The sequence below is a fragment of the Brienomyrus brachyistius genome, chromosome 10 (genome assembly GCF_023856365.1).
Source record: "Brienomyrus brachyistius isolate T26 chromosome 10, BBRACH_0.4, whole genome shotgun sequence".
NCBI lineage: Eukaryota > Metazoa > Chordata > Actinopteri > Osteoglossiformes > Mormyridae > Brienomyrus > Brienomyrus brachyistius.
Window position 1 is genome coordinate 19887875 of NC_064542.1, and position 257466 is coordinate 20145340.

The 257466-nt window shown below is 46.0% G+C and overlaps 19 protein-coding genes and 1 non-coding gene across 26 annotated transcripts; 11 read left to right on the forward strand and 9 right to left on the reverse strand.

Annotated features, from left to right (window-relative positions):
- Positions 1 to 227: 227 nt before the first annotated feature.
- pdgfrb (platelet-derived growth factor receptor, beta polypeptide) lies at positions 228 to 33746 on the forward strand. 2 transcript variants are annotated; one of them, XM_049028641.1, is made up of 23 exons: positions 228 to 1027; positions 15236 to 15307; positions 17184 to 17471; positions 18211 to 18468; positions 18730 to 18860; positions 19451 to 19616; positions 20639 to 20822; positions 20947 to 21062; positions 21460 to 21583; positions 22231 to 22442; positions 23392 to 23486; positions 23684 to 23816; positions 24570 to 24674; positions 25281 to 25391; positions 25808 to 25961; positions 27158 to 27306; positions 27613 to 27731; positions 28482 to 28604; positions 28917 to 29028; positions 29390 to 29489; positions 29633 to 29738; positions 29827 to 30062; positions 30978 to 33746. In XM_049028641.1, exons 2-23 carry the CDS (start codon positions 15277 to 15279, stop codon positions 31114 to 31116), a joined length of 3192 nt encoding a protein of 1063 aa, XP_048884598.1. In that variant the 5' UTR covers positions 228 to 1027; positions 15236 to 15276; the 3' UTR covers positions 31117 to 33746. The 2 variants fall into 2 exon arrangements, with proteins under 2 accessions (XP_048884598.1, XP_048884597.1); XM_049028640.1 differs by having other exon boundaries at positions 229 to 1027; positions 27155 to 27306.
- Positions 33747 to 34998: 1252 nt separating this feature from the next.
- Positions 34999 to 50125, forward strand: csf1ra (colony stimulating factor 1 receptor, a). 3 transcript variants are annotated; one of them, XM_049028870.1, is made up of 21 exons: positions 34999 to 35135; positions 39346 to 39621; positions 39839 to 40123; positions 40245 to 40381; positions 40564 to 40735; positions 40857 to 41058; positions 41273 to 41388; positions 41714 to 41825; positions 42048 to 42244; positions 42421 to 42512; positions 43983 to 44109; positions 44211 to 44315; positions 44479 to 44589; positions 44719 to 44881; positions 45125 to 45207; positions 46682 to 46791; positions 46960 to 47082; positions 47431 to 47542; positions 47653 to 47752; positions 48235 to 48340; positions 48642 to 50125. In XM_049028870.1, exons 1-21 carry the CDS (start codon positions 35087 to 35089, stop codon positions 48774 to 48776), a joined length of 2913 nt encoding a protein of 970 aa, XP_048884827.1. In that variant the 5' UTR covers positions 34999 to 35086; the 3' UTR covers positions 48777 to 50125. The 3 variants fall into 3 exon arrangements, with proteins under 3 accessions (XP_048884827.1, XP_048884829.1, XP_048884828.1); XM_049028872.1 differs by having other exon boundaries at positions 48645 to 50125; XM_049028871.1 differs by having other exon boundaries at positions 39349 to 39621.
- Positions 50126 to 53264: 3139 nt separating this feature from the next.
- Positions 53265 to 59908, forward strand: LOC125750858 (vascular endothelial growth factor C-like). Its single transcript, XM_049029173.1, has 7 exons — positions 53265 to 53698; positions 56329 to 56533; positions 57488 to 57678; positions 57770 to 57909; positions 58444 to 58541; positions 58726 to 59059; positions 59307 to 59908. Exons 1-7 carry the CDS (start codon positions 53447 to 53449, stop codon positions 59404 to 59406), a joined length of 1320 nt encoding a protein of 439 aa, XP_048885130.1. The 5' UTR covers positions 53265 to 53446; the 3' UTR covers positions 59407 to 59908.
- A 1254-nt stretch (positions 59909 to 61162) lies between these two features.
- hmgxb3 (HMG box domain containing 3) lies at positions 61163 to 84952 on the reverse strand. The gene is made up of 21 exons (XM_049029172.1): positions 84769 to 84952; positions 80427 to 80594; positions 78876 to 79050; positions 78235 to 78729; positions 78054 to 78152; positions 77751 to 77882; positions 75928 to 76286; positions 75706 to 75818; positions 74432 to 74524; positions 74070 to 74158; positions 72932 to 73033; positions 71714 to 71860; positions 70692 to 70996; positions 69869 to 69996; positions 68032 to 68163; positions 67735 to 67919; positions 67148 to 67367; positions 66368 to 66501; positions 64274 to 64393; positions 63696 to 63905; positions 61163 to 62972 (listed from the first exon to the last, which is right to left on the reverse strand). The coding sequence occupies exons 2-21, from the start codon at positions 80570 to 80572 to the stop codon at positions 62505 to 62507; spliced, it is 3852 nt and encodes a 1283-aa protein (XP_048885129.1). The 5' UTR covers positions 80573 to 80594; positions 84769 to 84952; the 3' UTR covers positions 61163 to 62504.
- Positions 84953 to 85408: 456 nt separating this feature from the next.
- On the reverse strand, positions 85409 to 85481 carry trnav-aac (transfer RNA valine (anticodon AAC)). Its single transcript has one exon. It is a non-coding gene; the product is annotated as a tRNA-Val (tRNA).
- A 1881-nt stretch (positions 85482 to 87362) lies between these two features.
- Positions 87363 to 112288, reverse strand: LOC125751046 (amyloid-beta A4 precursor protein-binding family B member 3-like). Its single transcript, XM_049029507.1, is given in 14 exon segments — positions 87363 to 89633; positions 89889 to 90071; positions 90269 to 90384; positions 91658 to 91741; positions 92614 to 92701; positions 93378 to 93437; positions 93439 to 93493; positions 100611 to 100738; positions 100836 to 100985; positions 101841 to 101895; positions 104678 to 104721; positions 104813 to 104988; positions 111862 to 112048; positions 112237 to 112288. Coding segments are annotated over 13 exon segments (1416 nt in total). The 5' UTR covers positions 111911 to 112048; positions 112237 to 112288; the 3' UTR covers positions 87363 to 89405.
- A 2882-nt stretch (positions 112289 to 115170) lies between these two features.
- On the forward strand, positions 115171 to 116495 carry LOC125750445 (SLC35A4 upstream open reading frame protein-like). The gene is made up of 3 exons (XM_049028275.1): positions 115171 to 115250; positions 115749 to 115847; positions 115968 to 116495. The coding sequence occupies exons 1-3, from the start codon at positions 115236 to 115238 to the stop codon at positions 116163 to 116165; spliced, it is 312 nt and encodes a 103-aa protein (XP_048884232.1). The 5' UTR covers positions 115171 to 115235; the 3' UTR covers positions 116166 to 116495.
- Positions 116496 to 116646: 151 nt separating this feature from the next.
- slc35a4 (solute carrier family 35 member A4) lies at positions 116647 to 118441 on the forward strand. The gene has a single exon (XM_049028272.1). The coding sequence runs from the start codon at positions 116787 to 116789 to the stop codon at positions 117762 to 117764; it is 978 nt and encodes a 325-aa protein (XP_048884229.1). The 5' UTR covers positions 116647 to 116786; the 3' UTR covers positions 117765 to 118441.
- Positions 118442 to 118463: 22 nt separating this feature from the next.
- si:dkey-201i24.3 (kinesin-like protein unc-104) lies at positions 118464 to 125656 on the reverse strand. Its single transcript, XM_049028271.1, has 18 exons — positions 124701 to 125656; positions 124509 to 124560; positions 123897 to 123970; positions 123775 to 123822; positions 123529 to 123660; positions 123248 to 123322; positions 123009 to 123091; positions 122519 to 122629; positions 122172 to 122303; positions 121899 to 122035; positions 121505 to 121716; positions 120991 to 121056; positions 120749 to 120872; positions 120508 to 120644; positions 120277 to 120420; positions 119717 to 119884; positions 119435 to 119585; positions 118464 to 118985 (listed from the first exon to the last, which is right to left on the reverse strand). The coding sequence occupies exons 1-18, from the start codon at positions 124710 to 124712 to the stop codon at positions 118867 to 118869; spliced, it is 1977 nt and encodes a 658-aa protein (XP_048884228.1). The 5' UTR covers positions 124713 to 125656; the 3' UTR covers positions 118464 to 118866.
- A 987-nt stretch (positions 125657 to 126643) lies between these two features.
- Positions 126644 to 131793, reverse strand: cd74a (CD74 molecule, major histocompatibility complex, class II invariant chain a). The gene is made up of 9 exons (XM_049028274.1): positions 131565 to 131793; positions 130501 to 130673; positions 129879 to 129973; positions 129368 to 129424; positions 129122 to 129205; positions 128959 to 129046; positions 128022 to 128228; positions 127362 to 127412; positions 126644 to 127091 (listed from the first exon to the last, which is right to left on the reverse strand). The coding sequence occupies exons 1-9, from the start codon at positions 131636 to 131638 to the stop codon at positions 127087 to 127089; spliced, it is 834 nt and encodes a 277-aa protein (XP_048884231.1). The 5' UTR covers positions 131639 to 131793; the 3' UTR covers positions 126644 to 127086.
- A 5242-nt stretch (positions 131794 to 137035) lies between these two features.
- Positions 137036 to 140541, reverse strand: LOC125750808 (40S ribosomal protein S14). The gene is made up of 5 exons (XM_049029080.1): positions 140414 to 140541; positions 139760 to 139910; positions 139260 to 139421; positions 137339 to 137415; positions 137036 to 137144 (listed from the first exon to the last, which is right to left on the reverse strand). Exons 2-5 carry the CDS (start codon positions 139906 to 139908, stop codon positions 137077 to 137079), a joined length of 456 nt encoding a protein of 151 aa, XP_048885037.1. The 5' UTR covers positions 139909 to 139910; positions 140414 to 140541; the 3' UTR covers positions 137036 to 137076.
- Positions 140542 to 143204: 2663 nt separating this feature from the next.
- Positions 143205 to 149282, forward strand: LOC125750463 (heterogeneous nuclear ribonucleoprotein H-like). 2 transcript variants are annotated; one of them, XM_049028295.1, is made up of 12 exons: positions 143205 to 143356; positions 144953 to 145046; positions 145136 to 145291; positions 145379 to 145522; positions 146081 to 146219; positions 147137 to 147315; positions 147557 to 147622; positions 147772 to 147884; positions 147981 to 148116; positions 148210 to 148293; positions 148402 to 148497; positions 148657 to 149282. In XM_049028295.1, the coding sequence occupies exons 2-12, from the start codon at positions 144962 to 144964 to the stop codon at positions 148767 to 148769; spliced, it is 1311 nt and encodes a 436-aa protein (XP_048884252.1). In that variant the 5' UTR covers positions 143205 to 143356; positions 144953 to 144961; the 3' UTR covers positions 148770 to 149282. The 2 variants fall into 2 exon arrangements, with proteins under 2 accessions (XP_048884252.1, XP_048884251.1); XM_049028294.1 differs by having other exon boundaries at positions 147981 to 148293.
- A 51-nt stretch (positions 149283 to 149333) lies between these two features.
- On the reverse strand, positions 149334 to 156831 carry rufy1 (RUN and FYVE domain containing 1). Its single transcript, XM_049028292.1, has 18 exons — positions 156504 to 156831; positions 155623 to 155799; positions 155298 to 155415; positions 155016 to 155117; positions 154782 to 154905; positions 154619 to 154680; positions 154468 to 154533; positions 154301 to 154370; positions 154075 to 154176; positions 153867 to 153983; positions 151872 to 152039; positions 151665 to 151762; positions 151466 to 151585; positions 151240 to 151369; positions 151062 to 151156; positions 150922 to 150970; positions 150760 to 150837; positions 149334 to 150605 (listed from the first exon to the last, which is right to left on the reverse strand). Exons 1-18 carry the CDS (start codon positions 156808 to 156810, stop codon positions 150462 to 150464), a joined length of 2127 nt encoding a protein of 708 aa, XP_048884249.1. The 5' UTR covers positions 156811 to 156831; the 3' UTR covers positions 149334 to 150461.
- A 641-nt stretch (positions 156832 to 157472) lies between these two features.
- On the forward strand, positions 157473 to 162019 carry LOC125750904 (proheparin-binding EGF-like growth factor). Its single transcript, XM_049029263.1, has 6 exons — positions 157473 to 157783; positions 158319 to 158534; positions 159389 to 159584; positions 159996 to 160148; positions 160377 to 160465; positions 160663 to 162019. The coding sequence occupies exons 1-5, from the start codon at positions 157750 to 157752 to the stop codon at positions 160447 to 160449; spliced, it is 672 nt and encodes a 223-aa protein (XP_048885220.1). The 5' UTR covers positions 157473 to 157749; the 3' UTR covers positions 160450 to 160465; positions 160663 to 162019.
- A 32999-nt stretch (positions 162020 to 195018) lies between these two features.
- Positions 195019 to 205336, reverse strand: LOC125750864 (mucin-17-like). 3 transcript variants are annotated; one of them, XM_049029187.1, is made up of 4 exons: positions 205174 to 205336; positions 204636 to 204813; positions 202014 to 203989; positions 195019 to 201830 (listed from the first exon to the last, which is right to left on the reverse strand). In XM_049029187.1, the coding sequence occupies exons 3-4, from the start codon at positions 203926 to 203928 to the stop codon at positions 196216 to 196218; spliced, it is 7530 nt and encodes a 2509-aa protein (XP_048885144.1). In that variant the 5' UTR covers positions 203929 to 203989; positions 204636 to 204813; positions 205174 to 205336; the 3' UTR covers positions 195019 to 196215. The 3 variants fall into 3 exon arrangements, with proteins under 3 accessions (XP_048885144.1, XP_048885145.1, XP_048885143.1); XM_049029188.1 differs by lacking the exon at positions 205174 to 205336 and having other exon boundaries at positions 202014 to 202646; positions 202755 to 203989; positions 204636 to 204974; XM_049029186.1 differs by lacking the exon at positions 205174 to 205336 and having other exon boundaries at positions 204677 to 204973.
- Positions 205337 to 207452: 2116 nt separating this feature from the next.
- slu7 (SLU7 homolog, splicing factor) lies at positions 207453 to 214840 on the forward strand. Its single transcript, XM_049028924.1, has 16 exons — positions 207453 to 207591; positions 207935 to 208104; positions 208469 to 208622; positions 208740 to 208820; positions 209027 to 209191; positions 209310 to 209378; positions 209640 to 209684; positions 210106 to 210237; positions 210374 to 210471; positions 210570 to 210637; positions 210948 to 211087; positions 211171 to 211332; positions 211656 to 211760; positions 212013 to 212087; positions 212278 to 212385; positions 213528 to 214840. Exons 2-16 carry the CDS (start codon positions 207950 to 207952, stop codon positions 213705 to 213707), a joined length of 1737 nt encoding a protein of 578 aa, XP_048884881.1. The 5' UTR covers positions 207453 to 207591; positions 207935 to 207949; the 3' UTR covers positions 213708 to 214840.
- A 145-nt stretch (positions 214841 to 214985) lies between these two features.
- Positions 214986 to 217649, forward strand: c1qtnf2 (C1q and TNF related 2). The gene is made up of 3 exons (XM_049028925.1): positions 214986 to 215124; positions 215754 to 216011; positions 216551 to 217649. The coding sequence occupies exons 2-3, from the start codon at positions 215762 to 215764 to the stop codon at positions 217189 to 217191; spliced, it is 891 nt and encodes a 296-aa protein (XP_048884882.1). The 5' UTR covers positions 214986 to 215124; positions 215754 to 215761; the 3' UTR covers positions 217192 to 217649.
- Positions 217650 to 218194: 545 nt separating this feature from the next.
- LOC125751171 (cyclin-J-like) lies at positions 218195 to 233032 on the forward strand. Its single transcript, XM_049029754.1, has 6 exons — positions 218195 to 218494; positions 219442 to 219550; positions 223034 to 223244; positions 228368 to 228667; positions 228763 to 228922; positions 230136 to 233032. The coding sequence occupies exons 2-6, from the start codon at positions 219473 to 219475 to the stop codon at positions 230629 to 230631; spliced, it is 1245 nt and encodes a 414-aa protein (XP_048885711.1). The 5' UTR covers positions 218195 to 218494; positions 219442 to 219472; the 3' UTR covers positions 230632 to 233032.
- Positions 233033 to 234299: 1267 nt separating this feature from the next.
- On the reverse strand, positions 234300 to 235663 carry fabp6 (fatty acid binding protein 6, ileal (gastrotropin)). Its single transcript, XM_049028990.1, is given in 5 exon segments — positions 234300 to 234428; positions 234526 to 234576; positions 234579 to 234617; positions 234869 to 235041; positions 235565 to 235663. Coding segments are annotated over 5 exon segments (393 nt in total). The 5' UTR covers positions 235632 to 235663; the 3' UTR covers positions 234300 to 234365.
- Positions 235664 to 242174: 6511 nt separating this feature from the next.
- Positions 242175 to 251107, forward strand: pwwp2a (PWWP domain containing 2A). The gene is given in 7 exon segments (XM_049028668.1): positions 242175 to 243414; positions 249021 to 249261; positions 249263 to 249986; positions 249989 to 250105; positions 250108 to 250389; positions 250392 to 250780; positions 250782 to 251107. Coding segments are annotated over 7 exon segments (3063 nt in total). The 5' UTR covers positions 242175 to 242242; the 3' UTR covers positions 250920 to 251107.
- Positions 251108 to 257466: the final 6359 nt, after the last annotated feature.

Here is a 257466-nt window from a genome sequence, read left to right on the forward strand (position 1 = left end):
TGCTTCCACTAGGTTCTAAGATTAATTCAAGCAATTAAAGCAGGTCCAAATTAGCACATCCCCACAATAGCCCCCCCCTCCCACACACACACACACACACACACACACACACACATACACACACACACTGTCACCTCTCTCCAAATCCCCTCAAATAAAAAGGCCTGACTCAGCTTTTTGGCCAGGCTTATGAATTTTCTTACTATCCACTCATATCCTGGGAAAGGAGAAATCAAGGAGAAAAGCCAAGATTGAAAACAGACGCAGGCAGTCCGCTGCGGAGAGCTGTGGGGGAGAGCACCGCTCTCCACCGGAGTCCTTCAATGCTTTCAGACGCCAGTCACTCCTTTCAGGCTTTTGTTTTTTTCCCAGATACTGGGCATTTATTATAATTTCATTCTCTCTTTTAGTCATCTGCATGAATCTTCCCCCTGAAAAGGTCTGAGGAATTAGTGATTAACTGCTTTCTGCTGGACGAAGACGCGGCAGAGCTTGCCAGAACTTTCTTTCCTTTAGCGTTTTTCATCTCCTTCTTTTGGGTTGTTTTTTTGGAGGAGCAGAGGGAGTCCGTTGCTACTGTTGCTAAGGGGGGGGAGCCTGTCCTCTTCTCTTACGTGTGTGTCGGACATCGTGAGGTTCAGGGCTGACATCCACTTGCAGAGTAAGTCCGACTCGCGCCGAATCTCTCTCTCCGTCTTGAAAGTTGACTACGGACGGACTCAAGGAATTTTACAGAAAAAAAAGTCTTTTTTGTCCCCTGCCAGACGGCACGTTTTATCAGTGACAGCCCCCTTGGCTGTAATTTGACTAAATAAACAGAGCCGTGGTGCCTCTTCCACTGGGGGCTCTGGGGATCAGGGAGATTAAAACCCTCAGCCCTGAAGATTTGAGGAATCTATCCTGCTCCTCCAAAGGAAGCCAATTTGGAGACAGTCACTCACACACACCAGTGAAGAGGGACTGAGCACACATCTGAAGGACAGGCTGCCTTGGGGCCATGTATTAGGCCAGACAGGGACCTTACCAGGTAAGTAGGAGCTGTTTGTGTTTTACTTTCTGCTGTCCTTGGTTTATACTAGGCTTAGGGTTAGGGTTAGGGTAAGGTTAGGGTTAGGGTTAGGGTTAGGGTAAGGTTTTTTTCAGAAGTTTGCTTATTGACAAGTGCATTATTATTATTATTATTATTATTATTATTATTATTATTATTATTATTATTATTATTACACGTGGGGCCACCTGCACCAAGGGGCAAATTTAACCCAATTCTAGAGTGCTGATCTATCATGTTATATTTGGAATTTTCTCACATCTATGATTGTAAAGAACTCAAATGCTAACTCCAGTGCTTCCACTGGAAGAGTTTCCCTCTGTCCATGAAGCAACCATTCTTGGCCAGAGGTAGACGTCTCGGCGGGTGCAAACCTGTGTTAACGTCGCCCGCGACTGACATTCCGTTGGCCCACGTTGGATCCGCTTTCTCTGCACTTGCCCTGACTACATTTGTTCCCGCGCGATTCGAGTGTGTTTGACAGCCCGGCCAAAGCGTCAGAGCCCAGCGTGAAGTGCGCGAGCCGGGGCCCTCTTTATGTGGTTCTTTGGGAGGGATGTTTGTGCAGCCCTGGCGCACCTAGAATGAACTCCTTGTTCTGACCCGAGAGGCTGCTTTGTGGCAGATGCTCTGTGCTGAACGAATCCATATCCTGGCGTTTTAATAACTTGCAGTTACTCATGAACTGCAGAAGTACATACAGTGCTGGGGATTAGCACAGAAAATTATGTTGGTGTATAACTGTAATTTTATATCTGTCAGAGAGGGCCAGCTTTACTTATTTAAAAACCTCTTCTCGATTCTCCGTGGCACTATCCAGTGTAGTCAGATGTTTGGTACTATCCAGTGTAGTCAGATGTTTGGTACTATCCAGTGTAGTCAGATGCTCGTTAAACTCAACCACTAGAGCACCATGTTTGGCTCACCAATACTACATCAAGTTCAGTATGGATTAAATTAATTAAGTAAGCTGGTGTTGTGCTTGGTTGGCTTTGCCTTGGCAACCAAAGTGATGTTCTTCTAGCCATGCAAGGTAACCGGTAACTTTTTGAGGAAAAACATTATGTTCCTTCTGCGATGGGCTGGTCCCCCATCCTGGGTTGTTCCCTGCCTCGTGCCTGTTGATTCCAGGATAGGCTCCGGACCCTCCACGATCCAGTAGGATAAGCAGTTTGGAAAATGGATGGATGGATTATGTTCCTTTAAATTGTATTGCTGTTCATTACTATACATGAGGGTTCCCTACTTCCAGTCTTGGAGGGCCACACTTTGCAGAGTGTCCTGCTCAAATACACAGACTAAACTTGGCAATAATAATAAGGTGTGTTTGCACAGGGAAATGTGACTACTGGGTTGCAAACTGGAATTAGGGAACCCTGTGATATATTCTATGGTTAAATTATGTTTTTTTTTTTCCTGAGCAAATATACACTTACTCCACAGATAAATAACTATAAAGATAATTTTATTCTGTCACCTGAGACATAAACACTGCACTTATAAACAGCTATATATATATATATATATTTCAAGAGAAAAGCTTATTACAAACTTCAGAAAGGTATAGGTATGCAAAAAAATGCATCTACAAGCACGTTTGTAAATTTACGGTCTTTATTGTCGTTTACATACCATAAATACTCCAAGGCCAGCCTGACTGTTACCACTTGCTTGTGTCAAAGGGCAACACTCTCAAATTCAAAGTGTGTGGAGGAACATAGATCGGCTTTCCCGCCGTACACAGGCAGCCCTACAAGTGGCCATGAGGCCTCCTAGCGGCCTTTTTCCCCGGACGTCTCCATCGTCAATTGGGTCACGGGGGAACACAGAGTAAGCTATATCCTACTGTTTCGGGGCTGACATTTCAGAGAGCTGGAAGGAGAGATGTTTGTCAAAGACTCTGGTCCAGACAGCTTTGGGTTGAGCTACCTCTTCCAAAAATTCTCTAAATTAAACTAACAAGCATGTTTTATTATATTTACATCCCCAGTCAATAAATAGAAATGTGACATAGTAATTGCCCCAGAATATCTTAATTGTCTCACTACTGACTCACAACCTTCAATAAAGGGCACTTAAAAAGGTTTTAAAACAGATTTTTTCCTGAATTTTTATGCCACGTTCCATTTACCCCAGAAGTCTGAGCTGGGGATGATGTCACATCTGAACAAAGGAAGACTACAATAACTAACAGAGAATAATTATCATACAACCAACCAAGTACAACCAACAAACACATCACTACACAGGGAAACAACCACAATGAACCACTAAGAAACAGAACAAGAACAGGCTCTTAAATACACTGCTAGCAGACCTTGACGGGGGACAGGTGAGAACCTTAATGAATCAACTAATCATTAAGGGCACAGGGCAACAAGGAACAGGAGGGGTAGTACAATTAACAGGCACAGAGAGGTCAATTAACAGATATGGGGAAAGGGACCAAACACTAAGGAGAACCAGAACTAGGGCCACCGAATGAGCCTGGAACAAGGAGCAAAGAACAAGGAACTGAAACTGAAATACCAATACAGATGTTAAACCGGGAGAACATAAAACCCAGCCCTGAACCCACAACCAAAAAAAAGGGACCTGAGAACGGTGGCTGACCGCTTAACCTGTTAAGCCACCCAGGGAGTAGGTAAACATACTGGGGACTTAGGGCTACAAGACAGAGGTGGGAATAGGATGGTTAGCGACACCTCCAGGCCAAATAGGGACAAAACACATGGGACAGGGCCAGATGGGCACGATCATGACATGTATTGCTTTATGCAGAGAATGCGTACTAGCGTACCAGTTACATGCATCCCTGATAATACTGCTAAATATGACATATCCCCTATGCACCCAATCCTGATTCCTCAGCATATTATGCTCCCTTCTTCCTCTTGCTGCCTTAAATGGATTTTTAATGCTCAGGTTTTGTAGTAGTTATATTTTCCTCTAGGATCCTGGCAGTGTTTTGGAGCACATTCAGTTACAGCCTCGCTGCAGAGTTTGTATTAAGTTCTTTGAAGATTCCGCTAAAGAAACATCGAAAATCTGATATGTTTGCCATACCGACGGTCAACGCCTCCTCCTCCTCCAGGCCAGTGCTAGGAGATTGCAGCCTTTTTTCCAAGTCGTGGAAGATTACTGCGACACACTTATTAAGAACAAATGGCGTTTAACAAGGACTTTTAATAGATTAGGCCAGACCAGATGCATCTTACAGCTGTTGGATGCCCACGCAACTTCGATCAAGCAGTATACAGAAGATCTCTCTTGGGGTGGGGGGTGGGAGCTGAGAGAACTCTTAGCGGTTCATTGAAACCAGCACATTCCCAGCTTTTCATCGCACTCTGGCCAATTAAAACAGAAACACGAGGGTAGGGTCCTGCTGGAAACTCATGTGGGCCGCAAAGCAAAATTTATTAACGGTTTCTGAAGCTACAGCATGTTGGAAATGTAGGATTGAACATCAAAACTAGATTTTAACTGGAAGATAAAAGCTCAGCTTTCTGGAAGCTACTCCCCTTGTTAAAATAAACGGATTGTAACGTAAATTTTCACAAACACACTGGGGAAAAAAAGTACTTTTACAGATGGGGTGTTTTCTTTGCTTAGCTGTGTGTAAAAGCTTTACGTTATTGAGCACACATTTTTCTATCGAAGTCATGTGCATGTGAAGATCAGGGTCATCCAGAATTCCTGGACCAGTTAAGGACCTTGCTCAAGGGGCCAATAGTGCTGTAATTACTAGTCATGGGATTTGAACCCACAACATTCTGGATGTGGGCGCACCTCCTTAACAACACGCTGCACACCACCTTACAGCTTTACAGCATGAGCATCCCACACTGACCTGTGATTGCAGGCGGTACATAGGCTCCTGGGAGACCAAAGCACGGGTCCCAGCACTGAGATTCTAAGGAAACAAACCAGCCCACAGTGAAGGGGTGGAAAGGCCGCATTCCTAAGTATGGGGAGTTGGTCAGCACTTAACGTGTCACTCGCAGACTGTCAAACGGCAAAACACCCACCACCCCAACTAAGCTTCACAGCGTTAGGAAATTCTGGAAAGTTCTGACAGATGATACAGACATTTTGACCCTTTTCTATAAAAATATATACAGCCAGCTTTTTCCACCAGGAAAGCTTTTCCTTTTCAAACACATCCATATCTCTGCACGGGATTGTTTGACAAGCGAAATGTGTATCTCCATCGCTCAAGCCCAGTCTCCATGATCATGCTGTGTCGTTTTTACTGTAGCAATGTTTTGAGGTTATGTTTCCCCCAGATGAAACCACACTGGCGATCGGCAAATCAAAGGAAATACTTTACCAGCCACTTTTATCTTGGCTCATATATATGTATACATATATATATATATATGTATATATATATGTATATATGTATATATGTATATATATATGTATATATGTATATATGTATATGTATATATATATATATATATGTATATGTATATATATATATATATATATATATATGTATATATATATATATATATATATATATATATGTATATATATATATATATATATATATATATATATATATATATATATATATATATATATATTAGGGGCGGCATGGTGGTGCAGTGGTTAGCACTGTCGCCTCACACCTCTGGGACCCGGGTTCGAGTCTCCGCCTGGGTTACATGTGTGTGGAGTTTGCATGTTCTCCCCGTGTCGTCGTGGGGTTTCCTCCGGGTACTCCGGTTTCCCCCCACAGTCCAAAAACATGCTGAGGCTAATTGGAGTTGCTGGATTGCCCGTAGGTGTGCATGTGTGAGTGAATGGTGTGTGAGTGTGCCCTGCGATGGGCTGGCCCCCCATCCTGGGTTGTTCCCTGCCTCGTGCCCATTGATTCCGGGATAGGCTCCGGACCCCCCGCGACCCAATAGGATAAGCGGTTTGGAAAATGGATGGATGGATGGATATATATATATATATATATATATATATATATATATATATATAAAACAGGCAACACTTCATTTGACTGGGCACAAATAATGTAGCATTTCACAGCTGATTAATGTATTAATTAACCAGAAACCAATGATTAGTTACATGCTGATCCCATGTTTATTTATCATTAATCAATCGTGATAATTCATGTATTTCACGCAGTTACTCTAGTAGTTCATGACTTGTACTTGAGTAGTGACCGAGTTATATGTCACTTGTGCCCCCTCAATAAAGTGTTACCAAAAAATAAAAGTTTGTACAGCTTCTTTTGAACTCGCGAGGTCCATGCACTGGCATATGGGCATTTTACGTCTTGAGTAGGTTCCCTGTATGAAAAGTTATTTTTGAAAAAGAGAGATTTAGTTATTCCCTTTACTTTTTGGAAGTTGGAAGTCATAATGGAAAAGAAGAGGAATTTAAAGTGAGGCAGGACTCAGTAATTGGACACAGATGCTTCTTTCCCACTTTTGTGCTTTCTGTGTGTGTGTGTGTGTGTGTGTGTCTATGCAGGCCTTTGTCGCCAGAGTCCCTCAAACAGCGGAGGGGAGACCGTCTTCCCCGGGGAGTTTTAGAGTGCTATGTCTAAATTGGCAGATGAAATGATTTATTGCGCAAATGCTGTACCTTCCAGTCAGGTCACTCTGGGTGTTTAACAATGAACTGTTAGTCTTGATAATAGTGCGCAGAACCTTCTTGGTTCTTGACAGAACCTTCCTGCGTTTCATAAACGGAAAAAAAACAGCATTGCACTCCCATAATTGCACAAATGTCAGAAACCAAGAAAAGATTTTCTTGTAATGAAGAGTGGAATTTTAGCTTAAACAACATCCAGAATATACAACTTCATGTCATTTAAGAACAAATAATTATAAATATTGCAGATGTTATTCTGAGGTAAGGCTACTTTAGCATTTTGAAATAGCTCTGTATACATAGATGAATGCTCACTGGCTCAGACCCAACACTGAAGAATGCGACTTCATGCTAAGTATCCATTCGTTTATTATGGTATTTGATCCTAAAAAGCCAATTTGCTGGAGAAAAACAGACATTGGTTCAGGTCAGAATACGGTGGATTTTGTCCTCATTTTGACATTGCTTTCACACTTAGTTGGATCTTTCTCAGCTGTTTTGAACTCATTTGAATATGTAAAAGGTGCAATTAGCAATACAAGTCTGAGACATTTCCTGCAGCAAAGCAACTGAGAGGCGTCCAAGCAACGGCAAATATTTATCCCCTGCAAATACGACGCTGATGACAGGGCCTAGGAAATCTGGGTGGCAGAAGGGGAGGAGGGAAGGGGTCATTCCATCAGCGGGAAGAAGCTTTCAGTCTCTCGTCCCCCACTGAGCGGATCTATGCAGGCATGCTTTGTATTCCTTTTCTGTAATGTTCAGAAAGTGGAAGCAGCTGGAGATGCGCAAGTAGGCAGATGTAAGAGAAAAACACGCTTTACGGACCCCAAAAACCCCCCCAGCACAGAGCCAAAGAATCTGCATGAATCACAGACTTCAGCCCAGATCCAGAGCTTCTGCAGAAGGTTGGCATCTAGTCAGGGGGGCACCACAGTCGATACACGTTGCTCATGTTTGCTCAATGCAGTAAGAAATCTGCCTCCCCACACACACACAACTTACAGTATGATCACCATGAAGTCTGATGGAGTTTTAGTCCCCCAGTAATGACTGAGATATTTTCTAGCATGTCTCGATCTTAGCCCTGTTTATATAAACCATAAATACCAAAGTGAAGATGTCTGCATCTAGCATGTATCTGGAGCTACAAAAATACTGTAATATTTCAGAAGTGAAGTTGAAACAGGCTGAAATAGTTTGCCGTGACAGTAACCCTGGTCAGGGCCTCAAACAGAACTATCTAACTCAAGAGGTTGGTGGGTTTGTTGGGGGGTAGTTTTCCCTTTTTGGTCACAGGAGCAGAGTCAGAGAAGGGGCTGCTGGGGGAATGAGGAAGACAGGGTCAGAGTAACTGAGGATGATCGGAGCGAATTGGCAAATTCAGCCTCAGTCACTTGACTCTCCTTCTGCCCCCCACACCCTCCTACAAAACTTCTTCAAAGTTAGACTAGAAGACAAAAAACATCCCTGTCAGATTAATTGATAGTTCCCTAGAATCTCAGCTACAATACAGTGCTACCAGAGCCATGAGACATTTCTGAATCACTCACTGGAATGAGAATTGTCCTTCTTCAAGAACCTGGCTGTGAACCTTGTGTACTGCCGGATGCTTGAATATGAATATGGTCCATCCCAGGTTCTGCTAAGAAACACCAATAAATATTTCTCTGTTGCTGTGGAGAAAAGCCGTTCTGCAATCGAGGTTGTGAAGAATAAACAAAAAACAAAAGGGATTTAAGACAGTGGTGTATGTAAATTCTGATAAACGTGTGTAAAAAAAAAACAAGCTTTATTTATTTTCAAATATTTCTTTATTTATTTACATCGTCTCTTACACGCGATCATTTGCTTATTTAGTAGTACTCAGACTCTTTCGGGCTGCTGAACACATTAATAGTAGTAATTGATAGCTGAATAATTAGTAAATAATTGGAAAAATGATACCTGATACCCTGACAAGTTCTGTATTTTTTTCTCTAATTCGATGGGCCAGCGGTTTAGGTTCTCGGGATCATTTTGGAGGGAGGGTGTGTTGTATTGGAGGTCAAAGAACATGCAAGGCTGTGTTTTTAGTACAAATGCATCATCTGGTCCCATAGACACTGTGGATGACCCCCACCCCTCCCCCCTCCTCACGGGGATTGAGTCCCTGTATGTGGACAGATAACAAAAAGTGACTGTTTATTTTAACTGCATTACACAGCTCTTGCTTTCCCACCGACGGCTCCAAATACCCGCGACCAAGCCTAAGTTTGTCACTGCCTATAAATGGGGGCCAGGAGGCTGACTGAAGCCCCACAGCCCCAAAGACACTGTATTCTTATCCTGTAATCCCAGGTTTATTTTCCCGCAATGCCCTCCCATCATCACAAAACACAACAATAAATCATCTTTCTTTTTTTTTTTCTTACAAAAACAGACGGAAGTGTAGGGATGGGAGGAGCGGACACACCAGCGACTTCAGACATTTTGGATTCCCGAGATGTCTATTTGATTAAAACCAGCGAGACGGAGCACATCTGTGGTCAGGAACTGAGGCGGCTTTGGGGTGCTGGGCTGGTGGGCCAGTGAATGAGGTCCCTCTGACATGTCTTCACACCCACACGTTGCCGTCCCGCGTCCCGGCCCAGGAACACACAGCTGGAGGATCAGGGCACCGTATAGTACTGTTTTCCTGCGGCTTTCTTACCAGAATCCCACGGGGAACGAATCCGAGAGCCGCGCGCTTTGCTGCACGGCTTCACGAAGAGCACCTTTATCTGCCTCCCATTCGGTATGGAACATCGTTGCCAGATGTTTCACTAAAACAATACATTTAAGAGATTCTTTTTGTATATAAATATATACTTCCTCTGGGTGTGTGTAGGCGGCCTAATCCTCTTGAGGATAGATGAAATGAGGTCCTGGCAGTGTTTTATGTCAGAGTGTGACATTCGCAGCAGGTCAGGGTGGGAAGCGAGCACACAGGGGGGCTGCTTGGGACCCCCGAGGCGGCTGGTTCCCATGCCTGAGCTGGGAACTTTCAGGCATAAGGCGTCCTAATGGTACCCTTCCTGACCCCCCCCCCCCCCCCCCCCCACTATATACTTTAAGGTCTACTAAGAAACGGCTGTACTCCGGAGACTCCTAGGTCCGCTGAAATGGAGCAGATCAGCCTTCGTAAAGACATCATTTTACACTTTATCGTCTTTAACATTTTCCGGGCCAAACAGATTTTCGCCCATTGTAACAAAACTTTACATTTATTTATCTAACAGATGCTTTTATCCAAAGCAACATTCATTTGAATTTTTTTTTAAGTTGGAGGGGTAGACAGTTCTTGGAACATTTGAGGGTTAAGGGCCTTGCAAAGCAACCGGATGCTGAAACCAACTCTCCTGATGCTGGGATCTGAACCAGCAACCATCGGATGACAGGAATAGCATCCTAACCTATTTTTATTAATGTGTGTGTTGACGTTGGAGTGAATTCAAGCAAGTTTATGATAATACACTAAATTATTGATGGCAAGTTATCACCATAAGCTAGTCAACAGCTATTCAGTGTAAGTCAGATATCTATCCATCCATCGCTCATATCCACTTATCCAGTGCAGAGTCAAAGAAAGCCTCAGATACAAAGCAGGGGACTTGCTGGTCACACACACTAATTATGGTCCCACGCACTAATTTACTGTCACTAATACAGCTCACTTCCTGAGTTGCTGAAGAAAACAGGAGTTAGTCAGTGAAAGGGTACCCTGTCGGTTGGTTTGAAATGATACTTTATACACCATTTGTACAAGCAGGCCTACGTTGGAATTCTTTAGTTTTCACATATTTCATCTTATGAAACATACACTTTCATGTATGTCAGAGAGAAGCTCGGGGTCAGAGCAGAGGGTTCGCCTTTTTATGCCTCTCTGGTGTATTTCTTCAGGGTTAGGGAACTTGCCCAAGGACCCGATGGTGATGTGACTACTCTACCAAATAAGGGATTTAAACAAATAATATTCCGATCATGGATACAGAGCCCAAATACTGTAGTAGTTAAGAGTGGATCTGATGGCCTTGGGGTCAGTCCAGTATTTTCCTCTGTGTCTGTGTTATGGCTGGGTAGTGGCATATATTTTTGTTCAATCGCCACGGTTTTAGGCAACATCGGCTTCTTTTATTATCTTGGGTCTCGGAGTGTCTTGGGATGCTGCCAGAGGCTCTTGGCTGGGATCACCATGCCACAAACAACTCGTACTGTGGCCGCCAGTGCTTTTGGGGAGCCAGTAATGACAGGATCAGTACAGTCATCCATACACATGCAATTCTCATTCTTGACGATGCTGGTTAGGTTTTTTTGAGGGAAATACTTGATGGCGAATATCAACTTGTAAACAAGAAGGTTGCCAGTTCGACTTGCAGAAGTCACTGCTGTTAGACCTTTTACCAGAAATGTAGCGACTGCCAATCATAAGGGTCACGTTCTTAAGGCCTTTCAGGTGGTTGCATCCTGAAGCTTAAAGCCGCATCTCTGGATTCTGCCTTTCAGCTCTGAAAGATCAAACATTTCAACCTCAGCCTCTATCCTCCTCAGCCCTTTTCTCCGAAGAACTCGTTTCAAATAACAGAAACAGGCAGCCAAGAATAACCGATGACTTGGCATATAGGTACTAAACTCTTCACTTAGACCAAGAGAACACAAATCTTTCAGCCTTGAAGGTACAAACATCAGACGGAACTTACTATGACTCCAACAACACCAAACAAGGCTATACTCAGTTTTTTTTTGGACATTATTTTTGAGTAAATTCAGCTGGCGGCTTCTCTAGTTCATTCATTAACGACGGCTGAAGTTATTTGGCTTTGACATTGAAGGGAGGCACATGGACGGCTCTGATACAGGGCTTTCCAGCTCTGGCTGGACGTGACTCTTTAATGTTTATCCAGGGGTTATGAGTATCAGCACTGGGAAATTTTGACCCCGAGGACTCTGCATCCCAAACTCCCTAGACGAATCCCCTCCATGGGAAAAAATGCAGATATTAATGCTGGGAATAGGAAGTGTAACCCAGAGAGCAGGGGGGGGGGGCAGCTCGTAACTTAAGATAAATAACTCTTTACAAAAAAAGCACGTTGACCCTACTGATAGAGGTTTATAAGAGAATTTCCTTGACTGCTCTGTTGAGGGGGTCGTTCACTAGCTGGAAACAATCAACCAAGTTTGCCATAAATGATGTTTCCTGTGGCAGTTTCGCTTTGAATGCTCACCCACTCTGCCTTTGTGTTAGCCCTGTGCTAACAGCTTGATGTGCTGGGGTGGGGGGGCGGTCTGCTGGCCTGTGCTTCACACCTGCAGTCCAGCTCTAGAAAAGTGCTGCAATGGGCCCACAAGAGTCCAGTGCTGTCCCAGAGACACAGACCCTCTGCTTTTCAACAGTGGACCCCAACGGCGCAGCACACAAAGTGGGTTGCGGGTTTTGTGAATTCGATGGCCTGCGTTCGGGCCCAGATTCAATGCGGGGGCCAGTGTCCCGAAGGTAGCTTTCCCATGGGTTCCCTCAACGGAACCTCTCCTCCCCCGATCCCCCTCTTCCGCTCTCCAAGCTTTCCCACCCCACTTCTGCCTCCAGCCTGTCTTTTAATTGTTTCCAGACCCCCCGCCCCCCCCACTCACGCACACACTTGCTACCCCCCCCGCAACCCCCCTCCTTTATGCTGGATCATTCCATCTGTTCCCACAGCATATGACGCAGTATTTACTCACTCACATGCTTCCAGTATGTAACTTTTTGAGGTCAGAAGGAGGGGGGGGGAATTAGAACAATGTTGCCTTTAACCACCAGAACCTCCATCCACCAGCCTCCTGGACACTCTCCTCAGACTCATCAGGACTGAATAAGAGGATAAGACTTTTTTTTTGGGGGGTGGAGGGGGGTCGTATTATGCTGATTTCTGCTTTGGAAACTGCGCTGAGCCATTGAACACCCATTATTAGTCACTCGTCACCAAGTTTTACCTACCATGCAGTGTTTCTCAGCCCGGTCCTCAGGGACCCCCAGATGGTCCACGTTTTTGCTCCCTCCCAGTTCCCTGCCAGACAGTCCACAGACCAGGACCGGTTTGAGAAGCCCTGCTTTAAAAGGATACGATGCCAAAATCACGGTTAACAGGAGGCCACACTAACCCTCCAACCAGCGAAGATCCCGCTTCACCACAACGCTGCTCTTCCACCATCCCATAAATGACACGAAGGAATGGCCAAGTGCCGCTAAAGAGGCATAGGTGGGGGGCACCTGATGGGGTTTATTAATTCGGACTGTAGCATGGAATTGTTTTCTATACTGACTCCTTTTGGGAATGCATTGGGGGCGGGGGGAGGAAATCCATTTTATTCCATGTATCTTAAGAGTGTCAAGGTCACCTGGTAGCTGGGCTGAAAGTTGGGGTGGTTTACTGACCATATTTTTTAAACTTTAGCTAAAAAGTGTCCAATGAAAGTTCATCTTTGCAAGTCTCGGATGGCCAAGACCCAATGAGACTGCAATCTCGGTTCCCATCCATCCATCCATCCATTTTCCAAACCGCTTATCCTATTGGGTCGCGGGGGGTCCGGAGCCTATCCCGGAATCAATGGGCACGAGGCAGGGAACAACTCAGGATGGGGGGCCTGCCCATCGCAGGGCACACTCACACACCAGTCACTCACACATGCACACCTACGGGCAATTCAGCAACTCCAATTAGCCTCAGCATGTTTTTGGACTGTGGGGGGAAACCGGAGTACCCGGAGGAAACCCCACGACGACATGGGGAGAACATGCAAACTCCACACACATGTGACCCAGGCGGAGACTCGAACCCGGGTCCCAGAGGTGTGTGGCGACAGTGCTAACCACTGCACCACCATGCCGCCCCTCTCGGTTCCCATTTGTTTTTAATTCAGGAGCTTAACTCGGAGGTGACATGCAGGGGTCCCGCTGCAGCTTTTGGGCCCCATGAAAATATATTATACGCAGCCCCCAACCCAAACCAATCCGATTGTGTTACAAATTTTTTTGGGCCACGGTCAATCAGGGTTCCTTGGAGACTAAAATCCCCCCCCCCATTCCAGCACCCCTGGTAATATGAATGACAGAAGAGAGGTATCTGAAGGACAGCCCAACGGTGAATGGCTGCATTTTGTCTGCTGATTTCATTTTTTGGAAGCTGGTTTTCATTTCCATCAGCCATTGCTATTTTCCTGGGGCAAAATGCGTTAGCTCACCAAAATGACACAGGGCACATTACATTTCAGATTACACTGATTCCATACACAAACTGGCTTATGTAAGGCAAGTAGGGACATAAATTAATTTTACTTATCACCACTTTATCATGGGTCCACCCACCCGGGTCCACCCATTCAAATTGATAACAAAATAAATATTTTTTATTATATAATTTTTTATATTAAGTTTCATGAATTACATTAAATATGAATTGGGGATTAGTATAATTATGTATAAATAATAATAATAATATTCAGAGCATCTTCTCATGTTTTTGACTAATCTTATGCTAACTCAGGCCTATAATTCTCTCGGAGTGTCTTGCTGCTCGATCAAAAATTTGTCATGGTTGTATTATTGTTGCGGTCACTATATATTGTAGAAACGTAAGTCTGTTTGATAGAACATGCAATAATGTGTTTCACTCAGCTCCACCCAGATTTAATTCAGATCCACTGATCAGCCACTTTCTGTATCTGCCTCTCCTCAGAGGCTCAGAGAGGGGAGTCTGGGGCTGCGGGTTGAGTTCCCGCTCCTGGCTCTGTGTCTGGAGTTTGCCTGTTGTCCCTGTGTACGCATGGTGTTCCTCTCCTAGTCCAGTAGAATCTAGGTCACGTAACTGCTCAGTTATATCGCTGAATATTGCTTCTCTTTGAAGTGTCTAGTTTGAGTTATAAACCATGAAAGGAGATCAGGAGATGCATAAGGTTTTTCACTTATCATAAGAGAGAGATACCAGGTGTCAGAATTCTGGAATAAGCACAAATCATAGTGGTGTTGATGGGCAAGACCACCCAAGTGTGTTGCCAGGCATTAAGACCTATTGGGGAAAAACTGATGCCCAGTTCAGCATGTGTGGAGTGTTCCAGCCGGAGATCTCCTGCCAAGTGAGGTCAGCCGGGCATCTTAACAGCCTGCACTTTGAGAAGGAAATAGGGAGTGACTTTGTTGTCATTGTAAGGTAGCGAGTACAACAGAATTCAATGTCCCAGCTTGTTCTTCTATGAGACAACACACAAGAGCAAAGGTTTTGGGTCAGAATTCAGGGTTCACCGTTTCCTGGAAGCCCAGAAGAGCTTCGGCTTTTGGGGTATTGCTCATGGGTCTAACAATAATACAATTATTCTGCCAGCCACAGGATTCGAACAAGTAAGTTTTGGACCTTCTCAAACTGCAGAGTCACATACTGCCCCGAGAAGACTTCCTCTACGAAATAAAAATAATAATAATAATAATAGATAGATAGATAGATAGATAGATAGATAGATAGATGGATGTAATGAACCTTCATTTAACAGATTTGTTTCATCTTTCTCTTTTTGCTACAGAACAAACACACATAGTCATCAGAAGGACTGATAGAGGAACCATGGACATCATCCTTCTGGTCCTCCTTACAGGTGAGAGATAGCAGTCTTACGTGAATGGCGTGGTGGATCTGGGGGGGGGGGGGCAGCTGTCATCCCTTCTTGTGGGTTGCCACCCCATCTGCCACCCCAGTTTTGAGTGATGTAATGATTATATAAATCAAACTCAATATAATTAAGTTTCATAAAAGTTCTCCCATGACTTAAAACATGCCAAGTATAGACTTTCTTGGAGGTGCTGGGGGGTGGGGGGGGGGGGGTGGGATGTGTAGACAAGGCTTCCCAAGCTTTCTGCCCTGTTACTTTGGGGGGATTTAGTGGCTTACAGGGTGTCTTCATCCCATTTACCCAACTTGACCAAAGATGCAATGTGTGAAAGTGTATGTGAAGTGCCCGAGTGTGCAGGGATTTCTTGAAAGTAATGGGACACCCTTGAAATCTGAAGAGGTAGATAAGAGACTCGCTACAACTATGTTGTCATTTGTGTTGGTTCTGTTTGAGGTTGTACTTCACTGTTACCTAGGCTATGTAATCGTTTGTGGACAACTCTGCGCACTTAAATTGAAGCTTCTTCAGAGGCATGTTGGACTCTGAGCAGCCAGCAGACTTCCTTGTGTTCGATGTAAACATTAAGTCATCACTCATGCAGTGCATTGTGGCCTGTGTCCTTAGCTGATGACTGCTTCCATGCGGTACTTCCGAATGTGTGGATAAAATGTACATCAAGCGAGCTGCATTTGGCCTATTTGACGGGCAGGTCACCTTTGTATACTTGCACCAAGCGTATAAAGGCACCTACCATGTGGGGTAGTGTGTAATTGTGTGCTGGGTGGGGCAAATGGGACGAATTCAAGGGGCTTCGAAGGATGCAATCTATGGAGCCTTTGTAGGCTGCGTTCTTCCAAGGTTGGCACAATGAATCTTGGGATATAACGAATAACGGATTCATAAGCTGCATCTAAAGAAACCTTCGACGTGGGATGGCCTAGTCCTGCCACTGTGACACCTTTAGTCTGTGATTGCAGCCTCAGGAAGGTGCAGCTGCTGAATCTGGATGCAGACTTAGTCTCCGGTGCTCAGACTGCTGTGTAAGATAATACTCCAGTAAATGGGTATAGCTCTCTCTCCCCTTCCATTCCTCTCGGCATCGTGCTGTGCAATTGCTTCAGACTTCAGCATGCCATCAGTCAGATAGGTAACGTTAAAATGCTGCTTTCTAATTATGTCAACATAGGTTACGTAATTCAACAATGTATGAATTAGTAACTTACGCAGTTTCTCTGGATCGTCTAAAGTAATAATAATAATAATAATAATAATAATAATAATAATAATATGTGATGTTTTGTGTGATAATATGTGACAACTTTCCAATAATATCAAGTCGTCCAAGCAGGGTACCACCGTTACAACTGCCATCCACATACACTGATATCAAATGAGGAGTTAAAAATAATGGCAACGGAAATGTAGACTAGGGCTGTGGGGGTGAGAGAAAAGTAGCGAGTGTGGGACATAGTCATGCAAATGCGGACAGGATCGGGCGGAACGTGTGGAATAAATCCCGGATAAATTATTGTTATTATATTCAAAATATTCAATGCAACTCCAGCGTAAATTTGAATAAAAATATGATAGATCACACATAGATACCTGTGCATCTGTTTTTGTGAGGCAGCCCCTTAAAATTTTCATGACTCCCTCATGCCACCCCATGCAGAATTTTCTGGAACTGCCCCTGCTTACCAGCCAGGACAGAGATTCCTCAGCAATGCAGACACTACACGTACATCTCTAAGTGTTCTCTCTAAACAATCCTAAAGCACTAAGGGGTGACGTTGTCTCTCGGCCGGTTGGATGCGCTGCCTTAACCTGTTCGATTGTGAAGGTTGTCTTGTCTGTCCTGCAGCCTCTGTTCAGTTGTACCTCTTCGGCGAGGGCCTGGAAATCACCCCTAACAATTCAACCATCATCCTGGAAGCCAATTCTAGTGTTTCTATAACATGTTCTGGCTGGAGTGAAGTAGTCTGGACAAAAAGAACTTTGTCTCAGCGGGATCACTCCTTGGTTTTGATGAAGAACGGTGCCACGTCTAGCACCCTGTATCTGGGGGATGTGGCATGGAACCAGACAGGCGTATATGTTTGCAGCGAACCCGCTGTGGAGGAAGCCAGAGAGGTTTCCATCTTTGTGGCAGGTAAGACCTGGCCGGGCGACAGATGTGCACCATGGGCACCGCTGACGTACGTGGATTCAAGGAGAACCTACACTATCTATCTATCTATCTATATATCTATCTATCTGTCTATCTATCTGTCTGTCTGTCTGTCTGTCTGTCTGTCTGTCTGTCAGGTTGTCTGTCTGTCAGTTTGTCTGTCTGTCTGTCTGTCAGTCAGTTTGTCTGTCGTCTGTCTGTCAGTTTGTCTGTCTGTCTGTCTGTCAGTCAGTTTGTCTGTCGTCTGTCTGTCTGTCTGTCAGGGGTATACTAGTTCTCCAAACCCATGCTTCAGTTCAAGCTTTTTTTATTTTGGGGGAATTTATATTTTGGTGAATATGAAAAAAAAATGGGAAAAACATCTGGGTTTTATTAATCACCAAAATATTTGAACTCCATCTTGAGCTAATGAAACTAGCCTTACTCTTACCGCTGACACGATCACTCGACTATGATTAGACCAAAATAGTCACTTTTATAACTGTAACTGTATTAAGTAATCTGCTGAGGAAGTTTATTAAACTATCCTTCATACTTTTATGTAATAATGTGAAGCTAAATGAATATAATAAAATATTAGATTTTGACAAAATTTCAGTTGTTTATTGTTTAATTAGGCTGACGACTGGTTATCAGCTGGAAGCTTGATTTGCAGACACAGCAGAAGAAACTGCAAAAAATCTCAAAAATTTGACTTCTCTTTCCATGGGTTTTCTTATAGACCCCACGGTGTGGTTCATTCCAAATGAGCATGGCATGGTAACCAAGATAAATGATGTGGGTACTGTTCCCTGCCTTGTCACCAACCCCAAAATCAACGTTACCCTCTATGAAAAATCAGCCGATACTCCTGTGGTTGGAGAGTACAGCCCAAGTACTGGATTCACGGCTTTTCTGGAAGACAGAACATATTACTGCAAAGGGGAACTTAACGGCGAGGAGAGGAGTTCCCAAATGTTTTACGTTTTCAGCATTGTGGGTACGATAAAGGCATTCAGTTCCATTCCCTCTCAGATTTTTTTTAATGATGCTTGAAAATGTTTTCATTCTGTGTAGTTGTTTTGCTGTGGTTCTCCCTTGTGTATGTTTGCTATCTAGCACTTCACAGGCTGTAAATAAAACACTATTCTTGATGCTTTGCCTGGTAAAATAAAGGTTAAAATAAAAATAAATAAAATAAACAAGAGGCTACTGAAAGTTGGCTAGTCAGTTTAATACAAATCTCTCTCTGTCTATTCAGCTCCAGATGTTCTTGAACCCAAAATCAAGGCCTCGAAGACTGTGCTGAGGCAAGGCGAGCCCCTCATGGTCAACTGTACTGTAAACGGAGCAGAAATTGTTTACTTTACATGGAATTATCCACACACAGAGGTAAGCATAACTGTGCTGATTCTTGTCATTATATCAGCCGGGGTTAAACCTCTGTGCCTGTTATCCGAAGGTTGCTGGTTCGAGCCCAGGGCTCGGCAGAATAGTCACATATCTTTTGGTCCTTCAGCATGATCCTTAACCCTGCAAAGTGCTCAGGGGCATCGGATAAGTGACTTGATCCTGCACTTGGATCCCAAGCTTTGTTCTCAGCTGTATATAGCAGGAACGGGAAACCTGATCCATGGAGGGCCAGTGCGGGTTTTTGGGATGACCTCTCAATCAGCCAATAACAGTGGGTCCTCAGGACTGGAGTTGAGAACCACTGCTTCATTACTGGCTGATTGAGAGGCCATCCCAAAAACCCGCACCGGCCCTCCATGGAACAGGTTCCCTACCGCTATTGTATGGTGTGCGTGTGTCTCAGATGAGAGAAAGAAGGGAGACACTCATACTGCAAATGGCAAATAAAGCATAATCGGCTCTGAAATTTTCCGGTATCCACACTTTGAGTTCATGAAGTGTTTTATGTGCTGTGGTTTCAAGTTTCAAGTTTCAAGTTGAAGAGGAGTATGTTACTGTTTCTTTAAAAGGGCAAGACTATCGAGCCCCTGACTGACTTCATGTCCAGCACGAGTATGCGCTCCTTTCTCAACATAAGCAGTGCCACCCTGGACAACTCAGGCCAGTACACCTGCCACGTCTATGAAGGAGTTCAGGAAAACAGTGCCAATATCAGCATGAACATCACAGTCCTTGGTGAGCCGCGCAGATCTCTCTGAAAACAAGGGGCAGGAGGTCGAACCGTTGCCTAGTTCCACCCATGAGAGCAGCACGGTCCATGAAGAAATAGGAGAATTGTACTTTAGTTTGAGCCACAGCTGGGGTATAAGGGCTCCAGCATCTGTGAATGCGAAGTCTGTACTTATCTGAGGTGTCTCAAAATTTAATTTCCCCGCTTAACACCACAGAGCCAAAATGGCACAATAGCTTCCCTTGAACAGAGTAACGAATGCATACAGGATGTCTGGCAGCTTACTAACTCTGACTGCCAGATATGTAAACGAGGGACCTGATTGGGCTTTTATATAGACAGCCTTGTCATTCTGGTATGCAGTGTGTGCCAGGTAAGCAAAATCTCAGTGGAAAAGCCCCAGCTTCTGTCAGCAGGTCTCCATTGCGGGTTAGTGGGCTTAGACCACCACCGTGACTTGGCCCCTAACCATTCGGGCGGGGGGGGGGCAAAAGCCTCCCAAGTTTTCAACTCTGTTACTTTGGGGGATTTAGTGGCTTGCAAGGTGTCTTCAATTTTGATCACTGCCCCCTAGTGGATGACTGAGTTACCAGCATCTCACTGGATTGCTTACTATGGTGCTAGAACTGAAGCCTCCATAAGGAATTTGGTTAATACTATTTTCTTATTGGTCCAGAGATGTCACATGGGTATTGATTATTTTCCTGTGACTGTACAGGTAGTTCCGGCAGCTTAGTAACAGTTCTATATTAATGCTTTTTAATGTTTTATTGTGCTAATATAAAAACCTGTGAAACTTTTTACTCGTAAATAAGCTCAAGAGTTGTTGTTGATTATTTTTGTACATCTCATAGTCGTTTATCCTGTACGTGAAACATGTTGTATTGTATTTTATATTTTGGACATTCCAGAAATGTATATCTAGTGAATAAAACTGACATCTGTGTATAAATATACACGCCCTAGTGAGGGTCTTACAGTCTGCATAACCAGCATTAAATCACGAAGAACAACCTCTGTCCTGTAGAGCAAGGATTTGTGAAGCTCCACTCGATAATCAGCCCGAACGTCTCAGCACAACTGCAGGACAGCGTCCAGTTTAGGGTGCTCATTGACGCCTACCCCAAGCCCCAGGTGCACTGGACCAACGACCACACCCCACTTATTGGGGGAACTGTCTCTGTTGAAACTAAACAGCTGCAGGAGACCAGGTGATGCCGCCTCTTCTTCCGTTGGCCACCACAAAGAATACTTTACAGAAGTGTTCTGTCTTTTACAAGCCACCTTGAGACGACTCTGGCTCATGTATAGTTATTTCAAACCTTTCACTCCCAGGTACATCAGCACCTTGACCCTGTTGCGAGTCACGATGGAACAGAAGGGCCATTATACCATCCATGCCACCAACGAGGACGACGAACAGGAGATGAACTTCGATCTCGACATCACTGGTACGTGGGGGTCATGTGACCGTGTCATCACCACCGGTGTTCCCACCAATCACGCGTCCTCTGCAGCCCTTATAGTGGCACTTACTGACCTGCCACTGTGTGGGGTAACAATAGTTGAAATCATATGGAAAGAGAAAATTTAATTCTATAGTTAGAAAAAATCCTGGTGGTCTGAGGTCAACTGGCCGTCAAACCTCGCAGGCACTGTAACAGGAAGACTGTCTTTCACGCAATGTTCCATCACGCCATCTTCAAAACAAGAACGTCTTAACAGCTGTTGTCACAGCCTCGTTTTCTGCACACTCTGCATCCCTCCCCCATGTGTGAAGTGATTATCGCTCCCCTCCTTAAGAGAGTGGCCAGGCTGTGCCTTTGTCAAGCAACCTCTCCCCCACAGTTCTCCCTCACATCGTGGAACTGTCGGACTACGACATTCCCGAAAAGCATCATAGCATTGTGTGTGCAGCAGAGGGCGCACCCCCCCCCAGAATAAAGTGGTACAGCTGCGACAGCATGTACAAGTGAGTATGCGGCCTGTGCGTTTAATACTCTTGCTGTGCTTCACATTCTCCACCAGGGGGCAATGTGGTAACTTGAAACATGCTTATTGCTGATTGCATTCCATGCACTTATAGATGATTTTTCTTAGTCCTTCCGTCATGAAGTCCTTCTCCATAGTTCCGTATTCTGGTGAATTATGTCATATCCGTCTACGACCCGACAGTTTATTTTCTCTGGTGTGCATTTTAAGAACCATAAATTCAGTCATGCTGAATCCTGATATACATGTACTGTGTAGGACATCCTGGGTGTTGCAGTGACATCACATTTATTGTGGTGTTACCAGGACACTATTATGTCAAAAATAGAAATGCTAGAACCTTATTTGTAGGATATAACACAAGTATTTTATATTCATTATATACAGTCTATAAGTGTGATAATGCTTTAAATGTCCGATTTTAAGGTTCTACCTTAAAATTTAAATTTAAAATTTAATTTTCTAACCACCTTACACCAAGTAAAATTCAGGATATGCTACATCTTTTATGCCTATTTCCAATAATTCATGTGGATGCAAGTGTTAATAAATTATGAATATTTGTTTCTTACCTTCACAACAGTAGAACATTCAGAGGTATCACGCCTTCCTGTACTATGACTGCAGGTGCAGCAATCAAACCAACGCATGGAGGCCGCTGAAGGCCGACCTTGAAAACCTGGACATCCGGACAAACGTGTCCTACAACGAGACCCGTAAAGTCCACCAGACGCGGAGCGTTCTGACCTTCCTCAAGCTGCAGAAGATCATGTCCGTCCGCTGTGAAGCCAGCAACACGCTGGGTGGCCGAGCACGGGACATAAAGCTCTTTTCAAGCAGTATGCTCCTCTTTGGCATGATAAATAAACACTTAAGGCTATAATGCTTTGATATGCTGTACTGTGCAAAAGTCTTAGGCAGTCAGAGAAAACGCATAAAGCTATTTTTCTGGGTAGTAGATGTATATTTGGTCAGTAAAATAAAACACAATTTAACGCAGAATTCATCCACGAAACTCCAGCAAAAAGTTATCTTGTTGGACGGCTAAAAGTACACTGCTTTCATTCTCAAATCTCTCACGGACATGCATTCATTAAATTTCACCACCAGCTCTATTAATTAATTACCTTAAAATAGTTAACTTGCGGGCGGTGGTGCAGTGATTAGCGCCGTTCCCTCACACCTCTGAGACCAGAGTATTTGCCATGGCTCCATGTGTGTGGAGTTTGCATGTTCTCCCCGTGTCGTCGTGGGGTTCCCTCTGGGTACTCCCAGAGTCCAAAAACATGCTGAGGTTAATTGGAGTTACCAAATTGCCCATAGGCGTGTATGTGTGAGCGTGTGAGTGAATGGTGTGTGAGTGACTGGTGTCCCTGGTGCCCTGTGCTGGATTGGCGCCCCATACTGGGTTGTTTCCTGCCTTGTGTCCATAGGCTCCAGACCCCTGGTGATCCTTAATAGGACAGTTACAGAAAATGGATGGTATTGATTAGCCAAATATGGTATGCTGGCGAATACTCGCATTGGACATATTGAATTGTTACTGCAAATAATGGGTGGAATTTGTAATGGATAAGTTAAAACATGTTGATATAAATAATATTGAAGACTACATTTTTTGGCTGCCTAAGGCTTTTGTACAGTACTATATATACCTTCACTTGAAAGCCTATGAAACTTTCAGGAATAAATATTATGAACATCCGTCACTGGCCAGGGCTCAGAGCTGAGTTTGATCCCGTGCCATTAGCAGCTAAGCTTGTAACCACATCCTCTCTCTTTCCGTAGCGTTCTTCTCACAGGTGGCGGTTCTGGCCGCCGTCCTGGCCCTTGTTGTCATTGCCGTGATTTCCATCATTATCCTGATCGCGCTGTGGAGGAAGGTGAGAGCGAGCGGCTCTTTCAGCAAGCGCTTCCCGAAGCCTCTTTGTGTAAATGCGCGATTAATGATTCCGCGTGGAAAAGGGTAGGAAGAGCAAAGTGGCCCATCGAGGCAGCTGCAGCTGCTGGGTCACGGGCAGTGAGGAACGGACATTTTTCTAACGTCAGCCTGCTATGTGGCTCCCTGCCTTTCCTACAGAAGCCCCGCTATGAGATCAGGTGGAAAGTGATTGAGTCAGTGAGCTCGGATGGACATGAATACATCTACGTGGACCCTATGCACCTGCCCTACGATTCGGCCTGGGAGATGCCCCGAGATAGCCTGGTCTTGGGTAAGGGGAGTCCTGGGTAGTTAACATTCCAAACGCATAGATATATCCATCTAGTTAGCCCTACCTAACCCTAACCCTCCCATAACCATCCATCAATGGCGTAGGCTTACGATGAATGTAATTAAAAAAATAGCGGTAAATAATATTCTCCACTATCTTCCAACCACTTTTGCTGTAAAGGGTAGGGGGAGAAAGTCAAATACAGACACTCCTCATTAACGACCTACCTGTTTAACAACCGCGTGGACTTACAGTACGACCAGCTCTCCGACCAGTCAGCATTGTACGTCGTATGAGAACTTTCATCATGGAAACGGCAGCGCGGCGTATCAGCATAATATATATTACAGCTGATTTACTCTATTCTGTTTATTACAGTATAGAGTACACTACTGAATAACATTTATACATATAGTAAAAATGTAATAAATGGTGTAAAGGTGACATAAAAACAATATGCTTGAAATATCGTTAAGGGGAAGGTCCTTGCTTATCGACCAATTTGCTTAACGATCTAGCCATTTGAACGGAACTTAATTAATTGAGGAGTGTCTGCAGTACTAAATTTTTAAAAAAACAACACAATAAAAAACATTTGTGATTTCACTATTCTTACTGTGGTGCTGACACTGTTGGATGTAGCCAAAACTGGTAACACAAACCTGGCTTAATGGCTTAGCAGATATGACTGACTCTTTTGCGGAAGCCGCAGTTTGCGGCCGGTACAGTTTTTGATCGCATCTGGTATTTTAGGTCGCACACTGGGCTCCGGGGCGTTCGGAAGAGTGGTCGAGGCGACCGCGTACGGCCTTGGCCATTCTCAGTCCACCATGAAGGTCGCAGTGAAAATGCTGAAGTGTAGGTATCACATGGAGCTCTGTGTCTGTTTCACCAGCATGTTTTAACGGCAGTTGATGCTTTTCCTCTCTTTGGAATCCTGTGATTCTTCAGGCTAACCACACAACTCTCCTACCTTTCCTTTATCAAAATGATTTCCCATTTCACAGATTTAATACTAATTATTAGCACTTCCGAATGTCCTATGCATGCTTATAACCACATTCATGTACATTATTGGACATCTCAGGGTGGGCTGGGGTCAGATGACCAGGCCATCCATTCATTTCACATATGATAATAAAAACCTAACTTTTATTTTCCACTTGGCACCAGACCACACGCCTAGATCCCGAAGCCCAACCTCACACACAGTTGTCACCTTTCCCTCTTCAGTGTGTTTCCCTCGTCATTTTCATTCCTCTTCATAAACTCGCCTCCACCTCCCATCAATCGAGTTACCTGGTTCTGTTCTGCACAGCACAGGTCTTACAAAACTGATCAAGAAATCTGAAACGTGCCCTTGAATCTATATGCTTCAAACATGTATCACATTTATCATATATATATATAGCCTATGGATGTATATAGATATTGCTCGTGACCTGACAATGCCCCCCCCCACAGCCACGGCACGCAAGAGTGAAACCCAGGCCCTGATGTCCGAGCTGAAGATCATGAGTCACCTGGGGCCACACCTCAACATCGTTAACCTGCTGGGGGCGTGTACCAAGCAAGGTGAACTCCTGCCCCCTGTCCTGCTCCACAGACACAGCTGTCAGTCTCTTCTGCCACGTGCTCCAGCCTTACTGTTTAAATGTCGTACTTATCACTGCAATTTTGAGTATTTTTTTGACGTATTTGGTCTTTTTTTTTTTTTACTTTTTTTTCCCCAAAAATTCCATGAAAACGGTAGCTATCTCACTGTGTATTTGAATTACGTGTTTCTGCTAAATACCGTGTAGAATTAATCATTTGGTGGAATCGAATGGGGCGAGTGTTGGCACCATGCATCTTTGCATTTAGGAAATGTCCCCTGTAAGCAAGTACATGTTACAAAAAGGACTGGAAAAATGAAGTTACTTCTGCAACGTTTGAAAACTCTGGTGTCTGTAAACCGCAGAGTATTGATACTCTTTTCATATTTGGTGCAGGTCCGATCTACCTGGTAACTGAGTACTGTCGCTATGGAGACCTGGTGGACTACCTTCACCGGAACAAGCACACCTTTTTGCAGTACTATGCGGACAAGAGTCGCCGGGATGCAGACATGTGTGCAAACAGCGTATCAGCGGGTCAGGGAAAAGGGTAAGGAGGGCGATCGCTCCCAGCCCCTTCACCACAACATCAGGCCCTGGAACATTCTGCGTGACATCATCCGTAGTCAGGGGACCAAGCATTAATACGCTGATAAAATTCAATTCAATTCAATTCAATTTTGTTTATATAGCGCTTTTAACAACAGTCATTGTCAAAAAGCACTTTACATTTAACCGGCCAGAACCCCACCAAGCAAACCTGAGGCGATAGTGGCAAGGAAGAACTCCCTCTAGCAGGAAGAAACCTTGAGAGGAACCTAGACTTAGAAGGGGGCCCCATCCTCCTCTGGGTGACCAGGGAGCATGAAAGCCTTTATATTAATGAGAAGGTGGTCTGTGGGACAGAGTGAAACACTGCTGGCTCATACCACCTGGGATGTGGGTTCCAGTTCCAGCCCTGGTTGGGTGTGTGGAAAGTTTCCATCTATTGAGTGTGTTTCTTCCACGTTCTCTGGTTTGCTCCTGCAGTGTATGATTTGCCCCAAGTGAGTGTGTGGTTATTTATGTGTGTATACCCTATGATGGGCCGGTGTTCCATCTTAAGTGTACTCGATCCTACCTAGAATAGGTTCCGTCATGTCCCTGCGATGCATAGGTGGCTGGAAGATACACAGGACCTTTGTGGATGGCATGGTCGCTCATTGCTTTGCACTGTTGCCTCACAGCTCCAGGGGTGTGTTTTCAGTTCTCAGTCCTGTTTTTGGGGGTCGATTTGTTCTTCCTGCATTGCGTATGTTTCCTCTGGTCTCCTCTGCGTTACAGTCCATAAACATACAAAAACGTTGACTGGTGTCTCTTAATACTCCATGTTTCTAGAGTATGTGCCTTGTGATGGATCGGCATCCGGTCCGGGGTGTCTCCTACTCTGGGACAGGCTTGTGGCTCCCCACAACCCGGACCTGGGTCAATGTTTATGGAGAATGGATGGACGGATCATTAGCAAACAGAGAGAGCAAAGATGGATGGGTTGCTATCACACAGGGACTCATTGCAACATTACACTGCTGGTTAGAAAACATTGCTTCTGGAATCAGATTACAGGAGCTCTGCCCGCCTTAGGCCCGACTTTATCATGCTAGGGGGTAAAAATGGCCCGTCGTCAAGAGGTAACAGAGAGTGACGCAAACCAGAACCTTCTTCACAGGCCACAAGCGATGCGACTGACACTTACATGTCATTCAGCAGGGAATGTGATGGAGGCTACATGGACATGAGCAAGGATGACACCATGGAGTACGTGCCGATGCAGGAGCTCAACGACAGCATCAAGTACGCGGACATACAGCCATCGCCGTATGAAACGCATTACCAGCAGGATAACTACCAGGGACAAGGTAAAACAAGAAACAGCTAATGAGGGACTGGAACTTTCCTCCTCATCCAAAGCCCCATCTCGCCCCTTGACCTCATAGTAATAACAAGACCATTTACCATAGACCATATATAACTTTTGAGCCTGAGGAAATGACTTTAAATAAATATCCAGAGGAAAGAATTTATGTTTAGACTGTAATACATTATATATAGATATAGAATTCGATGTTAATCTTGTGTTTTCTACTAGAAAGATACATTTGGTGAGCTGGGGTTTTCACTGCGAGATCCAATGAAGCTCCTCCTGCTTTGTGTCTGGGTTGCAGTGCAGGAGAGGGTAGACGCAGCCTTGGTTATCAGCGACTCCCCCATCCTGAGCTACGCGGACCTGGTGGGCTTCAGCTACCAGGTGGCCAAAGGGATGGAGTTCCTGGCAACCAAAAATGTACGTCGCAGCATGATTTTCTCCCGTGTGCTGGGAGACCAGAAACTAGCTTCTGTACTGGCTGAGCCCCTTATAATATGACATTTTCCTTCATTATTTATTGATTTACAGAGGTGGAGATTTCAGGTCCAGAGAGTACAAATCCAGACCAAGATTTTGTTTCAACCAACCAGTTGAGTATAAAGACTCACAGTCACAGAGTACTCAGCTGGTTGGTTGAAACAAAATCTTGGTCTGGATTTCTACTCTCTGGACCTGAACTCTCCACCTCTGTTGATTTACAGATTGCCATTATATTTTGAGAAACATTTTTAAGAATGTAGCCCAAACTCTTTGCAATTCATAATAATAATTTACGCACAATTCTTTACATTTAAGGTCAGAGAACCTGGAAAATTACTGAACAACTCTTTAATATTCATTTAAGATAAATATATTTCTTTCGTTGTATGAGGCGCACAAATGAAATGAAAATTACACTTATTCAAGCTAATTTGTTTTCCCTAAATATATTTGCAACACTTCTTTTTGACTAACCTTTAATTTATTAAGATATTCCATGCATTGTCTCATTGATCTCATTCATTTATTTTTCATCATTAAGTGTCTGATTGGGACAAAACTAAGTGAAAAGAGATAGTGGTTGTATACTTATATTGTGTTAATTTACATGGTGGCAAAATAATGTAGCATCTCACGCTTTGAGTGCTAAGCATCTGATTGCCGAAGACGTCCCTGTTTGTTCTGCAGTGCGTTCACCGTGACCTCGCGGCTCGAAACGTCCTGATCTGCGAGGGGAAACTGGTGAAAATCTGTGACTTCGGTTTGGCCAGGGACATCATGCATGACTCCAACTACATCTCCAAGGGCAGTGTGAGTACTGCTCCTTTCAGTACTGGAACATTCTTTGTATTTATTTATATCACTGCTGGTCAACTTGCTTTTGCAAAAGTGAGTCACAGGAAACGCATGCAGCCGCACATGTTACAGTCTAGCACTTCCTCAAGGTTGCAGTAGCTGAGGTCTTCATGATACTTGAACCACTTGAGGGCCTTTACAGTAATAGTATCAAAACTGGAGGTCACACTGTTTTTGGTCAATCACCAAGTGCCCAACTTTCTGAATGCAGAATTTTGCATCAATGCAAATATGTGGAAATGGAGGCCTGTGCCCTTATACCTTTAGACCTTCCTTCCTCTGAAATGGATGGCCCCAGAAAGCATCTTCCATAACCTCTATACCACTCTGAGCGACGTCTGGTCCTATGGCATCCTGCTGTGGGAGATCTTCACCCTGGGCAAGTATATTATTCATTTCAAGGCGTATGAACCATACCAGTGGGCCGTGGTGGACTCAGCCCCAGTCAGAAACGTCGGTTCTGCTCGAAATGTTGTCATTTCCTGGAAGCCTTTTTGGGTGACTTTTTCTTTTTTATCATTCAGCAGAAATTTGGACCAAAATACGTAAAATACGTAATATAAAAACTGACCTTTCCTTAATGTCCTTCTACTTTCATCAATCATATTCTTTGTTCAATTCAATCTAGACCTGCATATAAGATTATAAAAACAGCTGGAAGATTCCCTGCTTCGATATTTTTTTTACCCTTTCAACTTAATTAACACGTTTTTAACTTTGTTAAACTTGCCCATTTCCAGGAGGAACCCCCTACCCCGACCTCCCCATGAACGACCTGTTCTACAGCGCGCTGAAGGGGGGTTACAGGATGGCTAAGCCTTCTCATGCCACCGACGACATGTACGTCCCCCCCCCCCCCCCCTTTCCGTTCCTCACTTGCCTTCCATGCTCATCTCTGGCTGTTCCCTATAGTCATGGTACCTTACACTGGGAGGATAACAGAAATGGGGTGAAGCAATTGATTCCCATACCATGTTTTCCAGTTATGATGTAATGCGGAAATGCTGGGACGAAAAGTTTGAGAAGAGGCCCGAGTTCTCATTTTTGGTTCACACAATGGGGAACATGTTGCCTGACAGCTACAAAAAGGTATCGTCCTCTGCATTTCTAACGCATCCTGTTGGAGGAGGGAAATCTACAGGCTGCAGATATGTCCCTCTTTCTTCCCCCGGAACAGAATTACAGCCAGGTGAACGAGAGTTTCTTAAAGAGCGATCATCCTGCCGTGGCACACACTAAACCCAGGCTGTCGAGAACGTCTCTGTCCCCAAGTCAGCCCGCTGTGGCCGTCCGGCAAGAGGCCGAGGGAGAAGAGGCCACAGCTTCCTACAACGAGTACATCATCCCCATCCCGGATCCCAAACCGGAGGAAGTCTGCGACAAAGGCGATACTTCCGCTGAAAGCCCCCTGAGGTATGGTTAGGGAGCGGATGGCTGACTACCATCTGGGTGCGATGACGTCAGTCTAAGTCTGCATGAGGAACGTGCTAGAAAAAGGAGACTTGAGCTTAAATAAAGAGGGTTCTTCCACCATTGCCCAACAGTAGGCTGCCAGATGTGCGATAAGAATATTACATACACTTTACCGATACAGAATTGTGCAAAAGTCATTGAAGGAGTTTCTGTTTTCAGTTATCTGGACAGAGAGTGTATATTTGCTGACAAAAACATTGCCTATCATTAGAATGTACACTGATATGCAGATACGCTTTTACCAAAAGTTACAGACGCTTTGTTGCATGGCTAAAATAACACAGCCTTGGTTCGTAAATATATCTTCAAGGACACCCCAGGCAATTTCACCACAAGCGCACTTAAATAATTAACCTAATTAATTACTACATTTAATGTCAATAGCTTAGTCAAACTATCCTTCTCTCTCTCATATATATATATATATATATATATGCTCAAAAAAGACAAGCAATACAATCTGACCAGACAATGTTACAGTGAAGTAATTACGTGGAATATCGTTTCTTGTGTCAAAATTGTGGCCATGATAAAAAAAAAAACAATGTGGTATTTCTTGAGCTTAGTCAATAACCTTCCAGGCGCCAAACTTCCTTCTTTCAAGCAGAAAAACATTCAATACATTTGCACGGCAACAATGAGTTTTTTTTTTTTTTTTAAAACTAGTTTTTAACCAGAAGTGGCAACCGGTGCATAAGCTTCTGTTATTAATGATGTTTAAAAATGTGTCCATGAACTGCTTCCAAATTAATGCTTTTATTTTTGCCTCAAATGCTAAATAGCAAAGCAGTATATTTAACTGGGTAAGTAGGGACTGAGTCCACAAGTACTTAGGAATGTTTTATCTTTGTCCAGCTGTCAGGATCCCGTGGGGGACGACAGCTATACAATCCCTGAAGTAGCCATCCCAGAGGACACGAAGGACACCGACACGCAGGAGAAGGACCTGACAGAGGGCAAGGCAACCCCAGACGTGGAGGAAAGCTTTCTGTAGCCTCCATGACCAGTGTCTGTCCCAGAAGCAAATGCACTGCAAAATGTAGGCTTGCTTAAAAACAGTTTCTACTGAAACGGCAGAGGGCTACGTTTCCAAATACTGTCTGCGCAGTGAGGATGTCTGCAGTTATGTAGGGCTCTTTATTTAAATCTGTCCTTTAATGTCAGTGTGTAATTAGAGCTGGTCTTTTATTTTTTTACACGCTGGCTTTTACTGCAACAACTTACAGATGCAAACTATGGTGTCCTTCCAAATTTTTACCTAGATTCATTTGAAGGGCTTAAGGTAAATGGTTTCCGGGACGTCAAACAAGCCTTTACAGTTGTGATGAATTGCAATTGAAGTGCAATTCTGCAGGAAAATATGGACAAACAGACACATAATATTCACGGCTGTATAATAATACTGAAATATTAAAACTAGTGTGAATTATTGCAACGTTATGGAATGTCAGAGTTTTTCTGACTTTTTTCGCTTGCTCTGTGGTACCCGCTAATCAATATCATCTATTGGGCGGGCTGGGCCTGTTCAGGGAAATCCTATACAACTACAGATATTCCCCAGTAGTAGTAATAATAATAATAATAATAATAATAATAATAATAATGTGCATACAAGTATGCCATTAGTACTTTTAAATCCATTATGCACTACAGGAATGCAGACAACAGGTCAAATATTTGGTCAAAGAGAATGTACCAAATGATCAGTTTTTCAGAGCCAGAGTACATTACTGAGAAATTCAGAGTACATGAAAAAATTCATGTAATATCATAATATATAGGGTGATATGCTATATAATCATTGATTGTATACTAAGTAGCACAGGAATGTACAAAACCATGTGCATATTTTAATTTCTTGTCCTCACAGCCACGTATTTCAATATAATGTTCACAGGGCTCCCGCTGACATCATCCTGTGCTATTTTGATCCATATCATTATTACCTAATATTCAAGTATATGTTGTGTATATATATGCATAGGTATATACCTATATGGATTTAGTGGATTTAGCTATTTAGCTAAAATATCTGGTCTAACCAACCTTTTAGTAAAATAGCCTCATAAGCACCAAATATACCGTGTTTGTAGAAAATCTTGTAAGGTTTGATATAGTGCCAAATTTGTACATTTTAAATGAATGTGAAGTGCCTTGGAACATTGCTCAATCACTGCCAAATGTTCAAGAATTTAGATTTTTAATGACAATGTAAATAGCACACAAGTATGTTATCTTCTACTTTATGACTTTATGATATGATTTGTATATAAAAGGATTTTTTATCATGTAGCATGCAGATCTATTGTGTTTTTCATAGCTGTAGTAGTTAAGCCTTAAACAGTATCCCCGTGAAAATATGCATTGAAAAACTTCGATTTTTGGGAGGTGCTTTAACAAGCAGTCAGTCAGTATTAGAATTGTGTTAGGGGAAATGCAATAACTCAATAACTGTTCCAAATTTGCACTTTACCGTGTTATGCAGGGGATGAGTGACGGAGATTATTACTCACATTATAGTATAGTTGTATAAAGATAATTCTCTTGTCACTGGTGGTACTCGGTGTCTGTCTCATTTAATATGCACTTCTGTCTCATGAAACTCCAACCTTCTCCGGGATTCACGGTGTTCTCCGCATCCTCCATCTGACGGGAGGGCCTCGACCCACTTTTTCGCGGCCCCTGTTGGCAGTGCCATGACCGTCAGGAAATAGCAGCTCTGAAATCCAGTTTGCCATAATAAACATAAGTGTATGTTTGTTCCCCGGAGAATAACGCCAAACAGGCTGAGACCCATGGAAATATTTTCTGGCACCTTCTGAAATTAACATGGAATAATTTACCCAGCATCGACAGTTTCATAAGTCGTCTAAACTAAGCATGCATCATTATTTACCACAAGATTCTATTTTTGGTGATATTTTACGTTATGTTACGTTATACATTGAATTTCATTGTATTACATTAAAAACAATCAATATTATGTTACTTTCATTTTGACATGGTAGCTAATGCATTGTGCTCCTTTAAGCTGTATTATAACATTTTTGTTATATTCTTAACAACACTGCATCAATGTAGCAATATGACTTCATATGTTGTGAATTAGAATGTAGTAGATACATTCTAAAAACTTGTACTATTTTTTTTTTCATTAGTGAGACCAAAAGTGCTTACAGGTAAATTAATATGTTCATCCGGTATGTGAGACAAATGCAAACATGGCATTAAAATACAGAATAAACATGTAATTGCTGAAGTCTGAAGGCTGCGTGTTTACATGCCAGCAGGGATGAAGCTGAAATATAAATCTGCCTCTATTAATGGACACAATTCTTAGCTATAGTTAGCAAGCAGATTCCTGCAAGCTCATTTTAAAGATATCAGTCCAGTTATTTCAGGCAGAATTTTCATTGGCTCTGCTCAAGGTACTAAAAGTAGGTCAAACACTAGGTATTTAGCAAACCTGAATATGCGTGTTCCATCCTATATTACACAGACATTCATATACGCTGTGGTACCAAAGTCTTTAAAATGTTTACAGCTGTATTTTGTATGTATTTAGTATCCTATGAATGTTTAAAAATCATTATAAAAAACCTATAATAAATAATGTTACTATTACGTTCTTGTACTGAGCTCTTTGTTCTCCACCAAAACCTAACCGTGCCCCCTTTGGTGTATAGCCACCTTTCTGATTGCATATTTTAAACGTTTTTTTAAATAATTAAAAAATCATATTTTCAATGGAGATGTTCAGTAGAGCAATAATGCAGCATTTTCAAAATATAAAGCATGTAATCAAAAACACTTAGCTGCCCTGTTCCCAGTACACTATGGAAAGAAAAAGACATCATTTACGCTTTGATACCTATTACTGGTGCTTATAGAGACTTGTGGTGTTTGGCTGTGATTTGAAGGTCGTCAGCTCCAGCCCGGCCTTTGCAGAATAGTCACACGTCTGTGGGGTTTTGAGCAAGGCCCTTAAGCCCCCTCCCACCAGCTCCCTGGGTGCCACAGGTGGCTGACCCTGCCCTGAAATACCCCAAGCTTTCTATCACCTGAATATGCTTGGATGCCTCATGACGATTGAGATGGAGTGCGCAAATAGGGGATCAAAAAACTTACCATACATAAGTCACAGTACCATGTTCCCCTATATGGAACATTGTGGAACTCAGGAAAAGTCACTGAACTCTGACTTCGGATAGTTGCAGTGTAACAGACACCTAATAAAAACTATTTTGATTTCTGCACACTTATATAATTGATCAAATTCACAATTATGGCCACAGAACCCTTACGCTGAAATGACTGAAGAAGATACTTTTGCCACATACTTTTATACCAATTAATTCAAATCCAAAATCTTCACAAGGAAACTCAATCATGAGGTTTTGAGGTCTGCAAACATCAAAGGAGCTTTTCATTCATAGCTTAGTCATAAGCTCCCAGACTGAGAAGGATTCAGTTGTCAGAGTAATGCACGGTGATCAGTTTGTTTCATCCAAACAGTGTTTGAAAGGACTGATGTAAAACATCAGCTCTATCTGGGAAAATACACAACAGACAGTCTGGTCTTTGGCACACATTTGGTTCATTGTTAGAAGATAGATGGATCCCCCTTCTAAGACAATACACAGCACAGCACATTGTAATTAGATTGCATTTCCCAAAGCACATCTGTATATAAACTGTTACTGAAATCCACCTGTGGTCCTGATGTCCATACTTTTGAATACCCTTGAATAGCATGTCATATAGTTCAGTTGCATGCTTGCATGCTTCTTGCTGCATGCTGTCTTCATTCTGCTTTACTATTGGTTTCCCAACATCAAGAAGAAAAGGAGAAGTAACTCTGGCTAGGAGATGAGGACTGAATCATCTCAGACATCCAGTTACCCGCGGCAAACCCGACCCGAGTGGACGTCGTTCTCGTTTTCTCATCCTGAAGGGGAGTCAGGATGTTTATCCTACTCGTGACCTTCTCTTTTCTGACCTTCCTGTGCGACGGTAAGCCTGTTCCCCTTCCTTACCTGCTAATGGACTGTTGCCATCTTCATGCCACCTGAATCTGCATGTACAGCTAGAGAGAGTCATGCGATCGGTCGCACTAACATTTCTGCCTTTGCTGTATTACTTTATTCAAACTTTTAATTTGGCTTCATACCTCTATGCATTCTACACCACAGAATTGATAATTAACATTAGTTAATTAGTTAATTAACATTTAACGTTAATATGAGCAAATGGCATACATTTGGGGTGCTATTGAGTTTTTTAGATATTTTGGTAAGCCACATTTGACATCTTGGACTTCAAAGTCGTTAAACAGGAAGCCCGTTATGAGTTGGCTTTAGTGTGTTGAATTCTGTTTTCCCCAAACCACAGATCCAGTCCATGTGCTTAGAACTTCAAATGAAATTGTTCTGTTTCAAACAGGAACCACTGGGCTCCTGAACTATTTGACTTCATAAACCAGCCCTCTAGAGCAGCGTCTTCCAATCTGGTTGTCGGGATAAAACTGTGCACTGGGCAGTTCTAGAGGACCATGTCAGGAAACAGTGATCTAGAGCAGAGACAATGTTCTGTTGTTCACACAATGTCACTTTGCACAACAACACTAAACACTATAGTAGCCTCTATGACTGCTTTATTGTATTTTCAATATTATTAGTAGAACTTTTTGAATCATATGATCAGCCCTCTGCAGTCATAACAATGGCTTCTATTTAAGCGCTTTGAGACAATGTAATGTTGTGATAATGCGCTATATAAAAATAAATTTGTTGTTGTTGTTGTTCTATCTGAGGAAACATTATTTTTTCATTATTTGTACCCATTTTCATTTGATTCATGGTGATATTGACAGGATATATAACAGTTCACTATTCCTTCCTGTCACTATGAAATTTGGACTGTACATATTTGTGCTGCCGTAGTCTCATCTCATCTCTGGAAGCAGTATTAACAGAGGTACCAAATGTTTGATTAATCTGTAACACTGGCAAATATATAAATGTTCTTGAGAATATTTACATGTGAGACAATGCGAATCAGTAATTTGCTGAGGTGTGAAGTAAAACTTTGCAATGTTACTTTGTTTTTAATCTTTTTAATGAATCAATGGATGAAAGTTAATGAATATTACACCTTACAAAAGACTTACTACAAAATAATGACAAAGGCATCGAAAAGTTATATGCCAGGAGGAAATAATGCATCCTGTGGTTAATCTAAATTATATGGTGCAAAATTCAGATTCTGCTGATCATTCCATGTTTCAGTTCCTGTTTCACGTAAAAAAAAAATATATCCAGGCTTGTTTCGCATTGAAATAAGCAGACACTTCTTTTGCTTCTGGACACAGTTCTTCAGACTTGTGAATATTGTGAATATGCCTCCTTACATTAGCCAGATATTTATTTAGAATGAAAAAAATATTCGCTAACGCTTTACATTCAGTGCACCTTCATAATCCATTCATAGAACATTCATAAGTAGCATGCAAGTACACCTTAACATCCTGACATCCCCTAACAGCCTTAATACACATTAATAACAAACATTACATGATTATGCAAGTATAATGATTGTTATTATTATACGATGTTTGTTATTAATGTTTATTACAGCTGTTAACGGATGTTAGGATGTAAAGGTATACATACATGATGTTTATGAATGTTTTATGAATACTTAATGAATGCATTATGAAGGTGTACTGAACATTTTATGAATGCAATATAAAAGCATCATGAAGGTGCAGTTAATGTAAAGCGTCACCAAATATTCAAAATCATAATGGAAACTATTGTTCTCATAATTATAGTTGATGCTTAGAAAACCTGTGTTTTATTATTAAAGACTAGGTATTGTTTCAGTGTACTAATTTTCTTTTTTGTCAACAAACATACACTGTATGGGCAAATGCATTGGGACACACATCTTAACCACTGAAGTCAGGTGTTTCATTAAGACCCATTGCCACAGGTCAAGCACCTAGCACCAAGCACCATGCATGCCATCAAGCACCTAGCACCAAGCACCATGCATGCCATCAAGCACCTAGCACCAAGCACTATGCATGCCATCAAGCACCTAGCACCAAGCACTATGCATGCCATCAAGCACCTAGCACCAAGCACTATGCATGCCATCAAGCACCTAGCACCAAGCACCATGCATGCCATCAAGCACCTAGCCATGCAGTCAGGTTCATCAACATTTATGAAAGAATGGTTTTTATCAGAAGAGTTCAGTCAATTCAAGTGTGTTACTCTCATAGGATGCCAACTTTGCAATTAGCCAGTTGGTGAAATTTCTTCCCTGCTAGTATTTCACAGTCAACTGTACGTGGTATTATCGCAAAGTGGAAGCATTTCGGAACCACAGAAATGCAGCTACAAAATGGCAGGCCATGTAAAGTAACAGGGAGGGGTCAACAAGTGCTGAGGAGCACAGAGCGTAAAAGTCAGCAGTGCCCTGTTGACTGGCATTAACCCCAGCACAAAAACTGAGCCGAGAGCTTCATGGAATGGGCTTCCATGGCCGAGCATCTGCATGCACATCACCAACTACAACGCTATGTCTTGGATGGAGCGGTATAAAGCTCACCTCCACTGGAATCTACAGTAGAGCAGTGGAAATGTGTTCTGCGGAGTGATGAATCACATTTCTCTGTCTGGCAGTCTGATGGATACGTCTGGGTTTGGCAGATGCTAGGAAAACGTTACTAGCCCGACTGCATTGTGCCAACTGTAAAGTGTGGTGGAGGATGGATAATGGTATGGGGTTGTTTTTCAGGGGTTGGGCTGGGCCCTTTACCTAGTGAAGAGAACCCTTAACGCGTCAGCGTACCAAGGCATTTTGGGCAATTCTATGAATTCTATGCTTCAACTTTGTTGGAACAGTTTGGGGAAGGCCCTTTTCCATTCCAGCATGATTGAAAGCATGTATTCATCTCATATTTATATGAAATATTCATAATAATATTCATATAGTTCTATATAGGAATACAATTGCAAACCTTATTAGTGACCACAGAATTCATTATTTGTATCAGACTATTAAGCCGCGTTTCCAGTAGTTAGTGGCTGATATGAAGAGTGTTGTTTGGGGTTCAGTAATTTCTCTGCCTTCTGAAGTTCAGTAGACTTTTATTGCTTTGACATTTGAGAATTACTAAAAAACAAAATGCATACATCAGCTAGAAAATGTACGCATAACTTTGAGGAACTTAACTAAGGAAGCCGTATCTCCAGAGTTCTGATTGTTTTTGCTTCGATGACACAGAAGTCATGAACTCCATTTACGCGCAAGATATTACAACATATTATGTTACTGACCATTGTAGAACAATGTGTTATACATGGAAAAATCAAACGAGAGTGTTTTACTCTGACATTAGTATACTTATGGTGCAATCATTCCTGACACAATCCTCAGGCAACCAAGTCAAGCTATATTCGATTTCTAATGCACCACATGATGTTGTTTGTCCACTAATTACGAAGCCCTTGATGACTTTCCTGCAGGGGGGGGGGTGGATCGAAAACCATTTTATTAATGTGTGGGTCTATATATGCTCATCCAGTACTGGGATACTGGGGTCTAAATGTACACACTTTACCTTATTGCATTAAAATAACTGACATTGTGCAAATTGAGCCCCAGATCAAAGACTCCTTTAGCAATTGGTCACAGAGAAAGGAGACATGAGTGGTGGAGCAGGTGGAAACTCCACGTCCTAGAGATAACTGTGCGATGTGCTTCCTGAATATGATTTTGCTGCCTTTTAGTCGGAGTCTGTCCTGCCACAGAAGCTGGCTCCGGTACTTTGATTTCCTCCTTTCCCTCCATGCATAATACACACTATCCCTAATCATGTCATGTAGAAACCCTAATAAACTGAACTATACAATCATAATATGCAATGCCACCTGCACAGCCCAGGGCATGAACCTCACCATCACTGGGAGTGTACAATCTGCACATTTTAGGATCACAAATTTAGAACATCTATTTATTGTAAAATAAATGTACAATGAAAATATCCAATCATTTTTGTTGTTGTTGTTGTTGTCGTGGCGATGCCTTTTTCATTGTATCTCTATGCCCGAATATGCGTTTTATATGTTCTAATTATACTTATATTTGGAGAGGTTGAGCTTATAAACTCTGTATACTAGGTGACATTAAATCAATTCCTCTCTCTGACCAGCAGCACAGCAACGGCCCATGATCACACTGAATTTTATGACTGTGACTCAAGACTATGTGGTTGTGAGAGTCAACAAGCCCTTTGCCCTTACCTGTATGGGAAGGAATGTGACATGGGTGCCCAGACTGTCCAAGCACAGCAGACACATCACGGATAAGAATGGTGTGCTCAGCATCTTCGAAGTGGTCAAGCCCACGGTGGACTACACAGGCACATACAAGTGTTACTCTCGGAACCAGCCAGACTTGAGCTCTTCGGTTCATGTCTACGTCAAAGGTTAGCGTCGAAAGCAAACCAAGGAGTGTTTGAGGACAAATAAGAAACCAAACAGTCAAATTTCCTAAGTGTGTAATATATTTAAAAATAAACCATAATTATATAAAACTTCTTTCGTTATCACTAGCTAATATCAATAGTTCAATATCAATAGTTCAACCTGGAGTGCGGCCTGTTACGCTGTCCTTCAGTTTCAGTATGTGTTTTCCTCTGACAGACCCACAAAACCTTTTCACATCGCCATACATGTACAGACCAGTAAAGAAAGAAGGCGATGACCTCCTGTTACCTTGTCTTCTGACGGACCCTGATGCCACCGAATTCTCCCTTCGTATGGACAATGGCACCTCTGTGCCCCAGTCCATGAACTACACCACTGACCCCAGGAAGGGGATCTTCATCTGGCACCTTCAGCCCAGCTTCATTGCGGACTATGTCTGCTCAGCCAGGGTCAACGGGGTGGAGAAGATCTCCAGACCTTTCTCTATCAACGTCATTGAGAGTGAGCCAATGAATTATATTACTGCACTTGATGCGAAGACAAAATGGCTTGTTGTAGTTTACTGTACTTTGGTTCTGGAGCCTTGCGGGAAGAAGTTTAACTTTTCGTGTATTTTATTCAGGGCTACGTTTCCCACCATATGTATTCCTGGACGAGGTCGAGTATGTTCGCATTGTGGGAGAGAGTTTCCAGATCTCCTGCAAAACTCACAACCCCAACTTCAATTACAATGTCACGTGGAAACACTCCTCACGCAATGTAAGTGTCAGACTTTCCATGAACTTTGCAAAGCCAATCAGACACAAAGACGTTCACATATATTTGGGTCTCGTCTGCAATCAAAAGCAGGCCAGCACAGACATTGGTGCTCCATTAATGACTTGTTACTTCCTACCTGTCTTCTAATTGTTATTGTCACTAAGCTAACATCTCATCCCTAGAAACTAAACGTGGAAGAAAAAGTGAATGCAATGGATACAGAGGGCAACCGTCTTGACATTGAGAGCATATTAACAATCCCTGCAGTAAACCTGTCCGATACTGGAAACATTACCTGCACTGGCAGTAATGAAGCAGGTGTCAACAGGACGACCACCTACTTGAAGGTTGTGGGTAAGTTCCAAAGAGTACACTGACATTTTTAGCAGAATTCTCATGTCACTAGATGTGGCACTTTATAGTGGCAGGTCCCATAGTAAGTATGAATTCATGGTACATCTATTTTACTCTTTAGAGAAGCCGTATATCAGGCTTTCAGCAGAGCTTTCACCGAAAGTTACTCGAGAGGATTTGTCTGTGATGCTCAATGAGGGGGAGGATCTGGAGCTTGTCGTCAATATTGAAGCATACCCTGAGATCAAGGATCAAGGGTGGAGGACGTCTGCATCTCAGAATAACTTCTCAGAGTCAAGCAGCTTCTATCGCTACAAGAACAGGTCGGCTGTTGTCCCACACTTAAATTCACACAACCGGGAATTTCGGTATATTCACTACAACACATGTTCAAAACTATTTCTTTTGGTAATTTGCGTTCTACTTATTCAATTCTCCAATACACAACCTGCATGAGAAAAGCTAAACTAAACCCTTAGCATTGGGTCAAAGAGCAGTTTCCTCATTTGCTGAATCAGCTGGCCTGTTTTGCTGCAGGTATGTGGCAAAGCTTGTGCTGAAAAGGATGACCTCCCAGGAACAGGGCTGGTACACCTTCTACGCCAGGAGTGAACTGATCAACAACTCCATCAGCTTCAAAGTGCAGATCTACCGTAAGCAAGCCACCACATTCCCCTCATCAGGAAATGAGGTCACACACACTTTTATGACAGAACTTCAACTAGTTCCTATTTTGATGACACATTAAAATGATCTTATTATAAATGAGAAGACTTGGTTTTGAAGCTACATTGTAATCATACTGTAAGATTTAATGGATGAAGAACGGAGAACTCGGTTGGAACAAAACCATCCCTCCATGTTGGAACTAAATAGATACATCAGCTAGAAAATGTAAATAGGACAGAAGGCAATTCTCATTCTCCATTTGTCATCTCGGCATGTTCTTCAGTTTTCTCTCTCTCTCTAATATTCTAGAGAAACCTTCTGTCGCAGTGAAGTGGGAAAATGGCACCACACTGACCTGCAATGCCTTTGGGTTCCCAGCTCCCAACATCCACTGGTACCAGTGTTCTGGAATTAGAACCACGTATGTGTTGAGGTTCAGGGATTGGGGTGGGCGGGGGGGTTGTTTCCTTTGAGCTTGTATGATATTAATTAAAGCATTATATCAAATATATTAATAGATTTATAGATATTTTGTTTTTACCAGAGACGTCTGCTCACTAAATCTCTACCCTCTTTTCTAGTGGTTGGTTTTCAACAAAATGTTATACATTTGGTGGTGATTCCAATGTTATTGGCTGGGCAGGTGCAGAGAAAATACCACAGGTGCTCTAATGGCGCTCCCAGCGCAGATACTGGAGGTCCAGAATGAGGCGTCCAGCCAAGCAGAGGTGGAGAGCTCGCTGCCCGTGGGACCAGTCAGCCGCAGGACAACATTTGAGTGTGTGGCCTCCAACCTGGTGGGGGAGGCGAGTAACGCATTCAGCATGGAGGTCTCTCAAAGTACGTCTCCCCCAACCGGCTGTCCTTTTTCCACCCAGTAATAAAAGATGGTTGCCTGTGGCCCACAGTTTGTAACATTCTGATTGTCCAGTAGTAATGACTAGTTCCTTAGTAATGGGGTCCCTACAGTATATGTCACCATGAAGTTAATTGAAGCTCTCTGTGTGACTCTATAGACAAACTGTTCATGCCGACCCTGGTTGGAGCTTCTACCCTGGCAGCAGTTTTCCTGTTACTCCTGGTCATACTTCTCTACAAGTACAAGCAGGTAGAAAAGACAGACGCATTCGTCCAACTATACAAAGAAAACTTCTTATAAAACGAAACAGATCCTCTTGGTAAACACTGCAGTGAAGCAGACAGACTTGTAGCATAAAACCTTTGTATTAAATATTTATATTTTTTAATTTTCGTTAAGTGACAGGTTGTTGAACAGACACTATCTGGTCAGATTTAGCGCTTCTCCTTTCATTGTTGTTAGAGATTAATCGTAGGATGGTGCTGTTGTCTGCAAATTATATAATGATCTTTGTGTTATGGGTGGGTGTGGAGTCATAAATGAAGAGCAAACTGAGAATTGGGCTCAGCACACGGCCTTGCAGGACACCGATATTGAGGGTCAAAGTGGAGGAGATGCATGTTCAGAACTACATGCTGGAGTCGGTTTGGGAGAAGGTCCCTAATCCAGTTACAGACTGGTGTGGGCCCATTCTGAGGAATCTGGGGACCAGTTTGAATAGCCACAGACATGACAGCAATATTAATCAAGCTCCAGAGGAAGGCCAGCTTTAATCTGAACTAGTATCCCTTTTTGTAAATCATTTTGCAATTATTGAGTTAAGGGTAACTGAGCGGTAGTCATTCAGGGAATAGACTGCAGTTTTCTTGGGTATCAGTACAGTAGTTGTTGATTTAAGACAGGTTGGATCTGCTCACAGTGTTAGCGAGAGGTTGAACATGTGACACCCTTGGCCTTAAGTACAAGTCCAGGGACTCCATTCGGCTCCACTGTTTTGTTGTCGTTGACCCTATGCAGGGTCTGCCTTACACAGCTGGTGTGGAGCACAGGTGCCTGCCCACTCTCAGAAGGCGTGGTCCGGGGGCAGGCTTGCAGTTTTCTCTATCAACATGAACTAAGAAGTTCAGCTTGTTGAGCAGTGACACGTCCCTTGGGGATGGGTGTGGAGACTGAACACCTTGCCACATGCAGCAGAGGTTGTTGTTTATGGTCGTCAGTGTGCTGTTCGCGTTTGTATCTTGCCTCCTTTTTAAAAAATTTCCCTGGCATCTCCGTAGGCTTTTGTGTTGCCTGATCTGAAGACTGCATGTCACATTTTGAGTCATCTCAGAAATCACTGATGAATTATAGTTTCTGTTCTGGAATGGCTCCCATCCACCTACCTGAAATCACACGTAATGTTGGATGTCCAGGGTCCCTCTTGCTGAACGGGTTTTGCAGTTTGCTAAATACAAACCTGATGATCAAAAAGGGAGGCTCTTCTAATCGTTTGGCCAAAGGGGGCCGGTGCTCAGGCACTCCCAGCCCCCCCATAATGATGACCATTTCAAATTCTCTCTCAAAAAAAAGAACAGCGTGTATTTTAACATTAGGAATTCTTGGTCCGGGGAACAGTGTAGCCCAGTAGTGACCATATCTGCACACTAACAAAACAAGCTGTGTTTGGTAGGAGAGCATACAGTCATCTTGAACTCACTGAATATATATTTTGATCTGCAGAAACCCAGGTATGAAATCCGCTGGAAAATCATTGAAGCCAGCAATGGGAACAACTACACCTTTATTGACCCCATGCATCTGCCATATAACGAGAAATGGGAATTTCCTAGGGCTCAGCTGAAGCTAGGTATCCCTCTTTGCTCCACTTACATGTATATATGATTTAAAATACAAAAGAAATCTTCATGGTCATATTAAAAAATGCGACCTGTTATTTGCATCTTGTAGGGAAGGTTCTGGGTGCTGGGGCTTTTGGGAAAGTCGTGGAGGCCACTGCGTACGGCCTGGGACAGGAAGACAATGTCACACGTGTTGCTGTGAAGATGCTCAAACGTGAGTTGGGGGGACAGACAGCTCCCTTGCCCTTGAATGACCTTGGAGCTGTGGATACCAGGATAACACTTCCTCACACATAGGGATATCTCTCTGTTGATAAGGTAGCAGAAGCATTTTGTAGCATGGCATTGGGTACCATTATGACTCAGTTCCCTTGCAGCCAGTGCACACTCTGATGAGAAAGAAGCCCTGATATCTGAATTGAAGATCCTGAGCCATCTGGGGGAGCACAAGAACATTGTGAACTTACTGGGCGCCTGCACTCATGGAGGTTGGTCCAATGGCCAGAGGGAACTTCGGGGAAAACAATGGGAACTCTGGGAACTGGGAGTAATGAGTGCAGCTATCTGTGTCATGGTGCTGTGGACTCCAGTTCTGTTCTCCTTGCGTCCCAACCCAGGTCCTGTCCTGGTGATTACTGAGTACTGCAGGCATGGTGACCTCCTTAATTTCCTGAGAAACAAGGCCGACACTTTCCTCAGCTTTGTGATGAGCATGCCAGACTGCCAGGAGGAGACCATCGACTACAAGAATGTCTGTTTAGATAAGAAGTACATAAGAAGGTAAATGTCCATGACAAAGCCCTGTGGTCAGTTAGGAGATCACCCTGAGTGCATAGCTGCTATGCTTAGTGCAAAAAGGACTTTACCAATTAAAATCTGAGAACATACCTGCACATTTTCCACAGAATTTTGCAACTTTCTGCCATGTTAGCACTTTTTGATTAGAATTCATTTTCTTTTGGCTTGCAAATTTTCTTGATTTTCTTCACTCACTGGACGGCTGATCCCACGTGGCGTCTACAGCGACAGCGGGATCTCCAGTTCATGTTCTGACAGCTACCAGGAGATGAAGCCAGCCCCTCTACTTCTGCCAGCCTCCACAAATGGTAAGCAGGGTATCATTCTTGCATCTCCTGAGAAATTTTTACCGCGCGCTAGATCAGCAGTTTAAGTTAGTAGCACGGATTTTCCTGATATCTAGGTGGAACGACAAGCAACATGAATTTAGGGGGGGAAAAATGAGATACTCAAGTAACAAAATCAACGTGTATTTTTATCTCTCTCTGTGTTGTGAGATTCTGGAGTTTCACAGACTGTTTTTTCTTTCATTTCCACACCACAGCATTTGCAACACAGCGGCCCCCCTCCCCCATCTGCATGCTTTTGGCTACTCCCTAACCACTCCACAGCATAACCCTTGTTTTAGTCGATAACCATAGTACTTTTGTTTTCGCTTGCACCTGTACTATTATTTACCAACAAGCTATTGGAAAAAGATATCGACTGAGCAGTGAAGATATCCATCTCAGTGTCAGCCAATCATAAACCGGTCATGAAATCAGCAGGAGATCTTATTTGTCAATGCAAACTACGAGCAGACATTTTATTGGCTGTAGTACCTAAGTAAATTTTTTTCTGCTGGGCACGCAGAAGTGAGCAAGCTGCTCCCTGTTCCACTGGTTTGCAGTGATTTATGTGGATCAAGAGGTTTCATGTGGAGTCAATGTAGACATCAGACCATTGTTGTAAATGTTTTTATTCTTCTTTTTCTTATTATTATTATTATTGATGCTGATGTCAGTCATGTTCCCTCTCTGTCTATGGAGGTAAACAAACACTTAATAATTATATGTGATAATATAGGTGAGTTATTTTCAGTGACAGTTATAACAACAGTTTGCTCATCTCCAGTGTTTCGGTCAATAACAGTGTTTCGTCCAATTAACACTGGAACTTGTCAGAAAGACACCACTAATTTTTATTAGGGAATAGATTAACTGGGAGACTTTACCACTTTGCTCACATTCCCACACGACACCATAACGTCATAATGCAGAGTTGGCAACTTTAATCACCTGGCTGGGGTGAGAATTTCTATTTCAGACTAATCTGCACATGCGTTTACATGGATATAACAGTTTCATTACTTTGCAATTGGTAAGTGGGGTTTGCAAAGGGGTATGTGTGTGTAAATGGGGTTTTTGAAAGTATGGAGAGACATGTGTCATCACTGCCACTTAACTAAATGCCTGTTCTGAAAAATACCTAAATAAGGTCATTCTATTAGAGCTTTATAAAAGCATCTGCTAAATGACAGTGTAATTTAGCATATTAGTGCTGCTAACCAGCTGAATGCTGTACTGCTTGCAGTTGGGCACCTAGGCGTTAGATTAGTCGACTGATTGTTCGGATAGTTATACGTTTTTTTTTCCTTCTTTCTTTGCTGTGGTGGCTTTTGGAATGATGGGCCATCATGCAGAAATGTTACCAGAAGAAACACTGGTTCGTCTGGCAGTCTGGCAGTGGGTAAGGCAGCTGCTTACATGCAAAACTCATGTCGCTTTCCTGTTTTTTAATTAGTGCCCCCCTGTGACAATACCGTGGAGGACAGCTGGCCACTGGACATTGATGACTTGCTGAGATTCTCCTACCAGGTGGCACAAGGACTGGAATTCCTCACTGCCAAAAATGTGAGCAGGCAGCCACAAAACCCAACCGCTCACCTGGGGCTGGGATGCTTTTATGTCTCTGCATCAGATCATGGTGCTGAGGGACTAGAAAAAGTTGTAACCATCAATTGTGGGGGCACTTTGAGGGACATCAAGGCTTCCATCCGGTGATTGTGATGATCTGTACAGTGTATCCACAGAGACGTAGCTGCCAGGAATGTGCTTCTGGCAGACAGTCGCGTGGCGAAGATCTGTGACTTCGGCCTGGCGCGTGACATCATGAACGACTCCAACTACGTGGTGAAAGGAAATGTGAGTGCTGAGAGGCAAAAATGCATGATTTGTTCACGTACTTACTCTTTACATTTTTTCACTGTTTTTGGTATGATACCATGGAGCACCAGTGCTTTTCTTGGGGTTCTTTGTAGGCTTCTGATAAAATATAAATCAGAGGAGCAAAGAAATGTGGTTTTCTTTGCAAGACTGCAGACTGCAACAAAAGTCTTTGGACACTCAACATTACCCAACTTCCCTTTCAAGTTCTGACAGCAATAAAAACCTCATTTGACAATCCTCAGTGTTCTTCACATGCATATTCCGGCATAAAAGCTGAAACTAAGAAATGCTGTTTTGTGTGTGTGTTGGGTTTTTCGCTGGTAGGCTCGCCTTCCTGTGAAGTGGATGGCACCCGAGAGCATTTTCGACTGCGTCTACACTGTGCAGAGTGATGTCTGGTCTTATGGGATCTTACTGTGGGAGATCTTCTCGCTAGGTATGATGGGAAATTCACAAACGTAAACACTAGCTGCTTCTAAAACCTGTATAAAATCTGTCTTTGTGATTCTGCATTCACTGGGCTTTTACATGTCATCATTCTGTCAGGTAAGAGCCCATACCCTAGCGTCCTTGTGGACGGAAAGTTCTACAAAATGATCAAATGTGGTTACCAGATGTCTAGGCCAGACTACGCCCCACCAGAGATGTAAGTTCATCTTGTTTTGCTGGTCTTAGGCCAACATTTTTGCAGAAGCTCCCTATTCAGGTGTATTTCGACTCAATATAGTTGAAAATATCCAGAATGACTGGATTTTCCCATTTCTTTCCTTTTCTGAAACCAAATAGGAGAAAGGCTGGGATCTCCCAGAGCATTTCATACTTTAAGAAAGTTTCTCTGTTTTGTCAGAGAGTTACAGCCTTTAGTACCATATACCGGTCACATGTACACTGTTTTATGTGAGCTAGAATAAAATTAAAAATTTCATGGGAATAAGTCAGTTATAAAATGTATTTTATTATTAATTTTATTATTATTATTATTATCAACAACATCATCAACGCAATCTATCAGCCCAGGGGGCTGCAGGGGTAATTTCAGTTTGCTTATTAACTGCTACAGGAACAATTAACAGAAGGGTACGCCAACCCAATATATAAAACGCTTGAGCCTGGAAGTTCTCCTCTTAGGTACACGATCATGAAAATGTGCTGGGATCTGGAGCCTACCAGGCGGCCGACTTTCAGCAAGATCGGCCAGCTGATCGAAAGGCTCCTCGGAGAACAGCCCGACCAGGTGAGTCGTGGTTTCCCTTGGGAAGAGGAGAATCTAGCATAGAGAAAGATCAAACACATTTTCCGATATGCAAGAGACAGGGTTTAGACTGAACATTCCAGCCTACTTTTTAAACTGAAGTCTGTTATGACTTAACTTGATTAGGATCCCTAAGTACATTCATGTTATTTCAGTTTGCCCGATTTAGACTAACAGAGGGATCAGTGTTTAAGGTTGCACTTCGGACCAGCCGTTAGAAATTGCATGGATATTTCTGCCGTTCTCCATGGCTTCTCCACAGCAGATTTACCAAAATTTTCAGCAGGATGCTCCAGATGGAGAACCAAGTGAATCACGAGAGGCTCCCAAGTGCTGCGAAGGCTCCTATGATCAGTCTTGTGACCAGGAGGAAGAGGAGCAACCGCTGATGAAGACCAACAACTATAAGCTCTGCTGAGGCGCCCATCTCCAGCCCGGGGTGTCCAGACTCTGTCTCATATTAACCATCAACAGCCAACCTTTTGCAAGCTACCATACTACAAAGTAAACTACCAAAAACCTAGTTATATTGCAGGGTTAGTCATTCAAACCACAGAAGGCTTATTCGGGGTGCTGAATCAGGCAGACAGCAGAGGAACGACAGTGACGACGACGACGAACAATGAAATGACGCAGAGTTTCCAGAAAGACAGTCTGGACATATATTCCTTGATTTTTTTTTTTGTTCAGTGGATACACATATTTCAAATAATCCTGAATTTTTTTGTCTGTTTTAGCCTTTAGTACAGTTACAGCATTACTTGCCTACACTAGTGCTTATGAATAACATTTTGTTTTTATCTGCCAAACTCAAGGAAGAAAGATTGGTAGTTGCTCTGAAACCATAAGCGTCAGCATCTTTCATGGAAAACTAAAGTTCCTCATCGTGCGCAGTTCACATGCACGTATTCTGTGTGTAGACAAAACATTCAAGTAGTATTTATCAGCGTGCAAACTTTTCTTCAGCAGGTTAATTAGATTTAATGTCTAATGATCTAATGTTCTCAAATTTATTTACGATTATTCATCATTATTTTGGCTGGGTAACAGACCAACATATGGTGCAAGCACTGTTTTCAGTTTTCATTCATTGAATTATGTAGCACTCAGCTTATACTGCCAAAAACATAGACGTAGTTACTTGATTTTTATATATACATATATATACAACTGATTTATTTAAAGCCAGAAGGACTGAAGATGAGTGGCTGAGACCTTCTTTGTGGATCAATGTTCTCACAAATGCGCTGTTATGGACATCAGTTTATTATTGAAACCTTGTTAAAGCTTAATGTTTAGCTCATGCTATTAGCTTGCTGTGAGAGACTTATTACAGTTTCACCAAGCCTACAGTATGAAGTATATAGAATTGATCTGATCTGGCTTTTAATTTGTTTTTTTTTTACTATTTACATTTCATGTCGTAATTTGACTTTCACATACACTGGAAAATACACATATCACAACATTTGTACTAACATTTTTGCTAAAATGAATAAATGAATGAATAAATGAATAAAAAAATGAATAAATGAAATGTATTTTGCTTGTTACCATACATGCTGTTGAACAAAATGAACGATTGTAACATATCTCATATTATGTTATACTGTTAAGAGAAACAACAACAATATTGATGCAAATACCCCATTATCTACGATTTAAAAATAACAATTGCTTTTAATATATTACATTAGCAATATGATTTATGTCAATATGAATGATTATATTGTATCATCATTAAATTGTCTTGCATACCCTTTTTAATGCAGTCATTATCATTTGTATTAATTTAAATATTCATTTTAGTTTTAATCCTGCCCCCCTCACTAAGACCTTGGTGCTTTGAAGCTTTGAGATGTATAGAGCTTAAGTTATCTGGGGTTTGAGTTTCAGGCTGGGCCTCCCTTGATGAACTGAGACCAGACAGACTATAGTCCATCAAAGACCCTATAAATGCACCTTAACCAGAACTACCAGAGCACCCAGGCCAGACTAGGCACACAGGTACCTGTCCCTAGAACCATCTAGTTAGCTCACCATCAGCAAGGCGAAAGGGGAGAGGGGTCCGTGCATTTTGAGGTACAAGTACAAGAAAGTAGGATCCAGAAAGATCAGGCCTTTGGCAATGGACATTATTTATGGGTTTGAATTAGTTCTGGAGCTAGAAAGGTGTTATAAATAAATAGAGGCAGCCTTCATGCACAGTGTGGACCTTGAAACCGAATTACATGACTGGGGGTAGAACTACTTCTACTTACAAATTCCCTGGTGAAAGACCTGGGTTAGGTGCAGCTACACTCAAAAGTCCCAGGATGAGAGCTGTCCTGAGGGCGCTTTTCTGGAGAAAAGAGGGTCGTGTCTATGAGGAAAACCCGTGCGGTGAACAGCAGTTCAGAGTAGCTCAGGGTATCAGTGTCTGCGCCGCTCAACATAAGAAGGACTCTTAAGACAAACGGTAGCTTTATTTGGAGGTTTTCACATAGGCTGTTAGTACATTAAGGACAGAGAAGTGTGTATCGGGCTTTGAGGAACTTCTGAAAAGGACCTTCCTCTGAGACCCAGTTCTGAAGTTGCACAATCTTCAGACCCCTTTTTACCAAAAGTGCTCCAAACATTTCACATTTATTTTCAAGTTCTCTTTTTTGGAGGTTGAACACCAAGAAAACACTGCAGGGATACACACAGGAATAAAAGATTAAAATTGGGTGACGGCAGCTTGCCCATTGTCACCTGTAAGCATAACGCTTATTAAACCACTTTATTATATTATCCTTTATATTTGAGTTCTGTATTAATTGGTGTAAAGCTTCTTAAAATCATTCTGTGTCACTGACTAATGCCAGAAATGAAAGATTTATTTGCGTTAGCATACACATTCTCAGGAACCGGGAGGACCTAAAATATCATGCTGCTACGTGTAGTTCAATGTGTGTGACACAAGAGGGCAGGATAAAACAATTTTTAGCTTCACCTGTTTCAGTTCCCTGTTTTTGGTCTCTTTTAGTTACAGGAGATCACAAGGCATCATTTCTAATTGGTTTCCAGTACTTATTTGTGACAAATTGTTGCATTGCGTCTCCTTATTTTACTTTCTTGGGGTGTAGGCAGGACTGGTGGCTTCACCTTCCGAGGTGAAGCCTGGAGCAGGTGTAGAAAACATAAATCTCGCCACATTTACATTTCACATGAAGCATGACAAGCATAATAACTGGACTGAATCCAGTACAACAGTGTTTTTGCTCCATCCTAGCTTCCACTTAGGAACAACATGGATTGTTTATGAGGGAGAAAAAACGTGGAATGTTTGGGTTCTTCGAGGACCGGAGTACGAAACACTGCAGTAGAGGGTCTTGGTGAGCCTGGCCCTGAAAGAAGTTGTACGCAAACCAAGGGCAAAATTGTGTTTAACCCAGAACTAAAACTGTAATCAGGTGAAGAATGTAATCCATTTAAGAACTCTTAAATTTTCATCAAATCAAGTCCAAAGATTTTTTTTTTTAACTGAGTTTTGAAAACTTGCTCTTCAGTTTAGAGAAACAAATTCACTTAAGTATTCCTCAGAGGAAACACAGGGAGAACATTCGGAGATACCTTTTTAGGAACTGGAAAGCTCTGGGTGTCTGTGACTAGGTCCCCCCCCCCCCCCCGCCCCCCCATGGAATCACACAGTTCCCTGGAATTTTTTTAAGAAGATGAAAGGCTAGCAGTGTCACCCCATGAGTACTTTCATGCGACACAGCCTCAAGCTGTCCCCGTAAACATTAAATCTGTCCAGCTTTCAGTGTTTCTATTTGCAGGATTGTTATTCCATTTTCAAGGTGCGCTTCCCTGTGAGGTCTAGATCTCCATATAAAAAAAAACTCAACTTATTCTGGCTAGTAAACAAACAAACACCATCACATGACATCACTGACAGCACAGAGAGATGTTCCAGCGGAATGTAAAGCCAAGTGATTGTGGCAAGTCCAGAAGAAAGGAATTCTTTAAGGTAACAGGGCTGCTGGTAGGTATCTTTATGTCAGCCGGCATCCAAAGCACCTAAAAGCATGAAGAGTAATAGGAAACAGATTAGTGATAGGACTTGGTAAATTACTGGAAACTCTTCTAACTGCCTGTCATTCATTTGCACATATTATTATTATTATTATTAGTAGTAGTAGTAGTAGTAGTAGTAGTAGTAGTAGTAGTAGTAGTAGTAGTATAGTATTATTGTTATTGTTATTATTATTATCTTTGTACTATGTGTCCTGCCTTTGCATTTTGTCTTTTTGGCACTAAATGCATGCGGAATTTCTCAATGGGATCAATAAAGCTAATCTTAATCCTAAATGCGAAACACGATCCTGTGTTTCTCTGCCTGCCATATGAAATTTGGTTCTCATGAACCACACTTGGTTCCTCTGCCTTAGGAGAAACTGGTTCCTGTGTCGGCCCACAGAATCATGAGAAACAGGCTGCAGGGCCTCCACTTGGTAAGTTATGTTATACTTTTCAGATTCTAACATCCTGATATGCTGAACAAAGTGTGTAGTGTATTCAAAACTGGTTTGGCTGCTGATCCGTATCAACATAGAGGTGTTTAGAAAAATCAAACCAGAGACGACATTTCCGTAACTGTGGTTAATTTGTGTAACAGGGCTTGTCCTTTGTATCTGTCAGTGATAAAGGAGAATAAGTCGACCTTACAGAAGTCGAAACCTCAGTTCGCCCGGCCCCTTAACATGGAAAAAGTGAAGTCGTCCATCTCCCAGATGGCTGACCCGCCCTTGTGTTCTGATTTACACAATCTTGTGCACATAATCACACGCCGTTTTAGACCCCAGTGAATGCTCCTCCCACATTTCTGTGTGAAAGAGGGAGGCTAACTATGCAGAGAGAGAGAGAGAGAGAGAGAGAGAGAGGGGCCAAGGTTCTGTCACAGATTTGAGACTCTAACACACCACTGAGGACTAGTGGAGGCCACTATGACACCTGCTATGGAATGATCCAGAAAGATCTAGCCAGCAAAACCTAATTCCCACCAAGAGATCCCGAGAAAGATGAGGTGAGGTGGTGACAAAAGAATCCTGATTGTTTTTAATCTTTATGAGACGGAAGGAATTTAAAAGACCTCCTGCTAAGAATGCTGGGGTTAGAGAGCAGGCTAAGGTCCTTCTCCAATCCAAACTCAGCCTCAGTACGTGGCGAGTCAGCCACGGCGCTATGAGCAGGGTGGCCTCAAGACATCGACGCTCCATGCAGACGTTCTCCTTCACTCTCTGGATCCTAAATGCTTTGATTCTCAGTCATGGGAGTGACTTCCGAGCAGATGAACGCAAAGGTTTGCAGCTTCCAGAGGTAAGAACCCCCCCAGCAGCAAACAGCTGTCACTCCCCAGCACATGCTTGTCATTAAAGAGGATGCTTGCGCTTGGGCAACTCCCAGGCTGGGTTACGACAAGTTCCGCTGCTTAATTATTAATCTCATTTCTTTTGAAGTTCATTAGCCTGAAAGTTTGCATCGCATCTAACCTCCTGGGCTTGATAGTTAGGTTTCATGATGCGTGAATACCAGGAATTTTATAGGGATATGTGGGCGTGCACATGTATATTCATGTCAATGTTTATTTTAAAATTTTTTTGGAATGGAGGGTGTAACTTGCTTAAAGAAAACAGTGAACATGTCCTGGGAAGATCATAGGGAGCCCACAGTCTCTTAGCAAGCTGTCCTCCTTTAGTCCATCTCGTCAGGTTCTTCTTGAAACTTTATCCCGACTTTACCCCCTTCCCATTCACCCAGCCTTTTCTTCACTTGCCAGCAGAACCTTCATACCTGACCCTCACCTGACCGCTTATTTCTGCAGCCTCGTGTGATTCGAGGTTACCTAAAAGGGCTTGGATGCAGGGTATGAAATTCCATGACATCCTCGGCAGACAGGCTCATCCAGTGTGCGGCATAGATGCTGATATCTCTAGGGCAGGAGAAATCGTGTTTTGAGCGGGACAGCTGAGGAATTAACGTAAAAATCTCATGGTTTTGGGCGGAGAAGGCAGTGGAGTTTAGTCTCAATGAGATGAAGAGTGAGGCTGCCATGCATTGGACAACAGTAGATCATATAACTGAGCAACCAATGGCTGTCCGGGGTTATCTTTATGGGTGTCACCCAGCCGCCCATCTCCCATTGCATCAGCAGCCCTGCCTGTCACATCCTGCTCAGTTAATGCGGATTATGTCCAAACAGGCTACCATCCGCCTGTCGGAACTCAGACACCACAACGCAGGACTACAAGCAAGTGGCGTCGGCTGCAGAGCTCCCACTTTAGATTGTCTGGGCTTGATAAACAGATCCTTCTGGCACCGATGGGGGACTGTACGTGTCAGCCCACCCTCAGACCAAAACACGAGCTTCACTAACCTGCTGCAGATAACCCACAGCGCAGGAACAGGAGACAGCTCTTTCTGACAGCTGCCACCGATTTTGCCTGTAACTTTGTCCCACTTGCGAACATAAGAGAGTTTCACAGACTGATGCACCAGTGTTTCATTTTCTGAAATGTTTCTGGCACTGGGTACAGGAAGTAGGAGGCCATTACCCATACTCCTATAGGGGGGGTAGACTGGTGGAGTAGGATGGGTGGTCTGGGGGGGGGGGGGGGGGCGGTACAGTAAGATTGATTAATACTGACGTAACCGCATGGCATAGAGCCCACTGCTGAAGAAGTCAGAGTAAGGATAAGGAGTTCAGCTTCCTGGAACATCTGGGAGACCTGCAATTTTAGAGCAGTTTTCAGATTTTGTTTCAACCTTCTCATTTATGCTTTACCCTTATTTTTTTCCTTATTGTGTTAAGAGCTCCTGATGCAACCTAACGAAATCCCCTTTTTCAGAGAATCAGGACCACTGGTTACAATTTACACAGTATATTAACTGGACCACAAATGCATCCATCCATTTACAATAGGGGGTGTCTGATAGAGGGTCACAAGCAGCACAGGACACAAGGCGGGGGACACCCTGGACAGCGTGGCAGTCTATCTCAGAGCACATACTCATGCTTCATTCGGGCCCTGAATTAAGAACGCCCAGCTTACGTACAACTCATACTTTTATGTAGACTCCCATAAAGCTTGTCATATAAAAAATCTGTGTTAAACACAATGGTTTGTAATAATGAATGAATGCAGTACTGTGTGATGCTCCTGAAAACACTGCATGGCTTCACTGGTTCATTAGCTTGAAGTGCAGTACAGTACTATGTTTACATTTACTTTCACTGTATAATAATAATAATAATAATAATAAATCTGGGCTTAAATTATAATAATAATCGTTATTATTATTATTATTATTATTATTATTATTATTATGCGATGGGCTGGCCCCCCATCCTGGGTTGTTCCTTGCCTCGTGCCCATTGCTTCCGGGACAGGCTCCGGACCCCCCGCGACCCAGTAGGATAAGCGGTTTGGAAAATGGATGGATGGATGGATTATTATTATTGTTATTATTATTATTATTATTATTATTATTATTATTATTATTATGCGATGGGCTGGCCCCCCATCCTGGGTTGTTCCCTGCCTTGTGCCCATTGCTTCCGGGACTGGCTCCGGACCCCCCGCGACCCAGTAGGATAAGCGGTTTGGAAAATGGATGGATGGATGGATGGATGGATGGATTATTATTATTGTTATTATTTTGTACTGCATTTATTTTTCTGACTTGCATACAAATTCGACTTCGGGAACGGATCTCGTTCATAACCTGGGCACTGCCTGTACCAGGGTTTTGGGCTTGGAGTCTGGGAATATGGGGAGAACATGCCGCTCAACTCAAAGTGAGTAGGAATAAGAGCCAGAACTCTGTGAAGCTCTGAAGGTTTAGTGCTACCCACTGATTCAATTCTACGGCAAAACCCCCAAATAGACACCCAGACACAGCCGCTCAGTAAATCCAAGCTTACTGGTAGATCTTCCGCCTCCCACCAGACCCAGAGCAGCAGCAGGCAAAGGTGGCTGGAGGGGGTGTCAACCGTGGATGAGCTGCTGGAGCTGCTGTACCCTGAATACACCCTGGCGCAGCGCTGCCTCAAGAGGATGGTGCAGGGAATGCCCGCTCTCCCACTGTACGAGGAGGAGACCGGCAGGTTTCCCCGTGAGGCATCCGAGCCTCATGCTGTCGAAGCCATCAAGGGTAAGGGGGCGACAGACAAATTACACATCAGAACTAGATGTGTACTTGCGCAGACGATCAGTACTTCATTGCCTGAATGTTCTCCAGGGGCCCTTCCCAAGCATTTTTAATGCATCTTCAGATGCAAGGCCAGATGCCAATAACCTCTTAATTCAAGCCGGCTGTTCATTCATCGCAGTTTTTACACAGGCGCTTCTCCTCAGGCAAGATTACATTTGATGAGTTAAACAAATAGCATATATGAATAAATCAGACAACTTTCAAGATGGAAGGACGGCATCCTGGGGTGTGTCGGCTGTGAGCATGGGTGGCCTTGTGAGCTGTTTGCTTAGCTAATATCATGGGGGGGGGACAAGATAAGGTGATAAGATACAGTCCTCATATGGCCAGCAGACCCCAGAGCAGAAATACGGCAGTAGAGATAAAATATCGTCCTGCATGACCACCGGTCACAGCGCCTGGGACTCTCCCGCACTCTCTGGTGGTCAAGTATCCTTTTAATGAACGACTTTGTCTTTTTTAATTAAGAAGAAGGCTGCAAAAGATGTAAAGAAATTATTATGGCTGCTCATCTTAAAGTGTAATTTGTACCATATTTATATATGTGTGTTTATGTATGTATAAAAATATGTGTACATGTATTTTCAATTGCAGCAGCAGATATTTCCTCTTTTCATTGTCAATTTCAACTTCATTAACAAATTAAAGTTACGATTTTGCATTTCAGTTGCTTTTTCAATCACTCTATGAGCAGAAAACAACCAACAAAATAGCGATTACTCCCATCGTTATTACAGTTAATTATTTTTATTTCAATTATGTTTTAAACCCAATTCAATATTTTGGCTGGAGCAAATTAAGTGCTTTTGCCAGAAGGTACAACAACTGACGCACGTTGGCTGGTGGGGAATGCTGCCCGCTGCCTCAATCTGTCACTCTGCTCTCGGTTGACAGCGATCGTGAAGGAGATCGAGCTGACGGCCTGCCAGCCACGTGAGGTGTGCGTGGAGGTGGCAAAGGAGTATGCGGAGAGCACCAGTAACTTCTTCGTGCCACGCTGTGTCTCCGTACATCGCTGCGGGGGCTGCTGTTACAATGAGGGCCAGGAGTGCATCAACAGCAGCTACACCCTAGTGGAGAAGACAGTAAGAATTTGTGACTAGCCTGTTCCCTGGCCAAGCCGTAGGGGCGGGAACATGTGTAATTGTGTCCCACCCTCCGCCCGCTGTCACTCAGGTGTTGGAGTTGGTCCCGGTGCAGAACGACAAATCAATCATCAAAACGACATTCGTCAACCACACGTCTTGCGAGTGTCAGCCAAAGAGCCCGTTACACACCATCAGCAGAAGGGCCACGGCCAACAACCTGCTGTCCCGGTGAGTAAGGTGCTGTTTTCAGACACGGGCACATAAATGACCATTTATGTTATCCTTGGAGCAGTATCATAGTAACACTTAAAGCTCTCATTTATCATGCACTACAGATACCTTAAAAATTCCAGAATTAATAAAGCATTATAACATCGTCACAAGGCATTATAGTGTTGATTATAATGCTTCATTAGCTCCAGTGAAGCTCTAATCCATAATGCACTATAGATACCTTCCTAATGCATTGCGATGGTCAGTATAAGAATTAAGGATGCTGTGTACTGCATTATGAAGGTATCAATAGTGCATTATAGATCAGAGATTCATAATCATAATTTTTATTAATCTAAAACGGGAGGTGGGGGGGGGGGGGGGCTGCTGTAGATTACTCCTCTCACTCATCCAGCTCATCACTGCTTGAATGCTGAGGTCCTTACGACTTTCAACCATAGTCCCAAATAATAAATGAAGAGCCAAGATGGAAGGAAATGCTGCCTGTACCACAGGTCTCAGCCTGCACACATTCTCCCCCATGTCCAGATGTTCCCCTCCAGATGTTCCCTGCAGTCTTGGACTGGTGTGGAACCCCACTGAGTGCAAATGCATGCACTTGAGTCCCCTCTCTGCCAGGGAGATGGGTAAGCCAGATCTTAATATACATGCCATGTCACGACACTGTTTGAAGGTATGAACCCTGTAAAACCTCATGCTAAATGCTTTTGCAATCAACAGCAACACACAATCAATCAACACACAATTACACCTATCATATAATTATAATACATGTAATTATTACAATAATTAAATCTTCTGAACGCCAAGCACCCCTGGACACAGCCCTGCTGACCCTCTGCGGCCCAAACCGGACTCTGAACAGACAGTGCGAGTGCGAGTGCCGGAACGGGTTGACGCAGGCCAGCTGCGGACCACGTCGCATGCTTGACGAGGAATCCTGCAAGTGTGCCTGCAGGGCACCTCCCCCGACTGAGCCATGTCCCCCAAACCAGCACTGGAACCGGGAGACGTGCAGCTGCGTCTGTCAGGCTAACTGCACCTTTGGCTACTCACCCGTCCCAGAAAAGTGCCACTGCAAGTGTAGGAACAGCCCACGCATCTGCCGCTTGATGGGAATGACCTTCAGACCAGAAAACTGCAGGTGAGTGCCAAGCCGTGACCACGTTGGTCCTTAACCCACATGAACCTCAACCTGAGGCCTATCCTCGGGGAATAAAGGGATTTTCTTAGCATGCGTTCCAAGACATCCTCCAAGAGAACCTAATCCATCTAAAGTAAGCAAGCTTATTCGAAATCGATTCCAAACCGCTGTTCTGTGGAACTCAGCATTACTTTATGCCAGTAAATGTGTTCTAAGACTAACCAGATTCATTCCTTTTCCCTGTCAGCTGTCAACAACGGCAAAAGAAAACGTCATACCGTGAAGATGGAAAGCAGAAGTTTAGCATGTCTTCCCTGGGCAAACATAAACTCAATGGACCAGTGTAATGGAGTTAAAAAAAACCTGTAAAAAAAATGCAATACAAACAGACAAGCTGACCAGCACCTGCCTTCCAAGCAGGCGTGCTACCTTTGGAGAACACATCCAGATAATATTACAAAGCCGGAGGGCTTAATGACTGCTACTATCATGTTTAATATGGTTCAAATGAATAATTACAGATTTGTCAGAGTTTCATTTACTTAAAGTTTTAACTTTTAGTGAAACAGCAATGCGACTATTCCGTGAAATTATTTTACATGGATATTTGTATGTTTTTTACTACTTGAAGACTGAAAGGTATTGTTAAAAAAAACTTTAACTTGTACCTAATAACATTATGTTTTAGTTTTAATGGTAAAAGTTGAAATTAATATTTATTTATGTTTCTATGGCTAGTTTTCTACCCAGTACATAAACACGTAGCTGCAAAAATCTAAGGTCAATAAAAACAGAAAATAAAAAAAACAAAGGATTGTGGATATTAAACTATACCTCTCGGTGCTGAAACGGTTTGTTGATGCGATGTTGATATCACATTACAGAGAAACAAAGAAACATTACACAAACAAAAAGTTACACATTGTGTACACGCAAGAAGATTTGACACAACTAACTTGGATATAGCAGTTTTAGTATTAATGTCTTAAATAGTTTCTAAATTATGTATAATGGAAGATTTTTTTCAGTTTTGTGCTGCATTAGTTTATTTACGTACCATAGATATCACAGACAAATGTTCTGTTGTTGGGGTCACAGGGAGTTCAACGGCTATCGCTGGATACACAGGGCAGAAGGCAGGGGATATTGACCAGGGGCAGGACTCAAACCCACAACCAAGGGGCAAGATTATGGTGTTGCGCCATCTGCCCCAGGGCTCACGGCACATTACTCCCGTATTCACGATCATATTTATCAACCACTTGTGCCAGAGTAGCCCATCTGTTGGTTCGTACCAGATGGGATAACCTTCGTTCACATCCTGCATTGCCCTGCCTGCCCAACATCCTGTTGACTATTTGTGGATTTTCTCTCCTCAGACCCTTCTCAGTAGGCTCTCTCCATGGCTGACAGTGAGCTTTGCTGTCTCTCAAATGGCCTGACCCAGTCATCTGACCATAATGATTGGCCCTTGTCAAAGTCACTCAGATCTTTATCCATGTAAATTTCTTCCGCATTCAACATGTCAACAACTACCGAATATTAGCTTCCCATTTTATATATCTTGCACATGGGAGTGGTCATTGTTTTGGCTCAGTGGTGTGTATATATGATATGTATGGACAAATTTGAGGTGTGTATTATATACCGATGACCGCTGGACGAAGAAGAATGACGTAACATTCATCCCTGTAAACATCTAAACTAGACGATGATTCTTGTTTTGTCAGCTATACCCATGCAAAAAAAATACTTACCATACCGCAGTGAGAGCAGACAGTTACTTTTTGCCAACACAGAAGATTTTTTTTGTACTTTAAGGATTTTGTACTTTCATGACAAATTTCAAACATATTTTCTGGGAATGTTGGTCAGCTGGACTTCTGAGGTGTTCTAACAAAGAATTTGGCTGATTGGCCATCTGGCATCTTGGAAGGTGACAAATGGAGACTCTGACCCTGTACTCTACGTCACTCTGCTTCGATTTAACAGCCTTGACACCAGAAGCTGAAAGGCTTTGGGATGGACAGGAATGGGGGTCAGCGAGCGGCGCGTTAGGATTTTGGAGATGCGCACACCTTGAAAATATATCAAAGCCTGAAATAGCACCGCAGGGCTCTGAAGGCCAAACACAGCTTTATTTTCTACAGGGGTGTTTACAGTGGACCTGGTCACTATGCCATAACAGCAGACCACTATAAAACATTTCCACATGCCTTCACAGAAGGCGGGAGCACGCCTCCCTCTTCTGGCAGGTACAGGAGGCTGGGCATCGTGCACGTCCGGGGTAGCCTGAATGCGACGGGAGAAAGGAGAGAGCAGTAGGGAGTGGGTGAGAGGAGGAGGAGGGAAGGAGGGCATCGGTCTGTGCATCTCACATCATATGTAATAATTATGTGGCTTAATGTGGTTCAGCAGCCAGGGCTAATAGGACAGATAGCAGCCAACAGCAGGTCATTCATACAGTGATTGTTAATACGAAGGGAAAAAGACACTGTCGAAATAGACACACGCACGCTCGCAAAATGCGATTAAATCCAAAAACCTTTCAAACCTTACCAATCAGAAAAAAAGTATACATTTTTTTTTCAGCTCAGAGTTTTCAGCTCAGCGGATCATCTCCCCCCCAGTTGACAAGCAGATACCTGCCCCGCACCCCCAGCCACCCCATACCCCAGGATTACAGCTATTCTAGATCCACTGAAGAGTAACTTTTTTTAAAAACAGTTCATTCATGGAAAAAATGGCAAAAAAACGAAGAAAGTAAATGCAAGAATACTGATAATTTTATAATTTCAGTTGGAATAGTGATAAAAATAAGTATCTTTGCGAAACCAAAAGGGATCTAGCAGCTAATGCTGCTTGCTTGAATCCCTAATAAAGAGAGACACAAAAGTAATAGAAACACAATTAGAAATGACAGAAAACAGTGAAATAAATAGTGTAGGTTGATATACAATGACCCTTCAGGACAGCCAATGAGGAGCAGGGAGCGACCAGGCTTGATACCGGCTGAAATGGTTTGAGGGGAGTGTCTATGAAGGGGCACATAAAGCCCTACACACCTCCACAGCAGATATAAATATGCTTTATATCACTGTGAGGAGAGGCTGAAATTCCAGAATTCATCTTTGGTTGTGAGACAATTTAACCAGGGCCCGGGACTGTACCATCCTATCGGTGACCCTGAGCCCCGCCCCCTCAAATGCAGCGCCATCGGAGCATTAGCTAGTTAGCAAGCTCCGTCACCACAACAGCCCCAGTCTGAAGAGACAGCTCCGCGTGAACTGGCATTGTCAAAAAATACACAGCAAAAGTACATATTCTTGTTGTCACGGTAAAAGAGCAGGCAAGGACATTTGCTACTGCGATGAAAAGGGGCTTCAAGACTTGCAGACAGTATATTTCGACTGGAGAACAGATCCTTGGGGTGTCCATCCGTGCCCTACGGTAGGCCAGCCTCCTCCTCCAGCTCTGCCCCCGCTTCTGCCTCTGTGTTGATTTGCGCCACGCCCAAGCGGTACAGGGCGTCCCGGATGACCACTTCCCCAGGCTGGCAGCCTTGCAGCACCTCGTTGATCTGCTGGTTGACAATGTCCTTGCTGGTGAGGAAGTCGATCAGCCGGTTGTAAAGGTAGTAGTAGGCAGCGTTGTCGAAAGCCAGGGGTTTGTTCCGCACGCTGCCCCCCTCGGGCCCAGCCTCCTGCAGCGAAGCCACCAGGCTGCCGTAGGGCTCCAGCTCCTGGCAGAGCTCCATGGAGTAGTGCCGCGGCACGGGAGACTCCGCCCCCACCTGCCCAGGATGCACGATCCAGCGGGACTGGGATCGGGTGACAGGGTGCACCTGGGGTGTCTCCACCCCTGGCAGGTCCAGGCCGTAATGCTGGTCCTGGAGCTCGGCGCAGGACACGTACTGCAGGGGCAAAACGGCGGCACTGTGGTCAGGGCAGCCCAGCGTTTACCGCGATCTTAGCAAGTTACCGCCAGTCTGGAACCCCAGGTCCAGGTGACGAGCCTGGCCCTTCAGCTCACCCCTTCCTTACTCCTCAATGCTCTAAAATCTGAGCCATATTTTTCATCAAATGCCCACAGACCCTAGAACCCAGTGTCGACTGCCCTTTGATTCTCACGGCCTTCTCTTATTTCTGCTCCCCCTCCCCCGGCCCACTCTGGTTAAACCCGTCAACAGTCCAAGGCACCAAAATAAAAGCCTCCGGTCGTGTCCTGAATGCATACCAGAGGGGCCGAGCTCCTAATCGTTAGGTATGACCTCTGATTATGCGTGCCTGACATCGACCAGATAGCTAACAGAAGATAAGAAGGGGCCTATCTGTTTCAGGTCTTACAGACACAATTTTGGAGCTTAACTGTGTGTAAATCTTGTGTAATATTTGGAATATTTGTCGAGGGAGGGCCTGGACCACATAGAAAATGGTGCACTGTAGAATGCAGGGGCTAGACCCATTTATCTATCCACTTATCCAGTAAAGGCTTGCAGGGGCCGGGAGCCTAACCCAGGCAGCAGAGGGCACAGGGCTGTACGCCCTGGACCACAGGCTAGTCCATTATAGGGTACACAGTCACCCTCAGACAAACCAAACTCTGTCAAACACTGATAATGCTGTACTCCACATACCTCTGGGTCACCCAGCGGATCACAGAAGCAGCCTTGATTCCTACCCCACATCTGGGAAGCCAGCTCTGGGTACTGGACGTCGGTGCAGAGCGCCACCTGGCGGGCAGAGTCCGTCACGTACACCGGCGGCCAGTAGCGGGACGACATCAGCAGGTCCACATGGTCCCTGGCGCTCTCGCCCCTCACCATGTACTTGGAGCCACACACCACCTGTGGGATGGAAGTAGGGGGCACTGAGAGAAGCCCCAGGACGCCACACCCCACCCGAGTTGGGATCAGGCTGTTGATGGTGCCGTTCAGGAGACCGGCCCCAGGCAGAATGAAGCCTATTAATGCAGTGTGGGGAAGGCAGCCTCGCCCAATCAGCTCCAAGATCTCTGCTCTGAAAACTACAGACCACAGCTGCTTCTAACTATGACAATGAGCTATATTTATATATGATATATTATTATATAAATTGCATTCTTGTGCAACTGACTCTTAAGACACCTGGGTGGGTGACAGAACTCAATATAAACGCAAAAAATCAGATGGTGTTTGGAGCGCCCCCAACTGGCAGGGTGCACCGCTGCAGTTACCTGGTGAGGACAGATCTTATAGAGCTTGCCGGCTGTCAGGTGAGAGGGAGGCTGGGGCACGGAAGCAAGGCCGTTCTGGACGTAGGCGTACAGGGCACATACGGTGCCCATCATCTGGCCCTGCAAGGGGAGAGGGCGAGGTAAGACCAGGGAGCCCGCAGCCCTGAAGGAGCAGAACGGAGATAGACAGCCGGGAGGAGACTAGATAACAAAATCAGCTTCAGCACTTAATGGACAACAGGACAAAGAAGGACCAGAAATTAAAACGAAATCAGTCTATTTTGTTTCCCAGTAGATGTTAAAAAAGGAGTAAAAAAAAAACAAATAAAAACACTGCAGAAAGAGAAAGATTCTGCACTGAGAAAATAACTGGAACTGGCCCAGTTGCCACCAGGAGGGCGTTAACGTTACTACACATTCACTGTTACTGGAATATCCAACATTGTGTGATGACACAACCGGGCCGCTCGCCCATGGAGTGAGACGAGCAGCCGTACCTGAATGCCAATCCCCGCTCGCTCGGTTATGCAACGCCGCTTCGCTATTTCAGGAGCTGAATACGCCTCAGATCGCAGACACTGTCACTATCGCCTTAGTAACGCCCACTCTCATTTTTATCTGGTTTATAAATATTTCTCCAGCCCTAAAGATAAGATCCCCTGGGGCTGATCTGGAGTCGACCCAGACGGTGGGCAATGGAGCCAGTTTAGGATGATCAGAGAGATAAAGGATTCATTGTGTGGCTCGGTCTCCTTCAGCAGCGGCCGTTGGGAGGGGGGGGGTGGGGGGGTCAAACCTGAGATCTGATGAGGGCTATAGATAGTAGCCTCACTACAAACCCCAGTCTCACCACAGTGCAAAGCCAGGGGCTGCTTATCTAGGCAGAGTGGGCCTGCTCAGACCTGGGAGATTTCATAATGTCTCCCCTGAAAACCCAGAGCTTCTGCTCGCCAAAGCAGCTCGCTACACTCCAAACGGGAAACTGACTCATCTTAACGGACAGGCATGAAGCAGCACAGTATAAGAAGTGAAACATTCTGGGAAGTTATACTGCAGCTGACGAATAAGAGGGGGGTGGAAGGAGGACGACAAAAATAAGGAGATCAAACATTCACAAACTTATGCTGACACTAGTTTCTTTTTAGTTTTCTTGCGTGGTGTATCAGGGCAGTGTGTGCTTTCTTGTATTCGCAGGGTCTTGTTATTAAAGCAGTGAAATTGGGTCCATGAAGGGTTTACACGCGTTTGGAACAGCGGGCAGGAGTGGAGGTGTTCGAACACGCAACAATGACCGGGATACAAGACAGTGATATTTGTCGCCGCCTACATCAGTTCCACGGAAAACCTCCTCCTCTCGCACGGGAAAACCCGAAATCCGCCTTTGAAACAGGATAAAACAGACGTAGGAATGCAGGCGGATGAAAGACAAATGCTATTTCCTCTGATTGTTGGATGTGAATCTAAAACAAGCAGTGGCACCAAGCAGTGGCACTTCTGCCGATCGGCCCGCGAACACGACTCCAGTGAAAAGCACATTCTTACGTCACAGACTTCTTCATCCTCGTCAGCTCTATCAATTCAAAAAGGAAACGAAAGACAAAATGTGGCATCCTTCCTACATTTCACAACAGCCACTTTAAATTATGCCGATTTAAAGGAGCCAAGCCTTCATGTTATGGCCGTAATGGCCGGGATTAATAGATTCACAAAGACATTTTGATCAACACTTGGGCTCCACGGTATCACATCGCAGTTATACTGCACATGCGCAATAATCATCAGGGCTTCAGATGATGGACGTAAATATTGGTCTGTAAGCCGGCTTTTTGGTACCATACGGACGTGTACTTACACCCACAGTTTGGTAAGCAGGCACATACAGTACCGAAAAGCTAGCGTCAGGTCAAATGTTTACATATGTCATCTAAAGTCCTGGTTATTACCTCGCATGCGTCATATAATCGCAATTACATTATATCTTGCTGTCTCGCCCATTTTTCTAGAAATTTTCTCAGCCAGACTGACTCCTATCACACAGACCGAGAGACGCACAGGCTGACGAGTGTGTCTGCCTTCCGGACGTCAGTCTCGTACCTTGGAGCTGCCGGGGTCACAGGGGGAGCCACTGCGCTCCAGCAGCGTCCTGAGCTCCTCTGCGCTGTGCTCCTGGATCAGCGCCGGCTTCAGGGTTCCCTCGTGGATCAGGCGCACCAGAACGGCGGGGTCGCCTGAGACAAGGAGGTTTTCCAAACGCAAAAGCATTAGAGGAGGACAGGGGCGTGGTCTTATAATACTTATTATTCAATTTCATCCCATCTATGTTTAGTCTTCCCACATTCATATACGAGTTCCATTCATCTGTACCTTTAATCTGTATGTATTATGGTCCATTATTTCCATTTCCAGTTTATTTTTGTTATAAAAAATAGCATAAAATATAGCATAATTATAAAGACATGAAAACGTATATGGAATTTTGCACTGACCAAAAAAGTATTAAACAAAAGAAATTCATTTTTCGGGGGAGGGGGAGCAGCTCTGTGGGTTGGGACTCAGAAGGTTGTGGGTTCAAATCCCTGGGTCAGCAGAGTGATCCCACCATTGGGCCGTTGAGCCAGGCCCTTAACCCCAATTGCTCCATGAACTGGCTGACCCTACTGTCTCCTCCACTCCAGTTCCATGAGGTGGCCTCCTGGGACGCTCTGCCAGCTGTCCTGAAGGAGGTCCTACATATGCTGAGCTCATATTGGCCGCTTTTCCTTTGCTCTCTGGTCAAACTCCTCCAAAACAATTTCTATTGTGTTTGGGCCAGTGGTCAGGTTCTGGTACTGTATGTAGCGGCTGTGACATGGTTCCACACAGGGCCCGCGTTACCTGCAGGTGTAAGGTCGGACACGTTCTTGTCCTTCTCAGTGTTGATGACAAACGAGTTTCGCATCAGAGGTGGGATGAAGGGAGCTATAATGGATGCGTCGAACTTGGTGATGGGGATGCTGGAGGGGAAGGCGGCCTGCTCGATCGCCTCGCTCTCCATCGTCAGCCAGAAGTCATCCACGTTGACCTCGTCCGCTGCCTGGAAGTCCGGCCATGTGAACTAGGAATCACAAGTTAGATGATCAGGCTGCTTGTGTGACTGCAAGGCACATAGTGTCATTCTAATACATCCAGCCATTTTTCATATCTGCTCATGCAATACAGGAGAGTCCAGAGCCTATACCAGGGAGCACAAGGTACGAGGCAGAGGATACCATGGACAGGACACCAGTCCATTGCACAGAGCTACCCACTGAGCCACCACACTATCAGTGTTGTAAGATATACTTTAGTTATTTAATTTATCCACCAACATTTTAAAAGCATCTTACACCTGCATAACTTAATCATAAGTCGAATCCTTACTTAATACCCTGATAAGGACAGTATAAGCTTTGGGCTGCAGACCCCCTGGATGTGGGCCTCACCTCCACATTCTTCAGATGCAGCACATTGTTGGAGTTGCGCTGCGCGATCTCCACCTTGGGCGCGATGCCGCACACCCCGCAGATCATGTCGTTGTAGTCGCGGGGCGTCAGGCTCTCGAAGGCCCAGTAGCCGCTACAGAGCAGCTCCTGGATGTGGGAGACCTCGCTGGGGCTGAGCGTGTGCACTGGGAGGGGAAGGATGAGTGAGGGAGGGAGAGACAGGCCCAGGGTGTGCGTGACCCCCAGAAAGACCACAAAGACCACCCCCCCCCCAAAACGAAGACCCACAGAACTTACCAGGCTGGTTCTGCACCCCGTTCAGGATCATCAGGGCTGCCTCGCTGGGGTCGTGCCCCAGCCTGATCTGGCTGCGGATCTTGAAGAGGAGATCCAAGCTCACCAGCAGTTTGTTGCCCACGTTAAAGAGACCTAGGCAGAGAAGGGAAGAGTCACCGGTAAACAACATAATAATGGTATATAAAGAGAGAGGTCTTCTATTCATAATGAATATTTCATTAAGTTACAAAATGGTCATGTGGGTGGGAATAGAGACAGTGACAGGGATCACTTTTATTGGACAGAAAAAGTCCAAAACATGTGTGCCCTGGAGAGGTAAAGCGGGCTATCCCACAAAAACAGAAACTTCTTCAAATTTCTTCAAAAACATCAGTGTGCCTATACCCTACAATTGATACATATCATAGGTAGCACAGAGGTATGACTTAATAACATAATAACAACTTATCCAGTTGAAAATATTCAATAAAAAGGGGGTAGGGGTCAAAAATGTGGGATAGCCCACTTTACCTCTCAAGGGCACGTTTCAAACAAATGAAAAATCTAAATTAATTTTTAAACCTAAATTAATTTTTAATAAAAAAGAAAAAACAAATGTAAATCAACAAAAAAAAATACAAAATCTATTCTAAAAATCTGCTTGAGCCTCTTAGGAAAAAAGAAATTCTAACAGGGGTGAATATCAAACGTTTAAACCATTCAACACTTCTGTAACACCTGGAACCAAGGTGGTATAACGACATCAGGCAACTGATAAACATGAAAAACAACACAATTTACATTCTAAAGGGCTGCTGGAGGGGCACAGCTCAGGCTCAGGTCCCTACAACTTAGTTCAAGTGCTTAACTGGCCTTCATTTTCCAGAGGTGTGAGGTCGACTGACAGACCATGGATCAAACAGCACTGCATATTACAATCGACCCTCCCAAATCGCGGGGGTAACGGGCACAGCCGCCCGCAATCCAGAACAAACATGTGAAATTTTTTCCCACCCTTTGGTGAGCGAAGCAAAGCAAAAAGATACGAGAGATGCAAGATAAAACGATCACTGCGAGATACCATGTCAGAGGCTGCTGTACACACACTTGGCATACTTCAAACCAGTGCTGTACACACGCTTGGCATACTTCAAACCAGTGCTGTACACACGCTTGGCATACTTCAAACCAGTGCTGTACACACGCTTGGCATACTTCAAACCAGTGCTGTACACATATTTTATGCATTTATGAATTACTAAACTGTCTGTGTCATCTGCTGGCCTTTGTGTGTCACCTGCAGCTTTTGTAAAACTCAAAAAAGCTCCCGAAAATTTCCAATTTAATTTCTTATGCCGACGTCGCGACATAGCAAAACCGCAATGGGGAATGTCGCAGTGCAGAGCAGACCCCTGTCATGTTGTACTTATATACCTCGCTAGCTTCAATTCAATATTTGATTACTAAATAAATAAAGTTACATGTGACATTCAAAATAGTGTAGCGTTGTTACAGATTACATTAGATTATTACAGAGTAGATTATTGTGCACGCCAGTGTGCGGGAGCGTTTCACAAATTCACACTTAATTGCAGTGTCTTTTCCCTCTTCAGCTAAAATGCAAGTCATGTTTGGTCATGCATAACCGAAAGGGGGTTGTTTAATAAACACCCACTTCCCATTAGGCCCCCATGAGGGAGATGCTTGACAAACTATAGTCCATCACAAAATTCCCACTTGTGTGACCCTTCCCCCATAACCCCCCACCCCAGACACGCCTCACACGCGTCCAGCCTGGTTTTCTTTTCCCAGATCTCCGGCCACTGAGATTCGCGACCCGATGACCTCCCGGCGATACCTGGGTGTATGTCACAGAAGCTGTGCAGCGCAAGGCACTGGGGGTTCAGGCAGATCTTCAGCTGGATGGTAGCTGTCTGGAGGTGGGAGTCAGTCAGAAGCCAGCAGTCCTCCTGCCCCGCCACCGAGCTGCGAGCAGTAACAGGGGGAGACTGAAGTCAGGCCAGAGAAAGATGGTGAATCACTGACACAAGATGCTCTGCAGAAAGCCTCAGCGCAGTGGCCCTCAGCGCAGTGGCCCTCAGCGCAGTGCAGAAGTCTTAGGCAGCCAAACAAACTTCTGTTTAATGCTTTATAACTGGCTAGTACGTATACATTTGGAAAAAGAACATATTTTAACATTAGAATATATAAACAGTAATAAAATAAAAAACATTATTTCTTGTGTTGCCTAAAATGCTCCTAATATCTTGTTTCTCTAACCAGTCCTCAGCGACTCCCAGACGGCCCTCGTTTTTGCTCAGAGCTGGGGGGCAGCAAAAATATGGACCCTCCCAAGGACAGCGTTGAGAAAACACTGGGCTAGACAACTGCAGCTTTGGTTTCCAAGCCCCTCCACAGGGGCAGCCCAGCCGTTCCATTTACTTATTAAAATTTCACCAATAGCTCATTTAATTAATTACCTCAATCAGTGAACTAACTTCATGAGGTAGTGATTACACGAAGAAGGTTACAAGTGGGTGAGTTCAACAAACATGGGTGTGTTGGACGGTAAGTGCAGGGCAGACGGCTGGGTTGACACGCTGACAGGTTTGGAAATGGCTAATCGGACACGCACAGTAACATGTGAACGCCACGTGAGCGCCTGAGGGAGATGCCCTTACCCCTGGCCGCCCTTGAAGAGGGGGAAGCTGCAGAGGGCGCAGTCGCGGGCGGCCGACTCGTAGAAGCGGGGCCAGCCGCTCTGCTGCACAGCCCCGCACTCGTCGCCGGACCCGGAGAGCACCACCTGCGTGCTGTTCAGCTCCTGGATGAGCGCCATGGCCTCGGGCAGCTCGGCCTCGCTCTCGGGCAGCTGGATGGAGCCGCGCAGCAGCTGCAGCGTCGACTGCCGCTGCGTCTCCTTTTGGGTCGGGCTCAGGGCGCGGTACGGGTCCAGTAGAACCGCAGAAGCCGGTTCCGGACCGCTCTGACCGGGGAACGGACACATTAGTGCTGATGCAGAGACAGCGTCAAAATAGCTGAATGGGAGATTATTATACATTAGTACATTAGTGAACTATAAATTATACATAGATACATTATGCATTATAAATGATACATTATAGCAATATGCATCTATCGACCCAATCAGCTTGTTATTCTGCTCAGGGTCATGGATGGTCTGGGGCTGATCAAAGGAGGACAGGCAGATGGGACGCGAGTAAACACAGTTATTACAGAGAGAAAATCCATCCATCCATCCATCCGTTTGTCTGTCTGTCTGTCTGAGTGCGCTGTGCACTACCAGGTAAGATGCTGTTATATGGACATTGTACGTACATTTCAGACTCATCTTGCTTGTTTTTCCGTTCCTTAATTGCACTATTGGATGTTTGCTTTTATTTGCCCCCCCCCCCCCATGGGTTAATAAAATCTATCAATCTAATCCATCCATTCATCTCGCTTATCTTGGTTGAGCTCGCAGTTTCGGGGGGGTCTAGAGCCTCTCCCAGGCAACATTTGGGTACCCAGGCTGAGGGGGACCCAGACAGCAATGCCCACACACTTAGATAGGCACAATCTATAATAGATTACAGACTATAAAAATCCCATTCGTTTATGGGTTCGTTATCATTGTGTAATGCTGCCCCCCCACCCCCAAAATAAAACCTTTAAGGAGAGCTGGGTGGGATGCGAGACTCACAAAGAGCTTGGGCTTGGTGGCCGCCTTCTTGCTGAGCTCCCAGCCGCAGCTGGGACACACTTGCGGCTTGTGTCGGTTCTTGTACACATAGTCACAGCTGGGGTTCTTGCACTTGCCCCGGCCCCGGGCTGTGGACAAGCCCAAATCCTGTCACAGCAACACGCATCATGAGAAATACAGGGGCGCAGCGTACACTGATGCCTAGCACCCACCCATCCATCCATCCACACCCCCACCCACCCAGCCACCCATCCACACCCCCACCCATCCATCCATCCATCTATCCACACCCCCACCCAACCATCCACCCATCCATCCATCCACACCCCCACCCATCCATCCATCCACACACCCACCCAACCATCCATCCATCCACACACCCACCCAACCATCCATCCATCCATCCACACCCCCATCCATCCATCCATCCATCCACACACCCACCCAACCATCCATCCACCCACCCACCCAGCCACCCATCCACACCCCCACCCATCCATCCATCCACACCCCCACCCATCCATCCATCCATCCACACACCCACCCAACCATCCATCCATCCATCCACACATCCACCCAACCATCCATCCACCCACACACCCACCCATCCACTCACCCACACACCCACCCAACCATCCATCCACCCACCTATCCATCCATCCATCCACCCAACCAACCATCCACCCACCTATCCATCCATCCATCCACCCAACCAACCATCCACACACCCATCCATCCATCCATCCATCCACCCAACCATCCATCCATCCACACACCCACCCACCCACCCACCCACCCATAACCAATTTTCCAGTTCAGCATCACTGACAGCTGGCAGCCTATCGCAGGCAGCACAGGGTACAAGGTCGGGGGCCCCCTGGACAACATGCCCACCCACCCACGCACACTCTCTTATAAACTATGTGCAAATTAGAGACAGTGATTCACCCAACTGCATGTTTGCAGAAACCTAAGTACTTGGAGAAAAACCCACACAAGCTCAGGGAAAAATACAAACTCCATGCACACAGAGGCAGGGATGGAATTACAAACAGCAAAGCCTGGAGGTGAGAAGCCACTGAGATCCCACGGCACCTTAAGTATTATTCATAAACTATATTTTATCAGCAAGGTATCACCATTTTTACAGACATAAGATCACTGCACTTCACCGAGACACTGTCTTCTTAAAAGTTACTGACTGATTTGCAGACTTACCAACATGGAGGTCTGGTTCTGTTTGAAGGACACAACCGACAGAATCTTCAGCCCTTTGTCGGTCACTATATAGTGACTAGTGTTGGCAGGAACGGGATGATTCTACAAGGATAAGGTGTGAGACAAATTGAGACGGAGAGTCACTGTGGGACTCCCACCTCAGCGCGGCCCAGTGGGCCAATCAGACAGAGGCTGCCTACAGAACCACAGCAGGCTCTAAGCCACTCCCCCCCCCCCCCCCCCCCCCGCACAGTCTGGCACCAGTAACTCGGTAAAAGTTTGAGGGGAGTCACATGTGAGCACGTGTGCTATATTTTAGGGGTGTGACGAGGCACAAAATACACGGTTCAACGCAATTTTGGTACAGCAGGGAAAACAGGATTTGTTTTGATATTGTTTAGCCTATTATTAAAGCCGCAAACACATTTGGGAACAGTAAATCAAACACAATGGTTTTATCAGCATGTCCAAATAACAAAACCTAAGAGATGCTTATTTGCACATACAAAAATAAATATGTAAAATTATTTAAAAATTAAAAATATAACATTATAATAACACAAGAATAAGCATAATGAACTAAATACCATGTTCTCTAATACAGAGTATAGCTACATATCTGTAGTGATAAACACCCCCGTAGCCGCCATTATTTTTAAAGCCAAATCTAAATGTTCTGGCAAAAGCTCCTTAAACGGCTCAGGGACACTAATTTACAGAAGCTGTTTCTGCCTCACTCCGGTCACACACACATTCAGATGATGTCATTCAGATGATGTCATTCAGATGATGTCATTAAGATGATGTCATCTCAAATGAAAATGCTAGATGTGTTTTCGGCAACGTATCCAAGTCTGGTAAAAACACAGCTGACAGACTCCCATAGGTGTCGGTGTAATTTACTGGCAAACCGAAATATTCCCAAAGCATGGATTTTGACTGACTGTAACCAGCATTAATCGTAACCACCTCACTATTAGCATAATGTTTTCTGTGTTGTGCATCTGCTTGCAAAATTAGGTTCTGCCAGTTTACAAATGTATTCATTCACTTCATTGTGTGTACAGAAAGGAACAAATGATGTACTAAACAATTCTGAAAAAATACGTACATAATAACAGCCATCCTGTATTCTCACCTGTTCCAGCTGCAAAGGTTTAACAGCCTGTCCAAGTTGCTTGAGTGTGTTGGGCTTCAGGCTTGGAACCTTCCCTGCTGCTAGCTTGCCTGTAAAATAATAATAATAATAATAATAATAATAAATTATAAGTATTGCACAATGAGAGGTTTGCATTAATTCAAAATGCAATTAAACTGACCATTTGATAATACAGGAGAAATTCAAATCAGATCTTTTAGAAAGCGTAAACATCACAGGGTTCACTATGGCTTGCAGTTATACAGTTGCTTACTGCCCAATAATATAAATGACTTAAACAGCACTAAAGAAACTGCATTTTCAGTGAGTGACGTATGACTGTTAATAAGCAGGTAACCAACCTGCTTTGCTGTTTAACTTGGACAGAGCTGCATCTTTGACCTTCTCCGGTGGCACCGTCACCCACTGGACAAACGCAGTTCGAGAGCCGGAACCTGCCAACGACCACAAGATGATAAAAGCTTTTGTCACTCTGTTCTCGTCTTTGAGACGTGGCTGCTTTTCCCAAACAGACCGTTTCAGGTCACCCGCTAAGTTCATTAGCATCCCTGAGTTTGACCATGTTGCCTAGTTACGACTGAGTATCATTCAGTACAGACCAGTCCTGGCCTACATAATAATGGCTATACAGGACAATGCCCCCTTCTGACCAGACAGCATACCTGATTTGGATAAAACTGGACTGGGAAATAAAAGTTGAGCCTGACGGATGCAGTGAAGACACTGCCCAGAATTTGCCAAGTCACCCTCAGGTGATCAGCCTGCATCCTACACTACACTGACCAAGCAAATAAGTCTTCCCAAAACTTCCCAAAGAAGATTTCAGCTTTTCACCCGGCCTGCTGTGACGATGCCCTCCACTACTGCTCATTCATTTTTCATACCATAATTTTCTACATTTTTGCATTTTATATTCTTCTGCTGAAAAGTGGTTGTCTGCACATACTGCAGAACTCAATTAAGAAAATACAGTATTAATGAGGGGGGGCAGTGGTGGCTTGATGGTTAGGGAAGGGCTCTTGTAATTGCAAGATTGCAGGTTCGAATCCCCGACCAGCAAGGCACCACTGAGGTACCCTGAGCAAGGTACCACCCCCAAGCACTGCTCCCCCAGTGCTGGATTAGCTGCCCCCTGCTATGTCACAACATCACAGATGGGTTAACTGCACAAGACACATTTCATGCAGCATTTCTGCATTAAAATCACCACTTTCATGGGCATTTTAATCCTGTTCAGTGGCATCAATTAGCACAAGAACACTGAATCATTTCAACTATACGAGCATTTCGATCGTTGCTTATTTTTCTTGCTACATGACCGTCCTACAACTGTCTGTGTTTCTGATTGAAGAGTGAAAAAAAAATAGCTAAACGGAAAACAAGCCGACTGCTTCCAGATGCCAATTAAACCACCTAAATAACAATCTTCTTGAAAACACAACTGCCACTGCATTTTCTCATGTTACTGAATTCTGTAGCGCTGAGTTGCAATCCCCTAGTAAGGCTTCCCCATACGTACACTGCACCTTCTTCCCTTCTGAACTACTTGGCTTTTGTCCCTTAATTACACTATTTGATTTCTTTAGCTTCTCTGCTCAGGAAGGAAGGTGCTCACCTATTTGTGTGGGTGCGGGCAGGATGGCGCGAACGGGCCTCTTTGGACCGATGCCGGGGGTCTTCTGCCGTGTTTTCTCCCGGACGTTGGATGCTGGAGCCCCTTTCAGGCAGCTGCAGAGGGCAAGGCGGCGATAAGAAAGAAGAAAAACATTGCTGCTAGTCAGTAGTTTACCTGCATTTACATTTCTTTTGTGTTATTAGGTATTTCTGTTGTCCTCACATTGCTGTTGTCTTTGTTCCAGTTGCCTGCTGCATAAGAGCTATGCTGCCCCCTGCAGGTAATTTCAGCACTTGTCGCTGATTCATGTTGGGATCTGTGGGTTCGGTGACAGCCCCCTCATTCTCCATGTTCCTGCCCTGGGGGGTGGATGAGGCATCCATTGGGGAGTTGCCAGTCATGACCGCTTCTTTCCGCTGTGTTCCGTCGGTGTCGGATGCGGTCGTTGTCACGGCCAACCGCGTCACTGGCTCGGGCTGCTGAGTCATGCCAGGCTGGTCACTGCCCCCTGGATGCTTTGTCGGCTTCCGTGCAGATGATTTAGAGGTCAGAGCGGCTGCTTTGGTCTGACCTCTCTTTGCCTGAAGGGAATTGGGTGGGAGAATCCTCTGAGACATGCCAGGAATAACTACTGAAAATGCATCTTATTGTGCCAGAAGGAAACCGTCTACAATGCAGTCTTCATACAGCATGACCGCACGTCCACATTAGCACTGAATGACAGAATCTTTCTGCAATGCTGCACAAGAACATTTATCACCGAGCCCAAGTGAGTTGACCCTGGAGATCCGTTAATGTTACAGGCTCTTTCGACAGTTTCCTAAGTGAATTTATATTTATGCATCCATTCAACTAACTGTACAAGAACATGGTTTTTTTTCCCCATTTGTATTGGGGGGGGGGGTACATGGAACATCCAAGAAGCACAAGGCATGAGGCTAGGATCCTTGACCAGGCTGACAGTTCATTCAATTCAGAATAAACCAATCCAACATCTATCCGTCCAATACTCCTCCGAGAAAGGAAAACATTTCATGCATCTTTTGCAGACACAGATATATAATTAAGATTCAGTCATATTCTTTCTGCTCAAGCATGATCAGGAAAGTTATACAGACAACTGCATCCTTTCTTTGTTAAAATTTGTTTAGGGGGCTTAGCATGTTGCTTAGCATGTTGCTTGCTGTGCGGTTCTCAGACTAGCTGTTTGGTTCCTGGTTTGTTCAGCGTTTCACTACTGGGGACCTTTTGTTGTACATCGACCGCACGCTACATACAGTACCAGTGAAAAGAGTGGACATACCTACCCATAGAAAGGTTTATTTGTAATATTCAGTACATTTTAGACTAATTATAAGTAAATCAAAATCAATACAAAACATAAATGGAAGTATTTACTGACCAAAAGGATTAAACAAAATAATAATAATTTATTGGGTGGTGGGGCAGCTATGTGACTTAGGAATCAGAATACTGCTGGTTGAAATCCCATTACTGGCAGAGTGATGCCACCATTGGGCCTTTCAAAAAGGCCCTTAACCCTAAATGCTACAGGGACTGGTTGACCCTACAGTCTCCTCTATCCCATGTCCATGAGGCGGCCTCCTGGGATGCTTTTCCAGCTGCCGCAAATGAGGTCCCACATATTTTCATTGGCCAGTTTTTCTCTGGTCACATTCCTCCAAAACCATTTCTGCTGTCCATAGTCAGATGGCCAGGTCATGTGATGCCACACTATCACTCTCCTTTGTAGACGACGCGTCCAAACTTTTGACTGGTCCTTTTACTGTCAAGGACCCCCAACTCCCCAGCTGTCTGTTGGGCTCTCCTGCCCTAGAGGGAATTCCGGTTGATTGCATGCAGGGTATTCACATCCACACACACTCACACACTAAGAGCAATTTACAGTTGCCATTTGGTCTAACTGCATGTCTTTACATTACAAGAGGAGTCTAGGAGGAAAAATAAGGAGCTCAGGTGGTCAGCAGGTGCCGATCCTCCCACCTTGACGCCATGGGTGTGACAGGAGGGGCCTGGAGACTTACGTTGGCCACCCACTTGCCCCCAAGGTGCTGTCCACATTCCGGGCAGTTGGGTGGTTTGTGACGGGTGACGTAGGAGAAGGAGCAGCCCGGAGTGTGGCAGCTTCCACGCCCTCTTCTAGTGTATTTTATCGACTGAAAAGTACAACAACCACAAGGTGTTACGCTCTCTGTCCTCAGTCCATAAAGAAAACAAATACAGGTCGTCTTGGGAGTGTCTGCAAAGGCATGACAAACGCTGATTCTACAGCAGCGAAAAACAAATGAAATATAAATAATTAGTCTTTTAGAAACAAAATAACTGACCAGTTTAAATGAGGGTTTGGGATCAGGCTCCTGAGTGGACCCAACAGGAACCATGAGGACAGAACTTGGTGCAGAAGCTACCTTGGTTTCCACCAAGTCCTACAGAAGACAGAAGGAGATTTCTCACTATTCAACCTCAAAACAAGTTTAGCCAACAGGATAACTAAAAACCAGGTCTTACTGGGCTGGGAACTATGGTGACCAGGTGTGTGGCGTCATCTTTGACCTGGTGCACCACAGCGGTACCCGTGATCCTCTCCTCCATCTCCATGCCGACAGCGGTGTAGGCGTCGCCCGTTTCCGCAGGCTCCTCCTTGACGAGGAAGCCGGACGGCTGCTTATCCTGCATGCCATTGGATGAGCACTGAGATAGGATCTGCTGCAGAGCACCGGAGTGGCTCAGTGCCGCAGCCGTCTCATCCGTCAGCCCCTCGATGGCGATGCACTGCTCTGACAGCTCAACCTCGCTGCCAAGGGCCATGGGCGAGAAGAGGGCCTCGTGCGAGAGTGGCTGGAGTCCTTCTCCTAGGGGGTCGACGGTCTCCACGCACACCTCCACCGGCCCAGCCGCCCTGTCCTCTGCCATTGTTCCTTTAGGAAGCAGCACATAGTTTGCTCGGGGGAGAATCTTCCGGAAGCCTGGGACATCTGCAGAGGTGCCCACTGTTTGGCTGTTCTAGGAGATGGCAGGGGAGGGAGGGATTATGTTAGACAGGATGTCCTATCCCTGACGACGTCACAAGAACTGACTTGCAGCATGGGGTTGAATGATACAAAATCAGGCCTCTGACCCCAGCCACAGAGCACACAGCGGCAACATACTGCGTCAATTCCGTCCTTCTCCAGCTTAGCCCTCTCCAGATAGTAGCCTTTGTCAGCCACGTTGAGCCTTTTCCAACTCTCACTGATCCTCTTGTTGATTTCAGACTGCGGGAGGTCAGGATACTCCTGCTGCATACTCTGGTGGACGTCAAAATAGTACAGGAGGTATGCAGACCTGCCCAGGAAAGACAAATCGTCCAATGAATTTCAGAAAATCCATCCATCCATCCATTTTATGAAACTACTTATCATTTTTACGGTTATGGGTAATTTTTGTCAATACTTACACCTACTACTTAATCACTGCACCGTAAAGCTCACTTTAAAATGACTTTAAATTAAAACCTCATTTTTCCTGGTTGTGCCGTCTAACATTAGAGGCAGTGTGAACTTGTGCACAAATGGTTTTCAGCACTTTTAAAAACAAAGTGTTTTGGGTTTTTTTAATGAATTTAAAGGTTACGAAAATAGAATGTCAAAACGCTTAAATTAAATTTTTTTAATTACTTAAATAACAATTTTAATCATTTTACCACTGTTCATTTGGTTCGATGGTTGCACCGCCTGAGCGTTTTAGACACAAAAATGTCAAAAGTGTGTATTATTTGAATGTATTGAAAATATATTTGAGACTTCATACAAAAATGACAGACATGGTATTTATTAAACGGTTTTTTAAAAAATGGATGAAAAAATATGCGTATCATGTGATTCATCCGTCATCCACCATCGAGAACATAAATCTATTACATACATGTACATCAATGTTTTACTAGATTAATTACATTACTGGGTTGTGTAATTGCATTGAATTGAATTGAATTAATTCTTCTTCCTGTCATTCAAATTCTATTTCAACATCCCTATGGGATGTGGCCAATTTGAAACAAATTCCAATTCATGAATAGAATAGGGCAAAATTCATAAATTCAGAATTTTGTACTTTCCAGTGTATACAGTAAATTCCACTTATAATAGACTTCAAGGGACCTGGCAAAACAGTCCGTTATATCCAAAGTCCATTAGTTGCTTCATGCCCAGAATACAACTACAGGACACCATTTACTCATGCCACACCCCAGCAGATACACTTGTGGTATAAACTGTTATATTGTACATGTAGTAATCCAACTGACCAGATGCATGACTATTAATAATCCTGACTACAGATCTGCGCTGGATATCACCGGCACGCCACGCGCCTTGTAGGCGGAGCCTGCATGTCCATTATAGCGAACAAAACTACAGCTAAAAGCGGCCCTGGGGACCAAATTGTTTGTCCGTTATAAGCGAAATTCCATTATATGCGAGTCCGCTATATCCGATGCTTTTTCTGCATGTTCTTAAAGGCGCACGGCTGGGACCAGCGGACCTCGTTCGTTATAGAAGATATTCCGTTATAAGTGAGTCCACTATAACAGGATTTTACTGTATATACAAACACTATACAAAAATATCACTGGGAGCAATGGCAACAAACACAGCCTCTCCTTTTATAGACAACGCCCTTTCTTCCGCCTTAGTATGGTGGACGTGTGTGTACAGTGTTACCTGGGCTTTTTGGATTTATCCGCAGGCTCCCCTTGGCTTCTCCCTCGCCGTCTCCGTTTGGGCGAGGAAACCTCCATGACGGTGTAACAGCTCTCCACCTCCTCCGTGATGATCTTCACCTCAGCCTCCTCAAAAGCAGCATCCATCTTTGCAGTTTCACTGTATATTCTTGACAAAAAAGGAGGCGAGACAGGCCTCAGACATGTCCACCATACTAAGGGTTTTCAGAGAATCAAGGAGAGGTGCATCGTATATATAATGTGGGCAGCACTATAGGCCCAGGGTTGTGGGTCCCCCTTCCTTCCAAAGACATGCAAGTTAATTAATGGTCGGCCCAAATAGCAGGAGAGTGTTTTCTGGGACAGACTCCAAGCACACCTCAGTCCTGTACTGCAAGAGCAGCTGTGGCAGATGCATGCAAAAACAAAATCATTCTGCATGAACTTCTGTAGCAAATACAACACATTTAAGCTTTGGATCATTAACACCTAGACCAAAATAAAGCAAAACAGCTTTTTAAACATCTCCCAGACAGCAAGGCATGTACATCTAAGTCACAGGTGCAGACATCTTGTCTGTCAATAAAGACAAAATATTCTTAAAACTTTAGCAGTACTGATATTGTTAAAATACAGTTTTGATTTAGGCAGCTGAGGAAAGTCTAAATGCGCTGTAAAAAACCTTCTACAGCACTGTTGTGAGATCTGTGCTCTCTGGGATCATCACTGCCTGATATGGCAGCTGCAGCTGCAGCTCTGAGGACTGCAGAGCCCTGCAGTGCGCAGTACGGAGCATCAAGAAAAACACCATGAAAAACTGCCCAACCTGCAGGACATCTACATCCAGTGATGTAGGTCCAGGGCATTAAGCATTATCAGAGACACTCACCACCCTGCAGGACATCTACATCCAGGGATGTAGGTCCAGGGCATTAAGCATCATCAGAGACACTGACCACCCTGCAGGACATCTACATCCAGTGATGTAGGTCCAGGGCATTAAGCATTATCAGAGACACTCAGCACCCTGCAGGACATCTACATCCAGCGATGTAGGTCCAGGGCATTAAGCATTATCAGAGACACTCAGGACCCTGCAGGACATCTACATCCAGGGATGTAGGTCCAGGGCATTAAGCATTATCAGAGACACTCAGGACCCTGCAGGACATCAACATCCAGGGATGTAGGTCCAGGGCATTAAGCATTATCAGAGACACTCAGCACCCTGCAGGACATCTACATCCAGTGATGTAGGTCCAGGGCATTAAGCATTATCAGAGACAATCAGGACCCTGCAGGACATCCACATCCAGGAATGTAGGTCCAGGGCATTAAGCATTATCAGAGACACTCACCACTCTGAATGTCCTCAGACATATGACATGAATGCTGCTTCCCTCATCGACTACGGCCAGTAAGAACCAGCGAGGCATGTAAGGGCGTGTTGTAAGTCAGCATATGATTGGCTGGAAACTAAACGTGGGACTGAATGTATAAGCCTACTCTCTCGTTCATCCAGTCACTCACTAACTTAGTCAGTCCTTCAAGTCTGTCGTTCTGAACGAGTTAAGAAAAAAAAGTTATTTCACCCATCCATATTGGTTACAGCTAGTGCTGGAGAACTCAAAGACCCTCCCATGCCACTTACATCAGTAGTTTGAGAACATTTTGGTTTGCCAAAAAACTACACCAAAAACAGAGAGAGAAGTAGTCGATAAGCCCAAGACTGCCTGTGGGTTTTGTTAAGCGGAACTCGGGTATGTTGCTGGAAACACATCCAGTATGCTTAACTCACTGGAGACGACATCATCCTAGTGTGTGTACAGCCGGAGCAAGGCAGAAACAGTCTCTGGAAATTAGTCTCCCAGTGGCATGCAGGACATGCTGTAGGACATAACTGAATCCACAAAGAGAGAAAGCCTATGAAAGCAGGATTCCCAGTGCAAAGAACAAATTACTGCAGATTAAGAGTACTTCAATGGAAACCATCCATCCATTTTCCAAACCGCTTATCCTACTGGGTTGCAGGGGGTCCGGAGCCTATCCCAGAAGCAATGGGCACTAGGCAGGGAACAACCCAAGATGGGAGGCCAGCCCATCGCAGGGCACACTCACACACCATTCACTCACACATGCACTCCTACGGGCAATTTAGCAACTCCAATTAGCCTCAGCATGTCTTTGGACTGTGGGGGGTAACCGAAGTACCCGGAGAAAACCCCACGACGACATGGGGAGAACATGCAAACTCCACATACATGTGACCCAGGCGGAGACTTGAACCCAGGTCTCAGAGGTGTGAGGCAACAGTGCTAACCACTGCACCACCATGCCGCCCTCAATGGAAACCAATCTACACTATATGAACAAGAATATTGGGACACACCTCTTAATCATTGAATTTAGGTATTTCATTCAGAGCGGGATCACCGAGTACTGAGGCGCATAGTGTGTAAAAGTCACCAACACTCTTTTGACTCATTAACTGTATGGTTCCAAACTTTCTCTGGAATTAGCTCCAGCACAAACACTGTGCACTGGGAGTTTCATAGAACGGGCTTCCATGGCCAAGCAGCTGCATGCAAGCTTCACATCACCAAGCGCAATGGCAAGTGTCGGTTGGAGTGGCATGAAGCACACAGGACGCTGGAGCCAAGAAAACGTGTTCTGTGGAATGAATCTGGGTTTGACGAATGCCAGGAGAAAACATGCCCAACTGCAATGTTCCAACTGTATAGTTTGGTGGAGGAGGGATAATGGTATGGGGTTGGGCTTGGCCCCTTATTTCCAGTAAAGATTAATTAATGTGTCAGCAGAAAGTCCATAAAGATATGGCTGGATGAATTTGGTGAAGAAGGACTTGACCAGTCCACACAGAACCCTGACCTCAACCCCATCAAACACCATTGGGATAAACTAAAATGGAGAGTGTGAGCCAGGCCTTCATGTCCAACATCAGTGCCGGACCTCATACAATGCTCTTCTGGATGAGTGGGCAAAAATCCCCACAGACACACGCCAAAATTTTGTGGAAAGTCCTCCCAGCAGTGGCAGCTGTTATAGCTGTAAAGGGGGGGAGCAACTCCATATTGATGCCTATGGGTTTAGAATGGGACGTCATAGAAGGTCATGTGGGTGTAATGGCCAGGTGTCCCAATGCTTTTGTCCCTATATTGTACCTAGGTAGAGGGTCTTTGTATACTGAATGTCAGACAATCAAGATGCACACATATCACAGTAGATAAACGACAGTGGTTTTTCATTTTGATGCTCTTAGCTCAAATCCCAGAAGGGTGCATATTACACCTCACAGCCTAAAAAAACTACAGGAAATCATCCATCTGTATGAATGGCTAAAAGCGTATAACTCCAAAAATTATAAAAGGGGCAGGTGATGATCATCTTTAAGAAAGTAAATTAAAGTTGCACCAAACCTGAAAAAAACTCCTCAGTATTGGAGGATGTTAATCATGATATTATGTTTATTTACTTTTGCATCTGAATAATTGAATAATGTTTATAATACAGCAAAAATAATGTGTATACCTTTACTCTCACACTGTATGCATATCAACAGTTTTCAAATTCCCTAGATACGGTTCAGTAATAATCTCTGGCCCCATTGGGCCCCTTGCTAGACAAAAGTAGTTTGAACACATTGACTACATATGCATGAGTAATGTTAATTGCTCTCAGTAACTGGTACATAACAGGGATATATGCTTTCAAGTAAAAGTATTTGGTAGTGGACTGTACAGCACAGGACACCTTAACAAAGCAATAAGCTAAGTATAAAATAATTAATTATAAATGCAGTTACTATTTTGGATGTAGTGGTACATGAAAGGCTACTGCAATGTTAAAAGCGACGGAATAAGGTCAGGGCTTCCATGGCGGAATAAGCAAGGTCATTGGCAGCGTAACTGAATCTCACCTACATACGCGACTGTCTTACGGAAAAAGGTTTGCATTTTACATTTGACTAGTTAGGTATTTCAACCAGCTAGCTCAGTGAAAACGGGGAGGGGGGATTGGGTGACATCTGCCCACCACATATAGTCAGGTACGGTGGCCTCCAATAAAAGGGCAGGTCATTCTACGCACTGAAAACAGGCATAGATTCCCATGCAAAGAGGAGGGAAAGCTTTCAGAAAAATAAATACGTCACAATTAATAACAGCGAGACTTAGTAGCGGCCAACATGTGAAGCGGCGCAGCTTCCGCTGCTGGCTAACTACCTGCCCCCCTCCCCGCGAGGAATGTGGATTATTCGTGAGTCTCCATACTGAGCCTAAGCTTTGTGAAGCATCCAATGAGCAGCTTCCTTATTGCAACCTTACCTCTACTGCAAGTAAGGCTTCCCCAAATCCCTCCCGATCACGTCTGCTTCAACGTCAACCGCTCGATTGTCACCAGTGGCAGTCCACCATCGCTAATCATCTTATTAAACCTGTGTTTAATGCATCCCCGTTCCCGTGAGAAAGCCCCCTTTCGGACTTCTTTACTCCCCTGCCCTTCATTCAAAATGGCGTTCCGTTGCTAAGGCAAAAAACCAATCCGGTGAGACAATGAATGCCCAATGGCCAATCAGGGGCTACGTATTAGACACGTGAAATACTGTGTGCTGGAGTCCGTATCATGTCATTTTCTTAAAGGCACAATGCGCATTGAGTAGCCTTATAATTTAGCAAATAAATGGGCGATCTTAATCCTGGTTATTTCCTATTCGGGTGTATTGGATTATATGGCATTTACACGGTGTTTCTGCTCGTTAATCTAACGTCACTAATAAATGCTACAAGATAATTAAGATTGCAATTATCAGCTTACAGATGTTGAATGATATTATTTCATTATATAAATGTTCGTGGATTTAAAAATAATATCCTAAATCTGTTTTATGTAAACGGTTCAAGTGCATTAAACAAATATGATGCATATTGTAAGAATTCAACACCATGTGGCCTTTCAAAATAGAAATGTTTCCGCCCGGTTTCGAACCGGGGACCTTTCGCGTGTTAGGCGAACGTGATAACCACTACACTACGGAAACCCCTGCGTGATAGTATTTTGCAGAACTGTGTTGGCTAGTTTGTATCTCATAATAGCTTGCTATAGAGATGCATCCACACACATGCACACAGCTGCACAGAGAACTGATGCAGCTATAGCATCTCAATGTTTCCCAACTTGGTCCTCTGAGACCTTAGACGGTCCACGCTTTCGCTCCCTCCCAGCTCCCTGTCAAACGATCCACATTTCTGCTTCCTCTCAGCTCCCAGAGGGAGCAGAAACATAGACTGTTTGCAGGTCCCCAAGGACTGAATTGGGAAACAGTGGTATATATTAATAATACAGTCAGCATACGGATAGTTTAACGCAGTGTTTCTCAAACCAGTCCTCAAGGACCCCCCAGATGGTCCACCTTTTTGCTCACTCCCAATTCCCCGAGAGTTGTGCACCATGTGGGGGTCCCCGAAGACTGCATGGTTTCAGAAACACTGGTTTAAAAGAAAGCTCTTAGTGTCAAACTAGCTGATATCCGGATTTTTGAGCTTTACCTCTGGGGACATAATGGCACATCATTGCCCATGTTTACAAATTTCAATGTGTTTTTTGTGATAATAGTAAGCAATCACTCTCTTCCATGTGCAATATGTCCCTACATCTACCTTGAAATAAGTAGGAACACAGGTTAGAACTAGGTATGTATGGTAAGATATCAGTGTGCTGCAATGCCAGATATTAAGGATGTTTTCCTGGTTACAGATTGACCATTGGGAACCTTCAGAATTGTCCCAGTGGGCCAGTCTTGTGAGGGCTGTTTTTTCTCCCCCCACCAGCGGTATTTTATGAACGTGTGGGATGGTAAGAAATGCATTCACTGAAGTGGTGTTTTCAGGCTCCTCGTTCAGTATACAGACTGTCTCGGGGTGAAAACTTCTTCTCAGTCTCGGTTGTGTTCTTCAGATTAGGGTAACACTTCCCTAAGTTTCCCTGTTTGAGGTGGGTACAATCCTTAATTATTTTCACTGTTTTGTCCTGACACTGTGTCCTGTAGGTGGCCTGCAAGGTGTGACAAAAAAATGCACGTTTTAATAAAATTGTCTAAAATGCATACCTCGGCTAAGCTTTCATTTATGAGTCTCTGGTCCGTTGTAAGAGATATGGCGGTTCAGTGGTTTGTTCCCAGGCTGTGCTGGTTCTCCTGCCTTTCTTAGTCTTTCCCCAGTCTTGTCATTGATGTCTGTACCTCGCTAGTGTTCTCCGTGCTCCCGATTGTGTCTCACCTAAAATAAATCCCGAGTTTTACCCCTAAATCCCGTGTTTATCTCCCCCCGCCGTGCTTCCAGCCGTCATGACATAACTGATTAAGAAAATTATGCAGATGATCTTTTATTAAGACTAAAACCCAAACGTAAAGACATTCATACCTCTGCACTTAATTTTCTTTTTTTGTGTTTTCCTAAAATGTGAGTGTCTTATTGGAACAGCCTTTCCATACGTTACATTTGCATTTTCCATCACACTCGTACCTTTCATCTAAATACCTTTTAACCATCTCGCATATTCATGGCTGCGCGTTTCACTGCAGTAACCTGAGTTCCTCATCCAAGGCCAATACTGCAGGCTCTCCCAGGTATTTATACATTAGACACAACATTACATCCATATACCTATTTGAGGAACAATGTGTGAAATTAAATGTCCGAGATAGATCTTCAAGCAATTCATAGTTTATTTTTCCATTACAGACCACAACTTTGGATCCAGAATGATGCAACACCTGCATATTTATTAAATAAAAAATTAACTGCATTTACTGCACATTCTACTACTTTTCCTGCTAAATCACTGTAAATATATATATATATATATATATATATATATATATATATATATATATATATATGTGTGTATATATATATATATATATATATATTTAAATAACATAGAACACATATTTATGCAAGTCTTTTAAGATAGCATTTCAAACTTTCCTTAACAAAACTCTTTTAATAGTCTTATTACATGCTGGAATGCACTCCTTCACCATTTATTGTTATTTTTAAACTGATAATGAGACCTGAGTTAATTTTATTTAAATAGCTATACAGAATTAGAGTCGAATCAGAGGGGTAGGTACAGAGTGCTCCTTCCCAAAACACACCATCGCCTCGCCCACCACCATCCCCGCTACTGCTGGGGCAACAACGATGATGCACGGACAGCAGTCACAGAATCCCAAATTAGCACTTGTGGGAGTTTTACTTGAATAAAAATGTTCTAAGGGCAGAAGAAAAAAATGATTGGTTTAGAGCAATAACCAATCAGGTGGTAGAGGAGGTGGGTCAAAGCTACTAGAAGAGGCAGGATCAAGGGTGAATGTGACCGTACCTGTGTTCTTGTGTTGCCCGTTTTACACCATCTTCCATTGCTGAAGGGCAGTTCCAATATGAAGAACATAAGTACACATCAGTGGCATCCCCACCAAATGAGATCAGTCCCATGATTCATTTTACCCAAAGTTCTTGGAAGGCAAGTTAGCAAAATTAGTCTTTCCAAGACATCTAATTGGCTGGTCCTGCCTCCTCTAGTTGCTTGGGGCCACCTCCTGTACAACCTAATTGGTTATCTCTCTGAACCAATCATTTTTCCTTCTGCTCTCAGAACATTGCCATGTAAGCAAAACTTCCATAAGCCAAATTAGCTAGTCAGAGAAAAACATGCAGCATGTGCTGTTTACATGGATAATCAGTCCTGTTCTTTTTCTTCATCAAATTATGGTTACATTAATTGGCCAGCATCAGATCGTTCTTCACGTAACATAGCGCGAGGATGCATTGCCATAACGTCATTAGCTAATGCAGGCACCCATACAAGCATTGTGCTCCTCAGCAATCGGTAAGCGAAAGATGCTGCCAGAAAGCGTGGCGAGAGCAAGCAAAAGAGCTATGGCAGTGGAAGCTTATTTTGGCCCAGGTTTGCATGTTCAAAATTCAATGAATCGGCTTATTCGCTGTTTATTTGTGTTATTTTTCCATTTACCGTATGCATGGGTGTCACTCATGATCCTCCGGACAGCAAAAGATTGAAGGCTGGAGCCAAGGAGCTTCAGATCATAGTGGGGTGGGGCTGGGGGAGTTGGAGTGTGTTAGGGTGGGGGGGGGTCAACAGCAACTTCATATAATAGCAGGCACTGCTAATATGAGACACAAAAATAGCTCATTTAGAGATAGGAAATGACAGTCCTGCTTCACACAAGAAATGCAACAGGCTGCGGTCAGCAGTCTATGTTCTCTGCAGAGTTAGGAAGTGTGTTGATGCATTATATATATTTGATTCTCTCCCAGGGAAGGACCATTAATCCTTACTTTAATTCAACAACCTGATTCATCCTCCTTTTTCACGATGCCTCAAACTGCTGAACACCATTACAATATAAGGCTAAGCAAAACATATTAAATTAACAGCTAATTCTAGATTTCAATGTCACCATTAGAAGTACTTCTAAATACCTGTCATGTGACTTAAAAATGATCCTGCTTATTGCATGGTTATGATCTCACGTTCAGGTTTAACACTCCATCTGTTGGTGATTCCCTGACTTCTCCCACGTTTTAACACCTTCTACTAGTTTTCTGTTAAAAGACTCTTTGTTTTCTAGCTTTGAGTCAGGACAAAGGAGGTATGGAATGTGACAGATACAGCACCTAGGATTTTATTTAAAAACTGTACCACAAACACAATTTCCTCAGAAATGCTAATTAATCGCTACCAAGCCTCTCCTATTTCAAAGACAGAATGAGGACAAATGTTCATCCCCGATCCAAATGGTTCACCGCAGAGCAGATACAAAAACTCTTTGTACTTCAAAAGCTGGTTTTGTGGCTCTCGACCCGCCACCCCCCCACCAACCTCCCCATCCACCATGTTCCCACCCATCAGCCGCTTCCCATGTCCTTCCGCTGGGCAGCTACGGCGCAGGCACCGCCGTCTGCTTGCTCTTGAAGGTCCCGAGGAAGGAAAGCATGCCCCTCCTGACAGCAGAGGAGCCAACAAACTTGGGGGATGACGGTCCGTGGAAGTGGGACTCATACGCGGAAATGTCCATGGAGGCAGCTCGCTTCAGCTTGGCCCCACCCCAAACCATTTTTGACTTCAAAGGGGGCGTCCGGGTGACTAAACATTTCTGATACTGGACCTGTGGGAGGGGCCAAGACATTGAGAAGAAGCCAAACTTAGACGGAACCTTCTATAAAGGCGTGAAAGCCTAAACACATGCTTTTGGAATGTCTAATGAGTTTTGCGCCAACAAAGTAGCCAAAATTAACGAAATTTCAAAGGATTGATAATTTGCTTGCGGTTCCAAGAACATCCAACAATCACCACTTCATCAGATGCCAGGCGATTAATGGGATTTAAGGCGATGGACCACGAGGCCACCTGGCAGCATTACCATGCATGCGGCCTGCACCGTCTCCGAGATCGTCCCTGCGTCGGGTTCGCACCAGAACACGTGGCACTCGAACTGCTGTGTGCCCGAATCCACAATCACGCCGAAGGTGTGTGTGTCTCGGCCCACCCCGAGGAAGGTCAAGTAGCGGACCTGACATTCCCAGAAGGGCAACTCCCCATCACCCTTATAGGGGTAACAAAAACATTTTCACTCTGTCACCTCCAGTAAAAAATGTTACGAAAGCAAAGGTCAATAACAGGACACTATATATGTTAATAAGCAGTTATTCAGCACCTATGTATTAAATAAGCACTCATATGTGACTGATGTGTTAAGCCCAAAGTGCCGGCATTCTATTCCCTGAGTGTGGAGGCTCTAACCTGTTCGTTCCACAGTGACAGTGTCGTTTCCGTCACATGGATGTCGATGGGTTCCCACTCCTCTTTTTCTGTGGTATCCATGACGGTTTCTATAGCCCGATTCAGTATGTCCATGCCTGCCGAACAGCAAGGTGGGTTACAATATCAAGGTGTCAATGCAACTGTCATGCCACTAGGGGGCGAACTCCCTTTGTTCATTCCTTCCTACAATACAGATCAGAAAACCAAATCGACTTCACTCAGCCTAGCAGTCGGACACCAACCGTGGCAGCAAGGAACTCAGGCCCACCCATTCAGCATTCACAGCGAGAGATGCAGTATGAGAAAATGATTGTGTCTGACAGGTATGTCTGTACGTGGTTTGATCAATTGGAACAAATGTGCTACAGGGAGGCAAATAGACTTTTCTTTCTCTTAGCTGATTTGGACTCAGTAATGCCAAGACCTATTTAAAAACTGTTTAAAATAACACGTAGTTCAGCCTGTAGTGTTATTTTGTCTCATAGTGCATTGTTGCGGGACTGGCCCCCCTGATTTTCTGCCAGTCCACCCATGCTGTGATTTCTCATGTCATACACCCACTGTCCAGGTGACATTCACTTGACCCTTTGGCTATCAGTCATACTTATTCATAGCTCCTTTCACTTATTTTAACATTGTACACAATATTTAACTTAGTGTAATTAAATTATAATATCAAAAAGATATTATGAGATATAATTATGGTACACCATAAAGTATATAATTGTAGTAATAATTAAGGGCAGCATATGCTTATGTTTAGCTGATCAGATGTAATGGGCTTGACCTTCAAGAAGCCTGCATTTTAATACCTTATCAGAAGAATGGCTGTTTTCGTATTGAAATTGGTTTTGCTTTACTACATTTTCAACTGTGTACACAGAAATAAATATTCAGCAGTTAACTGTGTCACCTGCTTCATTTACATTTACATTTACATTACATTTGTTAGCAGATGCTTTGTCCAAGGCGATGAGCAACTGAGGCAGACAGTGCATCACGACAGCATACAGCTGTCAAGGAGCCAATCAGGCATGAGTGCAGCTAGGCTGAGCTTCCAATGAATGACCAACAACTGACGACTGTAAATAACGCTGGCTGTGTTAAGGCTGGATTGATGACAATGTCACAGTGACACTGAGAATCACAGGGTCCTCTGAACGGGAGTGAAATGCAACGCCTGAGCCAAGGTCTGCTAACCCAGCACTGCTAAAGAGTTGACCCCAACATTAGCTAACTTTACGCAATGCCCCTCTTAAATATGAAGTGAATGAGAGAGCAACATCTGTAAAGTGGAAGAAGGTGCTTGTCGTTGCCAAGGGCAAGATGGTACTCTACAAATGCGACATCTCACAAATCTGCACTCACCCATGGCCCGCGACACCGGAAGGTTCCCCACGTACTGCACCTGGAACTTTTGCACCCGGTGCCTCATCGCATCCATGAAGCCCACTGCGAAGATACAGGCCAATGGTGCTTGTGTAAGTCAGCCTTCAATTTCAATGAAATATTCATACAAATACCAGTTTTAACCATCGTTGTCTTTGCCGTTGTCATTCCAGCAGCAGCGTCTGTGTATGGAGTTTTCCATGTGATTCCTGGTTTTTCTGGTTCTTCAAGTCGTCTTGCTCCTTCCCGTATTGTCAAGCCTCACACTTCTGGTGGACCACTGATGCTAAATGCTGTGTGAGCTCAGTGCTAAGCCAGGATCCCCAAAGCCTTGCCCTCCTCAGCAGTTACCAAAAGCAGGCAGGTTCCTGGGCACCCCCTTCAACTCGACTGACCTTGTGGTTGCTCTGCCTTATTCATACATCATAGATTGACGGCCCTGTGATGTTTGGGGGGGAGGGGGGGGGCGGGCACCAGCATTTCATTCGAAATTTTACTTCCGCTCAAGTCACAAGCTCAGAAAACCAGAGAAACCGTCGCAGATATCAGATTCCACTCAAATGCTCCAAATCAAAGGCTTTGATGTCAGGCTAGATCGACTCTACAGATCTTTGTTACGGATGTATCTAACATCTAAAAGAGACAAATAGAAAGGGGGTCTTTCAGAAATAGTTTTTAAATCAAATAATGAATGAATTAAATTCAAAATAATTCTGATCTGTAGTGGGCGGTTCAACTGGAAGTTAGAAATACTTTCAATTACTTCAATTAAAAATTTAAAATGACCAAAATCCTGTTTTTAACATTTTTAACATAGCCGCAGACTCTCTCAACTTGAATGGTCATGCTCTGAGTGGCACTGTGGCCTGATCACATGCTCAGCTGAGGTCCCCGCCCAGCCAGCACGGTCTCACCCCCTCCCTCTATGGTGTTACCATGCAGGGACAGGTCTTCTGGGGAGATGTCCTCCTCGGCAAGCGAGCGAGACACAGAGGAGTGCATGGAGGCCTTTTCTGCCACTATCTGTATGGAAATAAAGACAGACGCACAGAAGAACCCTGCATCACCCTGTGTTGCCAGAAGGGGAAGCCTGCTTATATAATGGCTGCAGGTAGCGCAATGGTTGCAGATATAGCTGCTGATTCAAGTCCCCAGAAGCACCCTGCTGTAAAACCTTTGGATGATGTGCATAATTGTATAAATACTCTAAAAATTGCTTTTAAAAACAGTAGCTAAGCAACAAAAGAGCTGGCAAGGTAAGATTATTATTGTATTTTGAACATTAAACAGTCAAAAACATCCTGCAAACACTCATTTGAACGCTGCTGACAGCCATCATATTTATCTGCATTTCTGAGGGAGGCGGAACTAGCGCATCAGAACCGTAATCTTTACCAAAGCCAGCGGAAATTCGTGCTGGGACAGTTTGCTAGAGTAAGAAGCCAATAGACAAATAAGAAGTAGGGGCGAATCATGAACAGTGAGGAAATACAAGGCAGTAAGGGTAAGTGATAAATAAAGAGGATTGTGCACAGTCCGGTACTGGAAGCTGACAGAGGTACAATACAGATGACATACATTCATACATTTAGTGCATGACATATAACACATGCAATGTGCAATTACAGTGTGCATAAAGATCATCAGGGCTCTTGCAGATGTGCACATAGTATTGGGGGAAGAGGGGCATTCCACTGACCTTGGAGAACAGCTTGTGTAGGGTAGCAGCGATGGCCTTTGCTGGAACGTCACAGCGGAAAAACGTGGCATTTGAGTGTGCAGGTGTCTTTGTCACAGGCCACAAAGGCGAAGTCTCTGAGGGGCAGAAGGCGTGGACCAGAATAAGGAGGAACATACCAGACACACGGGAGGCATGCTTCATAGATACTACACCTACAGGGCTAATGCAGCGGATGCCAGTAACTGCTGCCAGACAGATGACAAATGCGTCAGGTTTGAGCTTCGACTTTGCTCTGGTTCTGCTATGGTTCGAATGGCTGAAAAGGAGAGCATTGGGAGAGGTGACCAATCACAGATGCAGGTCATTCTCTCAATTGGCAGAGAGACCTGAGTGTCATTCGGGCTCCGAGCTTCTAGAGGACACTCTAAAGGCCGCGGTGGACAGGGGTGTGGGGGGAGGGGCCGCATGCAAGAGGCTATTTGCAGGATTTTGTGACCTAATGAATAACAATGTCACATCACAATGCAATCTTCTATAAAAGTCTGCACGATATTGAATTCCGTAAAACAGAGATGGTTGTGATTTCAGTCCTTGCCGTAAAGGTCAGTAATGGCCTGAACTCTGTGCGAGCATGAGTGTAAGGCAATGCAATGCCAAAGGGATGGCTATAAAAAAACAGTGAGAGGTCCAGCCCTTCAGCCCATCCTAGGTGAATTGCTTTATTTATACCACTGCATTTTAAGCAGTGCAATGACATTCTTGCAGTGTTATTCTGTAGTGGGAAGGCACCATGAAAACCTGCCACGGATATTCCTGCCACCTATTTTTGGAACAGGCGCAATATTAAAAAGTCATCTTCCGTTTCAGTGAAGGCCTCGTGTAGCTAATCCTGTCCCTCACCCCCCCCCCCCCTCTGGGGTGTCTGCCTCCTATAAATAATCATAATCCATATGGAATCATTTTCTGCAGGACAGTCAATGCCAGAGCAGAGTGGGGGCTTTGCACGTGCTCGGGTACACCACCGCTCAAGCAATGTCTCTGGTTCTCTGTAATGATGCTCATTCGTCAGCCAATCAGAAACACATGTCCCTCAACAAGGTCTATATGGCATTCAGCCTCTTTTATTGGTTTCCTGAGCCGGGGGAGGCGTTGGGGTTGGTCTATGGGCTAAGTCTACTCTTGCTAATATGCCGCTGTCAGGAGAAAAACAAACAATGAGTTTGGGGGGGGGGGGGGGCTGTTAAATTATTAAGAAACAAGAGTACACTCAAAGGGAATAGCAAATGACTGTTTGGCAGCCAAGGTACAGGGGCATAAGAAGCCATTTTGCACGGTCCCACAGCCAACAGTGCAACGTCTCCCTAAAAGGCATCAATATTCTCCATCTTAACTTGCGAAAAAAAAATCCAGCATCAACAAGAAAAGGAAGCAAAGCCGACTGCTCAGCCCCCCCCCCCCCCCCCCCTCAGCCCCCCCCCCCCCCCCCCCCCCAACCCCCGCTTTGCATGCAGACCTCGTACACAAATCCCGGGAAGAGAGTGAAGCTACAGAGCTTCCCCAAGCGTCAGAGACATGAGATCTCTGGATGACTTGGAGGCTTTGCGTTCGCCTCAGGCATGCAAGGGACACACACGGCAATGCGTTCACCCCATGCCAGCTCTGTCTCAGGCCGTACCAAACACCTTGTCAGTTTGGCATTGGGCCATGGGGCACTGAAACTGGCAGATGGGTTGGAAAACAGAAAGAAAAAACCCTTGGATGGATGGCAGGGCAGTAGGTAGAGACTGGAAAGAAGTATCGAGTGAGGTTACAAAGGCAACCATGCAACCTCAGGCCATACATCGCATATCAGAGAAAGTTATGAAACAAGACAAAGAAATATCGGGTTACCTGTCTCTGTTTTTCAAGGGTGGCGATTAAAAAAAAAAAGAAAATTAAATGTTAAAACTAAGCCCAGCTCAGACCAAGATGGTCATCAGAGATGTGTTTAGATGCTAAACTACTGTCTGGTGGCTGCATTGTTCTGTTCTCCCACATCAAAATGCAATTGGCCCCAAATGAACATTTAGGGCACCATAAATGCAACCCAGCATGATGCAAAAGCCATTACTGAGCACAGAGACACTACTCATCCAAAGGGGGAAAGGGACTGACCCACACGCATATACTTATTTTATGAAAGTCCAGTCCAGTGTCTAGGCTGCTCAACACTTGCATCTGTGCAGCTCGCAGCCATAAAAAAGCAAACCTACTGAGGCACTATGGGGGCAGAAGGTCTTGTTATTTACCCCCTCAGCAAAATGTTCAGGAGTGCCGCCAAAAACAGCCCCACCCTGACCCCATGTTCACAAGAGCAATAAGCTGTGATCTTCCAACATCACACTCTGCTTGCCCTGGGGAACCCTAATGATGTCGCTCCCTCTGCAGCAACCATTCCTCCCTAGGAATCCCAGTTGGTTGATGCCACACATTCAGGGAAGCCCAGTACAGCCCACACCCTCACCTGTTATGCGCGGTCACTGATTGCTATTTTAGTCGTGAGACACGTATGTCTGATGTGAGGTTTTCTCGGTTATAGTGAGTTTAAGCGTTTTCCCTGCGAGTTTCTTAGTCTTCTTGGTTTTCTGATATGACTTCTGTTTCCAGACCACAAGTTAATCTATCCCTCCGAGTGCCCATTTGCCAGTCACCTGACCACTGCCTGTTTTCCAACCTGAGTTTTCATAGCCCTTTGACTGCATGTTTGCCAGTCGCTTGACCTGTTTCCCAAACTACACCATCACCTCTTCACCTCTTGTCTCCAGTCAACTGTCGACTTCAATTTTGCTTGTTGGAATAAACCCAGCTCACAGCATCCAATCTGCTTTTGAGTCCTCATTCCAATCGCCATCACACAAAAGTCACGACAGACTTTTTTTTAAGATAATTTCAGTCTGGAAATTTGTGTTCTAAGTGAAAATTTAGACGTGATGTGGTTAAAAATCTATCTGGCCTATGGTGTTCTTAAGAGTCTACAGGAATGCAATGATTAGACCCACCAAACTTCCCCAAAAATGAGGATGAATTCACAAGGCTGGCCTCAGACTTTCTGACCCTGAATTCCATCCCTTCCTCCATCCTGATCTGCCCTCCCTGCAGGACACACATGGGTCACATACAGAGGACACATTTCATTGTTGTGCACCGTGTGCTGTGGTGCTGTATGTCATCAATGACACTTAATCACTAACAAATGATACTGGAACAGGGCTTCCAAAATCGGCAGGGACACAACGCACCCTAACAGCTACTTCTTTACCAGGCTGAGGTCTGGGAAGCGCTTCGGCTGTCTCTAGTGAGAAGCAAGAGCCTCAGAAGGAGCTTTTACCTTCAGGCCATCAGACTACTTAGCACTCAACTGGCAGTTGTAATTAAACATTCGCTCCTTACCCACGTGCCATGTACTTCAATGGTGCTACGTCGCTAATATCTTGGTTTCCTTTACCATTCCTTATTTATAACATATTTACTATGCTGTTCTTTTTTACCTTATTGCTCTTCACTAATTCTTACTATGGGATAGTTGACCACCGCAGGTTAATCTGTCTATACACCGTGCATGTAGCAAATTAAACCTTTGAATCCTCCCTCTCTTCATATCTTTTTCCTATCCTCAGGTCAGGCAAAGTTCACGCAGAATGCGGAGATTTAAGAAACAAGGTCTTTTTTGTGTTTTGTGCTAAATGAATGTTCTCGGTGTAGCTGGTACAGTGGTTTCAGCCTTAAAATGGTAACATTATCAGATTATAAAGATACAGAAAATTAGGCAAATCTTGCCTGCTTCTTACTCGATGGCCAAAGAACCTCGATTCCCTGTTGCCAGTTTGGCCATCTAGCCACTCATAAGCAATAAGTAGCTGCAAGATGATTGATTGGATGTTAATATTCTCACTCTTGTATGCCATAGGAAATTCTTTTTACACTCTGCCTTTGATCAAGTTATTAACATATTCAACCGGACGCTTTTACTTCAACTATTATTTTAGGGGGGACCACGGGACTGCCAGAGAAGCACTCTGTAGCTGGAGCCCTGGCGTAGTATTGTGTGTATTTAGTACTGTGGGTATCTTCTACTTGGTTTGCACTATTCTGACTTCCTGTACTGCTTTGCAGGTTCGATATAGTTAAGTTATATAGCCAGGGGGGCACATAGCTCTTTAAACTTCGCATTGTAATTGAAGGGTGACACGTTCTGCCAGCAAATGAATTGTTTTGATTAATTCTTGTAATTGTAGTAGATTGCTAGATGTTAGTGAAGTTTACACAAAGGGAAAGGGACTCGTTAAATTGGAACCGAACGGCTACACAATTGCCTTGCAGACTTTGAGTGGCTCAATCAGATACATTAAACTACATCAGAGCTGAAGTGATCAAACATGCTGACAAGTACCTTGCAGCTGCTCTTAATTACATCACTCAGGCATGTCTGAGTGGGTGTCGGTCCTGGAGAGAACTTATGAAATAACCGGCATGGGCTGTGTCTGAATTCAGGGGCTGCATCCTTCAATGGTCAAACAGAAAGCCTAAACCAATGGGACAATCTGGCCAATGGAATTTCCTTTTTGAGTCACCAGCTGTTCCCGCCCTTACCTATGAGTCACAAAGTGCCGCTCCTATCACCTAACAGGGACATACCCACCTTACCCCTCTGCAAGGAATCTTGGGATATGCTGGGCTGTCGGAGGATCCACCAGATAGATCCTTCACAACTCAGCATATGAAGGATGCATTTCTGGACCAAATTTGGAGGAGCTGTCAGAATGGGACAGTCTTGTCACACTGCTGTGTCATCGAATACAGCCCATAGAAGTCCTCGAATTCGGACACAGCCACAGCCTGTTATATCTTTTTCCATCACTTAATCCAGTGCATCATCGCAGATAAAAGTTTAGAAATAATGAGAATAACTCTAAACTACAATGTGATCATGTATCATAAATGAATTAGGAGTCAGATTTAATTCCGTTTAATCAGAAGTTTAGGTAACTTTTAGGAAGAGTAAGAAATGACCTACACACATAGATTGCCCTTAACAGCTCAGCTGAATCCTGCCATTGGGCCAAAGCATGGCATTCGTTACACTGCAATTGTCTTCTTCTGGTTCAGTCTCACTGCTTACATGTTCCGCAAACAAACTGAATAGCTTGTACATCTGCCAATTCTGTTTTAATTTGGGGCTCTAATGAATGATCTTTAGCATAATCCTACTTCCCTGTGAGGCATGTTCTTTGGTAGGTTTCCACACTCCGTCAGGTTTTTGGTATTAGGATATAAACTCATTTCTTCCAATCTGTATGACATTCAGCGGTTTACTGAAAGTTGGTGTCATTTAGTTAACTCTTTGGTTACGTTTCTTCAGTGGCTTGTAGTGCATTTACTGGGATTCCATGTATCCCCATAATCTTCCTTTTAGGCAGTGACCATAGTGCTGATCTACTAACCCTTACTGAAGGTGCTCTCAAGTATCTGGCCTCATGAAATATATCGTAGCTGTGGATGTGAATTCTGACCATCTTTGCTTAAACGTCCTTTCCTGAAAAGTCTGTTTATTTTCTTCTTGGTTGATTTTTCAGATGTTATAATATTGTTCTTTGTATTTCCAGGTAACTTTCTGGAATTCACAAACTGGTACTTTCAGCAGATATTCATATTTCCAGATTTTAGCCTATTCCTCCTGCAGATTCCTTTCATTTAAATTCCACCTCTGGTTCCTCTGGTTCTTTATGAAATAGTTCAGAAACAAAAATTTGCGATGTTTTCCTTGCCAGAAAAGGGTTGTGTTCCTTTTCAGCTTCACTTGAACATAAGTAATCCATGACTTGTTCCACATCCTGCTCAATGTCTGTTCTATTCAAGTTGAGCTCCACCTTAATTTGGTACTGAAATTATAATCTTAAATTTTGATTCCTGTGAACTCCATCTGATGATACCCAGGTATAGCAACAATATTCTGGCTCCTTGAAGGACACTCTAGCAATGAAGAGGTCATTATTTGCATTAGCTGAATAGTTGCTCTCCACTGGCCTAATATATACTGGCCAATTGTATTTCCAGCATTCCCAATTCCTCTTTTAATTTCCAATCAACAGGAACATGAAGACATTGGTAGTGGTTGGCAGTAAGCTGTCCATTTCAGCTTGGAATGATCACAAAACCCTTCATTTACTTCTTTATCAGTTGTGGTCTTTTAATCGGTTTTTGGGACATAAAATTGACATATTCTATGTCAAATCAAATTAATATCAGTTGCTGTTTCACAGCGTTGTCTCATCTTTCCAATGTCCTTCCTGTCAATGAAAGCCATGTCATTTCTGAGTAGTAAACGGTATGATCGCCTGACTGAAAGTGTCCTAGTCCAGTTCATCCGAGTTCACGAATATTCAAGATGTCGACTTGTAAGGAATCCATTTCCATCTTTACCTCATCCAACATTCATACTTCATTACTTCCACATTGCAAGAGAAATACTTTCTTTAAAGCTTTGGATTGTCTTTTGTGAGACGGTGCCATCATCTGGTGGACATCCTGAAGTCCAAAAAATTGGACTTTAGGATCCAAGTAATGCTCAACCCTTCACCACTGGCATGTCGAGAGCCTTCTGAACTGAAGGCTCCACCTTCCAAGAACAAGTTTCCCACCACCATCTTCCATGTAGCTATTGTCACCATTGTGATCACCACCACCAACACATTACTGTATCACTGCCTTGCAAAATAGATTTTGTCCAACACCTCTACTAAGACCTGTTTGCTATGGGTAACCGTGTTAGGAATTTAATAATACCAGGCAACATGACTCTTAGTGACCCTGCTGCATGCACACCTCCTCGTGCCCACACAACAAAATACTTTAAAACAACCTTAATTATCTATACTACAGCACTGTACCAGAAATTACAGGTCACTCCCTCCCATTTCTGCAAAAAAGCAAGTGCAGGGATTAAGAGTAGAGTGTTGCACAGCGCCCTGAAATCAACTGAGCTGAATGTCAGCAGAATTTTGTTATATAATAAGTCCAAGACGGTGCTCTCTAGCAGTAAAGCTGAGGAATTTTGAGAAAAGTCCTTCCTGACTGTCTTTGCTTCTTGGATTAAGGCCAAATTTCATCCACTCATGTCCCTCAGCTTTCCGCAGGATAGCTGTGTGACTGTATAACATCCCTCCACCCACACTAAGGCAGCTACGTCAGGCCACTGCTCTCTGCCTACCCCACCTGCCATTGTTGCAGCCTACGCCCCACACACGAATGTTGACGATGAGCTGGCAGTGGATGAGGCCATGGTCTATGGGGTCAACCAGGCTCAGCGTGTCCTTCTTCAGCACCATCACCATGTCCTGTCCCTGTAAGTAGTGAGGGGGGGGGAGGGGGGTTCAATCAATCGTTTCAGTGTCCCACACCTCTTGTCCTGCCCCCCTTGACTCTCTGGCGCTCCCTCACCTCCCCCCACGCCCCCAGCGCATCCCGGCCATCACACTTGCTGTGGGACAGTTGCTGGATACAGTTGTTGACAGCGAGGCTGCTCTTCCCGGGCACCAGGTCTTCCTCAGAAACCTCCACCCAGCCGAGGGAGCGTACGGTGAAACACTGCTGCATAGCAGCGGGGGTATGGGGAGAGGGTAGAACAGGACACAGGAAGGAGGTCAGGCATACGCATGGCCATCAAGCAGCCAAACAAGGGGTACGGATGGAAGGATGACAGCGAAAGCATGCTTCCTCTCGTTTTCTGTGAACAAGCTGTGGGACCTGCCAGGTTGGACAACAGATTTTTACCCCGAGGCTGTCAGGACACTCAGCACCATACTGCCTACCTGCTCCAACTACCCAAACCTAAAAATACCCACACCCTCCCCACCTCACCAGCAGTGCACACTTTACTATTTATTTACAATCTACTGACACTGCATACTACTACATCACTCATTACCAGTGTTCATATACGGGTACAGTATGTATTTACAGTGTTGAATCTACCCCTCTTGTCTAATACTGCCAATTTTTTCTTACACTTTTAACATTTACTGTGACTTACTGCCTTTTTCACTTGCTGTCTGTTGTATTGTGGTCCTGGGGGAATAATATGTTGTGTCACTGTATATCTGAATAGGATAGTATGCAGTGCCGGGCATTTCAGGTTCAGAAGATACAAATCCAGACTGACGAAATGCCCAACACTAGTGGTATGACAAGCCCACTAGATTTTACTTAACCTGACTCTGTACTGAACCTGTTAAATAGCCTAATATGATTTACCAATATGTTGTGTCTGGAAGTGTAAATTCGTTTGAATTATGAATACATTTCAGTTTCAAACAATTCAGTAAGAATATGAACACAGTACTACATAAAAATCGCCATATGGGAGAATAAACTAAACTGTTAGACTGTGCTGGCATTTTAACATGTGTTATCCAGTTACACAGGGAGATGAACGTGTTGTCATACCTTGGAATCCGGATCCACATTAGAGGAATAATTCCCAGACCAAGCCTGCGAGTCTCTGTTAATGAAAGAAGACCAATCAGCAGGGAACCTGAGCAGCCAATAAGGACTGGGGGACCGGGGCATCGTAGGCTGGTTCCAGCTCAGCCAGTGACTTAGCAAGGTACCGCTCCGATGCCCTGGCTCCGACCCGCCACAGGCACGCATGCGAGAGCTGGCTCGTTTACTTCTCAGCGGCTGGCCAAAGCTGCCCCGCTGATCTCCACGGATGGGCTAATGACAGATGGTCCTGTAGAGTCACCATTCACCTGATATAAACGCCCCCCCCCCCCCCCCCATCTCCACCGAGTCCCCTTTTGCACTGTGCTCAGGAACAGACCTGGACAATATCCCATAAAGACAGACATCTGCGCCGCCGATTGCTCAGAAACACCGCAGGACTTTGCCCAATCAGTCACCGGCACATTTGTTTCACGGTATTTAAGATAATGGGCTGCTTGCACAAGCAATCTCAAGATGCACTCAGTTGAAACCTACTGGAACATCCCAATTTCCCCAGATGTAACTCTTGCTGTGTAATTTGTTTAATAAGGCACACTCCAATTTACACAGATTTAATTTTTTGCAGGGCTGGGGGTACAGGGGGGGTAATGGTGGTTGACACAGCTGCAGTAACCACACAGGGATTGCAATACCTGGGAGAGAAAAATAAGGATTTTGCAGAGAACCTACTTTAAACCTCGTCTCACGCCAGGCGGCGTCTTCACATGTGACCTAAAATGAAAGGGCGGTACAGAAACCTTCTGAGGGGCAAACGGGGAAGCACTTTAAATAGCTCATGCTAAAGGACCAGGTGCTCAGCCAGCTCCGGCACGTGCCTGCCTTTAGCGCATCTCGTTAACAGAGCATAGGTGTCAAGTCACATGGTTATTAGGCAATTTTGGCAAATGCAAAGCCCCTAACCCCATTGACAAAATCTACCGAGTGAGTTTTTTTACAGGGTTTTTGTCACCCATATCACTGCTTTCACAGTAGCTACATTGACATGTATGTGAGAGTCATTCTAGTGGTTGCCAGAATGGTTTCAATGCGGATCTTAGCAGTGTGATTTGGTTTGTTCCAGATGATGTCATCTTTAACAGCCATATGTTGTCCCCCATCATAATGGACTTGGAACATTCCAGTATATTATTTTCATATATTACTCTTCGTTTCTGTTTTTCCCTTATTTTTACTTCGTACAGTCAATCAACTCACGCCTACAGCATGATTTCGGCTGTTTTTATGAGGACATTTTATTTCTTGCCGAGCCGAACGTAATAGATGCTGACATCACTGACAAGGGCCCCGTATGTCAAATCAATTAGCTGAGCTCAGGTAATAACAGCACAGCCTAATGGTTTAAATAAACACCATTTGGGTAGATAAGGGGTAATCCAGGACCCAGTTATGATTAATTATCATATTTGCAAAAGAAGCAGCACAGTAATGATGTCATAAACCACCCACCTGTCATTGTGTCACCCCTGCCTAGACCGGAAGGTCCTTTAAGCAGCTTCCTTCGTCCCTTTTCCCACCCGAATCTCCCAGCATTGCCAGTCAACCAAATATAATAAGTTAAAATGTAGGAAAGGACAGCCGCATAAGTCTGTCCAGAGGCTGCATTATTGCTGTCTCTTGAAAGGTCACAGACTGAGACGCACAGCCTCACACAGCTAAGGCATTACGCTTGAGGAATGCTCTTCATTTTCCCCTACAGCGCTAAATACCCCTGGCAGAGGTCAAACCCTTCATGGTCTCCATGACGTTATCACAAGGACACCAGACCCGCAGACGGGTGCCAGCGGCTTCCCAGGGCTCCTGAGCACCAGGCCTCTTCCTGGGAACATGACGCAGGCTTGGCCTCCCAGCTTTATTCAGAGCGCAGGGTTTGTGTGAGAGAAATGGCTAATGGGGGGTGTGTACTGGAGACCAAACTTCTGCACTTTGTAAGGTTACATTAATCCATGCACATACATTTTACCAGTGCGGGCCGCTTGTGTGTGTTCCTTAGGTGCAGCTGCTCTCTGACGTCACAAAGACTGTGTGTGTGTGTGTGTGTGTGTGTGTGTGTGTGTGTGTGTGTGTATGTGTATTATGTTTAAATTTCATTGTGGGGACCAAATGTTCCCCACAATATAATAAAAAACAATTTTATTATTTTGACATTGTGGGGACCATTTGTCACGTCCCCACAAAGATCTGTGAATACAATCAAAAAAGTAAAAATGCCAAAAGTCTCGTGAAAGTCTTGTTTGGTTGCTTATGGTTAGGGCTGGGTAGGGTTAGGGTTAGGGTTAGGGTTAGGGTTAGGGCTAGGTAGGGGCTAAGGTGATTATGTTGGGATTAGAGTTTTCCCTATAGAAATGTATGAAGAGTCTCCACAAAGATAATTATAAACCTGTGTGTGTGCGTGTGTGTGTGTCTGTGTGTGTGTGTATGTGTGTGTGTGTGTGTGTGTGTGTGTATGTGTGTGTGTGCGTGTGTGTGTGTGTGTGTGTGTGTGTGTGTGTGTATGTGCGTATACACATGCTTAGGTACAGTGTATACAGTGATCTGTAGGATAGCTGGTCTTCGCTGAAAGATGACCTCTAGGTAGAGATGAGTTTAATCGTCAGGCCCGACATGAACGCCAGTGGGCTGTCAGACGCCAATGGCAGATGGAGCTTGTTCCGTTACCCTTGGCTGCGATGTCAGGTGGGAGGGGGCATGGCTGGGGCTGGGAGCTGAAGAGGATCGCGAGTACGTGAGACGCAAAGCACAGAACCATCTGGCCGCAGTCTCTGGCGATGTCTCCCTACCTGTCATTTACGGAGGACAGAGGACTCTCGATGGACCTCAGGCCCTGTGAAGAAAGCGAAGGACAGACTGGTGATGTCACTGTTGTAGCCTTTTGTACAAAAACAAGGAAGGCAGGAAGCTTCCGGACAAACCACCTTCTGGCTGCTGGTGGCTGTGTTCTGGTCGTCCTCGGAGCCGTAGACTGGGTGCTGCCACTGTGTGGTCCCCGTGGGCGTGTGCCAGTAGTACTTGCCGGTGCTGTCTCGGATAGTCCGCCAGCCTGGGGGCAGGTCGGAATCCAGATCCAGGTCCTGGTCATTCCAGAGATTGTCTAGGAAAAAATTGACAAGCACATTTCATGCTTATGTGAATGACAATCACATTGTAGATAATGTGAATTCATATTGGTTTATCATTTATGGCTATCGAATGAAAGTGAAAGAGTTTCCACAAATGTTTAGTGCTGAACACAAGGCCAGACCCTAAAGTGTCAACATCACCTACGTGCAAGTCGTTACAGACGCTCCTCTCCTTACGAACGAGATACGATTCGAACAGCCGTTCGCAACTTGAAATGTCCGCAATTATTCAACATTATTTTAAGGTGCAAAGAACTAGGATGCTGGGAGTCCGCACGCTACGCTGCTGCGCGGCGGGAGTAGCGGCCAGAAGTCGTCCCAGGCAGAATTGGGAAGAAGGAAAACAAAGTGCTGTTGCGGACAGGAAACGGGAGCCCAAGGAACACAATTTGGACTTACAGTCCTCTTTGTTTGTATGTCTGAAAGTTTGTAAGTTGAACGTTCGTAAGTAGAGGAGCGTCTGTACATCACAACCCCTTTAAAAGTTTGCCACAATACCCGTTTCAGACCACAAGAACAGCTACAGTAATTCAAGACACAAGTGAAGCAACTGAAATTAATTTAATTTTTTTTTTAAATGAGCCAATTGACCAGGGTAAACCGTCAGCACTGAGGCAAAAATTCCAGAACATTTCTCCCTCAGAATCAAGCGCTCGATCTTCAAATTAATAGAACTGTATTTATGTTTCTGTAAATTCTCAATAAAAAAGATTCACCTGTCCCCCACCTTCGTGCTCTCCCCGGCTCTCTTTGGGCGAAGCTACACTCATAAATACAGCAGAGAGTCACACAGAGGAGTGACTCGTATCTCATGCCTTCTCAGATGCTGCTGGATTCTTGCAATGATGAGAGTGTCTCAGTCGGTAGGGTGAGGAGTGATGGAGAGGGGGCTGTCGCGAGCTCTAGCAAACGCCTCAGAGAAATCTCCTCTCAACACTGGGGAGGAAGCGCGGTCACGTGACATGGATGCTCTGTTACGTTGTCCAACTGAGGTTCGTTTTAAAAACAGCTAATGGGGAAGGCAGAGAAGCAGGTGATTTAAAAATACACAAAGGGCAAATATTTATGGCTACTGAAAGACCCGGAAGGTTAATGGGATACAAAACACTGCTGTGTAGGTCATTGTCAATAAACACAAACAGACTGAATGACTCTAAGATCTCTCTATTACACAGAGATACTTGTAATTACGACAAAGATTAAAAGTCAAGCAATAAAATTACTCGGTGGTTCTTTAATATAAAATGTCTGCGTTTCTAATAGGCTGTTAAGAGTGTTGACGCCATTGCTCCACTCTCAGCTGCAATATCAATATAATTAATAGATATAATTGCACGTTAATGCCATAAGTACTAATATCTGTGGCTTTTAACCATGGATAAATATGGTCTAGTCTTTCTCTGGCCCAGAAGTATTCATTTGGTATTAAAGTAGACATTATCTGGTGTAGGTGACACTAACCTCCAGCAATGACTACCCAAGAATCAGATAAAAAGCATTCTTTCATCTTGCATATCTACATTTACAGAGAGTGAATCAAGTAGTGGATTTGAGTCTATATCCTGTCAGAGGAACAGGCGGTCAGAGTCCTGGGCTCCCTCACGCCTCAGAGGACACTTTCCATTCCAGACCATCATCCTGCTTCTCTACGCTGTCTCTCATCCCATGCCAGGCCTCTCCCAGGTTATCCTGTTTTCCCCCCACCCCCACTGCTAGTCTAGCCCAAGCGGAGTAGTATGCATCAAACATCAAGGGACGGATACATAAATACTTATCTGTGGCACTAACACCCCAACTGATCAACAGTAGCTGTTCTGCGATTCAGATATTATATTTCCCGTCATGTGATCTTGAATGAAAGCTCACCTTAAATGTTCGGTCTATGGATATATTGATTTTAGTAAGAGTCATTGTATAATTCAGTGTAGATTTAGGCAGCCCTGATCCTGGAGTGCCAATATCCAGCAGATTTTCCATCCTACCTGGTCTCTGATGCACCACACCTGATCTCTGGCAGATAGAAACTCATCAGGAGTGATAGAAAACCTGCTGGATGCCAGCACTACAGGATCAGGGTTTAGACCTTAGCACTATGAACTGTACTTACTGTATATACATATCTAGCTCACTATACCTTCGAAATCCGGCAGCCACGGTTCACTTGGCTTTATTTAACTGAAAGATAAAGGAATGAAGAGCGATAATCACCCCTTCCCACCCCCCCTGCCTGGACACATCACCAACCAGGGATTTAGAGACTTTTTCAGGGGCTGCATTGAGTCTCTTTTTTCTGCTCTCACATTTCCTGGGCTCTTTCCAAAGGCGGGCAGCACTCTGACTGGCCTTTTCTTCTGTACCATTCTCTGGACTCAAAAGCAGCTAAGGGCAAAGTGCACTAACACTTTCATTATCACGTTCAATATAATCTTCGATACCATTTCCATTTGCAGACTTCAGTGTAATATTCCCCAGGTAGAGAGAGAGAGAAAAGTATCTTCGCAGGGAGAATCTAATTTCCAGGAATAGTCCAACAGAAATTTCCAGAAATTGCACATTACCCAGAACTCCATTCTTTCTACCATATATGCATGCCAGAAAAGTCTGATTCAAACTCACATTAAATTAATGAATAACTCCAAAACCCCACAGCCCAAGACCTCAAAGAATGAAATCCATAATAAATTTTGCCTCTTCTATTCCTTAAAAATAATAATTTGTTAATATAAGTATAGCATCAGTCTATCAGAAAGCACACACTGAGGATGTGCTTTTCCTACTGTTGGTTCTGGTGTTATAAGTCCTTGAGATGGCAAAAAAAAAACCTTAGAATGATCGGTAGTGCTATTGCTCTGCAAAGGATCCATTCCCACACCAACAGCATAATAAATAACATGGCAGCTCGCCCCACTATTACCTCGTTCCTCTAAGCCTGGCAAAAGTCTCAGGACAAATCTGTCCAGCCCAGCTTCAGACATTGCAACACCATCTGCAGGGAATTAAGATAAAGGCCTAAAACGAGCTGGACAGCACGGTGCCGCAGTGGTTAGTGTTACTGCCTCACAGCAAGAAGGCCCCGCGTTCGATCCTGGGGTTGCGAATAGGTCCTTTCTGTGTGGAGTTTGCACGCTCTCCCTGTGTTTGCGTGGGTTTCAGCCGGGGGCTCCGGTTTCCTCCCACGGTCCAAAAGTGTGCAGGGTAGGTTGATTGGTGAGTCTAAATTGGCTGTGCGCCCTGTGGTGTATTGGCAACTGCCCAGGGTTGGTTCCTGGGATAGGCTCTGGTCTCCCCCCACAACCCCAGTTGGGAGTAAGTGGTTATGGTGATGGTTGGCTGGTCTGAAACAAGCCTCAGAAGGTTGAATTAAGCAGGGAGGTTTCTGGCGAAGGCAGACCTGATGTCTGACAGCATTGACAGACCGATTCCAAGTTTAGGTGTATTTGGATGCTTCTTTATTGAGGGTTGGGGGTTGAAACCTAGCTCTCTCTGTATGTGGAGTTGGCATTGCGTGCATATAGTTCTGTCAGCTGCTTTGTTTTACTCCCAGTCCAAAAACATGCAGCTAGATGCTGGAGCGCGTGACCTACAACGGCGCAGCAATGCATGCTTTCTGGGATAGACTCTGGGTTCAGCCCAATTGGGAATTGGATAAAGAAGTTCGGATGGTTTGTTTTAAGGTTCTAAAAAGGTCAGAAAAGAACCAAACCTGACATAATACCGTCACAACAAATGTTTTGAAAAATGTAGAGTTAATGAAGGATTAACGAAGATACCCCAAAACACAATGTGAACGTCAACGGTCAGTCTCCTGGGTCTTCGAGGTCTGGCTGCCAGCCATCGTTGCCATGGGTAATCCCATGAAGCCATGAGTCATTAGCTTTCTCTGATGAACCCTTCATTTCTCCCCCGCTGTGATATCTCCTTCTCTGCTCTCTCCCCATTCCCTCGCACATCTTCCAGCCGACTCTCCCCCACGCCTCTTCCCACACACATCCTCACTTTGCTGCCTCATTTTCATCTTCCCTCCATCCCTCCATGTCATTAATACACTTGGTCCCCGGTATTTCCCTCTGCCTCATGCAGCTTTGCTCTCCCTGTCACTGCCTGTTTCACTCTCCATATTCCCCGTAGCCGAATAAATGCCATCATTCCTCCACTGCGAATCTGTCCTCATGAGTTTTTAGGCTTGAGTTTGCTAAAAAAAAATTGACAAATCATCAAAATCCAAAACCAAGCAGGACCACTTTTTGGAACAAACTTTTTCTCACTGCCCCTCATCTCCCTTTCCTTCTCCCCTCACATCTCACAAGTGTATATATAGCTTTATGTTTTCAGTAAGAAGATCATATGATCCACCTTTTTCCTTGAGAAAAGACCACCATAAAGCTCGGATAGATGGTCTGTGTGAAACAGAGGTTCTTTGCTACGGAATGACGGCTCATTAATCCCAGCTCCGGCAGGCCCTTTCGCTTCCCGCTGTTTAATTATGGATCTCCGCCAGGCCCTGAACCTGCAGTACAGCAGCCTGGCACCATGAGCAGGAGAGGCAGGCCAAAGGAAAGAGGCAGGCGTCACCCCTGCGACAACCTGCCAACGCTCACACGGAACGCGGCTCGCACGGAACGCGGCTCGCATGGAACGCGGCTCGCACGGAACGCGGCTCGCACGGAACACGTTTTGGGAGACGTCCAAACGACTTGAGACATATTGCAACACAGGTTATATAAATAACATAATTCTGCACACTGGAGGTGTTATGGCCTGGGCGGGGAGGGTCGTAAAGCCTTCTCTTGTGGACTTCCTGCACCTCATTTCAGTAAAACCATAAAAGACTTTGCAGTGCACAGCCACTGGATCAGCCAGGCAGAGGAGGGCGGGGAGTGCGCACTGGCGCAGTTTTCAGCTGCCGGTAAATGCAGCTACATCTGCCGCAGCGTGAAGTGTTCGGGCGAGCACAACGCTAAGCCCCTCCGCGGACGTCGGCGCAGGAGAAAGTTTCATACTGGGGGGGGGGGCGAATCTTGATCATTTAAATACAGAGGTGTGCTTATTGGAGGATGGTGATTCCAAGTTATATATTGGGGGCTCTCTCCTCTCCCGTTGCCCCCAGTCCCTACACCTCTGTCCATGAAGATCACAGCATGAGACAAACAAGACCTTGGATGGGAAGATAGCTGGAAGATGAAGAACCTCCCTGATCCCCCACCCCCTACCCCCCACCCCGTAGGCAGGCCAGAGGCAAACATGACGCCAGACGGGAAGCGTGACGCCTCCCTCTCGGTTTGGACACTCGCTGCTGTCGCAGGTCCTGTAAGCTCCACATCCTCTAAGAACCCTGGTCCCAGTGTCACATCCCAGTCACAGTTCAGTTAATCTCATAGGTCAGCCAGGACCATTTGTGTGAGCATAAGGCACGGCAGCCGCGCATCCCACCCGCGGCCGATTCCGGCAGGTGCACTTCCACTGCATCGCTCCTCCATCGCACCTCCCTTCCCTGCCTGGGTTTCGCCTCCAACCCGCCATCTCCTTCCCCACACCTCCGACACCGTGACAGACACAGTGGTCAACCTGGTGGGGGAGGAGTTATTTCGAGCATGCAGGAGCGCGTCACGTAATGCCTGACAGAGCACTCATGGTGAACAGGGTATCGTTTGGGGGGCGGCTGAATTTTCTGGGCAGCAGGAGGCAGGAAGGAGTCCCAGAACGGGGCCGGGTGCTGTCCCAGAACCAAAGTCATTATTGAGATATATAAACGGGACAAATGCATGGTTCTCGTGCACAGCAGCCATTCCCAAGCTAAGTTTCTCCTCAGAACCATATATAAATCAAATCATCAGCCATCTATCATCCAACAGGGCCGCTGTGGGCTGGGCCCCAACCTCCAGATACACCCACATACACACACACAGGCCAAGATAAAGACGGACCACCGATATCTGAACCAAATTATTAAAGTACTTCATTATATAACGATTGAACGTAGCCAAAGAAAATGATGCAAATATGCATCTTGGCAGTAATTTACAATTAACAGAAAGGCAGAACTAAACACAAAGGTATCAGCAAGGCAGGTTTTTTTTTTACATGAGACGGTTCTTAATGATCAGTCTAAAAAGGAATATATGGAACGCCTTCCTGTTTTTAAGCACGAGGCTCTTAAGAAGCAAGCTGTACTTGACAAAGCTTTAATTGGAAGGTGTGAGACACAGGGTGGAGAGGAGGAGGAGTAGAGCAGAGCAACTACAGAGAGTGTTTGGACCGAAGCTGATTATGGGATGCAGTGATGACGCAGGGAAGTCCATCTTTTTTTTTTATTTTAATTTTATTTTTATTTAGTTTTTTATTTTGTTCTCAGATGTCGACCCTTCACACGCTCGCGGTTCCTCTGCTGTGACGTAGTTTCGAAAGTGAGTTATCACTGCATAAGGGTGCAGTGGGCTTAGAGGGGGCAAGGGTTACCAAGGCAACACTGGCAAATCACAGTCAGGATCATTATGAAAAGGATTGTGGGGGGACAAAGAGTGTCAAGGCGCTATGCCAGCAGGTGACAGCACCTGGCAGGTTACTGGAGGGTGGAGGGGACACTTGATGAAACACAACCGTGCCCCCATCCACCACCGACACCCATGAGCCCCCACAACCTGGTCGGTTAAACTGACAGCATCACATGACCGCCATGCACACTACCTATCACTTTCCCAGAAACGGCGGCTCTCCAAAAACAAACGTGACAGAAAGGCCACTCCCACATGGAGACACATGAACTCAGAAACGACGGAGGGGTGGAGACGACGGCTGAGGGTGCGAGAACAGTAGAACAGAGAGAAGCGGCATCCGGATGGACTCACCCTCATAGTTGACTATGATGATGGCTAGCATGTAGTCCTTCCCCAGCATGTTGAGGGCTGCTCCCGTCCGACTCTGGTCGACTACAGTGCATCCCAGTCCAAGCTCCGGATCTGCTGAGGGAACTATGTCCCGTGCTCACAGAAGCATGGGAACACCTCGCTAGGCGCTGCTCTCGCCTGCTGGAGCCTGGGGGAAGATTTAAACTATACTTAAGCCCTCTCTGTCCCTCTCACTCCGTCTGTGTGGCCAAATCTTTGTCTCTCTCACACTGTCTCTCTCTCAAGCCCCAGCCCAGCTGTACCGAGGGAAACTAAAATAAGCCCATTTTTCTTCCCTGCCTCTTTTCCCCTCCTTGCCGCTCACTGCTGCATTACCTTGTGTGTGTGCTGCGCGACTGCCTCTCCGCGACTCTGCTCTCCACCCCTCGCCTGCGTTTAATAACGCCTGCGGCTCTCGTCGTCACTCCCCCTGACTCCCCCACCCTCTCCCCTCCCCTACCTCCACTGCTGCTTCTTGGCTCTCCGTACCTTAAGGATGCCCAGGAACATGAATGCGTCCAACACGAGTTGATGGGTAAGTCTCTCACCACCACCACCCCCGCCCCCCACGTCGTTGCTCAGGGTTCGACATGGGCTAGATTCTGTTACATAGCTGCCACTGACAAGCAAAAACGGGAAGATGAAACCCCCCCCCATTTGAAATTATGGGGCAGAGAAAGACATTCCAACAACTGGTAGGATTTAATTCAATTTCAGGCGTAATGTGTGTCTGTCAGGCAGCAAGCTTTGGGATAAGAATCAGTTCAGGCAGCACTTCATATCACCCCAGCAGCCAGAAGAGGTGGGGGTTTGTGAAGCGTGCCGTCTGTAGCACGCTGTCATACACAAGGGAAACAGCACCGCCCCCTCCTGATCAACAGATGGGGGGGCCAATTATGGAAATTCTAATTAGAGAGTCCGGTCCACACAGGCTCCACTTTCTCCTGTCATAGCGACGTTTGTCGGCCTGACTGACATCTGCAGTTAAACATCTCCCAGCTTGAATGGGGTGTTACTGTTACAGAAAGTTGTGAGTTTTAGTATTAAGAAGGTTACAGTACACCATGTACGGACATGTGCCGAACAACGACATCTAGGTCAGCAGGGACCACAAACGCAATGGTGAACTCCTAAGATTTTAACAGGGTTAAAAAAAATGCCTGTTGCCTTGTGATATCATAACTGTTGGACTGCAAAGTATTATTCACATGTTTGTGGTGATGCTGTTGTACACAAACCTACTGCACTGCCAGGGGGGGTGGGGGGGGGGCTCAAACTGCAGTCCTGGGGGGCCGGAGTACTGTGTTGCTTTAGTTCTTTCCCTGTTCCACCACAAATGATTCAGCTCAAGAGCTGCGTGGTAATTAGCATAAGGAGTTGAATCAGGTGTGTTAAATGGGGGGAAACCAAAAACTGTGCAGGGCTCTGGCCCCCCAGGCCAGACACCCCTAGTTTTATGCATACCATACTAAATGTTTTGTTATTTGTTATATATTTTATCATATAGCTTAGGTGTGTAGTAGGATATAGCATCTAAGTTTGTGTAAGCAAAATGTAGAATGTTTGCACAGCAACAAAATCACATAACGACAAATTCCGTCGTTAAGCGACGCCTGACTGTGAAATATTCCTGCAGGAATATCTGTAAACTGCATCATATGAGTCACTGCATATGAAGTCAACAAAAGCAAGAGAGATCTATAGGAAGAACAGGATTTCAGAACAAAGCTGTCTTTCTGCTCCCAGCTGGCAAATAATCGATGTCTTTCTATCCAGTTATCCATCCACCTTCTAACCATTTAAGTTAGCTGGGGTCAGATAAAAGGACTAGTGTTTCCTTTCTTTTAAAATCATCATTGAAGGCCCCATGCAATTCCACTGATTCAAACAAATATTAATACCAACTGTAGAGTTATTAGTCCCACCCCAGAAGACCCTAGCTCACAACCCAGTGAGGATGTGAGCCTGAAATATAAATTTGTGCCACCATCTGTAAAGTAAATATACACACCGTCACCTCATAGAGCTCAGACACCCCTGATAAAAATGTGTGGCAGTCCCATGCCAAACATATGTGCCAAAGTCTCACGTTATAGTTTTTAAAATTTAATAGTTTAAGGTGACAAATTATGTCCACCATTCCCTCACTAATAGTAATAATAATAATAATATTTATAATGATTATTACTATTATTGTTGTTGTCATTATTGTTATTTTTCACTTCATTGAAACACACTTGTTTGCATCATAAATTACTCATATTTGTTACGGAATTGGGGGTCAGCATGACATCAGTTATAGAAATGTTGAATAAGCAACGAAACTTTCTGCGTTATTTACAGCTTAATAACAGGCAGGGGTCCATTTAAAGACACAGAACACAGAGACGTACTTGAATGCTACATTCCGGCGCTACTAGCATCTCTCCCGCTGGTCCACCTTAACCAGACGTCGTGTCTGGCTCGCGCCCACATTCCGTAATAGATTCTGTCTGCAGCATCCTTCAATCACCTCCAGCGTTACCGTAGCAACAGGGGACCAGCTCACGCGGTCAGAACCAGGGTCACGGGGATGAGTGCGGATTAAAAGAAAGGACAGTCCATCTTTACTGGGTGTAAACAAGGCACCCAAAATTTAGCGTCCCAAATACGCTAATCAGCAAAGGAGTCGTCGATCAGTGTTGCACCATGAGACGGCGGGACAATAATAGCATTTAGTTAAGCTCAATTGACGTGGTTACACCCTGTTTGTTGTGAGCATGACATTGTTACCAGCTTTTTGTGTGTGTGTGTGTGTGTGTGTGCGTGTATGCATCTAATCGTTATCGCAATAACAAACGTTATTTTATTTTTACACTTCCTTGTTCAATTTCATGATGAAATGCATCTTTTCAGTGTTAACTATATTTTCATTATCATATACATTTTCAGAATTAAAGGAAAGAAAAATTAACCAAACAGTATGTGTAGCATTGTTATTAATGTAATAATGGCGTGAATGGGCCGAAATGCATCCTCTCGTTTGTAAATTTCTCATCTTCTTATATTCTGATTGTAGGGAAATGGGCAAATACAGAAATAGAACGTAAAACTAGATTAGGTATATTAAAATCATATGTCGGCACATTACCAGATTTTAAAATAAATAAATAAATAAATAACAGTTAACACAGGACAGGAGAGGAAAATACGATCAGTGTACTTCCAAAGTGACCAGCATCACTGACACCTACGACGCCCCGCCTGCTCCCTGACAGTCCAGCTGGATCCGTAACTCCGACCCGCGAGGCATAAGTAATCGGTCGTAGATAGCAGGATCATTGACACCCGAAAACATGGCGGATAGCAAGGTGAGTCTGGTTTGTGGGGCGCCCAGATCTGGGTTCACAAAGTTCTTCAACTTAGCGACCATTTAGAGATCATAAGCAGGTGATGACCCAAAACCCTCATCTAATCGCGTAAGAAATCAATAAGCAAAATTCTGATTTGTTCAAAACCAGTTTGACTACGTAGATTCGGGCGGCACGTGTTCGAATTACGACCAGCTTCTTATCCGATATGTGAGGCGTATTCGCAACAATTTTTATGAATACTTGCAATCACATATTATTTTTGCTCTTGATTATTTGCTTCCGACGCGTATGTGTTAGGAAATCGATATTTCAAGTGTTTTTCAAAATAGACATAAGTAATCGACAGCAGATACCGTCTCGTTATCACTGTTCTGCAAGTTACTTTAAAATACGTTTGTAAATTTATCTTACACCTCATCATAAGATAACCCTCAAAAGCGTATGTATACAATATACAGTTTTTTTTTTTTTTTATTTGATCGTGTTTTGCTCCAGGATCCTCTAAGACAGCTGAAGGATCTTGCAATACTGAAGGATCAGCTAGAGGACATTCAGAAGCGGGTTGAGAGTGAAGTCCATGCGGGAATACCACAGGTGACTATCTCCACCTGCAGCACTGCACCACACAGTGGTGGATAAAAGCTCCACCACTGTTTGAATATCGCCTTCGAAACCACCTCAAATGTCAATTGTCTTTGATATTTGCTTTTCTAGGGGAGCACTGTGCTGTCCTCTCCCTTCCTGAAAGGATTCCTAGCTGGATACGTCGTGGCGAAGCTCCGCTCCTCTGCGATCCTCGGATTGCTTCTGGGAACCTGCACAGGGATATACATGGCACAAAACTACAAAGTACCCAATGTTGAGAGCACCCTCAAAGACTACATCAACTCCACCAAGAAAAGGCCCAGCTAACAGCGTGCTGGCCAGCCTGCTCCTCTCCGGAGAGGAAAGCACAGCCAGGTTCATGTCAAAAACTGAATTCCACCCTATTTTCTTCATTGTTACAGTGCTATACTATTGGTATCATGTTGGATTTTCATTCAAAGTGTTGGAAGAACTATATTCAGCTGAATTTATAAGCAGTCATTACTAGAGGCAAAATGTACAGTAATCCCTACACATTTATAATGTGTGCAATGTTTTTATTGCGATGTTTTTCATATATCTGCAGAGAAAACAAAACTTCTTGAGTCTGGTCAGAGTTTTAACTGAAATGATATAAAACAGTGTTTACTTGCCTGATATTTTTTTTATATTTTTTTAATACTGCACATTGACCCTGAAGCTAACCTCAGCCGCTTCTTTCCCATAACCCTCCTCGAAATAGTACTCTGAAAAAGCAATTATATTAAATAGTCCTTTTCTTTTAGAAAATCGGGCAAGAGAACTTGTGTAATTGCTTTGTATCGCTGGCGGCTCATCGAGAAACGCTGCTCTACTGGCATAGTCTCAGCGTGATCTCCAGGACCCCGGGTCAGGTGATGTGAGTCACGGTAGTCAACGACTCCGTCGGTTTGTAAATAAATAATTGCGATGATTGTGATCCCCAATGTGGGTGTCGATGACGCCGCCCCAGGGCGGAGACGCTGGGTGCGGAGAACGGGGTGGCCCGCCCTCCTGCTACTCTCAGTGCTCATTTACGGCTCCCACACGCCCCTTATCGCACTCAGCAAGGTGAGTGGGCGGGTCCCCTTTAGCTCCTCCTCCTACGTGCTGCTCATCGAGCTGGCCAAGATGCTCGTCTCGCTGGTCCTACTGGTGGCGCGCGACCTGGCTGCAGTTCCCTACGCCTCGTTATCCTGGGCCTCGGCTGCCCCTTACGCCCTGCCAGCCGCCCTCTACGCCATCAACAATAACCTGGTGGTACTTATGCAGGCCCACATGGACCCAAGCACCTTCCAGGTCCTCAGCAACCTGAAGATTGCCTTCACCGCCCTGCTGTACTGTGTCTGCTTGAGGAAGAGGTTACAGCCCACCCAGTGGCTGGCTCTCAGCCTGCTCATGGGGGCCGGGGTGTGCCACAGCTATAATAACCTTGAGCTGGAAGCAGCAAGTGAAGAAGGCGTCAGCAAGGTTAACCTCCACATTTCTGCCTGGGGCCTACTGCTGGTGCTCAGCTACTGCCTGATCTCAGGCCTGGCAGCCGTTTATACTGAACTTATTCTGAAGACCCAGAAGCTGCCCCTTAGCCTGCAGAATCTCTTCCTGTATATTTTTGGGGTAGTGTTGAATGGTGTGGCACACCTTTCGGGGGCTGGGGGGCAGCTGGGCTTCTTGGAGGGGTACTCGCTGACCGTGTGGACCATCGTGGCCGGCCAGGCGGCCAACGGCCTGCTGATGTCTGTGGTGATGAAGCATGGGAGCAGCATCACTCGCCTATTTGTCATTTCTTGCTCCATGCTGGTGAACGCCGCCCTCTCCTGGGCACTGCTGGGACTGCAGCTCACACCTCTCTTCGCATTGGCCGCACTGATGATTGGACTTGCCATTCACCTGTACTACAGCGTTTAATCATCTCGTCATAGCAGAAGCCTCGTTTCCTCAGATGCAGTCACCGTTTAGATGGTTTCGCTGGACTGACTCGCTCTTTGTCAGCAAAATTTAATAGCTGTTCCCACAAGTCACAACAAACCATTGAAACTGCATTCAAACCATTCAGAGATTATTAAGCGAGGGGGAAAAAATAGCTGCCTTTTCCAGAAAGAGTCATGAAAAATGAGTTTGACTTTCAGCTTTGCATATTTCAGTATGTGAAGCAAGCGAGCAGCTTGATGCTGGAAACTCCCGCATGACTTTCCAGCTCCTGCAATCTGCTACGTGTCTGTTATCCGCGTGAAATTCGCTACCTCCTTTTGCCTTTGTAATCACGCTGAAGGCTCATTTGTCTTTGTATACAGTATCCTTCGCCATGTAATGGGTTTAGTTATTGAGAACAGTATGACCCTCTGTTTTCTAACATTGCTCTGTCTTTTTATAAAATCGTTTTTTGACTTGGTTGATGCCGTTTTTTGATACGATTTAATTTGTCTGGTTGAATTACACGCACATTTACTGTTTCAGTCAATGCCAAGAAGTGTGTTGAATATTTCATGTGGGTGTAGGGGAAGAATGTTAAAATTCTTTAATATTTATAATGTATTAAGACAAAGTCATAGTAAATTAAAAAAAAGACTCACAGAAGACGTAATCTGTTGTGTTTTTATACTTTGTAAGTTCAGCCTCTGAGTTGTTGGTTTGTGACACGGAAACTCCTAATTGGGTGGCTGCCAAGAGGTTTTCTAAATAACTGAACTGGATTTTAAGGCCTCTTCATTTGAACTGAACATTGTATGAAAACAGTCACATTCACAGTCAGCAAAATGGATCCAGGTAAATGACATCGTTCATCAGCCGTTTGTTCCTTTTATTATCTAACGTTAAACATTTGCTTTCCTTTTCCCTGCATGCTTAGCATAGCATTCACTGCCAGGCACTGTGTCCTTGTTTCCCTGGCAGATAATGAGCCTCTCAGCAGTAGAAGGGTGATTATTGCTGCATTTTCAGGGGGGGGGTGTCTCACAGCCAGTGGTTGATGCCGTTGTCAAGGTAGCATGTGCGTCACACATTCCCTGAGTCACCTTCTGTCGCTCTCTTCCTCCTTTTTGGAGGGTCGTGCCCCGCCACTGCGGCCATGGCCCCGCCACCCAGCAGGGTCGGCCCGGGCTGAGATCGTGTCTCTCAGTTCGGCCAGCACTGCATGAGACAGGAAGATCGATCTCGTCTCACAGCGGTCAAAGAACCTGACGAGGAGGCGTTGCATTACTGGCAATGGCAGGCTTAATCGACCAATGACAGACCATCACTCCAGCTGACCCAATAACTCCTAGACCTGGGTGATGGACTGGTCCGACTCGACCTTTGATAATACGTGCTTCAGAAATCGGACACCACTGAGTGTGCAAAACACAAGCACTTTCCCACCCACTCCGAGTGTTACTCTATCCTTTTGTGCTGTACAAACATCTCAACTTCTGCAGAACCAGTCGAAGTGAAATTCTGAAGACAAAGTAAAATGTCAAAGAGTAATTCTTTCGATTTTTTTTTTTCTCCTTTACCCATCCTAACCCTTTAATATCCATGTAGTGCCATGTCTAGTATAGACAGCCTCCTACAGTGAGGTAAAGGACACTTCAGTCACCCACCAGCGTGGAGCCGCTTGTTCTCCGTCTGCAGCTGCTGGCTTTTTGCGGACAGGTAGACGGCATCCTGGATGGCGTCCTGCAGCAGACTCCTGTACCTGTCCTCCAACATCTCCTTCTGCTCCTCAAACACCTGGCGGTACACGCGGAACACCTGAGGAGGAATCAGCGGCTGGGTGTCACCCTCACCATGATGTTTATCATTGTGAAAAGTCACCTGAAGAAGTGACCGTATTTTCAGGATACCCCCTTTCTGACCCCCCCCCCCCCCCCCACGGTGTCCACCTGGAGGCCCTCCTCTCTGAGCGTGTGTAGCTCCTGGGTGTGCCTCCGATGCTGCGCCTCCAGGTCCTTCTCAGCCTCCAGCTTCTCCCTTCGGAGGGCCTCCAGCTGCAGGACCAGTACCTGCCGCTCCATGTTCATCCGCAGCAGCCTCTCCTCCAGCCCGTCGGCCTGTGGGGGACAGGAAGAACCACTCATCAAGGGTATACCTTTGAGTTGAGCATTTAAGGAGGTCCAGGGAATTGGGTTTGCTGATTTTGATTATTGGGAGGGTTACATCCCCCATGATTGACACTCATGCCTCATCTCCTTTATGACTAAGTAGTCCCTCTTAGTATATTGGTTTTGCTAGAATTATGAGGACATCACCTAAGTTGTGTTGATCGAATGAGCTGATACTTCATTCAGCATGCTTAACTTCTAACCCTGCAAACGCCTTGTGCTAGGCTCGTGGAACTAATTATATATAGAGGCTGATAGAGCTTCTCTCTGAGTCCAGACCGTTGCATTAGTCCTCAGTGCATCAATGAGCTCTACTGGCCACTTTGCGGCTGGTCTGTTACCTTCTCTTCTCCCAACTCCCTCTCCATCTTGTCCAGCTCTTTCTGGATCATAGCCCTGTGATCCTCCATCAACATCTGGCGTCTGCCCTGCGCTTTCGAATATTCCACCTCCACCTCGGACATTTGGGTAGATCCATCCTCTGCCTGCCAAGGGGAAATATCTGAGAAGCGGCCCCTCTGGGCGTTTGTTGCTTCTTGGACATGTTGGCAGTGCCCTTGGGAAGTGTGTACCTGGTTTGTTTGACTCCCTGGCTGCTCAGAGTCACCGTTGGCTGCCTTCAATCTGGCCTCCTCTTCTTTGATGGCCTCCCTCAGCTTCTGGATGTGGCCCAGTCGTTCCTGGCTCTTATCCACGCTCACCTTCCCATCTGTGAAAAACACACAGATTTCTTCATCCCGACATCGATGTATTACACTATTTGAGACGTGTGAAAGAACCTGGCCTGTTTTGATTCCAAATTCTCCAGCTTACCTTTTATGTGGGCCTCGATCTGCACTCTCAGTTGAGTCTGAAGCTGCTTCAGTCTCTCTGTCGACCCCTGGATGTCAGCATTGTGGTTCAGCATCGCCACGTTAGATTGTTGTTCTTTTAAGCTCTTTTGCATTAACACAAATATGCAGTTGTTATTGAAATGACTGTAAGCATTGACCAAGGCCAAAACTCTATGCACCAACACCTTTTCACCGTGCATTATATGCATAATCTTCAGGCACCTTTCTTTTCTCCCAGATTTCCCTGGATTGGATTCTCTTCTTCACCCAGTCTTGGTTTTTCGCTACCTGCTCATAAACCGCAAATGAGTTGAACAACAGTTTTATTTCCAGGTTTTAAGCTGCGTGAGGAATGGCCACAAGCTGTGGCCCGAGTCTGCATTAGGGATGAGTACAAGGGTCTCCGTGGCTGACACCCCCCTCCAGCAATGACACCTGACCCTGACAGAAATGGTCACTTGGTTATCAGTTTAAATTGAGTCAGCTGAGCGAATTTGTAATTCAAGAGTGTTTGAGCATAAACACACAGGCTTTAATATGCTTTTTCGCTTTTAGAGTCGTTTTAGTCAGATCTTTGCTCTAATAGTTGGGTGTCCCTAAAGGGGCTTAGTTTTATTTGCCATTTTTCATGAAAACATTTTTTCACATTTTACCTCTGTGTCACCCTTATACTAGACATACCCTGAAAACGCAACTACTTGACATTCAGTTGAACCATCTTCTGCTCTTGTCTTACCTGTAAGTGTTGAATCAGCGTCTCTAATTTCCTGATGTCCTCTTCCTCGTTCTCTGCTTGGGACACCATTCTGGTTTGCAGCTCCTGAATCCTTTCCCGGATTTCCTGGGTGGCCCTTTGAGGACACCATCGGCTGGGGACCATGTGGGTCACCAGGCCCCTGACATGCTGAGCAAGAGCTAGAGCATGGGAGGTCTCCTCATCCAGCAAGTCTGGGTAGATTTTGGAGAAACATACCGTATAGATACTATATATACTGTATATGTATAGTATATACCGCATATATACTGTATATGTACAGTATATACCGTATATATACTGTATATACAAATAAGTCAGAAAACTGCTGTTGTTAAAAAGACACCAGAAAACACTTTAACGGTTATAATTTCACCTTGTGGCTGGACACAGTAGAGAAGGACATTGGCGCAGCTTCCTGTTAGAGTGTCTGCCAGGATTAAGGGGAGGAGCTTGTCATCAGCCGTCGTGTGAGACTCGATGTGCTCCATAACCTTCACCAAGGTGCTCACTCTGTGGCACCAAAGAGAGACGTGATCGGTTTTTTGTGGCTTAGCCACCTAGGGCCTGGTACTTCTGGCATGACTGGTAGAATGGGCACCATTCCCATTTAATGCTTCAAACTTCAAACTCTAGAGGGCGCCCTCACCCGTTGAGGTCCCCCTTCCGAGCACCTCCTGCCAGGTCAAACACCCGCAATGTGCTATGCTGGTACTGCTGCTCCGCGGCCTCGTCCCCCTGAAGTCTCCGTTCCACGTTCACTGAAAACAAGGAACTGCACCTGTGGGTACGAAGGATATTGCAGGGATTTATGGGATATCGCACCAAGACAACAAGAGTCCACCCACTATGCATGACACGCTGACCTGTGATTGGCTAAAGAATACCATATTAGCCCATCAGCTGACAATATGGACAAGCTAACCCTGATTACTGATGCAGCTCAGTCAAGGGATTCTGTAGGATCAATCTCATTAACTCAGCAGTTGGTAATACCTGCCCACCAACGCCCCAGAATTGGCGCTCAGAGTCTCCCTGCCCTCTTCGTACAGTGAGAGTATTTCCTCCAGGCTCTCCACTGCCACCTCGCAGACACCCTCCACATACCTGGAGCAGGAAAAAACCACAGCGGTTGGGATTCTTATGCATTATCTAACTTCCCTGTAGGTTAAACCATGCGGTAAGGGACCATAGACAATCTCACTCTCTTGGGATTTGGCCCCTCTGCTCATTCAATTCTATGTCTCCCCAGAACGGGACGCCATTCTAACTGGGGAGTCCCCCAGCCCGGCACCCTGTGCTGCCTGTGATAGGCTCCACCCCCCACCCCCCGTGACCCTGACCAAGAGAAGCAGATGGATGATTATAAAACTGTGGTGTTTGCAAAAGGAAAGAAGGTTTTGCTAACGAATATTTGCGAGACGTGAGCCCTTCAGATCGACTGTATCAGTTTAGCTGTCAGTCCTTTGCTCTTGCACACACTCACGGTCCGAAGGCAGGGTGAGTCCTGGGCTTCAGGCCCCGCCCCTCCGGGTTTAGAAGGTCGACTGCACTGTCGTCAGGATAGAACTGTGGGGAGGGGCGATCCGATATCACAATCCAGACACAACAGCAGACGATACGAAACCGGAGCCAACACCATTGGGGGCGAACGGGACCTCAAGCAGCCAAACATGGGCAAGAACAGAATGTCCAGAACGGACGAATGGCGAAAACAAGCGGTACCTGGATGAAGGATGCTGTTGTAAACATCTCCCCAGTGTTTATCTTCGTTATTTCATTGAACAAGCCATTCAGCAGCTGGGATAACAACTAAGATGCTTATAAACATTATAGTGATATGAACACAAATCAGTCAATAAAACAAAGTTGTCTTATTTTATTATTGACTAAATGTTAGATATTCCTTTTATAATGCTGCTTAGCGTTACTGCTAAGCATCGTCCCAACATTGGCAAGGTCTCGCCGCCTTAAATCTTTATATTGTCACTGTACTTCTGTTCTACCTGTGTGATGACGCTCTGGGTCTGTAGAAGCTTCTCCTTCCCAGACCTCAAGGTCCCGCCCACCAGGACAGCTCCATGGTAACCAGAGCATACCAACTCACAGAGAGGCTGGAGCAGCTCAGGGTACAGCCTCTGTCGAATTGGGCAATCAGCTTGGCGAATTACTTTACATTGCCTTTAGTGTTGCCTGCATTTTTACTACAGTTTCACTTTCTGTCTGTTACTAAAAAATATATATTTTCTTGCCTGTATGCTGTGCTGGTTGGTAACAGCATCGAATACAAAAGACATTTTCTGTTAAAGAAAAAGATTATACATGTGAGTCTCAGGTTGGATGTGCCTGCTCGGTCCATTTCAGCTGCTCTTACCTCATTACCCTCTCTTGTATAATCCACGCTGTTAGCCTCCTCATTTACCGTGAGTTTTCCTCGATGCTCCCCATCTGCACACATTAGGTAGGTTTAGGCAACTGGGGGTCAAGGTAATTTACTCTTACGATAAGAGAGTAATTTTTTTCTTTCGTTGCACTAACAGAAAATTAATGTGTAATGTCTATAATATGTAACTATGTATGTACATGTGTTCCCCAACAAGGTAATAGCATCCTGTCCAGAGGATCCTCAGCCTTGTGCCCTGTGCTGCTTCGGATTGTCTCCATGCCCTCCCACAACCCTGAATTGGATAGGCTGTTGGACAGTGGATGGATGGATGGATGGTGATGAATGATTTTCTTATAAGAATTTCCACAGAGATCAGATCTTCACCACATCAACTCTGTACCATCACTGTTAATAAAATGTCTGTACAGCATCTGAGTCTTTTAAACACCTGGACAGACACACTTGTAATGTCAGCTTTCATAGGCTGTACACTGAGACACTGACACTTACAGCTAAATCGATGTAGCTCCTCCAGCTGGCGCTACAACGGCAGCTGAGCATTGTGTGCAGGAGTGACAATAGCACTCCGGTCCCACATACCTGACACCTGCACGATGACCACGCCCACTCTAGCCACTGCATCCCGCCGAGTCTGAGAAGGAAGAGTGGTAATGTGCACCAAAGCCCGCTTTCTTTGGAAATGCACAGGCAAGTACCCAAGCAGATCTGACCCATTATCTTCCAAAGCAGAACCACACCAATAATCTGTAATAACAGGCTAGAGGCACTTACACATGGATCCATATCCTGAGAAGGAGTACTGCCAATGTATCTTACATCTGCTGCAGTCCCTGTGTTCAGTGATAGGGATCTGAAATATTAATGAGTCATTCTCACATGGCTAAACATGGGGGAACAGGGTATTTAGTTTCTGGCAAGGAAGCGATCAAATTATGGAACTGGACTGATAAAGACTCCTCTTGTGTGTTATAAAGTTTCTGGTTGGTTCACTTGGGTCTGGATGTCGGGGCAGACTGGAACATCACGAGAAGAGAACAAACTAATGCAAAATAAGGTCACACTAAGCATCAGTTGCACTCATTGGGTTTGTCTGAGCCAGAGGGAACAGCTTTAAACAAATTAATATCAGAAACGACTGCTATGGTACCTATCTGCCATTTCTAAGGTATCAGAGGGGCATCTATAGCTTTCACATTTTCATGACCCAGATTTATTTTGGTTTTTTTTAACTGTTTCATGTATTCCTGTTAATCCAGTTTATTCCTTTACAGTTAATAGCCAAGGGAGTATTACTGTCTGCTGAATAGTTAAAAAACAAGAACTTCCCTTTGCCCTTCATCTCGAGCTTAAACTTGAATTCATTGCAAATCATTTTGCAAGATGATTATTCTGACATCTAGTGGCCATCTTTGCAAAGCACTCTGGAAGCTTCCTTCCACAGCAGCGATGAGTCTGTGATGGGCGCCCTGGATGCGACGCCGCGCACTAGGGGCATTGGGCGCCCTTGGATGGGACGTCGCGCACTAGGGGCGATGGGCGCCCTGGATGGGATGCCGCACACTAGAGATGATGGGCGCCCTGGATGGGACGGCGTGCACTAGGGGCGATGGGCGCCCTGGATGGGACGCCGCGCACTTAGGGCGATGGGCGCCCTGAATGGGACGCCGCGCACTAGGGGCGATGGGCGCCCTGGATGGGACCCCACACATAAGGAGTGATGGGCGCCCTGGATGGGACGCCGCGCACTAGGGGCGATGGGCGCCCTGGATGGGACGTCGCGCACTAGGGGCGATGGGCGCCCTGGATGGGACGCCGCGCACTAGAGATGATGGGCGCCCTGGATGGGACGCCGCGCACTAGGGGCGATGGGCGCCCTGGATGGGAAGCCGCGCACTAGGGGCGATGGGCGCCCTGGATGGGACGCCGCGCACTAGGGGCGATGGGCGCCCTGGATGGGAAGCCGCGCACTAGGGGCGATGGGCGCCCTGGATGGGACGCCGCGCACTAGGGGCGATGGGCGCCCTGGATGGGACGCCGCGCACTAGGGGCGATGGGCGCCCTGGATGGGACGCCGCGCACTAGGGGCGATGGGCGCCCTGGATGGGACGCCGCGCACTAGGGGCGATGGGCGCCCTGGATGGGATGCCGCGCACTAGGGGCGATGGGCGCCCTGGATGGGACGCCGCGCACTAGGGGCGATGGGCGCCCTGGATGGGACGCCGCGCACTAGGGGCGATGGCCGCCCTGGATGGGACGCCGCGCACTAGGGGCGATGGGCGCTCTGGATGGGACGCCGTGCACTAAGGACAGGTTAGAGATGCCAGTTTACTGAACTGCATGTTTTTGGGCAAGAATAAAACCCTTAACCTTGGAGATGTGCAGCACCAGTAAGCTACCACGTCACCCCTTAGGGAAACTTACAAGGTGTGTGAGCACCCAGACGTCCACCCAGACTGCAGCCTGATACTTTACTGGAGATTCGGGGACTTTCATACAAATCCGAGGAAAACCAGAAGTATTAGGTAATTACTAATGATGGTGGACATGGTTACTCATCCACTGACGGAGCTGGTGGGGGTTCCCACTTCTCACAAGCTGAAAACACATCATCCTTTGCTTAGCGTGGAGAACATCAGCCTAAACTCTCACACAAGTTAACGCATTAAGTCTGCTAAGCACACAATATAATACAGAAAAACAGGCAACTGCAATGATGGTAGTAAAGTTATCTTTTATTTATTTAAGACCTTCATATATAACAAATCAAACCATATTAATTATTCACCTGCCCTTCAGTAACTTAGTTACGCTACCATCTCCCATATAAGACAAAAAAGAATAAAATAATGTTAGATACATATGTATTTTACTTACTAAAAAAAGACAAAATTCCCCACGGGCTAGATATTTATTGCAAGAATGAATAGGATGTCTGAGCAGTGTTTTTCAAGCACAAGTGGATAAAATGGAGAAAATTCTTCATTAAGCTTGCCATTAAAAAAAATTATGAAGGGGGTTAAAGCTTGATCTAAAAAATGGAATCCAAATTGCCTATACTTGCATTAAAACTGTTAGTCATTTGTAAAATGATTATTTTCAGAGATGTAATGAATGATGTTGTAATGAATGAGAATTCCATGTTCGGATCAGACTGCGTTTACGCTGGAAAAAAGAACAGCGAAATATAAATTAATATACAGACAATTGCTATTGTATAACTGAAGAATTTAAAAAATGAAGCAAAGCACTGATGCTATCTTAATTACAGTTATATGTGTTTATTCAGTAGATGTCCAAAGCAACATACAAGCAAGGAAGATAATGTATCAATACAGGTCTGTTTATACTGCCTTTGTTTAGTAACAGTACAGGGACAAAGCGCTGAGGAGGAGCACCACAGGAGTCATGCCCTATCAGACTAGAGAATCTCACCTTTATCCTCCATCAAGCTGGCCATCCTGGGCATAGCGATCATACGTGCCTCTGTAGGGAAAGCAGAACGATGGAAAAACCCAGAGTCATTGCTTGGAAAAGCTTCACTAAACCCCATGGGGGGTTTTTGGTCACCGAGCTAATTTACAATCCTTTGTGATGCCTTTATTAACAGTAACTTGCTCAATGAATAAACTAGTGTGTATTTGAAAAGGTTGTAAGAAACACTACCAACATACCATACATACGTCTGACCAGCTCAACATACACGACTAAACAATGCAATACTCAAGTTATTTTCTTACTGGCATGACCTCTCTGCAAGGTCAGTTGCGGATCTGCAGCGATTACGACTAGCTCGTGTTCTTCCCGCGAGGGTCTCAAAGTTGACATGTGACCTAGCACGGACGTCTCGCCATTTAGCAAACGATTCGAATATTAAATGGTTTAGATGTCTGCCGGGCGGACGTATGTGTGCTATCAGGGTAAGTTTCTCAATAACAGCTTAGAAGTTATGTATCCTGAAACTGTTATTAATGAATGAGAACATGATGCATGGAGGTCAGAAGAACAGCAGTTGAGCTGCCAGACATAGCTGCTTAATTAAAGGAAGACAGGCAACTTCTACGGAGGTGGAACGGAGGAATCCTGAGTACCTACCCGCTGGACCTCCGCACATGGGCCTCCCGCGAATCTCAGTGCCCGGGATCGGATTGCCATTCTTGTCGACGCACCAGCAGTAGCCGGTGCTGTGCCAGCACTGCATGGGCAGGTAGTTGCCTTCCTCATCGCACTGCGGCCGGTAGAAGCCGGGCTTTACCGACTCCCCCGTGGCCTCCAGTTGGCACTTAGTCCGGATGGTGGCAGCTGTCGACAACAGTCAGGTATTCTTTAAATGGCGGTGCGTGGAATTTCAGGATTAGGATTTGCCTTTATTTAAAAATAATTAATCCAGGTTGTGAGAACAGTGGCCATGTTAAGGCAAATTATGTAGAAAATTCCTATTTCAATTTGATTCTTTCATCATCTGTTTGTAATTATTTGAATGTTTAAAATGATCTCGTATTATTTATGCCACTATCATAACTATTTTGCTACTAGTTGCTATGATAATATATGCAACTTGATTTTATTTACTTATCAGATATCATGTTTATGTTTTATTTTTGTTTTCAAACTGGACTGTTATTTGCATTTACAGTCATTGTTTTTTTTTATTTTATTGTTACATTGTGTCATAATTATATTGATCTTGCACCACAAAAATTAATTGGCCATTATGGAATTACACAGTCAATTAAAAATCCTCCGGTCAGAAATGGCACATTATGTAACCATCGCCTGGGTTCAGTGTTTTGCTTGCCCTGAGGCAAATTCAAGTTTTGTTTTGGAACCTGCAGATATGGAGTATCTGGAGTATATGGAGTATGTAATAGTTTTCAAAATAACTGTAATAGTTATTGTGACAAGAACGCCGAGTAGATCACAGACACTCTGGTGCGCGGGAGGCCCACGTGCGTTGGGTAGGTACTCAGAATCCCTCTGTTCCATCAATTGTGTGTGTTTGTCACTGTGAGATGGAGAAACATGTCAGCACCTTCCTTAGTGGCCTCTGTCGTGGCGACTGAGGGCTCCTCCTGGGCCATCTGGAACAGCAGCCACTGGTGCATCCAGTTCTCGAATCCCTGATGCACAAAGTCATCCGTTAGACACAGAACAGCCTATGGAGCGAGGAGGTTTTCCCGGGTTAGAATTTTCACCTTCCAATCAGACTCCTGCATCTGGTTCTTCAGACTCTTCAGGTTGGCCAGGAAGGTCTCGTTGAACTTGGGAAGCTCCATGCCCTGATTGGGAAAACCATGCACTGAATGCACCATTTAATTCGGGAAGCAGTGGCGATCACTTATTTTGTGGAGAGCACTGACATACCTGCAGCAATGCAGAACACACCCAACAGTGTTATTTTCAGCAGGAGTGAGAAATAGCAAGGAGGTTTAGCTGCTTACCTGCAGTAGCTCCTTCACCTGACCCTCCATGCTCAATTTTGCGGTGTTCTCCAGCTTCTAAAAGATAACAGTCATTTCAACATGCAAGCATCCAGACTGAACTTATGACGAAAACTATTAGCCGGCCCTCCATATCTGCAGGTTCCAAAACAAAACTTTAATTTGGCTCAGGGCAAGCAAAACAATGAAGCCAAGCAATGGTTACGTCTATACTGAACTTTTTTTTCTTGTAAAGTTTCACCAAATACAGTATAACAACTATTCACAAAGCATTTACATTGTGTTAGGTATTTTTAGTAATATAGGGACAATTTAAATTAAACGGGTGGATTTGCACAGGTTATATGCAAATACTGCACCATTTTATATAAAGGACTATATAAATTTTGGTGTCCATGGGGGGTCCTGGAACCAGGTACGACGTACCTCTAACCATTAAGCATAGCCCCCTACAGTGCCACCTTGTGGCCAGACCTTTCAGTGCACTGAAAGCCAGAGTTTAAAGCCTGACCGTCGCGGGGATCTTGTTGTTATCGACGTTCCTCATGTCCATAAGCATCGGCATGTTGTACAGTGGCATGCGAACCACCTGGGGGGAAGATGGACCTACAGAGATGGGAGATGAAAAGTCGATCATTTATCAAGATGTGAAATCACAGAAGATTCTGTCATCCACTGCAGATACTGACACTACAAAGAGCAAGTTGAGGGAGGCGTAAAAAGAATTTCCCAACGGGTACAATAAAGGATTATTATTATTATTATTATTATTATTATTATTATTATTATTAATAATAATAATAATAATCATTTTTATTTTTTTTACATGGAAGAGTAACATCACAGTGTGTAAGAGGCTGGAACCTAAACTTATCGAGCCAAACTGTGATTCATCGAGGTTCCTCTTTTAATGGAACCCCAACAAGCAGAGAGACCAACTGGTGAGTGATTCTGACAGCTGGTCAGGGCAGGGGAATGAAAGGGAAGCCATATAGGGAATGAATCAGAAAACTTCGCATCATCACAGGGGGAAAGTATGAAAAAGACATGGAAAGCGAGCTGATCCTAGGTTAAACTGAGAGCCTGCTCAGTTTGTACATGTTCAGCAGAAGCGCAATTCCATCCTTGCTCACCAGAGGGCCTACGAGACGCCTGCAGCTTCAGGTTGCTGGCGGTATTCTCCAGGTCTCTGATCTGGCTATGCTGGCTGGCCACATAGTAGATGGTGAGGGCCTGTCCCGCCACTAGCATGCAAGCCAGCATGGTGAGGCCGCTGATTTTGAGGGCGCGAGCCGTGGACCCATTACTGTGGGCGAGATGGAAAGACGGGCGGACCACAAACGTTTAGAACTGCAGACCATGGGGATGTAAACAAAGTTAATGGAAATGCCCTCTCTACATCACAAATCAGAAAATAAAATATGCATTTAAGATTTGAAACTCATGTAAAACAGCATAGTACTAGCATTTATCATAAAATGAACTGCCAAAACACAAACTTTTTATAATAAACGAACAAGCCAAACGACGTGAGAAGAAATGTTACTACTGGGTCCTCAAAAATGTGAAATATATTTTTCTGAAGTTTCAATTTACTTTCATTTAATTAGAATTATTACCAACGAAGGATCCACACCAAGCGTTTATTTTTTAACGATTGACAAACTGAGTAATAAAACATCACCAGTTGCTAGGCAGATACTTACACTGAAATTCCCAAGTCTTTTTTAGATCGAAAAAATGTTACGCTTCGACAAAGTTTGAAAAGACTTGAAATGTTACCGAGAAGCAGATATTTTTCAAATTCAATGAATGTATTTATCATACATTTTCTCCCAAATACAAACAGCCCCAGTCATTATCATTACAATTACGTTAACATTACTAAAATATGAATAAAGATATCTGTAGTGATTTTAGTAGTAATGCTTTACTTTTGCAAAACTTCTGTTTTTTATTTTTGTTTTATGTCGTTCTTTTTTTTTTTACTCTGAAAACAAGATATTCATTAAAAATAAGTGTGCAATAACACAATTAGGGTAATTATTCAGTTACCTTAAGTTTCTGAAATTTGACATTGTACTGTAAATTAATTGTAAATAACACTGCAAAATATAACACTGCAAATATAATGCATACATTTTAGGAATCAAATAAAAATTCTGCATCCCACTGGAAAGCATCGTTATTCGCCCACCTTGCACGGTCCCTCCCAACATCACCGCTGTCAGAGCTCACGCTGCGACTCAGAATTGTCTGTTCCTCGTCCATTCTATCTCGCTGCTGCTCGCACACAACAGACAACAGACCAGAGAGCCGTCAGCGCCTATGCACTTTTTAATATAGACTGAAAAGGGAAGAGAGCAGCGCTCTAAACAACAGCACCAGAGAGAACCGAAAGCCACTCTGACGCGGAAAACCCCAAACTGGTACTCCGGTCCCGGATCATACTGCCCCCCCCCCCCCCCCCCCCCGTCGCAATCGGGCTTTTTCATTGGCTGCCTGGGAGATCATCATCTGTTGCAGGGGGCAAAGTGTTTTGGACCCGAGATAAATCAGTGTTACTGAGATATGTGCTTATAAAACACAAAGAAATATGAACAAACTTTGAAAAGAGGAAACATTTAATGCTGGGGATTGTTAACCAGGAGTCTTTTCGGAATACTCCCCTAACGCCTATAGAATACGTAAATATATCCAGGTTTAAAAGTTCAGTCATCAAATTCAAATTCTCTGGAATTAGAAAGGAAGAATATAAGACTAAGATTAGGATTCAGGTGGAGATTATTGATCACAGGGGCAAATTCTCTAACAATATTTATAAATAAGATCAGGATAGTCATAAAGAATGTTCACACTGTCTCCTAATGCGTTATATATTTTCCATCCATCCATCAATCCATCCATCTATCCATCCATCCATTTTCTGAAACCGCTTGACCTCTTCAATGACGCGGGGGCCCGGAACCTATCCCAGAGGCTACATGACAAAGCTATATTACATTTAGGCCTACATTACATATTATTAATTATATTATACTTCATAGCGAAAATTTTTAAGTGCACTGCATAGTAATATAAACACATTTGTTTTAAACTAAACCGAATATACAATATGTGTTACATACCAACGTTAAAATGTTTCCAGACACAAGTTTTGTAATGATAAAACGCCATACCACGACTTGCGAATGCTTTTACGTATGTTGAATGTTTAGTACATCTGTTTATTTTGTGTTATTGGCATTAATTACTTCCCCAAAACGTCCAAAAATCAACTTCACACGATTTGACAAAATCAACTTTCCTCAGCAACAGCTTAGTCGTTTCCTTGCAAAGAAAAATCGGATTGGTCGCTGTTCACGTTTTTCTTTTTTTTCGTGGGAGTAACTGACGGCAAAGCAGATTGTAAAACAAAGTACCATGCAACATTCCTAGAGATAAGCAATGGTCATGGTTTTACATCTAATGTTAATAATCACAATCAGTACTATTTCGTGACATTAAAATGACAAGCAGAAACAGGACATTAAAACTGTAAGTTTTATTAACTTAATTAAAGTGTACATTCATATAAGCATACTGAGTTTATAAGTCAAGACATTGTGGTTTCATGCGTGTGTTTTTCTGTGTATTATCGCTAAATTCATATGTACCACACCTACAAGGTTATTGGTTTTACTGTTGTATAATAACTTAATGGCATTACACGGGGGGTTAGCTGCTGTTATCTTGTATACTTGCTTTGTAGATGAATGAAGGATATATATATAAAAAAAAACCGGTTACTTCATAAGGGAGAGGACATGCGTGAATTTCAAAACGAAAACAGAAATAAAGTCGCTCGGAGGGGGAAGGAAAGTTATTCGGAAATCCCCGCTCGTTGTAGCCTGACCCATACAAAGGTAAGAGATGAGATGTGACCTAAAACCGAAACTGTCCGTACTATGGTCAAAAGCCACAAATCACAAATATCAGCAAGAATGCATCCAGTGTGTGTGTGTGTGTGTGTGTATATATATATATATAATTTCGACAAAGTTGCCCGTAGGTGTGCATGTGTGAGTGAATGGTGTGTGAGTGTGCCCTGCGATGGGCTGCCCCCCCATCCTGGGTTGTTCCCTGCCTCGTGCCCATTGCTTCCGGGATAGGCTCCGGACCCCCGTGACCCAGTAGGATAAGCGGTTTGGAAAATGGATGGATGGATGGATAATTTCGACATTCATGCTAAATGAATGTTTTTCACAATATTTTCAGTTGCGTTTTTCTGTTATTTACAGTGACTTTTATGTCACCCTGTCACTTAAAATGTGTCACCAAAGATGTATTTGTACGTTTTATAGTACAAAAAACAAGAGCAAATGGAAAGTGTGCATGGCTGTTAGCATAGCCAGCGCTAGCAAGGCGTCTGTGCAGTGAGGTGTGACGCAGGCCGATCACTGAGCACCTTTACTCTGACTAGCCCTGGCCACTCTCTGTTTAATGCTAGCTTTTGTTCTAAGAACAGATGCTTCAGGCTAATATAATGTTATTCTATATGTGGTAGGAGGTGGTGAAGGCCAATATCTACATAGCCTTTGGCTCTGTTTTTTTTTTCTTTCCTTAAAATTATAGCTGGAGTTTTCTGTCCTCCCCAGCACTGAGTATGATTCCCAGCTTGTGTTCAGGGCAGGGATATCCAAAGAGGAAAAATGAAAGGTGTCACTGCCTTCATCCTAAAAAAAACACCATATCATCTTAAGTTACACAACAGTTATGGCTGATTCATGTATATTCGTCCAATTTATAGGTGCTTGTGGGAAAACTTCTGTGATTGTATGAGCCACATTGCCCAGTGCCGACCAAGGGGGCTGATCAGCCACTGTGTCCATTATCTTCAGAATTTTACTATCAGAGAAAGTTAGTTATGTTATTCACAACTTATGTTCGTAAATGATGAATTTGTTTGTGAGAACTATGTTGGGAAAGCTGTTTGAAAAACTGTTGAGTTTTTGAGGGGAGCACAAATAACAATTTTTTGGTAACAGAATTGAGAAAAATTCAACCATCTTCCACCCATCCAACCACCCATAGCAGTCTAACATAAGCCAGTGAAAGGTGGCTGGTCAGTCTTTGGTTAGTTACTAAAGTGACTTAGGCTGAGTAGTTACTAAAGTGACCAAGGCTGAGTAGTTACTAAAGTGACCAAGGCTGAGTAGTTACTAAAGTGACCAAGGCTGAATAGTTACTAAAGATGATGAAAAAAATATTTCCCTACCTCAGGTAATGAGCATCTTTTGGGAATATAAACTCTTAGAAAATACCTAATACCTAATGGATGGAGAACCAGTGGGAATGGATGGACGAGAGGGGATGTTCAGGATGGAGGTAAAACTGGTTTAACAATATATGAGGCAGAAGGAAAGCAAAATGAAGGTGTTGTGGTTTGGCAGCATACCTAAGAGAGGTAGAAGCTGGGTATTGGTTTGACTGGGAATACAGGGAACAAGGAAGTATAAAGCTCTCATTAAATTAAAAAACCCAACAAGGAACAGTCTGTCACACTGACCAACATAAGTGATTAGGGGACAGATGGAAGTGAATTTGGGCACCCGCCACCTGACTTAGCCTCCCCTAAGACAAGAGGTTCTCGACACTGCATAATAGTAGAAAAGATGGAAGAAGAGGCCATCACTGAACAGAAGGACGACAGGAAGTTGGGTCTTTGTTATGACCTTCTCAAACAGAATTAATGCAATGTTATTACCATACAGCAGAGACATGGTAAATGCAAAAATCATACATTTATAAAAAGGTCAGAGATTATTTTAAACTGCTACGTAAGTCCCATCAAGGAACCTCAAGGTACTGAACACTGAGAGATATAGGAAGACAAAGTTGACATCCGACACTAGTTCCCTTTTACTGAAGTTTGGAGATTCTTCACCTTCCACTGACTCAGTGTCCATCTTCCTCTTAAATATAATGCCTTTGTAGCAGTTTCACAACTCCTACCCTATGAGACACTCTACACAAGTTGCCATGTGCCTACAGTAAATAATGGGTAAATAAATAGGTATCATCCAGAATTATACTGTGCCTGTAGAAAACCATCATACCCCTTTCAAACTGTCGCTTTTCCCAAATTACAGCTTGATATCAAAACCCATTACAAACATCTTTTTCCAGCTTTACTTACACATTTTGCCTTTCAACATTCAGGGAGAAAGGGAACAGCTCCGGAAAAATATTTGTTTAAAAAGGAAAAATCAGCACAAAATTGGAAAATTATAAATGCCCTGACTTAATACCTAGCATAGCTACCTTCTGGTGAATGTCCTTAAACCATCACGTTGTTGACTGGAGATTTGTTTAGACTCATTGTGTTGGAAGGTGAATCAGTTTCATTAAAATGAAATTTTCATTTTAATTTCCAAGATATAATATGACAAAAAGTAAGGATTTTAACAGGGTATGATGATGTTCTATGGACACCACACACACGTGTGGAACATACTGCAGAAGAGGCAACAGAACATCTTTTCCTGTAGTTTTCAAACAGCGCCTTACTCTTGCCCTCTCATTCCACATGTAGTTATTGTTGCATTAGCTAAAGCATTTATTAATCAGTCGTACAAAAAAATCCCAGGATGCGTCAGTTTAAAGGCAGCATTGCGCCTGGATACCATGAAATACTCCATGTACAAACCAAATTTGCTTTCCAAAGGCTGCACTCATGTTTTAGGAGGGCATTGGTGGCATGCAATTCTGCAGTTCTTCCTGTAGGTCTGTTTAATAACCTTGTTCAAACCAAAGTCTTGCGCTGTTGACCCGAGGTACAAAATTCATCTTAAAACCAGGTGTTAATCATATAACAGAACATAGAACACACAAGGTCATTATGTTCCGCATAGTAAATTACCATAAATTAGGCATTTCTCCATTCCGCTGTATTGCTTCCTCTTGCACATTCAAAATCACATAAGTGCATTCCAAGACAACAAACGATGTCATCATTTACTCTTCAGCTGATTGGTTCACATATATTCCTTTTAAGGCAACCAGTTAATATTGCTCAGAGTGAGGTTTATTTTACATACAGCAGAATCATACTTAATATAGCGACTCACAACACAATGTTTTTTAGCTGATCAGTGAGACAGGCAAATATTGTGATTCCCAAAAAGTGTGACAATCTCACTTTCATGCAAGAGCACTTGGTGGCCAAGTAAAGCAAACTTCAGGTTCCCTCTAGTGGCAGCAGGCAGATGCTGCAGGACAGCTTTCCAAGAAAGGCTCAAATAGTCTGATTACAACACCACTGTCATTAATAGAAATATATAGTCATTACAGCCAAGGGCCACATGGTTAAGATTCACTTCTGGACCTTTGAAAACAAAGGAAAACACCTTAGAACAGTAATTTAGCCAGGATTTCCCACACAAACCCAAGGCCTATCATTTTTAACACCATTTATGTCTCGTTGAGGATGAATACTGACATATGTCAGTCTTCTGAAAATGTATTAAAGTTTAAGCACTCAGACTACTGGTATATAGTGCTTTCAAAGCAAAAAACCTTATAGCTGGTATGACTTGGGGAATGTGACAACACACTAAATATAGTATGTGTATTTGAGCAGACCAAAGGAACAGTCATCCTTCCAGCGTCAATAAAGAAAACAGGCCGTCTATTTAACAATTTATTGGGTGACCATGAAAGAAAACGTTTTACAGACGACGACCACGACGCCCGCCCTTCCTACGGGTGCTGTCTGACGGAATGGGAGTGACATCCTCTGCAAGAGAAACAGCGTAATTAACGCAGAACAGTGCAGGGAAGCCAAACAATGAAAACCATCACATGCTAATCAACTGCTATGCAGCTAAAAAAAATACTGGACATTACGACACAGATCTGAGAGGATGTGCGAGTGTAGCTGTGCCGAGCCTCATTTCCGACTATGCTGCAGACAGAGGCGCTTGGTCTCACCGATGCGGCCGATCTTCATGCCGGAGCGAGCCAAGGCGCGCAGAGCGGACTGAGCACCTGGTCCAGGAGTCTTGGTTCTAAAAACAATGCACTTCGTTAGTCTTAAATACATAAAACCAACCCCCATGAACAGAACACGATTCAACCATCGATTAGCCCCCCCCACATCCTACTACACGCATCACGTTAAAGAACCCAGCTGACTGAACACAGGAAAGCTAAAACCCCAGAGGATCTCTGGGCTACACTGGTCTTCTCCTCCTCTACCCGTTCAACCTGAAGCTACGTATCAGAACTAGGGCTGTCTGTTATATCCAACTATTACAATATATTTCGTAAAGAAAAAGGATGACAATTCTAATATCAATATATATTTTGGGTGTTAAAATTAAAGACACTCCATAGACACTAATAGTACCCCTTCCTGGTTGTAAACAAAGAGCTGCAGTCGTGATGTTACACAGTATCCCAGTAACATAAAAATCAAAGCATTCAATTAGCCTCTCATGGGGAAGAGGGGAATGCCCAGTGTTACTTGGTTCATTTTGTTTTAAAACATTTTTCAAATTATGATTTTTTTTTTAAAACAGTTTTGTTGAAGGTTAATGCCTTAAAATGAGGAACTTTCCAATGAAGCAAACTTTCAATGCTTGTCGGGCTTCTGCTTTTTACAGCCATTTGCCAAACATGTTTTACATTTTTCTTTTTTTTCTATAAAAAAATAAAGATCGTGGTTTGAGAGCAAAGTCAGTGAAAGAACAACAAAATCTGTTTGTGGACATAGTGGAGAGAACCTATGCAACAGAAATACAGGCATGATGCGTATAATGTGTGTCTTTGAGACTTTCCATTTGGAATAAAGAAAATGTCTATACTTAATAGCACATTCAAAAATACAAGTAAATAAATTTAAATAAAAAAGTTATTTAAAAATAGTAGTACACCTTGCTGAAGCTACATTAAAGTTTTGCATCAGGTGTGCAATTCAGATGGGGGACACGGCGAAATGAGAGAAAAGCACCCTGGAAAGCAGATTTAGATTTTTATGGAGTTGAAGGGGAAAATAAAACAGATCGTAACAGAACGAGCCAAGATTAAATACTCTGGCAATGCAAGAAACACGTGAAATCACATTATTCATCTTTACCCCATGTTACAATTAGCGGCTGCCAAAACTCTTGCGGCCAATCAGCAAGCGAAGGCATCAGTGTTAGCCAAGGGTAAATATGCTCGTGCAATCTACTGCCCCATTCATTGTCATGTTAGCCAATGCCATTCATTCCTTATTCCATTTAGGGAAATACAGACTTTTGTTTCCCTCTGCATACTTGGAACAAATGTACTAAACACCATCACAGAGGTGTTTCACAGATACGGATACAACTACTCTATACAGATGTTTTTTGATAGACTAAAATATTCTTGCAAGGCACAACAAAAATGTTGTTTACACATACTGTTAAGGAAATCCAGCATGGAAAACAGCAACCTTTTCTCTAATGTGACTAAGTGCATAATGATTAACGGATTAGATGCATCAACCATCTCATAAAACTTTCCACATAAAGGAAATCCAAGAAAACCCATCAGCTGACAAAAAAATAAATAAATAAATCTGCCCTCAAGTAATATATCACATTTAAAACAAAAGCTTGATTACAGAAAACAGTACAAATTACTATGCAGCAAAGTCAGTTTTTGCTGGTTAGTCTTTGTGTCCAGCAGGTCACCAGTTTGAATACCAGGGCCAAGGAAAAAAATTCTCATTGCTGGGCCACTGAGCAAGTTTCCCAACCCCAAAATAATTGCTCCAGGGGCACCAAGAAACATAGTTCACCCTCAGCGCAGTGCATTAATATTAGGAGTAAAAAAGCAAAGCAGACCAAACTGAACCCGCAATGATGGGCTTACATAAACCTACCTGTTACCCCCAGTGGCTCTCAGCTTGATGTGCAGGGCAGTGATTCCCAGCTCCTTGCACCTCTGGGCCACGTCCTGAGCAGCCAACATGGCGGCATAGGGAGAGGACTCGTCTCTGTCCGCCTTCACCTTCATCCCACCGGTCACACGGCAGATCGTCTCCCTTGGCGGCAAGGAGCATTAGGCAAGACTTGTAAGGTCACATTCAGGTTTCCTATCAAGCACTTTTGCTCTAGGGACCCCCATTTCCTAGACTAGGGTTCCCAACCAGTCTGCAGGGGAGGCCACAGTGGAATATCTTTAGGACCCATGATTGCGTGTGAAAAAATAATTTAAAGTAAACTTATTAAAACTGGTCCTGCCAAACAATCCACATCAAACTCGTGCGCCAGCATTCATCTTTAATACACAGAGTAAATGCTTAAGCATGTAAATACGGAAGCAGAGTATACATAGATTTCAAAGAAGCGAATGGACGCACAGGCATATGCTATCACTTACTTCCCAGAGAGATCAGTGACGTGCACGAAGGTGTCGTTGAAGGAGGCAAAGATGTGGCACACTCCAAAGACGTTCTCGCCGTCGGCGACCTGGGGACCAAGGCTGATCACCTGCTCCTCCTTCTTCTCCTTTCCCTTACGAGGCGCCATCTCTGCAAACGGCGCGCACACACACACACAGTCGTGAGGCCGAAGTCACCAACATAACGCGTTCAAGAGAACCACAGGATGCAAATCTGCATCCGAAACGGCGCTAGTCGTATAGGAAGCCTACCATCACGCTGTTAACCGAGACACCGCGAAACGTTCAAACCAATATGCGCTTATAAAGATCTGGGACAAGAACCAACAGGTATTCAAATAACACGGTAAACACTCAATTTCATAGTCTAATTTTCACAAAAGCAATGGCAAAATAGGGTGCCGCTACTTCCATGTTTTGTAACAACTAAAGCGAATATATGGCGGCCTAGCACGTAAAGAATCCCAACGCTGTAACCATCCAACCATATTTCTCCTTTTTACGAAACTAAATCAGGCTAATATTACATATATCTAATCCTGGTCACATCATTACACAAACTAATGTTGAAAAAATAGCCATACAATAAAATCACATTAAAGATTTAATTGGATTGCGGATAAGAACTCATACCCTTTCACTTCGCTTCGGAGAGCTAAATCAAGAAAGGAAGTAGTTTTGGTAACCGAGTTGAAAGGTTACAAGTGTGCACCGGAAATAAATACGACGCTCTGCCTTATTGGAGCACTTCTCCAGGGTCACTGACATCATCTTGTACGTAATTTCCAGTAATTATTATGCCATTTCAAACTATGTATGTTGTCGCGGGATTTACGATGTTAATTTCTCTTGCAGTTCATAAATGTATTTGTAATATATCTGGACCCTTGTTTTCTGTTTAACTTATCAATTACATATTTGATTATGTGACCATTGGGAAATGGTTTTCATAGCTACTTTGAACTTAACCAAAGCTTAATTGGTAGAGAAGGAAATTTCTTCTAAATGTGGTTTGTTAGTGTGGCTGTCAGTGGCGTGGCACGAGCCGATAGATAATGTTCCAGCAGCTGTATCGAGAATTTATTTGTTTGTTATAAACTACGAAAATCCTGAATTGTGTAGATACGTTATTATTGTGATCTTGTGACTATGTGTGTGAACTATTGATTGAAGTTTTTCTGTGAATTTTATTTCGTATATGTGCTTTTCTCAGTTGACAATTGCAGGTATCGTTAGTTGTCAGAAATGTAAAAAATGTAGATAAGTCGCGTGGCGAGTGGGCGGACTGTATAGGAGTAACACAAAAAGCAGTATATTCATTCCAGTGTTTTTTCTTTGGTATTGATAAAACAGCAGAAATAAACTTGAACAGTCAGCCGTAGCGGTCCCTCATCTTCACTCATCAGCAGAAGAAGAAAAAAAGAACGCAAAAGAAACGGGTACTGGTGTCAGATGCGCATAGAGTGTAGGAGCGCTGAGCGGACACCCGGAACGTTTAGCTAAATCAGAAAACAGAAGTAGGCTTCAGGCAGTACAGAAGCCTTTTGTCGATCCAAGATGCTTTAGGCTATTCAATTGAATATTACAAAAAATAGGTGTCTGATTATGTTATTAACTAATTAGTTAACTGTCAACTAATATAGTGCCCGAATGGAATATATGAATTGTCATGATTGATTATTGATGAACAAGCATGGTTTCGGTATGTTCACAGTACAGAACACAAGTAACCTGCCACCTTTTAGTACAAATACAGCATAATCTATGACCAATATATGTATAACTGAGGCTGATATGGTAGAAAGCCCAGCTAAGCTCAAAATAAATAAATCACAGGACCCTGATGGCATCTTACCTATAGTTTTAAAAGAGATTATTATTAGCCAACCTTTAATATTACTATTTCAGAAATTGTTATCTGCTGGTTTGGTACCTTCTGACTGGAAGCATGCTAATATAACACCCATATTCAAAAAAGAGGATAGAAGTAATCCAGCAAACTATAGGCCAATCAATTTAACTTGTATCACTGGAAAGGTAAAGGAAGCTATAATCCAAGTGAAAATGGTAGATTACCTGGATTCAGATAACATTCTGAGGGATAAAAACATGGATTTAGGAGAGGTAGATCCTGTTTAACTAATGTACTTGAGTTCTTTGAGGAAGCTACAAGAGAAATTGATCACCAAAAGGTCTACATTGTGATTTCCAGAAGGCCTTTGATGTTGTCCCCCACAAATGACTCTTGCTTAAGATCAAAGCTGCAGGGATTTTAGAAACTAGCAGCTTGGATCGAAAACTGGTTAACAGACAGGAAGCAGCGAGTAGTTATTAGAGGCACAATGTCACAGTGAGCCTGTGTTAATAGTGGGGTACCGCAGGGTTCAATTTTAGGACCACTATTGTTCCTAATTTACATTAATGATATTGACACCAATGCATACAGTACACTGGTTAAATTTGCAGACAACACCAAGGTGGGTGGTGTAGCAGATATTAAACTAGCAGCACAGAGGCAACAACGGGATCTTGATTTAATGAGCGACTGGGCTGATACCTGGCAGGTAAAATTTAACATAGATAAATGTAAGGTAATCCATGCAGGGAGCAGAATTATAAAGTACAAATATTTCATGGGTTCCACTGAAATAAAGGTCGCTGATTATGAGAAAGACCTCGGTGCTTAGGTTTGATGCTTCCATGTCCCACTCTGGCCAGCGTGGGGAAGCAATTAAAAAGGCCAATAGGATGTTAGGTTACATCTCTAGGTGTGTGGAGTTTAAGACAAGGGAGGTGATGCTACGATTATATATAATTCCTTGATAAGACCCCACCTAGAATATTGTGTGCAGGTTTAAAAAGCTACTTTAATATTAGTTTAAATACTAGAACTCGTGGCCATAGGTGGGAATTGCTAGAGAACATTTTAAACTGAATTTGAGAAAGCACTTCTTTACACAACATGTAGTTAGAATATGGTAGTATGCTAGTGTAGTGCAAGCTAAAACCCTGGGTTCCTTTAAATCAGAGTTAGATGAGATTTTAACAACTCTGAGCTATTACATAAGTTCTCCCTAAACAAGCTTGATGGGCCGAATGGCCTCCTCTCATTTGTAAATTCCTTATGTCCTTATATGTGTACATTTTGGGTTCAGGTTGAAATTGAAACACAAGCATACATTTTCTATATTCCTAAAGCGATTAATATTTTGGGGACAAATTGCAGCTTACAAAAAAAATGATATCCCTGTGCTAGAATACCAAGATATTAAATATAAATAATGCACCCCCTCGCTTTTCCAGCTTTTTAAAATAATTGAATTTAGCTTTGTGTTCACTTTATTGTTGGATGGATGGACGTTCAGTCTCCTGCCAGCCTACAATACGTTTCGGAAATCGCGATCTGGTAATGCCTGACTAAGTGTGTACGCATGCGCGGACATGCGCGCTGTAATTCGGACATGAGCTGCAGGTCAGGTGGTGTCAGTAACAACAGACACAGTCTTCTTTTAGGTGTGACTTATAGTGGCAGCGATAAACGGAGAAAGATTCGGTGACGAATATTATTTGAATAAGGTGAGTAGGTGCTTCGGGAGATCACCTAGAATCGAGAGTATTGAGTAACAACATGTATTATTATCTCGTTTTGTTACGCGACGATATTAAAGTTTGAATCCCGGCTTCGACCTCGTCTTTGTTTGTAGTGCTAGGTGGCTAAGCTAACTCGGGAGGTTTGCGGCCTTCTCAGGACCTCCGAGTAGCCGCGCTGCTGGTTTCGTTTTTTTAAAAGGAGGAAAGGGCAGTTCAGAGCCATTAGGGAACTTTTGATACTTGGGAAGGGGGGGGGGGATATTTTTTTTACGTCTTCTGGCATCAAATGTGATTGAGAGTCGATCGCCGTGGGTTTCTGTAGATAGTCGTGGCCTGTTGCGCCGGGCCGCAGGGAAGATTAAGTTAGACCGCCCAGGAAGTAATACGCCAGTTATTAAAATAAACACGCCGCATCAAATAGCTGAGATGGATTTAAAAATCGTCTATTTTAATAAACGAATTTAGATTGGGGTAATGCAGTTTGCTAGCTAGTAGCAACAGGTTCCTTAAAAAGGTTGTGTGGGTCCCGAATGGCACGCAAAAGTCTCCATTCATATTCGGCGGGGGCGCCAATGCAGGCACAGCACGTTAACGCGGTGCTGATGGATCCTAAATGATTCGCCTTTTGCTAGATATCAGATACTAAATGTTGAAAATTGGCCCAGGTTAAGTTTAATAAGTCAGAATGTTTTATTTTTATACCAGATAAAGACTCAAAGTCATTATGTTTAACGGCCTTTGAAATATTTCAGCTGGGGTACCACTGGACCGGATTAGTTGAAACCTCGTGTTCTTTCCTAAAACTGGGTTTTGCTGTCGATCGTGGAATTGCGCTACGACTGAAAATGTATTTAAAGCTTTGTTTTGGTACCCAGTGTAGTGTGTTTTGTGGACTGCTGGTGGAAAATTGAGAGAGAAATTGATTTTCTGACGAACTGCTGAAACGTCTACCGTCTAGGTTGTCAAGGCTGCAGGCAGTTTCAGTATCTTGAATTAACAGTGGTACGCTCTTGTGTTGTTCAACCATTCACACAAGTTGGGAAGCTCGAAATTCCCACCAGGAAGCTGCACTTGACATTCTGGCTGTCAGTGGAAGATAGTTGATGGTGTGCAACGTCGAACGTCCCAGCTTACAAGAAACACTGTTATAGCCGTGGGAAACCCTGCACAATAATAGCCAAGCTTCTTGCTTTTAGGAAACATACGCTTGAAGGCTGAACTGAAAGCCACATTTTAAATCATGTTATCTATCTTTGTGTGTAGCCTAAGCCTACGTCCCCCACATAATTGCCGGTTAATCACGGTTAGATATCGCTACCAGGTTGCCAGTACCGATTATTGATAATATCCTCATATCGCCCATCCATTTTGAGATTGATTAAATATACGAAACATTTGTGTACAGAATCAATTGTTTGTAGTTGTTGGGACGCTATAGGTAATAACTTGATTCTCTTTCCTTTTTTTGTACGTGGACAAATATTAGGTGCTCTGGGTCATTGTGTCTTGTGAAAGTTAACTATCCTTGCTGTTTTGCACAGGCCTTTTATCTGTTCTCTCCCTTGCATGTCTGATTGACAGGTATCAAACATGTCTGATGGAGAGGGATTTGTGGTTCGCATACGGGGCCTGCCCTGGTCGTGTTCCGTGGACGAAATTCAGAGATTTTTCTCGGGTGAATGCCCGTCGTGTCAAGTGAGCGATTCTTTACATTTGGGTTAATTCAATGTCTGCAGTCTGCATCACACTACATCTGTCTTATAGATTGTAAAGTCGCTGACAGCGGCACAAACATCCACTTCACTTACACTCGTGAGGGCCGCCCCAGTGGAGAGGCATTTGTGGAGTTGGAGTCTGAGGAGGATCTGAAGATCGCCCTCAAGAAGGACAGGGAAACAATGGGTCACAGATATGTAGAAGGTGCATAAAAGTTTCTGTTTAGCTTTGATGGTTGTTTAATGGTGCTTACAGAACGGGCTAACGGCCTCTCTGTCTGCTGCCTCCCAGTGTTCAAATCCAACAGTGTTGAGATGGACTGGGTCTTGAAGCACACCGGTCCAAACTGTCCAGAGACAACAGGCGATGGCCTGGTGCGACTGCGAGGGCTTCCCTTCGGATGCAGCAAGGAGGAGATCGTCCAGTTTTTCTCAGGTGCGTGTGATCTTTGATACTTAGTCTGTTTGACGGAACTGATTAAAACATAACGTAAGACGAAATTGAAATGCTGTCACCCCAAAAGTCGGCCCCATTTCCTGGAGCTTAATTTGGCATCTAATGATCATGTAGGTCTGAAATTACGAAACCTTTTCCCAACTTCTCCTTTCCCTTCTCCCCATGTCACCTGCCTTGTTCCTTCTGCTCACTCTACCCTCTAATGGTAACATCCTTTTATTGTTTGTGTAAGAGTCACCATTTTTAAAAATAGCTGCACTGAACTAACATTAGGTCAAGCTCTAGTTTTTCAGATCAGTGGGGGTAAGAGGCTTTCTACATGTTTCATTTGTCTTCGTTTATTTTATGTTCCCAAAATACATTAAGTACAGTAAGTAAATGGTGACCAACAAAACCTGGTTTGTATAATGCATTGAGTGTGTTTTTGTGTTTTGTTTTTTTTTCTTTTCTTTTTAAGAAGAGAAGCATTAGAGGATCATTGTGCTTGGGCATGTGATTTAATGCTCCCCGCTGGGGTTATTTGTCCTTGGGTTGAAGGGTTGGAAATCGTGCCAAATGGGATAACATTGCCGGTGGACTTCCAGGGGAGGAGTACGGGGGAGGCCTTCGTGCAGTTTGCTTCACAGGATATAGCTGAAAAGGCCCTTAAGAAACACAAGGAAAGGATAGGGCACAGGTGGGGATGGTTGGTTGGTTGGCTGGATAAGTTGCTTTTCTTATGGTGTACGTCTCCACTACCGTAAAATGACATGTGACCACTTACCGCAGTACAAACCGCGTGACCCACTGATGCGTGCGTCCACACATACATACACAGACACAGCCTTTGTGGGAATATGAAGCACTTTGGTGCACATTTAAATATCTATAGGTTATGCTAATTAGTGCTGAGCGATCAACATCTTTTTTTTTTTTATTATTTCTTGTGCGGGTGACCTAATAGGTATTCAGGGGGCTGTCAGGTTGGGGGTGTTAGTCTGACGCACCCAGCTCGGCCCTTGGCTGTAATCACTTGTAGAATGGGGTTAGTCGAGATGAGAGTCGCTCAGCACTAAGCCTCAGGTAGACATAGCAGTTGTAGACGTTGCCCCCGCCCTGCCCCCCTCCAAAGGGCCTCTCACAACAGGGGTCAGAGTCCTACATCCACAGGTAAAGGTCACCAGGATCTGAATTGCATGAGCTCGTCTGTCAAACACCACCAGAGATATTCTGCTGACACACTGCTACTCTCATGCTTAGTTGTGTCTCGGATAATCAGTGATGTTTTTTTTAAGTGATTATTATTATTATTAATATTATTATTAATAATATTATTGCTTTATTATTCTCTAGTATTCGTTAGTATTGCACACCTTTAAAGATTGTAATGAAACACTGCAATTTTAGTCCAGAAACAGAATTCAAACAAATCACTGCAAGGCTGTGTGGGATAGGGCCTAATTTTTTTTCCCACTGTCTTTCAGAAGTTAGCTGACATACAGACCCACCCGAGATTTTCTGACGACGCGACAGACACACACTGGCTCATTCTGATTGGCTGCTCACGTGCCAGCCGCGGCGTTCCGTTTCAGCCCGTCTCCTCTGTGCGCTCAGGTACATCGAGATTTTCAAGAGCAGCCGCGCCGAGGTGCGGACACACTACGAGCCCGCCAGGAAGGGCCTAGGCGTGCAGCGGCCTGGTCCCTATGATCGGCCCGGCGCCGGTCGTGGCTACAGCTCCATAGGCCGCGGTGCCTCTTTTGACAGAATACGTCGCGGGACCTACGGCGGAGGTAAGACCGTTTTTCCGTCTTCCGTCATATCTGGTGGAGGAGGACGACTTGGTGCAAGATTCCCTGTAATTCTCTGAGTTGGTGCATCTGGTGGGGGGGGGGTTAGTAAGGCCAGGGTGGAGGCCCTCGCTCCTCTATGATGCCCATTTGCCATCTGGTGCCCCCTTTGTGGGAAACACATATTTGTCACCCTCAACCCCACATATTTGGTTAAGCAGTTTTCTTGCTTTTTTCTTTTCAGGCTGTGATAGTTATGATGACTTCAGTGAAGGCTATGAGTGCCAGCGTTTTGGACGAGTCGCTGAAAGTACGTTATTCTTTGTTGCTTGTTAATCGTGCAATGGGAATAAATTTGAAATAAGCAGTCAACGGTGTGAAGGGGATTTTAGAACTCTGGGAAACGTTCAGTTCATCATCTGAAGTGAGACTCTTTACATCTGGCCCCATTTCCCATAGGTGTGTCAGATGGGCGCTATGGCGACGGGGGCTCGAGCTTCCAGAGCACGACGGGACATTGTGTACACATGAGGGGCCTCCCTTACAGAGCAAGCGAGACCGACATCTACAGCGTGAGTTCTGCTCCTGCTTCATGACTGACTGACGCGCCGCCTGCGGGAGAAACGGCTGCCGTAAATCCGTGACTGACCCCTTCCTCCTCCTCGCAGTTCTTCTCCCCACTCAACCCTGCTCGCGTGCACATCGAAGTCGGCCCAGACGGACGAGTGACGGGAGAAGCGGATGTGGAGTTCGCCACGCACGAGGACGCCGTGGCTGCCATGTCCAAGGACAAGGCACACATGCGTGAGCAGAACGCAAATGAGGATTCAGACATCTGGGGGCGGCCACCGGCGGGGCCCTCGCGCTATGCTAACATTGTAACATTGCCTTCCACAGAGCACCGCTATGTCGAGCTGTTCCTCAACTCCACTGCAGGGGGCAGCAGCGGAGGCTATGGGAGCCAGATGATGGGAGCCATGAGTAAGTATCGCCTCAACCCTCACTGTTCCCGGGTTGGGGAAGTTGGGGGAGGGCTAAACAGGCACTGGGAGGGGTTTGGCTTCTTATTGGCAGTTTCATTCCCTGTAGGTAACCAATCATCCTACGGCCCCAGCAGCCAGATGAGCTCGGGCTACAGTGGGGGCTACAGCAACCAGAGCAGCATGGGCGGGTACAGTGACTACAGTGAGTTTCATCTCTGTGGGGCCGGGGTGACGGGGGCCTGCCCTCATCCATGAAGGTGTAGTGTGCGTTAGGCTGGTTGTGTGTGTTTGCCCTCCTCCTGCTGGGCAGTGTGGAGAAGCGCCGGGTCCTATAGTGTGTGCAATTCCTCTCTCCTGTCAGGTAATCAGGGCGGATTGAGCAGCAGTTACTACGGAGGTGGCGGAGGAAGTCGGGGCTCCATGAACATGAACGGCCTGGGTGGAATGAGCATGGGCGGCAGCTGGGGCATGTAGGGCGGCGGCTGGGGCATGTAGACCTCCGCGGGCAGCTCTCACTTATTTTATTCTCATTTTGTGGTCAGCGCTGGACATACCGTTACTTAAGATTACTCATCTCTTATTTAGCTAATATTCAGGGCAGTGTAATCGACTGGGAGGAGTAATAGTCTATGTGGGTTTCGTTTTCTTTTTTTATCGGATGCATGCCCTGCTCATAGGCCTGTGTGTAGCTCTGTGTGAGTGACGGGGTGCACAGGGAAATTCTCTCCCTCGCCTCTACCGGAGTGACTTGCTCTGGGTGTCGACCAGCACATTGTAAATATGCTTAAAATGGATTTTTGTTCACCTTGCAAAAAAAAATTTCCCACTCAAGGTTGGAGTGTTGGTGTGCGCTTTTTATAGTGTTTGTTTTTTTTTTATTGAGGGGGGGTTACCTGAATATGCAGTTAATCGATGTTTCTGTTCGCTGCATTGCCTCTTTCCTCTGTGGTTCTTGTATTGCAGAGAAATAAATTTGTTACGTGGGAAGAGTCTCAGTCATCTGACTACGACACCGGCGACAACAGCGCTGCCAAAACGTTTATCGTAAAAGCTTTATTTAGTTTGCACAAGTACTTCCAGTGATCATCTCATATAAAATGTGAAATAGAAAAGTGGACATGCTTAATAAAAAATGGCTTGTTAGTCAAATTATACACCAGGTAACATACTCTATCCTTAAAATATACATCTTTATTACCTAGCTGGTAATGGTTTTTCGCGATAACTTTGCAGGATTCATTTGACCGAACTGATTCAAACAAGTATTCGATTACCCGTACTTCATTATTTATTGGTAAAATGCTTCCCATGCAGGTCAGCTCCCATGTGATTGTTTAGTCCCGTGTACCAGTAAAACACAGCCTTCACTGGGCAAATGCCACTTGTCCATCTACGCCCCAGTCAGGGACTCAAGGTGTCTGTGGATATGAGCTTTTGAAATGGTGGGGGGGGGGGGGGGCTCCTTTGCAGTGATTGGAATAGTTTTATCCTTCTGTTGGGTTAACCAATCGGATTGATGTACAGCAGTCCCTCACACTGATTTTCAAAACACCCTTTATGACTGTGGTCAGACCAGCTTTTAACACCATTCAAAGCACTTCCACCAACTGCTTCTATATGCATATAACCACCTTCATGTGTATTTTATACATCTACAAACATATACATCAAGTTTACACTGACGTGACAAATTCCTCACACCCTTTGGCAGGTCTTGTGGGATTCTTCTCAAGCAGAGTTCAGGGATGTTCCCTGGAGTTGTCACCTAGTAGGAGTGGCCTCACTTCTTAGAATCCCAATAAAATTTCAGACACGGTACAGAACAATTAAAGCAGACAGTTCAATAAATTTGCATCGAATGCTATAACTGACAGGCAAAGAACTGCGTTAGTGAGACAGTGGCCAGACTATTAACCAAAAGAAATAGATCAAATTAGTTCAATTAAAGGTTTAAATGCCTATACCCACCCGGAATCTTCCAAAAACTCTTAACAGTGACTGTTTTACAACTCATTATCGGTCCTGGTGCCAAAGATTTCAGCCAACATGAGCGGGAGAGCTCTGCATGATCCCTAAATGGGACAGCCCGCCTCCCCCCCCAAGCCAGCCCTCGGCATCTGCGTGGGGAGAACACGTACACACATCCTGGCGTGTGTCACTCAACAGTCAGGAAGGTGTGGAGGAGATCCTCTGGAGCAGCAGCGAGTGGCAGGTGTCGCACACCCGCACGGGCCTCGGGTAGGAGGGCAGCGCCAGCTCGTGGCTGGAGCAGTGACTGCAGTAGATGTCACCACAGTTGCGACAGTGGTGCTGGGGGGAACAAGGGAGGTAGACGGGTCTGGTCAAGTCTGCCAACTGCGGGTATCCTGCTCTGGGCTTCTGTAGCCGAGTGTTACACTTACATTATGCATTATCAGGTAACATATTAATGAGCAGCTGTATGCTGAGGGTACAGGTGGCGTACCTTCCTACGAGCGATCGAGAACTCCTTCTGGCACTGCTTACACTGAGTGGCCTCATCATCCTTCAGCCAGGCATGGCCCTGTCACACACACAAACACGCACGTTTCTCACTAACCGCCACCCCATCTAAAGGTCATCAGTTCTCACTGCGCCACTATCTCACCTTGAGGGCTTTGTTTACCTCCTTGAAGTCCTCCATCTTTAGTTTGGATCTATGGGAGAGCAGCAACATTAACGGTATTCTGAGATGGGAGGAGGGTGAGCGAGAGAGGTGCCGGGCATGCTGTCTAGAGCAGGCCTTACTGGCTGAGGTGTAGGCCCATCTCCTGCAGAGTCTGCTCCTGCTCCTCACAGGTCTTCTGAAGCTGCTTCTTCTCTTGTCGGAGCTCTTGCAGCTCCTGTCAGGTCACACGAACGCAGGTCACCGACGGCCTCGGTGACTGGGGCCGCGCGACGCGCAGAGACCTGCGCAGATGCATACCTTCTGTAGGCCCTGCAGCTGCTGAAGTTGAGTGCGAAGCTCTGCACTGTTGTCCTGTTCCCTCTGCAGTTCTTTCTGCATGTGTTGCCGCTGCTCTTTTTCAGCACGCAGATCCGACTCCAGGCTCAGCCTGGCAAGGGAGTGACAGACGTAAAGCACGATGCCCCAGTACAGGCTGTTCCCCTAATCTATCCACGCAGCCCTCCCCACGCTCTCTTGACTGTACCTCAGGGCATCCAGGTCGGCGAGCTGCTTCTGCAGGGTATCTACCCGTCCTTCCAGCTCCATGCGGGCGTCCTTCTCCCTCTTGTCCACCTGTTTTCTTGTTTGTTCAGAAGCCTGCAGCCTGTCAGGTAGAGAAAAGTAGCATAATGCTCACTCGAGCGATTAGGTGTGTTCCTCCTGTCCAGTAGGGGGCAGATTACCTGTCCTCCAACTCTTTTGTGGCAGACATCATTTGGCGAATCCTCTCCTCCAGCTGCACCGCCTCCTCCTCCTTCTTCTGGATGATCCGGTCAGCATCCTGTCCACCACCAAACAGCAAATCACAAGGGAATCTCCTCAAATTCCTCCTCTGCTTGAGGTTCCCACATTGGTCTCCCACCCCACTGTAGAATGTAAGAGCATCGCACCTGTGCCTTGTTGAACATCTGTAGGTTAAGACTTTTGACCTGGTCCAGCTGCTGCCGCAGCGCAGCCAGCGTGTCCTGCTTCTCGTGGATGTCCTTCTCCAACAGCTTCATGGCCACCTCCATCTCCTGCTTCAGGCCCATCTGGAGGTGCAGCTCCTTCTCCAACTCCTGTGCGAGATACATAGACGGCAATTTCAATACATGGCACTCGTGTACCTACTGAAAACCACGAGGGAGGTAAGGAATGGAGGTCAGGGGGACAAAGCGGTGATGCAGGTTATAGGAGGAATAACTGTGGACAATGTACCAGTATCCAATAAAGACAACGTCACCCCCTATATCCATAAGCGCTGAATCAATGGGCGCTTTCACACTGAAGTTCCGGAACCTGGCTCCTGATTACAAGATCCTGGGTGGCCTCAACCAGGAACCTTTGAAGCTCCTAGCAACTTTCGTGCAGCGATTTCATGCTACAGAACAGGAACTGCATGGGCCCATTATGTTAATAAGCATGGAAAATGCAAAAAAAAAGCCATATGGTAAACTTCATACAGGTAGTCCTTGACTTTATGAGCTAATTCGTTCCGAATTATTGCTAATTAATCGACGAGTCATAAAGCGGGAGTTATTTTCCCATAAACATGTTATGACTTTGGTTGCAGCCAGAAATTTTTCATAATTTTTTGCCAAATAAACAAACGAAGCAGAAGCATATTATTAGAATTAACATTTAATCAAAAACATACACATCGTTTAAAACAAAGAAATCCTTGGAGAAAAACACTTTGCTAAAATTGTAACATTCACGGTCAATTTTGGTCACTTTAATTGTCAGTAGGTGGGGTGGTTTTGTTCTTCAGGTGTCCCATTGTGAGCTGATGAAGATCGCTCACAAACAGTAAGTAAAATGAACCTGAATGTACTAACGGCATCAGGTTGGGTTATGAAACAAAGTACAAATCAGGCACCATCGTAAAATATGCCATAAAGTGTGTTTTGTGCATGTTCAGACATGCAAGGTTCAAATCGGCACGCACAGTCAAATATTTCACAAAGTTATCTGAAAACTTTGTCAGGACACAGATGGCATTTTTTTTAATTATGAAAAATTTTGTTTTTTTTGCCACAGAAAATTCTCATAAACATAAAATTATAAGACGAAAGCTGGGAAAGCAAGAACATCCTGGACATAATTTACTAGGAAACTACACCACCGCCCCAAACAGTGGAGGATGAACAAGTCATTTTGTTAGTAGTTTGGGAGGATTGTTCATGGTCGAAACAGGACGCAGACTTTTATTTGCATTTTATACATACGACCCACTACATGGTTTGTAATTCATTATTAAATCTGTCCAACAGATCGATCTTTTGTTTTCCACAAAATAAAAATGACGATGCAACGTTAATCCACTAATAAGCATTGACAGGTTTCACTTCTAGCACTGTCAATATTAGAGGGGAAAGTGTAATAGTCATCGATGGAATTTAGCAGTGCAGAAATACGGAGATGAAAGCAAAAAGGTATTTGTGGATGCGATGAATGTAACTGGGGTACAAAAATAATTCCATCTGCTGAATTCTGCTACTTTTATCTCTTTTCTCCACACTTCTGCGTAACTTCCAAGTTAGCGCCAGTGCTTGTGGACAACCGATCAGTAAGCTATTGCTGCAAGCGCCTCCCCAGTAGTTTGTGTTCGAACGAGAAGTAACTAGTCTGGAATAGGTAGTAAAAATGGGTTCTAGGACTCCCAGGAATGGTAATCGGGCCAAGTTCCTGGTTCCAGAAAAAGATTCTGGTTCCTGACAAAAGTTCTTGGGGTGTGAAAGTGCCCAACAACACAATGCTACAAATGGAAACAGAAGTTTGGGTCTGAACAAAGAAAACCTTTCTTTGCACGGAAACATAGAAGGGTTTTTGGAATAGACTTCCCAGTTATTCATTTGAGGAAATATTTCTTATGTTCCGTTTTTATGTAACGGGGACAGCTGGACCTGACGGATGCGCTTCTCCTCCTTGTACTGTTTCCACACTTCTCTGTACATCTCATCCAGACCTTCCCGGGACTGCCGGTATGTCTCCAGTTCCACCTGGTTGTCTTGTTGGGTCACCTGGGAAGAGGAGGGACAACCCTAGTCCTGGTCCATTCATTTCAAATCAAGCCAGAGCAGGTCAGGTCAGATCAGCCTGGTTCCTCCTCACCTCCTGCTTTTGTTTGCTGCTCTGGATAATGGTGTCATTCTCCTGCTTCAGCTGGTCCTGTTCTTCTCTCAGAGCGTTTATACGATCCGTTGCAGCGGTCAGCTATAGGCAAAAGGGAGTTGCCGCGGCAGCTCAGTACCATACATGCATACGCATGCCGAGATGGAGACTATATTACCCTGGTATTACCTAGGTGATTTAACAGATTTATACACAGAAACCAAACCTCTTCAATGAGCTTTGAGTTGGTCTTTTCCATGGAGTCCATTTTGGCTTGCAGATCTGTCACAGTGCAGCTGTAGAGACACACTGGCAGCATTACTGCGCAAACATTCCGCAAGGAGGGCAGAGTGATATAAGAGGCAGCCAAGTGTGTCTGCGTGGAGTTCTTACCTTAAGTGACGGTTTAGTTCCTCAATATAGTGCTTCTGATCCAGAATGGCGGCCATTTTCCCATCACTACAAGAGGCCAGGAAGAGTGTTTAGAGATATTGTACATGGGGCACTCGGTGTACAATGTGTGTTGGTAGATGATGTTACTCACTCCTTCGGGCTCTCATTGTTCTGGGGGTCCTTCAGGTACAGCGAGAAGTCAATGACAGCCACCTGGGGGGCGACAAACAGCAGAACAAGGGCCCCTCAGCTTGAGCTTCCATCAGAAAGGGTATGACAGGAGGTTCACAAGCAAGCAGTGACCATAAACCGACCAGTGTGTCCAGGTCCTCTCCCTTCACGCAGAGATTGGCATCGATGACGTTAAGTCCAACCAGCATCCCAGCAATCACTATCCCTTCTTCTTCCATCATCAATGCTCCAACATCGTAAAACTCACTGAGAAAGAGCCGGGAGAAGAGCTTGAAATATTGTTCTCTCAAACGGCGTAACGTACGCAACAAGGCATGACATTCTCCTGCAGCTACACACACATGCACACAGCTCACCTCAGAAGATCCCGCCGGTCTAGAAGGGCCTTCATGTAGTCCGCCACCTTCTTCTGCATGAGGGCCAAATGTAACCATGCCCTGGCTCGCCCCAACCCCGTCCTGAAGACAGAACATCACAGAGGAGGCTGCAGTCAATGAAGTCACTCAAAGAAGCAACCCAACACCAACAACAAGACTCAAAACGTCATCATGCGATACAACACGTTCGTTCCTCTCCCCGCGTCTACTATCTACAGCGGAAACTGATGAGGACCGAGGAGAAAAAGCAGGTCTACCTACTTTATGCCGGGTAAATCCCTTGCACTGGTTGCAATATCAGACGACTCAGGGCACAGTTTCTCCACCAGCTCCAATGGACCCCAAATGGATTTGCTTTGCCCAATAAAGGATTTTTTCACTGCACAAAGGAAATAAACTGGAATGAGTCACTGCATGAATCATAAGACTAAGAATAAAATGACTCCATCTTAATGGTGGAAACATCATGTTTCTTAAATGTTTGATCTGCAGTCAGGGCTTCCATAATAACATATAATGACGACAAACTGCTACAGAGAAAAACCCCAACATCTTGTGTGTGGTCTGTTGTTGTGCCACAGCCCACCTTTCAGTCCGTGTTTCAGACAGTGCTCCAGAACTATGAGGAACTGCTGCAGGGGAGGGTGCTCTGAGTCCAGGGAGCGGCCCAGGCTCAGCGCGGACTGGATCAGAACCTTCACACTCAGCTTCATCATGCTGAGTAAATTGGAGCGCTCCACTGCCATGGGGTCCCTTAGCACTTCTGGAGGGTAATATACACATGGACCACAGAGAAGGACAGTGGTGAGGGCCCTGGAACCCAATTAGTACCAAACCATGATTAATACCAACAGCACAAATACCAAGGTGTCCTAAGCAGTGAAGTTCAGGCTCTGTACTACTTGTGCATATGTATCAGTCATCCATTCAGGAAAAAAAAAATCCGACGGTGTTCCACTTGGACTAATTTCATAGACTAAAGACCCCTTCCGATAAGAACTACGATATACAGTCGGAGGCTTCATGTCGCTGTCAGTTCTGATATCTTAGGAATCTGGTTTAAGCTTTTGGGGGTGACTTGAACACTATATTATTATTATTATTATTATTATTATTATTTTTATTATTAACTTCACTTAACACCTTTTTAAACTTGTGATGCAACACATTATTCCCGTTAAACTGTCACTTGGCTGTCTCGCATTCCATCCCACGCCATGTCCTATAATATTATAATTCGCAGGGAATTAAGTTTAACATCACGATGACATACCGGATGGCACTTGGCAGCACTTCACGTGTGGGTTACGTACGTTAGTTCCTGATTCTAGATTTTCACCAAAGTGTGCATACTAACAAAGTACTGCTTCTGGGTCGATGCTGTACCGCCCGGTTCGACCGAAACGCAGCCCGTTCCACGCAGTGTGGACAAGCCGCATCGGAGGACCAACCGTGATCAGCACGTACCGGGCGGCCGGGTGGCTCCATCGCCGGCGGACTGATCGGTCAGTCGCTCACCGGCAGCCGCGGGACCCGGAGCGCCGTCTCTCACGACAGCGCCGGAGCCGACCCCGCCGGTCAGGGTTTCGGTGGCTTTCCGGGCCAGAGACACAATGGGTGCCGACCAGCTGTTTTCCGGACCCGACTTCTCTTTCCGCGACTCTGCCTCCGGCGTTTTAGCCAACACCTCGAAAGATCGCTCTTTGCCATCGCTCCCGTTCACAGCCCCGCTCACGGCCTCGGCCTCCTCGGCCATCTTTACCGAAACAAACATGTGATCTCAGACCAGAGCAATCGCGTGTGATATGGAGCAGACATCACACATCGACACTGCATCGCCACAGAAGGACATGCCCATATTAATTAATATTCATTAAAGGCAAAAATATAGGATTTTTTTTTTACGGTATAAGCTTTACAGAGCCATTTTGTAGCAGAAAACGGAACGGTTCTGCGTTCTCTTATTTTCCCCGGCATATTGGGATTTATTTTTAAAATAAACACAGCAAAATTATTGTCATTGTTACTTTATAATAAATTATAACCGCTTGTGAATTACATTTGAATTACAACTACCACAAGAGGTCGCCATTGCCCATATCTGTTATAGTTTAGCCCATGAAATACAATCGGTTTGCTAAAGACAGGATTTTGTGCTTGTTTTTACTATTAGTAACAGCTGAGTTTTTGGAAAAGTTTGTCATCGGATCATTCAAAATAAAGATAAAAAAAAAGTTTCTTAATCTCTCGGCATAGTCGGTATATAATATAATGAAAATATTGGTTGACTTTAATGTTGTATGCGGCGAATAAATTAAACGTACATTTTGCGTTGCATTTCACTTAATGCGTGTCACCGTTTAGCCCGTGAGTGTTCCAGGCAGGGAGGGGAAGCTCCGATCCTAGACTGACTAAATACAGTACACCCTTAGGCGTGGTCGCCATTCATTTCAGGGTAGACTTCAGTAGGCTATATAAATGCCCGATTGCCACAGTGAAGCACTCTTTCCACCGTCCCGTACAGGACTGGGTGTCTGTAACCACGCTCCTATATCACAGCACAGACACCACCGCAGGAACCTCCATCAATATAAGTTTATTCTGGGCCACGACATTGGCATAACACTCAGAGGAAGAGAGGACTGCACTACCTGTGCCTTATATTTGGAAATACAGTACTTTAATTTCACTTTTTTTCTTCGAAGTTTAAGATATGAAGTTTGTAGTCCTGTTCACCGCAGCATTCGGTAAGCGTATAGATATTTTACGTTTTTGCTAGTCAGTGGAAAGTAGCGCAGTTCTGCGTTTATGGTGTTCAGTGAACAGATCGTCTTTTCACTGTTTACTCACCGGTGGTAGAATTATACCGCCAGTCTATTTTATTGGAAATGCTGAAATTGTTATTTCTTGTATAGTTTGAACTAACTAACTAAATATATATATTTAAAATCGCGCCCTACTTAATGGAGTATTTCAACTTACCATATATCAACATGTGTAATATTAATGGACCTATAATAAGGTGTTAATCCAAATATCAGAGTATTATAGTGTTAATATGCACAAAGAATTATACTACAAATATGACTTTCATTTTAAGATTTCACTTTAACCTTGCTGTATCACCGTGTGGGGACTCCAATGTTACCAAGTGTCCTGTTAGGTTTTGATGGTGGCCGTCTATAATTTAGTTTTTTTTTTTTTATTGAATTATGGTGGCTTTTACTTTTCCACAACATGATCACATAACGTAATGGTCGGTGTGTGTTTTTTATTCCCCAGCGCTATTGGGCTCGGCCAGCAGCGCCTCCATTGACAGGTATGAAAGCGAGAAGCCCGCTCAGATTACGGTCATAAACATGTGGGGAAGCCACAGCGATAGGCGCGCCGAAAGCATATCGGACGCGGCTGATTACGAGCGTGACGAGGAATACGACGGTGATGAAGGAGAGTATGACGACGTCGCATCTGGCTCTGATGAAATCAACCTACCCAGAGGTACTGCAAGTGTTAAACATCCAAATATTTGCATCAAATTAAAATGGCATGTATCTCAATCTCCTGGTAATTAAAATAACAATTTAATAATGGTGATCGGTGGAAAAACAAGGAAACCCAGATAGAAAAGTTAATACATTTTCAGTTTCCTGCAGAAATGCATGCATTAATTCTCACACCAATGAAAGGTCCTGTAATTTTACCCAATAAAATTGCGACACAGCATTTTATCACATGTACAGAGGAAGGTCAGCTGTGATTTTCAGGGAGAACGAGATGTTTCATTAAAGTTCAGCACCAGTTTACAGTGTAGGATTACCTTGTTGTATTACTGGTTGCCGTATTACTTTATAACACAGAAATCCTAGCTATTACGGCCTCCTGTAATCAAGCAAATGATAGTAATGGTAATTAGCAAGCTACCCAGTCTTCACCCCCCCATGCAGATCAGCAAACCGACTGAGCAGTCAGTTTGCTATGGGGCAGGATGATCAAGGAACCAAGTCAAAAATCACCATTTTCTGGTTCTTCACCTTTTATCTGCTGGCTCCTACCTGACCGGGATCAAACATGGTCTATTGTCTTAGACTCCATAAAAAGGCTGGCATCTCACACAAGTTAGGAGGAGAAGGTGGAGAAGGCAGTGCGTAACATCTACCGCACCAGAGAACATCTGGAATGAGAATTTCTCTGGTCTAGTTCATTACTTGAAGGGTGAAACAAGGGAATCTAACACCAGTGAAGAGATGACTGCTGCATGTTCGCGTTACTTTCCAAGTTCATTACAAAGAAAATGTGCTTTTGGTACATATGTTGAATTGGGGCTGAAAACCGATTCTTGCCTTTTTCTGCAGTTGCGATGTCCAGTAAACCCAAGGACCAGTCTGCAGTGCTGGAGGCAGAGAGGAACGACCAGGCAAATGGCACGAACAGGAAGGGAAAGAGGAAGGGCAAGGGCAAGAAGAGAGACCCCTGCCTTAAGAAGTACAAGGCCTACTGTATCCATGGCACCTGTCAGTACGTGAAGGAGTTACGCGCCCCGTCCTGTGTGTGAGTAGCTCTCCTCTCCTTAAGCTGCTAATCGTGTATTTCAATATGAATGGTTTGATCGTATGCGGCCCTGTCCTTGTCAGCCATTACTCTGTATATGGTGTTATGTCACTGCAATATGTCATGTGTGAGATGGGAATGGAATCTTCTCTACCACGTAGATATTCCTGATTCCAGATTCACAGATTTTGTCGACGCGAGTCATTTTCACATGAAAAGTAGTTGCGTTAGTCTTACATGAATGGCTTGTTTTGCTCGCGGGTTGATTTTCATAAAGCCCGAGGTTAGGATGAGCAGTGTCTGGGCTGTGCCACGTCATGTGATGGATGAGCAGAAATGGACTAGTGTAAACTGAGGTGAGTTTGATTTAGAGCTGACAGACTCCTCTTCCTCGCTCCCTTGTCCCCCCAGATGCTTCCCAGGGTTTGCGGGAGAGCGATGCCACACGCTAACCCTGAAAGTAGTGACGGGAGGGAATTATGACCAGACAACAGCCTTAGTCATCATGGCAGTGGTCCTGTCTTCGCTATGCTTGACTGTCATCGCTATTCTCCTGGCAATTAAGTAAGTGGCTCAACTGGCGCCCCTTTGACACAAGTGCTCATGTCTAATGCAGAAACCAAAGCATGTGTCATATGAAGGTCAAATTCTCTACTGGTGTTGATGAAGAAATATGCATAACTCGCAAAGGGGATAGGACAAGGCTTTATGCAAGCAAAACGCTCCACTGCACACGCCAGCCAGATTCAACAGCCTTTGACGGTCTGACTCAAGACGGCCTTGTTTTCGTAGGTATCACAAGAGAGGTGCATATGATGTGGAAAACGAGGAGAAGGTCAAACTAGGGACGGCGCCACAGCACTGAAGAGCAAGAGCAAATGGTGAGCAGGCTTTGCAGGAAGGGGCGTCCACTGAGATCCTAATATGGAACTGGGAAGACCAACAGAATGGAGAAATAACAGGAAGGAGGAGTGTGGGGCTATTTTGAGCGTAAATGAACAGAAAGAGACATTCACCGTACCCTGCAGGGTTTGGTCTAGGTCAATGTGTTTCATTAGGTCCCTGTCCTCTGTTTCAGCCATGATGATGGACGTTCTACCTCAAAAGATAATCAAGTGACGTGCCAAGTCAAGAAGGACCCAGAATGTGGCATAAGCAGGCTCTGCGTCCCGTGTACGGATCTGGGCCTTCAGGGACGGACTGACGTGTGGATTGACGGAAGGATGGACAGACAGATGTAGCAGGAATGTCAGGGATATGAACAGAAGGCTACCAACTAATCAGCAGGAGCTGAGTGCAAGATTAACACTGACAGCACAAGGTGGAATCGCCGGACGCCCAGAAAAGGACTGTGGAGTCTGCAACGGATAAAGACGGAAATAGGGTTGAACCCAGTCTCATGATGGCTGAGCGAAGAGTTTCTCCGTAATGGTTAAGAGAGAAATGGCATCCACTCATATTAACTAGCAATCTTTCCAGAATAAAACTAGTTTTTTCTTTTTTTACAGAATTAGCTTGTGCATCTTGTCATTTAGTGTACAGCAAACCTTATTTATACGATAAGTCTTTTAATTTATTTATTTATCCATAGTCGTATTTATTCAGGTTTTAAATCGGTTTTGTCAATTGCACAAGTTGTGTAATGTCTGTGTTTTTATATTGTGAGTATTTATTGAAACCTGGAAATATGAGGTCAATGTCGATTGCCTCCAAAGTATTGATAGACTGGAGAGAATGACTTCTGCTTGAGTTATTTGTTACTTGGTTGGCCAGCGGGTGGAGTAGTGCTTAAGGACACGGGCTTTTAACTTGAAAATTGCCGAGTAGCCTTTCTGCAGTACCCTTAAAATACTTAATCTGAAATTTTGTGTGCATGTTTGAGTGTTGTATACATGTACTTTTGTGTGTGTGTGTGTGTGTGTGTGTGTGTGTGTGTGTGTGTGCGCGCGTGTATGTGTGCTCACACTTTCTTTAAAACCACTTTGATTAACAGTAGCCACCAAGCAACTAACAAGGAACCGGGCTACATTACTGAACACACAGATTTGGTTTGCCAAAATCCTACATAACCGTATAAAGCGATTCTTACCATTGGTTTATATTATATTATTGTCGGGGATTTGTCATCTGGAGAACCAGACTGTAAGGTTCTTAGAACTGCATAATTGTTACATTGCATGTGTAACTAGTTTTTTATTTTTTATTATTTTTGATGAAATGGTTTCGTTTGAGTGCCATATTATATTAATAGTACAAAGTGTCTACTGTCTGCTGAGGAATTTTGTGTCATCAATGTTTAACTCAACTGTCTGACTCATGAAATGTGAATACCCATGTCATACCTTGAAAACGAACTTTCATAAGACAAGATAGGAATTTTAAAATGCCTTTATTGAAGATGTACCTGTAAGAAAAATAAACACTTTTTTCATAAACGATTCAGGTTGTTTTTCTGTCATCGTAGCATTGTTGCCCAAAGTGCATAAGTTATTAAATATTCAATGTTGGTTAATTGAAATGTATTATTTTTTCATTTTCTAATATTACTTTGACTCTTCTGCTGGTGAACAATCCACTGGATAACACTGAATGACGAGTGTAAAAACGTACTAAATGTATTTAAATGGTGGTTTGTCATTAGTTGTTAATTTACTTTTGCAATAATCTAACTTAATAATCAATTAAGTAGTTGTCTTTATTGTTGACTGGGATTGGGTGTGTTGACAATGGATAATGAGCACTTGTGCTGTCACTGATTGTTGTCGTAACGCAGGTGTGTCATTTTTGCTCATTGACTATAGTTTGGCATTTTGTTGCCTATTGAAACTAGGAGATGAGTGTCTACATGGTTTAATAGTTTTAAGATTTATTTTAGGCTATGGCTAGCTTTGAGTTTGTTTTGCTGAAGCTGCCCTTTGTTTCTTGACTGAGTTTCCATTTGACACAAGACAGACACCGGTCCCTTGCAGAATGAAGGTAAACACTGCAATCAGATATAAACCTGCCCCGGCTGCCCCAGCTGCAGTGTCATTGTAGAGCCAAGATGTAGAGCCACAGTTGAATAAACAGGGATAAAAAAAACCAAAATATGATATCAGCAGCCTGCAGCCTAGCGGGAAACACGATCTTTCATGCAAGCGGTATAATATCCAAAAAACCACGTGCTTCCCAGTGTAAAAAGGAGTGACATACAGTTTAGTGGGTTTGGGCTCGGTATCTGTGTCAGGATGATTGTGGGTTTGAATCTTCTGGCAGAGTAATTGTATCACCATCTAGCCTTTGGGCGAAGCTCTTAACCGCTGTGGAGGTGCTCTGGAGGTGCTCTGACCCCAAATAATATACAGACAAATATAATATCTTATTTTATCCTAAGGGGAACACAAGAATTCCAGTTTCCTTAGCCTACGCTTCCCAGCAACTGTTGTGTGCTGTTAATTGCGGCTGGGTTCCCTCCACTGCTGTGTCCCAGATGTGATTTTCACGAGCAGCACCTGTATCCTGTCCAGCAGTGGCCATGTGCTCACTGACCCAGGGCAGCTGACCTCACACTGCCCCCAGCTAAGTGGGCCATGTGCCCTTCCTGGCTGTCGATGCAACATGCAGATGTCCGTAGTTTTATAGCTTCGCTCTCATCTGTAGCCGAGTCATTCTGTGAAGTAAGTGGTTTTTCTTGAGGAAGGAAGTGTGGAAAAGATTGGTCCACATAACCCAACTATCCCTTTTTACATCAAACCTGGTTTCAAAGACTTGGCTCTTCCTTTAGTGTGGTACAATGGCAATCAGGACCAGAGTGTGTGAGTGAGTTTGCCTTGTAATGGACCAGCATCCCTCTCAGGGTGTTTCCCTGCGCTGTTCCCAGTGCATTCTGGGATACAGTCCAGGCCCTGGCAACCATGTACTGGATAAGAGGTTGGAAAATGGAGGATGATTTCTACCAAATACTTTGAATATGAAATACTTAATGAAACATCCTGTGGTTCTGCCAATTACCATGAAGATTATTGGTTGCACGTTATGCAGATGTGTTGCGTCACCTTCTATAATGGGAGGGACGCAAGCCAAGGAGCTGTAAGGATGTTTGATGGTTGCTGTAGGCATGTTTGATGTGGTCGCCTGTTGGCCTCTGAGTTCTATGCAGGCAAGAACGCACATGTACAGAATCCGATGAGCTAAATGTCTTCTACAAGAGTCCATGCATCACGCTGACTGGAATAATGCATTTGCGTGTATAGATTTTAAAAAGTAAAATCAACTTTTTATTATGATTCCGAAATCAGCCACACAGAACACTTCTTTTCACATAGCACTTAGTAATGTAGAAAACTTATTAAATTACAATAAATTGTAATTTTTTTTACAGCAATTTAAACTGGTTGACAAGATTGCAAACCTAATACTCCCCGAAAGTGTAAAATTTTATTTAAAACTTTATTTAAATGAATAGAACAGCAAAGCTCCATTCTGCTGTGTCAGTGATGCTTCAAGATCACTGAGAGCTAATGATTCACGTCCACTCAGTGGCCGATCTTGTCGGGTTCTGGCCTTTACCAGAGGTGCGGACCTAATGTGTTTTTTTGCACTGAACATTTGAAACCTGACATCTCTGGGGATGTGTTGTGACTTATCTCATTGTTGCTCACCTTCTCCCATGACCAGAAGCACCCAGCCATGCTGAGCAGTTTGTAACTGCTACCATGACTCATGTCTGGGATTGCTCACGTTTGATGGTCATCAGTCTCCAGCTTCCATGTCAAAGTACAAAAATTTGTATCTAGGCTTCAAAATTTGCACGTAATTTACAATTAAACTATTTAAAGGAACCGCATATATGTTTAGTAGTCTTATATGCATGCTATAAATTGACACACTGCCACACTCAGAGACTCCCAGATACCAAATACACACCCACGAGAGCTGGTAGATGCATGGCAGTATCAGATAACAGTTACTATGCTTGTCCATAAAAACCACAATGAAAGACTAAACCCAATTGGATGACAATACACCAGTATGTTACTATAATGAAAGATTCAACCTGATTGGATGACAACACACCAGTATGATATTACAATGAAAGTCTACACCCAGCTGGATCACAATACACCAGTGTGCTGACAATGAAAAACGAAACCAGCTTGAATGTATGTGTTAATGAGAATAATTTCTTTGCCAGTAACAGTAACGGTCGTGGTGAGAAACATCACATGGGTGCTTAACTGTTACTTTGGTTTCCAGTGTGAGAAGAAACAAGTTCGATATCCATTCATTTGAGTGCTATGCCGCCAGTGAAACAGCATACATACACATAAATCAAATAATAAAATGGGTGTGTTTTTGGAAGCACATTCGAGCCCTGCCTGTCATTTAGACCAGGAATACGTATGGAAGCTGGGGTATACTGGAATCTCAGAAAGGCTGGGGCTCTCAATGTCAAGTGGTCACAGAAATAGGGTGCTGTGGTCATGGTCACGCAGTTTCTATTCCAGGGCCTGGAGCTCACCGGGGCCAAGCTCACGCTGAGCTTTTTCTGTATCGCAGCTTCCTGGGGCGTACGGATGGCATGGTGTCGGGGGCTTGGTGATCTACCAAGCCCCCTGGCCTTGCTGAGACCAGCAGGGAGCAGGTCGTAGGCCGTACTGAAGGGTTAGGGACCATCGGTTCATTATCTCAGGTGATGTCGTCTGTTTGCATACTCCTTCACTCGAAAAGACTAATACTTCATCCTCTGCTGGGTGATCAGCTCTGTAAAAATGCATTGTGAAGCGATCGGTGTCTCCCAAGGTCATAGAGGGCACCATGGGTTTCACTGAAGGCCCGCTAACCATCATTTGCTCAGGGCTGACCGTCGTAGCTTAAAGGCACCTATTTAAGTTCTGCGAAAATTTTGAAAAAGACAATGAAACATAATGTTGAAAGAATGAATGTGAGGTAAGTCACTCTGCGGTAGATCCAAGGTGGGAGGGTTCCAGGAAAGCTTGGCAGATTAGGGGGGGCCCAGCATTTTATAGGGGCCCCCAAAATATGAAAAATTAAGATTTATACATTTGGGAACATTTTACTTCCGCTCTCTGCTCGGTATGTTTTACAGTGGGAAGCCCAAGGTAACGTTTTGTCAGGGGGCGGCAGAATTTGTAGGGTGGAACTGGAGTGTGTCTGGAATCAAGGTGAGCAATGAGCAGGATACGTGCTGTGGGGGGAAGGTGTTCTGAAAGGAAAGCTCTCTTTTTGAGCTGGACGGAAAGCCATGATTGTTTGTGAAAGTGATGCAGTAGTACAGAAGCAGGTGTATCACTTAGTGTAACAGGTGCAGGAGAATGGCCAGCACTGCCAGCCACATAATGACCCCCTGTCCATACCTATGGACAGCTACAGTATCAAGACACAGCCAAACTGACTAGCATCCTGCTCCCTAATGTGCACTCAAAGCTGCATTTAGTTTGCCAAAAGGCACTGATAGCTAGTTAGGAGAGCTAATGTCCACAGTTTCATGATCTTATTGCACCTCTGGCAGTAAGATAGGACACTAAATGGGTGCTGTGGCTTGCAGTAGCATGTAAGCAGGTTCTGTCCCTGACTGCTGTAACCTTGTGCGTTCTGATGCTAAAGATGTGACATTTTGTGGGCTGATGGATGTGCTGATGGAGAAGTGCTGATGCCGTCGAAATGGGACTGAGCAGGGAGCCCTGGCAGGTGACTCTGCTGACCTGTCACTCTGGCTGCATGAGTAAGAGGGGCTGGAGGGGGCTGTGTGTGGGAGGGGGGGGCAGACTCATCTGTATGTGTGCGTGTGTGTGTGTGCAGAGACAGAGAGAGAGAGGGAGAGAGAGAGAGAGAGACAGGGGAAGGCAGAGTTATATGTGTGTGTTTTAATATCAAGAATCTCCCGCAGGTATCAATAAAGTTTATTTTATTTTATCTGTATGAGGGAGTGTGAGCCGAGGGATGTGTGTGTATGAGAGGGAGTAGGACCATCTGACTGACTGTCCGCCGTCTGTCTGTCTATCTGTCTGTCTGTCTATCTGTCTATCTGTCTGTCTGCTTGGCTGTGTTCCACTCTGACTGGCAGTGTTTTTAGGTTGCTCTTGTCTGGTGAGTATTGCTGTCAGAAAATAAATAGCCATAACACACACTGCTCCCCCACTGTTCTGTGGGGGGGGTGGGATAGGCGTTGCTGCCAGCAGATTCCCCCACGGTGACCTCATACTGCAGGACAGACACTTGTTATGTATCCTGATCGCACTACTAAATTCTCCCCCCAGTCTATCTGGGCCCACCGGGGGCTCCTGTCTGCGTCGTGTTTCGCAGGGAGACGGGGAATGAGAGCAGGCTGCAGCCACGCGCAGACAAAGCGCCCCCCCCCCACAGCCTGGAGGCAGTGAGACCCCCTGGAGGTGGGGTTGAGGGGGGGGGGGGGGGCGGCACGCTCACTGCCTCCGGGCTACGGAGGGGGGGTAACTGAAGGGGCGATGACTTGCACTTGACTCACGTTGTTTTTCAGCTCTGTGCGTCGGCACGGATACACCCATGTACCCATATCCGCTCCGCGCGTGTCATGTGGTTTGTGCAGATGCACTGGAGCAGTGCGCGTAATCGCTTGGCTGAAGGACATTTGTATGACAAAGGAAAACCACAGTGATGTTATAACGAGAGGGGCAAATGGAGCGGGTTGGGGGGGTAAGGAAGATTTTACAGGCCTTCCCAGGGGTCAGCGGGCAAAGTGCCATTTCTGTGCACCGGAATTCAACTTCATTCACGCAAATTTTCCTCCGTCAGAAGCATTTAATTTTCTTTTCAGCACTGGTTAAAGGGGGCAGGGTGCCAACCATATGATGTTTTTGGAGATCTAACTGGCTCGTTTTGCGGGGGGGGGGGGGGGGGGGGCAGTGCTGGTGCATGATGCATGATGGGAGAGAATGGGCTGATCCACCCCCTCATTACCCAAAAGCTCTAAATCAGCAGCGGCAGCTGAGTGAGGGGACGCTCCCAATGGGACACCCCCCCAGGGAATAAATCATAAGCCGGGTCGCCTTTGCTCCAGTGCTGTCCAGCTAAGGCAGAGTAACGTTTCCTATGCCTGTTGCTGGGGGGGGGCTTTGAGGGGGTAGAATGGTATGTCCCTGGAGGAATGCGTGGACAGATATTATCTCTGGTCGCCTCATCGACCCATACATATGGGAGGGCCGCATGCACTCGCAAATTAGGTGCCTGACCTCAGGACGTGGCCGTCTGCCTCTAGGGCTCCCTCAGGGTGCAGTAGAAGAACTGGCCCCTCTCAGAACGTAGGAATGCGGCTAGCAGAGTGGGCGAGGTGTAGGGGCATTTCTGTGTGTGAGGTAATGTGCGGCCGGCTCCCCGGTAGGGTGTGGACTCCTGGACTCCTATGCGAAGCCTCGTCTTCTGCCGCTGAGATGCAGGCGAACCCCTTTCAGCCTGGGGGGTTCCTGTTGCCGTTCCATTAGAGGCGGGTCTGCAGCATTATGACCTCCCCTTAAAAACGTATTGGCAGACAGGCAATCAAACCTTGGCTGCGACATCCAAGCGATTAGTAACGGTGACCGTGTGCCTGTTTTATACGTCTATGGACTGATTCACCTTTGAGTCTGAAACTGGGCTGTCATGAAAGGTTAGAATAATCTCTTTTTGGGGTTTGGACTCAGCTCTTTTGGATTGCTCAGCCCATTTTGCGTGTGAGTCAGGGGGGTGGCTTGTTGCGGCTCAGTGTGAACGTCCCCCTCCCTCTCAGGGGGCCCCCATCCCGGCAGGCAGACCTGGTGGAATGTCGAGACTGCTGGAAAACAAAGACAGGCAGACGGCGAGTCCGCGGAACTCGATGCGTCTCCAGCGAGGCGGAGTTTCGCTCCGGATGCTCCCAGTCACACACCACGGCTGCAGCCATTTCGGCTTCTCCCGCATCCCTCTGGCTCTCTTGATCAACACAGCAAAGGACTGAAAATAGCACAGGAGAAAGTGTCTGAGTAATCAGATCGTCCACGAAACCAGATCCTGGTCCTGTCCCCCTGGCTTGGCTGAGAGTCGTAATGGAGGAAAAAATGGGTCATATGTTCTGTCTGAGGAACAGAGGAAGCCTGAGGTGGATTATCTGCCCAGGTTAGAGAATAGGGATCTCTTGTCCGGCTATAGACTGATAGCTCAGTGTTTACGTCTTCTAGAATACAGCACTGAGACAAGGCTGCGATTGTCCTGACCTCCTCCCCGCCGGGGAGATTCCTCTCTCCCCCACAATAGGCACCTGTATGTTGCTGTATTAGCTGGAGTTCCACCAACATTGCAGGTTCCAGGTTCTCAGGGAGACAGAAGAAACCTGCCCAAGCTAATCGACTGTGTTTAACCTTCGCAATAGTAAATTAATAGACTGCCACCAAAAATTGAAACGATAATTGGATGCTGGTAAGATTCCCGATGAGGGGGAAATCCAGCTTCAGTTGGGTTAGGCCTACAGAGGTTTACGTAAGTTAGGATAAATATCAGATTCGAATAATCTCTTGTTCTTTCTGAGATAAGCAGGCCACCAAAATAGCCATCATGTTGGATCTACACAGATTCCAAGGAAGTGACCCGTGGAGAGCTAAAGAGAGCCAAAATACATAATGGAACCAAGCATGACGTCCTTCTCAGTTCAATCTTGATGCCTTGTCTTGTTTAACAATGAGAGCATTATGATTTCCAGTTCACTCCTTCCTTTCATATCTGGGAACTAGGCCTGGTCTGCACAATGACATTTTTCCAGTCCACCTGCCATGTGGAGGCGTAAGCTGAACGGTGTGCACGGAAAAAGAGGGAAATTGAGGAATTTCATTCTTGACGCCAAATATCGCTTAGCTAGTTTTACAAGAGTGTGCACTTAAAAAAACCCATTAAATTGTGGTTTTAGGGGAGATGGTCAAAGACAGAGGAATCCAAGGGGCCCCTGGTTGGGGTGTGCAAATGTATTTGATCTGGCTGTCTTTAAATGTTTTTTCAAGACTGAAGTAGAGGAGAATATGGCTAAAATGTGAAAGAGTGTAGGTCTGGGTCTCTTTGGATTGGTGACACTGGGGGCCACATGTCTGAAATTAGTGGGTCCCTAATGGATACTGTCCTTATTGGTGGAGTCTTTCGGCACTTTGTAGTGGTCAGTTATCAAATACAGATGCTTTCTATTGGGATGAGAGAAAGGAACAGAGCTGTGGTAATATCATGAGAAATTTAGCACTGTGATGTCATCAAAGATTGTCAGAGTAACAAAGGTTTAGGTAGATCAGAGCAGTCTGCCGGACTTTCATCTGACCTCCGTCCGCCCACCTCTGTGTTCTGTCCATCCCGATCCCCTGAAGCACTACTTCCATAGTTCTGACAAGCAGGTCCAGGTTTATGGGGTTCTGCTTGAGACAGCTCATTTGGCTTCTTTGAAAGTCCAGTCAAGACGTGCCTGTCTCTGTTTCCTGCGACCATCTGTCATTCCCTTTCTTAGCAGCAGGCCTCTTTATGTCTGTCGGGGCCAGAAACAACATGCTAAATGGGCGAAGCTCAGCTGGTCCCTTCACACGACTGACCGAGAAACCATCACTTCCTGAAACCAACCATTGCTGGTGACAATTTCCCTTTATTTTTATCATAGCGGCTGTTGTGTTTTTAAATCGCCTTCTCAGAAGTGTCTAACTTGCACAGTCATTGCCACATCTTGAGGCCTTACTGGGATGTGTCTTACTGGGAAGCCAGCCAGATTCTAACCACAATGTTGCCATATTGGTCACACAATTATCTTGGTGACCACACTCCTACTCTCCGTACTGCTAGAGAGGCCTGCTGTGGTCAGGCTGGGGGCCTGCCACACCTGTTTATCTGTCTTCCCATATGAAAACAAACAGCATGCTTCATATACGGCTATCAGACATTTTTCTTATTTCAGTTATATATGACGACACATTTTATTTCTGTATGTTCACTACAAGTCAGTGTTTTTTCTTATATGATTACGGCCACCTTCATACCAAAAAACACACTTGACATGCAGGACACTCAAGGGAAAAGCCTATAGGAAAACTATAGAGCTTTTACATGGATTTTACATTTTACCATATGTAAAGGGTAGGGATTACTGAGGAGAAACACATGGCTTCAGTAGGAAATACATGTTTATTGCTTCTTTTATAATTATATATAATTTTATATTGTTTTTATATTATTCTAATGAAAGACATGTATGACCAAGAGCTGTCTAGTACCATCCCTCCATATTGTACGTCAATGTAGAACTTGTATGTTTGACAAAATATTTCTTTTATATGTATTTTACATGAATAAAGAACAAATACGACATATTAAGTGTATTGTATATTTATTTTGAGCGTCAAATAAAGAGCATATATAAACTGAAAAAATAAACACTTAAGAGTCATATGTTAGTAAGTAACATTTCCTTGTAGCTTACAACCCTCGTGTGGCCTTTTTCAGATTTTTCTATCGAGTCTCAGAATGTAAACTAGCTCAGGGCACTGCAGGCCATGTGGCAGTAGGATGAGGTCGGTCACATAAGTGTGTTAGCAGTGAATAGCACTGCACCAGCCACTGCACCAGCATGCGGAAAGGAGGACTGAGTCAAATGACTAGGTCCAGTAGCTTTGCTTGGTTTCCGTGGTTACATATTAATGGTTTGTTTTCACACTGTGTAGGCTCCATCGGTAGACCAGGAGTTCAGGCATCACTAAGGAGAAACACAGGCCATTAACAGCCACTAATCACTGACGCTGCAACGCTGACTGGACCGAATTTGCCGAAAAGTGAAATTTACGTTTTCATTTTGGAGCGCTTTTAAAAATCCTGAGGTTTCTAAGGGGTGACTTCATGCCATTTGTACATGGACCCTCCGGCATAACACAACACACAGCCATCCACAGCTTGGGCATGACCTACACACCATCTTCGTTCATAGCTCAGTACCTCTCGGTTATTCTGTGAACACACCCTACTTTCTGACCTGGCACATGTTTATTTTTAGATACGTTATTCTCTGCTTTTTCCTACAGCGCCGTGAGCTGCCCCTCAGCCTTTAATACCTCTAGTCGTACCAGCTCACTCCATCTCTCGCCCACAGATGTCCTCCGAGGAGATTGAAGACCGGTCTATTTATGATCCAGGGTTATCTGTTCAGGGAGGAAGCGAGCTGTGTACATTGGCTTTCCTATGTCAGTAGGCATGGTAACCCACCCAGCGTCAAACCACAGTGGCTCCGATGTCACTGCTCCTTCTATCAGAATAGGAAAGACTGCTTGTGTGTTTTTCCCCTAACTGTGCAATTTAAAATGAATTTTCCGAGTAAAATATTGCAGGATGTTTTTGTGTAGGATGTATTTGGTCTTCCAAGAAAAGATGATCAGACTTTTTCTTTCATCTCTGCTCTGAGCCATTGCCGTATGACATCGAAAATCATGCGTGAGGTCATCAGAGACTCTGCACGAAAGAGTGCTGTGGGAGGCTGTGCGGGCGATATCCGTCAGGCATTCCTCATAGACTTCAGCACAGTAACTGCACAGTTCGTCTGCTGTTGGGTGACTTCCAGGCTGAGTAATTTCACATGTATGATGAAAGCGACCATGCAAAACAGCTGTGGTTTTACCTCTGAGAGCATCGTGACTGTGGGCTTAAGTTCAGCCGGAATAGTGCTACTGTAGTACTCAAGCACGTACTGTAGATATGAATCAAGAGACCAGAAGATGTCGTCACCCTAGATAAGACTGGTTTCCCCTATCCCCTATCTCTAGAGTAGGACTTTTCAGCCCCAAATGAAAAGACACCATACTAGGGATGAATAAATGATGAAACCATGTTTGCTTTACAGTGAATGTGATGCGTCAGCACACCAGTGAAACAGATCTCTATGCAACCGCCCTCATCGTAGCACATTTGGTGGCTCTCTGCACTGACACACCCCCACCTTCTTTGCCAAACATCTTGGAAAGAGGAAGTTGAGAAACAAACAGAGCATGGGGGTGGAGGATGAGCCTGTGAGAAGTAGTGGAGAGGGGGGGTGGTGGATTCACTCCACCTGTTCCTCCATTATGTCTCACGGTATGCAGTGATGTTTTCTTTTTGTCCTGACTCCTGTTCCATTTAGTCCTCCTCAACACCCCCTCCCACAACTATTTAAAACATTTTTTGTGACCCTTTCTGAAATGACTTGCTTTGGCCGTTTACTTCCCTTGCCTTGTCGACCCGTCCCTGCCCTGGAAAGAAACACCCCATTCCAATTCAGCTCATTATTCCGTGACCCCTCCCTGTATGGCACGGTCCTGTTTACCACCCAGACCGGAGCTATTCTCACACGCCACTGTTCCGCAGGCCCTGTGAGGTGTCCTGTGGATTGCCTGAGAATGAGGCCCTTCACACATTGTAGCTGTGATTAGTTAAATCACAGATGGGATCACATATGCTGATGCGGGAAGGGGGTCATTGTTCTTGAAGAATGCAGACGTCTGCCCAGTGGAACACCAGCCACTTCCCAACATTAAATCATGGTGCCAGTTTAATACCCGGCTTTCCTCTCAACCCAGGAAAGAAACCTTTAGCCGTTCAGGGCCGAGTCAACAGGGAGACGCCAATGCGTTGAGTTAACATTCCCACATGCAGACTGGGTTCCGATCTAGAGAATAGATTCATTTTTATATTTGTGCATGAGAGTCAGATGGGCCCGGAGTAGCCAATCAGGAGACTCGGGAGAATTCCCGGCGGGCCGCTTAGCTGCTGTGCCGGTCAGAAACAAAATAATTTAACAGGTTTAAAAATGAGCAGGTCAGAAACAATATCATGTTATGTATGAAATTCTACCACAACCCTTTAGAACGTTAACCAATGAGTCTTCCCACACACACAACAGGCCACAATTGTTCTGCATAGAGAAACACGCAAACACCTGGCATACGCGTCTGTCCGATCGCTCGCATGCAGTGCACGTTTGCAGAATTGCTACAAATAATCAGTTTGATTGCTACTCACTGGAAGTTGCTGAAACGATGGATGTTGCAAAGAGACCAGGTGGGACTGAAAAAGGCAGATTGCTTGAACAGTTCAGTAAGTTATTTATTATTTATATTCTTCTTGAAATGTCAGCAATAAAATTTATCGGGACTTGAACTTTGGCATCATCTGTCAAAGTTCCCGCAGAACGAAGACAAAATGTGCTGGAAATAGGCATAAAACTCCCAGGCTGAAAATGAGTGTCCCTCCGTGCCCGGAGTCACGTAAGCCTGCCAGCTGCCCCTGGCATCGCATTTGTTGTGGAACCTTGGCCACTTTTCACAATTTTCACTCTCGTTGGGGTGGTCTGATTTGACGCAGGCTGACGTGCCCTGGGGGGGTTTACTGACTCCAAACTGTTCGTCACACACCACCTAGGCGTGTCTACTCTGAAGCAAGTGAGTCGCCATGTACTCAGCGTGTCCATAGCAGCAACTCAGGTGGGTGTGTTGGGTGCAGGCAGGCAGGTGCGAGGGGGGAGGGGGCTGCTGGGTGATGAAAGAGTCACTGACTCACATAGATAACTCTGGTCTGTCCCCCCCCCCCCCCCCCCCACCACCCCGTGACTCATCTTGATCAGGTGGTAGGAAGCTAGACCATATTTCAAAGATGCTTCAAAATTTCTTTGAAAAAAATCCCCTTCACCCCTTTGTTCTCTGGTTTGCCCACTGACCCGACGGTTGTAGTTTAATCACGCTGCATTTTGTCACCGTCCCTCCTGCATAAAATCTCAGCCGTTAGCTGCACGCCTCTGACGGGTCCTGTGCCGGCCCGGTCTGAGGGCAGCGTGCTCCGGAGGAATATGTCACAGTGTCTGAGAGCTGGCCGGACGCGGAACAAGTTTGGGCAGAACAACGGGGAGCAACTCGCTGGGCAGTCTGGGTCTTATCTTAGTCCCTCCCACTGTCTGTGTTTACAAGGGAGTGACTGCCTCGTACCCTGTTGTCCCGTGAGGGTAGTCACCGGGATGCCGATAATGAGGCAGCTTCCTCTGCTTTTCCATATCCTCAGGGCAGGAATATAATCCGTGTCTCCCTCTTTGATTTGTAAATAATGAATGTCAACAGGAATGCATTTTTAAAGCTTTAGTCATCAGCAGGCTCTGATTGGCCGCAGGCCTATCCTAACATGGGAGCTCTTTAGCAACATGGTTTTACCTGAGGTACGCTGGGCGTCTGTGGACATGTTTGCTTGCTTGCATCTTGACTTACACTGGTATCTCCGTGGAGATCCCTGCCTCCTCCCAAGCCCACTTCCTCTTGCATGTTCTTACCCCTTGGCACACATCCTGTGAGTAACCACTGGTCTAGCTGCTTAGGAAGGGTAGATGAAAGGCAGGTGCCATGTAGGTTCGCGCTCACGCTCGTTTGCCATATGGCTGGAATGCGAAGAACTTCCTGCAAGGTGTGTTCAGGGTCACTAAGGGTTCCTGAAGGGTTGGGGGGAGGAGGGGGGCGGGTCTGCAAATCTGCCACCCCTCCAGACCCCACCCCCATCCCACACAAAAGAGAGTGTTTGTAGTGACTATCAGAGCAAGGGGGTGGCTAATAAAGCTTGGATAGAATTATGCCACTTTTCCACTGGATTTCAGCCAGGTGCTAATTTCAGCTAGAACCGTCTGTGAGGGCAGCCATCTTATGTTAGCATCAAGCACTAGCGGAAGTAGCATTAGCGTGCGTAAATTTGCATTACGAATCCGTACCGTTCAGTTGTTCTACAGTACTTTTTAAGTAAGTGAGTGGAAATTTTAAAGTTCTGAGTTACTGGGAATGCAGCACTACATTGCAACGTGCAAAACTACTAATAATGAATTCATTATTATTAAGATAAAACAGACATATTGGTGCAGATAACCAGTATCTCTGTCAGTTTTGACCAATCAGATGGTGATGCCAAAAGCTGCCTGGCTTGGTCATGCATCTGGCCTTGCTAGTGGAAAGCCCTCAGTTCACAGTACAGCTTAGCTCTTGGTGGCAGCGAAAAAGCATCATTAGTCAACATTCATCCATCCATTTTCATGGTTGTGACGGGTCCTGGAGGTTATGGACACGAGGCAGGGAACAACCCAGGATGGGCCACCAACCCATCACAGGGCACACTCACTCACATGTGACTACAGGGAATTGGGTAACGACAATTTACCTTAGCATCTTTTTGGACTGGTCTGGGAAACTGGAGTACCCAGAGGAAAACCCATAACATCACAGAGAGAATGTGCACACTCCCCACACACGGACCCATGGGGGAGACTCAAACCCAGGTCCCAGAGGGGTGAGTCAATAGTGTTAACCACTGCACCACCATGCCACCACCTAGTATCAGTCAATGTAATGCTAAGTCGAATATTTCCACTGTTATCTCTTCCAGGTGATTCCAGATTTGATATCGGAATCATTCTTGGACTTGATGCACATTGGCTTGCTGCACTTTTTGGTCCTGTTCCTTAATGTGATTCCACTTCCCCTGTGACTGTGTAGGCAGGCTATGGAATGTGCAGTACAGCCAGTTTGTACTGTAACCTGACCTGTTATGTTATGCCATTAAACTCAACCCCTCCTCCGTTCCCCCATGATCGCTGAGAGTCCCTGAGCAAAGTCCATACTCCGGGGCCGACTGACTACATGCTTCTTACAACGCTAGGCACTTAAATAAACAGAATAGTTTGTTTTCTATTTTGTTCAAATGCAAATGAAACCACGAGTGATTGCAGTTCGGTCCTGCGTACAGGGTGATGAAACTGAAACAACATCTTTGTTACACTCGTTACACAAGGGGCACTTGAGAGAAAGGTGACGATGTGAAATAGTGATGAGAAATATGCATAATTTGATATTAATGATACTAAAGGGCAGTTTCTCAGAAGTGATGCAGGACGTGAGGTAACAAGCCTCTTAGCAAATGAGGCTTGACTACAATGGTTTGAAATTCAACTTTCATCACACTGGTTTTGATCACAAATAACACAGCTCCCCCAGTTGTGTATGAGGACACTTCCATTCCTCCTGGGACTTTGGCCTCCCTGTTGTTGGCTGGTGTTTTAAGGGGCAGACATCACACCTGAGTTTCTTATATGTGACTCTCCCATCCGCATTGCAATTTAGCCTCACGCTGCGTCCATCACTGGTTGAATCAGTATCAGTTAGAGTGATGTAATATTCAGCTGTGGGAATTAGCATCTAGATATGAACAAAGTCACTCTGATCATCGCCAGAGTCCTCGTCAAGGGCTCCCTGGGCTACAACTAGTGAAAAAAATTGCACTTCATATGACGATTGAGAGGAATCAGCTTTCAGTTAGCATAAGGGCCATAGCAAGGATTTTTTTAAATAAAGTTAGCCCTCCCCTGGTGTATCCTGTAATGGATCGTGGTTATTGGAGTTGTAGAAAAAATACAAATTATTCCTCTTCATTGGTGTTCACATGGGTTCCGTAGAGAACGAGTATGTTAGGCTGCAGTAGACTGTGGGATTCCTGTTCGGGAATAAGCAACAGCAACCAGCAGACCCCTCCCATGGGCGCTTGGGGTCTTGACAGGACGAAGACGGATGACGTGTAACTTTTCAATAGAGATGCTTCCGGATGCTCCCCGGAGATTAACCTCTGCGGGCAGATAATTGTAAAGGTCACAAGCCGCGGCTGATGAGAAATGCAGGCGAGTGACTGACAGCCACAGCTGAAGGCGTGGAGGTTAGGGGAATACACCTGTGGCTGCCACTGCGAGTACCCAGCTGCGAGTGCCCAGCTGCGAGTGTCCAGCTGCGGGTGCCCAGCTGCGAGTACCCAGCTGCGAGTGTCCAGCTGCGAGTGCCCAGCTGCGGGTGCCCAGCTGCGGGTGCCCAGCTGCGAGTACCCAGCTGCGAGTGTCCAGCTGCGAGTGCCCAGCTGCGGGTGCCCAGCTGCGGGTGCCCAGCTGCGAGTACCCAGCTGCGAGTGTCCGGCTGCGGGTACCCAGCTGCGGGTGCCCGGCTGCGGGTGCCCAGCTGCGGGTGCCCGGCTGCGGGTGCCCAGCTGCGGGTGCCCAGCTGCGGGTGCCCAGCTGCGAGTAGCAGCCGCCAAAATGTCTCCGTCTGGTGTGTCCTTGTGATGTAACCAAGGCAGCGGTGGCTGGGCCTCTGTCACGCACATGTGACTTCACTGGAAGCTGCCCCCCAGTGAAAAACAGACTTTTAACAGCTTTTTTTTTTAAAAACCAATCCGGCCATGTGACATGCAGCCCTCTTATTTACCTTTCATTCTTCACCTGTCCCCCCAACCACTCTCTGTTTGTCCATAAACAGACGCTCCCCCTGCGGTAACTATGCTATTAGCCTGTATACAGTCTCCCCACCCATGATAAAAATGCTCTATGATCCCTCTTCGAACATTTGCCCACTGAGTTTGAAAGGCTTTGATGATGCAATAAAAGGATCTGTTGTTAACGCATCATTTGTTGCACATGTGCCAATTTGGATTTATTGTTTTTACGATCTGGCAGCTGCACAATGGATACTAGATGAAAGGCACAGTTCTGACCCGCGATCACTAAGACATCTGTCAAAACTCCCAAGATGTAAGGTGTAAATTTCAAGACTCACACGTTGCATGGGTCACTCACAGAAAGAATGCATTGTTCACTCTACAGTGTCCTCATGAAGGGAATTCAATGTACATGCCCCTCTGAAGGGGCTGGAGCCAGTGTGGACGCTTCAGGCAGTGAGCTTCCAGGTGGAATTCGTCTGCCCCTTGTTTTCCCATCCTTAACAAAAGGTTGATTTCATTTCCTCTTGTCCTCGGTAACCCCCCACACTCTGACTCCAAGACCCAATCTTTCCCCAAAAAGGATCCAGAGCTTGTTCTGTTTTTGTTTGTTCGTGTTCCTGCCTTTTTAACGGCTTTGAAATGTCTCCTTCCTCTTTCTTTCTGTCATATCCACCCCAATGTCATGTGATAGTCATGTCCACCGCCAGGTCAAATGAGCAAATCCAACAGTACTCAGCCGGATACTGCCAGGCCTTCGATTATAATCACTTCAGACGGCGAGACCTCTAAGCTCTGCCCATTTAAGTTCTAATCTTGAATCTTGATTCCAAACTGATTCTGGGTTGAGAATCTAATCTACACAACCCAAGCCCCGATTAAGGTCTTCAAGCTTTTGAGATCTGTGAATTTTAAGCCCTGCAAAGATTCCTTGATATTCCAGCTGCTCTGCTGCAGATGAGAAGAATTTGTAGCACGTGGTAAAGTTGGCATAAGGCATCATACTGTAGGTACATCAACGCCAACAATGTTCTCAGCATCATAGAAGATGCATCCCATCCTGGACACAACCTGTTCGAATTCCTGCCAACAGGGAAACATTGCAGGTCCATTCCTGCCCACACAGCCAGGCTGAAACCTGATACCTTTTCCCCACAGCTATAAGAGTTTTATCCCTGGGCTCAGAGTGCTCTGACTAGGGAAACATGTTGGCATCATTTTTGAGGCAATTACGCACCAAACCATTGCTTCTGTATGTTGCATAATTGGCATTTACACTCTGCATTGACATTCTTACCTTAAGCAATCCATGTATGCGTGTTTACATTGACAGCCATGGAAAAAAATTAAGAGACTACTCAATTTTTAATAGATGTGCATTTTAAAATCCTGGTTTAATTCTGGTTATACTGCACAGCAGGTTGCTTCCAGGTTCAAAATTTCTAAGACAGCAGTAGCAAATAATAAGGTGAAGCAGGAGACACTGGGAACGACCAGAAACCAGCCAGGTAGAGGGAGGAAGCGACATTCTAATGCCAGAGGTGTCCATTAACTTATCGGAAAGTTTCTCATGAATCATAGGATGACATCAAGTGACCTTCAAAAGGAATGAGAAGCAATAAATGCAGGTGTAAAATGCACTGCTGGGACAGATCATATCAGGCTCCTAGAAGCAGGAATGAAGTCCCATAAAACAAGGAAGAAGTGCTTCATTAATGAGAAACAGGGAAGAAACTGGCTGCAGTTTGCATAAATACACATATATTATTCCCAGACATGCACCCATAAATTATGGATGAGTGAAACAAAAAAATTTATCCTGGTCTCTTAATTTTTTCCGCAGCTGTATGTTGAGTACGTATACCAGTATGAGTATTGTTTGTCTGTTGAGTACGTATACCAGTATGAGTATTGTTTATATGTTGTTTGCACATGTATGTACTTGACTGGAGTGATGCTAAGCAAATTTTCACGCCTCTACAAACAGTGGCAACAAAGATTCTATTCCTATTCTGGATTTATAAAATGCCTGGACCATTTTCCATGACCATTTCTGCATAATCCCAAGATACTTTCAAATGTATGCATGTGATGCCGAATCAGGGTAACAGAAGCTGAGTGGTCTGTACATCTGCATGCGACATGTGTACACTGGCAGGGGTCTGGGCATCGGGCACCAGTGCCTTATGCCCATATGAGGGGCATTTTTATTTTTTTCTCCTTGTGTACAGTGTGGGCACATAGCTGACATTCCCCCCCAAACTGTATTTAGCACCCCCCCCCCCCCGGGGTCTGCAAATGAGTATGACCTAATTACTGTGGAGGCCTTCCCGTTCACATGGCCGGGGGAGGTGTGGGCCGCTGGTGGGTGGGGGGTGTTCATTTATGATACAGCATGATGTCATCCAAAGCCTGAACCCCCCCCCCCCCCCCACCCCTGGAATCCTCCCTGTGGGTGCACTGCTGTTTGTGAGTGATGACTTCAGTAATAACGCTAACGACAACCCAGAGAGATTTGTGTGTGTGGGGGGGGGGGTTGGGGTCACTTTGATGCAGATTGTCATTGGCGGGGTTAGGGTGCGGGGCGGGTGATGACACCTTTTTTCAACACCTGTCATCATGGCAACCCCCCCCCCCCCCACACCTGCTGCCCCCGCACAGAAAATGGTTATTGTTTACTAAGAGGGCAGTTGGGGATAGGATGTGTTATTTATACCGTGTTGGGGGTGTCGGGGATTAGGCTAGCATCTTGGGTGTCAGAGAGTGTAGCTTGTACACAAATGTCCCTACAAGGTTTTTTCAATCTCTCACCCCTGGGGCGGTCGCTTTTGCCCTTGCTACAGTTTGCACGTTACATGGTCTGTAACCCACATGCCCCTGGGGGGCCGACGCTCTCATTTGAGGTTTCATTGGTTCCTGGAGAGCTGCGGAGCCGTTTCCGGGACATTGAGTCTGATTGAGCATCGCGTCCAGACTCTGGCTTTCCTTTACTGAAGCAGTTAAAGATCTGGAATTGAATCCCAAAGGTTCGAGTCCCAAGTGAGACCTGCTTTACACTTCGGAACAGTAATCAGCGGGAATTTCCCCAGCAAATATATCCAGTGCATCTACTTCTCCAGGGCTGCTGCGTAACTGCTTCACTGCATTTGGACCCCAGCTTCTCTAACTCAACATTGCGTGTGTGTCTGCAGGGATGCACTTCCCTCCAAATATTCAGATGTGCAGACAATGTTTCCCCCAATATATATTATAATTACAGCCTTGATTTCACCCCCCCCCCCCAATGTCAACTCCATGGCTATGGCCTTGCATGAAATACATAAAACTATACAAAAGAACTGGAAGGCGATTGTTTGTCTCAAAGGAGAGCAAGATGGGATATACAAAAAAGAAGGATTCCGGTGCACCTGCTCTTATGCTTGTGCAAACGGCAAAAAGTCATCAGCAAAATGAATGTGCAAAATTGACTAAATTGTCTGTAATTAACATTAATTAAATACAACAGACGTAACCGCGTTATAGGCACTGTGGTGGGCTGGCCCCCCCGTCCTGGGTTGTTCCCGGCCTCGTTCCCATAGCTTCCAGGATAGGCTCCGGTCCCCCCGTGACCCAGAAGGATAAGCAGTTTGGAAAATGGATGGATGGATGGATGGATGTTATAGACATTCTGCTGGGTTTTTTGCATCCTAACATAAGAAGGAGATGGTAACTTTTTTGAATGTTACAACAGACGTACCACACACGCTCCAGTGCCGCCCTTCCAACCTGTACAGGGAAACCTCCTCTTATTAGCAGTAACCTGTTGGAAATAGCTGACCTGAACTGGGTTAACTGGCAGTGGGGATTAACCCCCCCCCTCCCCCCCCAGGCTCACGGTAAATATAGCTTTCACCTTGTTAGCATCGCAGGCGTGTTCCAGGGGAGAGCTCACACACTAAATATAACTGAAAAAATATACTTTCTGGCTGGTTGCTTAGCGCTTCTTATTAACAGGCAGACTGGAATCCGATGAAAATGGCGGAAAAACCACATTGCGAGCCGCGGGGCACACTGCCGTAGATGAGAGCTGTAATTTGGGGGTCCTTGCCAAATGCCGTGGTCTCTGTGATTACCTCCGCCCCCGTCTTCCCGTGACGTCCGGTGCGGTCAGAGGAACAGCCGCAGCCGGAATCGGCGAACGTCTGGTAAAGACACGCCTCCCCCCTGCAGGTGTCCATGGCGATCACACGGGCGTCCCTGTTTACCCCAGCGGGTGCACACTCATCCGGCTGTGGAATGCTTTCCTACTCCTGGCACCTTCAGAGAGCAGGTCCATCCACGCCTAGTGACATCTGCAGGCTGGCAATGCGGGCCCGTCTGAGGATTGGGAACCGAACGCCTGGCTCGCCTTTGTGGACCGGGGTGACCCTGATGGGCTGCGTGTGGCCAAGTACAGACAGGCCACAGGGTATTTTGGATGTAGCCGACAACAGAAGTAGGCGAATTGGCTGAAGGACCTCAGGCTGAGTGTTGTCAAAGCAGAATCCCCCCCCACTTGCTGATCCGCCCTCACCTGGCAGAGTGTAACGGGGGGGCCCTTTGAGGCTCTCCGCCACGCCGACACTCCCTCTGGGCTCCAGTGATGACGGTGTGACAGATCCACTCACTCCACAGAAATGTCAAGAGGCACCTGTTTGTGTTTTCGTCTGCGTCTGTCCACAAATAGGCCCCCTGCCCGTCACCTGGCAAAGGCTCAGATGAGCCCCAACTGAACAGTAGAGTTTCGTGGCCACCTGCCCAGGTTACCTCACATGCATTCGCCTCATGCACCACGGCTCCTGCGTTCTAAACAAGGAGATTTGTTTTGTGCTTTGTGTTACGTCAGCGTGCAGAACCAGAAGCTCACTGAAGCTGTGGAGACAATGGGACAATAAGATGAGGGTTTATAGCTGGGGAACGTCAAGCGGGATCCTTTTCGAATGAATAATTAACCCATCCTCCTCCCCCCCTCCTGCCTCGTGGCCTGTATGGGAGTATAAGCAGATAAGATGCTGTATAAACCACCGTCCCAGGGAACAGGTGCCTGATCACTCGTTAATGTGAACGTACAAATGGCCGGAAGATCTCTTTATCTTACAGCTACTTGTGTAATCATCCTGCTGAAGGTGACATCTGTTTACTTTGAGAGAATAAAGCGAAGGCCTCTTTACTCAATTCTGTCACAATGCTGATTTCTTGAGTTCCTCTTCTGATTGCAAAAAACACCCCCACCCCCAACCCCCCAAAATTGTGATAGCATTCCCCCAGTGGCTATTTGGTCCCATCCTGTAAATTGGGCGCACGCTTTTGCCACATGGACTGACCTTTTAGTAGAAAGGGTTTCTGTCAAGTCCCTCTGCACTTCACTGAAATCTGTATGCTTTAAGGAACTTAGTGAACAGCGTGGGAGTATTACGCGCTATATTTGCCTGTGATGTAAAAAAGATTCTGCTCTGCCGTTAAATTAAGACAAATGAGAAAATAAAATGCAAATATCTAGCGTGGGGGGGGAATTCATTCCTTATCTCTTGGCATTTTCCATTCTGAAAAATGCAAAGGTTAAACTTCCTTCTGCGGAAAGTGTTTTCGTAGAAGGTGTGCTTTATATAGACAGGAAGGGCAAGCAAACGTAATGATCTGATTAATGCGGGCTTGCTGCATAGCTGCCCTTAGCCTCATACTCCATCGCAGGATTTACTGCGTGGTCCCCACTGCAGGCTGAGAACGAGTGTTGCAGATATTTTACCAATCAGGAAAAATGAAGGACAATGAGGCTCAGGTAACAGCACAATGTGCGCCGCATACAGTGTGCCTCTCTCACACTCTCTCAGCAGTAAGTAACCCCTCCCCTTCTCATAGGCATTATCAATAATAGTGTCGTAATGATGGCCGCTATCATTTTTATGATTTTTCTAGTGTGGCAACAATAATAAAGGTAAGTTTCAATTACAGTTTCAGCTAAATGTAATGCCAAAGGATGACAGCATTGTTGCCTCACACCTCCAGGGCGGCGATGTGAATCCTGCCCCTAGCTCTCTTAATGTAGTGTTTTCATTTTATTCCCCCCTGTTTGCATAGGTTTACTTGGGCTGCTCCGCTTTCTGCCAGAACTGGCAGTTCTGTGATCCTTGTCTCTAGATTGCGTACGTTGTGTCCTGGGATCAGAGGTGGACAGTTCAGGTGCAGAAAGTAAAAATCCAGACCAAGGTTTTGTTTCAGCCACCCACTTGAGTCCTCTGTGAATGTGACTCTTCATGCTCAATTGGTTGGTTGAAACAGAACCTTGGTCTGGATTTTTACTTTCTGGACCTGAAATTTCCACCTCTGCCTGAAATGGACGGCTATCCTGACTGGAGTACTGGATTAGTTGTTATGGTAGAGGGGTGATGTCACTACTGCATAAAATGCCTGTTAAGACATTAAGGCTGCAGAGACATGCAGTTTTGAACATGTGAATTTAACTAACGTCTTATTTTTCTTCAAAGACTGATTAGTGACGTAGCGCTTCTGCTGTGGGTATAAGCCCAAAGTAAGCAGATTTCTAGTAATCTTTGCATTATTAGTCACTTTGACGGATTTCTGTGGAAAAATTAGCCATGTTTTTATTTAAACTCAACAAAAGATAGAAAGGAAGGCATACTTCTGGTGTGTTATTTAACGAAACAGCAACCATCTGACATCATCCCCCAGCTAATCACTCCCAGTGCTGGCAAACCCAAGCTTATTCCGCTTATTCAGAAAACAGAAAAGACGCTGTGTGCAAGGAAAACCCCCTAAACCCCCCCCCCCCACCCAAAGGCTTTCAGGAGCTGAGCTTTAGTCTGTCAATTCAAAGCATAATAAAACACAATAATGTTGTTTTGTACTCATTTTCATGTCAAAGTTATATTTCAGCAGTAGGGCAGCACAGTCTCCTCCCCCATCTGAATTATCTAACGTGTGTGTGTGAGTGTGTGTATTATCAAGTGGTATCAGCAGAAGTGAGAATGAAGATTATGATGGAAACTCTCTCAGCTGTTTCAGTGTGTTTCACACAACTTATCATCATAAAATGAAATTGAAAGGCTGAGAGAATCAGCACCAACAAGTTAAGGCATTCGTAGCTGGTTCTCAAGGTGAGGAAACAAAACGTCTTGCATATTTTGCATGTGATTCACTTTAACATACCTCCAAATAGTTGGGAAGTCCCATGGCCAGAGGTTGTGGTATGGACCTGATGAGGCCAGGAAATGGGGCAAATACAAGTCCTGGCTAACTCCCCAGAGGGGTAACTCAGAGGATTCAGGTCATTGTATGCTAAAAATAGCAGTACATGAATCTGTTGGAAACCATAATGCTTGTTTAAGTTGCCCGGTTTTGTTCCAAAGGGACACTCACCTACCTGGAACGGGAAGAATTTAGACCTGCTCTAAAACTTCCTGAAGTGAGGGGAATTCTCCAGGCATACTTTCTGTTTCTGTTCTGGTTCTGTGTACACACGGTAAATTCCTGTGGCGATCACTCAACCCCGATTCTCTTTGCTAAATTGTTCTAATGGAAATCCATAAAATGTTGAGGGGGAGCAAGGTTGAATTTAATACACGCTGCTCTGCAGAGTGATCCAAGCCGGCTGTATCTGTAGCTGGACTAAAGGGGGAGTTTCCCTGTTGATGGGGGAGGAGGGCATCCCTCGCAAGGTCAGATCAATAGCGTGTCATGGAGTTTCTCTTCCAGAGCAGATGTGAGCTTGTGTCTCTCTCCTACTCCGCTCTGAACATTCCTTGCATTGCTCACTTAATTGGAGGTGAAACGCTCCTGTTGGATGATGCCTGGTTTCTCCAGCCATTACGTCACTCTGTAACTCATCTGCAGATCTGTTTGTCTCAGGGGAGAACAACCTTTGATTTCCTTACTCTTGCTAGTATCTGCAGGAGAAAGGTGAACCTTGGCCGCAGTCTAGGTGTTCTGTTCCCCTACTGGGATGATCTGTGGGCCCTTTGTGGGACGCTGTAGGTGCTAGTCAAGGAATCCCAGAAAGAGACTGAATTTTACTTAGACATTAATATTCTCAGGACACCAGTTCACCTACGACAAATCCTATGCCTTGGGTTTGGCACATATCACGTGGTTAAATAGTACTACTTTTTCTTAACACATAACATAAATGAAACTTAAAAATGCATCAATATGGATTATCACTCTAAGTAATCTTGCTTATTCATTCGTAGGTCCGAGAAAAAAACATTAAAATATCATGTTATTTACAAATCGCTTCTTACATACGTCAATGAAAATCAATGAATGGCAGTGATTGGGTATTAGCCATCAGAGTTTGGATTCAATGTGCATTCTTTTGATCACATCCTTATGATGCAAAAAAAGTGATAAAATAAACTAAAAATAATGATGTGTGTGTTTGTATATATTAACAATGAAAGATGTCGAATCATGGATGTCTGACTGCTCCACCCTGGCTGTACCTGGCAGAAATTTCCACCCCGCTTTGCACCGTCACAAAGGTCCGCTAATGTGTGGATTTGTCAACGGTTGCCTAGTGACGGAAACACACCACGGCCATGTAAGGTAGCGGGAACATTTCACAATTAGGTTCGCTCACCAGGTGTCGCAGGTTGGCTGCTGCTGGAGCCTTTCAGAGTGCTGGGCCCGGACATGTAATGGTAATTTAGCCAGAGATCCCCTCCCCCTTCCGGAACAGTGCCTAATATGGGCTTTCCCCCGAAGTCCCTTCATCTAGTGACCCAGAGATACTAATGTTCTGAACATTAGGGGGAGCATCTGAAGAGTGACATCCCAGTGCTGTAAAACTGTATGCCCCCCCCCCCTTTTTTTGCGAGACTGGGCCTGTTCTGAAGCACCCATGTGCTGCTGGTATTCTGTACTCATCCATGTTAACCATTCTGTTGGAAAATCCTGGGGATTTGCATTACAGGGAAACGAGTGCTTTGTGTGTGTGTGTGTGTGTGTGTGTGTGTGTGTGTGTGTGTGTGTGTGTGTGTGTGTGTGTGTGAATTATGTTTATATTACATAGTGAGGACTAAATGTTCTCCACATTATGATAAAAAAAACTTATTTTGACATTGTGTGGACCATTTTTCAGGTACCTACAAAGGTCGGTGAATGTAATCAAAAAATAAAAATGTAACAGTTGTAATGAGGTGGAGCTGGAGGGTGCGATCTGGTTGGGGCATGGTAATTTCATTAACCTGGCTGCAACAATTAAGCAATCAGCACGCGTATATAGGACCCGGTTGTGGTTGCGTGTGTGACTGATTTGCAAGCGTGACGTGACTCTCCGTGCGCTAGTATCTCCTTTTCCGGAAGTTGTGGCTATATCCAACGCTGCAGGTAGGGCATCAGTGAACGGGGTCGTTTGCTTGCTGTATGGGTGGTTGTAATGTGCTTTGGTATCTTTCTTACAGTTGCAAGGGCTTGGTAAATCTAGCAGCTTGCGGTTGCTTCCGCTTTTAAGGTTTTCCAACTTTTACCGCGTGTAATCTGCCAGGTATGTCTCGTCTCCTTTTACCAACGTTTGGGTAGTAGGGGCATACCTAATACTCTGTTTGTATTTGTAGTGGATCGCGACTTGGAGTGTCCCGGACCGACGTGAGCCAGACCATCAACGGGATACTAAGTCACTACAATTGCTGCTGTTTTGCCCGGATGTTTTATGTTTTGTTTCATGTTTTAATTGGTTTTAAGTATTAATGTGTTTTATTTATTGGATGTAAATTGGGGGGTGTCGTTGGGAAGGTTTGGTGCTGGGCGGTGAGGATCCGTGTCGGGCGATACCGCGCGGCGTGGTCGCGTTGCGTTCTTTTAGCCCACCCCTTGGGTGGATGTACCTGCATCATGTACTGCGGGACCCCTTAGAGTGTTGTCTGACTGTACGCCTCCCATTCCCCTCCCGATAACAGCTGCCTGGTTTGGGTTTCCTCTTTTGTCGTGTGATTGGAGTGTTTTAAACATGATTTGATTTGTATTATTTGTGCTGTGATTTTGGTTTTAGTAATTTGCTGTTTGGTTTCTTTGTGTTTTTATTTCGAGTGTTAATCGACAGCAGCTTAATAAAGGGAGTGTTTATGGTCTTCGCGTCTCCCCTATGGTGATCACGAATCTGTGTCCTTGTATATTGGAGTGGGTTTTGAACTCCGGTATTCTAATTCTCTGGGTGAAATTCCCAGAGTGGCGTAGTCGGCTTGTCCATTTCCGTATTCCCTCGCTACTTCCTCCCTCAGTAACGCCACACAGTCAAAGTCTCATGTTTAGTTTGGTTATTTATGGTTAGGGTTAGGGCTGGTTAGGGTTAGGGTTAGGGTTAGGGCTGGGTAGGGGTAACGGTCGTCATGTTGGGATTAAAGTGTCCCCCATATAAATGAACAGAGACTCCACAGAAAGATATGATTACAAACCTGTGCATGTTGTGGTCCAGGTATACATTATACTGTGAGGGGCAAATATCCCCACGTTATTTTGACAGTGTGGGGGGCCCATGTTTTTGGGTGGGTTGTCATTGTTGGGATTAGGGTGTTGTGACGCCCGCTCCGTCCGCTCCTCGTGTGTGCCACGCCCCCTAATTACCCACGTGTGATTTCCTGATCGTGCCCAGTCGTGTCTTGTTTCCTGCTGCCTTGTTCCATGTATTTAAGTTCCTGTTTTGTACTAACCCGTTGTCTGTCATTGATGTTACCCAGCGTTTGTCCGTACCTGTACCCAGTAAAAACCCTGTTTCCCGAACCTTGCCTGTGTGCCTGCTTCCGCTCGCTCGCCTCTCTGCCCGCTCACCAGGCGATCGCGAGCCGTCGCGTGACAGGTGTTGTCCACAGAAATGAATAGACGGTCCCCACAAAGATATCAGTACAGGTCTCTCTCTCTCTGTGGGTGGGTGTATGTGCATGTGCGCGTGAGAGAGAGGGAGAGAGAGAACTCTTAAAACTTTTAAAGTTGTAATATTAGTTTCCACCAGCTCAAATTTAAACTTGTCCAGCTATGTTCTTCTGACCAGGCCTAAGTGGAGCACCAAGCTTTGCAAAGCTGTAAACCAATGCGTAACAAATGAAATACCAATATTATGACTGCATGAGTCAAACAGCACTCCAGGCAGTAATACAATGCAGCATAAAGAGCATCAAGTTGTGATTAGATTGGCCATTTAGCATCATTAATAGATCACTGAGGCCAGAACTCAGGTTTGAGGGAAGGTACACCTTACAGATCACCCTGCCATTGTCAGGCATCAGCCACAGAAACCAGAAGGAATCACAGGAGAAGTTCATTAAATCATTTATTTGAAGCCAAACACATGAGTCAGAGGAAGAGCTTCCAAGTTCAGACCCACAAAGCAGAATCTACAAGAGCTACGATGAGCAGAGACCAGGCAGAGTTGAAACACTGATATGGTCAATTACCAGCTGGACAATGTGTTCCCTGTGAAAGACAGATGACATCAGATGTAGCCACATGGAAGTATGCACATGACCCAGAAGACCCATTTGCCTCACCTGGGATGAAGTGCTACAAGGACTTCTTGAGCCAACCTGTTCCAGGGACCAACACATTTGGTCCCTGAGCCAAGCTGGTAGTCTGGGGTCACAGACCCACTACCACCAAGACCAGAGGCAGCCTGGAAACTGAAGCCTTGAGTAGACCCTTGAGCTCTGACCAGAAGAAACACTGACTGAGGTGCCAGAGCCCTGCTGAGACCCTACACCCTTCTGGAACAGGGCCCAGCTGCTGCAGTTGTCCTGCTGGGACGGTAGCTGCTGCATGCTGGAGTAGCTCAGCTTAGACCCTAGCTGCTGGGCAACGGTAAGGCCTTGCTATGGCACTAGCTGCTGCGTGATGGAGTAGCTCTGCTGGGAGGGTAGCTGCTGGGCACCGGTTAAGACTTGCTGGGGCACTACCCCCTGTACCTTAGTAGAGCCTACAAGTACTGTAGGATCATTAGGAGGAACAGGATCTGAGAGAGGCTGGACTGCCACATACTGAAAAGATTCTTGGCCATTCTGGGAACCTACAGTGCTGGTCAAGTAGGAGAAGGATCCCGTGCCTTGGTCAGACCCACAAGCGCTTTTTGCCACTTGTGCCTGGCTGGACCCAGAGCTGCTGCCAGAAGATCCAGCAGCCAACTTATATTTCACAGGAAAGCCAATGCCAGCACCTAGGGAGCAAGAGTACAAGAGCCGGAATATAACCACGATACCAAGGAGTTAGGGGATTTGCACTCATCAAGGTTCCTCAGCTAGCCTCACAATCCCAATAGTAAGCCACGAGTAACACTTACTCAGTCCTACATCAGTGTAGCAGACTGATACCAAGCAAAGCACTCCGCAGAAGAGGCAAAAGGGCAGTTACACTCAACAAATACCTTGCAGTGGTCAGAGATCATCATGGCCCTTTTTGAAGCCCAACTTACAATAAATCAACTTCAGGCGCCATCATTCTGCCACAAAAACTAGACAGAGGTGAAATCAGTGCATAGCCTTTGGTATTACACTGTCAGTCACAACTAAGCATTCACACTCTGGATACCCAACAATTCTACACTTCCAGCCTTTAACTTTCCCATCTCATGCAGTCTAATTAGAAGCAGCTTACCTTAGGGGGTGGCTGGAGACTTGAACACTAGTCAGAAGCATGAGACAGCAGTGTTAACCCCCCCGTAATATATTTCTTTCTTCTCCCTTTATTATTTTGCATCACATTTGTCTTTCTAGGGGCGGCATGGTGATGCAGTGGTTAGCACTGTTGCCTCACACCTCCGGGACCCGGGTTTGAGTCCCCGCCTGGGTCACATGTGTGTGGAGTTTGCATGTTCTCCCCATGTCGTCGTGGGGTTCCCTCCGGGTACTCGGGTTTCCCCCCCACAGTCCAAAAACATGCTGAGGCTAATTGGACTTGCTAAATTGCCCATAGGTGTGGATGTGTGCGTGAATGGTGTGTGAGTGTGCCCTGCAATGGGCTGGCACCCCATCCTGGGTTGTCTCGTGCCCATTGCTTCCGGGATAGGCACCGGACCCCCCACGACCCAGTAGGAAAAAGAGGTCTGGAAGATGGCTGGATGGATTTGTCTTTCTGATGATGGAACAAACTGCTAAATACACACCTGCTCAAAAATGGAAATGATTTATATGCTGGGGTTTTTGAACTGTTTTGACTAATGACTCCCAAATAACTCCCCCACAGCTAATGCGTGATCACATAAGTAGTAAATAAGGCCTTTGTATTTCTCTCTCTGGGGGGGTGGGAGAAATCGCCTTTGGAGTGTTTGCTGTAAATGTGGAATAATATTTTTTCCTTTCTGCAAAATAACTGTTAATACAGACGTTTTGTCAACTACAGCTTTTCGAGGAAATCCCTGATCTGAGGACCCTTGATTTTTAGTGAAATAAAAATGCAGCATCAAATATTTCAAATATTTATTCCGGGAATTACCGAGAATCAGTATTAATCCTCTGAAGTGCATCTGGCAAACTATTATTGTGAAAAATGATAAGCAGTGACTCATTGCCACCCCTTTATTTCTCGTAACAAGTCATTTTTCAGGCCCTGTCATCAGCTGTGTCATTTGAAGTGGAAGTTCAGATTACGGCAGATCACTTCTGAGTCCCTGCAGCTGCACTCAGCGTCCATCCTGGTTCCACTCGAGATACCGAAGGTGAGCGACAAGGGCTGTGACACTCTGGAAACGGCTTATCGGCGCATGCCGGGTGCTGCCAGAGAGTCACTTTCAGGGGCGAAATAGGTCCGCTATCGCTACGATAATAAAGGAAACCAGGCTGTTGTGGAGTTTCCACGGGACCAGCCTGTGGGTCGACATCGAACAGCGCGGGGAAATCAAGGCCCGTCTGGGAGGGGACACAGGCATGGAAAATGGAAACAAGACCCAAACAATAACAGGACCGTCCGAATATCTAGGGCGCTGGTCCATGATGTGATGTCTGTGGTGGGCAGCTTTGCCACTGGTCTACGGAGCTGTTTATTGCCCTTGCTGTGAAAGCAGGAGTCTGGCACAGAGAGCTGGACTGTCTGTGACACGGGCACGTAAAGGTCAGAAACTCCACGTCCGTTCTAAAAACATGACTAACTGCTGTGGGCGTTGAAATGACACATGGAGGGCACCACAGAATAATAAACATCTCCTCTGGATCAAGTGCCATTCTGTGTGTTCCCCCATTTGGCCAGGAGGGGTCACTGCTGGCCCCCCGGAGCCCTGTTTCTGGACAGCTGTGTTCTGTTCATGATCCGCAATACGAATGTGGTAAATGTCAACACCTGAACTGCATCAGTCACTTGGTAGTCTTGTTTATACATGGCTACCAGTCCTCATTTCCCTGTCTGTGACTGCATTCTGGATTTTTTTTATGCCTTTGATCACCCACAGACATGACACAGTGTGGTAAATACACTCTTCTTTACACTTTGGTGTCAAACCAAGCTTATGAATAATATAGCACATGTCATCATGTCTAATGCATCAGAACCTGAATTCTGAACCACTTCCTGCATGAGATCTGTACTACCCTCCGATGTCCACTGGGAGGCACTGTAAGATTACAGAGCTTTTTCCCCACTAGATGGCGCTCTCGGTTTAAAAAGGGCAGAAAGCAAAAAAGCAAACCAAAAGCACCATCTAGTGGGGCGAGGAAACAGTGAATGGTTCATCTTGTCCATCACTTATATATAAAAAGGTATAAAAAATAACAATAAAAAACAAGTGTGTTACCAAAAATTGTTGTATTATTACAAACATAGTGATATAACTTGTACACACTGGTATTGCACATGTGCCAGAATTTATCATCCAAGAAGATGTGACCACAAAGGTGATATTGCAAATCAGTAAATCAGAAGGAACAATATTGCAATCGGTGGCAGATTTGGGCATGGTCAACATAGGCAGCCACCATGGGGGGCATCCTGGCAGGGGCAGCACTGGGTGCTCGCCAAAAAAAAAAAAAAAACTGAATGGTACATTTGTACTATCGATTTTGATATTGCTCATTTGCATGTCAACTCACTGATGTCATGCCACTGTGTGGGTCAGAGTGAGGGCCCTAATTCTTGTTTGTGAGCTTCTGTCTGAAAACATTCAAAGGTGGGAGAGATGGGTAGAGGGCGCGGGGGGGTAGAAGCGCCTTAACGGCCTTTCCATCATCAGTATTAACCATAATTTTAATCAATGGGCAGATTTCCACACAAAATCCGGAAACGGTATATCGCATCCACATCGCGTCCTGCAAGTATCGCGACATCTACATTGATTCTTCCCATATACCGTTACTATGGGAAACTTCATTCGTTCAATATCATTATAGTGATATATAACAATATATTTTGGTTTATGTCTATGCTTTATTTTTAACTGTCTATTTCCTCTTAGACTGGGCCGTAACACCAGGATTGTGTGGTTCTGTCTGGGTCTGTGGAGGGGGGCATTGCCGAGACGGGAAGCAGATTGCTGAGTTTACACGTGTTTGATTTCCCGTCTAGTGCAGGGAAATGCCCCTCCCCTTTCTTTCACGGTATCCCCATTGTCCTCCGTCTGTCGCCTCTCTGTCTCAGATACAACGGGGAAAAACAATTTCAATACGAAGCGAGGAGATCGATACAACAGACATACATTCCCATTTCCTCCATGACCATTCCAGGGCTGCTCCTTTACGCGTGTGCAGAGTCACAGCCACAAAGGAGCCGGTTTAATGAAACGTAATTCTTAAATATAAGGGATCAACATCGTGGGAGAAATTAAATGAAATCACAAACTGGATTTAAATACTCTCAAAATTTCGTCGGCCAATGTTTCTGAGACATCAGGGGGATTAAGGAAAATATTGCTTCGTGATGAATGACAGAACACGAATGGTCCTTTCTGTATGTTGTGATATAATCATATAAGTACTTCCATCCATTACCTATACCCGCTTGTCCTATGTGTGTTTATACTTTTTGCATGAAATTTCACGTGAAGCTGTTTGTGCTGGAAGACGGAATTAAAATATTTCTGCCTTATGGGTTGAGTGATTCGTCTCTAGGATCCCTCGCTTCCGTATAGACCCCAGGCGGTATAACACAGTTTTTGCAATTATTTACTGCGCATAATTTTACTGTCCGTAGCCCCAACATGCTCTATCACGCAGCTGGATTTCTTGCTTTGCCGGATAACTTGTCGGATTTTAGGTACGCCGGTTAAATGGATTTTTATCTTTGTTCACTTAAATTTAGCCCAGACTACCTTAAACCCGAGAAGTTATCCAGCTAAGCAAGAAATCACTTTCGTGATACACGCCCAAGGGCTCCGTACTGATCCGTAAATTATCCCACCACCACTGGCACAGTTAGTTTCAGAGAGCTTATGCCGTGGCAAACTGCCTTTAGCTATTCTGCGTGTCATGGCCTCCCAGTCCCGATCATAGACTTTCACTATACATCTAACATGCACATTTAAAGGTATTACGGCTCAGTGTTTTTGTTTTTTTTCATCTTAGTAAATGTCCACTACTGCAAACTAGAGCATTTGAACGGTTTGCATTTTGTCAACAGCCTGGCGTCTCTGTGCTACCCTTCAATGTCCACTGGGAGGCACTGTAAGACAACAGAGCTCACACCTGGAATTCCCCCTGCAAGAAGGAATTTGATCGATGGAGCCAAAGCCAAATATGGTATCATTTTCTTTGGCATGTTTTATATAAACCCCATTGAGGAAATGAGGAAAATACTTTTATATGACAATATTTTTTGCCCTTTTATCTGACTGAAGACTTGGCTCATTCTGCAGACATTTATCCAGCCAAAACTTCTAGATCTTCTCCAGGGATTTCCCAGGGCATTCAGCCTGATGCAATCCTCCCCTCTAAAGGCACATCTGGTATTATAAAAGGGCACAAACATCACCCTGTTCCACAGAGCCATGTGCTCTGGACAGCCTGGAAATGAAAAGTAGGCAAAAGTGGTTCTGGCGAACCAAGAAACGTCACAGTACCTGGGGGAAAACGATAGGTTTGTTTCAGTGATAAGTATGTTGGCAAGATGCTACATAAGATTACTGCCAGAGGAAGGTCATCATTATGTCTGTGAATGTACGGCTTTTTACAAAGTATAAGATTTCTCACCTGATGAATGTCAGAAAATATGTTTTCGGAAGATGCACAGAAGACTATCACACTCCATCTCCATAAAGACAAATATCTTTATTGTGTACAAAATTTAACAGTGGTCACTTTTGCATTGTTTTATACCATTTGCAGTCTTTTTTTTTTCACTTTTTGTCTATAGTGCACAACAGTCGTCATTCACGCCGCAGAGATCAGACAAACATCGAAAGCTCAGAGGAGACGGAAGACTGTACCACCTTGTCAGAGTAACAGAAAGTCTCAGGGTACTGCAGTCCTTGGACTCACAGTACACCTGCAGGGTCTCTGCTGCAGCTAGAAGGAAGCTCATTCTCGATCCGTTGACTTACGTGGCCCTCACGTTACACACCACACGGGCCCAACTTCTGAACCCGGAAGCACAGAACGGAGATTGAGCGCCCCCCCCGCCCACTCCCAGCTCTCATTTGTCCCTGCTAGGGGCCAGTAATGACCATGTCATAAAATTAAATAATGGCTGTGTTCTAACTATAACGGTTTTATAACCGAATTCCCAGCAGGGACTGACCCACTCAGTTCACACATCACAATCAATGGTGCAGAATGGAGAGATTAGTGAAGTTGTGCTCTTCTGTTCCTCAGAAACGAGGATTATCACCACACCTGGATTCTAGGCCTTTCTTAGAGCCCAGTGGCATTACACCATCTCTAACGCCCTTCTGACTGCCTCGGACTGCGGCTCGTATCACAGCCTGACCGCCATAGAAAATAAAAACAACTAAAGGATAATGCAGGAGGTTTCTCTATTTTAAGCACGACATTTGAGTCAAGCTACACGGACAGACTATTATCTTAACATACAAAAACTTGAGTTCCCAGTACAGAGTGCAGCTTTTGAGGATCCATGAGTTTAAGCAGAGCACAGAAATTCATCCCTGTACTGGTTTTCTGCCACGGACGACAGAGATGTCCACATTTCCATCAAGGACATTTTTAAAGGAAATGTACTGTAACAGAACCCCAAAGAGCTGTATAGCTGATAAAGCCACTGTTTCTTCATTGCATTTTAACAGTTTGCAGTTCATTCTTTTAGTTAAGGTAAGTCATGTGACTGAATTTTACCTTAGTATCATTATACGTGTAGCACAAATGGAACACAATGGGACTATGGGAGAACAGCGTTAAAATACTTACCGCAGTGCAAGCTGTGGATACTGTTGCTGTAAGTTTAATGTTCCACGTGTATTTTGTGTGTTTTACACACCTCTATGTAAATTTTAGGACCTTTTACCCTCAGAGTTTGGGCGAGGGGGAAGTTTGTGATAAAAGTCCGGAGGAGTGGGATTCGGGCTTGCAGTCATCCCTGTAGGAACATAGTACATGCTCTCCAGGTAACTCTGATCCAGAGGAGGGTGCTTCTGGGACTCACGTTTTGAGCCCTGGGTACCTGGGTTCCCAAAACTTGTGTTGGTCTGGTGGAGAGCTGGGGGTGCTGGGACCTCTGGGTGCCGCGGTGGTTGGGTGGGGGGGTGAGGTGAAACTGAGTAGGGCATGTACTGTGGAGGATACATGCTGGGGCTGTGCAGAGAGGGGTAGGGGACAGCGGAGGGTGGGTACAGACCCGACTGCGGGATTAGCACCTCTACGTATTGGCCGGTCTCGGGGTCCAACAGCATCTTGCGTAGCGGCTGCACTGGCACCTCAACGTAGAAGTACTTCCCAGTTTCGGGGTCCAGCAGAACACGCCGTGGACTCTGTCCAAAAAGGCTACTGCCACTCTCAGGGTAAAGTACTCCACTGTCTCCAGGGCCGTCGCTGCTGTACTCTGGGCTGAACGAAGCCGTGAAGCTCTGTGGACTGGACAAGTAAGGGGGTCTCGATTCCAGTGAGGTGGGCGACTGGGTGTGGCTGCCATAGGGACTCCCTCCGATCAGTTGTGTTGGCTGTTGGGGTGGGCGGGGGTGGAGCACTTGCCTGTCCGTCCTCTGTCCTGGCTGCCTGCTGTCCTCTGGACGCGGCTGCATCAGTGGTCCCGGATAAGCGGGTACTGCGGGCGGGTGCTGCAGAGACTGGAATGGGGCTGGAGCCTGCAAAGTCCTGGGCTGGGTGACTTGCGGTGATGCTGGCTGGAGGTTTACCGGCTGGACGTCTGACCCGGGCTCATGCTGGCTGGCTGGGGGGGCAGCTTGAGGGTAGCACGCATCTTGCGGACGTAGTAGCGGTGCTGCAGGAGGAGCTATGTTGGAGGGTTGAAGGCTGGGCTGCCCAGAGCTCAAGAGAGTCTCTTGAGCGCAGGCACATGGAGGAACTTGGCAGGTGGGATGGTACCGGTGGAGCCTCCTGGGAGGCAGGTCCGTTAAATGCAGGGGGCTGAAGCTCTCCCTCTCGTCATAGCTTGGTGGGTCATCTGAGTTATAAAAGCGATATTTGTCAACATATGGCTGATGTCGCATTGGTGCCCTTGATCCCGGTTCCTTGATGTAACTTGGCGCTTGTGTTGTAGTGGGTGCTGCCGTAGTTCTTGATATGCTGGATGCCACTGACATAACTTGCTCCTGTGTACTTGCGATATTTGATTGCTGTGGGCTGCTGGCAGGTGCTGGACTTTGTTTAAAGCTGGTTGTCACTGTTACTACAGGTTGACCAGTGTTACTGGATGTCGCGACCACCGTCGACTCCTGGATGTAGCTAGTGGTGTGGGTTTCTTCTGTCACTGACTGTCGCTGAGTGTAGCTAGACATTGCTGATAAGGATGTTACTGCTTGTGTTTCTCTCAGTGGGGATTTGCGGCTGATCTTCCCCATGTCTGTCTTTCCGGGTGTAAGAGGTTCTTTATGGAGGGGTTCACCTTTAGTCTCCAGTGGTGGGACTAGTTTTGGAGAGATATTAGTGCGTGTTGGTGTGGAACCCAAAATTGTCTCTTTCTTCGCCCCAGGGCCAATATCTTCCACTGGGCGGCTTGGTAACGGAACCTCCAACCTGTTGACATGCTTAGGTGTAGGCAATTGGCTTCCGTTTGGAGCATCACAAAGACCGATGTCAGCTTGAAAGCAGTTCTCTTTCAGTAGCATGGAGACGGAGCGGCTGCTGCTGGTGGTGGTTAGACTCAGGGGAGGTGGGGCTGTTGGGTCATTCGTTTGCCCATCCTGTAGTAAAATGAGGGTAGATATCTCTCTGTCCTTGCAGGGCAGCTTAGCTGGACCGCTCAGCTTAGGGGCTCGCTCACTTTCCTTCTGTTGCTTCTCTGCTGGCCTATTTGATTCTGATACACCAAGGCGGTCAGCTTTACTCGACTCCGCATCAGGTGTCTCCTCATGTAACTCTGAGGTAGCCATGTCCCCAGTGGGAACGTTCCTGGGTGTAATGTGAATCGAGGCCGTCTCCCTGGCTTTTTCCTGAATAGTCTGAGAGGATGGCTCTTGTTGTGCCTTGTCGCCTTTCTGCGGAATCACAGAAGCACTAACTGGTGCCTTCTCCTCCTTCCTGCTGATAGCCTTGAATTCAATCTGCATAGGAGGAGGGTGTGCAGGCAGTTTTTCCTCCTGTGCTGTGGGATTGCTGTCTTCTGCAGTTGCAGCAGTTGCCTTAAACGATAAGCTGTATGTGTTTTTTACCATCTTTCTCACATCTTTTACTTTGTGCACGGAACCTTTAGTTTTGTTTGTTCCTGGATCTACATCTATACCGCTGCCTGCTTCATTCACAGTCGGGTTTTCAATCTCTCCTTCTTGTTTTCCTTCTCGTTTTGCTGAATGAATGTCAGGACTCCTGCTTGGCATTATTTCTGGTCCGGGAGACAAAGGTGGAACCTTGATGGAAGTCTTCTTCTGTTCACCAGCAATACTTGATTTTAGGGTTATTTCTGGTGTTTTAGACGTGAAGATGTTCCTGGCACTCTGCTGTTTGTGGTTATCTGGCTTGGCATGGCATTCCTTGTCTCTGTTTGTCATTCCGCTCTGCGTGCTTGGGGGTCGGGTGGCAGCCTCGCTTGTGTTGCTGCTGATGGCACTTGCTGAGTCACTGGAGTTTTTCTCCCTCAGGTTGTCATCCGTCAGCTGCTTTATGTCCTCCCTGGAAATTAGTTTCTTGTTTTTCTTATTCTCAAAGGGGATCAGTAGCTCAGACCTTTTCCCTGTTCCCCCTTTATCGTTAATATGAGAGTCAGATCTGACGGTGCTGCTCTGAAGTGGATTAAGATCGAATTTACAGGATGGCCTCTGCTGGGGGTTGGAGTTGCAGGTTTCGGGTTGTTTGCTAAGGTTGCCTGGTAGGTCTTCTGAGGATAGGGTGCATTCTGAGGGCACTTCTGAGCTCAGGCTAGACACCTCTGTTTTGATAGTCTGTTTAATAGAAGATTGAGAGGTGTCAGCAGTTTCGCTTATAGGTTCAGATGGGCTGATGACTCTATTCTGGAATGGTACCTGCTGGCTCGTGTCTTTGTGTTCCTGCTGCATCTTCTTAGAGAGAACATTCTTGATGAAACAGGTAGCCATCTTGGTCTTGCCCGACGTCTCGTCCAAGGAGACAGACTTCTGCAGCTTCTGCTTCCTGTTTCCCAAGTCTGAATTGCTCTTGTAAGACTCCTCCTCGACGGCAGCTGGCGTGCTATGTTGGCGCAGAAAGACATCTTTTGAGTGTCTTTTGTGCGTGGATGAGGCCTCAGCTGTATCCCCGCTGTTCTCTTGGGCAGGAGGTTCACATGTGTCACGCTTCTTGAGTTGGATCTGCCTCTTCGGAACGGTCTTTTTACCCCTGCAAGTCTCACCCCCACTCTCCAGGGCCACATCCACACATTCGAAGCTGCCCATCTCAAAGCGTTTCGCTTTCTTGAGGCCATCTGAAGGGAAAGCCGTGGGCGGCTGGCGTAACAGCTCGTCGTTTTCGTAACGCACGGAACCACGTAGATCTGCATAGGCTGACCAGGCGTTAGCACCGGTGCTGTCTTCAGTAGATGGCTGTGACATGTTGGTGGAGGACCTGTGACTGGAGTTGTACACATCCAGATAGTCCACCTGAGGGGTGGACAGGCTCTTGAAGGCTAAGTCTGTGAACCACTTCACCTCGTTGTCCGTCTCATCCAACTCACTACCCATACTGGAGCTGCCACTGGCACAGTCTGGGGTAGAGTTGATATTACTGCTGTCGGCGGTCTTTGGCAGTACTTGAGGTTTCCTAGAGCCGCTGGGGTGATCGTGCTGTGAACGCTGAGGTCTGAAAGAGTTCTGGTGCTGCTGCTGCCGGGTTGCGAGGAGACACTCTGAATAACAGCGAGCTGGCATTCTCGTCTGTGGCCGTCTGTATGTAGCGGGGGGGCTGTGGCTTACAGGGACTTTTCTATTCTTGGCAATGAATGACAGCTCAACCTGTTCCTCTCTGTAACAGTTCTCTACCCACTTACCCTCCCCCTCCTCGCCCCACTGATTCTTAGCCATGTTGCCCTCTCCCACCTCATCCCCCCTGTCTCTGCAGGGACAGTTGTTGTGCTCTGCAGTGCAGGGACTTCCACTGGATGACGAGTTTGGGTTCACAGCTGCTTCAAAGGTAGGAGGGCTGCAGTGGTTCCTTTCCCCCTTTAGCCTGCTCTCTCTGTTTGCAGATGCTTTGTTGAGGACTGTGTCCAAAGTGGAATGTGACTCAGAGGAGCAGAAGCTCTTTTGTTTGGTGTTATTTCCCAGGCCTACAGCTGGTGAATCTCTGTCTGTATTGCAAGGTTGATGTGAGAAGTTCAATCCTGAAAGTTCAGGAGAAAATGAATTATTAGATTCGTTTTGTTTAAACAAGGGAGTGTCTTCCTGGGCTGAGGCTGTAACTTTGCATTCAGGCGAGAAGTTTGTTCCCCAGGTCTTGGGCGACAAGGATGGGCTTCTGGGTTTGGACAAGATATCAGTCTTTCTGGGTTCAGGCCATAGGTTGATTCCGTTAGTGTCGTCCCCCGATTCTGCTGAGAGGCCTGTAGTCTTAGGATCAGGCTTGGGTGAGAGAGCTGTAGTGCTGGGTTTGGGTGAGGTTGATGTTGACATTTTGCCAAAACTGGATGATGGACAGGTAGTCTGGGATTTCAGTGAAGGTGATACTGTACTGGGTGTAGCTGAAGGGGGTGTTGTCTGGGGTTTTGCTGAGGTTAATGCAATCCCAGATGTGAGTAATTGAGAAGCAGGCTGGGACTTTAGTGAGGGTGATGCATTCCTGGGTCCAGGTGATAGGAATGCACTTTGGAGTTTGGAGAATGGGGATATAGTCTTGGGTGACAGTGATATAGTCTGGAGTTTGGGTGATGGGGATGTAATCTGGGGTGTCAGTAATGGGGACACATTTCTTGATGTAGGTATTTGGGATGTGGTCTGAAGTTTGAGTGCTGTGGATGTGTTTGTGGGTGTAGGTGATGTAATCTGGGGTGCCAATGATGGGAACATATTTCTTGGTGTAGATGTTGAAGATGTATGAAGTTTGCATGATATGGATGTGTTTGTGGGTGTAGGTGATGGGGATGTAATCTGGGGTGCCAATGATGGGGACATATTTCTTGGTGTAGATATTGGAGATGTATGAAGTTTGCATGATGTGGATGTGTTTGTGGGTGTAGGTGATGGGGATCTAATCTGGGGTGTCAATGATGAGAACGTATTTCTTGGTGTAGGTTTTGGAGATGTATGAAGTTTGCGTGATGTGCATGTGTTTGTAAGAGACAGGGATGTGTCTGTAGGTGATGGAGATGTAGTCTGGGGTGCCATCGATGGGGATGTATGTCTAGGTATAGGTACTGAGGAAATGGTTTGAAGTTTGGGTGATGTGGATGTGTTTGTGGGTGTAGATGATGGGGATGTGTTTGTGAGTATAGGTGATTGGCATGTAATCTGGGGTCTCGGTGCTGGGGATGTGTTTGTGGGTGTAGGTGATGTAATCTGGGATGTCAATGATGGGGATGTATTTCTTGATGTAGGTATTGGGGATGTAGTCTGACGTTTGCGTGATATGGATATGTTTGTGGGTGTAGATGATGGGGAGGTGTTTGTGAGTGTAGGTGATTGGCATGTAATCTGGGGTCTCAGTGCTGGGGATGTGTTTATGGGTGTAGGTGATGGGGATGTAATCTGGGATGTCAATGATGGGGATGTATTTCTTGATGTAGGTATTGGGGATGTAGTCTGACGTTTGCGTGATATGGATATGTTTGTGGGTGTAGATGATGGGGAGGTGTTTGTGAGTGTAGGTGATGGGGATGTAATCTTGGGTGCCAATGATGGAGACACATTTCTTGGTGTAGGTATTGGAGGTGTATGAAGTTTGCGTGATGTGGATGTGTTTGTAAGTGACAGGGATGTGTCTGTAGGTGTAGCTGATGGGGATGTAATCTGGGGTGTCAGTGATGTATGCCTAGGTATAGGTACTGAGGATATGGTTTGAAGTTTGGTTGATATGGATGTGTTTGTGGGTGTAGATGATGGGGATGTGTCGGTGGGTATAAGTGATGGTGATGTAATATTGTGTGTCAATGATGGAGATCTATTCCTGGAGGTAGGTATTGGGGATGTGGTCTGACATTTGGGTGATGTGGATGTCTTTGTGGGTGTAGGTGATGGGGATGTGTTTGTGGATGTAGATGATGGGGATGTAATCTGGGGACTGACTAATGGGGATGAATTCCTCGGTGCAGGGATTGGGGATGTGGTCTTGGGTCTCAGTGATGGAGGTGTATCGGTGGGTGTAGGTGATGGGGATGTTATCTGGGGACTGACTAATGGGGATGAATTCCTGGGTGCAGGGATTGGGGATGTGGTCTGACATTTGGGTGATGTGGATGTCTTTGTGGGTGTAGGTGATGGGGATGTGTTTGTGGATGTAGATGATGGGGATGTGTTTGTGGATGTAGATGATGGGGATGTAATCTGGGGACTGACTAATGGGGATGAATTCCTCGGTGCAGGGATTGGGGATGTGGTCTCGGGTCTCAGTGATGGAGGTGTATCGGTGGGTGTAGGCGATGGGGATGTTATCTGGGGACTGACTAATGGGGATGAATTCCTGGGTGCAGGGATTGGGGATGTGGTCTGGGGTCTCAGTGATGGGGGTGTATCGGTGGGTGTAGGTGATGGGGATGTAATCTGGAGTCTCAGTGATGAGAATGTATTCTTGGGTGCAGGGATTGGGGATGTGGTCTGGAGTCTCAGTGATGGGGATATATTTCTGGGTGTAGGTATTGGGGTTGTAATCTGGGATGTCAGTGATGGAGATATATTCCTGGGTGAACATGATGGGGATGTAATCTTGGGTGTAAGTGATGAGGATGTATTCCTGTGCATTAGTGTTGGGGCTATAGTCTGGAGTCTGGCTAAGGGGATAGGACATCCCGGATTAGGCGAGTGATTTGATTCCCTTTTTTCAAGTATAGCTGTGGTGTTCTGTGGGAGGCCAAAATTCCTGGAATTGTATATATCAGTATTTCCAGGGTGAATTGAGGGGCTGATTCGGTCAGTGGTACCATTGGACTGAAGGGGCAAATCAGTGTGTTCTAATGTGGGTGAAGTGCCTGTAGATTGAATATTGCTGGGTTCAAAGCTAGTAGATGTGAGAGAGCAAGAATCTATATTTTCTGGACTAGATAACAGCACACTGTCTGAGGATGCTGGGGCATGAGTCTCCGTAGAATCTTCAAAGGTCTCACTAGAATCGCTCAACTGTTCAGAACATACGGCTGTGTGGTAAGACCCTGATGATTCATTATTGGAGTCATCTGCTAGTGTAAAATCATCTACCTCCTTCATAGTGAGGAAATCTGAGGCTGGGCTGCAGGACAGAGTTGGCGACTCGCAGTCATCTCCAAATATGTCGCACAGACAAGTCGTCTCAGAGATAGCTCGGTGATGGCTGTGGATGTTGATGATGTCGAAGATCTCCACATGGTTCGGGCCATCATCGTTGCGTACACCAAAGCCTTGGGGCATGCTGTAATGGAAAGGGAAGTGGTCCTCCTCTGCTGGCCACCTCTCCATCTCCACCCAAACCAGGCTCCAAGGCCGAGGGGCTCTGCCTTACATCCAAGTGGTGGGGAAGCTTAATAGGAAACCAAGAATGACACATTGAATGCTGGGAAACCTCACTGCCCCCGTCACACGACCCATTTAAGAAAGTGAAATACATAAGCCTGCATCAGCACCTTCATGAAACATCACAGCTAATATTGCTACATCAAACTGTTAGATTCTAATGGTTCAGATCAACACACTTACATAACGTTGATATGTTATATTCAATATGAAGCAGGATTAACTTCAAATTTCTAATAAAAGAATTAATAAATGGTGCACAATTATCTTTGGAAAATGTTAATTCAACATTTCCTAGAAAAATATCAATTGACATATATAGAAACAATTGAGCAAATAATCATAACAAACACCACATAGGGAAGCTGTCAATCCATCATGAACCTTACATCCCCATTTTCTGGAGCATTAAAAGCTTCAGTTAATGTAATGAGATATCACTTGAATTCAAATTAGATCCTATGTATTCAGAGAAGTTTTCCACATATCCAGTTTAAACCATTATTCTTTAAAACATTCACTGTCCTTTTTAATCCGGCAGCTGTCTTGCAAAATGACAACTATTCAGAATAAAAAAGCTGACATATAATTAAGTTTAAACAAACAAATAGCTGTAGGGTGATGAATGACTGAAGAATGACTATGAATCTGACCTGTTATTGAAATTTGGCCAAGAGGTTTTCCTGTACTGTACCTTCAGGTGAACACACTCCCTGGGAGACAGACCGTCAGGGGTGTCGTAACCCAGTCGTGTAGATGAGTTCAGTAAAGGACCCACAGACCATCCAGCACCGCAGCACTGTACCGGTACAGTCCAAACTCGGGTCACCGCTTTGAAAAGGGGAAATAAAAAAAGAAGAGAAGGCCCACCCACCCTTAAACTACCAGCGTTAAGGTTGGGACGAGTCTGGCCGGTATTTTTTCCCGCTGCGGTCTGGAGACAGAGCCCTGCTGGAGCATTGGTGTCGCCCAGTCAGAGAGAGCGCTATACTTAGCAGCAGGTGCTGATAGAGCCGCCATGGGGCATGCTGCTGAAATCCGACACGCGGGGCCAGCAGTCACAGGGCACGGTAAATATAGCCCCCCTCCTGAATAGCATCACTGAGAGATTGTGCTCAGGCGCCAGGCACACTGACAGACACGTAGCTGAATCGGTCTCAGAATGGCACACTTAACGCTCAGGACTCTCACCTGTTTGACATGAATTCTGGAGCAGCATTTGTATGTCAAACCTGTTCAACGTACGATCCCCTACGCACATCTTACGTTCATAGTTTCGTTTAAATTAAACAGCCAGTTTAATTCTGGGTTCGTTTTTATGCTCCTCCAGTGACATGCGATGCTGTGGGAGGCTGGAGCCCAACGGCGATCCGGTCGCCGCGTCGTTCAAGTTGCAGCCCCATTACTCCCTCCCACAGTAACGTGCAGCACGGTTGGCATTTGCCGGGCAGCCTCCCAGCTGTCAGAGAACACGCCGACGACTCGAAGATGAGGAAGGCCGAGTGCGCCCGGTTTGACTTGGCAGGCACAGAAAAATCACCAGGGGCGACAGTGCCAAGGTGAAGTGATACAGAGATACCCAGTACCCAGCAGCACAAGGTGCCCCCACACCCCAGGCTGGCACAAGTGTCAGGTCACGGGGCATCCATAACCTCCAGGGCGAGCCCACCATATATGACGCATGCCCCGCACAAGCCCCGCCCACAGAACCACTGTGCAGTGACTCATTCTCTTCCCCGCAGCTAAGGTGTATTAAACAGGCCCCGACCTCGGAGGAGTCAGAGGGAAAGCATGTTCGGCACCCTAGAGGGGCTTAATTTGAGGGGAGAGGATTATGAAAAAGAGCCCCCCCCAATGCAGAATGACACATGAACCTGTCCGAGCTTATCCTCAATGATACCCTCATGCCTTAAATATTATAATTGAGTAGTAATATCATTAGACAGAACATTAAGTCCTCTGTCCGTGAGTGTGCACTGCTCGGCGTAAAATGACATTGTCAAATTATTAGAGGACACAGAATAGAGACATGGGTCAGCGGACCTGAAGAATTTCGCTTGCAGCTGGTTAAAATGGTGCTAAAACGTGCCATAAATTGCCATTTGCTATTATTATCCTGCTTGGCCAGCAGGGGGCATATTTGGTTCTTAGTAAAAATCATCGGAGGCCAAAGAAAGATCATGTGGACCGTTGCCTTGAAGTTAATTAATCGGAGTATAGCATGGCGTTTATAGCCATCTGATTTAAACCTGTAACCCAAGAGGGAGCAGACAAATGGTAGGGAACAGCAAAGAGCTTAGAAGCTGGATTAGAGCTTGGAAGAACGACAAATAATATAAATTATTGCAGACCAGTTTTATTATGAAACACTTAATTAAAAATAGGTTTTTATTTAGTGATTCTGCAGGTAGCGCTGTAGTCTCAGGATCAGGGTCGATATCCCCCCCCCACACACCATATGTACAGCTTTACTCTTGCAGGTCAAAGAAAGATTGGTGATGTGATATTTCTAAAATTGCTTAGTATATGTGTACGTACCCTGTGAAGGACTGGCACTCTATCCAGGATTTCCCCCTAAACTGTGTCCGACCAAGCGCTGGATGGATTTTAGTAGTCATGACATCTCTTGTGGAAACACCCACGTGGATCAAATGTGTGTGTGGCGGGGGACACTGGAATAAAAGTAATATTTTATGTTAAATGTAGGGGGGGGGGGGTCCAAACGAATAATTATGAAATGTGAGGGGGACATGTCCCCCTCAGATTTAATGGCGGCGACACTCATGACTGTAGCCTTCATTCAGATGTAGAATGTAAGCAACTACATGACAAATACATGTGTGCAACCCTTCAGAGAGGAACACAGGACGAGGGCTGCACGGAAAAGTACACATAGTAAATGTTATACCGCCATCTAGTGAAACAAATTAAAAAGATTCATCAAAAGAAATTCATTCACAGTTGCAAAAAATCAGTTCATACCGTTTACCAGACTAGAGAGCCATCAATGACTGAGTGCATGGTCACGCTGGTATCAGCCATTCTGAAAGAAAAAACTTGTATACCATATGTTTGTTGTTTATAATACAATTGTATTATAAATAGAAAATTGGTCTAGACTAAATAAATTACAATCGAACGTATACATTCCCTACTAGTGTGGTATAGACCAGTGGTGGTGGGTCGTGACCCAAAAGTGACTCTCGAGACCACTGTCAGTGTGTTAACCCCCCTGTATAAACTACATCACTGCAATTAGAATTTCCGACATGGTCGATTCATAATTAGTTTTACTTCAGTTGGTCACTGAAATTAGGCTGTCCTACACACACATATCACATCTTTACAATATCATATATACAATATAATGGTGGCATAGTGTTGCCGTATTCAGCACTGTTATCTCACACCCCTGGGACCTGCACTTTGACTGCGTTTCAGGACGCATGCGCCAAAACCATAATAACATTCTGACGTCGGCATGACGTCGGTCACGTGGTTCTATTAGAAAATGGCGACGCTATGATGTGATCGTAAATACGACGGAAAAGAAGAACTTAATACCAGCTTTATATATAAAATATTGTTTTTCTTAAGTTTTGCGACAAGGTACGTGACATTGAATGAAACATTATTATGTTTATTTGGACTCTCTTCAGTAAGCGTGATTGCTACGGCACATTCATGTGGATGGTTTGTCTGTATAGCAGTTACCTGGTGGTAATATGCTAGTCGAACGCTGCGAAAATAGATGAGCCCCTCTTAAAGTTTTAGATGTCTTGTTACAGTTGTATCTTATCAGAAATATTTTTTGTTAGATTATTACGTGGTGGAAATATATAGTTGCATTATCTGCATAATGCTCTACTGGCGCTGTAGGAGTATCTTATGGTTAAGGTGCTATTTATTATAAGGTATTTAGTCCGTTACAATAAACCTCTTGTTATTTCAGAGACTTTTGGGAGTCATGCAGGAAAGTGGTGGAACAACTCAGGGTTCGGAGGGGTTAGTAGGGCTGGAGGAACCCAAGAAGATGACCAGGGAGGATTGGAGGAAGAAGAAGGAACTTGAAGAGCAAAGGAAACTAGGAAATGCTCCAGCTGAGGTGGATGAAGAGGGAAAGTAAGTCTGTCTAAGGGGAGGATTTGGGCTGGATGCTAATTCCCAGAATCCTCTGACTGTGGCTCTGTGGCTGCAAGTGGCCTTAGATGCCCATAGAGGACTCTGCAATGAAGCGAGAGCACTACCAGGGTTGTCTTTATTAAATAAAATTATGTATAAATAATCTTCTAACCTGTTTTCCACAGGCTGCTTTTAGGAGATGTTTTTGTTTTTCATTGGATTTTGACTGGTGTTTTACCTTGATTTGTTCTACTGTACTCTCTCAGCTGGTAGTTGAGGCAGACAGCTACTGCCTGAGCCCACATTATTATTAGCTTCCATATCTGCTGCCCCAGTCCTTAACTTCTCCTCTTCCCATCTTCAGAGACATCAACCCCCACATCCCTCAGTACATCTCATCCGTACCCTGGTACATCGACCCCTCAAAGAGACCAACCTTGAAGCATCAGAGACCCCAGGATGACAGACAGAAGCAGTTCACTGGGATTGGCGAGTGGTATAAAAAGGGCGTGGTCGAGGTGAGACTTCTTAAATCGCGCTCCCTTCCTTCTGTCTCCTCCTGCTGAGGGGGAGACAGCGGTGCAAGCTGAGTGCCCACATGACTTCTGAAAGTCGTGTTTGTCTTCCTGGAACAGAAGCCTGTTACCACAAAGTACCGGAAGGGGGCTTGCGAAAACTGTGGCTCCCTGACCCACAAAAAGAAAGATTGTGTTGAGGTGAGGAGACATAGGCTTTCATATTAGCATAAACAGTTTCTGCTTCTTAGGGACGGCAAAGCAGCAAGATGACTCTGAACAACTTGCTTTGAAATGCTTCTGGATTATTAAGGCCGTCTGAAGTTGGTTTGTGTCATGTTGCATGGAGTAAGTGGCAAAGAGGTGGGTCTGAAATGCATATTTCCTTCCTTGTTCTTCACCCCAAGCGACCTAGAAAGGTCGGGGCAAAATTTACAGGCATGGGAATCGCCGCGGACGAGCACAAACAGGTCAATCTGTTGTTGGACTATGATGGGAAGCGGGACCGCTGGAATGGCTACGACCCTGAGGAGCACATGCGCATTGTAGAGGAGTACGCCAAGGTGGACTTGGTGGGTGTTGATTATTGCAACTATTATTATTATTCTAGTGCAACCAGCTTTTGTTGTAAGCCCGTACGTGAGTACAGTCATTTGCACACAAACTAAACGCCCCCATGTGCTCTCACAGGCGAAGCGCACTCTGAAGGCGCAGAAACTGCAGGAGGAACTGGCTTCCGGGAAGCTGATGGATCAGGCGGTGAGTGTCAGGGTCCCATTTACACGTTCTGCTCTTCGATCAGAGAAGCCCTGGGAAATATATGATAGGCAGATTGCATTTTGATAGCTGGAAATACAGGAATGTAAATAGGTAGTTCATTTTTCTTCTGAAAAAAAATGCCAGTTGACTATAATTGTGTACAGTTGATCTTTCTACAGATGTTGATGACAAAAGTTTTGTCATCTGCTGCCAGGTCTTGGTTTCATTTTGTCAGGTTCATCCTTTTCTGTTTATCTGTAGGTCTCATCCAGGAAGCAGTGGGATGAGGATGAGCATGGTTCACAGGTAAGAGTGCTTAAATAAATAGCATTTGTTTGCGCCTGGCCCTGGGTTGAATGAGTAAAGTGAGGTTGCTGGATTATTGGGCAGATGTGGGGAAGACGGGGGCCTTTTCTCCATAGCTGGGGCTGCTGCTGCCGCCGTCCAAAATCTGCACTGCATGGCTTAACTTGCTGAAGGCTCAGACAAATGTAGTTAAGATGTCATTTTAAAGTTTTTTTTTTTAGGAATTTTAAGACTCCAGTAGTTGTAACATTTGTTATTTCCATAATATTGTGTGTCACTGCATCGTGTGAAGTGTTAATTTCTACTGCTGAGGAGGATTCGCTGTGTGACGACTTTCTGTATGTCGATTCTAAGATAATTTGTGATCGGTTAAATCAATCCATGCTAACCATCTCACCCCCCCCCCCCCCCCCCCCCAAAGGAACGAGAGCACAACAGCGAGGACGAGGATGAGGACAAGTACGCAGACGACATAGACATGCCCGGGCAGAACTTCGACTCCAAACGACGCATCACTGTGAGGAATCTGCGCATCAGAGAGGACACGGCCAAGGTGAGAGGAGCGTCTCACACGTACAGTCAGAGAAGCGCATTGATGTATCAGATTATTGATTCTGTGCCTGTGGAGTTTTCCAGAACTTTGCGGAACATAACCGTTTGTTCTAACTTTCTGCCCTTTACCCTTGCAGTACCTGAGAAATCTGGATCCCAACTCGGCCTACTATGATCCAAAGACTCGTGCCATGCGGGAGAACCCGTATTCCAACACTGGCAAGAACCCCGAAGAGTACGTTCTCTCTCTACTTTTTCTTCCCATATTCCTGGCTCTGTAGCACCTTTCGAGCTCTTTTTGATCCTTCCTGCTGTCTCTCTTTCGCGCGGTAGGGTCGGCTATGCTGGGGACAACTTCGTGCGGTACACTGGCGACACCGTCACCATGGCCCAGACGCAGCGTGAGTCATGGCTCCCTTGTGATATAAGCTTGGCAAAGGGGCTGGGGGGCCCGTGAATTAGCGGGATGATAAGGGATGTGTCTGTGTCGTCTGCCGGAGACAGTCGGGATACAAGCACTCAAGTCTCACTTCCTGACGCTAAGTTTGGGGGTGTTAAGCTGTGATTACACGGCAGAATGGGGGCGGAGTCTAACTTTGTTGTGCTACGTGCCGAGTCGCACATAGGATGAGCGAGCAGCTTTGGCGGTGGGTGCGTTCGAGGGGATGAAGTGGGGCAGGGGGATGGTTAAGCTTCCGTTCTGCTTGCCAGTGTTTGCCTGGGAGGCCTACGAGAGGGGCTCAGACGTCCATCTGCAGGCCGATCCCACTAAACTGGAGCTGCTGCACCAGTCCTTCAAGGTGAAGAAGGAGGATTTCAAGGAGCAGCAGAAGGAGAGCATCCTTGAAAAGGTATTCCCTGTTCTCTCTGTTAAGCTTATTATACATTCCAGTGTCTTCTGGGTATTTAAGTTTTCTTTTTTATCTGGTAACAGTACGGAGGTCAAGAACATCTGGATGCTCCCCCGCAAGAGCTCCTCCTGGCCCAAACGGAAGAGTACCTGGAATATTCTCGCCACGGAGCCGTGCTTAAGGGTCTGGAGAAGGCCGTGGCACGGTCCAAATATGAGGAGGACGTCCTCCTCAACAACCACACCGTGAGTGCCTCAGGGCCACCGGGGGGGGGAGGCATGAGAACTTGTACAGTGACAGCAGAGCTACTGCTGCATTTCCTCAGTTTGTATAAACGTAGATGCAGGGAGTCCGGAGTCGCTGCCTCTTACTGCACTAATAGGTTTGTGTATTTATTCAGATCAGATGCAGGTTACATGCTGATGACATAGAAGGACGTCGTGTGATTTTCTTTAGTTTTAACCAAAACTGTGTGTTATCTACAGACAAACTGCGGTTTTAGCATCCGAATGAGCTGTTGGACAGGTGAAAGTAACAGATTGTGCCGGTGTTTCCTGTTGAACTTCAGTGCATCTGGGGGTCATACTGGAAAGATGGCTGCTGGGGCTACAAGTGCTGCTACTCACTGGTGAAGCAGAGCTACTGCACTGGAGATGCTGGAATTAAAACAGTGGTAGGTAGAGACCGTACTCAGGACCATGTGGCCATGCTCTTAGGCACCGTCAGCATTTTTTCGGAACTTAGAGCAGAAAAACGTTCAGCGAAAGACGATGTGTTCTGGTGAGAGTCTGCATGTCGATAGCTTGAGTTCGTCTTCATAGTTTATTGTAATGAGCCCTGATGGTGGGTGACAGAGACTTTCCATCTCGAATATCCATGCAGATGAATGTGTCCTGATAGGTTGACTGAACTTCTCTTCCTCCAGAACTCCAACTGCACGCCGTTTGAGGAGGACCTGGAAAAGGAGGTTGAAGATGAACAACCTAAGACTTTGTTGGAGGTAAGTCCCTTTTATTGAACCTTTATCACAGACAGGAACCCAATTTATTTTTTTTGTTTGTTTAAACTATTCTTCATCTTTTTTTCCCCAGTTAATTTTTTTAATTACTTTCAGTGTACTCATCTTTCCACTGGATCCAGTGAACTCATTTCCCTGTTGAGACGTGTACCTGCCGTTTTGTCCCCCACAGATGCATCAGGAAAAGATGAAAGCGAAAAAGAGGAAGAAGAACAGGAAACGGGACTCGGACAGCAGCGATGAGGAGGATGAGGCCAAGAAGAAGAAGAAGCTGATTAAGGTAATGGGAGGTCGTCAGGTCAGGTGTCTTTGAAAACCAGGGAACCAGGCTGCCGTGCACCAACAGGGTTTACCTGTCATTCATGTAGATTTATCTCAGTTCTTGGGCTTGAAAAACAAGGACTATTTACCACCTTTTTAGTCCTTGATATGCATATTGTCAGTAGGATGTCTGAGATAATATTCCAGTAACCATACACTCAGAAAAAAGGTAAAAACTTGTACCTTTACTTGTCAATGGTGCTGGTCTTTCAAGGGTCTGCCAATTATACCCTTAGCTGTAGGTAATTGTACCTTTTTAAGGTAAGGAAATGAACTCTGAAGAACATTTGTGTCATTGATGGTACATTAATGTCGTTTGTACCTTTGGGATGTTCCTCAGAGTCCATTCCTGTACCTTAGAATGTACAGTTACAAGGGTACAGCCCCAGTGACAAGCAAAGGTATATGTTTTTACCTTTATTTCCTGGGAGTGCAAAGGGTTTTAAAATTTGGACCTAAATTCACATCCCTGGATATTCTGTTTGCCATAATGGAGACCTATGGAGAACAGGAAGCTTGCTTCACCCTTGGCTGATGATAGCTAATGGCCATCCAAGTTCCATTCCTTCCTTGGCCTGCCCTGCAGCCCCTGTCCCCAGCGAGCTCCTCTCCTTCCTGGGCCTGCCCTGCAGCCCCTGTCCCCAGCGAACTCCTCTCCTTCCTCGGCCTGCCCTGCAGCCCCTGTCCCCAGCGAGCTCCTCTCCTTCCTGGGCCTGCCCTGCAGCCCCTGTCCCCAGCGAACTCCTCTCCTTCCTCGGCCTGCCCTGCAGCCCCTGTCCCCAGCGAGCTCCTCTCCTTCCTCGGCCTGCCCTGCAGCCCCTGTCCCCAGCGAGCTCCTCCTCTTCTTCGGCCTGCCCTGCAGCCACTGTCCCCAGGGAGCTCCTCTCCTTCCTCGGCATGCCCTGCAGCCACTGTCCCCAGGGAGCTCCTCTCCTTCCTCGGCATGCCCTGCAGCCCCTGTCCCCAGCGAGCTCCTCTCCTTCCTCGGCCTGCCCTGCAGCCACTGTCCCCAGCGAGCTTCTCTCCTTCCTCGGCCTGCCCTGTAGCTCATTTGCCTGTAGCCCCAGTCTCTGACCTTTTTATGATCCCTACTTCCCCCAGGCCCTCACTGCAGAGGAGCAACGTCTGAAGCAGGTGGACAAGCTGATGCAGGTGGACGAGCGCCGACGCCCCTACAACAGCCTGCAGGAAGTGAAGGAGCCCACTGAGGAGGAGATGGAAGCCTTCCGCATGAAGCGCAGCCGGCCCGATGACCCCATGGCCTCCTTCCTGGGCCAGTGATCTGCGATAGGGGTCTCTTTGGACCCCGGTGGGTGGTGCAAGGATTCCGTGCTTTTCATCCAGGAATCTTGGGGTGTGCATTGAGAAAACGTGACCTAATTGTCTTTGCCGCAGTTGTCCATAATAAAAGTATTAGTAAATAAATCCATATACTTTTCGCTGTCACAAACCACGTTAAACTGCATGGCATAAGTGTCTTATTTTTTATTTTTTTTTACTCATTCATTTTGAGCTCAGTCCTGATCTTGTATGTAAATATCGAATATAACAGAATGGAACCTTGTCTTTGTGTTAACGCTCTTCTCCTCCTTCTGGTACAGTCCTGCTGTTGGAGATGCCTGATGGCATTCCATGTTTCCTAATCCTTGTGAGATTTCCCCGCAGATGTATTAATGCAGAAAGGGTTTGGAGGCCAGATGGGATTCCAGCAGCTGTCTGGTGGATATGTTTGCCGAGAGCAGAACGGCACTTAGTTTGCAATCAGACATACCTTTAAGAGTATGTCACAAATTTTATTGGGGGGGGGGGGGGGGATTAATCTGCTACAATAAAGAGGTTCCGACCAAGACTGTAACAGTATTGATGCTCAAGAGAGTAGAGAGCATTAACTGGGGCCCATTTGGGGTGTGGAACTGGAGTCTGAGAAGGAAGAATGGGGAGAAGGTGGGGTGTGACCCAACCAGCGGTTTAGCTGGTAGAAAATCTTAAGGTCCTACTACACTTCTGAGCCGTAATGCTAAAACTGAGAACATAACGGAGGAGAGATGAAGGAAAAAGCAAAATGAAACGAATGAGGGACATGATGTTTCTAGCACGTGCTGTCTGTTCAACGAAGGGTCTCCCGTTTTCTGCCACTTGGCCTGTCTCTGTCTTTGGATGTCCCTAAGCAGAGGGACGCGGTTCGTATCTGGTTACATCGCGCGCGTTAGCTTCGTTAGATGCAGTTTCCCGACCTTAACGGCGCCCCGTGATGTTAAAACTCCCAACGGCGCGTGCACCTGACAAACACGTGTCTTTACTCATATAGGGCAATATTAAAATGTTTTAAAAAGGTTTCATATCAAGTAGATAAATACGCCTGTATATTTTTTGTGTAAGATTTTCACAAATAAATGCATACGGTAATTCATTGAGTGGCGCTTTTTCCCTTCTCGTTCATGTATTTCCGATGTTGTGATGTTTGATTCATTGCAAGTTTGCGTCACAGATGAAATATTTCTTGGCGCAGATAGAGGGTCGTTGCATCGGGAACGGATGGTGAAAATAAAGCTGCCTTAATGTCCTCGTGTTCTCTGTGGGGACGTGCTTTAAGCTGTCGGCGTGTGTTGTGAAAAGTTTATCACGCAGTCTAACAAAAGTTCGGCTCCCCTTTTCACAAGACGGATAAAACTGCAGATTGCGAGTGGTGAAGTTGGTGGTAAGATACTTTCTTTAAATTAAAGTCATCTGTTTGTTTAGCCAGAAATAGGCAGGGCTCTTATGAGGCTTAAGCGTACTTATTAGTCCCACTTCATCGTGAAAGTAATATAGCAAATACTTCTAATTAATAGCTCTGTGATTTATACATGTCTTCTTGCAGATCCGATCGTACGTCCATTTTCTGTGAGTTTAAAATTAGTTGTAAAACATGTAAATAAATGCTACATGTTACATATTATTGCAACATCATAATAGGCATATTGCTCTTATTTAAAACGCGCAGTCCCTTCTTGTTAAAAACTTAACGAAATCATCCTGTAAAATGGTTTCATACGTTTTTCAGCAGGATATGTTTACTTAAGCAGTATAATATCAGGAATTAGGCCTATTTATTTTAGACTCAATATTTGTCTTTATTTGCGCATAGGGATTAGCGATCGGATAATCAACCATTGTTTTCGGACGTACGATCATCTTATACAGTGATGCTGTATCCAGTGTCGTTCGCATTAGTTTTTTTCCGTTATCTATAACCTACCGTTTGTCCGGTTTTCCCTGCCGCCTACTTTCCCTGGTACCCCAGTCGCATTGCTTTTCACGTTTGCCTCCCCTGCTTTGCCTAACCAGGTGGGATCATGCTCCCGCTGGTGCTTCTGGTCTCCATGCTGTCACTCACCTGCCAACAGATGGCACTTCCTCCCTTTAAAAAGGGCCGGAACTTCACCATCCATTCCTCCCAGCTGTCGTGCAGCCTCCCCGGCCCCAAGGGCCCACCCGGCCTACCCGGAGCCCCGGGGCCCGCCGGCTCCATCGGCAGGATGGGCTTTCCCGGAAAGGACGGGCCGGATGGACAGGATGGGGAGAAGGGCGAGAAGGGAGACAGAGGCACGTTCAGCACTTCAAATGTGAATGAGTGAAGCATGTGCTGTATGGTAAATGTAAACCTGACATGATAATTACTGTCCTAACTGTGTGAGTGGGGCTGTTGACAGAAATACAGGGACTTCCCCAGGTAAGAACGTCCAGCTTACGGACAACTCCTGCTTACGAATGGACCACCATAAAGCCTATTATATAAATAATTCTGGCTAAATATGTACAATGGTTCATGATAATTAATGCAGGCAGTACTCTGCCAGCTCGTAAAAACATTGCACAACTTAAGTGGTCCATCGGCTCAAAGTACAGTACAGTACAGTACCTTTTGTAGCTACTTTTATTATTACTGTATAATAATTTATTACTATTATTATGTATTATTTTTCCAACTTATCTGCAAATTTGACTTAAAGAGAGGTTTAGGGAAAGATCTGGACTGTAACCTGGGAACTGCCTGTATGGAAGTGGTTTACTAATGTGTAGTTAAAAACAGGGGATAACTGATGTATGCACCCCCCCCCCCCCCCCCCCCCCCCCCCCAAAAGGTGAACAGGGCAGACCTGGAAATCCCGGGAAGCCTGGTATCAAAGGCCGTCAAGGCATGACAGGCAAGGCGGGACTCAGGGGCCCAAAGGGGTTACGTGGGGCCCCAGGTCTCGCAGGGGTCCGTGGAGGAAAAGGCGAGGCGGGAGATGACGGGCAAGCAGGGGTCCCGGGGGGCTGCAGCTGTGGGACCAATGCAGCACGCTCTGCTTTCTCCGTGGCCGTGACCAAGAGCTACCCCAAGGAGCGTCTGCCCATCCGATTCAACCGCATCCTGATGAACGAGGGCAGTCACTACAACGCCAGCACTGGCAAGTTCGTCTGCGCCGTTCCTGGCGTCTACTTCTTCAGCTATGACATCACGCTGGCCAACAAGCACCTAGCCATCGGGCTGGTGCACAACGGGCAGTATAAGATCAAGACGTTCGACGCCAACACGGGAAACCATGACGTGGCCTCCGGCTCCACGGTGCTCCGGCTGAAACGTGGGGACCAGGTCTGGTTGCAGATCTTCTACTCGGAGCAGAACGGACTTTTCTTTGACCCGTACTGGACTGACAGCCTCTTCACTGGATTCCTCATTTACGCTGATCAGGATTTTCTTGACGGAGGGGATGAGAAGGTCACTGCTGGACCTGTCTGATGTTTGCCGCTGTGCCAATCTGTCAAAGTGAAGAATCTTAGTTAAAAATTGAACTCATTTAATTAGATATTCATCCATCCGTCTTCCTTAACAGGGTTGTGATGACCCTTAACCACATCCCAGTGAGCACAAGGCAGGAGATACCCTGCATGGGATGCCAGTCTATCACTGGGCACAGACACACACTCACAATCACAGAATGGGCAATTTGGAGTTCCAAGTATATCTAACTGCATGTCTTTGGATAGTGTGGAATACCCAGAGGAAACCCACGCAAACGCTTTCATGTGTTAAACAGTAATTCTGTGCTTTTCTTATTCCCTGCTTTTCCAGCTCTCTCTGACCACAGGATGCATGTCAGCTGTATTGTCTGTGTTGTCAGTGTGAGTGACCCAGTTTCACTACATTCTGTGACCCAAATACTGGAGCATTAAAGCTGTGAATACCACATTCACGCAGCTCATAGTGACCACACGGTCCGTTTCTCTCACTCTTCTGGAAACATTTTTTGACTTATTTGTGGTTTAAATTGCATCTCAGATACACGCAATTCAGGTTTTTAGAGCTTGGCTGCAAAAAATACGAGACATTTCTTGTTCAGACACAACCCGACTTTGACACCAGATGGAGCCAAATCTCATCTTAAATCTTAAAAATTCACTACATGCATGTTCATAATAACTGTTACAAGTGTAGCTTCTCACCACCATCATATCTAATGTCACTGCCAGCATACTTTAAAATAATTTTGACAATTTTGTCGATAAAATATATAGCATATAGCACGTACAGGTATATTATTAAGTTATAATTGCTTTTTCCGAATTCCTCAGTTTCATCATAATAATGGAAATGAAATATTTACATGGAACACTAATGAAACTATTAGGCGAATATACTTAAATAATAATAATTAAAAAAAATAAGTTGAATGGTGCGGACATCACTTGAGAACTACAAATCCCAGAAGCAACCAGTGTCCAGCCTCTCGCCGCCTCCCCCTTGTGCAGGTTCACCAGCCCTGGAGCTCCACACCACAGTAGCAGCTGGGGTACTGATACTACTCCGCTGCCGGAGAGCGTCGGGAAGGTCTGCTGTGGGGGTAATCGGGGGAAAACGCCGAAGCATCCTCATAGATCCCCCTTTAGGGAGTTTTGGACCCGTTGGAGTCGTTATAGACGGGAGGGGGCCTCGTCTTCCCGGATTATTCCCCTTGCGCGGCTATAAAGAAACTTCCAGCAGGATTTGTAAATTCAGGATGTCGGTGTGAAACAAAGGGGTCCGGAGCACTGTTGTCTGAGTGGTAAGGGTTTTTCTGCTCGCATATCTGCAATATCCTTAATGCAATGCTTTTGGGATGAGGGATGCGTCAAGTGAGAGGCTCTGATTGATGAAAATACGGATTAGCCCGCGATCGTGAAATAGGTGGTTAATATACTGGGTAGGACAGTAACGGTGAGCTGCGGGTCGTGCGGCACGGACGCCGGTGGAGGGGTAACGATCACATGGAGCGGGCAGGAGTGCGCCTCGTTGTTTCTATAAGACGATCAAAGCACGCCGGCACTTCGGGAGACCCTGAACTCCCCGCAGGCTCCCCTGTACCCCGTTACCACCAAGAGATTAACACGCGTTGAACTCCAGAAAAAAGTTTTCTGTAATATGACATATATAACAGCGATCTGCGAACGGGAAACGTCGCGGCGGCTGGTGTGTAAGAGAGGCTGAAAACCCCTAGCCCAAGTATCTGATGTGTCGCCCCTTACTGAAAAAAAAATCACTTTTTGTATAAAACCCCAAATACGCCCTGTAGTAGAGTGGAAATACTGTGGAAAATCATGCAATCACTTTTTAAACTTTTTAAGGGTTTAAAAGGCTTTTCATACAGCTGAAGGGAGTTTGTAGTTAAATTGTTGCTTTTCCAGCATTTGGTATTTGACGGTTTGGGATATATGTTTGTTCAATACAAAAACACTAAAAAAAAGAGAACATTTTGGATTGACTTGCCTACATTCATCTTCATGGAATCTTTAGGGCGTTTCATGGTGGAAGTACGAGAACGTGGGTTAATGAAAATGGAGAGAAATGGGCAAAGGGGCTGTCGTGGGGGGGGTCTGTTTAGGATAGTGCCTGTTATGTGGTTCCCGGCGAGTTAAAATGACCGGAACCGGCCTGTGAATTGAACTGAGGTGGGGGTGTCCACCCCCGAGGTGGGGGAAACGTCCGAGCCCACATCCCCTTTGATCTTGGTAGGGTACGATTGCGTCCTCTTCGCCTGCTCTGGATGGGAAAGATGGAGACGGAAGTGCAGTGGTGGAAGAGCCAACTCGCAGCGGACATCCATCAAGCTCTGCGCGTCAAGGTGAGTCCCGGCAATCCTCACATTATACTCTCTGTTGTCAAGTAGGGAAACAAGATTTTAATTGGGTGGAAGGGGATGGGATGCTTGTATATGGCTCCGTGTGCCTTTGATGTGGAGGTGTGAGATGTGGCGTGCGTCTATCAGCCTGTGATAACATCTGTGAGGGAACCGTGGATCAAACGCATACCTTAACACTCCACAGCTATCCTATTGTAGATAACTGCTAACCTTCTCTGTAGCACCCTATCGTTTTTTCCTTCTCTGAAGCTCAGGTATGAACACAGTCCTAATCGCTACTCTTATGTGTATTGCTACCTCTGAGACTGACCCCTTTGGATTGGATTTACCGTCCAACGTGCTTGTAGCATCAATGGGATTCCGATTCAGCTTTAAACGGCTTGACAATCTGGTGGATAACAAACACTGGGTGTCATTCGGATGTATGGATGGTCTTGTTGGGTTGAAGGTGGCCTTAATTGACTGATTTGTACCCAGCAGTGTGTCCCGTTGGCCCAGTGTTGTTCGCTTTGTAGTTGTTGACCTTTTATTAATACGCAGAGAGGCACTAACTGGAGGTCCCCTTGAGTTTCACATCGTCTAGATGCATCTATCCCGGTTCCCTCACAGCCAGGTCGCTGTGTGCTTGATTGCACGCTGAAGGCCCACTTAGAGAGTCCCTCAGAATATCAGGGGAAGCAGCTGAGAAGTCTGTGCAGATCTAGCAGGGCTCGGCTGGCCCCAGGGCTTGTGGGCCTCTTGCTGGGAGATGCGATGCCATAACTGGTAAATCCCAGGCCCTCGGCTGCCTGGAGGCGAGGTGCCCTCGGGCTAAGTCTCTCCCCCGGGGCCTGCCGTCACCTTGCTCTGCTGCCAGCTGTCGTTATGGGATCCTGCCCCGTCTCCAGCAGGTCTGCGGGGGAGTGCCTAAAGCCGGCCCAGGTGACACCGAGCTCCTGGCTGTTATCCCGGCAGATTAATCCTGACCGGAGACTCTGATAAAAGCGTCAGAAGGTGATAAATGTAGAGAACAACGGCTCAAAAACGTCTCAAGGCCGGGCATGGCAGATAGTGACGCATTCGCGGCTAGCAGCTGTAGGGCGAGCTTGCGATCATTGTACGAGCGCCGCGTCGCACGGGACGAATCCTGCAGTCTCTCAGTAACACGCTGACACACTGGACAGTCTCTCCGGAGAATGAGTCCTGCCATCATCATCATCATCATCATCATCATCGCCGCCCTTGGTCACAAACGCAGGCTTTCATGCGAAAATACTACACTCTTTGTTCCCAGTATCAACTACTGGAATGTGAATAGAGCTTCTCAGAGGATGGGAAGTTTTTTTTTTTTTTTTTTCCTCTGCTTTAACCTTAAATTGTTGCCCATGGTCCCAGTAACGCCTCGGCCTGTTGGAAACTCTGGACCAGTTGGACAGTGAGATCAGCTGCCGCTTCCACCTGTTTCTCGTTTCTGGTGGGGGCGGGTCGTGCGAAAGTGGAGGCGTGTCAGCAGGCCAGGTTTTTCTGAAGAGGAAATTGAGCACTGGGCTGATTTTATTGGTGCGTGGGAGTCAAGCATTGGGATGGTGATGAGTAATTTATGGTGTCTGCATGTGTGTCTTTTGGGGGGGGGGGGGGGGGTGACTGTTTGTGTTTGCTGTTGGCATTATGATGCCTTCTTCCAGACGGGGAGAAGCTGTCTGCTCTGAGACGGGGTGGGGGGTGGGAGTGACTGAGCAGTTCAGGGACACAGGGCTGTGTTTGAGGTGGGGGGGGGGGGGCAGCGACGTTCCTGTGTTTGCCGTCACCAGCCCTCTGATTCATTGTTTCTCTGTGTATTTCTTTACTGTAAGCATGATTGTGAAATTATTACAGAGCCCCCCCCCCCCCCCCCGGCACAAGCACGGTTAGAAGAGAAATGATGGAAGAGCCTAATCGTGCTTCTTTCTTTTGGTTGGTACCTGGGGTCCGGAGCCGACATTCTCTACCATCAATCTTTAAATTACCTGCCGCGTCTTTTCAGATGTCCCCCCACCCCCAAAAATAACACTGGGGGGGGGGTGGTGAATGCCTGGGCGCTGATTTATCACCCTTGTCGAGAAGCACGCGGTTCGAATCGGCCGATGCAGTCATGAGCCGACTGCTCCGTCCTGGTGTCTGGTGCTGATTTTGAGTAGATAATAAACCTTTTTAAGGGGGGGGGGGGTTTCACCTCATCTAAGCAAGGCCACCGCCCCCACGCTCCCGTCCAATAGTGCTTAATGCACGCTGAGTCAGCATTAATGCAGCGTGGCGCGTGAGGGAGGGTGGCGGTTGATCAGGCATGGAAATAAAGAAGCAACAACGTTCCGGCCTCACAAAGCCCCCAGCCAGACGGGCTCCAGCGCTGCGACCCCAGACGGACAGATGGGCTGCCCTCCCACTCGCTCACCCCCGCGGGCCAGGCTACCTTCGAGTCCCTGTCTGTGGGAATTAACTTCAGCAATTTAGCTATTAGATTGTTTACAAAAAAACTCTGTGTGCTTGTCTCCCCCCCATGTTCTCTGTAAAGTGTGTGGAGGGGGTTCCCTGTTGAAAGTTCATCTCTCGTTTCATGGTGCAGTGTGTTAGAATCTGTCGTGAGGGTTACGTGGGGGCCACCGGAACGGGGGTCGTCAAGGAGACCCTCTGAAATCCTACTGAACTCCCACCGCGAGCCGGAAAATCTGCTTCGGCCTTTATTTGTTGTTTTTAAGGCTGTGTGTTTGTCTTCAGGGGACACAGTGAAGCCATTGAATGGTGTTATCTCTCACCAGGCAGTAGGGAAACGCCCCCCCCCCGACATGATTATGTGTCCTAACATCTTAATGTCACCGTTTCTCGTTTACATGAGTGCCAGCCGTAGGGAAGATGCTCAGTGGCCAGAGGGTAAAGCTAACCTTCCATACCGGGGGTGTTTGTGTCGTGCGCTGCCATTTGCATTTGTGTGATTAATTTAGCCACCGTTGAAGGGAAACTGGAGATCTTTCATCTCTTGCAAAATCAAGTTCTATGTCTGACATCCTTCCATGCCTGTGAGCCCCGGACATCTCCTGTACACACCTGCCGTCTCCTTGAGCTGTTGTTGTGGAAGACCCCTCTGGAAGGTTCCGGTGGGGCTGAGCCGCTCCTGAAATAAGAGGCGCTCTTTCTTCGTCAGTCCGACAAGGTCCTCCAATCACGCTCCTCGCTTCCAGGAGGAAGTCCCTCCCACTCTGGTGACCTTAAAGTCACGGCTCGCTTTTCGCCAGGGTCTCTGATGTCCCGAAGGCTGTTTGTTGTGCTAACTGAGGGAATGTTACGGCCAGTTCAGGGAGCCCCTTTTTCCGTGTTTATTTATGGACTTGGATGATAAATGCATTTGATGTGTGAATTACGTGAGTTTCTAGGAAAAATTTGCATAACAGATGGAAGAGTCTGGCAGCCAAGGCTAATTTTTTGTTGTTCTTATTCCTGCTTGTGGTTCAGGAGTTGAAGCTGCCGACCTACCGGGCTCACTCACCCCAGATTGGAATGCGACGCTATTTCGCCGACCTGCTGGCCATCCTCAGTAACCGCTACCAACTGTGCCCGACCGCCCGCCACCTGGCCGTCTACCTGCTGGACCTCTTCATGGACCACTACGACGTGGCCCTCAAGCAGCTTTATGCAATCGCTCTGTCCTGCCTGCTCCTTGCCAGTAAGTCACCGTGATGGGGAGCCAGCCAGTGGACTGTCAGTCTGCATTTTGATGACCCCCCCTCCAATCCCCCTTATCACACAGATACACTGGAGACCCCCCAGCCATCTCTGGATACTCCAGTAATATCCCTGTTTTCTGATGTGGGTGCAGTCTGGTGGTTAAGGGACCCCACAGATGTGTGGGGTTTTGGGGGGGGGGGCGGGGGGGGGGGGGCTCAGTGCGGCGCAGCTCAGTTGGGGCGACCAGCCGGCTCCTAATGGTGCCTCGCCGTGGTTTTCTATGACAAACGTCTGCGCAGCTGAAAGGCTCCACACATGGCGAGATCAGAAGAATGGAGAACAGGAATGGGAAATTAATGAGGGGGTGGGGGCTGCTCAGGCAGAGCAGTGGGGAGGGGGGATGGGTGCAGGAGTGCTGGGTTTGGGCGCCCGCAGAGCGGTAACCTTTATACTTCTGAGTCTTTTTCATCAGTGTCCCTTACACATGTGTTATATCTGGCCTTGTCTACCCTTTAATCGAGCTCACTGGCTCCCCCTGTCTGTCACATGTGGCCCCTGCATGTCTCCAAAGCTGGCAGCTCCGACAGGCGAAATGGGAAGCCCTCAGCTTCCTGTGTCCCTGGAACCCCGGAGGGTGGGGCGCGTAGAGGAATGGGCAGGTCATGGCCCTACCAGCACTGCGCGTGGATGTACGTGTGTGTGTGTTTTGTTTCAGAATGGGCGCTTGGGTTACAAGAATCTTAAAAATGCTAAAAGCGGAGCTGCTTTTCAATGCCTTATCTACTGAGGCAGGGCCTTGTCTCTCCCCCCCCCCCCTTTCAGGTCTCTCCATTCTTCTCTCTGTCTCTTAACCCCCCAGCCCCACTGTGAGGCCTCCATCCAGTGGACCCCGTAAGACCCGCTTACTGTCACCCTGGTTTCTGTCTCTGCGTTTGTTTGTCTTCTCCAGGTGGCTGCTTTTAAATAAATATGGGGGGGGGTGCGTGGCCGGTGTGGGTGGGGGGGGGGGGTCACTGCGTTAACGTAAAGACTGAGCTCTGGATCCACGCGCCATGTCTGTCGCCATGGTGAAGCTCGTCAGTGGTATGGGTCTCCGTAGCAGGGCCTGGCGAGGGTGGGGGCACGGTGGCCCGGAGGCGGTGGGGGGGTCCTGTGTGCTGAAGGGAGTCTGCCATATGCTCTCCTGAAATGGGGAGGGGGGTTGACAGGCTAATGCCGTGGGTGAGCGGGGCGGAGAGGAACATTTTTTAATTTAAGTGTGCAAACAGTGAGTACGATGTTCTGAGCTGAGCCCGGCGCTCATTAATATGCCACAGAATCCATCTGTCTGTCCTGGCTCCTGGGGGGGGGGGTAGGCTTGGGTTTATAGGACTGACCTGCTGTTGGGTGGCGGGGGGGTGCGTGGTCGTAAAAATCAGCGTGTCAAATTGAAGGGCGCATGCTTGCAGGACACGCTTCCTGTCTGACACACCTCGTCTGGGGGTGGGGGGTACAAACGACCCTGAGAAAATAAGGCTATAAAATGGGCTCTTCCTACTTGGGAGGGGGGAGTCACTAAAGCAGAGCTTCAAAGGTGTGTATGGAGTGTGTGTGTGGAGGGAGGGGGGTCGTGTCTGAGCAGAACCCCTCCCAGGAAGCCCCAGCGGGCAGATCAGGGCGACTGGAAGATGTTCTTGGGGGGGGGTGGTGCTAAGGTGGGGAATTAATCTGCTTGTCGCAGATTTTCGGGGTGACTCAGTCACAGGTTCTGACCAAGGTCATCTAGGTGGGGGTGCCCGTTAGGGAGGCGGTATTCCCTAAGGTTGAGAGATGCTGCGGAGGGGGGGGGGTATTTCCCTCCGGTGAGAGGTGCATGGCCCACGGTTCTGACGTGCAGGAAACTCAGAGCGACTGTCTCACCGAGCACCCAACCACGAACCCTCCGGGTCAAAGGTCACGAAGGACCCCCTTCGCGGGGGGTGCAATTTGGCATGGGGGGGTGCAAACTCCGCCCAAGATTTAGGTCTTGACATGATCGATTTCGCATAGTTTGGACTGAAAGATGGACTGCAGTTAAGAAAAATAAGGACATTTCTTCTGGGTGTTGCTGGGGGGTGACGATTGAAGGGGGGATGTTTCATCAAATCCGTCTGGAAATGGCTGGAGGGGCAACAGCAATGGTTAAGGGGTTACGTGAGTGCGTGTGTGTCTGTCTTTGTGTGTGTGTGTGTGTGTCTCAGCGTGTCAGTGTGTGTTTGTGTGTCTGTGTGTGTCAGCATCTGTGTGTGTCTGTGTATATGAGTGAGAGTCTGTCTGTCTGTCTCTGTCTGTCTGTCTCTGTCTGTCTGTCTCTGTCTGTCTGTCTCTGTGTCTGTGTCTGTGTGAGAGATGAGTCGTCCTCGCACAGCCCCTCTTCAGTTTCTCCGTTCTCCATCTGTATGGTTACTGGTGTTCTGCTCTGGCTGCTCCTTCCACTGCACCACCCTCCTCCCCCCAGTCCCTGTGTCCCACCGCCTGTGAGCTCGCTGTTCTGTACTGGCCTGCTGAAGCCCAGTAGTTCTGACTGAGACGCCCTCTCCCGGAACCCTGAGTCGACCATGAGGGATCGGTGTGTATACACACACACACACACACACACACACACATCCAGGCTTTCCTACCTCTTCCTGCCTCCAACGCCACGTGTGTCAGTGTACGTCCTTCTCTGCGAGTACCCTGACAGTGCCGGCTGTCTTCCTGACCCTCCCCACACTGCCCCCATACACACGCTTATCAGTCATCACGAGTCGTCCTGTGACCTGCCGATGCTCGCGGCTGTAGCTCTGTAGCAGGCCTGTCCCACAAGGCGAGAGAGAATCCATTTTAATGTCCTCTGTGCTAATAATTGATAATTTTATATACCACTTTATCAACTTTTAAGGTGTTCTGCTGGGTTATACGTAATATCCCAGTTAGGTACACCTACTGCCGACTGTTCCACGTGCCTCCCTTAACGGGAGAGCCTCTGACCCCTGGAGTAAATTGAAACAGCCCATCAGGTTGTCATGGGGCACTGCCTCCTGTCTCGTTTATTTTGGGTTCATGTGTGTGTGCATTAGTGCAGATAAGCGCAGCTGTAAGGCGGGATGAATCCTGAATATTCCACAGTATAGCAGCCAGCTCCAGAGTGCGTAATAGGAGGACAGAATATCAGCTGATCGAACACAAACATGATGTGGGGGAGACCACGTGGGCGGAGCAGCCTGCCAGCTCACCTGTGATTGGCTCAGTGTGTCACCCCCCCACACACACACACACACCTTCAGGTGTCATTTGTTTCACTGTGTCTCTGTGCTGCAGCGACCTGAGGAATTTCACTGTGTAGGGACACCCGTAGCATTTCTGTTACACCCCCTTTATCTCTGTGCTTATCCCACGCAGAGGGGCTCTGTGCTCCAATGTTGTGTCTTTGGGCTTCCTGGAGTTCTGAACGCAGATGTGTCTGCAATACACCCCCCCAGGTAACCGAAAACGGACATGGGGGTGGAAATGCTGTGAAGGATCTTATGTATCTGCAGGCCCACTCTGTGTGAGCCTGCTGCTTTCCGCCTCGCGACGGAATGTTCCAGGCCTCTCTATCTGTCTCGAGCGTAAACTGGACTCCAGTTGGCATTTTTTCCCGTCCTTCGGTGCAGAGTCACACAGTCTCTCACCTTAACTAACAATCCAGTTCTTTTTTTAATCGTCCTGCTTTTTTTCCCCCGTAATGTTGCTGAGAAGTGGCGGGATCTCCCCCGCCTTTGCGCGGATCCGGTCCGTGGCATGCGGCCGTCCCTCGCTGATGACGGCGTGCGGCGGGTGGACCGGGGGTGTCCCGCGGGGGCTTGACAAAGGCAGCCGGTCTGGCTTACAAAGGCAGAGTGTGCCTTTACAATGTGGCACTTATGACACCAGGACCCTTTACATGCCCACCGCCCCCTTGCACTCATCTGCTCCTCCACTTAATTCAATTAATTATTATTTCTTGCTCTGAGTTTTTCTTTGGTTTCATTGATTAGCATTTTTAGTGTGTGTGCAGTTGAAAACAGAAGTTTTGTTCATTTGCATTACAAGGATATCACAGTGACACCCCCCCCCCACCTACCAGAAGCACAATGCAGCATTGGGGTGTGTGTGTGTGGATGGGGGGGGGGGGCGAGGGGGTTGTAGTGATGCTGTAACCTGAGCCTCAACTAACAGCTCGCGTAGCCACTATCTGTCAGGGTGCAAGAGCAAGAAGCTCATAGTTCATTGGCTGAGGAGACATATGCTGTCCTGCTATAGCCAATAAAATGTCAGGAGCTGGGGAAGCCTTGAAGGCACTTTACATGGTAGGATGGTTCTAGTTGGGGGGTGATATGCTAAAATGCTAAAATGCTGGACTGTGGGCCTCATCCAGCCAAGATCTGACTGGGCAGTTTGAAATGTTGGTTGGCCTGCTGGTGTCCCTGCCTTCCAGTACCACCACCCCCCCCCAGCAGTCCCATCTGCGAAGGGCTTCTCTGACTTCAGTGTCCTTCAAATGGCTGGACTATTGTTTTATCTCTCTTTTTAGACTCCAGTTAGCTATTTTTCTCTGTGAGACGTCAAAGCTGATAATTAGGGCTCCATTGTGAAGGACCGCCTGCGTTCTTTACGACGCTCTTTGTAATCTCACCCCTACCCACCCTCAGGCGTCTTAGTCTCAGTGCCCCCTGGACAATGACCAGCCCTGTCGTTTGTGGCTGTGCTCGCCTACCGCCGAATGAATCCGCATTCCTGCATTTTTATCCGACTGGCTCTCGGATATACCTGCCAGTTCTCACTGCATACTGGGACAGTCTGGTTACACCTTATAGTGAGTGGTGAACCCGCAAGCTGACCGGCTGCCTCTGTGTGACTGTTTTAATGGGCTCATGATCGTGATTGAGGACTTGGAGGACCACTCCCTCACAGTGGTGCATTGTGGGTAGACATCATCACCCACGGTCCCCCAAATGTCCGTATTTTCATTCCAAGCTTGGAGAGCGAGTCGTGCTTCCCGTGTAACTTCCCTAAGCCCCCGAACGCCATTCCTCCTGTCTGATTCCACAGGAACTTTCTCAGCCTCTTTCCCGTAACATTCCCCCCCCTTGTCACGTGCAGGTAAGTTCGAGGAGAAGGAGGACCGCGTGCCCAAGCTGGAGCAGCTGAACGCTTTGGGCTTCATGTGCAGCCTGAACCTGGTGCTCAGCAAGCGCGACCTGATCCGCATGGAGCTGCTGCTGCTGGAGACCTTCGGCTGGAACCTGTGCCTGCCCACCCCCGCCCACTTCATCGACTACTACCTCCACGCCTCCGTGCAGGACAGCGACCTGCACAACGGGTGGCCGCTCTCCTCACCGTCCAAGACCAAAGCCTTCATGGACAAGTACACACACTACTTCCTGGAGGTCTCGCTGCAAGGTACGCAGGTCAGGGGGCGGTCGGCCCAAGCCTGTGCCCCGTTTAGGGGCCTCGTCTCCCCCGTGTCTCTCTCTAACGCCCGCGCTGTGTCGCAGACCACGCCTTCCTGAGCTTCCGGCCCTCTCAAGTGGCAGCAGCCTGCATCGCGGCCTCGCGCATCTGCTTGCAGGTGTCTCCCAGCTGGACCACTGCGCTGCACCTGCTCACAGGCTACACCTGGGAGCACCTGACCCAGTGCATCGAGCTCATGCTCCTGTAAGAGCCCCTGGCTGCCCTCTGCCCCTCGCCCCCCCGCCCCGCTTGGCATATGCGCTTGAATCCCGCAGAGTCTCGGCTTTTTGCTTGCGACACCAAAAGCATGAGGGAGTTTCTCAATACCAAGAATGTGAAGATCGTACTTGTGATCTTGGCAAGACTGGTCTTGCTACCTTACCTCCCAAAAACAAACTTTGGGGTGCAATGAATCATGGGACTGGTCTCATTTGTCAGGGATGCAACGAATGTATCCTTTATATTTGAGGCAGGACAAGAACAGGGATTCGGGGATTTAAATTTTTTTTTCTTAAACTGTCCTCCGTACTTCTGTTCTTGAGTATTGGAGCTGGTCTTTGGCAATGGAAGATGACATAAAAGGGGTACATGAGAACACCGTATTCAGTATGCGTATTGAGGAATGTCTTGTACAGACGTGCGTCTATATATGCAGGATATGGACAAAATAAGACTCTTAGCAAATGTATTACTATCAAAGACCTGGGCCACTACTTCAGCTTCAGTCCTGGTTATACAAGTCAATGTAAGACCAGTTAGCAGTGGCTTTTAGGATGGTAGAGGTGACGATCTGCTTTGCCCCTCTGGGATCCCAAGCGTCCCCTATATGCTTAATGACGCATAGCTCTGTTGCTTGGTGTCGCCAGGGAAGGTGACTGACTTATCTTGGCGTCTCCGAATCCACCCCTGCGTTTGTTTAGCCGTGAGCGTACGGGTATTATCACCTTGGGGGCTTCGTCAGGGGGCATTGTTTGCGCCGCAGGCTGTGCCCGGCCCTGTCAAAGGATCTCGTATTTCTCGGCTGTTAGAGGAGCGTGCAGAACAATGGCGGCAGCAGACGCGGCTCCCCAGAAGCTTCCTTTCACTTTCTTCAGAGGGAAGCCTGTCTGCCAGTAGGACAAAAGGCAAAATGTCTCGTCAGGCCATATTACCATTTTCTCTTGCTCAGGGGTCCGGATTTTAGTGTTTTTTTTCCGGCCGTAGATGCAAGCACTTTCCGGACGTGGCCCGGCCATAAATACCAGCTTTGCTGACATGCATGAGCTCCCGTTCGGCTGGAGACTTCTGAGGGCATATATCTATATATCATATACCCATATATCTGTGATCGCAATGTGCCAGTCTTTTATATGTCCTATAATCACGTGTCTGAGGTGTCGTTGTGTCGTGTTGTCTTCTGCTTCTCGTCCTTTTGAAGAGCCCATGACAATGACGTGAAGGAGGCCAACAAAAGCAAAGCAGCCCCCTCACCTGGCCAGCTGTCCCTGCCGCCCCCGGCCTCAGCCCCCCCTGCCCAGAGCCGGGCCGCTTCCTCCCAGCAGCTGCTCTTCCAGCCGGCCAGCTTCGCCCATCTCTCCCAGCACCCGGGCCCCCTGTCCCAGCTGCACATGCTGGCCGAAGCCCCGTCTTTGGGGTCCGTGGTGCCGCAAGACTACCTCCAGTCCCATCGGATAGGGCTGCTCTCCGGAGCTCCCTCCGGGGGAACCCTTCACTCGTACCCTGGCTTGGCATCGGGGCTGCAGCCCGGGGTGCGTGGGCTGCCCCTGCAGGCCCCCCTGTCCGTGCAGATGGCCGTGACTGGTGAGCCGCTCCACTGTCTCAGCGTGGCCTACCCCAGTGGCTGCCTGGGCCCCCACCTGGGCCCCCACCTGGGCTCCCACCGCGGCTTCGCCGCCAGCTGTTTCGACAGGTGACGCCAGAAGAGGGAGCCCCCGGAGCTCAGACGCGCACGCCGGCCTTTCTCTGCCCCCTCCCCCGGCCCTAGTCCCGCCCCCCTCCAGAGACGCGGCAATCGTAAATCAAAACGCGGCACCGGGGTGGACGCCTCCGCCGTCGGCGGGCTCACATGACGCTCTCGCCGCTGGAATGGACTTGAAACAAAGACTTTCCTGAAGCCTTTATTGAACCGGAGGAAGAGAGACTGTTTTCGTTGATAGTTTTTGCCACTGATTACTCTTTACCACACTGTGATGGACAGATCTACAGCCACGGCTCAGTTCTGTTTTGAAAATCGTCTCTGTGGCTCTTCTGGTCTTGGGGTGTGGGGGGGGGGGATTAAGATATTATGTAAAATATCTCTGATTCCCTTATCTGTCCGGGTTAACAGCCCGTCGTTAAACTAAAGTGCTGCTTTATTCTCAAAAACAAGCCAAAAGAAAACGACGAGTGAGTGGAAACATCCATCCAGTAGTGCGCACCCCCCCCCCCCCACCCCCCCCCCCCCCCCCCCCCCCCGGACTGTAGTCTCTCGCCAGTTTTGACCGACCTTTCGACCGTAAGCTGCTTTTTTTCTTTTTCTCATGTTCCTGTGGTTGGACACCGTAAAGGTCTGGAGGTCTACCTGGTCTCGCTCGCCGCCTTCCCTCGGCACACCTGCAGACAGGAAGTGACATCATTCTGCAGCCTGTCGTCAGTCTATAAAATGGACCTACACCCCCCAATGTTGCTGCCTTACACAAACCCGGCGAGCTGCGACTGTGAGGCTCCTGCCCTGGAATTGTTTACACGCGAAATGCCGATTCAGGGACCCACATGTTACTTGAAGGACGATGAATTCGGGGCTTTGCTGTTATTTATAATCATTCCTCTTCGCTTTGTCTCCTTCGGCTGCCTTTGTGCCCTCGTGGTGTGTGGATATGTTCCTGCAAACGGAAGGTCTCCTTTACTGTGCGGCGGCCATGTGACGGTCACAGCCGCAGGGGGAGGCTGTCCTGACTTTGAGGCTAGAGGGGAATCTGCAGGGAGGGGCCGTCTTTCTACTGCTTGTCTGGGTGGGGGGGGGGGGGGGTGGAGCTGTTGCACTCAGTCATTTAGAGAAACAAAATTATAATGGTGCATCAAAACGCTTATGCATTTACTGTTTTGCTGAATACTCAGAATGCCACAAACACACACTGTAACAGACCTCTGTCTGAGTGACCAGCCTGTAATACACTCATTCCCTGCAACCAAATCTCTGGAGTGCAATGGAGATGCTGTGGTGGCCTCTGATTGGCTGGCGTTTGGTGGGCTCTGTCTAAGCAGATCCTCCTGATTGGAAAGCCAGGCAGTTTGGGCCCCCCCCCTCTCCACTCCCCCCAAGTTCCTATGCTGTGTGACTGTTTTCCACGAAGGCAGTTCCCCGTTGTGCTGTATGGCTCTTCTCAGGAAATCTGTAACAGAATGCTGAACTCTGATAGGCTGCTCTGGATCACAGGGGCATGATGGGTGCTGTCCACATGGCAGAGAGACTGGATTCTACAAAAGGTGGGATGGCCCCCACGCCTCAGGGTCACGTCCCACTCGGTTGTGCCCGACCCCAAGCAGTCGTGGCTCAGAATGCTTCCTCCGCCACCCGTCCTCTGAGCCGAAGTGGAGACATGAAGCACTGAAATGCTGCTGTGTCTCTGCTGCTTGCCTCATGCAGACACTGGTCTCCCAGTCTTACCCTTGACGCTGGACCTCGGACTTTGAGCTACCTCCCTCTACCTGATCACTGTATTACGCCAACTGCTTATACTTTTGTTACCCTTTTTTTTTTTTTTAATCGTACCTTGTAAATTCTTGTTTTCTTCATGATGTAAGTTTTCAGATGCCTGTGTGTGTGTGTGTGTGTGTGTGCGTGCGCCTGTGTGTGTGTGTGCGCGCGTGCGCCTGTGTGTGTGTGTGTGTGTGTGTGTGCAGCCCACGTTCCGTTCAGCATGGGGACCCTCTGCTCATCACGATTACGCAGCAATAGGATTTGCAATGAATCCCAGGGTGCAGTATGTCTGTGAATCTTTAGACCAATTACCGATCAATTTCAGAGAAGGTTAGTATCATTAGTAACTTATTCGAGAGTTTTTCTTTTCGTTTGCTTGATGTTTACTGCTGGTAGGCAGTAAGTTTTAACCATAATGAAAATGTTGCATATTGCAACTGTGACAATGTCACCGCAGGACACGTGTGTAAGAACTAGTGCAGATGCATAGCCAGCAACTCCTTAGGAACAGGTCATAAACTTTCTCTCTCGTCCATGATGTCAGACTTTGTGTGGTTGCAAGAGGATACAGGCTATGCAGAATGGACACCTGCTGTCAAGCTAACCACCCAAAAATAAACACCAACACAACTAAGTTTTCGTAGTTTTTTTTTCAGTTACTGTTCACCATCCAAGCCATTTTAAAGTTCAGCAACAATCGCTACTGGGAACTGTCATCTAGCAGGGTTACATGGTGACTGACGGCACACGTTAACCCTCTGTGGCGTTTAAAGCCCCTCGCTGTGTGCATTCTGGGTGCTTGTGTCTCTCGGCGAGGCAAAGCACAGCAGAGCACATGATATGGGAAGGGAGGGTGACTGAATTTGCAGTCCTTTGTGGGTTACTTTAAGACAGACAAAGAAGAATGGTTAAGACTAAATAAGGGAGGGGGGGGGACATCCCTCCAACATCAATCACTAAGTACGGGGAAATGCCAAAAATTGCGGGAAGCTTAAAAAAAGATGGCAGGACGTGCTGCATTTCCGCTGTTGAGTCTGTCTGACGAATTACCCAGCAGCCTCATGGAAAATGTTATCTGGGATTGCACATGTCCAGCGGGCCTTGCAAGCGAGGTTGTATATGCAAGAGAGACATCCCCCCCAAAGTCTCTGTCAGACTTTCCCGCTATGATCTGCACTTATCTTTCCCTGTTTTCCCCCACCTCCAGTGCTGGGGGGGGTCGAGCGTTCATGGAACCCCAGACTTCGGGGTTTCTGTAATGCCCCCCGGGGGATAAGGTGGGGTGTTCCCGCCAGGGGGGTCGGGCTCCAGGGCAGGGCCCAGAACCCCCCGATCCTTTTGTGCGGAGGGGAGCAGCGGCCTTTGCATTGCATGGCAGGGGGCTCACTGAGGGTTCATTTCCATAGAGACAGTGGGGGGTGGGGTTTCTCTGCTGAAGGTGGGGGGTGAGGAGCCTCCATAATGAGACCTCCTCAATCAGCCATGCTGCGAAGCTCGCAGGGACACATGCCATTCTGATGGAGAACTCCAGCCACACCTAGTTACGTTCAAACATAACGCTGCACACTGCCATAGCTGGTAAACACCATAAACGTTACTACATCCAGAGCACACAGCAGAAATACCAGTAAAGAGCCCGACCTGTGAATGGATGTGCAGACTTATTGCAAGATTTCCCACTGGAGAGAAACATAAATTATGCAAATCGGAGGCTTTTCTGTAGGACTAAGTCTCGTGCTGATAAGTTTTGCCCCCTTGTGGTAATTAACTAAAGCTACACTTAAGAATCTGCAGTAACCTTTCAGCAGATTATTTTGGATGGGACAGATGTATTTGCATGAACCAGCCACTAGGGGGAGTGCAAAGCCACTCCAGAGGGCAAATGAGTAGGCTTGAGACGGATTTTGCTATTTGAGCATTTTAATTTTCAGCTAGAAGTAGCCTGCTGGGAGTGGTCCATCGCTTTTCCTAGATCCGCTTGCTGGTTCTCTTCAGGGTTACATTGCCCTGCTCTGTGGAAGCCGTCGAGCACTGGGGTGGAGGGAGAGAAGCCACACAGAATGTAAACGTACGTGCCTTACGGAGCACGCACACCCTGAGAACGGCAGGCCCAGACGGGGACACTCACCTCCACCAGCTTGTCCCCACAGACCTCAGCTGTGAGGTGATATTTGGGGAATCGCTACGGACAAACTTGCTTCCCTCCATGGTGACGGTGACCTATGGTTTTTTAACAAAAAGGAAAAAAAACATGATGCGCTAGAAGTCGTGGTAAATGAGTTTTAGCAGAAATGCTACCGTCTGATGCTCTGTAAGCACTTCTGAAAGGTGCTATATAAAGATGAACTGAACTGGAATTCAGCTGGTGACTTGGTGTGGTAGGACACTGGAAGTGGTGGCTCACTATGTACCATGAGAGAAGGTCAGACTGGAGGGTGAATAGCGACCTAAGCGAAGGTCATCACGCTGACCTTGGACTTCTTGCCAGCTAACGCTTCCATCTCGCACTCCTGGCCGATGACGAACTTGTTGGTCACGGTCTTGTTGGGGTATGTCTGGGACCAGACGAACGTGCTGCCATCCTGAACCACCTCCGTGATGACCTTGAAGTTACGGCCCTTCTCGATGACATCGTCGGGAAGGCCTGGATTCGGGTGGTGTGGAGAGGGTCTCGTTAGGCTCCCCCTGCGTTGTCGGAGGCTCTAATCCTCAGTACGTCCTCAAACCAAATCCGATGCTTTATGCTGATGCCCACACAGCCATATAAAAGAGTCTGCCGAATGTATCTAGGTTTTCTGACATACACTGCATATGACTGTGCTAAATCACTCGTTAGTAACTGTAGACCTTGAATAAATAAAAGAGTAAAACACAAGACTTAAAAATAAGTAAAGCAAGCAAGGTCTTTTAAAGTGTGTTCAATATTTTCCCATAACAGATACACAAAAAGCATCTGGTTTTGCCCAGGGGGCATTGATAGGCCTATTTAAGGGGGGATCTACACCCCTCCCCCCCAATAAATGTGAATTTATTGGTTTAAGTAATTAATAGCTTGTCGTCAGCCCCCCCCCCCCCATCCATTCATCTGTAACTATACCCCTATTTTTTGCAAAAATCAGGACGCAAAAGCTTGAAAAATGCCCCCTTGGAAACACGCAGCTTCTTACCGACCAGCTTGAGGAACTCGTCGTAGTTCTCCTGGCTCTCGATCTCGTACTTGCCGGTGAAGGACATCCTGCGCAGTGAGGAGGAGTGATGGCAGTGCGTGCAGGTGAGCAGACAGGTGCAGTGCATCAGGCAGCTCGCTCCATAAATACACCCTCGCTGGGACCCCCCCCCCCCCCACAGCCTGTCATAAAGTGCTATGATGACACCACCACAATCACGGGTGAGTGACCGCTCGATCAGCCACCTGCGTGCACCTGAAGTCTATAATTGTGTATCTATGCTGCTCAAAGAAAATACTTCTGGCATCAAATCAATTTCTATAGCATTTCTTTGTAAGCCACCCAAATGCAAATGAATACATTTCCCTCACACCTTACAGCAAGAAACCACTTTTATTAGGCTAGATATAAATAATGATTTTCTTATTTCTTAAGCGACAGCACTTCTGAATCATTGTTCTGCACCCCAGCTTCTATCTGTCCTGTTTGCTGCTTTTTGCCACACTGTGCCGTGCAGTGATAGAGGTGCAGTGGACTGATTCCGGGTATGACGGTGTCTGCAGGACAGTGTGTTCCCCACAGAGGCTGACTCAACAGAAAGACTTCTGTCTGCGGTCCAGTTAGACTGGATCCTGGCAGCCCCTTGCAGCAGTGCTCCTGTTTTATAAGGGGTGGGGGCTCTGAGGAGACACGACCCAAAGACCGTCTGAGATGCGGTTTGCCCCACCCCAGGAAAAGTGTGCACTTCATTCCCCCATCAGCTCCAGATGCAGACAAACAAGCTCTCTGCCTGCTCCCGGGACACACGTCTGTATTAGAATTTGCCACCATCCATCCGCTCGGCCCCACAATGTTTCACCTGTTCTGCCTGGGAAGAAACTGCAGGCTCAGACAATCTCTACCACAGATGAGGAACCGGCAGAAATGTTTGGCTCTGAACAGGCTGGCGGTTGCTTTTTCAGCACGTGGTCCATTGTTGTGGTCAAGTGACTCTTTTTGTAAAAAGAGAATAAATGTGGACGCTCCCTGACAGTGTCTGCCCATGCCTACACTGCAGCTAAAGTCCTATCGGATTCCTCTGGCTAATGGATGATGCTTTATTAATTCCTGAGGAGAGATTCTCTTTTCACTTTAACTCCTGTCTTGTTTTCCATGAGACACACAGGCACTTCTGTAGGTAGAGCAAAGCTTTGGGGGGGGGGGGGTCACAGTGAGGGGGTAGCCACCTTGTGGTGCCCAGAGAGCTAGTCTGTTAAGGCCAGGCTTGAAGCAGTTCCTTCCAATCAGAAGCACAGAGGCTTAGCCCACTGCGCCACACACAGGCCTGACCCCTTATGGTGCTCAAAACAACAGGGAAAGTTTGAATAATTCCAAGGGCCCCTGATTGACAGACGTTTTTAACACGAGCAGCCACAGGTGCTTCCTGGAGAGGATCCTGTGTTAATGAAATGATGTCATACCTGTAAAAGGGAAATGAGAGAGAGCTGTGTGGGCACTTTACCTGCCTCTGGGCGCTTTACCTGCCCGCCTGCAAAACCCCATAAAGTGAAACGTCCTTCAGCACAAGGCTGAACTCTTTTATTCCCCTCTCAGGGTTAAATGTGTTTGGACAATATAAAACACAGTGAGTCATGAACTTTTTTACGACCAAACTGCGGTATTAAAAAGCGAACTTTCTGGGGTTTCACTAGCAAACTTCAGATCGTAAAACTGCGTTTTGTGACACGGTCACCTGCTAGGTTGGCTGGGACAGGTACAATCTATGAAGGCAAAAGTTTATTATTACCATCTCAAACGTGTCCTTGAACGTGACATAAATGGTCAATGAAAAATCTGAATATTCTCTGCTTCCTAGACTTAAGCTCCAGACCCTCCTTTGAAAAAGAGATGCATGTATTAATCCTTCTGTATTTTGACTTAAATTGTGTCGTAGATAGAAAGTGGCTGAATGAGCCAGTTATTGAACCTTAATGCACAAAAAATCCACGACGTGTTGGATGAAGCAGGAGAACTTTCATGCTTCGAGTCGAAGTAATGAACTCAGTGCTACTGAAAAGTTTTGCCGTGACTTGCAATGAGTAGCTCATGAAACGATGGGTCAAAGTGACCAAGAACTATAGGGGAATTGAAGCGGTTATGTGTTGGAGGTCAGATCTAGATACTTGCAAGCTCTTGCTGGACCAACACTGTAGTGCCAGCAAGATGGAGCCGAGTGGTGGAGGCCATTTGCGTATCCCGGCGTACTTGCGAGCTGTGTAAATGGCCCCTGTATGTAATTTTTATTGTAAGTACTTGCATGTTCCCCATTGCTATGTGCCCTTGCTGTGTCATATGTGTCATTATAGTTTGGTCAGATTATGTAGGTAATATTTCTATTTAATTTTTTTTGCTAAGGAATAAAAATGGGAAAAGAACACATTTGCAAATGTAATCTTATTACAGCACAATCCAGATATACGGCATTACTTTTCAATGCAGTACCAGTGTCTCAATCTAAACATAGCATTTCATAACAGATATAGTTACAGTCCTCATGTACTAAATTTAAAGGGGCACTCAGATTGTGACATAGGTGTGTAAGTGATGTTTGACGATATACAGTGGATGATTCTTGCATGCTTGCACTCTGTGCAGAATTATCAGGCAAGACTTATAAAAGTGAATTCAGAAGTTTTCTTTTGGTCCTAGTAAAAGTAAATGTTACATTAGACGTTGACAAAAATAAAAGAGAAAAGCTTGATTATTCCTGTGCAAAATTATTACACAATCAGAAACTATTTAACGTGGATTTTCTCTCTTCACCATCAACAGAAATAATAAAAACAATCTTAGTTATTTAGTCTATGTATGTAATAATTAACTACTGGCCGTTCTATACAGTCCACTTCACCAAGTTTAATGTCCATATAGCCAATTTTCTTATCAATAACCTTCATGAGCCTGTTGCCCACTGAACCAATCAGGTTTTTGATTTGATCCTGTCCTATATTAGCTGAGCCAGCTAGGACCACCTCCAAGATGTTGCTCTGAGAAGGGTGCTGTGTGCTACCTTGGTAAATCTCACACTTTGGTAAGACCCAGTAGTTCTCAATGGGGGGTTGAGTCAGGTGACGAAGGGGGGCAAGCCGTAATTCAATCACCTTTTAAGCTTTTCAAGGCCAATCTATGAAATACTTTGATGCATAGGGAGGGGCATTGTCTCGCAGGAATATCATAACCTTTTAGAAAGCTGCAGACTTCTTCCTGTGCCAGTGTTTGAAGACAGTATCTTCTAGGATTTGGCAGTAGATCTCGTTGTTAATTTTCACACCACCTCCATGTCGTAAAGTTCTGACAAGTTCACCACTGATAACTGCAGCCTACACTCTCACCCCTGCACCACCATGCTGGTCCTTGAAGAAGGTGTCCAACCACCGGCCCATTGACCTGATCCATCAAGAGTCACTCTCATCTCATCTGTCCATAAAACCCATGTAAGATCAGCCTTGAGACGTGTCCATACACATCCTTGAGGTTTTAGCTCGTGTGCCATATTGAGTAATGGTTGTGTTCAGCCTTCGTGACCTTAGCAGTCTCAAGCGTGCACTGCACCTAGTATTTCCAGACATTCCGTTCAAGAACGCAGATTTGGAAAATGGTGGCATTTGATTCTAAAGCGTTTCTATAAGTCTCCGCTTTAATCTGACGCAGTTAATTTGTGTCTTATCTCTACATTCTTCTTCCATCTTCTTTGGCTGTTAGCTACAAAACACTCAATTGTATGATGAACACGTTTTATAAGTTTGATCATGTAGATGGTTTCGTATCCCTCTGACAGGCACTTAATTTATTTGTTTACTTTTTTCGCTGTCTGTAAGGTCCTGTTTATTAGCTCATTTTAGTATTAATAATAATTTGCACAGGGCCCGGTTTCCGGTTTCTTATCGTAAAGTTGTTCATAAGTTCTACCTTAAATCTTAGTTATCTCTTATCGCTGTTTTTGACTTATACTCCTCATTTAAAATATGATTAACCTCCTTAAGGATACAGTTTCATAACCAAACATCACTTAATTAAAAAAATTAACTGATCCATATGATAAAATGATTTTGTCTGGTACATGACTATAATCATAAGAACATAAGAAATTTTCAAACAAGAGGAGGCCATTCGGCCCATCAAGCTCGTTTGGGGAGAACTTTAATAGCTCAGAGTTGTTAAAATCTTATCTAGCTCTAATTTAAAGGAACCCAAGGTTTTAGCTTGCGCTACACTAGCAGGAAGACTATTCCGTACTCCAACTACACGCTGTCATCATTAGGTTTAACCTCTGAATGTGCAGCGAATTGGCCTCAGTAATGCATGGATTCATAATGACATTTAAGGTTCGTGCTGTTGATTATGGTATTTATTTATTAATTGGGAAGGAAGGGGGGTGGGTTCTATTGAAACTGGGGTGGAGGCGTTCCCCCAATTTCCGACGCCGCTGGAACGCACACACCTCTGTAAATTTGCGAAATCGCAGTATATCAAAACTTTGCTTCATGAGATTGATACGAGTCGACGGTGCAGGTACATTTGCATGTAAATCTAATGTGTTTCCTCCAAAATAGCACCCTAGTTATACTTAGTAGTCAATACTGAAGCACACAGGACCTTCTCTTATGGTTAGAAAGTAACACAACTTTTCTTTTAGCTATTGTGCCATTGCTCCTCCCGATATGAATGGCACGCACACATTCTAATGCACGCAGGTGCTTTTTAGAACAAATAAAAATAAAATGGTGATAATACAATCTGGGGAGGCGGGTTCGTGCACCCAATCAGCAAAAATCATATTTACGATTAGATAATTCAAGTTGTTAATTTTGTACTTTATTTTTATTTTGAAGGAATCCTGCAGTGTTATACTTATAAAGAACACCACTTTCTCTCGTGCCGCAGCTCCTGTATGGAGGGAATGTCAATCAATCAGGTGTTCTGGTCGCTCTCTTGAGCAACCTAGAAGATTTTTCTGGAAATATATGTAGGAAAACAAATACCTTTCGTAAGATATATCTTTAGGGTCTTCGTAAGACTCTAAGACCCGCCGTTACCGGCCGGGAAGCTGTGTCCAGGTAAGTACCTATGGTTTCCAGTTTTACTCCAAACGGGAGGTAATCAGATAAAATACTGTGCATGGTCTATTTTTAAACAGTCCATTCTTACTTAGAGATTCATCTAAACTATTAGCTGGAAAAACAGATACAAGCGTAATGATTCTACAAGCAGTGTTCAATTAGAGGCACCAAATCAAGGGGGGCGGATTATGAGCTGCAAGAAAAAGAGGGAAGAGGGGAGAGGGGGCGGGGCGCATTGTAGGCGTGCGCACAAGGCGGGGTGTGGGGCATATATACATACTGAAATGCCGTAATGGTTCACAGGAAAGTGGTCAATCCGTTAAAATCGGGGCATGTTGGGTTCAACTGCTAACTGGCTTCTGAGGTTTGAGGAGGAACGAAATATTCAATTGTCTTGCTCAAAACATTGCCTACCCGCAGTCAGATACTCTTGTAAATATTGTATTTCATCTAAATAATTACAACAAAACGCCACCTAATGGATGTGATATTAATTGCTGACCGTTTCATCATATTTTCAGCACCGGCTGCTTCATGCAAGGAAGTAGCCCAAGGTGCTTAAATAACTGGCGTTGTGCCCCAGGAGAGTGCTTGCATTTCAAAAGAACTGCATTAGGTAACTATGCATTACTATGAAGCATAGTATTATTGCTCTGGTGTATTCTAGAAGACTAAGTGTAATTTTGATAATGTGTTGTCATATTGAGGTGTATAAATATTAGGCAGGTTTGGAAATGGGTTTTACATTGAATCACGACTTCAGCGTGGATTCATAAGGCTTAACACGCCTAGTAGAAATACCAGTAAATGTATCAGTTGGTTCAGATGACTTATTGGACGGGTAAATAATGCGAAATACTCACCACCGGGATCCAAGAATTCGTTAAATGAATTTAACCAATGACTATGCTAATATCTTTTGTATTATTTATACAGCATAGTACAGTGCATGTAAATCCTAACATAAAACAATAGTAGAAAGGCTGCTCGGGAACTAAAATAAAAGCAGGTGATATGTTTTCCTGGTTCCGATATGAATTTCTGGGTAACTTCAAGCCATCAGAAATGATCACTTTAGAAGTCATACGGATAAGGCTAGTATTTTTTACTACAAAGAGGAACTTCGGTAGACTATGACTAAAATGATGATGCAAAAGATGAACGCTAAAATGTTAATTGTAAGACTACGCCTGGGAATGTCCATATTATTTAAATGTAATTTGGTAGGGTAAAGATTTTGTTAGAAAGAACAAAAATGCATAAAGAACAATGTTCGAATTTAATAATCTCTCTATAATTGCTATTTATATTGTATGATTATTAATTATATTTACAAAATGTATAGTTACATATAATATTGATGATATTTTTGTTTGGAATAATCGCTTTGTGCACTACAAATGGGCATTTTCGTTCGCTACTGGAGGGTAAAAACATGACACAATACCGCCCCCTGTGTCACCATCAGTGCAACGTTAATCCATAAAAGTAACGGGATCGATGCGACGGACGCGAATTTGACCAATCATAACGGCCGATTCCAGCGCTCCGTCCTGATAGACTCAGAGTCGGGCAACATATGCGCGAGCGCCTCGCTTTGCAGCCAATGGGAAGTCCCGTGGGGTCGCGGTGGGAGGGATTACATCCTATCACAGAGAGAAGGCTGAGCTGGTGGTGGAGGAATCGAAAGAAAATGGCGGCCGTGGCTGCGGAGCCAGGAGCTTCTGCGGCAGCAACCACAACAGCGAGGGAGGGAGCGGAGCTAGAACACGAGGTGGTGCAGCCAGCTGCGAGGGAGGCCCAATTTAAGGCCGAGGCTGCGGAGCACCGCGCCACAGTGATGGACCTTGTGCGCGTACCCCAGAACGGAGATGCAGCTCAGGAATGCAGCGTGGGTCGCGCCGAGGCGCAGCGCAGACCTCCCCAAGAGGCCGTGGGCAGTGCTCGCTGTAATCCCGGAGGGGACAGACACGCCGCGGAGGGGAGCCCTGGAAGTGAGCCCGACGCCGTCCCGAAAAGCCCCGGCTGCAAGACAGGAATCTGGAGGGACCTCGGGTGCGCTGGGTTGACTCCCAATGAGGGGACGGTGAGCGAGGTCGCTCTGTGCGGGTCGCCTGTACGAGTCCAGCTGGCCGCCGGATCGGAACCGGCAGCAGCAGAGCTGTCCAGCGGGTTCCCGGAGGCTGTTCCGGCGGTGCCGACAGAGACGTGGCTCGCAGCGCCTTTTTTGTCTCTAACGGATATGACTGAACTGGGGAGAGGATGCGCTGCCCTCATGGAATCGGACCTGACCGGGGGCACCGACATCCACCCTGAAGTACGCGTCTCATTGGAGCCACCTGCGGTCGAACCATCGCCAGAGCCCGGACTGGGGAGCGCCGATCTCCTGCAGGGGTACTCGATGTATGCGGTTCCCACAAGTCCGAGGACCACGGAGCATCTCACGGTTGCCGAAGGCAGGGAGGAGCGCACGTATTCGGAGGCGCCGGTGGACAAGGATCGCATAACGGCTGCATCGGACCCGCGGCACTTTGACACGCCTCTGAGCGGCGCCGACTTGCAGGACGCCCCGCTGAAAGCCGCGCTGGCCGGCCCCGAGGACGAAGGGCTACGGACCGAATCTATTGCGCAGCTCATCCCCGGGTCAGAGGTTCGAGTCTCGTTGGATCACATCATTGATGACGCCCTGGTGGTCTCGTTTCGGCTCGGAGAGAAAATCTTCTCGGGGGTCCTTATGGATCTCTCTAAAAGGTAGTCACATGGGTGTCTGTTAACTTACTGTCATTCAGAAAGCCAAAGATCTCTGTCAGTTTCCCCATTAAGCGGTATTATTTAAAGGGACCCATGTGCCCGTGTTTTCCACATGTTGAATGTTTACATAGCAGGGTTTACAGAACCACAAGTTATTAAAGACACCTTAGGTTGTGCTTATTTAGGATCCTGATGTCCACTTGGGTAAGACACCAAAAAAAATGGAATGTGACACAACTAATTTGTATGCTTTGCTCAGACACAAGTAGCTGGAGTTGCCCACACTGGACCATGAGATTGGTATCCAGAGACTGGCCAAACCCGTTAGTCAACACTTGTAGGGTGACGTGCAGCCGTCATCTCACGGCTGCACTGTATCTTCTTGCTTGTTAGCTGTTTGTATTTTTATGTTGCACACTAAACGTTCTCCTTCTCTTTAATCCCTTAATGTACTGCTTCCTTAACAGCCCTGTGATCTCACTAAGACTCGAACTGTGTTTTTTTTTTTTTTTGTAGTTTATGTTGCCCTCAGCTGCAATTTGGCGTCGCTCTCAACTAAACATATTTTAGGATTTCTGTCTCCAGGGCTCGCCCTGCTTATCCCCTTCTCGTTTGCTGTCTTAATTCGTTTCACTCTCTTTCCAACACCTCTCCCGGCCCCGTTTCATCACCCCTTCATTCTATTTCTGTATGTCGTGAGTCGTCAGGCGTGCATTTCTTGCCTTTTTTTCCCCCTTCTCTCGTGTGTGATCCTGTAAAGACACGACTCTGATGGCCTGACACACATCGACTGCTGTGTGTTGCGTATCTGTCAGAGCTATTTAACTGAAGAAGGAAAACAGAGTACATGCTTGGTTGGGATGCTCCTCTGCTCCGCTCCCTTACTGATTGTTCATCCATTGTAGAATCTCCCCTCGTCCCTGGTTTTATCTAAATTTTAACAAGACAAAAGCTGCCTTTTAACATCTGCCAGAAGTCGTCAAAGGGGATCTGGGTTAATAGAGTTTTTCTTTCAGGGTCTGACAATGAGTTTTAGGCCACACTGTTCCCCGGGGTTTCTTGAGCACTGATTGGCCAGACCGGTCGCACGGCCCACCATTGGCCAGTTGGCGATACCCAAATTGCTTTTCCTGCTGAGTGTAGGTTGGGCCTCAGCTGTGGTTTTAGGCAGGGATCCGCTTTGCCCTTTCTCTCCTCCCAGAGAGGGCCGCCTCCTCTGTCCCGCTGATGGCCGTCTCACACAGGGAGGGGAAGGGAACAGCATGCCATCTCACTCCCGGGCTCAGCGGACGTGAGTAGACATGACCGCTCAGGGGACGCTGGGCTGCACGTCGTTTTGCTGCCTCTCATTACCTGTTTTGTTGTGCTCGTCACAGAGGCACACCTCAAACACAAAAGCGGCTCCCGTCCGTGGGAAATGACAGCGAGAGCGGCGATTTTCAGGTCCTCAGAAGCCAGTGTGGTTCGGCCTGTAATCAGCTGCTGCCAGTTATCTCCTTCCGCTGGTTTAATTTTAGCTGTGAGCAGCGTAGGGGGCTGACATGTTCACGTTTTCCCATGCTGGTGCAGAACTCGAACCTTCGGGTCGGTGTGCCACTCTTCTGAAGAAGTGGACCATGAGGCCTGTGCCCTGCAGATCCTGCTGCCCCGACTGGTGCTGAAAACAAAACGTTTTCATCGTACTTGTGAAGAACAAAAAAAAAAACAGTGGGATTTGTGTTTTTGTTTTTTTTTTTTTTTGGACAGCGAATCCCGTTGACCTGCTTTCTGGTCTTGGTGCAAGATCTGGCTTCTGCAAAGTAAATTCGTTGGCCATGTTTTTTAGTTTTTTATGTTATGGTTTAAGGGTTCAGGATGGCAACAATTATGACCACAGGCTTGGTGATAACCAAGTTGACCATGCATTTGGAGAGAAGACTAATCTGTTTGTCATCTGGAATGACGTTTCAGCTCTGGTTGATTGTGGGTGATGCATTTGAGGTGGAGAGATTTTATTTTTTCCTTTGCCCCCCCCAGTCATATCCCTGCTGTGGTGTCGCCCACAGCCCCGCACTCCACATTACATCTCTATTTGAAATGTGTGACCACACATTCTCCCTGGACTAAATTACCATGCCTAAGTACGTCAGCATGAAGGGCTTGTAAGTTTGGCGCGGAGAAAGCGTGGTTTTCATAAATCAACACGGCAAGTTGACCGGAACCCAGCAGAGTTACGGCTGTATCGGGCACATTATTGGTCAAGCCGGCATTTTGACCAGTTGAGGGTTGGAGTTAAATTGGCAGCACCAATCGCTTTGCTATCTGACATCCTTTGAAATTGAGATTAATATATAGGAATCAAACCTGGAGCAAAGCCTATGGTGGTTATGGCTGCATCTGTTTAAAAAGATACATGAAGGAAGCCTTTCCAAATCAGTTTTTTTCTTCTGCTGGTGGGAGGTTGAGTTACTGGAGAGTGGTCTGAACGTGGTCTTGCATGTTCATGCCTAATGTTCTTAGGAAGTGGCCGTTTATGGATGTATTCGCTCTTATAGCTCAATATGTCCCCCTTGAAATAACCCTTAGCTGGGATTGTGTAACCATGATGGTTATTCTGGCATACGTTTCTACGGACCTCCGGCAACTGTCCACCCCAGGGGACATGGACCCCAGGTTGAAAAGGCGTACCAAATTTCCAGCAGCTGTTGGGGTAAGATCACGTTGCACGACAAAATAATTCAATGGGTCCTGTGCTTTTGCTCTGAATACAGGGCTAGATCATTGGGAATTTGGTAAAGTGGGGATGAGGATACAGGAGCCTTCAGGGAACATGTCACCAAAGCTGGGTGATTCGTACAATCGCCTGGTGGTCTTGTCAGGCATTTTAATGAAGCGCTTTCCCCGAAAGGGTGAGACGGATGAGCATGTGATCCTGACACGCGGGGGGGGACCGTCGACCTTCAAGCGGGGGCCTGGTCTTGGCGTGGGGCGCGTCGTATAAGTGGCTCGCCTCCCTGATGAATTTGAGGACAGACGGACGAGGCTTTGCGGGCTCCTACCCAGCGGCTCACATCAGGGACAGTTGTTAGCGTAACAGGATCCTCCATTAGCATGGGGGGTAACTCCCTCAGGGCAGCTCCGCTTTGCATCACCATTTGCATAATTTTTAAATTTAATTCATTTATCTGATGCTTTTATCCAAAGCAACTTACAGTAGAGGGAAGGGTTGCAATTTATGCGTGTTCCCTGGGATCTGAGCCCACAACCTTTGCGTCGTTAGCGCAATGCTCTGCTTGTTAAACTGCAGGAGCTCCAATTTTCACTATACTGGAGCTGGTTAGGGGGAGTAGATCTATAAGTAGGGAGGTTGTAGCCCCAGCCTGAGAAGGGCACCGTATCTTTGAATCCCCATTTCCAGGTGGCCATAGATTGGGGATTTTATGGTACCGCGGATATATACAGCTAGTTTCCACTAAGCAAACTGCAGTGCAGAGCAGAAGCTCGGCCGCTGCCCCCAGTGCTTTGGACTGGGTGTAGGCTGTTTGTCTTGTGGTGTTCTCTCCCAGGAACCCACCTCAGACCAGTATGTCTGCCTGCTTATGAGCTTGGTGTCCCTCTCTCTCGCACAGCTCCCCGTTAGAGACTCTGCAGGGTGCTGGCACAGCCAGGTCCTCCACTCTAATGAGACAATTTTTTGCAGCTCTTGAGTACAAATCCACCTGGTCTGACAGCCTTTATCGGTAGTGCGTGCTGGTGACTTTGCCTATTGGTGTCTGTTCCACACAGCTCCACCCTAGTGGGGTCTTATTTGTGAGGCTGGGCCGCTGGGCAGGTATGGGGTGACGTTGCAGGGCTGCGTAGGAGTGCATGCATGCGTAGGCGGGTGACGTGCATTCTGGTGCAAGACGGCCGCTGTTAGAGGCTTGAGTGGAAGGATGTAGGCTGTTCGTCTTGTCAGTCTTATGATAAATCTATATATTCAGATCAGATGTGTTTAAATACTGTTTAGACTGTTATGGCGCAATTAATTTCAGCAGCATGATGGAATAAACGGTGCATTTTACCGCGCTAAAGACTTCATGGGTCCTATCTTTGCAACTTGAGAAGGTGCTTACCTGCTCCACCATAAATTTTCAGCTGTATAACTGGATGTCATAAGTCTTTCGTCGCTGTTGTTTAAGTCCCAACTGGGGAGATATTTCCAGAAAGGTCCATGGCCCCTGTAGGCCGGGGTGCCTTCCTTTCACGTGTGTTTACAGTCAAGTAAGAACATCCCAGGCGGGAGGGCATGGGGGGAGGTGTCGGTCAGAATGATGCACAGGGGGGTCACCTGCTCTCCTCTTGACCTTCAGCAGAACAGCAGGCAGGCTGGCTTCAGACTGCTTAAGCGCCTTCCTCCTTCGGAGGGAGACATGGCCGGCCTCAGTAGGACTGCCACAGTGGTCAGGTGGTCTGCCGTGAACCCGAGAGCTCAGGTGACAGCAGCCGGCTGATGGAGGAAACAGATGGAGGGATGTGCGGAGGGAGCTGCTGCCAAGCTGATCAAAGGTTAAGTCACAGGGATTCAGCTCCGTGCCCGTTTTTGATCAGCCCCCCCCAGAATAGCTGTAATACCTTGGTATAGCAGCAAGCTCCAGCTGCATTTGCTTGTCGGCGCTTACACAGCCTGCCGTACACCGTGATGGATCGATCCGTTATGTGTCAGTCACATGAGAAAGGACCTGGGCTATAATCCTGTCCTGTTGTGGCATGTCGTGTCTTAATGTGTCCTCGTAAAGCCCAATCTTATACATGTGGCCGTGTGTATTATTTAAATTAGCTAATGTATTTTTATGTCTTTATCTGTCATTTGGCAGTCTGCCTGCCTGTCCCCCTTTGGATGCTGGAAGGGGTTTACTGTCCTCCTTGGCTGTCTGTCTCCCCCCCCCCTTCCCCCACCACCACCACCAATAAAAAGCTTGTGAAGGCAGGATACCTGTAGGTTTCTGACCTACATGCTCCCTGGTAGTTGGGAATAAAGCTCCCATTACATTAAGCACATTAATCTGGACGCCCAGGATGTGATGGTAGAATGACCAGTGACCCGTGATGTTGTCTCTGGGACGTGTGTGACACCAGTGTGGCACATTGTGTCAGCCACTCCCCTGTCAGATGTCACTGAACGCCTCAAATGCGACCTATTTATTTTGTCTCGTCTATCGGTTTCCTGGCGTCCTCCCAGCCTTGGCGTAGGTTGTACCTTGAAGTGCGCACAGCAGCTCTCATTGACTGTTGCCAGGAAGATGTCGTTCCCCCCCCCCCACTTTGAGCTTGACTGTGCTGCAACCTCGGGTGGATTTGTGCGTCTGCATGAACCCCTTAGATCTTGGAGCTAATTTACTTAATGCACTGTATCACTCCTCTGCTGTAGCCAGCTGCTTTGCCTTCGCCAGTGCCGACAGACAGGGAACGCTTTCTTGCACCTCCGCATCTTAAATGTTTCATAATGACGATCGAAGTCGGACTCGCTGAACTGCAAGGGCGTGAAATGCGGGCGTGGGGAGAAAAAAGGCGCGTGGTATGGCCTGGCTTTTTATCCCAGTGCCTGCCCTATTTATTGATTCTTTTTCAAAAATGTCTCTCCTCAGGTTCGGACCGTACGGGATTCCGGTCACCGTGTTTCCCAAGAGGGAATACAGGGATAAACCCGAAACTATGCAGCTAAAGGCAGAACCATTCCCGTCAGAGTTGGAGAAGGGGCAGGAACAGGGCGCCCCCGACGAGCAGCGGGGCGAGGCCTGCCAGACTCCCAGCGTGCCCGAGCCCGAGCCTACCACCACTCAGTGGACCTTGAAGCCCCCTCCTCTATTCCAGGAGGGGGTGCCGTACCCCCCCACCTTTGTTTATCAGGGACACTTACAGCCAGTCGATACCTCAGCCCCCTCCCCGCAAGATCAAACGGCCAAAACGCAAGCTGTACCGGGAGGAGCCCACATCCATCATGAATGCCATCAAGCTCCGCCCCCGGCAGGTGCTCTGCGACAAATGTAAGGGTGCCGTGGTGGGCGGGGACAAGCGGGAGGTGAGGCGTGGCCCCGGGCCAGAGTGCCGCGCCGAGGAGGCCAAGCGTCGGCGCGGCGAGAATACGGCCGGAGCGGGCAAGCGACCCCGCACCGAAGCCAGGGCCGAGGGCCCCCGCAAACAGGGGCCAGTAGTGCGAGTTGCCCCCACAGTGGGCCAGGTCAGGGCCCCCGGCGTGATGAAGGTGGATGCAGCCACTGCCTCTGCCGTCAGCGGCCCCCGTGTCCAGCTAAATGCCAAGAAGGTGCTGCAGAACAAGAATGTGGACCACTGCAAGGCACGTGAGGTGCTCAAGATGGCTCGTGTCACGCACCGGAGGCAGCGGGACAAGGCCAGCGCTGTCACCAGGACACCCATAAGCAGGACTTCCTCCCCCCAGGACACCCACCAGAAGGTCCACTTCACCCGGCGGCTGCACCAGATTAGCGGGGCCGGTGGAACGGGCGTGGTTAGCAGTGCTGCTCTGCCGCCCCGGATTCGCATCAAGCCTCAGAGGTACCGCAACGAGGAGAACAGCTCGTCAGCGGTGTGGCCCTGGGCTTCGACAGGGGGCCTGCAAATGGCAGCAGGGTGGCAGGCAGACCGGCGCCATCTCGCTGTGCCTCCACGCGCTCCTCCTGCTCCGCCCACCTGGCCGATGCTGCTGCTACTGCTGAAAACCACGCCCGCCTGCGGACTTCGACACTGAACTCGGATCCCTGCTCCCGTCCGAGGCCCCACCCCACCCCGAACGTGAGCATAGTCCCCAGCTGAAGCCCGGGGACCCAGACGTGGAGGCTGATGACCTTGGGGGGCGGGAGGAGAGGCGGGGGGCCAAGGCAGGTAGCCTCTCGATGTACGTGTCCCTTAACGCCAGTCAGCCAGACTCCTCCAGCGTCTCTGTGTGTAGCGTCGATAGCGCCGATGACCTTAAGTCCTCCAACTCGGAGTGTAGCTCCACGAGACCTTCGACCTACCCCCTCCCGGCGCGCTGCACTCGCCTCCCGTCCCTAGCTCATCCTCCATAGTCACTGCTTCCTCCACAACCCCGTCTTTCTCTTCCTCCTCTTCCTCTTTGTCGGTCCCCAAGGAGGAGAAGAAACCTAGCAAGCCCTTAAAAGCTGCAGTCTTTTCCAAAAACGTCTCTAAGTGCGTCACGGCCGACGGCAGGACCATATGCGTAGGGGACATCGTTTGGGCCAAAATTTACGGCTTCCCTTGGTGGCCCGCGCGCATCCTAGTCATCACCGTGAGCCGTAAAGACAACGGGCTCTTGGTCCGGCAGGAGGCTCGCATCTCCTGGTTTGGGTCACCTACCACGTCCTTCCTGGCCCTGTCGCAGGTCACCCCCCTTCCTAGAGAACTTCCAGTCACGCTTCGACAAGAAAAGAAAGGGCTTATACCGCAAAGCCATCGCTGAGGCAGCCAAGGCGGCCAAGCAGCTCACCCCGGAGGTGCGCGCCCTGCTCACGCAGTTTGAAACGTGAGTGCCCCTTGTTGGGAGGGATGGGCGGTCGCAAAGGTGAGCACCTCTCCCCAGACCATGCCAACCATTTACTAGTAAACCCCCCCCCCCAACCTCTTCGAAAAAATTGCTTGAGATCAGCTTGTCATGTATGTACTAGTCAGTGGAAATGGGGGTTATGGGCAAGAGGGAGACCCCCCCCCCCCCCCCCCCCCGTCATCGCTAGTGAGGATAGGAGCTCTGTGAGGGCTGTGACGAGGCTGAGGAGTGTTAATGGTGATTTTTGTTATTTGTTTCACTCATCCTGTTTCTTTATGCTCATGCCCAGTCTTGTGGTGTGTAATGCCAATGGGAATGACATGTTAGAACCTGGGGGTGATTCCCGCCTCCTGCCAGGTGCCTGGGTCCTGCTGCTCGCTGCTGTAGGCCGACCCTCTAACCCCCCCCCACCCCCCACCAGCCCCGGACTTCAGCCCCTGTAGTCCTTTTTGCCTTCCACATGCACGCCAGGGTGGGTCTGATTAGCTTCAGTGCAGGCTGCATAATTGACTTTTCTCGTTAGTGCTTGGAACAATTGACCCCCCCCTCCCCCAGCGGGGGGATTGTGTTTCTGGCTGTGCGTGTAATGGACGGTCGGGAGCATTTGGAGACCGTCCAGCCCGCTAGCACAGTGCATAGGCCCTGCTGGCGGGAGTGCGGTTGCTTGGCGACACTTGGAATGCTGTTGTTTTGAGGTCTGCTGATGTCCGCGGCCGCCACCTACAGCTTCTGTTTAAACAGCCTGTGGGAGCGGCCCGGCGACCTCAGCCTGACGCTGAATCAGGGCCTGTCTGCGGTTCACTGTTCACAACATGCTGAAAGTATTCGGTTTTCAGTTCAACCACGAAGGAACCGGATGACTGGCCTAAGATCAAATGGCCTGGTTTTGCGCTGACAGCTGTGAACCCCTGATTATTGACATCAGCATGCACTATTTCCCTTCACCAAATGTTTTTAAAAATACAAAATCAGGTATTTGGGCTGTAGACTTTGAGGTACCCATAACCAACCCAAACGAACAGTATCATGTTCTGTAGAAGAGATCACTACAATACTGTATGTACTTTAGACTGTCCAGTTCTGTGTGTGTGTGTGTGTGTGTGTGTGTGTGTGTGTGTGTGAGTGAGTGAGTGAGAGAGAGATCTTTCTGGAATACCTCTGGGAGCTCCCTGCTCCACGTGGTGGGGGTGAGATGGTCGGGCGAGCCTGAGAGTAGCATTCGCAACCTGTATCTCATCTGTCTGCTTGTGGACTGTCCCCCCACAAGACAAAACAGCAGGGGGGCGCTCCTGCTGCCTCACCTCATTTGCTGTTCCATTAATAGTACCCCCCCCCCCCCCCATTAATGTTGTGGTGCAAAGAGATCATGATGTGAATAGAATCAAATATGCACTGAAATGTGCTTTCAGATTAACCCGAGAAACTCCCTCCTTGTACTTGTACTGTGATTCTGATTATGAACTTGTTTTGAGCGTCAACATTATGCTTCTGGTTTGGTCAGGAGTCGGTTGTAACACTAAGTCACTCGTTTCAGTTTCCCTTTGAAGCTGCTTGTGGTGTCGGTATGTGGTGGAGGGTAAGATTGTTTGCCCCCCTCCCCCTGCACACACACTTACACACACACACACACACACACACACACACACTGCTCAAACACGAAGGGCCAGCATCCGGGGAGGTAAGGCTCATTTGCCGGAGGAGATTATGTGGGGAAGGCATCCGCTGCTGGGTAATGTAATCTGACGGCTGTCCTGTGGCTGAGGTCGTGGCTTCCACTGACGTGTGGGGGCTGGATTAACAATATCGCCCTGCTCACTGTAGGGTGGTTTGATGGCTGTGGGTGGCGGAGCCCAGTGTGGCCTGGGAGGCGAGGTATTGGGAGGCATAGCCTTGTTATGGTGGTGGGGGGGTGATGCTCTGTGTAGCTGCTAGAGCTGAGGCCCCAGGATGCATAGCCCCGTGCCTGCAGGAGGCGGGGCCCCGGGATGCATGGCGCCATGTGGCTGCAGGAGGAGGGGCTTGCACTCAGCGATGATCAAAAGGCCCTGTTTGGGGGAGGGAATCCAGAACTGAAGGCAGCCAGCCCACAGCCAGGAGGTGCCCCTGAAGCCCAGGCAGCCACCATGCAGATGAGATCCCTTTCATCTCCTCTGAGCGCCGGGCCCCTCCCTCTCCCGGTGACGCAATACCTGATAGGATAGCAGAGTGCTGTCACAGCGCAAACCCGCCTGCTCTGAGAGGATGGGTAGAATCAGTTCAGTTTAAATTTATCATGTCCCTGGTGACACCCTGCCGAATCTTATTGGCTTCAAAATGCAGGTTGGGAATGTGCCGGGAGTGCAGCTCTGCCACGCTGCCTCGGCCCCGACCCGCAGTCGGCCTGCATCTGCCACCTGGTTCCTTCCTGACTTTTCAGTTCCAGGTTCGCTATCCAAGTCCCGTTATTTTTTTTCCTAATGTGGAACCCATGGTGACCTCTGTGGCCGGTGGCCCCCCACTCGTGTGTTTGTGTGCGTGTGTGGGCTGGCCTTTAAGATGTCTTGACCCACAAGTGTCTGGCCTACTTATTGCTCTAGTGGACACTATCAAATGATGTCATGCCATCATCGTATGTTTTTACTACACGAAGGCCGACCGTCTCGGCTCCGTTATACAAAAATGTGAAAGAAATGGACGTATGAATATGAAGGCATTTCTGCTCCTCTTGCTCCACTTGGCCTGAACTGCACAACCAGGCCGGTTTTTATTTTCACCCCCTCCCCCCCCCCCCCCCCCCCCAACAACAAACGCTTTCCTGGTAGGACACACTGAACTATCTATCACCCACAAGGCAAGTGGTGTATTTAAAGGTTGGTGTTTTTGTTTTACTTGATCATACTTTCTTCCCCTTCCTATCTGTTTGCAGACCAGAGAATGCTGTATAGTGGACAAAAAAAGCAATGGGGAGAACATAATTTGTGTAAATGTTTTCTGATGTAAAAAGATTATGTAAATAAAATCTTAACTACAAGAGCCTGACCTAGTTGTCATTTATTCATCTTAACCCACCCCACCCCCGACCCCTAAACCCATAACTGCTCTGTTAACAGTGGATGGGTGCAATTCACATTCATCAGACCTAGGCAGCACACGAAGGAAAACAGCCTGCATGCTGCGCTCTGGAAGACGCAGTCGCCTGTGCACCCTACCGGCATTTTGCTGTCCTAAAGGGAATTCCCAGATTTCCATGGCTGCTTCTGAATACAGGAGAATTTGGCCACTGAGCTCCCTCTTTTGTTATCCAAAGAGCAAGCAGCAAAGCTGTGGACTGCGACATTCTAGAGAAGTTTTAAAAGCCCTCCTGTCTTTCTCTTGCCTGCAAACAGATATTAATGGGTACCTTACACCCCCACATTAGAGCAGCCTGAAGAGATTGTCTTTTCTAAAGCACCAGCCTGCGGGCAATCTCTTGTCAGCGGTAACCTGGGGGGAAATGCCCTTTTGAGTTCTACTTGGAATTTTCTTCCAAGGTCATGTGAAATTGTTTTCTGCTTTGTTCCGATTTCCAAGCCTTTATCATAAGATGTGATCTTAATGATCCGACTTCACAGAACTGACATCTTTCCTTATCTATGCATGAGTTACTTCCAGGTGAGCTTTAGTTATACAGTTAAAAAGAAACCGCTGAAGACTATGTGGACCAGGGTAGTTCTCTTGCCACATACCCACAGGGTTGGGGGTCTGATTCCCAAATCTGCCCTCTCCGTGTGGAGTTGCCTCTGAATTACTTCTAACTTGCCACAAAGTATCACCAGCTACCTTTATGGGAACTACGCTTGTTACGAAACCTAGAACATCATTACTAACAACCATGCAGAGGCTGCATTAGCAGGACTGCCCTACTTGTAGAAGGGTGGTTGAAAGGTCTCTGATGTGCTGGCTGGCTTGTGGCCGTGAGAGGCAGGGCCCTCGGATTCACGACCACATGTCGCCACAGGAGGCAATCAAAGGGCCCGCCTAGGGGAGGGATCCAGGATGGAAGGCAGGCAGGCCACAGCCGGGAGGTGCCCCTAAGGTCCAGTTAGGCTCAGGCAGCCACAGTGCAGATGAGAGCCACTCTACATGATCCCTTTCATCTCCTCTGAACATGGGGCTGTGGGCGAGCTTCTGTGGGTTTGAAATGGGCAGTAAAGTTCCCCAGAAGATAATATGACAGTATGGATTCTTCCCCTTCCAAATGGATACTGAAGAGCAAAAGGAATTTGAGTCGAGGGACAGTGTTCTCATCTTCCAAAGCTCAGTCATTACCACAGAGACGAGAAGGTGGATGGGTTGGCCCTGGTGGAGATTGTCTGCCATTACATGCGACCCCGCTTCTGCAGGCAACAGGTAATGGCTTGTCCTTGATAAGAACCTGCTTTGTGTTTAAAGACATAAAAAACTAGTGGGTGGGGGTGCTTGCTGTGCTTTTACATAACCTGAATCACACAGGAGCAGTGGGGGGTGGAGGCCATCAGCCACGAGAGGCCAATCAATGGTCCTGCTTTCACACATTATTGGTACCTGACAGCTGTCTCTCCTCTGACTGGATGGTAGATTGTTTTGTGAAATAAACACAAACACAAGACAGGTAGGGGATTACTGGGGGGGGGGGGGGGGCACAGAATCCTGCAGGGCCTTGCTGTAGGCTGTAAATCCTGTTTGTTTTGTTGTATTTCAGCACAGCAACACTGAAGGGCTGCCGATTGGTCACCATCACACCATGTTGATGCTGCTGGAGAGCCAATCAGAGGGAAGACCATACAAAACCAGTGGAATTTCTGGCGGGTGAAGATTTTTAATTTTAAAGGGTTATCCTGATGGGCACAGGGTGCCTGTTTGGTCTGCACTCACAATACTGCAAGGTTACGCTTCTCTGTACATCAGTCTACACCAACCACAAAAAAAAAACATGCAGTGAACATCTGCGATACTATAGATCAGTGTTTCCCAACCCAGTCCTCAGGGAACACCAGACTGTCCACATTTTTGCTCCCTCCCAGCTCCCATCCAATCAGGAACATCGAATACCTGGTACAGGTGCACTGGGAGCTGAGAGGAAGCAAAAACACGGACTGTCTGGGGTTCCCTGAGAGCTGTTTTGGGAAACACTGATATAGGTGCATGCATAGAAATCTATAGCCATTCTTAAATAATTCTGTGCTGACTCGCACCCTGCTTTTCTGTACGGAGGGACTCACCCAGGACTGAAACAGCCCTAATTATGCCCATTAGCACTGTGAACAACCCTCCCCGGACGTCACCGATTCACATTACCGAAACTGACCAGCACCACACCTACCCATAATGCATCCTGCTTTATTGCCAAAGGGTGAAAGGATGCTGTAGTCCCCCACAGAATGTCTGTAGCAAGTCTTAATTGGGAAGACAGGTACACACAGAAAAACTGACTCACAGGCACTTGCACCTCCATAGGGGGATCCACTGAACAAAGAGGGGGAGTGGGGCCTTGGCGTGTCAGTACAATGCAAGAACGCCCTTATGAAAACCCGCAGTCAGGGTGCATCAGTCTGTCCTTCTGAAATAGCACTTCAGGCTCTTGGGCCGATGGCTGCGATTTATGGCCATGTGGGGACATGGGGGGGGGGGGGGGGGGGGCACACATGCTCTGCTAAAAGGCTGGGTACATTCAGGGACATATACACTATGGTGGCATTACAGAGGGAACTACGTGTCCCTAAGATATAGGGACCATAACCCCACTGTTGTAAAGGATCTTCACAGAATCAGAACAACAGCGAGCAGACCTCCTCACCTCACTGTCAGCCTGCAGACAGCCAGCAGACCTCCTCACCTCACTGTCAGCCTACAGACAGCCAGCAGACCTCCTCACCTCACTGTCAGCCTGCAGACCTCCTCACCACACTGTCAGCCTGCAGACAGCCAGCAGACCTCCTCACCTCACTGTCAGTCTGCAGACAGCCAGCAGACCTCCTCACCTCACTGTCAGCCTGCAGACAGCCAGCAGACCTCCTCACCTCACTGTCAGCCTGCAGACCTCCTCACCACACTGTCAGCCTGCAGACAGCCAGCAGACCTCCTCACCTCACTGTCAGTCTGCAGACAGCCAGCAGACCTCCTCACCTCACTGTCAGCCTGCAGACAGCCAGCAGACCTCCTCACCTCACTGTCAGCCTGCAGACCTCCTCACCACACTGTCAGCTTGTAGATGACTAGCAGACCTCCTCACCTCACTGTCAGCCTGCAGACAGCCAGCAGACCTCCTCACTACACTGTCAGCTCGTAGATGACTAGCAGACCTCCTCACCTCACTGTCAGCCTGCAGATAGCCGGCAGACCTCACCTTACTGTCAGCCTGCAGACGGCATACAGACCTCCTCACCTCACTGTCAGCCTGCAGACAGATCCCTTCACCTCAATCAGCTTACAGACAGCCTGCAGATCTTCTCACCTCACCAGTCAGCTTGTAGACAGCCGACAGATCTCCTCACCTCACCGTCCGCTTGCAGGCAACCAGCCTGCAGATGGCC

What these genes read in the sequence shown, in the direction of transcription:
- c1qtnf2 (XM_049028925.1), top strand. Translation starts at nt 215,762, where the DNA reads ATGCTCCCGCTGGTGCTTCTGGTCTCCATGCTGTCACTCACCTGCCAA. An exon ending in GGGCGAGAAGGGAGACAGAG is followed by an intron (nt 216,012 to 216,550) that starts GCACGTTCAGCA and finishes CCCCCCCAAAAG; the next exon opens with GTGAACAGGGCAGACCTGGA.
- csf1ra (XM_049028870.1), top strand. Translation starts at nt 35,087, where the DNA reads ATGTTTATCCTACTCGTGACCTTCTCTTTTCTGACCTTCCTGTGCGAC. An exon ending in GGAAACACTCCTCACGCAAT is followed by an intron (nt 40,382 to 40,563) that starts GTAAGTGTCAGA and finishes TCTCATCCCTAG; the next exon opens with AAACTAAACGTGGAAGAAAA. An exon ending in ACTACGTGGTGAAAGGAAAT is followed by an intron (nt 47,083 to 47,430) that starts GTGAGTGCTGAG and finishes TTTCGCTGGTAG; the next exon opens with GCTCGCCTTCCTGTGAAGTG.
- LOC125750864 (XM_049029187.1), bottom strand. Translation starts at nt 203,928, where the DNA reads ATGGAGAGGTGGCCAGCAGAGGAGGACCACTTCCCTTTCCATTACAGC. An exon ending in CCAGATTACATCCCCATCAC is followed by an intron (nt 201,831 to 202,013) that starts CTACACCCATAA and finishes AGATTACATCAC; the next exon opens with CTACACCCACAAACACATCC.
- rufy1 (XM_049028292.1), bottom strand. Translation starts at nt 156,810, where the DNA reads ATGTTTGTTTCGGTAAAGATGGCCGAGGAGGCCGAGGCCGTGAGCGGG. An exon ending in AGGAGAAGCGCATCCGTCAG is followed by an intron (nt 152,040 to 153,866) that starts GTCCAGCTGTCC and finishes TATCTCGCACAG; the next exon opens with GAGTTGGAGAAGGAGCTGCA. An exon ending in AGGTAAACAAAGCCCTCAAG is followed by an intron (nt 150,838 to 150,921) that starts GTGAGATAGTGG and finishes TGTGTGTGACAG; the next exon opens with GGCCATGCCTGGCTGAAGGA.
- LOC125750445 (XM_049028275.1), top strand. An exon ending in TCCATGCGGGAATACCACAG is followed by an intron (nt 115,848 to 115,967) that starts GTGACTATCTCC and finishes TTGCTTTTCTAG; the next exon opens with GGGAGCACTGTGCTGTCCTC.
- LOC125750808 (XM_049029080.1), bottom strand. Translation starts at nt 139,908, where the DNA reads ATGGCGCCTCGTAAGGGAAAGGAGAAGAAGGAGGAGCAGGTGATCAGC. An exon ending in GTCACTGATCTCTCTGGGAA is followed by an intron (nt 139,422 to 139,759) that starts GTAAGTGATAGC and finishes CTTGCCGCCAAG; the next exon opens with GGAGACGATCTGCCGTGTGA. An exon ending in CATGAAGATCGGCCGCATCG is followed by an intron (nt 137,145 to 137,338) that starts GTGAGACCAAGC and finishes TTTCTCTTGCAG; the next exon opens with AGGATGTCACTCCCATTCCG.
- pdgfrb (XM_049028640.1), top strand. Translation starts at nt 15,277, where the DNA reads ATGGACATCATCCTTCTGGTCCTCCTTACAG. An exon ending in CCTTCTGGTCCTCCTTACAG is followed by an intron (nt 15,308 to 17,183) that starts GTGAGAGATAGC and finishes TCTGTCCTGCAG; the next exon opens with CCTCTGTTCAGTTGTACCTC. An exon ending in CATGAACATCACAGTCCTTG is followed by an intron (nt 19,617 to 20,638) that starts GTGAGCCGCGCA and finishes TCTGTCCTGTAG; the next exon opens with AGCAAGGATTTGTGAAGCTC.
- si:dkey-201i24.3 (XM_049028271.1), bottom strand. An exon ending in GGGAGTTGGGAGAAGAGAAG is followed by an intron (nt 119,885 to 120,276) that starts GTAACAGACCAG and finishes TGTCCCCCACAG; the next exon opens with GCCGACGGGCTGGAGGAGAG. An exon ending in TCAGAGAGGAGGGCCTCCAG is followed by an intron (nt 119,586 to 119,716) that starts GTGGACACCGTG and finishes ATTCCTCCTCAG; the next exon opens with GTGTTCCGCGTGTACCGCCA.
- LOC125750904 (XM_049029263.1), top strand. Translation starts at nt 157,750, where the DNA reads ATGAAGTTTGTAGTCCTGTTCACCGCAGCATTCG. An exon ending in CCTGTTCACCGCAGCATTCG is followed by an intron (nt 157,784 to 158,318) that starts GTAAGCGTATAG and finishes TTTATTCCCCAG; the next exon opens with CGCTATTGGGCTCGGCCAGC. An exon ending in TTACGCGCCCCGTCCTGTGT is followed by an intron (nt 159,585 to 159,995) that starts GTGAGTAGCTCT and finishes TTGTCCCCCCAG; the next exon opens with ATGCTTCCCAGGGTTTGCGG.
- LOC125751171 (XM_049029754.1), top strand. Translation starts at nt 219,473, where the DNA reads ATGGGAAAGATGGAGACGGAAGTGCAGTGGTGGAAGAGCCAACTCGCA. An exon ending in GTCCTGCCTGCTCCTTGCCA is followed by an intron (nt 223,245 to 228,367) that starts GTAAGTCACCGT and finishes TGTCACGTGCAG; the next exon opens with GTAAGTTCGAGGAGAAGGAG. An exon ending in CCTGGAGGTCTCGCTGCAAG is followed by an intron (nt 228,668 to 228,762) that starts GTACGCAGGTCA and finishes GCTGTGTCGCAG; the next exon opens with ACCACGCCTTCCTGAGCTTC.
- slc35a4 (XM_049028272.1), top strand. Translation starts at nt 116,787, where the DNA reads ATGATTGTGATCCCCAATGTGGGTGTCGATGACGCCGCCCCAGGGCGG.
- cd74a (XM_049028274.1), bottom strand. Translation starts at nt 131,638, where the DNA reads ATGGACGAGGAACAGACAATTCTGAGTCGCAGCGTGAGCTCTGACAGC. An exon ending in GGCGTCTCGTAGGCCCTCTG is followed by an intron (nt 129,974 to 130,500) that starts GTGAGCAAGGAT and finishes CCATCTCTGTAG; the next exon opens with GTCCATCTTCCCCCCAGGTG. An exon ending in TGCAGGAGTCTGATTGGAAG is followed by an intron (nt 129,047 to 129,121) that starts GTGAAAATTCTA and finishes TTTGTGCATCAG; the next exon opens with GGATTCGAGAACTGGATGCA.
- LOC125750858 (XM_049029173.1), top strand. Translation starts at nt 53,447, where the DNA reads ATGAGACGGAAGGAATTTAAAAGACCTCCTGCTAAGAATGCTGGGGTT. An exon ending in TGCTGTCGAAGCCATCAAGG is followed by an intron (nt 56,534 to 57,487) that starts GTAAGGGGGCGA and finishes CTCGGTTGACAG; the next exon opens with CGATCGTGAAGGAGATCGAG. An exon ending in GCCAACAACCTGCTGTCCCG is followed by an intron (nt 57,910 to 58,443) that starts GTGAGTAAGGTG and finishes CCCCATGTCCAG; the next exon opens with ATGTTCCCCTCCAGATGTTC.
- hmgxb3 (XM_049029172.1), bottom strand. Translation starts at nt 80,572, where the DNA reads ATGGATGCTGCTTTTGAGGAGGCTGAGGTGAAGATCATCACGGAGGAG. An exon ending in TGCATCTGAAGAATGTGGAG is followed by an intron (nt 67,368 to 67,734) that starts GTGAGGCCCACA and finishes TGTGATTCCTAG; the next exon opens with TTCACATGGCCGGACTTCCA. An exon ending in ATCCGCTGGGTGACCCAGAG is followed by an intron (nt 62,973 to 63,695) that starts GTATGTGGAGTA and finishes TTGCCCCTGCAG; the next exon opens with TACGTGTCCTGCGCCGAGCT.
- LOC125750463 (XM_049028294.1), top strand. Translation starts at nt 144,962, where the DNA reads ATGTCTGATGGAGAGGGATTTGTGGTTCGCATACGGGGCCTGCCCTGG. An exon ending in GGGTCACAGATATGTAGAAG is followed by an intron (nt 145,292 to 145,378) that starts GTGCATAAAAGT and finishes GCTGCCTCCCAG; the next exon opens with TGTTCAAATCCAACAGTGTT. An exon ending in TCGCGGGACCTACGGCGGAG is followed by an intron (nt 147,316 to 147,556) that starts GTAAGACCGTTT and finishes TTTTCTTTTCAG; the next exon opens with GCTGTGATAGTTATGATGAC.
- slu7 (XM_049028924.1), top strand. Translation starts at nt 207,950, where the DNA reads ATGCAGGAAAGTGGTGGAACAACTCAGGGTTCGGAGGGGTTAGTAGGG. An exon ending in TCAGAGAGGACACGGCCAAG is followed by an intron (nt 210,238 to 210,373) that starts GTGAGAGGAGCG and finishes TTACCCTTGCAG; the next exon opens with TACCTGAGAAATCTGGATCC. An exon ending in TCCTCCTCAACAACCACACC is followed by an intron (nt 211,333 to 211,655) that starts GTGAGTGCCTCA and finishes GTTGAACTTCAG; the next exon opens with TGCATCTGGGGGTCATACTG.